We start from the raw sequence: 237,476 nt of genomic DNA, 5'->3' as shown, positions 1-237,476 counted from the left end.
GTCAGCTATTCATTTTAAGGAAATCTTTCTACAGCAGTCAATGACGATGACAATGTATATATGTGATATAGTGACACAAAAAAAGACAGTTCTGGTATTCATAATATGAAAGGGGTTTTATTCTCTCTGTGTCTGTGATTTAAAACTCCGTGACCATGCTCTGACTTTTGTATTTCAACCTGAGTTAAAAAAATAAACAAGATATTTTTTAAAGAAAGCATAGCATAGTGTGTCTTGGCGAGGCATGATTCATGGGAAAGCAGAATGTGAGTTGTTGTTACTGAGGTCCTTGGTGCCCACTGTAAAATCACAGACCGAGGATCGGCGGGGTCATGAGGACACTGGCACCACTTACACTCAGTGAAGCAGTGTCAGAAACAGGGCTCTCTGGGATTCTGTAAGAGTTCCTTCTTCAGCCTGCTGAGAGCTTTCCCTGCTGCCCTCTGCTCTCCCCCAAGTCAAGAGTAAATAGCGCTTGGTTTGATTCCAGGGAGGGTGAAGTGAGCAGAGTAGGGCTTTTATCCTTTCTGAAACCAGGAATACAATGTGTGATATACATGGTACAGAAAACCTATCTAGATAATGTGAATATGCTAAACTTCCTAACTGCAAGATAGTCACTATCCTGAAATTACCGGTTCATGCAGAATTAAGCTGAAGCTGATATTGTTTTGAAGCCGCTGTAAATTACTGCTTCTCCCCCTCCCATTTTTTCCTTTTTTCTTTAATGAGTGGGGGTGCCTGTTAAGATTAAAATTAGATATGTTGGATTGATATTCTCACGTGTTCAGTGTGGAAGCAAAACAAGTACATGCTTTAGAGGCAACAGCAAATCCTTTTTTGAAATGTGTATTAACATCATTTAATAAAATAACTAGTTCTAAAGGTTTGACATTTTTCTTTGAGACGGGCTTTGATCAAGGGCCCCTGGCTTCACTGGTGAGTGCACATAGGAAGGAACCTGTCCAGGACCTGAAACTGCTGCTGTATGGAACAGGCCCAGGGTTGGAAAACCGGAAGCTTCTCCAGTGAAGACCCCACATGACTGTCCAGGGCTGAAGGTGGAACCAACTACAGAACGCAGAGGAAAAGCCTGGCTGTGTCTCTGAAGATTATATTCACTTTTGGCCTAAAGGGTATGTGGGAGGAGGGAGAGTGGTGAGTGTCCCTGCACGTTCCTGAGGCGCACTCAGAACGTAGCCCACCTGTCTGTCCCTCCCTCCCTCGTGACCACTTGCACTTTACTCTCTTGCAGCCATTCCTCTTTTCTTTAATCTCCTTGTCCCCAGTATTTTGTTTTCCAGTTTAATAAAGTATGGTCGTCTTTGTTGTGTGGTTGACTCTCCCCCGCCCCCCACGCTGATCTTGTCCAGCTGTGCCCTTTGACTTGCGCACTTAATGTCGCTGAAGGCAATCTGAGCCTCTGAGATCTTCATGGACTTGTGGGTTTTTTGTTTGATCCTTTGTGTAATTGAATTTTGGAAAGAGATGATGGGTGGGGCGGGATCAAGATGTTCAGGGAGTGGTTGGTGACGAAAGGGATATAGTGTATAGATAGTCACTTGTGTGTGTCTTCAAAAAGTTGCACAATTGTGAGACAAACATTTTTAAAGGAAGCATGGACTAGGGGGGAAGGCGTGGTAAGGAGTCCCCCAAGGCCTATTCATTCCCGCACCTACCCTTCTTACCATATATTGGCAATCTGCCGTGCAGAAACCACACTTAACCCTTCCCTCTCACCCCGTTCTTTTCCATAATCCAGTGAGGCTGAATAGGTGGAATGTTGGCTTTAAGGGTTGCAGCAGAGTAGTCTGTATCTGAGCCAGGCCTGGTCACTGGCAGAGTAGAAGACTCTAAATAGCAGCCTTGATTGCACGAAGCTGGTCCCTGTGTCACTGGATACTTAAGAAATAGCAGCAGCCTAGGCTCACAGCTGACAGGGAGGGTGCACCACCATGCTGGCTGCCCTCTCTCGTCCACCCAGTTCCTCTCTACCCCTGAGGAAGCAACACCTTTGGGGCTCTCAGTGTCCTTTCTGGGCATGTTAATGGAAACACATAACTCCTTCCACCTAGGTGGCTCTAAGTAAGCCAGTCATGTTTAGCAGGAATGAGTTAGCCCCTCATGTATGTAGACAGTAATACAAACACCATCAGAATGGGTTTTGGGGTATTGGGGCGTTTCTCATACTTGTTTATGAGTAACTACACAAGTCTGGTCAGCTGCTGTTCACAATTGCTACGTAATAACTCATCGAGGCTGCACAGGCGACTTGGATAAGGGACGCCATTAAGAGATACCAGCTCTTAGGTAAACATCCTGTTCCCCTTCTTGTGGAAGGCAGCTGCTTTAAAAGAGAAGAGCAAATGCAATGACAAGATACCAGGGTTAAGTTCTGATGAGCTGCTGGGAGAGGAAAGGAGAAACCTGCTTAGTTCCAAGTTTGAGGGCATGGGGATAAGGTGGCTGACAGCTGTTCAGAACTCGGTAATTGCAGTCCCCTTATGATTCCACTTTTTTCTTGTCCTTTGTTTTAACCTAGGCAAGAGAAGTTGAGAGGAAAGATGTGGGTGGAGGGGCTGGTGAGCTCTGCAATGACAAACACAAATAGAAGCTGCAGTTTTGTGTTTGACTCAAAAGGGTGTTGGCTGTAGTCCACCCTGGACCTGTTTGGGTTCATAGCAAGTTAGGTGTTCCAGTGAATTTACTTCCTTCATCAGGTCTATTGTATCTGTTTTATTTCTGAGGGTTATTCCGGTCCTTTGCCACATAATGTGTGTAAACAAAAGGCTTGAAACATGTAGGTATTTCTTGGGTTATTTCAGTAAGAACAGATAGAAATAGGCACAGTGTCTGGTTCCATCAGTTTCACCACCATCCCCCCCACCTCCCGCTAGGAGTCCTTTAAACCTGACAGCCCTCTGGGTGGCCAAGGTCAGTCGGTGTTGGTAAAGGCTGAATTTGAAATTTTGGTTATTGAGGAGCCAGCTTTACCTGTGTGCTTCCTTCTGTACATATGTCCAGCACCTCTCTTGTTTTTGTAGAGTACTTTGCTGTTTGGTTTTTACTTTAGCATGGAGACTAAATTGATACTTCCTTGCACTGGCTCCTGTGTTTGGGGAGTTCCTTATCTTTCCCCTGGTCTCCACACAATCAGGATTAAGTGCAGGGGTCAGTGTCTCCTTTCTTTTCTCCAGACTCAAGAGATGTCTTGGGGGAAGGGAAATCATCAGAAAATTTTTCAGGTGAGCCTAAGGTTTTGTTCTCAAAGCCAAAATCCATTATATACACCCATGCCCTGTGCAGTCAGCGATTTTGGCTGGATTTTCTCTACCACTGTGGCATTTTAAAGTTAAAAGCTCAGTTCCATCCTAGATCTTGCAGTTATAATGCTAAGTCAAAACAGTTTTAAGCAAATCTAACCTCAGTACCACCTGCTGTACCTTTTTAACTATTTAGCTACTTTAGGCCTCAAAAGCATTTTAAGGCAGTGACAAATACCTTCTATATTATCTTTCAAATTTCTCCTTTTTACCTCCAATATTCCCTACCTCCAGTGCAGGGAAATATGTAGACTTGGAGATGTGCTGTGATTGTATTGACAAATGGAAAATGTATTTGGCCTTCACTGGGGAGTATTCCTTTTTTTTTTTTTTTTTTTTTTAAGATTTATTTATGTATTTGAAAGGCAGAGAGAGAGAAGTCTTCCATTTGCTGGTTCACTCCCAGATTGCCACAATGGCTGGAGCTTCCTCCAGGTCTCCCACACAAGTGCAGGGGCCCAAGGAGTTGGGCCATCTTCTGCTTTCCCAGGCCACAGCAGAGAGCTGGATCAGAAGTGGAGCAGCCAGGACTCGAACCGGCGCCCATATGGATGCTGGCACTGCAGGCAGTAGCTTTACCCACTATACCACAGCGCCAGCCCCTGGGAGTATTCTTATATATAACTTAAAGCTATAAAAAATACCTTCTCACCCAAGGCTTTAGCCAACTTGGATGTCTACTGTAAAAATGAGCCCTAAAATTTGACTACAGGTCTAGCATTCCCTTTAGTGAGAATTCCCTTTTCTTTATGCCTCTGTGAAAATATAACAGCATTTCCTTCCTGCTGCATTTTCTTTAACCTTAGACCAGTAGGGAAATGTTGGAAGAAGCCTCTTGGCTTTTTATTGGAGGCCGATGCTTCATCCTATGTTAAAGGGCTCTGACCACAAGTATCTGAGTCGTGCACCCCAGAAAGGGTAAGGGTTCAGTATAAGGCATCATAGCGCCTGACCCCTGAGAGGCAGTACCACACCGCACAAACAATACAGGCTTTGGCTTCTCTGAAGCTTGTTTGCCATTTTAGCCTGGGATAGCTACTAAACAGAGTTCTAGGAATTAAATAAGATAGTGAAACCGTAGCACTAGGCACATAGTGGGTGTTCACTGGTATTTTGGCAGGTGAGGGGGAGCAATGACAGTTTAAGGCTATTTCCCAGGCAGGTTAACGGGTTAAATTCCCTGAGGCTGAGGCATTTGCGTGTCAGCAGAAGTACCTGTTAATTACCGAATATGCCTTAGCTAGTTCTTGCTTGCTACAAGTGGTGGGACGGAGTCATTCTGACATTCCTTCCTCCTTCCACTGCAACACAAGTTACAGGTGATGTCGCTGATTGGCATCTCAGCACCCTGCTCAGTGCAATGCACACAGTAAGCAGTCATCAATAATGTTTGAGGGATGAGTGTAGGGAGCTGCTGTCTCAGGGCATCCTGTTTATCCCACCGTCTGGGAACTATCCCAATGAGAGGACAAGGTAAAACCATTAAAGAAAATGTGTCCTTCGGAGCCTTGATCAATTCAGTGACTGTAATTTCAGTATTTAGTGAGCATCAGCAACCTTGATGCCTTCCATGAAACACTCCCTGTCTCTCTCAGTGCAGAGCCATGAGAAAAGTTCTACCTGTCATCACCCTTTCTGAATGCTATTTTAAAATTCTTAACTGCCTTCTCAACACATACACACACACACACCAGTAATCTTCCTCTCCCACAGTCTTGTCTCGTCTCTCTCTCTTTATTTCAGGGTGTTAACATGTCAGAAGATGGAGCCAAGACCCAGAGCGGTGCCTGTGACTCAGATCAGCTACCCTCCCCAGACAGCACCTTCGGCCTTTCTGGAAACCTAGATTAAACAGTTTTCTCTGACAGCTCTTCCTCCACAACCCTTGATTTCATCACCACTGAAACTTGAAAACCAGCTCTAAGCATCCCCACCCCCCAGGTGAGGGGACTTTCGGGAATTACTGAGCACCCTGAAGCTGCCCCAAGACCAGTCCCCTTTTAATAGTTTACAAGTCTGGCTGTGTTTCCATTTTTCCTGTTTAAAATGAATCAAGATATACCTGGCCCTGGGTCCTATTTGCAACAAGGAGAGGGAAGGGAAGGAGTAAAGGAAGTTGAGAGCTGTGATGGAAATGAGAGGCAAAGCAGGAAGCAGAGGGCTAAGTCCTCAGACGCCCTTTCTGGGGCGAGGGAGGGTATGCTGGGAATGAAGTCCATTACTAGACAAAGTAGAAGACTTGGGAGCCAGCATCATGACTACTGTTGGACCTTAAATCATTTACCTTCCCTGACATCAGATTCTTTCTAAGACCCAAGGGCCTCTGAGGTCCCTCGTAAGCACCATGACTATGTAGACTCCCCAGAATTGACCTCTGTAGATTCTTTTCTGTTGCAAAAACTTCTTGCTCATATACCACTCACTGTGCTAGATGATTTACATAAAATTAACCTTTACTCTTGGGAATGGGTCTATTATATTTTGTAGATGAGAAACTTGAGGCTTAGAGAAATTAAACAATTTACCCAGAATCACACAGTTCATGGCAGATCAGGATTTACACTCGGTCTTTCAGGTTCCATTGGCTATGCTTACAACAGTTTTCTACCTGCCTAAAGGACTTTGTACTAAAATTTCTATGGTTAAAAGGAAATTACTACCACTTGCAGCCTTTTTCTTCCGCTCCCGCTCAAGAATTTTCCTGCCCTGGTGCTCAAAGCCGCAGGACAACTTATTTGCTGTTCTGGGGTTTCAGCTAAAATGCCGCGGGTTTCCGGACTGCAGGTGTGTGTAACAGCTTCTGTCTTCCGGCCTGTCGGAACCAGTTAGCCGCTAGTCGCGCTGTGTGGGGGGCGTATTTCTTCGGAGTTCCTAGGGGTGGTGTCCTATTAGAGTGGCAGCTGCTGTGGCCAATAGAAAGGGAAATTGTTGGACCAGAAGCCAATGAGGAATCTGGCGCAGGAGAAGGAGCGATAATCTGAGGATGTAGGTACAGATTTGAAGAAACATGGGGTTGTGTCAGAGATGGCGGCGGCTTCGGCTCCTAGGGTTACAAGCTAGCGGGCTACGCACAGTACGTGAGATACCCAAGAGTTTCGAACCGCATTGGGCCTAGCCTCACAGCACTTCTCCCTCCATCCCCGAGTCCCAGGACTGGGCTACCTGACTAGCCCTAAACTCGCCATCTGCTTCTCCAGTCAGCGACCAGGGGCACGCAGAGCCCTGTAGGGCCCCCAGCCTACGGCCTGTGTCACCCAGTCCCCTTAAAGACTAGGGATTAGGACCAAGGCCGCTGAAATATCCCCTAGAATCACCATCCCCGGTCCCAACAAGGGACGATGGGACCTGAGTTGCCTACTGCTAACCTGTCTTTCCCTCCAGGCAGCTGTGCCGACCCCACCACCCTGGTTGACAGAGAGGCTTGGCCTTTTTGAGGAGCTGTGGGCTGTTCAGGTAAAGAAGCTAGCAAGCAAGGCACAGAAGGAATCCAGGACTATTAAAATATCGCTTCCTGGAGGACAGAAAGTGGATGCGGTAGCGTGGAACACAACCCCTTACCAGCTTGCCCAGCAGATCAGGTACCAGGCCCTTCCTGTGCCTACAAGGATTACCCTCTGCCCTTACTACCTCTGTGCACGAGCAGGGAAAGAATGTGGTCTTCGTGCTTCTGTTTCATCCCTATCAACATGATCTTCCCTGAGGATTTGTTTTAGCAGCACTGATGTCAGAATCTCTGCCTGTCCTCCATTGTCTATTGGGGGAAGAAATGATAGTTGAACTCTCCCTTTTGCAAGTGTTGGGTTCCTGAGCGGTTAGTCCCGGTTTCCCCTGTGGATTGTCACCCTGTCTTTCTCTTCATCTCCACCTGCGCTGCTGAAGTTCTACGCTGGCAGACACTGCAGTGGCGGCTCAAGTGAACGGAGAACTTTACGATCTGGAGCGGCCCTTGGAGACGGATTCTGACCTCAGATTTCTAACATTCGATTCCCCAGAGGGGAAAGCGGTAAGTTATCTTCTTTATTAGGAATATAGGGCTACTGAGCTAAGAGATACTTAGGCAGGAAATTCTAATGTTTATTTCTTTTGCCTCAATTTCCCCACTTGCTTTTGGGGGGGAGACCTACTACTGACTATGGTGTATTTTAACTGTTCCTGCCTAAGCTGGAAATTTAAGCAAACATTTGTGCTAAGGAAAGGGAGAGAGAATACATTGAAAACAAAAATATAATTTGCCAATTCAGCCTGCTTGGATATTGAGCACATACATTATAAGTATACATTATAAGTTATAATACATTATACATTATAAGTCATCCTTACTACACATTTAATTCTTTTAAAAAAAAGGATTTTATTATGTATTTATTTGAGAGGTAGAGTTACAGACAGTGAGAGGGAGAGACAGAGAGAAAGGTCTTCCTCCCTTTGGTTCACTCCTCAGATGGCCGCAACGGCCGGAGCTGCGCCGATCCAAAGCCAGGAGCCAGGAGCTTCTTCCTGGTCTCCCATGTGGGTGGAGGGGCCCAAGCACCTGGGCCATCCTCCACTGCCCTCCCGGGCCACAGCAGAGAGCTGGATTGGAAGAGGAGCAGCTGGGACTAGAACCGGTGCCCGTATGGGATGCCGGTGCTGCAGGCGGAGGATTAACCTATTATGCCATGGCGCCGGCCCCACTACACATTTAATTCTAACATGGCTTCCACAACCAAGCACACAATCTGACCATCTCCCCACTTTGTCCTCTTCTTGTCAATTCAGGTAACAAAGATCTTGTCGATGCAGATCCTGGAAACATGGAGTTCTCTTGTCATTTGTGTATAGATAGTGATCAAATCCTAGAGGAGTGCTTGCATCACACTAGGTTCCTGGGTTGCAAAAAATAGAATTAAAAAACCAAATTGATTTCTAAAGAACCCCTGTCTTAAAGAAAGAGATTATGAGATCGGCACTGTGGCACAGCAGGTTAAGCCACCACTTATAACACCACTTATAACTGCTCCCTGCTAATGCACCTGGAACACAGTGGAAAGTGGCCCCTGACACCTACACTTTTTTTTTTTTTTATTTCATTCATTTATTTGAAAGGCAGAGAGAGAGAGAGGTCTTCCATCTGCTGATTCACTCCCCATAGGGCCATAATGGCCAGAGCGCTGCCAGTCTGAAGCCAGGAGCTTATTCTGGGTCTCCCACACAGGTTGCAGGGGCCCAAGGGCTTGGGCCATCTTCTGCTTTCCCAGGCCAAGCAGAGAGCTGGATCAGAAGTGGAGCGGCTGGGACTCAAACCGGTGCCCATGTGGGTTGCCAGCACTGCAGACAGTGGCTTTACCCGCTGCACCACAGCGCCAGCCTCAAGGCTCCTGGCTTTCACCCAACCCAGCCATGGTGGTTGTAGCCATTTGGGGTGTGAATCAGTAAATGGAGAAGCTCAGTCTCTCTCTCTCTTACTCTCCCTTTCAAATAATTTTTTTTTTTTAAGATAGTTTAATGGGGCCAGCGCTGTGGCACAACAGGTTAAAGCCCTGCCTAAAGTGCCAGCATCCTATATGGGCGCCGGTTCAAGACCTGGCTGCTTCACTTCCAATCCAGCTCCCTCCTATGGCCTGGGAAAGCAGGAGAAGATGGCCCAAACATTTGGGCCCCTGAGCCTGCGTGGGAGACCCAGAGGAAGCTCCTGGCTCCTGGCTCCTGGCTCCTGATCAACGCAGCTCTGGCCGTTGTGGCCAATTAGGGAGTGAACCAGCAGATGAAAGACCGCTCTCTTTCTCTCTCTCTCTGCCTCTCCTTCTTTCTGTGTAACTCTTTCAAATAAGTAAATAAATCTTAAAAAAAAAAAAAAAAAAGACTTTGGCCGGCGCCGTGGCTCACTAGGCTAATCCTCCACCTGGCACCCTGGGTTCTAGTCCCGGTTAGGGCGCCGGATTCTGTCCCGGTTGCCCCTCTTCCAGTCCAGCTCTCTGCTGTGGCCCTGGAGGGCAGTGGAGGATGGCCCAAGTCCTTGGGCCCTGTACCCGGATGGGAGACCGGGAGGAAGCACCTGGCTCCTGGCTTCGGATTGGCGCAGCACGCCGGCCATACCGGCCATTTGGGGGGTGAACCAATGGAAGGAAGACTTTCTCTTCTGTCTCTCTCTCTCACTCATTGTCTAACTCTGCCTGTGGGGGAAAAAAAAAAAAGAAGTGAACAATATTCCTTAGAGAAAAAAAAAAAGACAATTTACTGAAACCCTGGAAGATTATAGGAGCAACCAAAGATGACTCATGGCCTCCTACTTCTGTTTTCCAGTTCTGTTTTTGGGTAATGGGAAGCAACACACATCAAAGGGTGGGGCTGGTGCTTTTGTGTGCTGAAAGAAGAAAGGACTCCAGCCTCCTGCGTTCTTTTCTACTCGGTCTTTGGTTTTCCTTTTAACCATTTTTGCTGTTGAGTGGTCACTCTCAAGGTGTAAGTTCTCCATTTTGTGGTGGTGGTGCATCCTGGAAGGACCGTTCTGGTGTTCCCATCAGCCTCTCCGAAGAAAGGGTCAGAGATGTAGGCACTAAGTAGGAAACTCATGAATTCCTTTTTGTGAATCCAGGTGTTCTGGCACTCCAGCACCCATGTCCTGGGGGCAGCTGCGGAACAGTTCCTGGGTGCTGTTCTTTGCCGAGGCCCAAGTACCGAATGTGGCTTTTACCATGATTTCTTCCTGGGCAAGGAGCGGTGAGTAGTGTAAGGAAGGAGGAGAGTGATCCTGTGTGGTTTCTACAGTTTGGAGGATAAAGCTGGGGGAGGCCCCTCCCAAGCCTCAGTCATGACATTGGTGCCACCTTCTCCATGGTGCCGTGTGCGAGTCCCTCCTCTTCTGTCTTAGCTGGACTTGAAAGTTACCTTCTCCAGCCTCCATCAGTCCTGCACACTTTACTTCCCACCGTTGCTATTGTTCTAATTTTATCTGCCCAGACTTCCTGCACTCAACTTTGGTCTTCCTCTGTAGAGCTTCTCCTCCAGTTGTAAAATCTGTACCTGAATTCTTTCTCACGTTTTCTCTGGGTTTGTCTGACATTGCCAGTACTTCAGGACTTTTCCTGGAGGTGTCACCAGGTGATGTTTCTTAAGAGGCTGCGAACCAGCCAACTCTGCTCTTGGCAGGACAGTCCAGGGCTCTGAGCTGCCTGTTTTGGAGCGAATTTGCCAGGAATTTGCCGCCAGTGCTCAGCCTTTTCGGAGGCTGGAAGCTTCCCGGGATCAGCTTCGCCAGCTCTTCAAGGTGAGGTGGAGATGCATGATTTTGGGGGGAAGATCCAGAGGCTGGAGGGAAACGGTGGCTTTCTCCCAAGATATCTTTGTGGGAATAGACATTTGTCTTCATTCTGCTTTTTGCCACCTTCCAGGACAACCCCTTCAAGCTTCATGTGATTGAGGAGAAAGTAACAGGTCCGCAAGCAACAGTGTACGGGTGAGAGTTGTCAAGATTAAGGGAAATGAGAGTTGGCGTTGTGGCACAGCAGGTTTGATGGTTCGAGTCCCGGCTGCTCCACTTCCGATCCAGCTCCCAGCTAATGTGCCTGGGAAAGCAGCAGAAGATGGCCCAAGTATATGGACCCCTGCCATCCATGTAGGAAACCTGGATGGAGTTCCAGGCTCCTGGCTTCAGCCAGGCCATTGGAGCCATTTGGGGATGGAAAATCTCTTTTGCTCTGGCTCTCCCTCTCTTTGTCACTGTGCCTTTCAAATACATAGAAATAAATTTTGAAAAGATTAAGGGAAGTGGGGAGGCAGGGGGTGGGGGCACCGAAGCAGTCAGAACAGACACAAGGGAAGGGAGAGAAGAGGTAGTCTTGCTCCAGAAGGAGAAATGGGCACAGAATTGATTTCTTTCTGTCTTTGCTTACTCTGTAGAACAGTGAGTCAAGTAAAGGCCATGAGAGGGAGAAAACTAGAGACTCAAGAATCTGGATCCAACTAACCAGCCTCTTTCTTTTCCCAGGTGTGGCACGTTGGTTGATCTCTGCCGGGGCCCCCACCTTCGGCATACGGGGCAGATTGGAGAAATAAAGCTGCTGACGGTCAGTGATGAGGCCACAGTTAGGTTGGGCCTCCTGTTTTCACTGCAGTGAGCAGGGGCATGAGAAGGACGTCCTCTCAGCCCCCCCTCCACTCCGATAGCTAAGGAGGGAATCCAGAAGGAGAAAGATACTTAGTTCCCAGTTCTACAAACCCCCAGTTTGATGGCAAGTACTGAACACTCTGCCAGCCAGTTGGAGTTCCCTAGACTGACGTCAGTGTTAAGAGAGATGGAGCAGGAGGGCGGAGGCAGGCATCTATAAAACAAGGCTTTTTCTTGTCTTACCGGTAAATCCACATCAAAGTGGCAATGAAAACCAAATAACATGGGAGAAAGTGTTTAAAGGAGAGTGCTGTAAAATGCAGGCTGTTTCTTATTAGTCCTGTTATTAACGGAAGGAGCAAGCTGAGGCATTTGGATTTCATGTGGCCAAGAATGGATATGATGTAGAAGATTTTGATTATTTCAGCTGCTGTCTGGGATAGTGATATGGGGATGGACAGACTGACATTTGACCAGAGCTTAGTCCCCGATGCAGTCACTGATTGGGGGGAGGGAACTAAGTATGGGGTACTGGTAGGGCCGTGGTAGTGAGTATGGGAACAGAAGGAGGTAACAAGCTGAGGTGTGGCTTATGTAGGCATCAAGAGTCAGACAACGCCAGGGTTGTAAATGTGGCCAGGACGGGTCTTATTCATCCTGCTAGTGGTGACACTGGGAAACCAGTGAGAGAGATGAGGTGGCCTGTCCATGCTGTTTACACGGAAAGCATCGTGTGAGGCCTGAAAGAGAAGTCGGGTGCCTCTGGTGCTCCTCATGTTCCCTTGGATTCCCTCTGTCCTCCCACAGAACTCGTCCTCCTTATGGAGGTCTTCGGGGCTCCCAGAAACACTGCAGAGGGTGTCAGGGATTTCCTTCCCCACCACAGCGTTGCTGAGGGCCTGGGAGGCGTGGAGGGAGCAAGCAGAGTTGCGGGACCACCGGCGCATTGGGAAGGTAGGGAGATGGGGAGAGAGGAGGGATGGTGAGGAGGGTTGCGAGTGTCGTGAAGTTGGAAGCAGACGGAGCTGAACAGACTGAGCAGCTCTGCCTTCTGCCCCTGAAGTGATCACCACCATCCCTGACCCCAGGAACAGGAGCTCTTCTTCTTCCATGAACTCAGCCCCGGGAGCTGCTTCTTCCTGCCACGAGGGACAAGGGTGTATAATGCACTGGTGGCTTTTATCAGGGTAAGAGGGGCCCAAGTCCGAGGGGAAAGAAGACCAGAGAGGACTGAGAGTCTAAGAGAAGCCAAGGCATTTGAGTTAAAAGATGGGGATTGGAAGTGCAGCCATAAAATACCGAGTGTGACCTTTGGCCAAGTGCTACAGCTGAGTGGTCTGCAGTGGTATTTAGTCCGCTGTGGCTGACTGGCCTGAGGCCCTGGGAGAATCACACAGCTGCCCCCCCTGCCTGCTCTCCTTCCAGCCACCCTGACTTCCACATCTGACCCTTCTCTCCAGGCTGAGTATGCCCACCGCGGTTTCTCGGAAGTGAAAACCCCCACACTGTTTTCTACAAAACTCTGGGAAAAGTCAGGGCACTGGGAGCATTATAAGGAAGATATGTTTGCCTTGCAACCCTCGGATTCTGACAGCTCCGCCTGCTCCCAGAGTGACCACCCTACCAGGCGACCCCCCGACACACTCGCCCTCAAGCCCATGAATTGCCCTGCGCACTGGTGAGCTGGGAGCCAGGAGTCCTGGCTGCTCCTAGGTTTAGGGGTTACAGTCGGGTTGCTAGATATTAAGTCATGGAAAGGGTATTGCACTGCTTGGTTTGAATCTTGAATCTGCCCTCACTGTATCTAACCATGTGAGTTTGGGGAAGCTGTGGTACCTCTTTAGGTCTCAGTCTCCTTAACACATAACATCAGGGATTTGGGGTTACTCCCTAACATTCCTCTTTGAGCTCAGTACCACCACAGAACAGGGGTGCCATAAATCAGGTTAGCTTCTGTGTTACTAAGAAATTCACTTTTGAGCCAGGCGAGGCTTAGACAGCAGTGGATGGGTACAGTAGATGGGATTGACAGTGCTTGGTGGGGGACCTGCCATGGTGGGAAGGGTATTAGCTGATGCCATAGAGAAAGAAGGCAAGCAGATTGTCAGGGGTTAAGGGGTGGGCAAGCTTCAGTGACCGGTTCCCCCGAAGCCGTGATTCCTCCCTCACCCCCACCTCAGCCTGATGTTCGCCCACCGGCCCAGATCCTGGAGGGAGCTGCCCCTGCGACTGGCAGACTTCGGGGCCCTGCACCGGGCTGAGGCCTCTGGCAGTCTGGGGGGACTGACGCGGCTGCGGTGCTTCCAGCAGGACGATGCTCACATCTTCTGTGCACCAGATCAGGTGGCTCTGCCCCATTCCCACCGTAGCTTTGCAAGTCTCTAAGGCGCCCTGCAACCTGCCTGTGTATCCCCGACATCCCCAACCTCCACTGGCTTGCTGTCTGTCTGTACTGCACTCCAGCTGCATCCTGACACCTCTCTATTTTTGCCCTCTCTTGCCCCCCTAGACTACAACATGGCTCACCCACACTTATTTCTTACCCCTAGCTGGAGGCAGAGATCTACGGCTGTCTTGATTTTCTCCGTTCTGTCTATGCTGTCCTGGGCTTCTCCTTCCACCTGGCACTGTCCACTCGACCATCTGGCTTCCTGGGGGAGCCTTGCCTTTGGGACCAGGCTGAGCAGGTGAGTAGGAACCGGGGAAACACCGGCAGATAAACCACTCTCCAGTGGAAGGTGGTGGTCCTCAGACAGAGGTGTATGCTGAGGGGGTCATTTGCTGGGGCCTGGAGGGCTGTGTCACTCACAGCGTCTAAGGTGATCTGCATCTGCTCTCCTGCCTCATTCCTTCTAAAGCTCCTCCAACAGTCCCTGGAGGCATTCGGAGAACCCTGGGACCTCAGCCCTGGAGATGGCGCCTTCTATGGGCCTAAGGTGAGCCCTGGTTTTGGTTTTATTTACTCATTTTCTATTTCATTTTACTAAATGTCTACTACATGCAAAGAAATATTTTTAAACTGTGTAGGGCGTAAAGAAGAGCAGTAATTTCCAATCCTTGTGAGACTTGCATTCTCATGAAGGCAGTGGAAGACAGATCAGCCATGTCAGGCCTTGGATCCAAACTGTGTTATAGGTAGTAACAGCAAGTTCAAGGGCTTCACGTTACTTGGGAGGTCAGGAAGGGCTGCCTGCATCTTAATAATTGTTGGTCAAAGTTAAGAAATGTTGGGGCCAGTGCTGTGGTGAAGCGAGTAAAGCCACTGCCTGCAGTGCCAGCATCCCATATGGGTGCCACTTTGAGTCCCAGCTGTGCCACTTTCTAACCAGCTCTGTGCTGATGTGTCTGAGAAAGCAGTCCAAGCCCTTGGATCCCTGCACCTGTGTAGGAGACCTGGAAGAAGCTTCAGGCTCCTGGCTTTGGATCAATGTGGCTCTGGCTATTGCAGCCATTTAGGGAGTGAACCAGCGGATGGAAGACCTCTCTCTCTCTCTCTCTCTCTGCTTCTGCCTCTGCCTCTGCCTCTCTGTAGCTCTGCCTTCCAAACAATAAAATAAATCTTATATTAAAAAAAAAAGTTGAAGGCCGGCACCGTGGCTCAATAGGCTAATCCTCCACCTGCGGCGCCGGCACACTGGGTTCTAGTCCTGGTTGGGGCGCCGGATTCTGTCCCGGTTGCTCCTTCCTGTCCAGCTCTCTGCTGTGGCCCGGGAGTACTATGGAGGATGGCCCAGGACCTCGGGCCCTGCACCCACATGGGAGACCAGGAGGAAGCACCTGGCTCCTGGCTTCAGATCAGCATGTTGCGCTGGCCGTAGCGGCCATTGAGGGGTGAACCAATGGAAAAAGGAAGACCTTTCTCTCTGTCTCTGTCTCTCTCACTGTCCACTCTGCCTGTCAAAAAAATAAAAAATAAAAATAAATAAAAATAAAAAAGTTGAGTGTATTAGGAGAGATAAGGGTAGGCAGAGGGTAGGGTTGAAAACGTGTAGCAGGTTGGAATAAATGAAAAGTCACAATGAAAATGACTGAAAAGTATCTAATGGGTTCAATAAAAAGGCTGTTCAGTCTTGAAGGCTTTATTTATTTGAAAGTGTGACAGAGAGAGATAGCCAGAGAGATGTGTCATCTGCTGGTTCACCCCCCAATTTCCCACAATAGCCAGGACTGAGAAAGGCCAAAAACAGAAGCCGTGAACTCCATCCAGGTCTCCCGCATGGGTGGCAGGAACCAACATAGTTGCATCTGCTGCCTCGCAGATGCGTTAGCAGCGAGCTGGGTTGGAAGCAGTGGAGCTGGGACTCCAGCCAGGCATCCGAGTGGCAGCTTGACCTGTCACACCTACCCCAGGCTGTTAGGTGTTGAAGAACCATTTTTGGTAAAGTGAGGCCCTGGGGATGGATTCAGACAGAAGTAAATATGTATCCATAACTTTCGGCCTTTTTTTTTTTTTTTAAGATTTATTATTTATTTGAAAGGTGGAGGGAGAGACAAAAAAAAAAGAAACCTTCCATTTGCTGGTTCACTCTGCAGATGGTTACAGTTTCTAGATCTGGTCCAGGCCAAAGCCAGGAACCTGGAACTCCATCCTGGTCTCCCACAAAGGTGGCAAGGGCCCAGGCACTTGAGCCATCTTCCACAGGTCTCCCAGGTAGCTGGATTGGAAACATAGCAGCTGGGACTCAAACCCACCTCCAGTATGGGCTGCCAGCATCACAGGCAGCAGCTTAACCCTCTGCCCCAACACCAGCCCCAGAATTTTGACGCTCTTTATAAAGACAAAGGAGAGTAAGGTGTAGGTGGTCAAAAGAGATTTCTTGATGGGAGAAAGCTGGGAATGTGCAGATGCTCTGATGAGAGGAGCTCTCAGGAGAGCAGAAGCCGGAAGAGAAGAGCTTACAGGAGAAGGAAGTGGGGAGTTCTTGGGGAGCTTGGGCTGGATCCAGAGCTATCCATGGAAGGAACCACCTTTGCCATTGCACCAGGGCAGGAGGGAGAGCTGGGGGTAGGTAGATGTACAGAGGTTTATAGGAGTGGTGACAGAAAGTTAAGCATTTTTCCCATCCCATAATATCAGTTGTCTGAATTCTCCATTGAGGTAGGAGGCAGAATCATTTGCTGAGACAAGAGTGGAGGAGAGGAGAGTTGTCACTGAGGAGGTTGAAGAGAAAGATTATTCAAAAACTATCACATGAGCCATGTAGCCAAAACCATTTGGGTGCTCAGTAGCTGCTACACAGCGTGCTGGGATCACTTACTCAGGTACCACGTGTACTACTCGTTTTTAGCTCCCAAATGTCTATTTGAGCACAAGGTTATTTATTTAGCTGCTCAATAAGTAGTTGGTAAATGGAAATATTGATGAATAATGAAAATGAATTTTATTCATTTTTATCACTAATACAAGGCAAGGAAAATATTTTTCAGTTACTGAGAAGAAAAAAAATCAGAAAGGTTGAACAGTGTACTCAAGGTTATAGAGGAAGCAGTCAGTGATACAGTGTGTATTCTGTGAAATTGACCTAATTAATTGTTTGCTAAGAGACAAAAGAGAAAGCATGAAAATCCCTGAGGAGAACAGGGCAGAGAGCTGATGAGGGCAGCCAGAGGATTGCTGGCAGCAGCCAGGAACCTGTTGAGTCTCAAGACAGCGAGTGACTTCCTTGGTGGCATTGCTCTCTGCCTTCTCATCTGTGTGGTCTGTGACAAGTTGGGCAACACTAATTCTTGGCAGGACCAAGGAGCTAGAAAGCTAAGGTGTCAGGTTCTGGGGTCAGGTTTGGCCATGTGAATGTGACAGAACAATGAATGTTACAAGGGAACCAGAGAGTGCTCCCAGCTTCCGCGGGTAGAGAAGCGGGGGTGGGGGTGGGGGGGCTGTGGATGGGGAGCATAAAGCGGAGCTAAGGAACTTCTGTGCTGCAGAGCCAGGCTGTGGGACAGTAATCAGGGCCGAGCGTTTGATGGATGTCTCCGAGTTGCAGGCACTGGGGGAAGACTATGGGGCGAAGCGGGTGGCTGTAGTGTGGGTGGTGGTGAGGGTCTCTAAAATGAGGCACTCATGGAATTGAGAGGTTAGGATGTGGACCCCTACTATTAAAACACCACTGTTGGGTTAGGAGAGCTACTCAGATGAGAGGGTGTGAAGGAGCTGGGTCACGTGATTCTCCAAATAGCCTGGGACGTGCCTAGGTAGGTGGACGAGTGAGGTGGCACAATCATGGTCCTGGTTTCTCTCCTGCCCCATCTGTCTCCTCAGATTGATGTGCACCTTCGAGACGCCCTGGGTCGACCCCATCAGTGTGGGACAATCCAGCTTGACTTCCAGCTGCCCCTGAGATTTGACCTCCAATATAAGGGGTATAGAACCTTGCCCATCCCCCTTTCCCTTGACAGCCCATGGAATAGGTGAACAGCTCCCCCTCTGCCTTGGACCCTAAAAACTAAACCAAATCCTTCACACCCTCTGCTGCCAAAGCTGAACATTTTTTGAAAACTGGAAGGTGATCTTGAGTGCACAGTTTGTGACGCATCTGCCATTGTGTCTGTCCCCCTTTTCCCCCCAAGGCAGGCAGGCAACCTGGAGCGTCCAGTCCTCATTCACCGAGCAGTGCTCGGTTCTGTGGAAAGACTGCTGGGAGTTCTTGCAGAAAGCTGTGGAGGAAAATGGTGAGAACTCTGACCCTGATATCTGTCACGGCCTCACAGCAGAGAGTTCATGTCCAGATCCTGTCTCCCTTCTTAGCCCAGCCTCAGTTTCCTTCTCAGATCTGCTCCCTGCAGCCACAATTCTGACTAGAGCAGAAATTAATAATTTTCCCACCTCTGTTTTCTCTCAACCAGGCCACTGTGGCTGTCCCCGTTTCAAGTGGCGGTCATCCCGGTGGGGACCGAGCAGGAGGAATACGCTAGGGAGGTGAGGAGCTGAGGGGGGCGAGGGAGGGGCAAAGCAGGAAGTCTGGTGCCTGACACGAGGCAGGAAGAGGCAGGACGGGGCCGTGGAAGGGCATAGCCCTTGGAGCCGCAGAGCTGGGCTTCAGTTGCAGCTGTGCAGTATGCTGGAAATGCTGCATCTACAAAAATGAGACTGAGCTCTGCCTTGTAGAATGTGTGAACGTTAAACACAATCTAATGTTGCTGCTGCCGTGAGAGCTTTTGGCACACAAGTGAGCCTGGGTAAATGTTGGCTTGTTTTTCCATCCCTTTTTTAAAAATTGATTTATTTATTTATTTGAAAAGCAAAATGACAGAGGGTCATACAGAAAGAGAGAGATCTTCCATCCACTGGTTCATTTCCCAGATGGTTGCAACAGCCAAGGCTAGGCCAAAGCCAAGAGTCCGGAACTCTGTCCTGGCCTAACCAGGTGAGTGGCAGGGGCCCAGTACTTGGACCATCATTTGCTGCCCTCCCAGACACGTTAGCAGGAAGCTGGGTTAGAAACAGATCAGCTAGGACTCTAACCAGTGCTCTGATACGGGATGCTGATGTCCCAAGTGGCAGCACCAGCCCATTTTTCCTTTCTAAAGAGAATTGAGAATATGGACAGGGGCCAGCACTGTGGCGCAGCGGGTTAAAGCCCTGACCTGAAGCACCGGCATCCCACATGGGTGCCAGTTCTAGTCCCAGCTGCTCCTCTTCTGATCCAGCTCTCTGCTGTGGCCTGGGAAAGCAGTGGAAGATGGCCCAAGTCCTTGGGCCCCTGCACCCACATGGGAGACCCAGAAGAAGCTCCTGGCTCCTGGCTTCGGATCGGCGCAGCTTCGGCCATTGCAGCCATCTGGAGGGTGAACCAGCAGATGGAAGACCTCTCTCTCTGTCTCTACCTCTCTCCGTAACTGTCTTTCAAATAAATAAAATAAATCTTTAAAAAAAAAAAAAAAAAAGAGAGAGAGAGAATATGGACAGTACCAGAGTTGAGCAGCCAGTCAGGTAGAAGAGTAGCTAGAAGCAGGCAAAAGCCAGGGAATGACTGGGGGCTTATCTCACATAGGAAGCAGGCAAAAAGTTGGGGAGTGAAGCGGAGGCCTCGGCATAGAGGTGAGGTAGAGAATAGAGGTTATCAGGAAGAACTGTGGATGAGGGACAGATGGAGGTGGAGATGAGCAGTACCTGGCTGTTCTGGCTCTTGAACTTTCCCTTAAATTAACCTCCTGGCATCAAACTTCTGTCCCAGGTACAACAGACCCTGCAGGCTGCAGGACTGGCCAGCGACCTGGACACCGACCCTGGCCTGACCCTCAGTCGGAGAGTCCGTCGGGCCCAGCTTGCCCACTACAATTTCCAGTTTGGTGAGAGGGCCGGCTAGGGCTTCAGAGCCCCGGGTTCTGCCACCTTGCCCTCTGCAGTCCTTCTTTTGAGGCTGTTGAGTTTGGTTAGCTGCATATTTGGATTATCCAGGGCTCACTAGCTGTATAGGAAGCTGACTCATTTGGGCTGTGGGTTCCCTCACACCACCACTGCCACCACCTCTGACCCTGAGCACAGTTGTCCTGTTACTAACTCCACCCTGGCCCTTGGTGTCTGTTCAGGTAGTTAACCACGGGCACATACGAGGGAAAGGGAGAGCACGGGCTAACAAGGCAGTAATTAATTAGCCTTGTTTCTCCAGACCTGGATGGAGACCTCCCTGAGGGATGAGGAGAGAGACCTTCAGGAGAACATTCTAGCACGGCCTCGCTCCTGCTGCTCTCAGGGTCCAGAGTTTTGTCTTAAAGGCAAGGAACAGAAACTCCCCAGGCAGATTACCTGATTCTCTAGTTTTACACACACACACACACACACACACACACATATACACCCCACCTGCCAGCACCTAGAGCGAGCTGTTTGGCATTTGCTTCTGTGTGTTCCACTCTGCCATGGGCCCTCCCTCTAATGCCTCCCCTACCCGTTCACACGTACAGTTTCTCTCTGAATCTGCTTCGCTATCTGTTTGTCTTTCTCCTACTGAATCTAGTCTTTTTGGCCCATGGACTCCAGCCCAGAAATGATAAGGAGTAAAGACAAGCATTTCCTTATCTTCTCAGGATGAGCAGTAGACAAGAGCAGGCACGGCTAAATATAGCCGCTCTTGGAACCTGTCAGGGCTGTGCGCCCACCCTTCCTAAAGATTTGGGTCTTTTAAGTTTTTGCATAGCAAAAGGAAGTGACCGTGTGGATGAATTTACCCTGAAGTTTGCAACCTCCCTTCCTCTTCCTGCAGTGGTTGGCCGGAAAGAGCAAAGTAACAGGACAGTGAACGTTCGGACACGAGATAATCAGCGACTCGGTGAGCGAGGTCTCGCTGAGGCCACGAGGCGGCTGCTGGAGCTGCAGAACACTAGGGTCCCGAATGCTGAAGACATTTTCTGAGCCTTTGTGCAGAGATGAGACAGAGACCCGTGGGAGCCATCAGCCTCCCTGAACAGGCCAGGAGTCCCCTGGGAGCCTCAGAACTGGGTGTGTGCTCTCAAGAACAGAGACGTGCTTTGGGGACCTCACAGTGACGTGGGGAAGAAAGCTGTGGTTATTTGGGTATGAGGAGAAAAACTAAAAAATAAATAAATAAACTGGAAACCACTGGCTGTCTTCATCTGACTCCTGAGGGGCATAGAAGGGCCAGGCTGGGAGCTCCCTCCGAGAGCTTTCCTGTTCCCTCTGGCAAAGGCTGTCTGATCCCAGTGTGGGGTGAAGAAACCGAGGCACAGGACGAGGGCTCCCCGGGAGTCTCTCATCAGCTTCTCTTGTGGCCATCACAGTGCTGCCTTCCCCTCAGCCCACTCTCCATCCTCTGAGAAGGCTTCAGGATGAGTTTGGGAGGAGCAGCAGCCAGAGGAGGAGCCACTGGGACTGAGTCATGGCAGGAAGCTGAGGAGGGCGGGAGATAGCAGCCAGCCTATAAAAAGGACCAGGAGACGGCCCTCGAGTTCACAGCAGCAGCCAGAGAAGCAGCTTCCAGCAGCAGCCCTGCACCTCGAATCCAGATCTGCCTGAGAGCACCTTAGTGCTGGCTCAGTGACCAGTCCTTGCCCCAGGATGGGGACCATGTCCAGAGCAGCCTTGGTCTTGGCCTGTTTGGCTGTTGCTTCTGCCACCTCTGAGGGAGGTGAGTGTGGGTGGATCAGCACTTGGGAATTGGTCCAGGCTGGTGTGGGCAGGGGCCTGGGTCCAGACAGCTCATCACAGCGGATTCTCCGTTTGGCCTCTTTTCTGAGCAAGCCTAGAGTGGCCCTGGGGCACTGGAACTTCTTAGCAGGCTGAACAGCTCACAGAGGGAGTGAATTCAGACACTTAGGGAGGCTAAATGTGGGGGACTGTTGGGCACTAAGGCAGGGGAAGGGAGTCCCCAGGCTACTCCAAACCGGTTTGCTGACGAGAAAGCCTTGACTCACTCACTGGTGAGAAGGAGGGGGTGTCTTTCCACAAATCAGCCCAGGTCAGCGTCAGCACAGGGGTGCTCCTTACATGCTTTGAACCCTGACCAAAATTGGGAACTCCTGCTGGAAGCTGTTAGGAGAATGTCAGCAGATCTAATCTGTATCTGTAAAAGCCTAACTCATTGTGCCTCCAGCTCCTAGTCTTTTGTGCCTACAGATCAGCAGCAAGTCATTCCTTTCCCTGCGCTGGTCCCTTCCTGAGGCCCTAAGTTGAACTCTAAACTAAGGAGGGGCTAAACTGGAGACATTTAAAACTTCTGAATGGGCTCCTTAGCAAGGCCATTGTGTTTGTTTGTTTGTTTTAAGTTGACAGAGTTATAGACAGAGAGAAAGGTCTTTCTGTTGGTTCACTCCCCAAATGGCCGCTATGGCCAGCGCTGCGCCGATCTGAAGCCAGGAGCCAGGTGCTTCTTCCTGGTCTCCAATGTGGGTGCAGGGGCCCAAGCACTTGGGCCATCCTCCACTGCCCTCCTGGCCCACAGCCAAGAGCTGGACTGGAAGAGGAGCAACCGGGACTAGAACCTGGCGCCCTTATGGGATGCTGGCGCTGCAGGCAGAGGATTAACCAAATGAGCCACAGCGCTGGCCTCAGGCCATTGTGTTTTGTTTTGAATTTATTTTAAGGATACAGAGAAATCTTCCATCTGCTGGTTCACTCCCCAAATGCCCACAACTGCTAGGGCTAGGCCAGGCCAAAAGCAGGAGCCAGGAACTCAATCTAGGACGGCCACAAGGGTGGCAGAGACTTGATCCGTCACCTACTGCCTGTCAGGGTACATGGTAGCAGAAAGCTGGAATCAGTAATGAGGCTGGGACTCTGACCCAAGCACTCTGGTACAGAATGCAAGTGTCCCATGTGGCATCTTAACCACTGTGCCAAACACCTACCCCACTGTCTAAAGGACTTAGAGTAAGAGGTGGGGTGGAGGAGGGGTGCAGGTGAGCCTCCAGCCAGCTCAGGGTAGCTCTGAAAACTACAGAGGCATGGCACAGGGAGGCTGTGGGTAAGACGCAGGAAATGAGGGCCTCCGGCCCCAGCCCTGATGTCACATTCCCTCTAGGCCAGGTGCAGGTGCAGCTATCAGAATAGCACAGGCTTTCTCAGAACCCAGGCCTTCATGTCTCCGTGTGCAGCAGCAGGGGCAGGGTTAGGTGCACATGGCAGGTGCAATACAGAGGGGGTTTTGTCTTGGTCTTTCTTATACTCCTGACCCCCACTAACTCCCTATCCCTGTTCAGGCCCAAGAAAGGGTCCCTCCAAACTGCCCCTGAGGGGCCAGCGTTGTGTTGCAACATGTTAAGCCACTGCCTTTGACCCCAGCATCTCACACACAAGACCTGGATGGGTTCTGGGCTCTTGTCTTCAGTTTGACCCAGCCTCGGACATGCAGCTATTTGGGGAGTGAACCAGCAGATGGAAGATCTCTGTTTCTCTGTCTCTAAGTCTGCCTTTTGAAGAAATAAGGAAATCTTTTAAAAAAGAAAGAAAAAAAGGAGGGTCAGTTTAAAAAAAAAAAAAAAAAGAGGAAAGAAAGAAAATAAAGTGAAAATCAAGAGTGCCAGTTCGAGTCCTGGCTGCTCCACTTCCAGTCCAGCTCTCTGCTATGGCCTGGGAAAGCAGCAGAGGATGGCCCAAGTGCTTGGGCCTCTGCACCCATGTAGGAGACCAGGATGGAGTTCCTGGCTCCTGACTTTGTCCCAGCCCAGACTTGGCTGTTGTGGTCATTTTGGAAAAACCATCAGATGGAAGACCTCTGTCTGTCTGTCTGTCTCTCTCTCTCTCTGTCTTTCATATAAGCAAGTAAATCTTTAAAAAAAAAAAAAAAAAAAGAGAGAGAGAGAAAAACAGAAACCGCCCCTGATTCTTATCCTTTCTCTGTCCAGGCCCCAGGAACTCAGAGCAGAAGGAGCTCAGGCCAGAGTACCTCATGCAGCACCTTCAAGAGGGTGAGAGTTGGGGGGCCAGCATGGGCTTGGGAGGCTGGGGAGAGCTGTAGGCTCTGACCGCCTCCCTCTTACTCTAGTTGGCTATGCAGCAGCCCCCGCACCGCCCCTGCCTCAAAGCCTCCTCCTGGATCACCCTGATACCTCTCCACACGACCCTCCCTTCGAGGGCCAGAGAGAAGGTAAGGTCACCCCCTACCCCGCCCCACTCTCCAGATCGGGAGGAGGGCGGAAGGCTCGCCCACCCATCGCGCACCAGGACGCTCACACCCGGCCCTCTACAGCGCAGCCCCCTCCCCCGCGGGCAGCCATCCCCGAACAAGAGGAAGTGCTGCCCTCTGCCCAGCTCCCTGCTGAAAAGCAAAGTGAGTGAGTGCCCCCTCCCCCGCGCCGGCCTCCCCCGCGGCTGGCGGACACTGACCCCTGCTCCCTGTGCCCTCACCCGTGTCCGGCAGAGGACCCCCCGCCCCCTCACGAAGCTGTCCCCTTCCAAGAAGAGCGGCCTCCTCCCCAGCCGTTCCTTGAGCAGAAGGAAGGTAAGCAGCGCGCTGTCCTCTCCCACGGGCCGGGCCGGGCCGTGCGGGCTCTGCCGCTGACTCCCTGTGTGACCGCACATGGGTTACTTACCTCGCCAAGCCTTCGCTTCCTCACCTTGTGCAACTCAGGAAACAATACCTGCTCTATAGTCCTCTGATCAAACGGCCTCCAAGTAGCATTTCTTGCCACTCGCTTCTCTGTGGAGTTCCTGCTTGTGAATGGGAGCTAGCAGGGTGCCCATCCCGGCTTGATGCTCACCTGTGTCCCTCTACTCCAGTAGACGCACCTCTCCCCCATCAAGAGCAGAAGCCCTTCCGGTTCCAGCAGACAGAAGGTGAGTGGCAGCCTTGGTCTGCGATCCCTCTGCTTGAGCACTCAGGACTCCGGGGAGAGGAGCAAGGAGCCTGGGACTTGGGAAGCAGTGCAGGGAGCAGTGATGGGGGTTGGGGGTGTGAGGGTGGCACCTGTCAAGCCTGCATTTTCTTTTCCTCTCAATCAGTTATTCCGAAGGTAAGAGCCACAGATCAGGTTCTTCCCATTCCCCCTGGGTCCTCCCAAAGCTTGTTTCCCCACGTTCCTTCAACCCTCCCCACTCTGTCCCTCATTGTAGAAGAGCCAGCTCCCTCCGGGGGCCAGGGCCCTCCTGAGCCTCAATCCTGGAATCCATCCCAGCACTGCCAACCAGGCCGAGCCCGAGGGGGCTGGGGCTTCCGACTGGACGGCTTTCCCCCTGGGCGGCCTTCTCCACACAATCTGAACCAGATCTGCCTTCCTGACCGTCCACACGTGGTGTACGGCCCCTGGAACCTGCCGCAGTCTGGCTTCTCCCACCTTAGCCGCCAGGGCGAGGCCCTCAATTTGCTGGAGACTGGATATTCCCGCTGCTGCCGCTGCCGCAGCCATACACAACGTCTAGACTGTGCACAACTCGTGGTAAGGGTTGGGCTCTTGACGCAGGGGGTGTCCTTTAGCCCCCAGACTGGATGTGTGTGTTCTCAGAGCTAGAGGCCGAGGCCTGGGTATGGAGAAACCTCAGGCCCCCTGCACAGGCCCTGCCTTGGCAGTCACCCCCCCCCCCCCGACCCCTCCCCGTAGCAGGAGAGCAGAGGACACCACTGCTTTCTTACCTGCCCAGGGTCCCTTCCTGGAGCCTGGCAGAAAGGCCGGAATGTGGACCATGGGCGGCTGGGTTAACCCCTCCTTCTCACTCTAGTGGGAGGACGCAATGACCCGGTTCTGTGAGACCGAGTTCTCGGTCAAGACCCGACCCCACTGGTGCTGCAGACTACAGGGGGAGGCTCGATTCTCCTGCTTCCAGGAGGCCGCTCCCCGGCCGCACTACCAACTCTGGGCCTGCCCAAGGCACCAGCCTGGCATCTCGTTGGGCCCCGAGCTTCCTTTCCCCCCCGGGGCACCCACACTGGACAATGTTAAGAACATCTGCCGCCTGAAACGCTTCCGCTCTGTGCCACGCAACCTCCTGCCTACCGACCCCATCCAAAGGCAGCTGCGCGCTCTGACCCGGCTGGAAGTGGAGTTCCAGCACTGCTGCCGCCAGGGGAACAACCACACCTGTACATGGAAGGCCGTAAGTGGGCGTCCCAGCCCCTCCGAGAGCCTGCCTGCCTGCCTGCCCGCCCGCCCGCCCGCCTCCAAGCTCTGATTCCGCCAGCCCGTCCATCCGTGCTCCCTGCTGTGAGCACGTCCACCCACTGGCCTGCTTGTGACTCTCCATCCATCCATGTGTCCGTCATCTGAGTCTGTTCGTCTTGAGCCTTCACCCCGCAGTCCCGGCCTCGTCTGCACATGACCCCACGCACGCACCCCGTTCACCATCCATCCATCACCTGACCCTCTCCGCCTGCTGTTCCAGTTCATCTCCCACGGCCGGCTCGGAACCTCACCTGTGTCCTTGCCCTTCCATCTTCCCCTCCCCCACACCGCAGCTGCCTCCCTGGCCCACTGGTCCTTTGCCCTCCCTCCTTGGCTCCTCCCCTCACAGCCAGGGTGATAAGGGAAGCAGATTTTGGTAGAGAAGGTGCCAGGTGTCCAGGCTTCTGACTTTCCTCTCCCCGGCCCACAGTGGGAGGACACCCTTGATGGATACTGCGACCAGGAACAGGCGATAAAGACCCACCATCACGCCTGTTGCAAATACCCTCCCAGCCCCGCTCGGGACGAGTGCTTTGCGCGTCGGGCTCCCTACCCCAACTATGACCGTGACATCTTGACAATAGACCTCAGCCGGGTCACCCCCAACCTGATGGGCCACCTCTGTGGAAACCAAAGAGTCCTCACCAAGCAGTGAGTCTTGCCTAGTTCTTCCCCAATTCTCTTCCCTTCCCCAAAACCTCCCTTCCCTGGGCAGAGTGACTCTTTGGATGCCCCTGGGTGGTCCTGACTCTGCCCCTTTCGCACCAACACAGTAAGCAGATTCCTGGGCTGATCCGGAACATGACCGCCCGCTGCTGTAAGCTGCCCTTTCCCGAACAGGCCTGCTGCGCTGAGGAGGAGGTGCGTGCGCCGGGAGGGTGGGGGCCAGAGCCACAGGCTACCACTTCTCTTTAGCACCTTGAGCCAGCCCACAGAAGTGACTGGCCGGGGAGGTCTCTCTCCTTGGTTCAGAAGTCTTCGTTCCTGACCTGGCCTGCTCCCAAACCCAAGTCCCTTTTCTGCTTTCTCTGGGCCTCCAGCTCTGGCAGTTCCAGATGTGCACATCTGTCACAAGGAATCCAGCTGCACAAGGCAGCAGTCTTGCACTCTCTTGGCCCAGGAAGGGGACCGGGAGGAAAGCAGATGCCGACAGGAGGGGTCTTGGGCACCCAAGTGTCTACACCTAACCTCTGACCCCGCCTCACCCCCACGGTCTCCGCTTTACTCTTCCTCAGAAATCAGCCTTTGTCGATGAGCTGTGTGGCACCCGACCAAGCTTCTGGAGAGACCCTGCCCTCTGCTGTGACCGGAGGCCTGGGGACGAGCAGACCAACTGCTTCAACATCAATTATCTGAGGAACGTGGCTCTGGTGGCTGGAGACACTGAGGACACCAAGGGCCAGGAGGAGCAGGGCCCGACTCGGGGTGCACATGCCAGCACCACCCCTCAGCCCAAGGAAGAGTGAGTCACCCCAGAGCCGCGGAGGATCAGCTGGAGGGAACCCCGCCCGCCCCACCCCCTCGAAGGCTCATCACAGTAAACACCTCTCGGACTTGGCGTCTGTGACACCACCCGCACCCTCACACCCTCCTAAGCCTCCCGATTCCTTCAGTGACTGCCCCTGGCCCACTGCCCTGCCCGCGCTGGCTGGGCAGATGTTCCACGGGCTGTGATGGGACCGCAGCTGAACGGCTTGACTTCATTATTCGTCATCTTGAATTGATTCATGCATTTCCAAAGGGGCACCACCTTGAGAGTTTCACGGTAAAAAAAAAAATTAAAATAAAATAAAAAATTAAAAAAGATGGTTCGTGTCCTTGAATCCAAAAATGCCGTAGCTCACTCTGAAATCTGTAGGTCTTCCTTCTTGATCCCTGGCATTCGTGCATTGATTCAATCGATATTCACGTACTGAGACCCTCTCTGTGGGTGCTGTCCAAGGCTCTGGGGGATACACACTCCAGAAACAGCCGTGTCCGGAGGTGGCGCACAGCCTCTGAGCCTGGCAGGTGTGTAGTGTTTCGATACAGGGGCCAGCGTGCCAGCGGGAACGCAGTCCGGGTGAAGCAGGGCTGCGGCAGCACAGGCGCGCCGGCGGAGTCTCTGGGCGGCGAGGTCCGATGTTCTTCGGGTGAAGGGGCAGGGGCCGGCCTGGCACAAGGGACACCTCACTGCACAAGCATCGAGTGTGGGCGGGCCCCGCTCTCGGGCAGCACGAGTGCCCGTCCGCTGGGTCTGAAGTGGCAGTTTCCAGCAGAGGACGTGGGCAGCTTTGTCTTTTACGATACTCAGTGCACAGCTTGGCAGGAGCTTGGGGCCAGTGCCGGAGAGAGGGAAGCGCCCTGTGTTCCTCGCTCTAATGGGGACTCTCAAACCCTGGGAAACTGCCCTCAGGAACTCGGAGCCCTCAGGCTGGGGCTGGAAGAAGCAGGAGGGGCACTCTGGTCTCACGCCTGAAAGCGGGACTTGCCCGGCCCCGTTCTGGCGCAGAGGGTGAGCCCGAGACAAGCTGAGCCTCAGCTGTCAGCCCGAAACGCGCCGCCCCCTCCTCTCCTTCACAACCTTTTGTTTATTTTTTGACCGGATGGCTGTTTCTAAGCTGCATCGTTAAGGGCCCGCCCCATCGGTCCGTCAGCCAGGAGGCCAATGAGCGGGAGAGACGGACGCTTTGCCCCGCCCCTGCGCTGGCGGCGGCGGCTTTGGTGTTACGGGGGCGGGAGCGACACTGCGCCTGCGCGGGCGTCAGCGTTCCTTGGAGGTTCCTCTGGAGCTGCTTGGGCTGGGGTCTTGAGGCCGGGAGGTGGGGCCAGCTCCTCCGCCGCTCGACCCTACCTGCTCATCCTGGCCGGGGCGGGCAGAGACCTGGGCGTGAAAGCCTCTTCTGCAAGCGGAAGGATCCGCCGGCAGAGACTCCTGTTTTCAGAGGGTCCTGTCTGCAGAAACTCCGGGGTGATGCTTCAAGGCTGCGTTTGCAAAGCGCAGTGCCCAGAGCTGGAGGGAGGGACACAGGACAGGAAGGGAACAGTAGGACAGAGCAGTGGGAAGGCAACTATAAAGAATGCAGGGCAAGTGTTCAACAGATAAAAGCATCCGGTGCTGAAAGAGCACTCTGGCTCGCACGCAGTGAACTATTAGATGGAGGAGGTTAGTTTAGACAAGGCCAGGGAGCGTGGATAGGATTGCTGTTAGCAAGAAAGTGGAGGGGCCGGCACTGTGGCTTAGAGGGTAAAGCCACCGACCGCGACACTGGAGTCCCATGTGGGCCCTGGTTGGAGTCCTGCTTGCTCTTCCAATCCAGCTCCCTGTTAATGCGCCTGGGAGGGCAGCGGAGGATGGCCCAGGCCCTTGGGCCCCTGCACCTACATGAGAAACCTGGAAGAAGCTCCTGGCTCCTGGCTTCAGACCAACCCATCCCTGGACGTGGGGGCCATTTGGGGAGTGAACCAGCGGATGGAAGATCCATCCATCTTTCTCTGTCTCTCCCTCTCTCTCTGTAACTCTTTCAAATAAATAAAAATTAAAAAGAAAATGTGAACTGGTTAACATTTACAAAATCAGTAAGAAAACTATTAAAATATAATTGAAGTCCTGGGATGGCAGATAAAGGAGTAAGGGATGGAGGGGTTTGTGGGACAGGGAGGGGAGGATGTACAAAGCACTGGCTGTGTGCAGGGCTCAGGGGAAGTAAACAGAGTCTTAGGTGTTAGGCAAGGTGCTGAGTATTCTGGCGATAAAAGGGACCAGAACTCCTCCCTCCAGGACTTCAGCATCCGTGGAGCCTTGAATAGCTAATGGTAGGAGGATCTGAGAAGCCGAGAGCCACCCCTCCCCACCCACCCCGGCCTGGCCTTCTGGGAGACGCACCTGAAGACTACACCAGAGTAGCAGAAAGTGTGCAGGGAGGGAATTGGACTTAATCCTGCTTTCTGGAAAAAAAAATTTTTAAGATTTCATATATTTATTTGCGAGGTAGAGACAGAGAGAGAAGTCTATCTGCTGGTTCACACCCCAAATGGCTGCAACAGCCAGAGCTGCGCTGATCTGAAGCCAGGAGCTTCATCCAGGTTCCCCACGCGGATGCAGGCCATCCTCCACTGCTGGAAAGCAGGCTGGAACGGAAGTGGAGCAGCCGAGACTTGAACTGGCACCCATATGGGATGCCGGCGCTGCAGATCAGGGCTTTAACCCACTGCACCACAGTGGCTGGCCCCATTCTGGGAAATCTTGAAGGACAGGTAAAGTCATGCCAATCTCAATATGTGTGCCTGTAGAAGGTATTGTAAAAGAAAAGTGACGGGGACTGATTTTTTAGAAAAATACTGCATGGACAGGTGGATAGAAATAGATATGTTGAAAGGCCAGCGCCGCGGCTCTCTAGGCTGATCCTCCGCCTTGCGGTGCTGGCACACCAGGTTCTAGTCCCGGTCAGGGTGCCGGATTCTGTCCCGGTTGCCCCTCTTCCAGGCTAGCTCTCTGCTGTGTCCCGGGAAGGCAGTGGAGGATGGCCCAAGTGCTTGGGCCCTGCACCCGCATGGGAGACCAGGATAAGTACCTGGCTCCTGGCTTCGGATCAGCGCAGTGCCGCGGCGCCGGCCGCGGCGGCCATTGGAGGATGAACCAACGGCAAAGGAAGACTTTTCTCTCTGTCTCTCTCTCTCACTGTCCACTCTGCCTGTCAAAAAGAAAGAAAGAAAGAAAGAGAGAGAGAGAGAGAGAGAAAGAAAGAAAGAAAGAAAGAAAGGAGGGAGGGAGGGAGGGAGGGAGGGAGGGAGGGAGGGAAGGAAGGAAGGAAGGAAGGAAGGAAGGAAGGAAGGAAGGAAGGAAGGAAGGAAGGAAGGAAGAAATAGATATGTTGAGACAGGCAGACCAGTTCCCGGCTTGGAACTGGGATTACTGAGAAGTTTTTTTGATTCTTCATTGAAGAGGGTGCATTTTGAAAAGATGTTTGGGAGATTGAATCACAGAACCTGGTTGCTAGGGGACATGTCTCGGTTGACTTCCAGATTTGAGGCTTGGTTACTAAGTGTTATGGATGGAATGTGTCTTCCCACAATCTTCCAATGCGGTCAGTCTTTCAGCGTGATGGCTTTAGGAGGTAATTAGGTCATGAGGGTGGAGTCCTCAGAAATGGGATTAGTGTGCTTTTAAAAGAGACCCCAGGGGCCGGCACCGTGGCTCACTTGGCTAATCCTCCATCTGCACCGGAATCCCATATGGGCCCTGGGTTCTAGTCCTGGTTGCCCCTCTTCCAGTCCAGCTCTCTGCTGTGGCCTGAGAAGGCAGTGGAGGATGGCCCAAGTGCTTGGGCCCTGCACCTGCGTGGGAGACCAGGAAGAAGCACCTGGCTCCTGGCTTCAGATCGGCATAGCTCTGGCTGTAGCAGCCATTTGGGGGTGAACCAACGGAAGGAAGACCTTTCTCTCCGTCTCTCCCTCTCACTGTCTGTAACTCTACCTGTCAAATAAATAAAATAAAAAATCTAAAAAAAAAAAAGAGAGACTCCAGAGAGCCGTCTGACTCCCTTCCTGTCACACGCAGACACCAGAAGTCAGCCGTCCCTCACCTGAGCCACCTTGCTGGCACTCGCTCGGCTGTCCACTTCCAGCCTCAGAGCTCGGCTACTTTGTTGAAGTACCGCTGAATGGTACTCTGTTGAAGGAGGGAGAGTGGTGGGCTATGTGCTAGGGTAATGCATTCGTTTTTGGAGTTCTGAGTAGTTGGTCTCCTCGGTGACAGCACCTTCAAAGGAAGCTGTCAAAAGCCACATTGTAGGGAACCGAGCAGTAAGAGAATCAGCATTGCAGCCTCCTGGTAAGGGAAGCTCTGCGTTCTAGGCCAGTGTCGATGGGACAGAACACTACAAACTCAGCTTATTGAAACATGAACACATTTGGGGCAGCAATTAAAGTGCCACCTGAGAAGGCAGTGGAAGATGATCCAAGTACATGGGCCACTGCCACCCATGTGGCAGAACTGGATGGAGGTCCAGGCTCCTGGGTTCAGCCTGGCCCAGCCCCAGCTGTTCTGCCCATTTGGGGAGTGAACCAGCAGGAGGAAAATTTGTGTATGTCTCTCTTTGTCACTACCATTCAGATAAATAAATATTTAATATGCCATCTGAGATCCCCGCATCCTGTATCACAGTGCCTGGGTTCAAGTCCCGGCTCCACTCTCAGTTCCAGCTTCCTGTTAAAGAGCTGGGAGTACTTGGATCCCTGCCACCCACTCGGAGACCCTGATGGAGTTCCCAGCTCCTGGCTTCGTTAGGCCTGGCCCAGCGTGCGTGACTGGCAGGCATCTGGGGAGTGAGGCAGCAGACGGGAAATCTCTGTGTGCTGTCTCTGCCTTTGGAATAAATAAAATTAGTTATTTTTTAAAAAATTAAAAATGAACACATCTGAATGGGAAGCTGTGAAGAAAATACAGCAATACATTAATTATAGAATGCAAGTGTTGGGTATGTGAGTGTATATGAGTGATCATTGCATCTCTTTAAGTTTTTTTTCTTTAAGATTTATTTATTTATTTGAAAGGCAGAGTTACAGAGAGGTAGAGAGAGAGTTTTCCATCCACTGGTTCACTCCCCAGATGGCTGCCACTGCTGGAGCTGCACCAATCCGAAGCTGGGAGCCAGAGGCTTCTTTTGGCTCTCCCACGTGGGTGCAGGGGCCCAAGGACTTGGGCCATCTTCCACTGCTTTCCCAGGCCATAGCAGAGAGCTGGGTTGGAAGTGGAGCAGTTGAGATTCAAACCAGTGCCCATATGGGATGCCGGCACTGCAGGCAGCAGCTTTACCCAGGATGCCACAGTGCCCGTCCCCTAAGTGTTTCTTAAACCCATTGGCAGTGGAACTGCACTTTATACCAAGGTTAGGTTCCAAAGTCAGTACAGGGTGGGCATCTAGCAGTAAAAGCACCCACATCCGAGTACCTGGATTTGATTTCCAGATCTGGCTCCTGACTTCAGCTTCCTGAGAATGTAGATCCTGGAAGACAGCATTGATGGCTCAAGAAATTGGGTTCCTGCCACTCCTGTGGGAGATCTGGCTTCAGTCCCTGTTCCTGGATCTGCCCCACCCCACTTTAGGCATCTGGGGAGTGAACCAGTGGATGGGAATGCTTGCTGGCTCTCTGCCTCTCAAATAAAAACAATTACCTGAGTTTTTTAAAGAGTTTTATTAAAATATAGTTCACATGCCATACAAGGCACCAGTGGAGGTATACAGTTCAGTGGGTTTTGTTCTATTACATTATGAATTTTAAATGTAGTAAAATATAGATAGTATAAAATCTGCCATTTTAGCCATCTCATAGGAAGATATAGTTTTGTATAAGAGACAACACCACGAATGTATATGCAGAATATCCAAAACTCTCGCACCTCAATCAAAAATGGGCTAAAGGGGCAGCGCTGTGGCACAGTGGGTTAAAGCCCTGGCCTGAAGCGCCTGCATCCTATATGGTCATCGGTTCTAGTCCTGGCTGCTCCTCTCCTGATCCAGCTCTCTGCTATGGCCTGGGGTGGCAGCAGAAGATGGCCCAAGTCCTTGGGCCCCTGCACCCATGTGGGAGACCTGGAAGAAGCACCTGGCTCCTGGCTTCGGATCGGTGCAGCTCTGGCCGTTGTGGCCAATTGTGGAGTGAACCATCGGATAGAAGCCCTCTCTCTCTGCCTCTCCTCTCTCTGTGTAACTCTGACTTTCAAAGAAATAATCTTTTTTAAAAAGATTCATTTATTTATTCAAGAGGCAGATTTACAGATGGAGAGAGGGAGAAGTCTTCAATTTGCTGATTCACTTCCCACGTGGCTGCAATGGCCAGAGTTGGGCCAATTGGAAGCCAGGAGCCAGGAGCTTCTCCTGGGCCTCCCACATGGGTATGGGGTTCCAAGTACTTGGGCCATCTTCCACTGTTTTCCCAGGCCATGGCAGGGAGCTAGATGGGAAGTGGAGCAGTGGGGACTCGAGCCGGTGCCCATATGGGATGCTGGCATCACAGACAGAGGCTTAGCCCGCTGCGCCACCCTGCTGGCCCCTCTTCTTTCTTGTCGGGTGTGCTTTGCCTCCTTTCACTTTTCTTAATCTGCAGGTCTGTCCTCTCCCCTTGGTGTCCCACCATTTCCCCAGTCTCCTGAGACTTCCCACTTGCTGTGCCTGGATTGTTGTTGAGGGGCTTTGCCTCAGGAGTGGGGGGAGGTGTCGCAGGGGAAAATGCCTCCTAACCATATTGGCTATGGGATTTTATTTTCAACCGCAGTGTGACTTATTTTTCTTCTTTTTACATTTATTCATTTGACTGCAAGGGAGAGGAACACACAGACACCGACAGAAGTCGCCCACCCATCCATTCACTCCCCAGACGCCGGCAAATGCCAAGGATGGACCAGGCTGAAGCCAGAAGCCCCCACGTGGGGGTTAGGAACCCAAGAACTTGAACCATCACCTAGTGCTTCTCACGGTGCACATTAGCAAGAAGCAGGAAATATGCCAGAGCCAGGACTTAAACCCCGGCGCTCTGATACAGAACACAGGCGTCATAACTACTCGGACGCCTACCCTACTCCATGAGATTTTCCATGCACACAGTCACATCCCACGCAAATAACAATAGTTTGCTTCTTCATTTAATTCTTTTGCCTTTTCTTGTTTTCTACCTTGTAAAGACTTCTGAGAAATACGGACAGGAAGTGGGCACAGATGTGTCCTGACACTCCCTCCCTCCCGATGGAGGAAGCTGGCCTCCACCATGGCCCCGTCCAGCCACACCCCTGCTGTTCACACCCTGTGTTGTGTGACTGACAGCACAGCGTCTCTGAGGCCAGCAGCAAGGGGGCGGAGGGGCCCAGGCTCTGATTCCAGTGCATGAAGGAGTCTGAGGAGGAGATACAGATAATGATTGCAGAGGAATAAGATTTATTAGCAGAGATTTATGATTAGCATTATAATATTTATTAGCAACATCCTCTGCTGTTTCCCAGGGGGATTAGCAGAGAGCAGGACCAGAAGCAGAGCAGCCAGGACTTAAACTGGTGCTCTAGAGTGGGATGTAGGCAGCTTAACCCACTGAGCCACAATGTCGGTTCCTATGAGTGACTTTAGGGGGGTCCTCCAGCCCCAAGTAAGCCCCCACTGCAGCCCCAGCTGACATCTGAACTATGACCTCCTGGGAGACCCTAAGTGAGAGCCACCCTGTTGAGCCACACTCAGATTCCCAATGCACAGAATCTGTGGGGTAACAGGCCCCTCTGGGTAATTTGTCATATGGACTGAACTGCTGATCTGGCAGCTTCCGGTGTTCTGTCGTCACAGCCCTCTTCCTGCTTGCCATCAAGAGCCAGGAGGCAATGCTACAGACTCCCTGCTTGTTATCGAGGGTCAGCTGGGTCTAAGCAAACCGGGACTGACTTAGAAACGTGTTCCCACCTGCCATAAAGGCCATGTCACATGCTTAAGATAAGATAGTTGTGTGCCTCCTGGTTCCTGTATCCTAAAATATCTTCCCTTGAAGTTGTGGTGTGTTAGTCCCTGAGGGCCTAAGATAACAGTGTGCTTTCCCCAAACTGCCTCAGTCCTGCCTCCCTACATTTAGGGAAAGACTGAGGATCGGGCTTGACTTTTTTTTTTTTTTTTTTCCAGAAAGGTCTTCTGTCCACTGTTTCACTCCCCAACTGGCAGCAGTGGCTGGAGTAGCAGGGACGTGAACCTGGTGCCCATATGAGATGCCAGCGCCGCAGGCAGAGGCTTAGCCCACTGCGCCACAGTCCCGGCCCCTGAGGCTTCACTCCTGAGACAGGAGTCTAGTCCGTGCGTAAATAAACTCTGTGCATTGTGTGCCTGTCCTCCGGAATGAGAGTGCAATTTGGTCATCATTAACCTGTAACACTATCATTAACCTGATGTTTGTCATCTTATTAAGAAAACTGCTTTTGTGGCCTGTGACAGCGGCATCCCATTTGGAGTAGTGTCCCCTGATGCTCCACTTCTGACCCAGCCAATGTGCTTAGGAAAGCAGCGGAAGAGGGCCCAAGTGCTTGGACCTCTGCACCCAGGTGGAGGACTGGGAAGAAGCTCCTGGCTTGGGCCTGGCCCAGCCTCAGTTGTTACAGCCATTTGGGGAGTGAATCAGCAGATGGAAGACCCCACCACCACTCTGCCTTTCAAATAAATAAATAATTTTTTATTTAAAGATTTGTTTTTATTTATTTGAAAGATAGAGTTACAGAGAGGTAGAGACAGAGAGAGAGGTCTTCCATCCGCTGGTTCACTCCCCAGATGGACGCAACATCTGGAGTTGCACCAATCCAAAGACAGGATCCAGGAACTTCCCCCTAGTCTCCCACAGGGACAGGGACAGGGGCCAAGCATTTGGGCCATCCTCTACTGCTTTCCCAGGCCATAGCAGAGAGCTGGATTGGAAGAGGAACAGCCGGGACTAGAACCGGTGCCCATATGGTATGCCAGCACTTCAAGCCAGGGCTTTAACCTGTTGGGCCACATAAATATTTTTTAAAATTGCTTTTATTCTGTTAAATAAAGGTTACAGGAGAACATTGTTCCGAATTGAGCTCCTGAACTAGCACTTGGGCCACCTTCTACTGCTTTCCCAGTCTGTAGCAGAGAGCTTGATGGGAAGAGGAACAGCAGGGACTTGAACCAGCACCCCTATGGGATGCTGGCACTGCAGGTGAAGGATTAACCCGCTGAGCCACAGCGCTGGCCAAGGGACATGGGCATTTATTTTTATTTTTATTTTATTTTAACAGGCAGAGTGGACAGTGAGAGAGAGAGACAGAGAGAAAGGTCTTCCTTTGCCGTTGGTTCACCCTCCAATGGCCGCCACGGCCGGCGCGCTGCGGCTGGCGCACTGCACTGATCCGATGGCAGGAGCCAGGTACTTCTCCTGGTCTCCCATGGGGTGCAGGGCCCAAGCACTTGGGCCATCCTCCACTGCACTCCCGGGCCACAGCAGAGAGCTGGCCTGGAAGAGGGGCAACCGGGACAGAATCTGGCGCCCCGACGGGGACTAGAACCCGGTGTGCCAGCGCCGCAAGGAGGAGGATTAGCCTGTTGAGCCGCGGCGCTGGCCTGGCATCTTAACTGACCTAATCCCAATCACCAGGCCCACGGGCCACTCTCACTCCAGATTTTGTTCTTTATTCTGCTCACTTTGTTACTGGTCTTCGCGCAAAAAAGAATTCAGGTGTGAGACAGAAAGCAGTGGAAAGCAACATAGCAAGTTTATTAGGGTAGGGACATCTGTAAGAACGGACGGACACCTCTCCAGACAGGACCCGAGAGAGAGTGTGTAGTGCACGTTTAGGCTGGGGTTTTTAAGGGGATGGGTCTTGCCTTCCCGCCTTTTCTCTCCCCCTCTCCTTCTTCTCCAGAACGAAGGACTTGTTGGGTGTAAGTACGGAGCATTCCTTTCTGAGTTTCCCCCTGAAGTTGTCAGACAGGGGAAGCCTGGCTGGCAGGGCCCCACCTTAGAGGAAGGATGTTTATCAGGTAGAAGGGGCAGGACTCCCTGGAAGGTCATCAGGATCGGGCGGGACTTTGCAGTGCAAATACTGGGCTGCCCCTGGAAGGTTATGGGGTGATTTTATATGTGGATGCTGGACCACTGTAGATGTCAACTCCTTAGGCCCTTGTCACACACACATAAGCTCATTTCTGACTTCCTACCTAACAACTTCAGCTCTTCTCTGGCAATAAAACCCAGCTCTTCTGCTCAGACTGTACTTGACAAGGCCCCATTGCCAGATTCAACTTCCCAAGAATTGCCTTAGGGTTTCTGTGTCATTGTTCCTGAATGAAATTCCCCTGTAGCTTTTCTTCCTTGCATTGTCTGTTATCAGGTTTTGATATCGAGATTCTTCTAACCTCAAAATGAGGTGGCAGTATAGTTTGCTTCTATTCTCGGAAAGAGTTTGCATAAGGTTGATTTTATTTCTTCCTTAGATGTTTGATAGAAGTCGCTGATAAAACCAAATGGCTGGAGCCAACGCTGTGGCATAGCGAGTAAGGCCGCTGCCTTAGGTGCCAGCATCCCATATGGGTGCCGGTTTGAGTCCCGGCTGCTCCACTTCCCATCCAGCTCTCTGCTTTGGCCTGGGAAAGCAGCAGAAGATGGACCAAGTCCTTGTGCCTCTGCACCTGCATGGGAGACCCGGAAGAAGCTCCTGGCTTCAGATGGACCCAGATCCGGCCATTGCAGCCATTTGAGGAGTAAACCAGTGGATGGGAGACTTTCTCTCTCTGCCTCTGCCTCTCTGTAACTCCCTGCCTTTCAAATAAATAAATAAATCTTAAAAATAAATTTTAAAAATGGCCCTGAAACAAGCTTTGTGGGAAAACATTTGAAAATTATTGGTCTATTCAATGTTCCTATCCTAGGGAAATTTGTGTAAACTTTTTCCCCTCCCTAGGAATGTATCCACTTCATTAAAGTTTCCAAATGCTTTGCATTGAGTTCACAGCGTGCCCTTGGTGTCTTTGCTGAGCTACCGGGGTTATAGTGACGTCCTCTGTGTCCATTCCCATTAGGGTCCCTTTGTGCCTTTTCTCTTCTGTCTCAGCCAAGGTTTATCAGTTCCATTAATCTTCTCACAGTACCAACCTTTGTTTTAGTTTTATTTTATCGTATATTTTCAATTTTCTTTATTATTTTTAATTTGATTAAGTTTAACTTGTTATTTTTCTACTTTTTGAGGGGCATGTTCAGTTCGTTAATTTAGTCTTTCTTCTTTTCTACATAAAACTATAAGTTTCAGAGACTAGTCTGTGTCCCACAACTGTTGATATATAGTATTTTTAAGTTACTTAGCTCAAACTATATTTTAGAATTTATTTGATTCATGGATTATTTAAAAGCATATTGTTTAATTTCTAAACATATGAGGTTTTCTAGCTAGTCTTTTTTTTTTTTTTTTTTTTTGACAGGCAGACTTAGACAGAGAGAGAGACAGGACTTACTTTTTTTTTTTCCCGTTGGTTCACACCAGATGGCCGCTACAGCCAGTGCGATACACTGATCTGAAGCCAGAAGCCAGGTGCTTCCTCCTGGTCTCCCATGGGGTGCAGGGCCCAAGGTCCTGGGCCATCCTCCACTGCACTCCCGGGCCACAGCAGAGAGCTGGCCTGGAAGAGGGGCAACCGGAACAGAATCCAGCACCCCAACCGGGACTAGAACCTGGTGTGCCGGACCCGCAAGGTGGAGGATTAGCCTAGTGAGCCATGGCGCCGGCCTTGTTTTTTATTTCTAATGTAATTGTACTGTGGCCAAAGAATATAAATTCTGAATTAATTCAATCATTTGATTTGTGGTACTGTTAGGTAGGAAGTCAGTTATGAGCTTATGTGTGTGTGACATAAAGGCCTAAAGAGAAGACATCTATGTCCAGCATATGCATCTGCATCTCAGAGTCATCCTGACAGTGTTTCAGGGGCAGCCTGGCCTTCGCATCCTGCCCTGCCCTCTTCTACCCGATAACCTGCCAGGTGGAGGTCCCCGCCCCTTCTGCCTGACAATCTTCCACAATCTCCCAGATGCAGCCCAGTATCTGCATTTCAAACACCCTGTTCCAGATCCCCATTCTCCAGGGGGTCCTGCTCACCCTTCCTCTGAACCCAGGATGGCACCAGCTGGGCTTCCTGCTGTCTGACACCTTCAGAGGAAAACTCAGATAGAAGTTTTTCTATTTACATCCAAACAGCCCTTTGTTCCAAGAGGAGCAGAGGTGGGGAAACAAGACCAATCTCCTTAAACCCCCCCCATCCCCCACCTCAACCGGACTGTGCGCTTAGCCCTCTGCCTCTCTGCTGAGCCACCCACCTGCCTGGCCAGGTGTACTCTTTCCACTCAACCATGTAACCTCGCTCCTTCCCCCCCCCACCCCCAGTCTGAGCGACTGGGCACTCTCTCCCAGGTTCTGTCTGGAGAGGTGCCCATCCATCCTTACAGATGTCCCTTCCCTAATAAACCTTGCTATTTTTCCTCCCACTACGCTCTGTCTCATGCCTGAATTCTTTCTTGCGCGAAGACAAGAACCTTGCAATTTTTCCGGTAACAGTATGGTCATTTATTATAAATATATATGTTTGAAGGAAATCTTAATTTTCTAGTTTTTCAAGTATAATAGTCTATTTATCTATGGTAAAATTAGTTAATGTTGTTATTCAAATCTAAATTTTTATTGATTTTTTTGTTTACTAAAAGTACAAAAAAATGTGATTGGATATTTGTTCATTTAAATTTTGTTTTAAATAAATTAAGATCATGTCACAAAGTTGAACAAATTTAAAATAGTTATGTTTCCAATGTACGTTGAGCTTTTTTGTAATTATGGGGTATTCCCATTTATCTTAGTAAACAGCATAAGTTGCATTTTTTCCAAAAACTTCAGTCTGACAACCATGTCATTTTTTTAAATTTATTTGAAAAGCAGAGTTACAGAGCGGGGGGAGGTCATCCATCCACTGGTTCACTCCCCAGATGGCCGCAACGGCTGGAGCTGGGCCCACATGAGCTACCAGCATGGCAGGCAAGCGCTTGACTGCTCCCCCCAGCGCTGGCCCATCACAGCAGCGGGCTTCCTTTCATTTATCTGTCTGGGGTTTGTTGCCTTCTTGTATTTATAATTTGATGGTGTCAGTTTTTGAAGAATTTCACCCTGTGTCCCGCCCCTGAGGAACTCTGTTTACCTCCTGTCCCGACATCCCTCTCTCCCTCTCTCCCTACAGCTGCTGTTCAACTCCATTCAACTTCATTCTGCATACAGTTTTCTGACCTATGTTCTAGTCCATGAATTTTCTCTTCTGCTATATCTAATATGCCACTAAAATGTCCTGTTTTAGCTCTTAAGTTTACTTATTGTAATTTTTATTTATTTTTTGAAGGTTTATTTATTTATTTGCAAGTCAGAGCTACAGAGAGAGAGGGAGGGAGAGAGAGAGGTCTTCCATCTGCTGGTTCACTCCCCAAATGGCCACAACAGCTGGAGCTGGGCTGCTCCAAAGCCAGGAGCCAGGAGCTTCTTCCAGGTCTCCCACATGGGTGCAGGGACCCAAGCTCTTGGGCCATCTTTTGCTGTTTCCCCAGACCATTAGCAGGGAGCTGGATCAGAAGTAGAGCAGCCGGGACAGGAATCTTGGTGCCAGCGTTACACGCAGCTGCCTCACCCACTGTACCACAGCGCCAGCCCCTATTATAACTTTTAGTTCCAGAATTTTCAGTTTTCCCCTTGTTTAGATCCACTCTATCATAGAAAAAAATTTTCTGGTTCTCAATTTTTCCAATTTTGGATGTTATTCTTGAATTTAACAAGTACAACTGGTTTATAATCTGGCAATGACTTCAGTATCTGATGCTGTTATTATCTGTGTCATCTTATACCCTCAGGTTCTCTCATTGTATGCCGGCCTTGCTTTTGGAATCTCATTTGTAGAAATGCTTTGAAGCCTGGGAACCAGGACTTCTTCGTTTTGCCTGGGGTAATGTTACATGAGGAAGGCACACTTGCATCCATGGCAACCCTTGTTTAGCTGAAGGAAAAGCCAAGAATATTAGAGAGCGCGGTTGATATTGTTGAGTCACTTAAAAACCTTGGAACCCTCTGCTTCCCAGCACCCCCCCCTTTTTTTTTTTTAAGATTTTATTTATCTATCTGAAAGGCAGAGTTACAGAAAGAGGGAAAGAGTGAGAGAGAAAGAGACAGAGAGAGAAATCTTCCATTTGCTGGTTCACTCCCCAAATGGGCCGATGCGAAGCAGGAGCCAGGAATTTCATCCGGGTCTCCCACGTGGGTGCAGGGGCCCACGCACCCGGGCCGTCCTCCCTGCTTTCCCAGGCGCGTGCGCGGGGAGCTCACTCCCAGGCCTTTTGAGGAAACAACAAACATCCTTACGGTCTTACTACTGCTCAGGTTTTCTGTTGTGTGTAGTCCCAAGCATTCCGAGCTGACATGTCACCCCTCAAGACTCAGCTTTAAATTTCATTTCAAGGTGACCTTGAACCTCAGATCAACATGCTCCAGCATTCTCTGCTTTCCACGTAAACTCCTCGTCGGACTTGTGATGATCCGGTGCATCATGGACTCTGGACCATGAACTCCATGGGAGCAGAGACCACAACAGAGCCCAGCCTCATGCTAGGCACAGCAGCCTCTAAATAAATATCAAAAAGACAGAAGGCGCCGGCGCCGCGGCTCACTAGGCTAATCCTCCGCCTTGCGGCGCCGGCACACTAGGTTCTAGTCCCGGTCAGGGCGCCGGATTCTGTCCCGGTTGCCCCTCTTCCAGGCCAGCTCTCTGCTGTGGCCAGGGAGTGCAGTGGAGGATGGCCCAGGTGCTTGGGCCCTGCACCCCATGGGAGACCAGGAGAAGCACCTGGCTCCTGCCATCAGATCAGTACGGTGCGCCGGCCACAGCAGCCATTGGAGGGTGAAGCAACGGCAAAAGGAAGACCTTTCTCTCTGTCTCTCTCTCTCTCACTGTCCACTCTGCCTGTCAAAAGAAAAAAAAAAAAAAAAAAAAAAAAAAAAACAGAAGGCAAGGCTCAGGGCCAGCGTTGTGGCACAGAATGTGAAGCCGCTGCTTGCAATACCAGCATCCCATAGCGGAGCACTGGTTCAAGTCCTGGCTGCTCCGCTTCAGATCCATTTCCCAGAAAGTAGCAGAAAATGGCTCAAGTACTTGGGCCCTTGTCACCCACATGAGAGATCCAGATGGAGTTCCGGGTTCCTGGCTTCCACCTGGCCTAGCACTGCCCTTGTGGCCATTTGAGGCTGCACTAGCAGACAGATGATCTCTCTATATAGATAGATAGATAGATAGATAGATATAGATAGACAGATATAGATATATATAGATATCTAAATATATAGATAGATAGATATAGATATCTCTCTATATATATATTTATATTTCTCCCTCTTTCCCTGTCACTCTGTCTTTACAAAAACAAATAAATACATAAAATTAAAAGGTCAAGAATAAGATAGAATGGTCAAGAATAAGATAGAATGGTCAAGAATACAGGCAGAAAAAAATGAATACACTTGGTGGGAGAAATGGCAAAAAACTGGAGGGAGGCATTGATACAACCATAAGACACCATTTGGGAAGCCCACATTCCATATCAGAGTGCCTGGTTCAAGTCCTGCCTCTGCTTCGGCTTCTGCTGCTTTTCGTCTTCTTTTTAAGATTTATTTATTTGAGGGGCTGGCGCTGTGGCATAGCAGGTAAAGCCGCCACCTGCAGTGTCGGCATCCCATATGGGCCCTGGTTCAAGACCTGGCTGCTCCACTTCCCATCCAGCTCCCTGCTATGGCCTGGGAAAGCAGTAGAGGATGGCCCATAGTTCTTGGGCCCCTGCACCTGCATGGAAGACCTAGAAGAAGCTCCTGGCTCCTGACTTCAGATCAGCCAGCTCTGGCCGTTGTGTTCACTCTGGGGAGTGAGCCAGTGGACAATGGAAGAACTCTCTGCCTCTCCTTCTCTCTCTGTGTAACTCTGACTTTCAAATAAATAAATAACCTTTAAAATATATATTTATTTATTTGAAAGACAGAATTGTAGAGAGGGAGAGAGAGAGAGAGAGCGAGCGCTTCTATCCACTGGTTCACTCCCCAGATGACTGCGATGGCCTGGGCTAGACCAGGCTGAAGCCAGGAGCCAGGAGCCACAAATTCCATCCAGATCTCCCATGCGGGTGAAAGGGGCCCAAGGACTTGGGCCATCCTTTCCCAGGTGTATCGGCAGAGAGCCGGAAGGGAAGTGGAGCAGCTGGGACTCCAGCTGGTGCCTATATGGACTGGCTGGAACACAGGTGCCTGCTTAACTCGCTCAGCTACAACGCTGGCCCCAGCCTGGCCTTCGAGCCAGCTCCCTGCTAAGCAGATGATGGCTCACGCACCTGGGTCCCTGCCACCCATGCGGGAGACTGGCTTGGAGTTCCAGGCTCTTGGGTTTGGCCTGGCCCAGTTCTGGCTATTTCAGGCATTTGGAGAGTGAACCAGCAGATGGAAGACAGACTCACTATCTCTCTCTCTCTCTCTCTCCTGCCTTTCAAGTAGATGAACATAAACAGACATTTTTGTTTGAAAGACACCAGTTTGTGTGTGTGTGTGTGTGTGTGTTTTTAAGATTTATTTATTTGAAAGTCAGAGTTACACAGAGAGAAGAGAGGCAGAGAGAGAGAGATAGAGAGAGAGAGAGAGGTCTTCTGAAGCCAGGAGCTTCTTCTGGGTCTCCCACACAGATGCAGGGGCCCAAGGACTTGAGCCATCTTCTACTGCTTTCTCAGGCCACAGCAGGGAGCTGGATTGGAAGTGGAGCAGCCAGGTCTCAAACTGGCACCCATATGGGATGCCAGCGCTTCAGGCCAGGGCGTTAACCCAGGCCACAGCACTGGCCCCTGAAAGACACCAGTTTGAACATCCATGTTCCATGTACCTGAGTTCAAGTCCCAGTTCCACTCCCCATAACAGCCTCCTGCTAATGCAGACCCTGGGAGGCAGCAGTGATGGCTCAAGCATTTGGGTCCCTGCCACCCACCTGGGAGACCTGGATTGAATTCCTGGCTTCCAGCTTCAGCCTGGCCCAGTTCAAGCTGTCTCACTCATTTAAGGAGTGAACCAGCAGGTGGGAGCTCTCTCTCTGTCTCTCAAATAAGTATTTTTTTAACGGCATGGAAATCATTAAGGCATAATGAGGCATTCGGGAAGAGTTTGTAATGGCCATTGTGGAGCTGGGCGTGGGTGTTTATCAATCTGGTACAAGTAAGAGTTGCCAAGTGCTGCTAAAGACCCAGCTGGGACTAGAAACCATAAAAGGGCACTGGCAGGAGTCGGCAGGACGGTGAGATTTCCCCGCTACGTTCCGCCGTCTGCTGGCTACTGGGGAGAGAGACTGGCTACTGCCCCAGCCCAGAGACGCAGGCATGTCACACAGGCTGCGGCTTGCTCTGTTCTCAGCTGAGGTCAATGGACGGACGGACATGTGGAAGTCGGTTTTCATTGTCTCAATAAATGCAACTCTTTCAACCCAAAGGCTTGTCCCCCGGTTCCAGAGTGGAAAATACCACTAGGCGGAGGCGTTCAGCCCAGAGTCTTCCGCCACTGCCGACCTGCCCAGCGGGGTCCACGGAAGGACTGCTGGGGGTTCGTGACGTGTGTGCATTTCTCTGATCCAGAGAGAACCCTGGCTGGAGGTTGCTCCCAGCCCCGGGCTGGGGCATGAACCAGGGCCTCCTACCGGGCAGTCACATCCCTGCGTGGTGTCCTGAGACCCCGGGCAGGGCTTTGCCACATGTTGTGGCATAGAAGGGTTTTCTGTTTCTGTTTGTTTTTGCGATGAAAGATTTAACGAGAACAGTTTTGGTTGACCCACAGCCCTGATGTGCCTGAGCATCCTTCAGACCGCTGGATGTTTTAACAGAGGATTCCTCAAAGCCTCTGCGGCGCTCCTCCACCCTGCCCTACATAAGGAGCGGAGCAGGCCTCCCTTCTCGAGAACGTAGCGGTTGCAAACTGCATCAGACCCACTGCGAGCCTCTTCCAGAGTCCCGCCAGAAGCCAGCCAAGTCCCCAGGTGCGAGGACGCGGGGCGCCGGGGCCAGCGGCCAGCTGTGCCGCGCGTCCGTCCAGGGCGGTGGCGCGCTCCAGCGCAGCCAAGCTGAACGCGGAGTAGGCGCTCTTCTCCGCCTGTCTCCGGGACCGCGGGTGCCCACGTACATCCAGCAGGCCAGGCTGAACTCCAGCTCCACAAACAGCCCCCGCAGCACTAGCCAGAGGAGAACCTTCCAGAAGGTGACGTTAGTCAGCAAAGACCAGTCCCTGGGGCTGGGAAGGGGCGGGCAGAGGACGGGCTGGTCCCGCGGGCGCTGGGCCTGAGCGAGGCTCGGCCGGACTCGGGCGGGCCCTGCGGCACTGGGTTTCCACACCAGGAAGCTCGTTAGCCAGCCTGGGGCTTCCTCTTTAGGTTCAGCTGCTTCCGTCTGCAGCACTGGCATCCCCTGTGAGGGCCAGTTTGTATCCCTGCTGCTCCACTAGCGATCCAGCTCTCTGCTATGGCCTGGGAAGGCAGTGGAAGATGGCCCAAGTCCTTGGGCCCCTGCACCCACGTGGGAGACCCCATGAAGCTCCTGACTCCTGGCTTCAGCCTGACCCAGCTCTGACCATTTCAGCCATTTGGGGAGTAAACCAGGGCTGGGCCAGGCCAAAGCAGGAGCTTCATTGGGGTCTCCATGTGGCTGCAGGGGTCTAAGCACTTGAGCTATCTCCTCCTGCTTTTTGCAGGTCATTAGCAGGGAGCTAGATAAACCAACTCCCATACAGGATGCCAACATTGCAGGAGGTGACTTAACCCGCTGCACCACAATGCTGGCCCATCTCTGTAACTCTGCCTCTTGAATAAATAAAACAAAATTTTTAAGGCACTGATTCAGGAGACAGCAGAGGACAAAACCTAGCTACTGTCTCCCCTCTGATACTCACTGTTCCTTGACCTCTCTGTGCGTCATCTGTGACATGCAGAGGCAGGACCCCCCCCCCTGCCCCCACCACCCTGTGGGACTGTTGTCGGTTTCCAGGAGGACTCCAAGCAGCGACCACAGTTGCTAAGCGCTGGTATTGTCATTGCCACCTAGCCTTCCTGCCTTCATGGGAAGGGCCCTTTCTTTCTTTCTTTCTTTCTTTCTTTTTTTTTTTTTTAAGATTTATTTTATTTATTTGAAAGACAGAGTTACAGAGAGAGGTAGAGACAGACAGAGGTCTTCCACCTGCTGGTTCACTCCCCAGATGGCTGCACAGCCCTGAGCTGCACTGATCCAAAGCCAGGAGCCAGGAGCCAGGAGTTTCCTCCGGGTCTCCCACATGGGTGCAGGAGCCCAAGGACTTGGGCCATCTTCCACTGCCTTCCCAGGCCACAGCAGAGAGCCAGATCGGAAGAGGAACAGCAGCTGGGACTAGAACCCAGCACCCATATGGCTTCAGGCCGGGGCGTTAACCTGCTGCACCACAGCGCAGGCCCCAGGACGGGCCTTCCAGGCAGGTTCCCACGATCTGTCCTCCTGCTGAGGCTGTCACAGAGCTCCTTCGCCCGCCCACCGCAGCTCTGCCACTGCAGAGTTCAGCCCCAGGCCGCACCACCCGGCCCTTGCCTCACTCCCAGAGTTCCCTAACTAGAGCCCTTTCCCTGTCCCCAACTTCCATCTCTAGAATCCCACGTGGGTGCGTAGCGGGACCCTAGAAGCCACACCACCCGTGAAGCCTTCCAAATCGCCACACCAGCATCCCCGTGTGGAGCAGCTCTTGGCACTGAAGCTCTGGGCACAGCTGGCCCGGCCCGGCCCGTTGGCCGCACCTGTCACCATCCCTTGCGTGGAGAGCGCCTTTGGCTGCGAGCTGCTGAATGCAGGACGGGACACCCGCCACTCTTCTTTCCCTGTCTCCGGGAAGGGAGGCAGAATCGCCGAGGGACGGGTGTGCTCTGTGGACTAAGCAGCTGGACGTCCCAGGGGAGGGCAGCTGGATCACCGATAAAAGCCGAGCTCTGGGGCCAGTGCCCTGGTGCAGCGGGGTAAGCTGCTGTCTTCTCCTATCAGAGCGCTGGTTTGAGTCCTGGCTGCTCTGCTTTCATCCTTCTAATGTGTCTGGGAAAGCAGTGGAAAATGGCCCAAGACCTTGGGCCCCGGCACCTGGTTTTGGCCTGGCCCAAACCTGGCTGTTGCAGTCATTTGTAGAGTATATCAACAGATGAGACCTCTCTCTCTTTCTCTCTCAGCTGGTGTTGTAGCATAGCGGGTAAAGCCACCACCTGCAGTGCCGGCATCCCATATGGGCGCCACTTCATTTCCTGGCTGCTCCACTTCCAGTTCAGCTCCCTGCTATTGGCCTGGGGAAAGCAGTGGTAGATGGCCCAGGTGTTTGAGTGCCTGCTACCCTTGTAGGAGCCCAGAAAAAGTCACTTGGCGGCCGGCGCCGCGGCTCAATAGGCTAATCCTCCGCCTGCGGCGCCGGCACACCAGGTTCTAGTCCCGGTCGGGGCGCCGGATTCTGTCCCGGTTGCCCCTCTTCCAGGCCAGCTCTCTGCTGTGGCCCGGGAGTGCAGTGGAGGATGGCCCAAGTCCTTGGGCCCTGCACCCATGGGAGACCAGGAGAAGCACCTGGCTCCTGGCTTCAGCCCCGCCCAGCGCTAGGCATTGCAGCCATCTGGGAGTGAACCAGCAGATCAAAGACCTCTTTGTCTCTCCCTAACTCATTCAAATGAATAAACTAATCTTTTTTCATCTTCCTTATTCTTATTCAAATAAATGAATAAATCTTTAAAATAAGGAGCAGTTGCCAATTAAAAACAACAGGGCTCTGGGGCGGGCGCTGTGATGCGGGGGCTTGGGCACTGCTTGGGAAGCTGCATCCCATTTCAGGGCACGCGTTCCCGGGCAGCTGCCCTGCTCTGCTGCCGCTGCCTGCTAACGCACACCTAGGGAGGTAGCGGATGATGGCCAAGGACTGGGGTCCCTGCCACCCCTGTGGGACACCTGGATGGAGTTCCTGGCTCCGGGCTGTGATCTGTTCCAGTGATGGCTGCTGCGGCATTTGGGGAGTGACCCAGTGGGTGGAAGATCCTTCCACACACCCCCAACCCCCTCAGACACATCTCACTGTGCCTTTTGAATACAAATAAATTAAAATCTTGAGAAAACAAAAAAGTCTGGTCCTTAACAGGCAGCCACCTGCCTGGGGCACAGCCCACTGTGGACAGTGAGTCCCCTGGGGGTCAGCCTGCTGTGGCCCAGACTCACAGGAAGCCAGATTGCTATCACTGGTGACAATCCGGGAAGCTACACAAGAGGCTTATGTAACAGTCCCAGATGGCTGCGTCTTGATAAATAACTAACAGCCTCCCTGATTTGCAACTGAGCGCCTGCCAGCGAACCCCACATCTGCACCCAGCCATCACGCAAGATGCCCCACGGGGCTGAGACCACCTGCCGCTTGCCCAGGCAAGCGCACCAGCAGCCCTCTGTTTCTCTCTGAGGCTCTCCTGCTCCTCTGTCTGCCTCGGGGGCTGTGCCAAAACGCAAGTGCGGGTGGCTGACTCCCTGCTCCGCTCCGGCAAGCTCGGGATAAACGTCGTCCTGTGCTCTGCTTATTTGGTTCGTCTGTATTTGCACAGGGCCCAGGGAGGCGGGCGCTGGGCGCCGAGTCGGCACTGCTCCCCCGGGGCGGAGCTCCGCGCCCTTAGACCACAGGGCCCTTGGCTGTGCCACTGGAAATGCTGATCAGGACTTTGGACTCAGCCTGGCTGGGGCTGGAGAAGCCAATTGACTCAGATGAAATTCCCCAGGCATCAAATCACAAAAGCGTTTTGTTAGGCGCTGATTGGGAGGGAGCGGCTGCGGAGGTCTGGGAAAAGGGTGGGACGGCCAGCGGCAGAGACTGGTGGACGGGGTCGGGGATTCACCTAGAACAAGAGCCAGGAATAGCTGGGAGGCGCCTGCGTGGGGACCGGACTTGAGATTCTCATCTGATCTTCCCGGATTCAGGATGCGGCAAACACAGGTATTTGCTGAGGGCCTGCGGCGTGCTGGGATGTGGCAGCCCCATGGCAGACTTCACGGAGTGCGCCCCCTAACGGTGCAGACAGGTGCAGACGTAAGTGACTAGAAAAATAAGATGATTTCCGAAGTGGCACGTGCTCCGAGGAGCATCAGGCCAGATGGTGCAATAGACAGAAGGGGCGCTGGGGTGGGGGTACACAGCGTTAGGAGAGGTGATTGGGGCAATGACGGCGCACGAGCTGATGCACGAAGGAACCAGCCACGCAGCTATCGGGGGAGGCATCTTCCAGGCTAAGACCCCGAGGTGGGACCGGGGTGGACTTGTTCAGTAGACAACAGAGGGGACACTGCGGCTGTAGGGGCGTTGGCAATGGTGGGGTGAGACCAGGGAGGAGCTGCAGGCCAGGCCCTGCGTCCATCCGCACGTCCGGGATCTTCCCAGGTCACCTCAGGAGTTTAAGTTTCATTTTACTTTAAATACCATAGGAAGCGATTGACAGGAGGCACGAAGTGGCTGGCCTGCTTCACCCATTTGCCCAAGGCCTTGGAGGAGCTGCTTTGTGGCACTCTTCCAAGACCCCAGAAGCTGGCGGGGAAGGGGGGGGGGGCGTTAGCATATGGAGTACAGCTCAGCTGGTAAGAAGCCACAGCCAGAGCCTGGGCTACCTGGGGTTGGGGGAGCCCTTGGGGGGGGTCTCCATCACAGGTAGCAGCAGCTCAGCCTGCCCCAGGGCCTCAGGAAGCTGCATCTTGTGCAGCGGCTGCCTGAAGACAGATCCCCTCTGTTGGGCTCACCGAAGCCACTGTCCCCCCGCACAGGGCCCCAGGCTTCTCTGAACCTACACCCAAACTCGGGCCAGCAGCTCTTGTGAACCGACATCTCAGGCGGACACCTCGTCCTGCCTGGTGCTCCAGGCCAGCACCACCCAGCAGAGGGGACTGAGATGTGGGATGGTGGCTCCAGGCTCTCCAGAGTCCAGGCTTGGATTGGCGCGGCTCCCAGCACACAGGCCCTGGCCAGCCTTCAGGCTCCACCTGTTCTCAGCCGTCAGCCCCTCCTGGTGCTCAGATCCTCGCTGATCCCGGGCCACGAGCGGGGGAATAGACAGCTGCCGATGACAGGTCCCTGGCAGGACACAGAGCACACGGGGCCTCTTGGTCCCATACTTGGGGACCACGCCTGGGTGGCTCTGTCAGCCCGGTGAGGCCCGAGGACTGCGCTCCTTCCTGGCTGGGGGACAATGCGGACAGCTCAGCAGCGCCCCCCTGAGGCCTGCAAGGCGGCCCAGACGAACCTTGCCCGTAACCGGACTTTAACCGCCGCCCCGGCAGCTGGGCAGCCTGCACACTGGGGCCCAGTGCCGCGCATACGTAAACCCAAAGGCACTCACAGGAGGGTCCCACTGAAGAGGGTGGGGTCTGTAGCCCAACACTTGCGAACAAAAGGCCCGGCGCGGACAGTTCTGCACGCAGGGCTGAGAAACGAAGGCGGGGACCTGGGCCCCTCCCGCTGCTGCGGGCGCACTGCCCCTGTGGCTGGAAGTCACCGAGGACGGCCGCCAGCTCCAGGCCATCCTGCTGGGCCTCCCAGCTTCTCTCCCCACCCCAGTGTGCGGGAAGAGGCCGGGTCAGGAATCCCGAGACCAGGGTCCTGCCCCCATCTCTGCTCCGGAGTTGAGCACTTATCCCATGCCTCATTCTTTGAAAAATGGAAGTGATGTCCCCCAGCCCATCCCCGTTTTGTAGGGTTTGGGAGATGATCTGATGGTGTTATTAGAGGGGCAGGCGTTTGTCCTAGCAGTTAACAAGCCAGTTTAGACACCCCATCCCACCCTCTGGCTCCAGCCCCTGACCTCAGCGTGCAGCCAACCCAGACCCCGGGGAGCAGTGGTGATGGCTCAGACAACCGGGTCCCTGCCACACACATAGGAGACACGGACTACGCTCCTGACTCCAGCCCCAGCCTAACCCTGGCTGCTGTGGGAATTTGGGGAGCGAACCAGCAGATGGGAACACTCTGTCTCTCTCTATGGAGACTGTGAGACGCGGTGCTCAGTGGGAATTTTTGGCTGTGGCATTTATTTCTCTGCCTCTACCTGCAGGTGTTTCCCAGTTTCTGAGATGAGGGCAGGCCTGGAGCAACAGGGCAGCAAGTGTCACTGGGCATCCAGGTCCCTCACGCTTCCAAACCATTCACTCATTTCTGTCCAGGCCCCTCACTGGCCACAGCGCCCCACGGTGGCAGGAGGAGAGCAGAGAGCGAGCCCATCTGCCTTTAGGGGCTTGGGAAGGCAGGGTTTGTCTCTGACACTGACCCTGGGCTGGCTCACCAGACTTGCAGAGGAAAAAGCCTCCAGGAACAGACCCTAAATATGATGACTGAAAAGAATGGGCTCCAAAGTGCCCAAAGCAAGAGCGGGCATCGTGACTCAGGGTTAAACTGTTGCCTGCAGCGCCAGCATCCCATATCTGAGCACCGGTTTGAGGCCCGGCTGCTCCACTTCCAGTCCAGCTCCCTCTAATGCACCTGGGAGAGCAGCAGAGGATGGCCCAAGTGCTCGCGCCCCTGACACCCACGTGGGAGACCTGGATAGAGCTCCTGGCTCCTGGCTTCAGCCTGGGCCATACCTGGCTTTTGGCGGCTATTTGGGGAGCAAGCTACTGGATAGAAGAGCTCTCTCTCTCTGTCTGTTGATCTGCCTTTCAAATAAGTCAATACTTAAAAAAAAAAAAAAAGCCCAAATGGGGCCGATGTTGCTGCACAGTGGGTTAAGGTTAAGCTGCCGCCTTGACACAGACACCAGCACCCTATATAGGAGGTAGTTCATGTCCCAGCTACTCCACTTGTGATCCCGTTCTCTGCTAATGCGCCTGGGAAAGCAGTGGGAGATGGTCTAACTACTTGGGCTGCTGCCACCCACATGGGAGACCTAGATGAAGCTCCTGGCTCCTGGCTCCTGGCTCCTGGCTTTGGCCTGGCCCAGCCCTGTTGCAGCCACTTGGGGAGTTAACCAGTGGATGGAAGCTCTCTCTCTCTCTCTTTCTGTAACTCTGCCTTTCAAATAAAAAGAAAAGAAATCTTAAGAAAAAGAAAATGTTCAAGGCAGGGCCCATGTGCATGGGAAGTTGGGCCTATTTGGAGTGTGGCTATGAGGAGAAGAGAGGGGAGAACCCGGCTGAAGTCCTGGGCTGGCACAGGCCCCCAGGGCCAGGGAAGGATGTTGGGCAGGGTCCCACGTCTCAGCCCCAGAGGAGCAGAGGTCACCTGACCGCACCAGGAAGCTCACTAGGGGCCAGTGTGGGCAACCAAGAGCCAGCTGCTTCTGGGGGCCACCACGAGTCACCTCCAGCCTCAGCCTGCACTCCTCCGCTGTAGTCCCCAACCCGTCAGTCCTGACGTCAGCTCCTTGGGATGCGCTGCGTCTTCCCTCTCGTTCCAAACGCGGGCCCTGCTGGACTGATGCACCAGCTCTTCTCCTTACCTGCAGCCGCCCCGGGAGCTTCCTCACGCCCTGGGTGCGACATTTCCCAGGCCTAGCAGCAGACACCACTTGGCGGGCCAGCACCACAGCACAACATGTTAACCAGCATCTCATATGGTTGCTGGTTCGAGTCCCAGCTGCTCTGCTTCCCAGACAGCTCCCTGCTAATGCGCCTGGAAAAGCAGAAGAAGATGGCTCTCACGTGCTTGGGCCCCTGCACCCATGTAGAAGTTCCAGATGGAATCCTGTGGCCTTTTGGGGAGAAGAACCAGAGGCTGGAAGATCTCTCTGTCTCTCCCGCTTCCTCTCTCTGTGTTACTCTGCCTTTCAAAAAGATTTATTTTTTAGAAAAGCCATCATCTGGGACACCTGCATCCCTTCTAGAGCGCCTGGGTTCAAGTCCTGGTTCTACTGTCGGTTCCAGCTCCTGCTAATGTACCTTCTGAGAGGCAACCCGTGATGGTCCACGCAGTGGGATCCCGGCCACCCCCTTGGGAGACCTGGGTCAAGTTCCACGCTTCTGGCGTTGGCCAGGCCCAGCCCTTGTGGCGAGCATTTGGGCAGTGGACCAGTGCACAGGAGATCTCTGTGTGGCTGCCTCTATGTCTCTGCCCGTCAAATAAACAGGAACAAAGGTGTCTATTTTTCATTTCCTTCTTAGCTTGTCTCCTGATTCACCTGGGCCGAGGGCTCAGGAGGTGTTTACGAGCACTTTGCTCAAGGCTGCCCCACTGGCATCCACTGCACGGGCCAGGACCACGAGTCCACCGTGGCGTCCTCAACGCCAGGCCCTGCAGGGGCGACCGACGCACGTCCCGCCGGGCCGCCGCGCTCTTGGGGATTTATGCTGCAGTCACTGAGACGTTGATGACGCTGACAGGAGCCCATGGGGCACGAGCTGGGGGTGGGGGCACTGTGAGGCATGTGCACCTTGCAGGCAATGGCACTGGAGCCACTTGGAGAATGCATGGGATGGGCGTGCCAGAAGGGCATTCCATGGGTGCCGGCAGCCAAGCGGCATCAGTCACTGTCAGCCACACACGAGGCGAGGACAGCTGAGTCAGGTGGGGGTGCAGGATTTGGGTTGGGGGGCCCCGCCCCGTGCCTGCCTCCGAGCCCAGGACTCACGTTGCTTCCCTGAGCCATGGCTTTGTCACCTGCAAAACGAAGGATTCTGGGCCAGATGGCCTGTGAAGTCCCCTCCTCTTCCAGAAAGAGGCTAGAGAGGAGCCCAGCAGACTGCAGGGCTCTGGGGAACAGGTGAATTCAGGAGACGGGCAGGTCTGGGGAGAAGACTGCTCGGTGACCCTGGCCTCCACTCGGTTCTGGTGGCCACGGCCGCAGGCTGATCTTAGCCTTGCATAGGAACCTGCTGCCTCTGTCCCCCGAGGCCCCAGCACTGAGGAGGGACTGGCCTTGGTCCCTGGTGGGGGGGTCTGTGGCTTCCCCCTGGGAAGACACCCACCGCAGCAGCTGCAGCAGCACCACCTGGCTGCAGTAGCGCTGGGGTGCCGGCAGGGGGAGGGAGCCCCTACATTCACAATTACGTTTCCATCACCCTGGGGAAATGGGCACTTGCAGGGAAACTAGGTTGGTCCTGAGAAACTTCCGAAGCCCTCAAACTGCTACCCTCTGAGGGCCCGAATTAGCGCCTGATTCACAGCAAACTTCCTGACGAGGTCTGAACCGGCAAACCGCACTCCTGGGTGTGCAGAGTCCCCCCGCCCCCAGGAGCTCACCAACAAGATCACCCAGAGGAGGGGACCTGACACCTTCGCTTTCTTCTTAAGATTTATTTACTTATTTGAAAGGTAGAGTGACAGAGGGAGAGAGGGAGGGTCAGAGAGATTTTCCATCTGCTGGTTTGCTCCCCAAATGTGCATGACAGCGAGTGGCTAGGCTGGGCTAAAGTCAAGAGCCCAGAACTCAATCAGGGTCTCCTATGTGGGTGAGGGGCCCAAGCACTTGGGCCATCCTCTGCTGCCTTCCCAGGGGCATTAGCAGGAAGCTGGATTGGAAGCCGAGCAGCCAGGACTTGAACCAGGTCTCCAGATGCAACCCTGCACCTCTGCGTTCATAGTCAGGCACTGCCAAGTGCAAGGCTCCCTGGGATGGACCGAGCTGCCACAGGAGCTCGGGCTGGGAGAGAGGTGGCAGGGACAAATCCCGGGTGTCTGGCTCCCCCGGAGAGGTGAGCACGCAGGCCCTGGCTGGGGGTGCTCAGCCTGTTTGCGGTGGGAAAAGTGAGTGAGGCGGGCCGAGGCCCCGGGCACTGTGCTGAGAGCTGGGACCAGATCCGGAAGCGTCAGGGTGAGGAAGGCAGCGGGCAGAGGTGGGACGGTCCCCTCTCGCATGCATCTTTCGTCCACTGGGCCGGCGTGCATGGCCTCCTGCCTCGACTTGCGCTCCCTGCCCAGCCGGCCCTGGCGCTCCCCGGCTGACTTCAAGCCCTTGGTATGTATGACATTCTTGCCTCTCCTCTGGCTACCCTGCTGCCTCTGGCTGCACTTGGGAGCTCTGTACCCTTCTCCCTACCCTTTTATGTCTGCCTCTCTGAGGCTTTGGGCACAATCTGTCAAGATTAATTTGACAGCAAAACTGGCTTTCTCTGGAAAGGCAAGGAAACTTCCAGGCACCCGAGAAAGTGACTGTGGCCGCTTCCCCAAGGCAGCCCTGAGATCAGAGCCCCTTCCCCAAGGCAGCCCTGTCTCCAGGCTCGGGCCGGGGAACCACTGCTCGGCTCCTCCTCCCGCAGCAGCCAGGGCCAGCGAACCTGGCCATAGGCCTCCACTCTGCTTGGAAGAGGGCTGCCCTTCCTTCTGGAGCGAGGCCGGGCTCAGGTAGCCCGAGGGCCTTCCCAGTAGCCTAGGAGCCTCTCGGGGAGGGAAGATGGAGTTCTATCACCTTGCTTAGCTGGGACAAAATGCACTCTGTCCGGCCCTTCATCCAGCATCTGCAGTTAATCGGGGAATTGGTCACAGTGCTGGTGTGGTCAGTGCTTAAGTGCAGTTCCAGACTCAGGAATGAAACAATAGGTCGCTCTGTTTTCCCAAAATGCGTTGCCTCCCCGGGCCTCGCACCGCCCCTCCCCCTCCGCCAGGCAGTGTCCTCCTGTGACCCAGGGCATCTGCTCTCAGGAACTCGGGGGGCGCCCCAACCCCGGCCCACAGCCACCTCACGCTGTGGTCCCGGAAGCTCGACCTCCTCTCCCGGGGGCCTGGGCCGTGGCCGTCAATCTGCTGTGAAATCACGTGAATTAGACAGGACTGGGGGCACCCTGACAGGCCGCGACAGCGCGGCACGGGACGAACCACGTGACCAGCACGGCGCCCAGCACGGGCCCCAGGCACACGGCTGCACGTGACTCTGCAGCCTCAGGCGCACCGTCATTTTTATTTTGGTTTTTACGATAACCCATGCAGTAGATAAGCTGGGTACTGTTGTTGTTGGTCCAAGTTTACAGACGGGAGAGCTGAAGCTGGGCCTGTCCAAAAAAAGGCAAAGCTGGGGCCTTGCAGGCCGCTGGGCTGCTGTGCCTGCCGCGTGGACGCCGCATCTCAGCCTCTGCCTGGGGCCTGCCCGCGTGGGCTCCGCCGGCCGGCCTGGGTGTGTCCAGCCTGAGGAGCCCGCTGACCTGGGCTTGTGTCAGAGGGACGGTCCTCCTGAGCTGTCCCTGGCTCGGATCGTAGGAGCCATCTTATCAAATTCCGGAAGCAACTGAGAGGGGGCTGTAACCGAGGAAGGTCATATGGTCCGAGAAGCCCCCGAGGCAGCAGGCCGTGGCCACCCCCGGGCGCTCTGGAGACCCCTAACCCAGCTCCAGCTCAGGGCCTTGTTTCCCAAGCCAGGATGTGGGCAGACACACACTGAGTTCCAGCCACTCCACATTGTCGGAATAGCGATGCTTTTGTAAACCTCATGACTGTCAAGGTCATGGCCGATCAATCATTCAGTTTCATAAACACTTACTGAGCACTTCCTGTTGTGGGAACACCAGTCAACAGACAGACACACAGCCCAAGGCAGCCTCCAGACCCAGGGGTCCCAGAGGATCCCAGATTGGTCTGAGAGGCACTGGTAGAAATGTGGAAATCAAATCAAGAACTCTGGCTTGATATATTTATTTTAAAATGTATATTGAATTATTTTTGTTTATTTGAAAGGGACAAAGATGCAGAGTGAGAGAGACAGAGACAAACAAAAATCTTCCATTTGCTGATTCACGCCCCAAATGCCTATAAATAGCCAGGGCAGGGCCAAGCTGAAGCCAGGAGCCAGGAACTCAAACCAGGTCTCCCACGTGGATGGTAGGGACCAAAGTACTTGAGCCATCAGCACTGCCCCCGGGGTGTACGTTAGCAGGAAGCAGGAGCGGGACTTGAACTCAGGGGTTCTGCTATGGGATGGGGCATCTCAAGAAGCGTCTTAACCTACTGATCAAATTTAAGTCTACGGAGCAGCGATTGGGAGACCAGTCCCGGTCAAGAAGAGGTGACACAGGCTTTTCCCACAACCTAGGTGGGACACGGCCATGCCCGGGCCACAGAGGCAGAGGAAAAAACACAGTGAGAGACAATGTGACCCGACAGGGGATCGGGGCTGGAGGCCTGCCTGGCTGGAGGCTGGGACCGCAGCGTCTCTCCTGGAACAAAGGCCAGCAGCACCAGGCTTTGTGGAAATGGCTGCTGTGACCACAAAGCAGGAGACACGCGGGTTCCCATGCAGCCCGGGGCCCCGCCTGCACACGCTGGCATCAGCCCCCGCATTATCTTGGAACAGAGGCTGTGTCTCACTTGGGACCTTAGTTGAAAACATTGCTCTTTAATTCAACACAAATAACACTTCCTTCATCTTTTGCCAGGAAAGAAAATGTATTAATTAAACTCAGCTAAGTTTCTCAAACATTCCCCTTGCACAGCACCTGCGCAGTGTCCAGATGCGAATCCTGGCCAATGAGTGGATTTGTCTTTGCAGATCTGTGAACAGTGCAATAGAGTGAGGTAACTCGTGGGGAGCTCTTCCAACAGTTCTGCCGGGGAGTGCGACATTCATCATAGCTTTACTATGAATTTATTGCTGTTATTAAATCATCATGCTGAGTGCAAAGCCACCAACACTCAGCTCGTCGCCTCTCTCTGTGCTCCATCAGTGGTATCCCTAGAGACACTTTTGGGTGCATAGCTGCATATTACATAATCTTTTAAAAACTCTGGTGCTGTGCGAGCCGGGACGCAGGCAGCTGTTGTGTGGACGCGGTTCTTTCAGAGCACCGAGCCATGGGAGGTCACAGCTGTAAGCCATCCCGTGACACTTTGGTCCACAGCCATTTCCTAATGGAAAGGACTATTTCTGACCTTCAGTTCTGGGCAGTTATAAATGTCAGAGGTGGACCTTGTCCCTGCTCCCAGGCTCTCTCCACACCCTCCTTGCCCTGCGCTGGTCCTCCCACAGGGGGGCGCTGCAGCTCACAGCTCCAGAGGCAGCCCTGGAGGGCCTCTGGCCTGAAACACCTATCCCTGCCCCGCAGCCCATCTGCATGGGCCTTTCTCTCTTTCTCTCTTTCTCTCTCTCTCTCTCTCTCTCTCTCTCTCTTTCTTTCTTTCTTTCTTTCTTTCTTTCTTTCTTTCTTTCTTTCTTTCTTTTTATTTCTTTGGGGCCAGCGCCATGGCTCACTTGATTAATCCTTTGCCTGCAGCGCCGGCATCCCACCGGGTTCCAGTCCCAGTTGCTCCTCTTCCAGTCCAGCTCTCTGCTGTGGCCTGGGAAGGCAGTGGAGGATGGCCCAAGTGCTTGGGCCCTGCACCCACATGGGAGACCAGGAGAAGCACCTGGCTCCTGGCTTCGGATCGGCACAGCACGCCGGCCGTAGCAGCCACTTGGGAGTGAACCAATGGAAGGAAGACCTTTCTCTCTGTCTCTGTCTCTCACTGTCTGTCAAATAAATAAAAAAATTTAAAAATATTTATTTCTTTATTTGAAAGGCAGAGTTACAGAGAGGCAGAGGCAGAGAGAGACAGAGAGAGAAAGAGAGAGAGAGATCCTTTATCTGCTGATTCACTCCCCAAATGGCTGCAATGGCTGGAGCTTTGTGGATCCAAAGCTAGGAGCCAGGAGCTTCTTCCAGGTCTCCCATGCTGGTGCAGGGCCCAAGGACTTGGGTCATCTTCCACTGCTTTCCCAGGCCATAGCAGAGGGCTGTTTCAGAAATGGAGCAGCTGGGACTCAAACCATCATCCCAATAAGGGGTCCCTGTGTTGTAAGCAGCAGCTTAACCAACTGCACAACACCGGCCCCCAGACCAAGGTATTTTATAATTGTTCCTTGAAGACAGAAACACAAAAACATTGTCCTGCATCCCTGCAAAGCAGCAGGGGCCACAGAAGACCACGGCCAGCTTTCCTGCTCACCTGTGGACTTCTCAGCTTGGGTGGGGAAGCCAAGAGAGAGGCCTGGGGGCCTGGGACCCAACCGCCTGCTCCCTAACCCCCCACATACAATGACAAAACACGAATGCAGAATATGAAAAAATACAGATGATACAAGGGAGAATAAATAACCCCTGCCCCAAAAGAATTCAGAGATTTATTAGGAAACAAATCCAGGGGCCAGGCTTGTGGCACAGGATAAGTCACCATCTGCAATGCTGCGTCCCAAGTGGACTCCGGTTCGAGTCCCAGAGGCTCCACTTCTGATCCAGCTCCCTGCTAATGTGCCTATGAAAGCAGGGACAGATGGCTCAAGTATTTGGGCCCCTGAACTCACATGGGACACGTGAATGGAGTTCCAGGCTCCTGGCTTCATCCTGGTCCAGTCCTGGCTGTTGCAACTACCGGGTGGACGATCTCTCTTTTTCTCTCACCCTCTCTAACTCTGCCTTTCAAATAAATTAATCTTTTTTATAAAAAAAAAATTCACATATTAAACTTCAAGTAAGGATGCAGGTTATTATTATTTTTTAAAGATTTATTCATTTATTTGAAAGACAGAGTTATTGACAGGAAGGGAGGGAGAGCGAGAGTGAAAGAGAGAGAGAGATCTTCCATCTGCTGGTTCATTCACTCCCTAGAGGGCCACAATGGCCAGCACTGGGCCAGGCTGAAGCTGGAGCCAGGAGCTTCTTCCAGGTCTCCCACACAGGTACGGGGCCCAAGCACTTGCACCATCTTCCACAGCTTTTCCCAGGCCATCAGCAGGGAGCTGGATCGGAAATGGAGCAGCCAGGACTCGAACTGGTGCCCATATGGGATGCCAGCACTGCAGGCAGTGGCTTTATCCACCATGCCAATCCCAAGGACACAGTTCTTACATTTTAAAATCAATTTATATTTCCACTTCCAGCACCTTCTTTGTGGTAACATCTGCTTCTGTGGAGCCCAGTATGAACCTCCCTATGGCCCCTGTTACCTGTACTGCCTATCCCCAGTGAGAGCCAACTCTGTGAGGCCAGTGACTGGCGGCTCTCTGCGGCCTCAATACCACTGCTGAGGCTGCCTGAGAAAGGTTAGAGAGGGCACAAACAGCACCTGTGATGCTGTCGGGATGCAGGGCAATCCGGTGAGAGCTGCTATTGTTGTACTCTTGTTTTTTGAGTTTTATAAAATACACTGGCTGGAAAATATTGACTAAAAAAGGAAAAAAGCAGATTTCCTTAAAAAAAATTATTTATTTGAAAGGCAGAGTTACAGAGAGAGAGTGGGAGAAACAGAGATCTTCCATCTGCTGGTTGACTCTCCAAATGGCTGCACTAGCCAGGGCTGGGCCAGCCCAAAGCCAGGAACCCAGAACTCCATTCTGGTCTCCCACGTGGGTACACGGGCCCGAGCACTTGTGCCATCCTCTGCTGCTTTCCCAGGCACATAAGCAAGGAGCTGGATGGAAAGCTGGAGCAGCCAGGACTGGAACCAGCACTCCTATGGGATGCCCGCAACACAAGTGGCCGCTTAACAGACTGCACCACTTCTGGTCCCAAAAAGCAGCTTTGTAGCACTGGGTCGCGGAGCAAAACCCAGCAGAGAGGATGCCGGTTAGGAGGCCTGCCTCTCACATCAGAGTACCTGGATTAGATTCCTGGCTCTGGCTCCTACTCCAGCTTCTTGCTAATGCAGAGCCTGGGAAGCAGCAGCGAGGGCTCAAGTAGTGGGGTCCCTGAGACCCATTTTGGAGGCCTGGACTGTGTGCCCAGTCTTCAATTCAGCCTCGGCTCTGGCAGAGGCTGGCATCTGGAGAGTGAGCCAGTGGGTGGGAATACACTCTCTCAAACACATACAACTTGGAAAACATATTTATTTATTTATTTATTTATTTGAAAGTCAGTTACAGAGAGTGGAAGAGAGACAGAGATCTTCCATCCAGATGGCCACACAGGCCAAGGCTGAACCAGGCTGGGTCTCCCATGTGGGCAGCGGGGGTCCAAACACTCAGGCCATCTTCCACAAATGGGATGCCAGTGTCTCAGGAGGTGGCGGCTTCGCCAGCTACACCGCAACACAGGTCCCAATAAATAAATTTAAAACATTGAATAGACTCACCAAAATGCAATTCATGAGTAGCAAATAAAAACGTTTTAAAAAATTAAATACTAGTGACCATGTATCATCATCTACTCTGTCAGTCATTTTACATAATTTCCTTTTTAACATAATACACGGATAACGCTTCAAGCTTAAAAATCCAAACAGCACACGCAGTGTTAAGACGCGAAACCCTTTCTCTTCCCTGCTCCAAAGCCGCATTCCTCCCCAGCGTCCCCAAGGCTGCCGAGGTCGGGGTGCGTTCTTCTAGATGCAACTGGACGGACAGCCGACTCCAGGTCCGTCACCGACCCCGACGTCCGGTCGGCCTCTGCAGCACAGAGAGCGAGCCGGACAGCGCCGGAGCTGCCATTCGGCGGCAGGCCGGCCCGACGCATACACCGGCGCGCGCTCCTTCCGCTACGCCCTGCGTGTAAAACTTTATGGTGGAGGAAACCCAGGCTCCCAGAACCACCTGGTTCGCCGCCAGGGCCCGGAGAGGCGGCCGCGACTGACCTTGCAGAGGCGTCTGTGTGCAGGAGCGCGCCCTGGCCGACGGGGGCCGGGAGACGCACAGGACCATTTGCATGCACCCCGCGTGCGGCCTCCCTCCGGGCCCGCGCCTCGCCCAGGTCACTCAGGAGCAGGCGCCACCTGGATCCCGGCCGCCCCTCGAGGTCACCCCGCTCGGACGGGCGCAGCGCTGGCACAGCGGGTGCTGGGGTCCTGAGCCCCGGGAGCGACTTCTGCCTCAAGACGCAGCCCCGGGTGGGTGGCACTGGCGCGCGGAGGCTGTGGGGTCGACCGTCCCCACCCCGGGACCGCGGGCAGGGGCGCTCGGCGGCCGGGAGGGCGGGGCGCCGGCGGGGCGGGGCGCGGGGCGGAGCCGCGGCCGGAGGCGGCAGCGTCCGGAGCCGGGCTCAGGGGCTGGAGTGGCCGCCGCAGAGCAAGGCTGCCCCGAGGGAGCGCCGGGGCGCAGAAGGGCCACCGTGCCGCCGGGGGCGCGCCGAGCAGGTAGAGACCCTCCCCAAGCCCCGGCCCCGGCCGCCCCCTGCCCACTGGGTCCCGTTAGACCACCCGGCCCGCGCGCCAGCCCGCACCGCCCTGGCCCCAGCTCCGCGCGGTCGCGCCCCCGCCGGGACCCCGGCCCCGGCGCTGATGGTCTCGGAAGATCTTCTAACCCCTGGGGTCGAATTCCTGGGGAGGGGGTCTGATCCCGTGTAACTCTGGCTCCATCACCCGCGCGGGGAATGAGCCAAGATTCCTACTAAGTCACATAGTGAAGTTGGAAAACATACCCAAGACCTCCCTGCAGGCGCGCTCGCCTCCTGCCCTTGCTGCTCTCGGAGGACGTGTCCTTCCTGACACCCCCTCACTCCCGCAGTTGGGAATAAGGTCGCTGGGAGGGATGCAGATGGGCGCCTTGATGCCGCTCAGCCTGATGGCGAAAGAGGTTGACGGAAAAGAGAGACACCTGTTGCGATGGTTCCCCCAGGACCCAGGGTTGAGGGCCGGGTGGGAGCAAGAGATTCTGACCCAGGACAGGGACTGTCCACCGCCAGCCCCTCCCCTCTCAGTGACTCCTGCCTCGTGAGGGGGCCGGCCCTGCAGGTCTGTTCTTTGATCTTCACTGGCCAGCGTGAGGAGGTGTGACCAGGAGGTGCCCAGGTTTTTCCAGATCAGGATCCAGCCTGGCACTGGAGTGACCCCTTCTGCTTTCTTTCCTTACCCAGGGCAGCGAGACACCAGAAGAGGGGCGTGCAAAGGGTGAAAAAGCACAAATGTGTGTCTGTTTCGCAGAGGAGGGGGTATCGGCCCCCTGCCCAGCTGTGCAGGGGAGGGCAGGGTGGGACTTTTCCAGAGAGGGAGCCAGGCCTGGCCCGCGCCCCGGGAGCTCACGTCACCCCCACCCCTCACTTCTCCAGGGAACTGCCGAAGCCAAGCCCCGCTCGGGACAGGATTATATGTACTGGGGAGACCGGCAGAGAGAAGCAGAGGCAGAGTGGGCGTGGAGGGGGCCCCTGCGTGACCCCCACCCACCTCTCCTCCCCTCAGCCTCATCCACAGGCCTGGGGCTGAAGGTCTGCGTAGAACATGGGCCCCCGCCTCCCGGCGCCCAGCAGGGCGGGGTGGCTGACCTCAGTGGTCAGTTCAGCCAGGGCCATCAGCAGCCCCTCCCCAGCCCCGAGCAGCAGAGGGACCCTGCCCACTCCGGGTTTCAGGGAGGGGAACAGGGCCGCGGGCTGCCACCCCCGGCACATTCCTGCTCTCCCCATGGTGCTTCTGCTGCCCCTGAGCCGGCCCACCTCGCAATGGCTCCTTGGAACCCTCTCCCGGGTGCCTTTCAGATCCAACAGAAACAGGGTTGGGTTTTTTTTTTTTTTTTTTCCTGGAAAGCAGAACTAAGAGCAGGATTAGGAGTGGGGGCAGGAAGGGCTCAAAGTCAGAAGGTGTTGGGGGGGCCTGCAGGGGCAGGGAGAGTCAGGCTGAGAGCAGGCTAGACTGCAGGATGGACTTCCCGGCTCTGCGGGAGCAGGGGCAGTTCTGCACCTGTCCTTGCTTAGGTCCCTGCAGCCTTCCCGGCTGTGCACAAAGCAAGCCTCAAGCCGGAGGGGTGCTGGTGCCTAGAGGGGAGGTTGAGTCACCTGCTTCTTCTTTATAGAGATTAAACCACCAACCCACTCAGTTTATCCCTTGGCCAAAAAGTGTCTGAGGCAGGCCGAGCTGTGCCTGACTGTTCCTAAGGAGCTTAGCTAAGAAGGGAAGACAAGGCTGGGAGGCAGGAAGGATGCAGAGATGGCTTGGGAAGGGGCTCGTTCTCGGAAAGCTCATGGGACTTGTCAGGGTGAGGTGCGGCGTCCGGCCCGTGCTCACCTGAGCCTCCCTCAGCTTTCCAGGAGGGAGGAGTGGGGCCAGAGGGACCCATCTGAGGATGTTGGCTTAGGAACTGCCCCTAGAGGGGACTTAGGGAGGGGCTGAGAAGTTCCTGCAAGGGCCAAGGGGGAGGGGCCTGAGCCTAGCTTGAGTCGGGAGGCTGAGGTCAGACCCCCACCCTCCAGCCCTAGCCCGCGGCCAGGGCAGCGGCCCCTTAACATCCCAAAGGAAGGTGGGGGCGCCCTCCCTCCCGGCCTCCCTGTTTCCTGGGGGCTGGGAGGTAAACGCCAGGCTTGTGTTCCCGCAGAGCGTACCCCTCCACGCCCTGATGCCTGAGTAGTGTGCACCTCCAGGCCCCTCCTCCCTTGCCAGGGGTGAGAGATGAAGTGGGCAGGCTGGTAAGAGGGGGGCCGCCTGGATGGGATGGGGGACCCCGGGGGGAGGGAGGGGTGGCCTCGGCCCTAGGGCGCGGGAAAAGGACCCCTGGGAGGGCTGGGGGAAGTGGTGACTTCTGCTTTCCAAGACCTCGGTGGTCAGGATACGGGAGCCTGTGGGTGTTGGGGGGCGGGGAGGGGCAGTGTCGCAACGCCTGCCCTGACTCGGTTCTGACGGTTCTGACGGCCCCTCCTGCCTTTGGTTGTGGTTTGCAGGCCCCGGCTGTGTCTGATGCTGCTTCTGTCCCTTCCTCAGCTCTGCCTGGATCAGGTGAGCCCTGGATAAGAGCGGCCCTGCTTGCCTGCCTGGCAGCCTCCTGTCCCCGGTCGCATGCCCGACCTCGCCAGGCCATCTCCATGTCCCCCAGCCTCAGAGCCACGTCCTTCTCACTCCTACTCGGCCCACCTAGCATCCCCCACCCCCCACCGACCCCCTGGCTCCCTGTCAAACACCATCAAGGAGTTCTAGTCCTACTGCTGTCACCGAGTGGCACCTTGAGCCATTCAGACTCCTTGAGCCTCAAGCCCTGGACTGGATAGGCACTCAGTCACTGGAATCCTCTCTGGCCTTTTTCTCTTTGTAGGTGCTGTCTGGACACTCTCTACAGATGCCGCCAGAGGAGGGCCAGGGCCCTGAGGGGGTCTGGGGGCCTTGGGACCAGTGGTCCTCTTGCTCCCAGCCCTGTGGGGTGGGGGTACAGCGCAGGAGCCGGATATGCCAGCCCCGCCAGGACCTGCCTCCCCCTCCCCGGCCCCCAAGGCATCCAGAAGCCCAACTCCCCCGCGGTCAGGGCTCCAGACCCCACACCTTGGGAGAAACCCACCCCCTGTACAGGCCACAGCCACGGGGAAGGGGGGGCCCGCTTCGAGGTCCTGCTTCCCTGCCGGGCAGGGAGGACACACAGGAGGTGGCAGGAGCCCGCAGGTGAGGCTCTGCGGGAAGGGGCGGGCCTTGGGTGAGGGGCTGGGCTTGATGTGGAGGGAAGGGGAGCAAAGGACACGCGGCTTCCAGAGGCTTCTCTCGGGTGCCAGGAAGTGGAATGGGGAGACAGGCTCCGGGACAGCTGGAGCGTGCCCCGCGTGTCTGACTCATGTGTGTGACTCATGTCTGCCACACCTTCTCAGGTCCCGGGTCCGAGAGCCCATCAAGCCTGGGATGTTCGGCTATGGGAGAGTGCCCTTTGCCTTGCCGCTGCATCGCCACCGCAGGCACCCCCGGCGGCCGCCCCTGACTCCCGGGGCCGAGCTGCCCTCTGCACTGCCCCCCACAGAACTGCCTGCCCACACCTCATCCCTCCCGGCACACCCCACAGGGGCAGGGACTGTTCAGACCGAGGCTGCCCTGCCCCGAGCCAGGGCTGCCTCCTCGCAGCCGTCCCGTGGAGCCCAGGCCCCCCGCACTGAGCCCCTCTCGCCCACCCTCTCCGGGGAGAGTCGCCCCTTCCACCTGTCCCCTCAGCCAAGAATACCGAGCTCCCAGGGCTGGGCCCGCCCCCGGGAGCCAGGGAGACCCCCTGACCCTTTCCCCTCGGTCCCTCGGGGCTGGGGCCAGCAGAGCTGGGGGCCCTGGAGGCCTGGGGGGAGCCTCCGGGGGTCCCCCGCGGAGCCGAATGGCTGGCTGCCTCTGCTGAGCGACGGACCCCCCTCCAGTTCTCTCTGGAGCCTCTTTGCCCCCAGCAGCCCTGTCCCGCGATGTTCTGGGGAGACCGAGCAGCTGAGAGCCTGCAGCCAAGTGGTGAGTTCCTCACTGGACCTCACTGCCCAACTCAGCTTCCACTCTGTCCCCTTGATCTGGGGCGGGGCACTCAGCTTGTCTGACCCAGCAGGGCGGAGAAAGGCCCCGGCCTCTGACCTCCTTGGGGAAGGGGCCTTGGAAGTCTTCTGTGGACCCCTCCCCCCAGGCCCAGCCTTGGCCCTGAGCCCCATTTGCCTCCCTGACCCTGACTCCTTTGTCCCTCCCCGCAGCCCTGCCCGCCCGAGCAGCCAGACCCCAGGGCACTGCAGTGTGCTGCCTTCGACTCCCAGGAGTTCATGGGCCAGCTCTACCAGTGGGAGCCCTTCACCCAAGGTGAGTGCTCCGGCCCCTCCCCTGGGCAGGGGTCATGGGGTCAGCAAACACCAGTCACTCCCACCCTGGAAGATTTCCCGCCCTTCTCCTTCTCTGCGTCACCCAGGACAGAGGGGACTTGGCCCAGGCCTTGAGCTGCCAGATGGTGCTGACTGGTCTGCAGGGGGCTCGGGGAGGGAGGGAGAGCTGTCCAGAGGTGCCCTTTACATCCCAGGAACGGGGTGGCTGTGACCCAAGAGATCCTGCCACCCGGCAGCAGGCTGGGCTGTGCTTACCGTGTCCTGCTCCCAGGGTACCGTCCACTTGGTTTAGGCCTGTGTCACCTTGACACCCAGATGAGACCTCCTGAGTTCAGTGCACACAATCACAGGTGTGGAAGCTCTCTCCTTGGTGGCCTCAGTGACCCCAAGTGACCTGAGCAGCTTATGTCCAGTGACCCAGCAGCCTCAGGGTGTCCCAGAGCTGGCATGAGGGAGATTTCAGAGTTAGTGCGAAAATGTCATTAAAAGATGTTTATTTTGGTACAAAATGATTTTGAAATTCATGCATAGTTTTTTTTTCTAACACATATTTCCTATGAGCTTTTTTCTTTTTTTTTTTTTTTAAGATTTATTTATTTATTTGAAAGAGTTACAGACAGACAGAAAAAGAGAAATCTTCCATCCGCTGGTTCTCTCCCTAAATGTCCACAATTGCTGGAGCTGCGCTGATCCAAAGCCAGGAGCCAGGAGCCTCCTCCTGGTCTCCCATGCAGTGCAGGGGCCCAGGCACTTGGATCATCCTCTGCTGCTTTCAGGGAGAGGATCAGAAGTGGAGACGCTGGAACTGGAGCCGGCGCCCGTACGGGATGCCCGCGATACCCACTGTGCTGCAGCGCCGGCCCCTCCTGCTCTCTTTGTAGCGTGTCTCTTCCTTATCTACTAGAGAGGCACAGGGTATGGTGTTTGCAGAGGGAGACAGATACTCTTTTTTAAAAATAAACATATCTCTTTTTAAAAAATATTTTATTTATTTATTGATAGAGTTACAGATAGTGAGAGAGAGAGAAAGGTCTTCCGACTGTTGATTCACTCCCCAAATGGCTGCAATGGTTGGAGCTGTGCCGATCTGAAGCCAGGAGCTTCCTCCTGGTCTCCCACATGGGTGCAGGGGCCCAAGGACTCTCTCTCTCTCTCTCTTTTTTTTTAAAGATACATTTATTTGAAAGATAGAGTTATACAGAGGCAGAGGCAGAGAGATATTTTCTGTCCACTGGTTCTCTCCCCAAATGGCTGCAATTGCTGGAGCTGGACCGATCCATAGCCAGGAGCTTCTTCCAGGTCTCCCATGTGGGTGCAGGGGCCCAAGGACTTAGGCTGTCTTCTGCTGTTTTCCCAGGCACATTAGCAGAGAGCTGGATTGGAAGTAGAGCAGCCAGGACTTGAACCGGTGACTGTAGGAGATGCTGGCGCTGCAGGCGGCAGCTTTATCCACTACACTGTAACACTGGCCCCAATGGGCATAGGTTCTTGTGATGTAAGAGTGTAGTAACCAGGGCCAGCACTGTGGCACAGCCGGTTAATGCCCTGGCCTGCAGCACCAGCATCCCATATGGGTGCCAGTTCCACGCCTGGCTGCTCCAGTTCTCATCCAGTTCCCTGCTAATGCACCTGGGAAAGCAGTGGAAGATGGCCCAAGTGCTTGGGCCCCTGCACCCACATGGGAGATCCAGGTGAAGCTCCTGACTCCTGGCTTCAGCCTGCCTGGCCCAGCCCTGGCCCTGGCGGCCTTTTGAGGAGTGAACCAGCAGATGGAAAACCTCTTTCTCTGTCCCTACGTCTCTAACTCTCTCCTTCAACTAAATACAATAATTTTTTTTTGTTTTAATGTATAGCCACCAAACTATACGGGATGGCCACATGGCAGGTGGTGGCTTAACCCGCTGTGCCACAGCGCTCCCTCCCAGGAGCTTTTTGAAGATCCTTCCTATGCATGGATTTCAACATTTTCTGCACCCCAGTAAACACCTTTCAACTCCACTTTGCCACAAACGTTTTCAGGGGCCTCCTGAGCAAAGCTTCTGCGGGGGCCCTGGGCCCTTTCCATCCGCTTCCCCTCCCGCCCGCCCACCGCCCACCACCCACCACCCACCACCCACCACCCACCACCCTCCCGCCTCATCTCTAGTCCAGGGCTCCCAGCGCTGTGAACTGAACTGCCGGCCCCGCGGCTTCCGCTTCTACGTCCGCCACACGGAGAAGGTACAGGACGGGACCCTCTGTCAGCCCGGAGCCCCGGACATCTGCGTGGCCGGGCGCTGTCTGGTAAGCTGTGACAACGAAGCCCCTGCCACGCTGGCCCGGGGTGGGGGTGGGGGCGCCAAGAGGCGCAGACCCCTCCCCTGAGCGCGGCCGGCAGGAAATGCGCTCTGCCTGTAGCTCCGAGAGTGAGCCCGGCAGCGGCCAGCTGAGGGTCCCACGTGGACCAGGGCGGGGTGTGAGGTGGTTTCTGGCTTTCGTGTGGCCCCTGCCTCACCTCACTCTCCCCAGAGCCCCGGCTGTGATGGGATCCTTGGCTCTGGCAGGCGTCCAGATGGCTGTGGCGTCTGTGGGGGTGACGACTCTACCTGCCGCTTTGTTTCGGGGAACCTCACTGAGCGAGGGGGCCCTCTGGGCTATCAGAAGATCCTGTGGATTCCCGCGGGGGCCTCCCGGCTCCACATTGCCCAGCTCCGGCCCAGTTCCAACTACCTTGGTGAGCATCCTGGCTTGCCCCGGGGGGCCTGCGTCCCCCTTCTGTGCCTGGTCTCTGCTCTGGCCTTGGCCTCCTGGTCCAGCACAGCCCGCAGGCCAACCAGGCAGAAGTCCGCGGCCTTCTCTGCCCGTGGTGGAGGCGTGGCTTCTGGGTGGGCCACTCCTGCAGGTTTGGGAGGTGGTGAGAGATGTGGGTGGCAGGATTAACCCGGGTCTCCTGATGGCTTCCCTCTAGCACTTCGGGGCCCCGGGGGCCGGTCCATCATCAACGGAAACTGGGCTGTGGACCCCCCTGGGGCCTACCCAGCCGGAGGGACTGTCTTCCACTACAGCCGGCCTCCCCGGGAGGAGGCCAAGGGGGAGAGCCTGTCGGCTGCGGGCCCCACCACTGAGCCCGTGGATGTCTACGTGAGTCGGGGGCCTGGGGAAGCCGGCGGCCAGGGTGGGGACTGTGGGCTCGAGACGCTGGGAGCAAGGCGGTGTCATCCCTTCCTGCTGCCACAGACCTCCGCTACCTTCTCTCCTCCCCAGATGATTTTTCAGGAGGAAAACCCAGGTGTTTCTTACCAGTATGTCATCTCGTCACCTCTTCCCACACTCGAGAGCCCCACCCCAGAGCCCCCCAGCCACCAGCTCCAGCCTGGTGAGACTCTGGTCCCCAGGCACGGGAGGGGGGGATGTGAGGTTGAGGGGGTGCATCTGACCTGGCCCGCGCCTCCCCTGCCCAGGGATGCTGAGAGGGGCGCCCTTGGCCGCTTCCGCCCCTCGCTCAGCCCGGACCCCAGGCATCCTGCAGCGTCAGGTGCGCATTCCCCAGGTGCCCAGCCCACCGCTGCCCAGGACACCCGCGGGGTCTCCAGCCGGGTACTGGAAACGAGTGGGGTACTCTGAGTGCTCGGTGTCCTGTGGGAAAGGTGAGGCTCCACGCCCTCCTCCCGGCACCCCTGCCCAAGCCCCCACCGCCTCGCCCTGGATGGCGGGGCTGTGCCTTCCCTGAGACTGCCTGTGCCCCCGCCCCTCGCCGTCCCCCCAGGTGTCTGGCGTCCCATTTTCCTCTGCGTTTCTCGTGAGTCGGGAGAGGGACTGGAGGAACACAGCTGTGCCGTGGGTGCCAGGCCCCCAGCCTCCGTCGAGCCCTGCCACGGCCCCCCATGTCCCCCGTAGTGAGTATTGCCCACGGGGAGGGTTAGGATTGCCCCGGGGGCCACACACCCTGCACCCACGGCCACAGCTCCTGGCTTCAGAGACAGTATTAGGCTAGAGAAGGTGACATCCATAGCCAGCCAGAACCCTCAGGCAGCCCGTGCACTCCCACCAGGAGCCCAGCCAAGTGTGCCTGCCCCAGCGGCCCAAGGGGCCCTGCCCAACACCGTTTCCCCTGCCCGCAGCTGGGAGGCCGGCGAGTGGATGTCATGCAGCCGCTCCTGTGGCCCCGGCACCCAGCACCGCCAGCTGCACTGCCGGCAGGAGTTTGGAGGCGGCGGCTCCTCAGTGCCCCCGGAGCGCTGCGGGCACCTCCCCCGGCCCAACACCACCCAGCCTTGTCAGCTGCGCCTCTGCGGCCGCTGGGAGGTTAGCTCCCCCTGGAGCCAGGTGAGTGGGCCCCGGGGCGGCTCGGCTGGAGGAGGGTGAGGAGTGGGCACCGATGGGCGAGAGCAGTGGTTTTTGTCCAACTTCTTCATCAGCAGAAACTTTTCACCAACAAGAGCTCCCAAGCGGGGCCTGGGGGTGCCGGCCTCAGCCCCCTAAAGACAAGGCAGGGTCAGGTTCAGAAGCCCAGGGGCTGGAGGGCGGCGTGGATCCCATCCGTCCCCTCCGGCCCTCCACAGTGCTCAGTGCGGTGTGGGCGAGGCCAGAGGAGCCGGCAGGTCCGCTGTGTTGGAAGCAACGGTGAGGACGTGAGTGAGCGAGAGTGCGCGTCGGGCCCCCCAAAGCCCCCCAGCAGAGAGGCCTGCGATATGGGGCCCTGTACCACAGCCTGGTTCCACAGCGACTGGAGCTCCAAGGTGGGCACCTGCAGCCCCTCCACCAAGTCTCCCGTCCTCAGAGCCTTCCCCGCGTAGCTCAGTGAGCACCCCGCTGTCCCGCTGTGTGCTTCCCACGGGGACTCAGGTGAGGGAGGCAGACCTACAGTTGGGTCTTAGCTCCCTGCCTAAGACTCTGCTTAGCTGACCGGGACCCCTGGGGCACACTGAGCCCCAGGTCAGGACCCAGGATGCTTCCATCCTTGGGCCCCCTGTCCCGCCCCCTTCCCTGCACACGGGCCACTCTGCTTCCCAACAGTGCTCAGCCGAATGTGGGACGGGAATCCAGCGGCGTTCTGTGGTCTGCCTGGGGAGTGGGGACACCCTCAGGGTGGACCAGGAGGAAGCAGGAGCCCAAACCAGTGAGCAGAGCTGTCCAGGCAGCCGCCCCCCCGACATGCGTGCCTGCAGCTTGGGGCCCTGTGAGAGGACGTGGCGCTGGTACACAGGGCCCTGGGCTGAGGTGAGCGGCGGCCTGGGAGGGGCAGGAGGGAGGCCGGTCCCAGTGGGATTCCACATGGGCATTCAGGAGTGACCCCTGTTCTCCCATCCCCTCCGTCAGTGCTCGTCAGATTGTGGCTCCGGCACACAACGCAGAGATGTCATCTGTGTGTCCAAGCTGGGGACTGACTTCAACGTGACTTCTCCTAGCCACTGCTCCCACCTGCCCAGGCCCCCTACCCTGCAGCCGTGTCAGGGACAGGCCTGCCAGGACCGATGGTTCTCTACACCATGGGGTCCGGTGAGTGTCTGGCGTGGGTGTGCTCTGCTCTGCTTGGGCCCCCGGGGAAGGGGGGGCTCCTCTCTGCACCCCATGCATGTTTCTCTGAGCCCCAGGAGAGCCCAGCTGAGCTTGGGCACTGCTCCACTTCCTACAAGCATGGAGGACAGGCGGTCCCTTCCATTTGGGCTATCGTCATGTCCCAAGATAATATTCCAGAGAGGGAGGGGTGCAGGAGGAGCCCGGGGCGTGGCCAAGGTCTGATTCAATAGCCGGGGTCTCCCACAGTGTTCTCGCTCCTGCCAGGGAGGCGTGCAGACAAGAGAGGTCCAGTGCCTGAGTGCCAATCAGACCCTCAGCACCCGATGTCCTCCTCACCTGCGACCCTCCAGGAAACGACCCTGTAACAGCCAACCCTGCAGCCAGCGTCCTGGTAACAGAGTCCCCTCTCCCCAGTCCTCCAGTAACTGAATGGGCAGAGAGAAGGGACCAGTGGGAGGGGGTGACATAACTCCAGACAACTAGGTCTCAGTGACTGTCTTGTGCCGCTGGGCCCCCCTCTGTCCCCAGATGATCAGTGCAAGGACAGCTCTCCACACTGCCCCCTGGTGGTGCAGGCCAGGCTCTGCGTCTACCCCTACTACACAGCCACCTGTTGCCGGTCTTGCGCCCATGTCCTGGAGCGGCCCCCGCTGGAGCCCGCCTGAAATGGGTCTGGGAGGCCCTGTCCTCGTGGTTTTCTCGTGCCATCCACTCTGTATGCCCTGGCTTTGCAGCCTGTCCAGGTCTCACCAGGGATGTCCTCGAGGGGGACTGACAGGGACTCGAAGACTGGGGTTGGGTGTGTGTGGTGCTGTGACAGTGGGTGTGCACCTGTGCCCCAGCATGTGTATGTGGGCCTGTGTGGATGTGTGTGCGTTCATACATGTGTATCACTTCTCAAAACGCAGCGGTGCAGATTGAGAAGGGGCTGCCCCCAAGACGTGCCTCGGCTGCGAGGGAAGCAAGTTTGCAGCTCCTTCCTAATCTGGGTGGTCTCCCCGTCAGTTCCAGCCTGGTGTCCTCAACCTCACTACTCGGTTCAGGCCTCACATCTTCCCAAACACCCTCCTGTCTCTGACCCTCCTCTCTATCTCTCCATCCTGCCTCCCTAGTTAGGGATGGGGGGGCAGCCACTGCCATTCTTGCCTTACCCCATGAGGAGGGACTGCCTGTGTGCCTGGAGCAGCAGCAGGTTGGCAGAGGATGGGAAAGAGAAATGTTAGCATGAGACACCCGAGCCCCTGGCCCCAATCCCACTTCAAGTGGTTCCCACCCCAGAACTAATTTATTTTTATTAAAGATCGTTATGTCAAACGAGAAATGTGCTGTTCATTGCCAGCCAGACGAGCCACCTAAGCAGTGTGAGGGCAGAATGTAGGCGACAGGGGAGTAGGCCCAGAAGGGCTTAGGGGGGTGGGTCTGGATCACCTGAGACAAGAGAGGTCCCCCTTGTGAGCCAGCCCGGGCCTGCAGGTTGCACGGTGACCACTAGAGATCGCCAGCACTCCCAGTCTGGATGTGGGGTTGCGCGCCTGCGTGGCGAGCCAGGGCAAAGGCTGGGGCTGTGGCGGTTTCCTGGTAGGCTGGGTTTTTTTGTAAAGTCTCTTGGAGTCCAAGAATACCCGTTTCAGTTTAGGGCTGAGCAAATGGCAGCTGTCTTGTCACGGGTCGTTTTCCTGTTCCCTTGCTTTGGCCCTGCTTTCCCCACCTCCCCCATCCTCTTTGCTATTACCCATTTCCCTATTTATTGCTTTTGGTGGGGTGGGGGATAGAGAAGTGACTCTGCCCACCCCTCCCTCGGCGGAAATGGCTGGAGGAGCCTTGGGGCGGTGAAGGCGGGGCCGAGGCGGTACTGGATGTTCTGCCAGAGCCATTCTTGAGAGATGTCTCACTCTGGGCTCCTCCTTCCCCTACAGTGTGAGGGCGTGCGGGCAGGGGGCCGGTGCCCCTCCCGGGACAGGCAGGGGCCCTCCTCCGTCTGCGCGGGCCGCTCAACTCGCGCCTCCCGCGCTCCGAGCTCCCTGGAGCCTGGGAAGGCCCCCAGCCGCCTGAAGAGCCTGCATCTCCACACCAGCCGCCTCCCGCACCTCTTACTGCGGCCTCGGGACTGGGGCCTTCCCCAGCTCAAAGTGGCTGAGCAGGGCGAGCTTGGGTGTTTGGGAAGCAGAGTGGGTGAGGAAGGATGCAAAAGGGTTTGAAGGGAGAGTAGGAAACTGGCTGGCTCAGGACAGGGAGTGGGGAGAGCAGGGGGAGGAGATGGCCGACACGCTGCTTTCTCTGGCTCGCCGGCAGGGGGAGTCAGAACTGCGAGGGACAGAAGGGGACTTGGGCCAGCCCTGTAGGATGAAGGCTGACGGCCCTGCGGCAGAGGCGGGTGGTGGTGCGTGCCTGAGGCCCTCCCAGCGATTCCTGGAAGCCGGAGCTGGGCGGAACTTCCCCGAAGTGCTCCTCCCTCTGCAGGCCTCTCAGGGCTGTGGCCGGTCGCTGGGCAGGTTTGGAGTTTGGCCTGAGCCTGAGAACCAATCACAGGTGGCGAATGCAGCCATTTCCCTCTTAGGGTCCCCCGAGTTTCAGCATCGCTCTCTCGCCCCTTAAAGGTGGGATTCAGGATTCCTGAATCAGCCGTTGTCAGGAAGGGGAAGGTGACCTCAGGCAACCCCCTGCCTGGCCCCTTAGAGGGGAGCAGTGTGGCCAGGCCGCTGTTGACCTCTGAAACCCTTGGAGGGACTTGGGAGGGAGGAAGCTGCGACCCAGGGGCAAGGAGCTGTGGTGGCCAGGCCCCAGGTTTGGTGTGCTGCGGAGAATTTAGGGAAGGGCTCAGAGGAACTGGACCCCTGAGAACCGAGATGAGGTGGGGGTAGTGATAGGAACACACTGGTAGAACCAGAGAAATCAAGCGTGGGAAACACTAGCAAACTGCTGAGACCTGGGAAACACTAGCAAACTGCTGAGACCTGCTGGGGGAGGGGGTTGGGGTTCTGGACGCAGAGCCCCTGGGGGAGAACCATGAGGGCTCACCAAGTTGAGCTGGTTCAGGCTTCCTCTCCCCTCCCCCAGCAGCTTCCCCAGGGTAAATACCCACCGTGTAAGCTGCAGCCTTTGGACTAAATTTAGCTCCTAGACTTCCCCAACCCCTAGGCCTCCCTTCAGCAGGTGCTCACAGCTGCAGGGGTGTGTCTGGTGGGGGAGTTTTAACATTCCCTTCACCTCCACTGATCCACTTTCAAGCTCTCTGGTAACCAGGAGTGAAACAGCGTAGGGGAGCTGGCACTGTGGCGAAGTGGGTAAAGTCACTGCCTGTAGTGCTGGCACCCCATGTGGGCGCCGGTTCAAGTCCCCACTGCTCTTCTTCCGATCCAGCTCTCTGCTGTGGCCTGGGAAAGCAGATGGCCCAAATGCTTGGGCCCCTGCACCCGGATGGGAGATCTGGCAGAAGCTCCTGATCATTGTGGCCATTGGGAGATGAACCATCAGATGGAAGAACTCTCTCTGCCTCTCTGTAAGTAACTCTGCCTTTCAAATCAATCAATCAATCAATCAATCTTAGGAAAAAAGAGAACATATTTGCCTTACACACAGACACACACACAGAATAGGGACTCAGATACTGGCCCAGTACATGAGTCTCAGCTTTCTCCGGCTGCACATCTAGGAGACAGGAGGGCGACAGGACACAGCAAGAACAAAACGCAAGGAGAAACTCCCTTCCAGATCCTCTTTTCACTTCTCCCAGTCCCCTTCTCCTGTCTTAAGACTTCAACTTAACTCCCCCTGCACAGAAAACAATCCAGGAGGCTCCTGACTCCCACGGAGAATCTTGCTAGAGAGTATGGTTTGGGGAGGTGTGTGTGGCCAGGCAGGGCTTCCCCCCATCTCTCATCTCTGGTGCTGGGAGGCAGCTGGCTGGGGGAAGCTGGAGCAGAGGTGGCATGCTATCAGGTGGAGGCACCTTTCACAGGAAGTAGAAAAGTCTCAGGAAAGTACCTAAGTCTAAATCTGTCAACAAGAGAGAAACAGGTTGGATTAACCTCAGAGTAGCCAGCACAGACCCTCGTCTGATTTGGGGCTCTTTGACCTCCTAGGAGATGGGGAAAATTTCTAGAAAAGGGTGTTTTGGAGCCAAGGTCTGAATTCAGGAAGGATTCAAGAGAATGTACAAGACTAGTCCTGGGGGCCAACGCTGTGGTGTAGTGGGTAAAGCTGCTGCCTGCATTGCCAGCATCCCATATGGGCACCGGTTCGAGTCCCGGCAGCTCCACTTCTGATCCAGCTCTCTGCTATGGCCTGGGGAAGCAGATGACCCAGAAGAAGGAGACCCAGAAAAAGCTCCTGGCTCCTGCTGGCGCAGCAGCTCACTTGGCTGATCTTCCCTAGTCCCGGTTGGAGTGCCAGATTCTGTCCCAGTTGCTCTTCTTCCAGTCCAGCTATCTGCTGTGACCAAGGAGGGCAGTAGAGGATGGCCCAAGTCTTGGGCTCTGCACCCACATGGGGAGACCAGGAGAAAGCACCTGGCTCCTGGCTTTGGATCGGTGCAGCGCACCAGCCTTAGTGGCCATCTGGGGGTGAACCAACGGAAGGAAGACTTTTCTGTCTAGTTCTGCCTGTCAAAAAAAAAAAAAAAAAAAAAGGAGCTCCTGGCTCCTGATTGGTGCAGCTCCAGCCGTTGCAGCCAATTAGGCAATGAACCAGCGCATGGAAGACCCCTCTCTCTCTAACTCTTTCAAATAAATAAATAAATATTTAAAGAAAAAAAGACTAGTCCCCGCCGGCGCCGCGGCTCACTAGGCTAATCTTCCGCCTTGCGGCACCAGCACGCCGGGTTCTAGTCCCGGTCGGGGCGCCGGATTCTGTCCCGGTTGCCCCTCTTCCAGTCCAGCTCTCTGCTGTGGCCCGGGAGTGCAGTGGATGATGGCCCAAGTCCTTGGGCCCTGCACCCCATGGGAGACCAGGAGAAGCACCTGGCTCCTGCCATCGGATCAATGCGGTGCACCGGCCGAAGCACACTGGCCGCGGCGGCCATTGGAGGGTGAACCAACAGCAAAGGAAGACCTTTCTCTCTGTCTCTCTCTCTCTCACTGTCCACTCTGCCTGTCAAAAAAAAAAAAAAAAAAAAAAAGAAAGGACTAGTCCCTACACGACATGGCAGCCTGTCAGAGCAGAGGTGCAGAGATGACTAAAAACAAGAGGCCTGAGAACCATGCGGTGCCACCTGCGATGCCTTCCTAGTAGGAGGGCAAGGTCTGGGCTGGGGCTGGGGCTGGGTGTGTTGCCCTCTTCTGAGCTTAAGAGCACCACAGAAGTGTGAATAAAGAGGAAGATAAACAGGAAAGAGGATGGGGTGACTCATAAAAAGGAGCCGGCTGTTCCCCAAGGATTCTCTAATAAGGTGGCCAGCAGGCGCTGTGTAAAATTGCCACCTGCAGTGCCAGCATGTCATTATGGGTACCGGTTTGAGTCCTGGCTGCTCCACTTGTAATCCAGCTCCCTGCACCCCTGTGGGAGACCCAGAAGAAGCTCCTGGCATTGGATTGGCCCAGCACTGGCCATTGTGGCCATGGAAGATCTTGCTCAGTCTCTCTCAAGCTGCCCCTGGAACTTTTTGTTGCCTGTCTTCCATCTCTCCCCACTGCCTCTTTCATCAGGAAATGACGACTCCTTTTTAGCTCTAGTAGAGCTGAGCAACCTTGACCAGATGGTGAAGAGCTCCCATCTGGTTCACTTCCCAAATGCCTGCAATGGCCAGAACTTGGTTAGGCCAAAGCTGAATCTGGAATTCACTGCAGATCTCCCGTGTGACTGGGACCCAAGTACTTGAGCCATCTTCTGCTGCTTCCTAAGGGTGCACAACAGTGGGAAGCTGGATTGGAAGCAGAGGAGCTAGAACTTGAACCAGGCACTCACAGTATGAAATGCGAGCATCTTACCCACTATGTCAAAACGGCTGTCCCTTAAGAGAGATTCTTTTGCCACAGCAGAGAGCTGGATCGGAAGAGGAGCAGCTGGGACTAGAACTGGCGCCCATATGGGATGCTGGCGTTTCAGGCCAGGGCTTTAACCTGCTGGGCCACAGCACCGGCCCCAAGAGAGATTCTTGAAATTATCTGTATTCTTTTTCAATCCTCACAACAGTAGGATAATGAAGACAGTATATTTTTAGAAAATATTAAATCCAATTTACAGAGAAGAAATTTAAGGCTTGAGATCCAGTCTTTTTAAGTTTTTAAACTTAAATTCAGGTAGAACTTTTTAAATTTTAATTGTTGTTTTCAATTTTTTTTTAGGACTTTTCAGCATTTTCGGAAGATGGTTTCTAAATTTTTTTTAAATGATTCATTCATTCATTTGAAAGGCAGAGTTAGAGAGAGGGAGAAAGAGATCTTCCATCCATTTGTTCACTTCCCAAATGCCCACAAAGGCCAGGGTTGGGCCAGGCCAAAGCCAGGGGCTTCTTCTTCCAGGTCCCCTACACGGGTTCAGAGGCCCAAGGATTTGGACATCTTCCACGGTTTTCCCAGGCACATTAGCAGGGACATGGATTGGTAGTGGAATAGCAAGGACTCTAACTAGTGTCCATATGGGATGCCAGTGTTGCTGGCAGTGGTTTTACCTGCTACACCACAGCATTGGCCCCTAAACTTTAATTTTCAACCTGAAGCTTCAAGAAATTAATCCTTTCAAATTCAATCAATATTTGGCTCCAGGAGATAAATACAATTACAGTATATATGGTCTCTAAGGTATACTGTTATGCAAACATAGGCTTATAAATAGAACTGTAAGCAACTAGTATTAATTGTCAGTTTTTTTTCTGGGACACACTCAGTTGTGTTACGTTAACATTCACTTAAAATCAATGAGAATGTACTTCTAAAAATCTGTCTGGAACTTCTTACTCCTTATTCTACATTATACTCCCCCCCCCCCCAATTCAGTAGTGTTGATATAGCCTTCAAGGTAGAAAGATAGCCCTCCACCCAGTTTGAGACCCCACCTCAACCACCAATCTTTGAAGTGGGGGGAGGGGCAAGGAAGCAGGTAACCATGTACTTCCCTCCCCCCATCAGCAAGCTCCTCTGCAGAGCTGTAGCCCAACCTCATTTCGACACTTAACTTGTTTCCTTCTTTCTGTTTCTCTACTTTGCCTCATGAGGGATTTCTGAGAAATGAAAAAAAAAAAAAAAAGTCACCACCCACAGTCTCATTTGCAGTTTTATTTTTTGGTTTTTTTTTTTTTTAATGCTGAAGAGGAGGGGGAAGAGGAAAGGAGCACACCACTTAAGCAGATGGTGTTAATCCAAACTTGACACAAACACCCTTTCCCAGCCGGCACCTGAGGTGAGCCCCACCTTTCCTTAGATCTAGGTTCTCAGGGTCAAAAGGAAATAAACAAGATATCCTCCCCTCAGGAAATTTCAGTAATGGAGCAGTGAAACCCAACAGCTGCTCCCTAGCTGCAGCCCAGCTGTCTCCTCCCTCCCACCAAGGACAGGAGGGTGGGAGTTGCTCCTGGCAGCTAACAGATGGAGGTGTGAGCTGCCGAGCGAAGGTAGATCTGGGCACAGGAGACTCAGGAATGCAAGGCAAGTGGGACCTGCGAGTCATAACCAGAGTAGGGGACACTGCAAGGTATGGCAAAATTTTCGAAACTAGCTGCTACTAGGCAAAAACCCTAATGTTTGGAGCACAGAACTGAAGGCATTTCTCAAAGTGGAAAACCTGTCTAAGCCACAGTGAAACAAGTTAAAAATTCTTTCCTTGTCTCCTTGGCTGTTTCCCAGCACACCTTGTCCCAGGCTAACTTGAATAAACATACATGTGACCACACGGGGCAGGAAGAACACCAAGTGGGGGTGGTGAAATTCTCAATGGAATGCAGCCCCAGCTAGTTAGGGGGCCCTAGGCCAAGACCTCTGGCACTGCCTGTGGATTTATACAGGCAAAGAAGCCAAAACAATGAGCTCATGGGCAAGAATGCAGCCTGTGGGGAAGTCTGGGTGGCCAGAGCAAATGCATTTTTTTCAATCAAGATGGGAATAGCAGTAATTGAGTCTCCCACGGGAACAAGAGGAGGGGCGTAGAAGCCACCATTCAGCATTTTGGGGTCCAGTTAAGAAATTCCGTTCAGCAGGGGCTGTACAGCTCTTAGGTCCAGTCAAAATACTTGGTTCATTTCCATGGATAAGGAGCCTAGAAGTTGAAGGATGAGACGGTTCATCAGATTGAGAGTCAGCTATCCTAGGTGCTCTTACAGCAATAGGGGCAACTTGAAGTGGTCTTTGGCCTAGCAGTTAATATTTGTCCCACATCCCAATACCTTGGGTTACTATCCACCCATATGGGAGGCCCTGAATTTTGTTCCTGGGATGTGGGCATTTGAATTTTTAAAATAGGGCACTTATTCAAAGCATGTAGTCCAGTGCCTACTCCTCCAATCTAGAGCCAAAGATGGCTATCTATGATCCTGAGATTGTGTTTAGGGCCACCACTTTTAACATAATAGAGGAAACAATGGAGACCTTTTCACTTCCTAAAATAAACACAACACCCATATTCAAAATCCTACTTAAAGAGCTAACTTTTCATCCTGGCAATGTTTTCTAGTATTTTTATACAAACCTCAAACAGAAGACACATCACATTCTGGGACCAAGAATGGCACAAGGAGGAAAGACAAAACAATTATTTATAAATTCCATCCACACACCCAGAGGTTGTTTCCTACTCATTTAGGATTTTCTATATTCATTTCATGGGGGGCTGGGAAGGGGAACAGAGATCGTCTACTCTCTGGTTAAACCCCAAATGCCTACCTAACAGGGTTTGCTGGGCAAGACTAGAGAAGAGCCCGGAACTTGAATCCCAGTCACCCATGTGCGTGGCAGAGATCTAAGCACTTGTCCCACTCATAAAGGTTCAACCTCCAATGCTTCTCCTGAAACTTTAGCTACCACCTACTTCCAGTTTTCCCTCTGCTTTTTGTTCTACTCTTTTATCATGGCTCTGCGCATTGTGTTAAGGTTGACTTTCTCCATGCCTTACTCTGACAAAATCATGAACTTTATTTGGCCACATTTGCTTTTTCTTTTTTTTGTATTTGGCAGGCATAAATTCTTCAGCATATGTTATCTAAGAACAGACATTGTCTTAACTAACCACAATACAACACACTCATGAACTTTAACACTGAAGGCCACACAGCGGGATAAGCTGCCTCTCGGGGTGCCTGCATCCAGTATCAGAGGGCGGACTTTGATTCCCAGCTCCTGTTTCTGACCCAGCTGTCAATGCACCTGGGAAGCCACAGACTGTTTAAGAACTTGGGTCTCAGCCACCCTTATGGAGACCTGGATGGAGCTCCTGGCTTCAGCGTGACCCAACTCTGGCTATTGGAGGCACCTGCGTGGAGTGAACCAGTGGATGAAGACCTCCGTCTCTCAAATAATTAAAGAAACAAGCCATGGACTCAGAGATGCTCCTCAATATATGAGCAGTTAAATCCCAATAAACACATCATAAATTGGAAATAAAGATTTATTTATTTGAGGCAGTTGCAGAGAAAATTGAGAGAAAGGTCTGCCATCTGCTAGTTCACTCCCTAAATGCCCCCAACGGCTGGGGCTGGACTGATCCGAAGCCAGGAGCTTCTTTTAGATCTCCCACAGGGGTGCAGGGCCCAAACACCTGGACCATCTTCTACTGCTTTCCCAGGCCAAAGCAGAGAACTGCATTGGAAAAGCAGCAGCGGGGGGGGGGGGGGGGGGGGGGCCACGAACTGGCGCCCACATGGGATGCCAGCTCCACAGGCAGGGGCTTAGCCCACTACGGCACAGCGCTGGCCCCAAATTCGAAATATGTTAAGTCACAAGTGCATTTAATATACCTTACCTATTGAACATTATTGTAGCAACATTGACACTAAGAGTATCAGCTGTTTGCTAATGTGACAAGTACCGCGGACAATTCTACTTCCTGACATCACAGGAGAATAGTATTAACGTACTGCTAGCCTAGGAAATGATCAAAATCCAAAGCAGTTCCTACTGACCGGTATTGCTACCAACAACCACCTGCACTTCTAAGGGGCCCTGCTTCCTAGCAGTCACAAACTAGTCCATGAAAGTAAAGAAAGGAACTGCATACTAGACATAGGTAGTGTGGGAACTGAGTTCTCAGGTGTTTGTCATTACCTGCCTGGAGGTTGATTCCCAACCCTCACAAGTCCTTCATATAACAAAGATAACACTGTAACTTTGACACTAAGGAAGAGGAACAGATATCTTCAAACTAAAAAGCAGCTGAAGTATGGGGGGAGGGGGTTTCAAAAGACAAAAGCTCTGTAATCAGTTAACAAAGGAAGCAAAACGGACTCAATGGACCATCTTGAACTTCAGGAATTAATAGCCTGTACTTTGGACACCTGGCTGGAGACATGCTACACACCAGTTTTATTTCACTTTAATTTCTATAAACTCCTCCTGTCACAATGGTTCTAAAGAAAATATATATTTTTTTTTTTCTGAAAGGAAACAATACAAAGCAAGACCTGACTCTAAACTCACAAAACAGGAACTGAAGAATCTGGCTGTGTCAAATAATAATAAAAGTGTTGATTACTCTGCCTCTTCCAGTGATGCAGGTTACCTGGTTACTGTTTGATCCAGGTTTTGTTATGTTGAGTATCACCACAGAAACCACCTCACAAGACATCAGTGTGGAGCAACAGCGCGGAGCAGAACTTGACTCAGGCCAGCATTTGGGCTCTGGCGTCTGTGTGTGCTACTTCCCCTGGCCCCCCCTTACTCAGGAGTGCACTTTTACAAAACAAGTCATTTTGTAATGGTTAAAAACAAAAACAAAACAAAACAAAAAAAACAACTTGATAGCTTCTGATGGTCTAGAAAGAGGGGCTTCTGAATCAAAATCACTATTAAGTGAAACAAGACTGAATGGGGGGGAGGCACAGAATCCTGTTTGCATGATTAGTATTTGGTGCTCAGGGCTTAAAACCAGCATGCAAAACTTCAATTTGCACATTTCCATGGTGATTCAGCTTCCTTTCAAGGTCACTGCAAAATAAAAGGCAGAGTTTTTGAAATGGACTTGCTTATGACTGTTTTGTATCAAGAACTTCATCTTATTATCCTTAGGTGTAGTTTTCCTTGCTCAATCTCAAAAGGTTAAGAGGCAAGAGAAAACTGCTGAAGTAAATGCTTCTACCCCAAAATTCCTCCAACACTTGGTGACTCCAAGAAAAATCAGGACAGGGATTCTGATTTTTATATTCCAGTGTACAGTAACTACTCTTAACTACAGTAGTGATGTTAGGAAAAATCAACACCCCTGATCTGAGTGAAATAAGGGACTGTCGGTTGCTCTAAGATAAAACAGCTTTCTGCGTTTTGCTTGTTAATCCACCTGTACATATTTTCTCAGCTGACAAAAGTTGGCCTAAGAGGAAGAAGACAGTGTTGATTAGAAAAGACCCACACCACACCTTACATTTGAATAAAGATTTATTTCTCAGGAAAAACAGGAAATTAGGAAAACCATATTTTACAACCCACATTAATTTGTAGTTGGTCCTAACGCAGCCTGGCACAGCCGTCCAAAGCACTAGCTGTGTAACCAGAACTAAGGAGTTCACTCCTCCAGTAAGGTACGCAAACACGACCAGAGGACTGCATGTTTTTCCCTGAGAGAAGCTTAAGACAAACAGAATTCGCTGAGAGCCATCTTTCCAAGCAGCCCCTCCCTTTCTACTTTGGAGGATTTGCCTGAACTCTGAAGCTAGTCAAGACTGAAAAACCCCTGTGCTGCCCCCTCCCCGCCCCACACACCAACCCTTCTTCCCTAAAACACTCACTGCCCCAGGCCCAAAATATCAACTAAGATCCTGGTCTGCATTTCAGCAGTCCTGGCTAGTGAATCTGCAAGTGGGGCTCCTGAACACCAATTTACATTTCTGCCCTTGTTTCCATAACTAGATGGAGGAGAGACAGGCCTTTAAGTCACCTTAACCAGATCTTAAGATTAATTAAAAACTACATAAAGTGCTTTTAGGTCCTTAGAGAGAGACATGATATAAATAAATGGTTTATGATTAAGAACGACAAATACATAGATAAAAATAGCTCTAGCAAGATAACCTTATGGCTCCTAGCCAGGCAGGCAGGGTGATTCTTCCCCATTACATTCCTGGTCATTTTATTCACGCCCGTTTCTATCTGGAGTCCAGGCTAAAGGTCAGGCTCAGAGGCTGAAGCTTTCTTCACTTGTAGCTCTGAGGTTTAACAGAGCCCACTTCTTTCTATAACTTTAAGTGAGCATATTCAAATGCAAAAAAAACTAGAGAAAGCCACAAAAGATGTTCCCCACTCCAAAAATTCCTAAGGGGACTTTTGAAGTCCCCCCTGAAAAGACAGCATTACAATGCAACAACTGAAGATAGCAGTCCTAGGGTCTCCCATCCCATGCCTCTTGGTACAGCACCCACAATATTACCACTTCCCAATAGGATAAAATTCATTAAAGATGCAGGTGACTCCTGGGATTGCTGGGGGTAGGGGAGGGGTCCACTTAATTATCCAGTATGGGTTCATAATGGGAACAAGCAGCACATTTTCAAGGACGGACAGGAAAATGTAAATTTGAAAGAACATGGAGTCTGAAATCCAAAAATATGCAAATGCAAAAACCTGAAACAAAGTTTGGGAACCATCAGTAGAAATGAAACAAGTGTTTGTTTTATTGACACACTAGGCTTAGCCCTTGTTTAACAACCAAGCCTAATAACAGCACCATGGTTAGACTCTGGCCTGCTTTTCCAAGCCATCATTTTACAATTTATTAAGTAAACAAGGGATCAAATGTCTCTCCTCCACCTGATGTGATCTTTTTATACACACACTGCTAACAAGTCCCATTTGGAACAGCTGAAAACCTTTTAGTAAAAAGCCTTAAAGATGAGCTCATGAACTCAGTTTAAATTTCACCAGTTAAATTAGGTCAAATGGAAGGAATGCAAATGAGAAGTGCCCAATCAGAGCCCATAATTTTTAAGTCATCATCCCCACCCCACCCCACAACTTTAAAACACCACTTTTGACTCAATTATTGAAAAACTACCTATAACAAAGTGAAAGCACTTATTTCCATTTCTCAACCTCTCAAGCCCAGGTTTTCAAAGAAAAATCTATCTAAGGAATATAAACCAAAAATCAGATAGGAAAATTAAAAAGCTGCATAGTTATGAATCAGACTTGTTCCACTAAATCAGGTTTCATACAATTCCATCAGTTGGTTCTGGATACACTCTAAAATTGACTGGGACGAAGTTTAGGATAGAAAAGCCGTTAAGAAAATTTTTTAACTAGAGAAGATGCAAATTTCAAAAAGATATGAAAAAAAATGTAAAGTCGATACTCCCCCTCCCTTTATGTTACAAAGAAATAGATTTTCTGTAAAAATATATACAATTTTACAGACATTTACAAGTTGTTTCTATCTCAAAAATCAAGGATATTCTATATTTGTAACTAATTATTGAGCGGTCACAAGTCAAGTATTCTTGGACATTACTAGGCTAACAAAGTAAGAATCATTCAAAGCAAGCCAAAGTAGAACAGGTGTAAGAGTCCTTAACACCTGGGACTGCCTGCTCTTCAAGGAGTAACCTGGGGAACCAGAGAGAAAAATGCTCCCCTTCACACACTGTTGTACAGTACTGAGGCTCCTAGGCATACTTCCATTACTTCTAACTTAAATTCATTTTGTATACAGGTCACTGGCATTGTTAGTGCTTTTCTTTCAACACTACAGGAAATTAATGAACTCACTGAACGTATTTAACAAATTTCCTGTTCTAGACAAGGACATTAAGTTCTTCCACTACCATCTTCACTAAATCAAGAAGCTTTCCTCCATGGCCTCCCACACAAAGTTTGCTTGTTGCTGAAACTGAATTTGGCTTCGGTAGACAGTGACTCTTCAAGGGGAACTACTTTTCCCATGCGTTTATTCTTGTTATCTACAGTCAGTCCTCTTGTAGCTTGCTTTTCTGTCTAGGTTACTAGAATGAACCTCTTGGTTACAGCTTGGGCAGTTTGAATTCCAACTTCATAAATACCTTCAGTTTCATAGAAGTGTGTGGTTTCGGTGCCTGGAATTGGTTAAGAGTCAACTATTGCACTTAGAAGGCTATCTTATCAGATAAGCCAGCCCCGCTCCTACTCCGGCAACACCCGCAAAAGCCAGCAGCACATTTCTGATGCCGCTTTCTAGGTCCTCTACATGGAAGAACTCCACAAACCCATCCTAGAAAACAAAAAAGAAAGCATATTTTCAAGTATGGGTTTCCACTGTCTTAAAAACACTGTATACAGAGAAAAGATTAATTAGCCTATCTAACCTATCTAAGGTTCCCCTGAAAATGAAGATGGGCCTGGGGGAAGCAACAGACATTATCTCCAGAGTTCTTCACTAGGTGGGCACTAGGCAATAGTTACACTTGGCCAATACTGTTATCCTGCTCCCATGAGGACAACCTGAACAAGGGGATTTAGAAGGAAAAACCCTCACTCAGAACCCACCACTAGAATATCAACTGCAGAGAACAGTATTTCTCCATGTGGTTAAGCACATCCTCCAGCAAAGCCATCTGGGTCCGTTCAAAACGCAGGCTCCACCCGGTATCTACACTATTAAAGTAGGGTGGGGTGGGAGGGGCAGAACGTCGTGGGATCTCCCCAGGTGACTGACTCCTAATTCCTCATGGGTTGATTGGCGGGTAACGAGGGTATCCTACCGAATTACGGCAAAAATAGCCTGCACAGAACCAGGACTTCTGATAGCACTCAGGTCAGCCGTACTTCTAGGTACTCACTACCTCCGTCAACACCACGCAACCAGAGGCGTGCGTCACTCAACCCTTCAGATCCACCCCACTTCTCTACACTCCACTTCCACCGCAGGGCCCTCTGCAAGCTGCACACTTACCCAGCCTCTTTGTTTGACTAGCCAGTCCCGTTTCGTCCTGACGAGAACATCTGTGATACTTTCCGCTAAAGGTTCTATGCAGCTTTCTTGGTTTATGCTCTTCAAGTGTTTGGCCACAAAGGCACCGAAAGAAATCAGAGTCACAATCCTGCCCCAGTTTGTTACGCCATCACTGAAAACATGGACCATCACTCGAGACAAAGATTTGACATCGTCTTCGTTTTTGATGTCCAGTTTCCGAAGCATTCCTGAGAGGAATAAAAGCACGCAGGTCCTCACTGCCTCCTTTGTCTACACCCGGCCGCGACTCGCTGGCCCACCCACGGCGGGGGAAATCGCTCTTTGGCTCCACAGACCTCAGGCCGACCCCACTTGGAAACTGACATCCCACCCCTTCCGCTCTTTGAACAGAGCTGCCCTTTCCAAGAGGACCGAGAAGGGCGGAAACAATGACTCACGGCCAGAATATGCGGGCTCGTGGCAACACCGACTGGTCTCGAACTCTTTCCACCCAGCCGGGCTGGGCGAGTGCCGGGGCCGGCGGGGGCGAGCGCGCGCGGCCTCGGGGCCTCCCACCCCCTTACCTTGGAAGGCCGTCTCGTGGTTGCGCTGCACACCGTCCCCGACCCGCCGCAGGGTCTCGAGCGCCTTCCGGCTCGCGCTGCCGGCCCGGCCCATCGGCTTCGCGTCCTTGGCGCCGGTCGCCTGCTCCCGAAGGTACCGGGCGATAATCTCCAGCGACTGCCGGTACAACTCGTCCTCCTCCTCCTCTGCGGGCGGCGGCGTCGAGGGCAGCGACCCGTCCGTGCTAGGGACCTTACTGGCCTCCCCCACCAAGTCCAGCAGGGGCAGGACGGCCGGCCGCTTCGCAAGGGGCTCCGGCTCGTAGCCGTCCAGCTCCTCTTCGGGCGACATGATGGCGTCCGCAGCCGGGGCTTCCATCTCCTCGAGCGGCGACGCGCGGCGGGTGGGCGCCAAGTACAGCAGCCTCGCGGGGGTCGCGCTGACGTCGGGGAGCTCGGCGCCAATGGGCGCCGGCCGCGCGACCCTCCGGGCGTCCGGCGCCAGCGCGGCCGGGGGGCTAGCGCCCGGGCTTCCGCCAATCACCGCGCCGGCCTCCCCTCCCCCTACCTCTAGCCGGGCCGCGGCCTCCTTCTCCGCAGCCAAAAGCCGCTCTGCCGGAGGGGCGACGCCGCCGCCACCGGCTCCCAACCCGGGCCCCCCCAAGTAGAGGTTGAGTCCGATTACCGCGTTTCTTCTCAGGCTAAACATCGCCATCTGCCGCCGCCGCCACCGCCCAGGGCTAGGGCCCACCCGAAGCTGCTCGCTCGGAAGGCGGAAGTCCCAACTAAAAGAGGACTCAAAGATCACAGTGTTAGGTCTGAGGCGGGGCCGTCCGCAAACTCAAGAAGAGGAAAAAAAAAAAAAAAAGAAAGAAAACGAAACCCCTCGTCCCATAAAAGGGGAAAGGGGCGGAAGCTTCCGGAGTTGCGCACGGCACCCTGCGGCCGCCGGGGCGGGACCTTCCGGCCGTCGGAGCCGCCGGCTGCGGGTTACGTAACGGCCGCTGCGGCGCCCGGCGGGGTGGGCTCGCGCGGGGCCCCGGCGCGGCCCCCGCGGCTCCCTCGCGGCTGCCGCTCTGAGCCCGAGGGTGCTTTGTGTGTGTTGCATTGTGTTTGTTTTTACCAAACCAGTGAGTTACCCAGTGGTTGCGGGGCGAGGAGAGGGAGCGGAAGTCTTAGAGGATTCGCGTCAACCGGAGGCCCTGGCTGGAATCTAGTTATTTTGCACATCAGCTCTCTCTGCCCAGCCGCGTTAGGGCTGACCTGAAGAGCTATTTATATATAACTGGATTCAGCAGTATCCTGTGGAAACGAAACCTGCTTCCGGTTTCTCCCACCCGGCTTCTCTAATCCAGTGTCTCGTGCTACCTACACGGATGCCTTGTTCCATTAGCACTGCTTCTGAGAGCTTGACAGCATTTATTTCTGTATTGATAAGGCGCATTTGTGGCCATCCTTGGGGCACCCTAATTCCGACTGTGGGCTGCTCCACTTGCTATCCAGCTCCCTGCTAATGACCTGGGAAAGCAGTAGAAAATGGCCCAAATTCCTGGGCCCCTGCACCAGCGCGGGAGACCAGGAGGAACCTCCTGGCTTCAGATCGGCCCAGCTCCGGGTGTTGTGGCCATTTGGAGAGTGAACCAGCGTATGGGAGACCTCTATATGTATATACATCTCTCTGTAACTTTTTATAATAAATAAAAAACAATCTTTAAAAAAAATTCTGCTTTTCAAATAAAAATTTTTGTAAAGATTTATTTATTTGAAAGGCAGCGATACAGAGAGAGCTATCTTCCGTCCACTGGTTCACTCCCCCAGTGGTGGCAACAGCCTGGAGCCGGGAGCTTCCTCCGGATCTCCACATGGGTGCAGAGGCCCAAGGACTTGGGCCATCTTCTCCTTTTCCAGGCGCATTAGCAGGGAGCTCGATCAGAAGTGGAGCAGCAGGGGGCTGGCGCTGTGGCACAGTGGGTTAATGCCCTGGCCTGAAGCGCCGGCATCCCATATGGGCACCGGTTTGAGTCCCGGCTGCTTCACTTCCAATCTAGCTCTCCGCTATGGCCTGGGAAAGCAGTGGAAGATGGCCCAAGTCCTTGGACCCCTGTATCCACATGGGAGACCTGGAGGAAGCTCCTGGCTCCAGATCAGCACAGTTCTAGCCGTTGCGGCCAACTGGGGAGTGAACCATCGGCTGGAAGACCTCTCTCCTCTCTCTGTGTAACTCTGACTTTCAAATAAATAAATAATTAAAAAAAAAAAAAAAAAAGAAGTGGAGCAGCAGGACTAAAAACCAGTGTTGATATGGGATGCTGGCATTGTAGGCAGAGCCTTAAGCTACACCACAGTGCTGGCCCCTCAAATAAAATCTTGAATAATAAGGCACATTTGACTGGGGTGGAGAGGTGGGTAAACCTGTATGTAAGCCTAGATAGACCGTGGCAGATGCTCCACTATTAAATGGATGGCTCTGAATGTTCGCAGATGTGGGATGTGTAGAGCCGGGAAAGGGACGGCTCGTATTAATGAAGGCTTTGAAAAGCAGTGAAACAGCACTGAACATCTATCTAGGCAGTTGGGAACCACTAGAGTACCATGATGTATACTGTAATTGCATTGCTCCAGTTGTGACTTTTAGAATGGGTGAAGGAAGAAGGGATTGGAGGCACTAGATTGGAGGCTACTGCCAATTTTGGGCCGGCGCCGCGGCTCACTAGGCTAATACTACTCTGCCTTGCGGCACCGGCACACCGGGTTCTAGTCCCGGCCGGGGCGCCGGATTCTGTCCCGGTTGCCCCTCTTCCAGGTCAGCTCTCTGCTGTGGCCAGGGAGTGCAGTGGAGGATGGTCCAGGTGCTTGGGCCCTGCACCCCATGGGAGACCAGGATAAGTACCTGGCTCCTGCCATCGGATCAGCGTGGTGTGCCGGCCGCAGCGCGCAGGCCGCGGTGGCCATTGGAGGGTGAACCAACGGCAAAGGAAGACCTTTCTCTCTGTCTCTTTCTGTCACTGTCCACTCTGCCTGTCAAAAAAAAAAAAAAAGAAAAAGAAAAAAAGAAAAAGAAAGAAAAATAATTATGAGCTGTAGTTGGGTAATATTTTTATTTATTTATTTATTTTACCATTGGTTCACCCCCCAAATGGCTGCTATGGCCGGCACGCTGCACCAATCCAGACCAGGAGCCAGGTGCTTCTCCTGGTCTCCCATGCGGGTGCAGGGCCCAAGGACTTGGGCCATCCTGCACTGCACTCTCGGGCCACCGCAGAGAACTGGACTGGAAGGAAGCAACCGGGACAGAACCGGTGCCCCAACCAGGACTAGAACCCGGTGTGCCAGCGCTGCAGGCGGAGGATTAGCCTCGTGCCAGGCCCTGGCCTGTAGTTGGGTAATGTTAATGAGAATTAAAAAGATACATTTAGAAACTCTGTTGGAGGCAGGACGACAGAACGGGGAGTGTGATATTATGAAAAGGTAGGCATCCATGCTAGACTAGAACAGACCAGCCTCGAAAGCAGCTGCTCTCGACAGCAGGTGAAGTGTCTGTGCAGCATGGAGGAAGGAACCGGGGTCATCTGTCCTCAGGGCTTTCTAGTTCACTTGCAAAGTCTCCAGATCCTTACTATTATTCAGAGTCAGAGGAAGCTCTAGATCTGTCCACATTCCATAGCAGCATGGCTTGTAGTTCTTAGCATAAATATGCTGGCCACAGTCCCAAACCTCAAAAAAACAAAAACAAAATCAAAATTGACATTTGACTATGCCAGTCTTTCTCCAGGCACTACTGATTCCTTTGGAACGTTCCAAAACCGTGAGCACATTTCCTCCTCAAAATGTGCCTTTGTTTCAGACAACTTGTTGACATCATTTTTTTTTTCAAAAATAGGAAGGAAAAAATGTTGGGTCCCAGTGTTAAGAACTAAGACAGACCTGATACGTGGAGCCTTGTTCTCCAGTCTTTGGGGCTGGAGGTTGGGAGTACTTAATATCTCATGTTGCCTTCCCCCACTCTTTTTTTTTTTTTTTTTTTTTTTAAGATTTATTTACTTATTTGAAAGAGAGGGAGAGAGAGGGGGAGAGAGAGAGAGAGAGAGAGAGAGAGAGATAATCTCTTTAGCTGATTCACTGCCCAGATGGCTGCAAAGGCCGGAGCTGAGCAGATCCAAAGCCAGGAGCCAGGAGCTTCCTCCGGGTCTCGCATGTGGGTGCAGTGGTCCAAGGACTTGGACTGTCCTCTGCTGCTTTCCCAGGGACATCAGCAGGGAGCCGGATTGGAAATGGAGCAGCACTCATGTGGGATGCCAGTACTGCAGGTGGCAGCTTTCCTTGCTACCCCATAGCGCTGGCCCCTTCCCCCATTCTTCTTAAAGATCTTTTCTGTTATCCCTACTGCCTCTCAATTATCCTATCCTTTACAAATGCTGCTAAGGGGCTGACATTGCACCTGCGTGGAACACCCAGAAGCAGCTCCTGGCTCCCGGCTTCAGATCGTCGCAGCTCTGGTCGTTGCAGCCATTTAGAGAGTGGACTAGCGGATGGGAGCCCTCTCTCGCTATCTCCCTCTTTCTCTGCCTCTCTATAAATATGCCTTTCAAATAAATTTTGGAAAAAAAACACTGCTAAAACCTGTGGTTTTTCTTCTTCTTCTCTTTCTAGGTCATATATATATGACTTATTCTGGGAGGCTGTCCACTTTGCTGATAGAAATTTCCAGAACTACTAGAGTACTCTTTCTCATCCTCTAACCTGATGTAAGTCTTTTGCCTTGGGCCTCTTATACCATACTCTTTTTTTTTTTTTTTTTTTTTTTTTAAGGGAGAGGGTTTATTGGGGGAAACCCAGCAGACCAGAGGGAAGGGGAAGAGGGAAAAGGAGAGTAAGAGAGAAAGAGGAGAGAGGTGAGGAGAGAGGGGAGTGAGAGAGGAGAAGAGGAGGCTAGAGCACAGAGAGAGAGTGGGCAAGAGAGGAGAGAAGAGAGAGATGAGAAAAGAGAGAGCGAGCAGGAGAGAAGAGAGAGAGAGGGGACCAGAGGAGGAGGCTAGAGAGAGAGGAGAAGAGGAGGCTAGAGAGACCATACTCTTTTTTTTTTTTTTTAAAGGATTTATTTATTTATTTGAAAGAGGTGGACAGAGAGAGGAGACGCAGAGAGAGAGAGGTCTTCCATCTCCTGGTTCACTCCCCAATTGGCCATAACGGCTGGAGCTGTGCTGATCCGAAGCCAGGAGCCAGGGACTTCTTCGAGGTCTCCCATGTGGGTGCAGGGGCCCAAGGACTTGGACCATCTTCCACTGCTTTCCCAGGCCATAGCACAGAGCTGGATCAGAAGAGGAGCAGCCGGGACTTGAACCAGCGCCCATATGGGATGCTGGCATTACAGGTGGTGGCTTTACCTGCTACGCCACAGCACTGGCCGCTATACTATACTCTTTCTTTCTTTCTTTCTTTTTTTTTTTTTTTTCTTTTTTTTTGACAGGCAGAGTGGACAGTGAGAGAGACAGAGAGAAAGGTCTTCCTTTTTGCCATTGGTTCACCCTCCAATGGCCCGATGGCAGGAGCCAGATGCTTATCCTGGTCTCCCATGGGGTGCAGGGCCCAAGGACTTGAGCCATCCTCCACTGCACTCCCTGGCCACAGCAGAGAGCTGGACTGGAAGAGGGGCACCGGGACAGAATCCGGCGCCCCGACCAGGACTAGAACCTGGTGTGCCGGCGCCACAAGGCAGAGGATTAGCCTAGTGAGCCGCGGCGCTGGCCTATACCATACTCTTTCATACTGTGTCTCAGCATCAGTATCTCTCTACCTTCTCATCACAGTCCAACGCTGTTGAATATGAGATCATCCTTATGTACAAATCATAATCCCAGGTCTTGGTCTTCACACATAGTCTAAGGGGTAAGTAGGCTTCAGTAGTCTCTCAGAAAGTCTGAGGGACACCACCAGCTGCCCCATCCAGTGTTCATGCTCCCCTTCTTCTTTCTGATAGAGCCCCATTTTTTTTCTTCTGGAATCCAGAGTGTGCTTAGCTTTCCTGAACTCCCTTGCCATTCTGAAAATCTTGATAAAATGACCGTGGTTGTGAAGTGGCCTTGTGGTTTTGGAGAGAAGCAATCATTTGTTCATCTGTCAATTATTAAGCTGGAGATAGGTCTATAGTTAATAATTATAAGCCAACATAGCAGTCAATAAAATTCAACACTTTTGCATTATTAAAAAGAATGCAGGGGCCGGTGCTGTGGCGTAGCAGGTAAAGCCGCCGCCTGCAGTGCCAGCATCCCATATGCATGCTGGTTGTAGTCCTGGCTGCTCCTCTTCCAATCCAGCTCTTTGCTTATGACCAGGGAAAGCAATAGAAGATGGCCCAAGTGCTTGGGCTCCTGCACCAGCATGGGAGACCCAGAAGTTGCTCCTGGCTCCTTGCCTCAGATCGGCTCAACTGGTTGTTGCAGCTATTTAGGGAGTGAACCAGCAAATGGAAGACCGTTTTCTCTGTAACTCTCCTCTCAAAGAAATAAATAAAATCAAAAGAAAGAAAGAAAGAAAGAAAGAAAGAGAGAGAGAGAGAGAGAGAGAGAGAGAGAGAGAGAGAGAGAGAAAGAAAAGAAAAGAAAGAAACAGAAAACAAGTAACTCACTAGTGCAGACCCTGGAAGTCAGAAGTGATGGCTCCAATAATTGGGTTCCTGCTGCCCCCGTGGAAGACCTGAAGTGCATTTCTGCCTCCTGGCTCCCACCCCAACCCATCCTTGGCTATTGTATGCATTTGGGGAATGAACCAGCAGGTGGAAGCTCAGTCTTTCTCTCTGCGTCTCTCTCTGCCTCTCAAATAAATAGGAAAAAAATTTTTAAGATGTATTTATTTATTTGAAAGGCAAAGTTACAGAGAGGCAGAGGGGGAGAGAGAGAGAGAGAGAGAGAGAGAGAGAGAGAGGTCTTCCATCCGCTGGGTCACTCCCCAGATGGCCACAACAACTGGAGCTGAGCTGATCTGAAGCCAGGAGCCAGAAGCTTCTCCATTTCTGGGTCTCCCACGTGGGTGCAGGGGCCCAAGGACTGGTGCCCACATGGGATGTTGGCACTGAAGGCGGCAGTTTTATCCTCTATGCCACAGTGTTGACCCATAGGATTTTTTTTTTTTTTTTAATTAAAATTGCAGGGCTGGTACTGCCAGTTCGAGTTCTGGCTGCTCCACTTACGATCCAGCTCTCTGCTACAGCCTGGGAAAGCAGTGGAAGATGGCCCAAGTCCTTGGGCCCCTGCACCCATGTGGAGACCCAGAGGAAGCTCCTGGCTCCTGGCTTCGGATCATCTCAGCTCCAGCCGTTGCAGCCATCTGGGGAGCGGGCTGGCAGATGAAAGACCTCTCTCTCTCTTTCTCTCTGCCTCTGCCTCTCTGTAATTCTCCCTTTCAAATAAATAAGTAAATCTTTTTTAAAAAAATTAAAATTGCTGGAACTTACAAGGAAGTTTATTTGATACAAGATCAATAAAAATATTTATGTATTTTCGATACCAGCAACAGTTAGAAATATAATTTTTAAAGATTTATTTGCTTGAGAGAGAGAGAGAGCTCTTCCATCCACTGACAGCTGACAGATTTATGATATTCTCAACTTCTGCTGGATTTATCAGGAAGTAATCCCATCGTAAAGAGCATCTGTATACCTTTATTCCATTTTACAGCATTGCTGGTTACCCAGTCTCCCATGACAGAAACTGGCAATTTTCCTAGATTCCTTCTGTTCTTTCACACATCTAGCCAGGTATAAAACCCTGCTCATTCTGCCTTGAGAAATGTTTCTTAAATCTAGGTTTTTTCCTCTTTTTCAGTTCTTGACAAATTCATTCAAATCCTTGTCAAACCTTTCCCAGACAAGTTACTGCTGCTCCTCCGCACGCGGAGGAGCCGCACCGGACCGGGCGCTTGTTGTTCCCTTTTTTTACAAGTCCTTTCTATAGTAAAGTAAGAATAAGTAAACAGCAAACTCCCAAAGCAAGAATGAGTAGAGAGAAATGAGAAAGAACGAAGTAACGAACTTCCCCGCGAACTCTCCAACGCACTCTCCAACCAACCCACACCACCATGCCGTCTCTCTCCTCCTATATAGTCCTCTCCACCAATCCCAACTCGGCTGCCCACACGCCGAGCACGCCGCTCTCCTCCAATCAGGAGCAGCTCCTGCAGCTTGTCAAGTTGGTGAGAGGCAGCTGGGTAGAAGCTGTTTACTTCTCTCCCAGCGCCATATTGTGGGAGAGCAGATGCATAGAATAAATCTTAATTCCAGTAACAGTATAGTCCGAATTGCTCCCCACAGATCCCCCTTTCTTTTTATTTTTTGGCGTTGATACGCGCCTGTGTAAAGTTCAGTGTGATCTTCATGCTATTGACTCTTGTTTGTCGTGCTACTTCAGAGTTTGTTGAAAAATGTCCCGTATTCCAAAGATCCCAGGGATTGGTTATTCATTGTTTTCTTCCTCAAATGGAGTTTTCTTCTTCTAGACCTTCTGCTGGCAGGTTTATCAACCGAATTCTTCTCTCAGGGGTCCATATTGGTTGTGCCGCACCCTGTGGAAAAAAACAAACGGCGCCTCGTACTCTTCTGAGTAAGGGGAACGGGCCTTTCCATTGGTTGTCCTGTAAATCCTTCCACATTACCCACTGTATTGATTCCTTATCAACTGATTGAGTATGCATTTCTGCAGGTGTTTTACCGTTCTTTTTCTTGTTCAAAAAATTAATTGTATAAAGAGCTAGGGCCAAGACATCCTTGTTGGATGTGGCCATTTCCCCTATTCCCCCTTTTTGTTTAATTATTAAATTTTTTAAATATAAGTGAGCGCGTTCTACCACAGCTTGCCCTTGTGGATTGTATGGAATACCGGTAATATGGGAGATTCCGAATTCTTTCAAAAATGCAGCAAAACGCTTTGATGTATATGCTGGGCCGTTATCCGTTTTGATCACATGAGGAACTCCCCAGGCTGCAAAAGCCTGCAAGCAGTGTTGGATTACTTGTTGTACTCCTTCTTTATTCATGGCTGTGGCCATAATTACACCTGAGTATGTATCTACAGTGACGTGAACACAGCTTTGTCGCCCAAAAGAGGGGATATGTGTAACGTCCATCTGCCAGATATGTCCTGGTTTAAGGCCACGGGGATTGGCTCCCGCAGGAATCTTTGGAACTATGGTAACAACGCACTTTTCACAGGATCTAATGATATCTTCTGCTTGCTTGCGGGGAATATTAAATTTAAAACTTAAAGTGTGGGTGTTAACATGCCATTTAGAGTGATATTCTTTAGCTTGTTCCAAAGCGGTGCATGCAAGCAAGAATCTTGAATAGTGATCTGCCATCATGTTTCCTCGAGTGAGTGGGCCAGGTAAATTAGAATGAGCTCTTATGTGGCCTATGTAAATAGCATGCTCTCTTTGATTTAATAACCCCTGAATTTCACTTAGATAAGAATAGACTGAGGAGGATTTAAGAATAAGGCACTGTGTAGCGAGCATCTGAACTGCATTCACCACATATGCACTATCAGACAAAATATTCATAGGTGCGCTCTCTCTGCGTAATACTGTTGCGATAATAGCCAATTCTGCATGTTGTGGAGAAGGGGATGCTGTTAAAACAAAATATCGTTGATTGTTAAATATAGCTGCTCCTGTTCCGCCTTTAGCTCCATCCGTAAATACGGTAACTGCCCCTTGAATTGGATCCCTTCGCACCTTCTGCACCCGTTTTATTGAAACCTGTGTGCAGAAGTTAACAAATGGATGGCGAGGGTAGTGATTGTCAATCTCTATTTGTAGAATGAGAACTATGTATGCCCATTGCCAGCATTCCCTTGTAAAGGCTTCTACTGCCTCTTGAGCAAAGGGAACTACACATCGCTTTGGAGTCTTCCCCGCCATTTCTGTCGCCTTTTTTATTGCTGTTAATATTAAATCAGCCACCGCAATGCCTTGGGTGTATAGTACACGCGGTGCATGTGAATGTGGGTATACAAACAACAAGGGTCCTCCTTGCCAAATGACTGCGAAGGGATACAGCTGTTCCATAAAAATTAATATTTCTAGGGCTTGTTGTGGATCACATCTTTCCATCTGCATTGCTTTAATTTGTTTTTCAATTTTCTGTAACGCCAAGCGGGCTTCTATTGTCAATCTACGAGGGGAATCAAGCTGGGCATCTCCTTCTAAAATATTGAATAATGGCATCATATCTTCGGTAGTTAATTTACAATAGGGCCTCAACCAATTTAAATTGCCACATAATTTTTGGAAGTCATTAAGGGTCTGTAACCCATCTATTGCAATTTCAAATTCTAATGGGGTTACCTTTTCAGAAGTTACTTTAAGTCCTAAGTACTGTACTACTTCCCCTTTTTGTATTTTCTCTGGCGCTACTTGTAACCCAACTTTTTCCAAATATAATAACAGCAGCTTATATGCTTCCATTAGGTGACTTTCACTTTCAGTCGTTATTAACAAGTCATCCATGTAGTGTAAAATTTGTACCTTTGGGCACTGTTGTCGAACCGGCTCTACTGCCTGGTCAACATATAGCTGGCATATGGCAGGACTGTTGGTCATTCCTTGGGGAAGCACCTTCCATTCATATCTTTTGTCGGGACCTTGATGATTAATGGAAGGAACGGTGAAAGCAAACCTCTGAGTGTCTTGTTCATGTAGAGGTATGCTAAAAAAGCAGTCCTTCAGATCGAGTACTATTAGTGGCCAATGCTTTGGGATCATAGTAGGAACCGGGAGTCCGGGTTGCAATGCCCCCATGGGTTGCATCTGCTGATTAACAGCCCGTAAATCATGCAACAACCGGTATTTCCCTGATTTTTTCTTTATCACGAATATTGGCGTATTCCATGGGGAGGTTGATGGTTGCAAATGGCCTGCCTCTAATTGTTGTGATACTATATCATTTACCGCAGCCAACTTTTCCTGGGTAAGGGGCCACTGTGGTATCCACTTTGGCTTGTTGTCCAGCCATGACAATGGCAGCGGCTGCATCTCAGTGGCCCCCACGAAAAACCCGTGTCCTGTCTTTTAAAATCGCCTTTGGGCTGGGCTAGGTCCCTTCTGCCTTCTCTGGAGCCTAATCCTCTCTCCTGATATCCCTTTTTATACATAATACGCCGTCCTGTAGAACTCTCCAATTGATCCTCATTTGTTAACGTCAGTCCCAATTGTTCTAAAATGTCTCTTCCCCATAATGTGATGGGGAGTGCACTAACATAAGGTTGCACATTTCCCTTGTTCCCTTCTTGATCCTGCCAATGAAGCACCTGAGCACTCCTTGATGGTGTCATGGCCGCACCTAGGCCTACTAAAGTATTATCTCCTGGCTGAAGGGGCCATGACTTCGGCCAATCATTTTCCGAAATTATACTTACATCCGCACCTGTGTCTAGCAGGCCCTGAATCGACTTTCCTCTAATGGTTAAGGTCCACAGAGGTCGATCTGCTAGAGATAGGGACGAGGCTGCAAATTTCTCCCCTTGGGGTCCATGAACGTCCTGCGCTCCAATCATGATCAGTATTTGAGCCACAGGTTCTTCTGGTTTGATTTGAATAATACCCTTTGTAGATTGTATTAGCACTTTTAACTTATCAAAAGGTAACTGAATGACTCCGGTGATGACCATTAGGCCTCTCAAAGCATTTGTTTCTTTTCCTACGATTATTCCAAGTCCGTTATGCTCCGCTGAAATTGCTTCTGCCCTCACCTCTATGGCTTGTGGCCCCATTTGAGGTGTCAGTACCGAATATTCGGTGGCTCGTAACTCTGCGCGGTAAATATTTGGTTTTGGGACCGTGGCACCCACCGATTGTTTTGGCCCCGGGGTGCAGGGGCCCACATTCCGTTTTTTTGCTGTTGACCATATACACCTGATCTTCTTATGGGGCCCGGCTCATTTGGCATCCTCTGGGGATTGCCTGCGCTGTTTATTTTAAAGTAACATTCACTGACCCAATGATTTCCTCTTCTACAGCGTGGGCAAAGGCCTGGTCTTCTCGAGTTCTCTATGCCCTGCCGATCTCGGGCTGGAAATCTGGCCCTACATTCCCTCATTAGATGCCCTTCTCGACCACATCTAAAGCATATACGTCCCCTGATGTTCTGTCTAAATTGTCGGGTTACTGCTACTGCAGCATGTGATCCAGAAACTACATCATCCATGACATCCCTACAGATTTTCAAAAAGGTAGGGATGTCCTTATGCTGCCATGGTCTAAGAGCTTCCCGACATGTTTTATTGGCCTGTTCATACGCCAATCTTTTGACTAAGGGCATTGCTTCTTCCACGGTTTCGAAAATGTTTCCTGCTGCTTCCATTAATCGGTTCACGAAATCAGCGTAAGGTTCGGTAGGGCCCTGTACTATCTTAGTTAGGCTGTGTCTTACTTCTCCTTTTCTGGGTATCACCTTCCAGGCTCTTCTTGCTATCTCTCTCACCTGTAAGAGGACAGCTGTTGGTAATCGGGCCTGCTCATCGGGACAGGCAAATCGCCCTTCTCCATTTAACATTTCCTCATCCCATGCTTGATTCCCTGTTTGATAGTTCTGCTTTGAATATTCTCGCGCAAATTCTTTATAGGCAGCTAGCCACAAGAGGAAGTCACCCCCGCCTAATACCGCCTTTACTAAGTTTCTCCAATCCTCAGGTATTAGGCCTTGCTGCCCGATGTTATCAAGGATTGCCTGAGTGTAACTTGCATGGGGCCCATACAATTGTACTGATTGCTGCAACTCTTTAAGTAATTTATGGTCAAGAGGCGTCCATCCCCTGTTTCCCTGTGGATCCTGAATTACAGGAAACACCTGGCCTGGTTCCTGGTACTGCTCCCAAGCAGGTTTTCTATAAACAGCTCCCCTTTGCTTGTTTTCGGTTCTTGGCCTTTCTAGCTCCTCCTGCATACCTACTCCCTCCATCACTCCTTCTTCCTCCCACTCTTCTTCAATCTCATGGGGAAAAAAGGGGCTTTTCTTTACAGGAGGAAACTTTGGTAGTACCAATGGGCGATACCGGGGTGGTGATTCATCCTTTATGGTTGAATTTGCCAGCCTTGTATGGCCAGGCATCTCTCTCGGGGGCGAGGTTCCCTCCTCAGCTTCCTTCTCCCCCCCATAAGCTTCCTGGCTCTCTAAATCCTTCTTTGATTTTCTTCTCACTTGTTCGTTACAATAGTTGCTCGCCTGGCTGCCCTGCCATAATTCTTCCTGCATTTCACTCCCCTCATTAAGCAACAACTCGATCCCTTCCGTGGGGTTCTGAAGCACCTGATCAACGAGTTGCCACAGCTTCAGCACTTCTATCGGTTCCCCAGCCTCGCGCATTTTCCGTCCCACCTGCCTCCACTGCTGTGGAAACCAGGGGGACGTCTCTACGATTGCTCTTACAAATGCATGAATTTTCCTCCCCCCTCGTTTCCCTTGCTTAGAGGAAAAGCTGCGACGAGGTGGGGAGTAGGAAGAGAGAGAGAGAGAAACCATATTTAGCCCATAGATGATCTTTAGGGAGAAACAGAGGATGGTGCCCAGGAGGAGGAAGAGGTAGCCAGTGGGCAAAGAGTAGCCAAAGAACTCCATTGTCTGTACCGTCTGTGACATGTTGGAGCAGTGAGCGTAATGGAAGACTGAGTCTCCCAGACGTTCCCAGTTAATACCTCCTTCCTAGCTTCTAATTTTCTTCCCCCGCGGCTTTTTTCCTAGGTTCTGACTAGCTTTTCACCGGCACTCTTTCCGTCCGGCCTTCCCCTAGGCTCTTTGCTAGTCTCTCTCTCCAGTAATTTCCCACTTCTTCCCGGTCTTTCCCTCCTAGGTTTCCTATCCGAGTCACGGCACCACTTGCTGCTCCTCCGCACGCGGAGGAGCCGCACCGGACCGGGCGCTTGTTGTTCCCTTTTTTTACAAGTCCTTTCTATAGTAAAGTAAGAATAAGTAAACAGCAAACTCCCAAAGCAAGAATGAGTAGAGAGAAATGAGAAAGAACGAAGTAACGAACTTCCCCGCGAACTCTCCAACGCACTCTCCAACCAACCCACACCACCATGCCGTCTCTCTCCTCCTATATAGTCCTCTCCACCAATCCCAACTCGGCTGCCCACACGCCGAGCACGCCGCTCTCCTCCAATCAGGAGCAGCTCCTGCAGCTTGTCAAGTTGGTGAGAGGCAGCTGGGTAGAAGCTGTTTACTTCTCTCCCAGCGCCATATTGTGGGAGAGCAGATGCATAGAATAAATCTTAATTCCAGTAACAGTATAGTCCGAATTGCTCCCCACAAGTTACGACTTCCTAGATTCCCAAGGACCAGCTTCCTGTACCTCTAGCCTTCCTAAAATACAAAATTCAGTCATGCTGTCCCCTGTTTAAAATCCTATCAGTGGCACTGAAGTCCCTACATGATCTGTTACTAAACTTCAATTTTAGCAGCTGCCACTGCTCTCTGTTCCTACTGCACATTTTTTTTAAAGATTTATTTTATTTATTTGAAAGAGTTGCAGAAAGAGGTAGAGACAGAGAAAGAGGTCTTCCCATCTGCTGGTTCACTCCCCAGTTGGCCGCAACGGCTGGAGCTACGCCAATCTGAAGGATCTGAAACCAAGAGCCAGGAGCTTCTTCCGGTCACCCACACGGGTACAGGGGCCCAAGGACTTGGGCTGTCTTCTACTGCTTTCCCAGGCCATAGCAGAGAGCTGGATGAGAAGAGGAGCAGCTGGGACTAGAACTGGAGCCCATATTGGATGCCGGCGCTTCAGGCCAGGGTTTTAATCTTCTACACCACAGCCCCGGCCCCCCTACTGCATATTAATAGCTATTTATTTGAGGGCTTATCTGTCAGATCTTGGGATAAATTATATTCATATATATATATAATATTATAAATCAGCAATTCTCAAACATTTTAGTCTTAGGATCTGTTTATATTCTTTTTTTTTTTTTTTTTAAGGTTTATTTATTTACTCGAAAGTCAGTTACACAGAGAGAAGAGACAGTGAGAGAGGTCTTCCATCTACTGGTTCACTCCCCAGATGGCCGCAACGGCCGGAGCTGCGCCAATCCGAAGCCAGGAGCTAGGAACTTCTTCCAGGTCTCCCACATGGATGCAGGGGCCCAAGGACTTGGGCCATCTTCTACTGCTTTCCCAGGCCATACCAGAGAGCTGGATGGGAAGAAGAGCAGCCGGGACTAGAACCGGCACCCATATGGGATGCCAGCGCTTCAGGCCAGGGCTTTAACCCGCTGCGCCACAGTGCCGGCCCCAATCTGTTTATATTCTTAAAAATTACCAGGTCGCCGGCGCCGTGGCTCAATAGGCTAATCCTCTGCCTAGCGGCACCAGCACACCGGGTTCTAGTCCCAGTCGGGGCACCGGATTCTGTCCCGGTTGCCCTTCTTCCAGGCTAGCTCTCTGCTATGGCCCGGGAAGGCAGTGGAGGATGGCCCAAGTGCTTGGGCCCTGCACCCCATGGGAGACCAGGAGAAGCACCTGGCTTTGGCTTTGGATCAGGGCGGTGTGCTGGCCGCAGCGTGCCGGCCGTGGCAGCCATTGGAGGGTAAACCAACAGCAAAGGAAGACCTTTCTCTTTGTCTCTCTCTCTCACTGTCCACTCAGCCTGTAAAAAAAAAAAAAAAAAAAAAAAAAAAAAATTACCAAGGGGCCAATGTTGTGGCATAGCAGGTAAAGCCACTGCCTATGATGCCGGCATCCCATATGAATGCTGGTTCAAGTCCTAGCTGTTCCACTTCTGATCCAGCTCGCTGCTAATGGTCTGGGATAAACAGCTGAGGACGGTCCAAGTGTTTGGGTCCCTGCCACCCATGTAACAGACCTGGATGAAGATCCTGGCTCTTGGCTTTGTTGAAGCCATCTGGGGAGTGAACCAGCAAATGGAAAATGTCTCTCTCTGACTCTCCCTCTCTCTGTAACTCTTTCTGATAAATAAATCAATCTTTTAAAAAAATTTGAGGACCCCAAAAAGCTTATATTTATGTAGCTTGTACCTATCAATATTTATATTAGAAATTAAAACTGAGAAACTAAAAAAAATTTAAGAAAATTGCAAGTTGATATAAATGATATATTTTTTACAAAATAGTGAGGAAAGTGGCATTGTTTTATATTTTTGCAAATCTCAATATCCTGGTGAAGATATAACTTCTTAATAACTTGATTTGCTTATATGTTTATACTTTTTTACTTTAAGATTATTTATGTGAAAGGCAGAGTTACAGGAGAGAGAGAGAGGGAGAGACACAGAGAGATAGAGATGCTCCATGTGCTGGTGCACTCCACAAATGGCTGCAACTGCCATGTCTGAGCCAATCAAAGCCATCCAGGCTCCCATAGGGCAGCAGGTGTCCAATCACTCAGCCGTCTTCTGCTGCTTTCCCAGAGCATTAGCAGGGTGCTGGATCAGCAGTGGAGCAGTCAGGACTCCAACTGGTGCTCATAGGGGATGCTGGTGTTGCAGGTGGCAGCTTGCCCTGCTGTTCCGTAATGCCAGCCCCTATGGTTATTGCTTTTTATATTTTAAGATACCTTTCTTACCCTGAATTCTTCCATATTTAATTTTTGTTTTTTTTTTATCCACCTGGAATTTGTTGTGTTTTATATATAATATGAAGTGAATATCATTTTTCCCCACATAAATATTCAGTTAGCTGCACATATATAGAGCAAACCTATCTTTTCCCTACTGATCTGGAATGCTGCCTCTGCTGTCACGTTTTCATGTACGTGGAAGTCTATTTGTGAGATCCCTGTCCTGTTACATGGATCTATTTGTCTATCTCTGTTACTATCACAGAGTCAATTTTTCTATAGATTTGTAAGTTGTGATGTCCAGCATGTTAAGTACCTCCCTGCCCCACATTATTCTTTTTTTCTTCCCCTTTTTTTAAAAAAAGATTTTATTTATTTATTTGAAAGGTAGAGTTACAGACAGTGAGAGGGAGAGACAGAGAGAAAGATCTTGGCATCCGTTGGTTCACTCCCCAATGGCCGCAACGGTCGGAGCTGTGCTGATTCGAAGCCAGGAGCCAGGAGCTTCTTCCGGGTCTCCCACGTGGGTTCAGGGGCCCAAGGACTTGGCTATCTTCTACTGCTTTCCCAGGCAACAGCAGAGAGCTGGATTGGAAGAGGAGCAGCTGGGACTAGAACCGGCACCCACATGGGATGCCGGTGCTGCAGGCGGAGGATTAACCTACCGTGCCATGGCGCGGGCCCCCTTTTCCTTCCTTCTTTCAAGGGTGTCTTGGCTACTCTTGGCCTTTAGGTCTTCCAATTAAGTTTTTTTTTTTTTTTGAAAGGCAGAGATAGAGTAGAGAGATGGGGGGCAGGGTGGAATATTTTCCATCTGCTGGTTCATTCTCCAAATGCTTGCAATAGCTGGGGCTGGGCCAGGCCAAAGCCAGGAGCCTGGAACTCATTCTAGGTCTCCCTCATAGATAGCAAGGACCCAAGGACTTGAGCCATCCCTGCTGCCTCTCAGGGTGCACATTAGCAGGAAGCTGGATCTGAGGCAGAGCCAGCACTGGACTAAGGCACTTTGGTGTGGGATACTGGCATCCTGAGCGGTATCTTAATTACTAAGACAAATGCCCACCTCAGTTAATTTTTTTTTAAAGATTTATTTATTTTACTTGAGAGTCAGAGTTACACAGAGAGAGAAGGAGAGGCAGAGAGAGAGAGAGAGAGGTCCTCCATCCGCCGGTCCACTCCCAGCTGGCAGTTAAGAAGCTAGTTACGATGCCCATGTCTCACACTGCAGTACTGGGGTTTGAGCCCCAACTCCAGTTTCTGACTGTTTCCTGCAAAGCAGACCCTGGGAGGCAGCAAGTGCCTGGGTCCCTGCCACCCATGTGGGAGACCTGGATTGAGTTCCTTGTTCCTGGCTTTGAGCTGGCTCAAATCCCAGCCTCTGAACCAGTTTATTTGTCTCCTTCTCTCTGTCTCTTTGCCTCACAAATGAGTAACTAAAACCAAAAAACCCAGAGAAGTGGTCTTCAAATTCTTGAGGTTTTAATGAGGGTGAAGATAGTAATTTTGGACACTGGAGTTATTCAAGGAGACACCAGCCATTTGCTTGCCAGGGATGCTATAGAAAAGATTAATTGAAGAGGCATTAGTTGGAACTACATGATGATCAAGTCGCAACTAACTTTCAGAGTCTCTGCCATATCTGCCAAACTGTAAATCTCTAAAACTCTTGTCTTTTGAGGAGTTATGGAGAGGACGTTAACTGAAAGGTACTTGAGCACAGTCCAAGTGACGAACAGTCCCAGCTCCACAAATGTCAATTAAATGCCTCAGAAAATACAGATGCTTATACCAGGAATGCTTAGCAAGCACTGACTAAAGGAATGTAATAAACATTAAAGCTAATTTTGTCTTCCACTGCCTCTACAAAATTTTAATGGGAGAGATTTTGCTCAGACCCAGAAGAAAACTCCAGCATGCCCTCTATTTTTTTTTTTTTTAACCTTTAGGTAAAAGTAGTTCCAACCAGTTTAACAAAACACTCTCTTGATTCAGACGTGTAGCAGCACACCAGTCTTCACCAGACATCAGAATCCTGCACCCCACAGCGAGGGTCAGTGTAAGCTCGCAGCTTGCCTCTGTGGAAGAGGGGTGGCTGGTGTCTCCTCTCCTCTCCACTGCTGACACTGAACAGAATGAAGAGGGAGGAAGGCTGTTGGTGGCCTCGTGCTCCTAGGCCTGGCTAACGGTGAAACCTGACTGCGACACGAGCATTAGCATGGGTCCGTAAAAGTTTCCCTTTCCAGTGGCAATGGCAGCTTCCTGAAGCGAGCTGATGCTTCTATCCCTGGCTACCATACCCCACACTTTTGTCTCCCAGGGATCCATTCCACAGGGAACTATTTATCAAGGGCTCCACCACACTTTCAGGCAGTTCTCTTGGGTCACAGTTACACTAGCTCCGTACTTGCTCTCCAAGATTCATGTTTTTTTGTTTTGTTTTGTTTTGGTTTGGTTTGGTTTTTAAGATTTCTTTATTTGAAAGGCAGAGTGACTGGCAGAGAGGGATTTTCTATCTGTTGGGGCACTCCCCAGATAGCTGTAACAGCCAGGTGTGAGGCATGCCAAAGCCAGGAGCCATGAATTCCATCCTGGTCTCCCACATTGGTAGCAGGGGGCCAAGGATTGGGCCACCTTCTTTTTGCCTTCCTAGGTGTGTTAGCAGGGAGCTATACTGGAAGCAGAGAATCCAGGATTCGAATCAGTGCTCCAACATGGGGTACCAGAGCTGCAAGCTGTGGCTTAACATGCTAATCTACAACACCAGCCTTGGATTCAGGGATCTTTGATCCTTTGACAGACGTGAGTACAGCTGGGGCCAGTGCTGTGGCATAGCAGGTAAAGCTGCTGCCTGCAGTGCCAATATCTGAATGGGCACCAGTTTGTGTCCGGCTGATCCACTTCCAATCCAGCTCCCTTGCTGGCCTGGGAAAAGTAGCTGAGGATGGCCCAGGTGATTGGGCATTTGCTACCCTTGTAGGAGAATTAGAGGAAGCTCCTGGCTCCTGGCTTTGGCCTGGCCCAACCCTGGCCATTATGGCCATCTAGGGAGTGAACCAGCAGATGGAAGATCTCTCCCATTCTCTGTCTCTCCCTCTCTGTGACTCTGATTTTCAAACAAATAAATAAATCTTTAAAAGCAAAAATAGGCTGGCGCTGTAGCATAGTAGATAAAGCCACCAGCTGCACTGCTGGCATCCTATTAAGATGTAAGTAACTGTCTACTTTGTTACCTTAGCCTTTGCCTTGAAATCCCTCAACCATGAATCAAGTGGCTTAATGATACCCCCTGCCCAGGTACATACATCAGATACTTCAGCAGTCCCTTGGAGCCCCTCTTTCTTTCTCTTTTTTCTTTTTTTTGACAGGCAGAGTGGACAGTGAGAGAGAGAGAGACAGAGAGAAAGGTCTTCCTTTGCCGTTGGTTCACCCTCCAATGGCCGCCGCAGCCGGCGCACCACACTGATCTGAAGCCGGAGCCAGGGTGCTTCTCCTGGTCTCCCATGGGGTGCAGGGCCCAAGCACCTGGGCCATCCTCCACTGCACTCCCGGGCCACAGCAGAGAGCTGGACTGGAAGAGGAGCAACCGGACAGAATTCAGCACCCCAATCGGGACTAGAACCTGGTGTGCTGGCGCCGCAGGCGGAAGATTAGCCTATTGAGCTATGGTGCCGGCCGGAGCCCCTCTTTCTCCTTGGCACTGGATGAGGCACACAGCATGGCAGTGGCTCCCTCGGAAGAGAATGATTTATACAAGCTATCCCCACTTTGTGTAGTCTTGAAGTGGGGGAGATGTTCAAGAGTTGTGGAACTGGTCCTCGATAACATAAATTTCTATCTGAAGTCTCTCTTTGCAGTTTGCTATGTGTGCTCCCTCGGTACCACCAGCTGAAACTCTGAAGTATGAAACCTAATCTCCTCTGTCAGTGACGTCAAACGTCCTTCCTCCTTCCTCATCTGGACTGTGACCTGGGCACACCACACTGGCCCAGTCAGAGGGTAGTCATCAAGCTGGTACAACACGATCTGCTCATGTCCGTTGGCATTTGTCATTTACTAAGTGATTTTAGGTAAATTGCCTTTTCTGAAATTTTAAACAGTAGCCTTACTTTTAATTTGAAAATTGACTGGAAAACAATTTTTTTGAGAGGCAGAGAGAGAGAGAGAGTGCACACACTCCCACCTGCTGGCTCACTGCCCTGTGTGCCTACACTAGCCAGGACTGAGGCGAGCTGAACTAGGAGCTGAGAAGCCAGTCCGGTCCCTCCGAGCAGGTGACGCTGCCGGCGGGGGGCTGCATTAGCAGAAAGCCGGAGTCAGGAGCCCAGCTGGGCACAGGACCCAGGCTCTCTGGAATGGAATGGGGGCATCCCAGCTGATGTCTTAACTGCCAGGACAAACATCTGCTTTGAAATTTAATTTTTTTACCAGTCAATTAGTACATGAATATTCTTGTAAAAAAGTGAAAACATCGGGTCTGCGCTGTGGCACAGTGGGCTAAGCCTCTGCCTGTGGTGTCGGATTCCCTTATGGGTGCCGATGTGAGTCCCGGCTGCTCCTCTTCTGATCAAACACTCAACTATGTCCTGGGAAAGCAGCAGAAGATGTCCCAAGTGCTTGGGCCCCTGGACCCATATGGGAAACCCAGAAGAAGCTCCTGGCTCCTGGCTTCAGATTGGCTTAGCTCCAGCCTTTGCAGCCACCTGGAGAGTGAACCAGTGGGTGGGAGACCTTTCTCTCTGTCTCTCCCTCTCAAAAAAATAAATAATCTTTTAAAAAAAAGTAAAAACATTATAGATGAGTTCCTTTAGCTACCACCTCCAATTTCATTTCCCTAACTCCCCCTGAATGTAACTGCAATTCTAAATTTAATATTTATTCTTCCAGACCTTTTCCAATATGATCCGTTTTTTAAAAAATTTTATTTTCACTGTAAAAACAAGACAATAATCATCTATCTCAGGAAAATAACAAAGGCCAGCCACAAATTAGATAATGTTCTCTTCTTTTTAGCACCTCAGTGTGTTGACAGGAGCTGAGATGCATTGCAGGAAAATAGTTGTACAGGGGCTGGTGCTGTGGCATAGTGGGCTGGGCCTCTGCCTTTGGTGCTGGCATCTCATATGGGTGCTGGTTCTAGTCTTGGCTGCCTCTCTTCTGACGCAGCTCTATGCTTATGCCCTGGAAAAGCAGTGGAAGCTGGCTCAAGCGCTTGGGCTCCTGCACCCACATGGGAATCTTGGAAGAAACTCCTGGCTCCTGGCTTTGCATCAGCCCAGTTCCGGCCATTGTGGCCATTTGGGAAGTGAATCAGCAGATAGAAGACCTCTTTCTCTGTCTCTCACTCTCTCTATCTGTAACTCTACCTCTCAAATAAATAAATAAATATATATACATATATATATATATACACACACACATATATATATATATATATAAAGAAAAGAACTATACACTAAATTCGAGCTGAAGAAGAGATGATCTTACTTATTTTCAGGGATGGAGTTACCTGCTCTCTCTGCAGTATTAGAAAGACACGGAGCCAGCACTGTGGCACAGCTGTTAAAGCTACAGCCTGCAATGCTGGCATCCCATATGGGTGCCGGTTCAAGTCCCAGCTGCTCCACTTCCAATCCAACTCTCTGCTATGGCCTGGGAAAACAGTACAATATGGCCCAAGTCCTTGGGCCCCTGTACCCATGTAGGGGACCCAGAAGAAGCTCCTGGCTCCTGGCTTCAGATCAGCTCAGCTCCGGCCTTTGTAGCCATTTGGGGAGTGAACTAGCAGATGGAAGATCTCTCTCTCTCTCTGCCTCTGCCTCTCTGTAACTCTGCCTTTCAAATAAAATAAATATTTAAAAAAGAAAGAAAAAGAAAAACACATGGGTTTTAGTTTCTGTTTTCCCCCAGAACTCAACAGATATTACACGTAGATTTTGCAGTGTAAAAGTGGTGCTGGAGGAGGGCATCCCAAGCCCAAGCCCAAGCCCAGAGAGCAGTCTGCTTCCTTTCCTCTCGTCTCAGCCAGGCAAGGATGACGCTGCGTCTCATGTCTTCCGTTCCCTGTGGCTTTCATTTCAAATTGCAGAAAGGAGGGGATCCTATGCCCAGATTCTTTCTCAAAATAGCTTTCCAGCTGAGTACCATAAAGACAAACAAAGCAAACCCCCTTCTCCACAATTTTGCTCGTCACTCCATAGGACCAGGAACAATCCCACTAAGTAGCTTTTTCCTACTGAGAGAGAGGGGAAACACAGATTTCCAACTGGCTGGTTCTAGGTTCCCCAGAGCAGGATTTTATTCTAGCAAACATGTCATTTACTGAGCATCTGCTTTGCCAGTCATGATAAGAATTTCGTATCTTCAGTTTAATTCTAAAATCTCATAAGCCATATAAGATTTTTATTGTCATTATCATAATGAAAGGTCTGAAGGTCAGAGTGAAATAATTTTGTGCTTTTTAAATATTTCAAAGGCAGAGTGTCAGAGAGAAAGACCTTCCATCTGCTGGCCCACTCCCCAGATGCCTGCAACAGACAGGGTGGGCCAGTCTGAAGTCAGGAGCCAGGAACTCCATCCAGGTCTCCCACATGGGTGGCAGGAAACCAAGTACTTGAGCCATTAACTGCTACATCCCAGGTGCATTAGCAGGAAGCTGGATCAGAAGTCCAGAGTAGCCAGGACTTGAACTGGTGCTCCAACCTGAGATGCAAACATCTCAAGCAGAATCTCAATCCACTGTGTCACAATGCCCACCCTAATAATAATCCTGTTCTTAAACTGTGACTTCCTGAGGAAAGGACAGGTTTAAGAACAGGGCTGAGGAGTACGAAGTGGCATCTGGGAACAGAAGGGAGAAGCATGAAAACGTGGAGAGAAGAGAAGATAAAGGGAAATGGCAGATGAAGAGGAAGGAAAACACAGGTCCTCGTGAGAACTGCCAGTCATACCACCACTCAGGTTGGCTCACGTTCTAGACTGTGTTTAAACAAATCTCCATAGCAACCATCTGCTTTGTTTCTATGACAACACAGTGTCAAAATATGAGCACTGTGGATAATCTGAACTGGGAGGGGAAGTGGGACCGCTGAGTCAAGGGGAAATTGTGCTGAAAATGCAGATTCCCGTGGCATGCCCGCATCTGTTCCCTACCAGCACCCCCACAGGTAGGAAAGGCCTTACAGCCCTGATTTTTCCTTGATTCACAGCAGTCACCTGCTGAGCCCTGCACATGTTCTGTCTTTTTTTTTTTTTTACCAATTATGCAAATTCCTATGCAACTGGGGGATCCCCTTGGTGCAAGAGGGGAAAGGTAGAAGCTTTTGCTTCCTATTTTTTCACCCAGGTGCCACTTTCAGGGCCAGTGAGGGTACAAAGAGGTTGGATGATGAAGGCACTCATCTGATGAAGATGTGGCAGCCCCAGAAGTAAAATGGAGGCAGAGAAGCCAAGAGTCCAAGAGTAAGAACAGGCATGGCTGTGAGGGCTCAATGGGCCCAAGCCAGGGATCCAAAAGGCCCTTCCTTAAGTTAGCTTGGTAATTCTTAACCAAGGGTCCCCAGGAGGGCATTTGACAATGTCTAGAGATTTTTTTTTCACCGTCCCAGTTAAGCAACTAGGAGGTAGAGCACTAAAAAGAAATTAAAACATCCTGAAATGCACAGCACAGCTCCCACCACAACAAAGATTCATCTGATGTAAAATGTCAGAATCCAAGACTGAGAAACCCTGAATTAAGAGACGCTGGCATGCACAGGCAGCTCCGTGGTCCTCTGCAGGGGCACTGGTGATAAGTAAGCTACTTGAAGGGGGTGTCAGGGGAGTTTGCTTGTTCCCCTCACCCTGAGTTCTTCTTAAATTTGCAAAACAAGTATTTAGTTTACTTCTAGCAAAATAAACGTGAGATGGCGTCCAACTTTGCTGGGGAGTCAGCTGCTTCTAGAGACGAGGGTACAGGAAACCTGCCTGATCCGGGCTGTACAACGCAAAAGGCAGGGTACCTTAGCCTCCATTCTCTGGACAAAGAAGACACTGAATTCCGTGATCTCTACTTGTGGTTAATTCCTGTAAATAGTTGAACTTAGTTTAAATCAGTGGCAAAGAAATGATTCAGAAATGCAATGGAGGAAGCTGGAGGATGATGCACACTTCCCTAACCGTAAAAAAGCACTTCAGACATAGGCCTTGGTGTCAAACCAAGACCCGTGATCACTGAAAGACACGGGGTTTTCCCCTGTAATGTACGTGGTATCCACGTGGGATGACTCTAGCGACAGTAAGTTACTTCTGACCCCCAAATTTTCCAGCAAGAATGCTGATGTTTGAAAATCTACCATGAGACTTTTGTCTCCAGTTAAAAATCTAAATACACTAGGAGAAGTTAAATTGTGTTTGATACTCTAAGATAGGCAGCTGGCACTAGATCAAGAGTGATGTTTAGGGGCCAGTGCTGTGGCAAAGCGGGTAAAGCCCGCCGCCCGCAGTGCCGGCATTCTATATGTGCGCCGGTTTGAGTCCCAGCTGCGCCACTTCCGATCCAGCTCTCGGCTGTGGCCTGGGAAAGCAGTAGAAGATGGCCCCTGTATCCACGTGGGAGACCCGGAGGAAGCTCCTGGCTCCTGGCTTTGGATAAGTACAACTCTGGCCATTGTAGCCAATTGGAAAGTGAACCAGCAGATGGAAGACCTCTTTCTCTCTCCTTCTCTCTGTGTAACTCCGACTTTAAAATAAATAGATAAATATATTTTTTTATTTGGCAGGTAGAGTTATAGACAGTGAGAGAAACAGAGAGAAAGGTCTTACTTCTGTTGGTTCACCCCCCAAATGGCCGCTATAGCCAGAGCTACCCTGATCCGAAGCCAGGAGCCAGGTGCTTCCTCCTGGTCTCCCATGTGGGTACAGGGACCCAAGCACTTGGGCCATCCTCCACTGCATTCCCGAGCCACAGCAGAGAGCTGGACTGGAAGAGGAGCAACCGGGACTAGAACAGGTGCCCATATGGGATGCCAGCGCCGCAGGCGAAGGATTAACCAAGTGAGCCACGGCGCTGGCCCCAATAAATAAATCTTAAAAAAAAAAAAAAAAGAAGAAGAAGAGAGTGATGTTTAGGAGCTGGCACTGTGGCACAGCAGGTTAAAACCCCAGCCTGCAGTGCCTGCATCCCATATAGGCACTGATTGAAGTCCCGGCTGCTCCACTTCTGATCCAGCTCTCTGCTGTGGCCTGGGAAAGCAGTAGAAGATGGCCCAAGTCCATGGACTCCTGCACCCAAATGGGAAGACCCGGAGGAAGCTCCTGGCTTCAGATCAGCTCAGCTCTGGCCATGCCGTCATTTGGGGAGTGAACCAGCGGGTGGAAGACTTCTCTCTCTCTGCCTATGCCTCTCTGTAATTCTGCCTTCCAAATAAGTAATTAAGTAAGTAAGTACATAAATTAAATAACTACATGGGCAGGCATTTGGTCTAGTGGTTAAGATGTCAGTTAGGATACTCATGTCCTTCACTGGAGCGCCTGGGTCTGATTGCCAGCTCTGGGTCCTGATTCCAGCTTCCTGCTAATACACACCCTGGGCAACAGTGGTGGTGGCTAAGTAGTTGGGTTCCTGTGCTAACATGGGAGACCGGGATTGAGTTCCTGGCTCCTGGCTTCAGCTCAGTCTAATCTTGGCTATTGGGGAGCTAACTAGCCGAATAGATTTCTCTCTCTTTGTGTCTATTTCTGTCTCTCAAATAAATAAAAACTTAAACATACAGCTGATTTTAAACAACAGATAACAGAGTAAAGCCCCCACTAAATGTGCCACCTACCTTCAGTGCCGTATGTGGGAACTCCCTTAGTTCTGTAACACTCCAGTGACTTTTACCTTTCCTCCAGTTCACCACCCCCTTACCCTTGACCTTAACACAGAAGAGTTCCAACTCCAGAATCTTATAAACTTGAACATCATTCTGACTATAATGTCCTGAGCTTCCAGATTACTCACATCCTGTGCTTCTGTATCATCTGCTCTTTGACCTTAGGAAGGTTTTTTTTTTTTTTTAGACTTATTCATTTATTTCAAAGTCAGAGTTACAGAGAGATATCTTCTATCCACTGGTTCACTTCCCAAATGGCCCAGGAGGAGCCAGGCCAAAGCCAGGAGCTTCCTCTGCGTCTCCCACGTGGTTGGCAGGGGCCCAAGCACGTGGGCCATTTCCTGCTGCTTTCCCCAGGCTATTAGCAGCAAGCTGGATCTGAAGTGGTGCAGTTGGAACATGAACTGGTACCCATATGGGCTGCTGGCACTGCAGGTTAAAGCCATTACGCCACAACGCTGGCCCCATGAAGACTTTTCTTAACCTGAGTTGATTACACTTTCCTTGGCCTACTTCCTAATGTGGCCTGAATTAGGTGGATTACTTAAACTGTCATTCACCACCTTTATACCCCTTGTTCCTTTGTCAGATGACTTTTTGTATCTAGCTCTGGTTCACTCTCCAGATGGCTGCCAACAGCTGGGGCTGGGCCAGGCTGAAGCCAGGAGCCCTCCGGATGCTCTTACAGGATGCTAGCATTACAGGCAGCAGCCTACCTGCTGTACCATGATGCTGGCCCTTCTCTATTCCCTTTAGATGTTAGCGTTCATTAGGGTCAGCTCTCCACTCTTTCTAAGTGCTTTCACTTCATGGCTTTGCTAGTGTATCCTGAAGTCCACAAGATGTATCTCCTATCTTTTTCCTTTTTTAAACAGGTTTATTTATTTGAAAGGCAGAGATACAGAAAGAGGGATAGACATACACACACAAAGAGAGAGAGAGAGAGAGGAGGAGGAGAGGAGAGAGAGAGAGAAAACATCAGTCCATCCACTGCTTCACTCTCCAGATGGCCGTGGCTGGGCCAGGCCGAAGCCAGGAGCCTGGGACTCTGTCTGGGTCTCCCCTGTGGATGGCAGGGCCCAAGCTGAGCTATCTTCTGCTGGACTCCCAGGCACATCATTAGGGAGCAGGGTCACCGAGGTGCTCCATGGGATGCCTGTGTTGCAGGCAGCTGTTTAACCTGCTGCACTGCAATGCCAGCCTCCATGCATCTATCTTGATTTCTGCTCCAATTTGACTCATGAATCCAACAGCCTATTAGTCAACTAGTCCTGGATGTCCTATGGGACAAATCAACCTTTCTGCAAAATTCAACTCATTATCTTCCTTGCCAAATGTGTTCTTTCCTTTGTATTCCCAATGTGGGTTTCAGCATCATCATTTAGTAATCCAAACCAGAAACCCGGTTTTTATTAGACTCCTTCATCTTCCCGAGTCCCACATCCCACGCCAAATCCTACTCACTGTATTTCCCTTAGATCTCTTTAACTACTCACTCCTTTTCCTCACTGTCACTATTCAGCTCCTATTCTTATCTCACCCACAGTATTGTACCAACATAATAAAGTGTCTGGCTCTTTATTCAACTCGCTAAGTGAAGTGCAGCAGAGAATTCTCCACCTAAAGAGTTTTATTCTTACTTTAAACTTATTTTGCTCCAGAGTGAACTCCTCTTTCTCCTCACGCAGCCAGCCCCCTCTGTTTTCCCATCTCACTACTAGCACAACCACATACGTTTTACCCTTGCCAGTCCCTTTCTCTGCAGTCAGATTACTCTACAGAGCCTACTTGATCATGCCACTGCCTTGCAAAAGATCTTTGAACGGCAGCTTCTCATTGCCTCTAGGACAAAGTCCAAAGGGCCTATTTGTTGATCTGAATCTTGCTTCCTTCTTCTGGCCTCACCCTCCCATGTTTCCTGTGGCTGAATTTTCAGTTTCCACAATGTAACTGCTCTGAATCCTTTTACATAGTGTTCTTCCCACCTGGAAGACCCCCTTTTCCAGTCTAAACCATTTACCTGAATAAATCCTACTCCTCAGATTACTCTTTTATTTATTTATTTATTTTATTTATTTTTTTGACAGGCAGAGTGGACAGTGAAAGAGAGAGACAGAGAGAAAGGTCTTCCTTTGCCGTTGGTTCACCCTCCATTGGCCACTGCGGTTGGCGCGCTGCGGCCAGCGCACCGCGCTGATCCGATGGCAGGAGCCAGGAGCCAGGTACTTCTCCTGGTCTCCCATGGGGTGCAGGGCCCAAGGACTTGGGCCATCCTCCACTGCACTCCCTGGCCACAGCAGAGAGCTGGCCTGGAAGAGGGGCAACTGGGAAGGAATCCGGTGCCCTGACCGGGACTTCAACCCAGTGTGCCGGCGCAGAATCCGGTGCCCCGACCGGGACTAGAACCCGGTGTGCCGGCGCCACAAGGCGGAGGATTAGCCTCGTGAGCCGCAGCGCTGGCCGACACATCATTCTTATGTTGCAAATAAGTAGACTGAAGAAGAGAGATGTGTTTTTTGTTTTGTTTAAGATTGATTTGTTCAAAGGCAGAGTAACAGAGAGACAGGAAGGGAGGGAGGTAGAATGAATCTTCCTTCCACTGGTTCACTTCCCAGTGGCCACAATGCCCATCTGGGCCAGGCTGAAGCCAGAACAAGAACTCCATCTGAGTCTCCCTTGTGGGTGGCACGGCCCCAAGTACTTGGGCCATCCTCTGCTGCTTTCCCAGGCACATTAGCTAGGAGCTGGAATGGCTGGAATGCCAGCCTTGTCACTGCATCACAATGCTGGCCCCCTAGGAAGTGTTTAAGAAACTTGTCCAGAGTTGTCAAAATGATGATTTAAAACCAGGTGGCCTAATACTAGAACTAGTCTGTCACTGTACATCCCTTTAAGTCTCTTCTCCACATGGTTTTTTTGACAATGGCCTAACTCAGATCTGGCTAGTATCCCCTTCCTGGTCCCTACACCTGCCTGCACGCCACTGGCTCTTGTCTATCTTCTTGGCCTGGCCTCCAGCCATTCTCCAGGACTGACTGATCACACCACTTCAGGAAACACCAGCATCCACTCTGTCTCCTCAAGGTGTGCTTCCTTGTCCACCTCACTTCTCTGGAGACATCCTGTTCATCCTTCAGAACTTACTCCGTGAGACTGTCTCACTAGTTGCCCCCAGCCTTTGCAGTCAGTGGAGTGAATCCTGCTTCTGCTCTCAGCAGCTACAGGACTTGGGGTTTTAGGGAAGTTACTTTGCCCTACTTTTTTTCTTTTAGTTTTGTTTTCTAAATTTTTTTTCTCTTTTGTTTAATGGAAATAGTAAAGAGCTACTTCATAGAGTTATTAAGAATTAAATGAGGTCATGTAAAGTAAGAACTTAGCATGGCATTCAAAATAGTTAGCAATTATTAGGGGCCAGTATTTGGCCTTACAGTTAAGACACTGGCTAGGGGGTCTGCAATTCCACAGCAGAGAAACTGGTTTCGATGCCTGGCTTTGGCTCCTGATTCCATCTTCTGATAACGCGGATCTGGAGAGGCAGTGGCAGTGACTCTGGTACTGGGATTCTCGCCACTTACGTGGAGCCTTGGGTTGAGTTTCCAGCTTCTGGCTCTTGCCTTGGCCATTGTAGGCATTTGGGGAATGAACTAGCAAACTGGAGCTCCCTCTTCTGCCTTTCAAATAAAACATTTTAAAACAAAACCCACAAAATATTTAGCAATTCTTACTCATCCCTATTCCTCTAAGTAGCGTCTCGACTGCCAACGCCCCCAGTACAGCACTGCAGTATCACTTCCTGTGTGTAGCTTCCCCACCAGGGTATCATCTCCTTGAAAGCAACAGCAGCCGCACGTCACCTGTGTTTTACCACAGTGCCTGGCGTGTTGTAGGCACTATTCAGCGATAATTGAACTGGACTGTTTAAATACCAGCCACCTTGCAAGACCCACTTTAATTCCCATTTCCCCCACCATCTAATGAGTCCAGCTGGGTTTTCCCTGTGCACAACTGTACTGCCTATGCTGTCTTGCCATTAAATGGTGTCTCAATGAGGCTGTAAGTTCCTCTAGGGCAGACACCATTTCTTCCATTGTTTATCTGCCCAGTAACAGCTATTATCTCTAACTGCAAAGTGAGTGTTTACCCATTACTTGTGAATTAAAATCACATGTATGGGGAGTCCCACCATAGCTTTACTAGTTAAGTCATGTAAAAAAAAATCCAGTCAATAACCCACCTCCTGCCTCTCCTTTCCTGAGCTCTTGGGACTGTTAATTTGCTTTTATTCCTTTTCCTTTTGAACCTCCCTCAAGGCTCCGTGGAGAACACTATTCACACCAGGACTGCTTGTGTGGGTGCTGCTAGCTCTCACCGCAGATATCCTTAATGTCAACTCTCCAAGTTACTTTTCTTTGGCGTGCTTTTTCCATGCCCAGGCCATGGAAGCTTAAAATAAATGCTGGACGGTGGTGACTTCATCCCTGCCACCCTGCATGTCAGATGGCTCAGCTGAGAGGCCTGTCAGCACAGTGGAAGAACCCAACTCAGCTCTTGGGGAGAAAGCCTTTCGAAAACAGCTGCAACAAAGAGCAGGAGTAGCTATTTGAAGCACTGCAGAAACAGCCTGCCCTGGCTGCTTAGCCCTGTAGTACAGGAGTGAAGAAGGAGGAATGGCAAATGTTCAACCGAAATACAGATCCAGCCACAAACATTTCTTGGCATCCCAGGATTCCTAAGACTACCAACCAAAATTATGATCTAAGGAGGCCAAGAATAGAGGGCAAAAATAAATTAAAAAAAAGCCTAGATACTAATTAAAGTTGTTCAGCTAACTAGCTTTGCCACCTTACAAGTAACTTACTTCTCTACCTCAACTTCTTTACCTGTACTAAAATGAATGATCCCATCTTCGGCTTCGTCCTTCTTGCGAACAGAAACCAGGGATAACATGATCAGAAAGAAGTCAGGATGGGCTCGAGGTGATTAAGAAGGCTGCGGTCAGCATTGTGCTCAGCAAGTTAAGCTGCCGCTTGTGACACCAGCATCCAGTACCAAACTGCTGGTTCAAGTTCAAGCTTTTCGGCTTTCAATCTAGCTCCCTGCTAATGTACCCTGGGAGGCAGTGGATAATGGCGCAAGTGCTCGGGCCCCTGCACTCATGTAGGAGACCAGGATGAAGTTCCTGAATCCTGCCTTCAGCCTGGCCCAGATCTGGCTACTGCAGTCATCTAGGGAGTGAACCAGCAGATGGAAGATCTCTCTCTCTCTCTCTCTACCCCATCACTCCGCCTTTCAAATAAATCTTAAAAAAAAAAAAAAAAAGCTCACTAACCCCACCACCACAGACTCCCTTGTGTTCCCAGATTATGCGGCTCTACGACTTGAGGAGTGTGCATTCATTCTTGCAGCTGAGATGCTACCCGGGACACCTGTGTCCCAACCTGAAGCACCTGGGTTCAACTTCAGCGCCAGCTTCACTCATTTCCTGCTAACGTGGATCCTGAGGCAGCTGTGATGACTCAGATGGCTGAGCTCCTGCCACCAAGGTGGGAGACCGAGATTAAGTTCCTGGCTCCCAGTTTTGGTGCGCCCCCACCCCCAACTTTTGTGAGCATTTGGGGAGTAGGACAGGCAATGGGAGCGGTCTCTCAACTAATTAAAAAAAAAAAAAAAAGCAGAAGGTTAAGATGAATCACAATCCCCTGGCTACATCAGGAGAGAGCAGAGCCTAACATCACAAAGAGATGAAGCTTTACTTGGGAAGTTTCTGATTAAGGAGGGAGAAACAGAGGAGCCAGATACCGAGAGCACCGCTTTCTGCAGTCTGGAAGGTGGTCCCCCCTCAGGGATAAGAAGAGCTCTGTCTCCTGGACCCTGTCCATTTTCCTTGAAGCACACTCATCTGAGAACCAGGCACATTAGGGAACGTAGCACGATCATTCTCTTGGTCAAAGTGGGGCGACATGGGCAGGTAGTTTCGATTTACCACAGGGGGTGCTGGGGGGCAGGCTGGGGGCTGTTGGTGTGAGGCTGTTTCTCCTGTGGTAACCTTTCTTTTGTACACTGCACGAACAGCTTGTAACTACTTTCAGGGGCAGGACCGACTCCAGTAGTACCGGTGGGGACCGCGTGAAGAAAGGAGTCACTCTGCCTTCTGCTGGCCACATGCAGAAAAACCCGAGTTTCTTTTGTTTTTTCACTAAGAGGTCACATTTGCCGGCCACAGAGGGGAGCTTGTGAAGGAACAGTACACTAAAGGCCTGGACTAAGCTTTAGGTTTCAGGAACCATCCAGATCACCATCCAGGGCCACTCCCTGAGGCGGATGCATCTTCTACACGAGCTACAGAAACAGGAGGGGTGGAGGGCGGGTTGGGGGGGGGAGCCCTGCTGCACATGCCAGCACTCCTCCCTCTCCCTGAGTGACGGAAGTGGGCAGCCCAGCCACATCCACATTCCAGTTCCTCAGAAACGCAGGCACCCACACCAGCTTCTCCCTTGAATGGTGTCTTCAATATGGTTTTCTTCCCTCTCCCAAACCCCAATAAAACACACCAACTGCTTCAGAGTATTTCTAGGTTGAGTTTCTTTTTTGTGGGTCTTTTTGTTGTTTATTTCAAATACTGAAAAAGTCCCCTGGACTCCGTGGGGCTCCCCACGCTCATCGCTCCTTTTCCCCACACTCACTGCCCTTCTCCCCACAACAAGTCTATTTCAAGGATAGAACTTTCTTCAAATGAACAATTGACATGAGTTCTCAGCTTGCTCTGCGCACCCAGAGGAGCTGTCTGCAGGAGTCATGCGTAGACTGACAGTTTCTCTCACCTAACACCAGGTCTCCAGCCACATCCGAACAAGGCATGTATCTACAGAGCTGAAGTGGTCCCTCAGCTCCAGTCTGCTCCACCTCCTCCCGCTCACAGCAGCCCACACCAGTTGCGCAGTTAAGAAGGAGGCTAGTCAGGAATGTTTTGATCGACTTCAAGCCCTAATTCATATTCCCCCAAATCTCCCACCCCACCCTCTCAACCCCACCCCCAGGATTTCATTGAGATATTTTCCCAACAGTTATTTGGAAAAAAGGTAAAACAAAAAAGGTTCAAGGTCTTGGTGCTCGGCCCAAGGGGCTCCATGTGCTGGGACACCAATGGGCAGGGGCTTCTGCCTCTCCAGCCCGCACCTAGGCCACCACCTGACCCCTGGCTGCAAAGGCAGGGAGGGGCAGGAGCCAGCACAGGACCCAGGGAGGGCAGCGTCTCAGGATCTGGCGGAGCCCCGGGCAGCATCATTCAACTTGGCCGCTGTGAACGAACATAGAAGAAACAAAACAAAACAAAACAAAAAACAAGGTCAAGTAATAGGGGAAAAACCCTGAATTCCATCCCAGATTCTACCCCATGATTCCTTCATACTTAATAATCACTAGGCTACCTGGCATATGTCTCATTCCTATCTATAAGGAAGTTGCAAAAAGTAATCAAAAAAAAAAAAAGAATATTTTAGTCTTTCCCTATCTAGAGAACAATGTTTTCTACCTTTTTGGAACTACTCATGGAAAACAAACACAGAAAAACAATTCTTTAGACGAGATCAAAATTGCTGGAGGTTTCCAGGGAGGTGCACAGCCTGGCTCAAAGCGGGCTTGCTTGCAGAGCTTGGCCACAGCCACTTGCAGCACCGACACTGAGGTGGCACAGTGGTCACTGCGTGGAGGCCAAGGCCAGACCACACACACGATATTTCGAGTGGATTTAGTAATTTAACCAAAGCAATCTGCATTTGGGTTATAAAATGACTTTTCCTTGCTGAGGATGCTCTGTGCTTCAAGCTATGGAAACAGGTGGCATATACAGAATGCAGCGCGTTTCTTTGTTTTCTCAGCCCTGAAGATGACTAGGTAGGAAGGGAGTGAGATCAACAGCTTTTCTGATTTCCCTGCTCCTTTGCTAAAATCAGACTTGTGTGACCATAACTCTTGAGGACTCAAACTGACGGAGAGAGAAGGCAGCTGACACAGAAAAGAAAAAGTACAGAATTCGAGAAGATCAGAGATGAAGAAAACGTACAAAATTATATATATATTTATATATATAATAACATGACATATTTATGTACATTATGGTCGGGACAGTCAAGGAAACTATACAATGATGTTCAGCATTTTCCCCTTCCCACATGGACTTTTGATTAAGGATGACAGCATGAGGAAATGGAGCAAGGAACACAAAAATTATATACAATTACAAGTGACAGTCAAGGAATTTGGGGGCCAGGGAGCCTGCTCTCTTCTCCATGCCTTCCTCACCAACCTTTTCCTATCCAATCTGAGTGACAGCCTGAACATCGAACGGCCAGTCAGGAAGAAGCAGATACACACCTTATTCTCCTACATGTACACCAGCAAATTCATTAGGCATCCTCATCAAGCCAAATGTTTGGCATTTCAGAATTGTGAGGTCAAAGAGCAAGAGAGGATTCCAGAATCTTGCACTTTCGAACAGTAAGTTCTCACCCTGGCCCTCCTGCCATATCAAGCAGGTTACACTCAGTAAGATTCAGGCCAAGGGGTGCCACCGGCAGCCCCTTTCCTCCACCTGTTCAGGCTCACCACCGCCACCCCTCCTCACTGCACAAGAGCTACGTTACTGCGCTCTAGGAAGGCAGGGATTTCTGTCTCCCTCCCTCGTCCCCCCAGCTTCCTCCAAGGTGAATCATCTCCTAAAACCTGCTGCTCCAGCCCTGCAGTGGTTTACCCCTTCCTTTTCTCTCTCCCTAACAATACACCTGGCACCCAATTACACCTGAAGCACGGCTCTCCACGTGTGCATGACCAAGCATGTTTCCACAGCCAAGAACTCTGCTGCTAGAGCAGTTCTTGAGCAGCTAAGGTCCAGACGTGGGCTGTGGGAAAAAGTGGGTGGGGCCCGTGGCTAGCTTCTTAAGAATCTGACGCTCAGGACTATGAGGTTCTGTTGCAAACTCCAACTTCTTCTGTCCTTGATGGAGGGTCCCCTCTGCACTTGCCCAGCACAGAGGCTCACCCAATGCACAGCACAGAATTTTTCTGCTGGCAGTTATAGGATTTTACAATCACCATCAATTTTATGTATATTTAATAACTATTTTTACAATGAGGAAATAGAAATCCAAAGAGACTAAATGACTTGACTGAGGTTCTACATCAGTACTGCTGAGGCCAAGTGGACCCAGAACCTAGATGTCTAGACTCCTACACCACTGCTCTTCCTACTATCCCATGACACTCTGAAAAGCAACATGCAGGGAGAGAGAGAGAGAAGGTGCCCATCTTCTGTGAACAATGTCTGCCAATCTTTACATTATTTAAGAGCCAGGGCAATCTGTAAGCCACACTAAGTAGAGGTTAACTGGGCACTGCAGTTTCAGGCAGAACACTCAGGCCTGGGTGAGGACTCTCTCTGCCTGCCGCAGGGAACACACAAAGCAACAGCAGCCCGAGGGACACAACACTCAGAAGCACAGAAAACACATCTCATCCCATCTACCTTTCCCAACACGTCAGGTTAGCCCAGGGCTGTTCAACCTGCCATATTATTCCCAAGGCTCAGCCTAACCACTTTGGGATATTATCATCCAAGAGGAGAAATGACCTCTCTCCAGTTTCTCACCGAGAAAAAGTTTGCAGCATCATCCAATCCTGGTCTTTCCTATTTCCCGGCCCCTACCTGGGCTACAGTGAAGGTGCGAAGTCTCCATGTAACCAAAGAAATGAACTCAAGAGCCCCTCTTCAACCCACGTGAACTCCTCGGGAGCCCCGGCAGCAGCATTTTCGGCTAGCAATCTGGGAGGATCTGACTAGCTGCCCAATTCCATCCCTGCCTATAATACATAAAGTCCAGCGGGTGAGGAAGGGGAGGAGAGGGGGGCCCAGGTTACCCCGCAAGCTTGCTGGTGACGAGTGAGGACTTTCTCTGGGGCAGATCCTGTGGGGTGGGGATGTGGTCACCAGTCACCAGGTTCTTGTCTGGTCCTGCACTTGGCAGCTGCTTATTCTTCATCTTGGCTTTGGCCATGTTGTAGTCTCCTGAGTCAAAGTACTTTTGCTAAGAGATAAGAATGAGGTTTAGGTGAGTGAGGAGTTCTGGCCTTCCTCAAAAGCAAGGAGACTGACATCTCACATCCAATATAAAGAAACCACACTCACATTTTCCAAGAAGTCATCTTTGATTAACTTCACGCATACACCGTTTAACATCACACACACTTACTGCTCCTCCCCAGTGCGCTCTGCCTTTTTCAGGTATGCATCAGACTCCTAGCAACAGTATGTGTTTGCAGAATCAAGGGATACTCCCTACATCCTCTGTACCCTCCTCAGTACAGGATGGGTCATCCCAAGTTGCTTCATTCATAAGGGCTTAATGAGGACCTTACCAAGTCCAAAGCAACAGATCAGTGCCAAGGAACCAGAAATGAGTAAGATGGACGAGAAGGGTCAAGCTAGGGCTGTCCTAGCAAACGGCAGATCAAATCCAAGCCAACACCTTCAAAATTCAAAACTGTTCTCTCAGACTAGGAACAGAAACTGGGCTTGCTCATGAGGATAATGTGCTGACTCCTGCCACTCCCACACATGTTCCGTGGCTGTGACAGCCTGCCCACGCCTGCTTTGCCTACAGCAAGGTAAGCTGCAAACCAGCATCGCATTATCATCTATGACTAAGACTCAGTTACTGGGATTCTCCACAGGGACAGGTTTAACTCTTCATTTCCCCCACACAGAGGGGCACACTCCTGCTTCATGACTTACAACGCCTCTGTCAGCTGCAGGTGCTCCTGGGGACTGGAGACCCGAGCAGCCGCTAGATGGCTTTGAGGGCAGACTTTCTCTAAGCGAGAACCACTCTGGGCAGGAACAGTTAATTCTCTTGAGGGAGTCTAACTGATGGCTGCTGCTAACTTCAAGGACTGAAGAAACCTGTTCATCTCAAATTGAGGATTTCTGTAGGCAGACAACTTGATCTTTTTCTGATACGATGTACCCTAAAATTTATCTCCAATCCTTAAAAAGCACTATCCCCAATTGGGCAAATGTCTGGTGGCAGTCTGCATTCCAGCCTTCAACATTTTCCCCCCTTTCCTCACATATCCAAGTGCTCTTACAGGAAGTCTTAATTCCCTAGATGGGAAACTAGAAGAGAACTGATACTGTATCAGGCATTTACAATAATAATATGCCATGCTCTTTGCGAGTTTCTAATTCATATCGCTGCACAACAGAACCTTCAGAAAAGTGTCCAGCAGAACCTCTACAGACTTTATCCCGAGTCCACTTTAGCTCCAAAGTAAGAGGGTAAGAGATTGTGCCCCATACCCCTTTCTGGAGCCTCTTCATGAGGAAGTCAGAACCTCCAGGCTTTTGTCCTAGGCTTGGATATTTGGCCTTTAGCTTTGCTTCCTCAGCTCTTTCAGGGAGAATACCTTCTTTCTCTTGTGTGTCCTGGAAGAAACAAATGAGCCAAATAGAATTAAAGACCGAGAAATAACTGCTTTTAATATCTGATTATTACATGATCTACTTCCCTGGAGATCCACCTACTGGTAAACATGCTATCTCCACTCCGCTCTTTATATATCTATATCCATATATCTTTTTAAAAGATTTATTTATTTATTTGAAAGGTAGAGTTACAGAGAGGCAGAGACAGAGAGAAGGAGAGAGATCTTCCATCCACTGGTTCACTTTCCAGATGTCCACCAACAGCTGGAGCTGAGCCCATCCGAAACCAGGAGCCAGGAGTCTCTTCCAGGTCTCCAATGAGGGTGCAGGGACCCAAGGACTTGGGCTTTCCCAGGCCACAGAAGAGCTGGAGCGGTAGTGGAGTAGCCAGGACTTGAACCCGTGCCCATATGGGATGGTGGCACTGTAGGCGGTGGCTTTACCTGTTATGTCACAGCGCCAGCACATCCACTTTAAGTTAGACCTTTGTTCAAATCCCTGAAGTTCAAGATGACTGTATGATGAGAAGAAAAAGACACGCTACTTCTCACACTTTGCCCAAGGAACCACCCAGTATCTGTCAGTACTGGATTAAAGGTAATAACTAAACATAGTAATCACAGAACAGGTCATGGCTCACTCAGCACAGACACTAGGAAAGACAAGGGAAAAATAGAGCTAGCCAGGACTTCTGGTGACACAAGGTGAGTAGGTTTCCTAGGCTGTCCCGCAGGTCAAATGGGAAATCAAAGGGCTAAGTCTGCTGAGATATTCCCTTCTTTTTAAGGTAGGACAGCCATCTGGTAAGGCTCCCTGCACACTAGCTGTGTGGCCTTTTCCACCTAGGCGGCAGTGCAGCACTGCTTCAATATTTCCATAATATCGTGGTAGAAAGCTGACAGGTAACCAGAGATGAACATGATCAGTAGGTTCACTAGTATGTACCCACCAGTTTTCACCAAAAAATCAACACCTACCCCAAGGGGGGAAATGGTGGAAGTCTGGGGAAATGCCAAGAGTTCAACTGGTTCGTAGGACCCTGCTGCCCCTTGCTGGTGGCCTTTTAGAAGGGCCTGGAATCAACGGGCGGCTCTTTGCAGCGAGATTTCATCCCCTTCTCTCGGAAATAAGGCATACATTGAGCACCAGGAGCATCACGGGTCCTCGAGTCCAGCACTAAATGTTGGAAGTCAAATACAAGCCCCAGGGGGGTTTACTTGGCGTGTGTTTCCATCACAGAATCCCGGTGGACTAAGTCCCACCGCCTTGGAAGTCTGGGGAAGAAGATGGTGTCTCTCGTCACCACTGCCGGCGTCTTTGCCAGGTCTAACCTCCATTACTAAGTTTGGAACGCTAGTCCTCTTCGATCTAGTTCGGTCCTCACAGAAGGCGAACAATAGGCCATCTTCAACTATCAAAAATAAGGCCTCTTGAAAAAGTTGCCGCCTAAGCCAGCCAGGATTACTCTTCTGCTCTGCTTCCCTACCGCTGGTCCTTTTTAGACGTCTTTACGCCGTTCTGTACCTTTCTGCGGACTGGGGACAGGGGGCCCTGCCTGGTGCACGGGTCACTCACCTCTACTAACCCTCAACACCTATCGCATTCAGGACCACCAGCCCCCCTTTCATTCACCCAGTCTTTCCAAACACCCGCCCCGCGCCCAAGCCAGGCCAATCACAGCGCTGCTTCCATGGTTTCAGCCTTAGTCCTATTGACCAATCAGGAAGGGTACGGCACTGACTGACAACAGACCCAACTAACCAATGCCAAAGCACCAGGCCGTGCAGACGCCTGCTCTGCGTGACGCAAGAAGTGGCCAACCCCTGCAGAGTCTGAGACCATGGCGACCAATCCGCACCGGTGGGAGACCGTCTCCCTCCCCATCACGATCGCCCCTGGCTCGCCCGCCCGCACCCCCTCCATTTCACCTGCTTCTCCTCGCCGGTCTCCTCCGCAGGGTTCTCGTCTTCTTGTTTCTGGGACATGGCAGAGCCGGGGTTGTGGAGTGTAGGGGGCCCGGGAAATCAACCACAGAGGGAAGGGGGAGGGGAAACGGGGACAACCTGCGCTGCTGCTTCGGCTCCTGTCACTAGGGTTGCTCAGTCAAAATGGCGGCCCTCGCCCGTGACGTTACGACCGCCCCTTCCTATGGGAGCCAATGGCAGTGCGGTAGATAGGGGCAATGACGTAACTATCTGCCAATAGTCGCTGGCTAAATGTGGGCTCTTTGGAGGCGACGGACAAGCTGGGAGACCAACCTGGGAAGACAGTGAACCACAGGAACCAATTGGAAGCTTGCGGGGGATCCTAGGGGAGGGACTGCTAGCTTGGGCTTTTTTTTTGCTGCTTTGGTGGGCTCTATCGCCCCGTGCTCTGGGAGCTTGGAGACCGTCCGAGGGGCCAAAGGTTGTAAACCTTAAGCTTTGCATTATGTTAGCAGAAAACTGTTGGTCTTCCGGAGGATAATTTAGAGGTCAGAGTGGACTTTAAAAGGGCACTCAACAGTGTTCCGGTGTATCACTTGGTTCCTAGCACCCCCCCCCCCCCACCGTCGCTTTGCAGGACACTGGTTGGTGTTCCACAATTTAACCCTTAGGATAGGTCTGACATTTTTTCAGGGCGGACAAATCTTGAAACCGGTAGCACAGGTTTTGTTTTGGTTTTAAAGCTTTATTTAGTTAAAAGGAGAAAGGAGGAGAGAGAGAGATCTTCTGTTTGTTGGTTCACTCCCCAAATGGCCGCAAGGAGCTCAGGAATCTGGAACTCCACCTGCATCTCCCGCATGGGTGGCAGGAACCCAAGCACTTGGGGGCCATCGATTCAACCTGTCACTCCAGTCTGACTTGTGCGGATCCTAAGTGGCGGCTAGCCGTGCCATAGTGCTGTCCCAGTTAGGTGCACTGCTAATGGGAAAGTTTGAAGAGCACTGGCCTACAGAAATGACTACCACACAAAGTGAAATCTGAAAAGCATCCAAATAAAAGCATTAATGAAGTGCTTTAGGGTTCAAAGGAAGGTTTATGGTCAGTTTAGGGTCTAAAAAAGCCTTCATAACAGAAATGGTATTTGAAATGAGCTTTAAAGAACCTAGGAGTTTTTCAGGTCAAGATGAAAGAAGGTAGGGTATAATAGGTCACAGGCATTGCATGAAGTCTAGAAAAACAGATTCGAGGCCAGTACGTGGAGGGCTTTGAATGCCAGGTTAAGGAACTTCTGAATAGTTCAGTGATCAATGAAAGACATTTAAGGTTTTTAGGCCAGAGAATGGCAGATCAGGACTGCTCTTTTGGAAGATAAATTTGTTACTAATAAGTAAAAATATTCAGAATTCCAAGCTGAAAGATACTAGAGGTGGATAGTCTAGCTAGGGTTCCCCTGAAAACTTTAGGTAGGAGATAATTAAGATTTTACTTAGGGGGCTGGCGCTGTGGCTCATTTGGTTAATCCTCCGCCTTCGGTGCTGGCATCCCATATGGGTGCTGGTTCAAGTCCCAGCTGCTCCACTTCTGATCCAGCTCTCTGCTATGGCCTGGGAAAGCAGTAAAAGATGGCCCAAGTGCTTGGGCCCCTGCACCCGTGTGGGAGACCCAGAAGAAGCTCCTGGCTCCTGGCTTCAGATCTGCACAGTTCCAGTCGTTGCAACCATCTGGGGAGTGAACCAGAGGATGGAAGACTCTCTTTCTCTCTCTCTGCCTCTGCCTCTCTGTAACTCTGCCTTTCAAATCAATCAATCAGTTTTTTTTTTTTTTTTTTTTTTTAGAAGACTGAGTTCAAATGGAGAGTATTAGGTTGAACTCACATTTGGCACTGTGTCTTCAGGCAAGCCTATCACCTCTCGAGTTTTCTTTTCTTTTTTTCTTTCTTTCTTTCTTCCTTCCTTTCTTTCTTTTTTTTTTTTTTTTTTTTTTTTTTTTTTTTTTTTTTGACAGGCAGAGTGGACAGTGAGAGAGAGAGATACAGACAGAGAGAAAGGTCTTCCTTTGCCGTTGGTTCACCCTCCAATGGCCTCCGCGGCCAGCGCGCTGCGGCCGGTGCACCACGCTGATCTGATGGCAGGAGCCAGGTGCTTTTCCTGGTCTCCCATGGGGTGCAGGGCCCAAGCACTTGGGCCATCCTCCACTGCACTCCCTGGCCACAGCAGAGAGCTGGCCTGGAAGAGGGGCAACCGGGACAGAATCCGGTGTGCCAGCACTGCAAGGCGGAGGATTAGCCTAGTGAGCTGCGGCGCCGGCCTTCGAGTTTTCTTTAAAAGAACCTTGAAGGGTTTTTTAGGGTTGTGAGGAATAAATGAGATAAAACATAAACCAACTGGGGGGGCCGGTGCTGTGGCACAGCTGGTTAAAGCCCTGGCCTTCACCAGCATCCCATATGGAGACTGGTTCGACCCCTGTCTGCTCTAGTTCCGATCCAGCTCTCTGCTATGGCCTGGAAAAGCAGTAGAAGATGGCCCAAGTCCTTGGGCCACTAAACCCACGTGGGAGACCCGCAAGAAGCTCCTAGCTCCTGGCTTCGGCTGGCCATTGCGGCTATCTGGGGAGTGAGCCAGTGTATGGAAGACCTCACTCTCTGTATCTACCTCTCTAAAAAAATTAAAAAAAAAAAAAAAAAAACAATTAGCATGGTACCTGACAACAAAAGTGCCCAGCATATGATAACCACTATAAGGAAATATAACTCTCAATGTTTTTCCTAATATTCCCAGGAAGAAAGTTCTTTGTTTTTGCTTTGAAGTATTAAGTTTATACTTTTACTTGAGTATTTATCACAAAGTATCTTTCTTGCTCATTTAAATATGCATTCTTGGGAGTTAGAAGCATGTGTTATGTCAGTACCTAGCAAGTGCCAGTCAGTTTCTAAGTTCTCATTTTTTTGGATGAATGAAAATGCAGGCAATAAAATAAGATTGGTATTCTAAAATTTTAACATGCAAGCTTTTACAGAGCTTGTTGAAAATGAATCTTTCTAAAGTACTAACCCCAGAGACTGATTTACTAGAAACCTGCATTGTAGCAAGGTACCTCACTGTGCACGTGCATTCAGGGGGTTTTGTAACACATTTTACAAAACATTGCATGAACAGGACTATGGAGACAGTGCTTTGTCTTAAATAAAAATAGCAGGAAAGTATAAACAGTCCTAATAAATAAACTACTTGTTTTTCCTTTGTAAAGAAAGGAAGAACAATAAGCCAGTTATGAGCACAATGGTATGTTTACATGTTAACTCTGTGATAGATGTGTTATCTACCTTTCGGATCTCAGGCTTTTAGCTTTTAGATAAATTCAGGCATCACTTGCAAGTAGACATTAGGAGGGCAGGTCATACTCACTTTCTTCCTGGTAGTTATGGTATAATTGGGTAACTTACTTTGACTGAGATGGAGATACTATGCAGACTTTACATCAGCTGGTGTTCAGGTCAGCACTGGTATGCAGTGTCCCCCAGTCTATACAATGTTACAATAAACTTTCTTTTTTTTTTCTCTGTTTTCTACACAGGACAAAACAGAGGATGATATGCTAGTGTTAAGGCGGAGGCCTCACTAGCATTGCATGGAAAGCTCTTATTTCCAGTTAGAACAATGAAGTTATAAAACTGTGCACAGAGGAATCAGAGAGGCAATAGCTGATCTTTATTATACAGAAATGTGAAGACCATATGCATTAAATGAGAAGGTGTTTGGCAGTGAACATGATGCAGATCCAAACTAAAGACATCCTCCTCTTATTGACACTATATAAAAATGAACACTGACTAAGAGTTGCAAGAAAGAACTCAACTTCTACCCCTAGTCAAGCTGAAACTTTCCACCGAAAAACCCGATTTCAGTTCATGCCAAATTATTCAAATGGGCCGAAAAGAGAAGTCCCACGGAGACCACACGTGGACTGGCTTTTGCACTTTCAGAGTCAGACTAAAACCTGACCCAGCCTCACATTCAGAATTTGTTTCAATTGCATTTATATCTCTATTCACCTGACAGACACTTGAGGGGAAACATTTTTTAGATGTTAACTGAATTGGGGAGTTTTTTGGTGCTAGATTGGGTAGATGAAGTTAAAAGCATTTCATTACTTCTTTTTTTTTTGACAGGCAGAGTGGACAGTGAGAGAGAGAGACAAAGAGAAAGGTCTTCCTTTGCCATTGGTTCACCCTCCAATGGCTGCCATGGCCAGCGCACCGCGCTGATCCGATGGCAGGAGCCAGGTACTTATCCTGGTCTCCCATGGGGTGCAGGGCCCAAGTACTTGGGCCATCCTCCACTGCACTCCCAGGCCACAGCAGAGAGCTGGCCTGGAAGAGGGGCAACCGGGACAGAATCCGGTGCCCCGACCCGGACTAGAACCCGGTGTGCCGGCGCTGCAAGGCGGAGGATTAGCCTAGTGAGCCACAGCGCCGGCCCACATTTCATTACTTCTAATCAGAGGATCCGATGGCAGATCTGGGTCACCTGTATCAGCCCTTTGTTAGTCTGTCTCTCTGCAGTGACCAATAGGCAGCACCTAGAACAACTTAGTGCCTGTCCTCTTTATAACCCCAAACATTGGACTTTATGATGCCAAATTGCCCCGCTAAATAGGATCATTCTTTTATTTTATTTTTTTTTTGACAGGCAGAGTGGACAGTGAGAGAGAGAGACAGAGAGAAAGGTCTTCCTGTGGGGAGCAACTCGGACTAGACTGTTACTGGAATTAAGACTTATTCTATGCATCTGCTCTCCCACAATATGGCGCTGGGAGAGGAGGAAACAGCTTCTACCCAGCTGCCTCTCACCAACTTGACAAGCTGCAGGAGCTGCTCCTGATTGGAGGAGAGCAGCGTACTCGGCGTGTGGGTAGCAGAGTTGGGATTGGTGGAAGAGGACTATAAAGGAGGAGAGAGACAACACGCACCAGGGAACATCTATCTGAAGGAACACCTGTGCAGCCCCTGAGAGAGCCGGCCGGCGGTGTGCCGCTCCCCCACGGAAGTGGGGAAAGTGGCAGGGGGAGCCGCCCCTCCACGGAGGTGGAGGGGTCGGCAGCCAACCCGGGAAGAACCAGCAGCAAACCCGGGAAGGGCCGAGCAGACAAAAGAACAGCGCAGGGCCCTGTGTCGTTCCTCCATGAAGAGGGGGAGCGACACTTCCTTTGCCGTTGGTTCACCCTCCAATGGCCGCCACGGCCGGCGCGCTGCGGCCGGCGCACCGCGCTGATCCGATGGCTGGAGCCAGGTGCTTCTCCTGGTCTCCCATGGGTGCAGAGCCCAAGCACTTGGGCCATCCTCCACTGCCTTCCCAGGCCACAGCAGAGAGCTGGCCTGGAAGAGGGGCAACTGGAACAGAATCCGGCGCCCCGACTGGGACTAGAACCCGGTGTGCTGGCGCCACAAGGCGGAGGATTAGCCTAGTGAGCCGCGGCGCCGGCTGGTGAAGGTGTTTTAATGTGTAAACAAGACGGATGACTACATATAGATAAAACTCCCAGAACTCTAAAGTATGGACAGGATTTATCAATTTATACATGAAGCAGAAACAAAGAAACCCCAAGGAACAAGAAGATCTGAAGATCAGATCTACTGTTTGTACTCAAGGAGCTGCTATTCGGCAACTGAAGCTTACAATTCACTCCATTCATTCAGAGAAGACACATTTACAGTAGTCTGGAGAAACAGAACACTCCTGCCGAAGGATGCACATTCTCATGCCCCACCCCCACCCCCCTTCCTTTACTAATTCTAATGTGGACTACATGAAGGAGGTGGGCGAAATACATTTTTTTTTCTGTTAGATTTTTTTGTCTCAGCAAATGAGGAAGTGTGATAATGCTAAGAGGGAGCATACTATGAGATCTAGGCAATCACATTTGGGACTTTCTCATTATCACAGAAAAGGAAAGATGAGAAAATCACTAGCAAGGCATATAATCTCAGAGACTATTTGCTCCAAAAATTAGTTTTGTTTCCACGGCCCTCCATCCAAAGATAGTTTGGCCAGCCAGCCTTGTTTCCTTCCATCTCTCCTCCCTTCCTTTTTTTTTCTTCTGAGAGGCAGAGACAGAGATAGAAACAGACAGAACTCCCATCTGCTAGTTCACTCCCCAACATTCCCACAGCAGCTGGGAGTGGATCTGGCCCAAATTGGAAGCTGGAAAATCAATTCAGGTCTCCCACGTTAGCTGAGCCATGACTGCTGCCTCCCAGGGTCTTTGTTGACTGGAACCTGGAGTCAGGAGCCAGAGCTGGGTGTCAAACCAGTTACTCTGCCAGGTGTCCTGACAGCTTAACCACTAAGCTAAATGCCTGCTCCAACAATTATTTCAATTAGCTATACTATTCAGCAGAATTTGAGAGAGACAAAGGCTGTGAAAACATCTATTTAAGACAGAAAACAGAACAGTATAATAAATGGTTTGCTCTTCATCTCATTCACATTTTGTTGCTGGAGAATCTCAAATCTTGCTTAAATATTTCTGTTGATCAAAAAGCACGGTGGATGAAACTAAGCCAAGAAATGGAAGAAAGTGTTTATTGGGTGTGTATAGGTTCACCCAGTTCATTCACCTACGGAATGGAAGGACAGGGAGAATAAAACCTGCTTACTACAATGGCCAAAGTCTACGAAGAAGCCCTGAAGTTGCTCTCCTCCAATCACGAGTCTGATTCAAGAGAAGGGGAGGAAAAAAAGCCATGAAAACAGCTCATCACAGAAAACTCAGTATGGGTCTCTGACGGTCAACAACCAGCAAGGGGATAGGAGAACCCACCTACTGGCTTTAGGATTTATTGAAGGCTGCCAGCACAGCCCAGATCATCTCTGTGGCACTGTGCTTAATCCCCTCCACTTCAGGGTCCAGTTCTACTATGTCCTTGGCTCGATTCATTGCCACATCATACTTGTCGTCTGTCAGAGAGGAGAAGACATTCTCTAGCACATCAGAGGAGTGGGCAAGCACCAGGAGAGCTAGTGTTCGCTTGTCCATCCGCTGAGGGTCATTTACCCACCGCTCTAGAACACTATCCTGAAGTTTTTTCACTAGTCTCTGTTTCTCGGTTGTGTTGGTCACTGGATGAGTAGTCATGTCAAAAAGCAGGAAATTCTGCTTCTCAGTGGTCAAAATACCCTTCTCCACAAGGTTCTTGGCAATTCTCTCTCGTACATTTCTTAGCTGGTACTGTAATTTGAAGGGGTTCCAGGTCTCACCTGTGGGGAAAAGAAATAAGACATAATAAATAGAGAAAAACAAAAAATGTAACCTAGTTATGTGGAACCTTGAGTGGTTTAAAATTTCAAAAGCGTAATCTCTATTAATTCCCCAATCCATTTAATCTTTTGTCCTTAATACTCTGGTTTTGACTACAACTATATTTCGCATTAAAACACCTTCACCCAAAATCTTATCAAGGACCCCTATAACTAGAGCTTATGGATTTTATTTCCACGCTTACTTATATGACCTCTCTGTGACACTGTTAATCATTCTGTACTTTGGATGTTCTCTTTGGGACACCAGTCTTTCCTACATGATTTCTATAGAAGTTCTGTTTGGGCTGGTGTGGCTGAGAGCCCTGAGACTCCCTTCCCTTCCCTTCCTTATAGGGCAGAAGCTTTTCCCAGGTGTGGTAGGCCAGTTGTATTGGAACCTCAATTGCTCCACTTCAGCTTGCTCATAGAGGTTCTGCCCTGGAAAGGTCAAACCAAGAAGACCAGGGTTACCACCCACTGCCTAGTGCCTACTCATACAGCAGGAGCCACTGTCCCCACCTCTACCTCAGTGTAGGGCAGAGGTTCTGTCTAAGAGCGGAGGCAGGCCTGAAAGATGAAGAGCTCCACTACTCTGCCTTACACTCCCCAAATGGCCGCAATGGCCAGAATTGCTCCGATCCAAAGCCAGGAGCCAGGAGCCAGGAGCCAGGAGCCTCTTCCAGGTCTCCCACGTGGGTACAGGAGCCCAAGCACTTGGGCCATCTTCTGCTGCTTTCCCAGGCCAAAGCAGAGAGCTAGATTGGAAGAAGAGCAGTCAGGACTAGAAACAGCACCCATAGGGGCTGCCAACGCCACACGTGGAGGATTAACCTACTGTGCCACGGCTCCGGCCCCTGACCTTTCTTCTTCAGTAATAATTATAACAATGAGTATTGTTTGTTTTACATACATTACACACATGCAATACATGTAACAATATTAACACAAAAGTGGGGAGAGGAATGGAGTTCTATGGAAGTAAAATCCATTATTTGAATTACATTGAAATTAATTTTTTTAATAAATCCCAGGTAGCTTTTGTAAGTCAAGATGTATATTTGTAAGCCCTAGAGTAACCACTTAAGCAAATAGCCTAAAAAACAACTTAAGGATAATTAAAAGATTAAAATATTATAACAAAATATTACTCACTACACTAGAAAACATCCACTTAATACAAAAGAAGGCACCATAGGAGAAACAGAACAACAACAATAACAGAGAGACAGACAGATGTAAATTACAGATGTAAATTTTACCATATTAGTAATAACATTAAATGTGAGTAGATGAAACAATCCAAGCAAAAGACAGACTGTCAGAGTGAATGAAAAAATATGATCCAACTATATGCAATCTATAGGAAACACACTTAGACTTAAACATACAAATATGTTGAAACTAAAATAAGGGAAAATGCAACAAGAAGAGAGCTGGAGTGGCTACACTAATATCAGATAAGATAGACTTTTAAAAAAATGTCTTTTAAAAAAGGTGGAGGATATTTAATAATGAGAAAGGGACCAATCCCAAAATATAAGATGCAAAATGGACAGAATTTAAGAGAGAAATAGGGGCTAGTTTTGTGGTGCAGCAAGTTAAGCTGCTGCCTGAGATGCCATGCCAGCATCCCATAAAAATGCTGGGAGGGTCGGCACCGTGGCTCACTAGGCTAATCCTCCACTTTGCGGCGGCGCCGGCACACTGGGTTCTAGTCCCGGTTGGGGCGCCGGATTCTGTCCCAGTTGCCCCTCTTCCAGGCCAGCTCTCTGTTGTGGCCAGGGAGTGCAGTGGAGGATGGCCCAAGTCCTTGGGCCCTGCACCCCATGGGAGACCAGGATAAGTACCTGGCTCCTGCCATCGGATCAGCGCGGTGCACCGGCCACGGTGGCCATTGGAGGGTGAACCAACGGCAAAGGAAGACCTTTCTCTCTGTCTCTCTCTTTCACTGTCCACTCTGCCTGTCAAAAAAAAAAAAAAAAAAAAAAAAAAAAGAATGCTGGGAGGAGTCTTGGCTCCTCCCTTTCAGATCTAGCTCCCTGCTTATGCGCCTGGGAAACCAGTGGAAGATGGCCCAAGTACTTGGGCCTTGCCATCCATGTTGGAGACTCAAATGGAGTTCCAGGTCCCTGACTTCGGCCTAGCCAACCCCCAGCTGTGGTAACCTTTTGGGGAGTGAACCAGCTGATGGAAGATCTTTCTTTCTGTCTCTATCTCTGTAACTCTGCCTTGAAAATAAATAAAATGAATATATTTTTTAAAGATTTTATTTACTTATTTGAGAGGTAGAGTTACAGACAGTGAGAGGGAGAGACAGAGAGAAAGGTCTTCCTTACCACTGGTTCACTCCCCAGATGGCCGCAATGGCCGGAGCTGCGCCGATCCGAGGCCAGGAGCCAGGTGCTTCTTCCCAGTCTCCCATGTGGGTGCAGGGGCCCAAGGACTTGGCCTATCCTCTACTGCTTTCCCAGGCCATAGAAGAGAGCTGGATCGGAAGAGAAGCAGCCAGGAATCGAACTGGCACCCATATGGGATGCCAGAGCCACAGGCAGAGGATTAACCTACGTGCCATGGAGCTGGCACCTAAAATAAATCTTAAAAAAGAAAAATTAATACTGACTCTTCATTTAAAAAAACAAGAGAGGCAGGCATTTGGCCTAGGAGTTAAGGTGCTGGTCAAGACACCTGTGTCCTGTATCACAGTGCCTGGGTTCAATACCTGGCTCTGGCTCCTGGCTTCAGCTTTTTGCTAAGGCAGATCATGGGAGACAGCAGTGTTGCCTCAAGTGATTGGGTTTCTGCCATTCACATGGGAGACCTGAATTGAATTCCTGGCTCCCAGACTTGGCCTTGGCCCAGTTCTAACTGTTGAGGGCATTTAGGGAGTGAGCCAGCAAAATAAATAAATAAAAATTGGGGGAAATAAAACAACAGAAGAGAAAGAAACATTTTTAACTTATGTGATTGACTTTACCCTGATACCAAAATCAGAAAAAGGTATCACAAAAAACAAATAAGAAAACAAACAAAAAAACTACAGGGGCTAGCACTGTGGCATAGTGGGTAACACCACTGCCTGCAGTCCCGGCATCCCATGTGGGTGCTGATTCGAGTCCCGGCTGCTCTACTTTCTTCTTTCTTTCTTTCTTTCTTTCTTTCTTTTTTTTTTTTTTTTTTAAGATTTATTTATTTACTTGAAAGAGTTACACAGAGAGAGAAGGAGAGGCAGAGAGAGAGAAAGGTCTTCCATCTGCTAGTTCACTCCCCAATGGCCACAATGGTTAGAGCTGAGCTGATCTGAAGCCAGGAGCCAGGAGTCTTCCAGGTCTCCCATGGGGGCACAAGGGCCCAAGGACTTGGGCCATCTTCTACTGCTTTCCCAGGCCACAGCAGAGAGCTAGACCGGAAGTAGAGCAGCCAGGACTCGAAACCGGTGCCCATGTGGGATGCTGGCACTGCAGGTGGCGGCTTTACCTGCTATGCCACAGTGCTGGCCCCTGCTCCACTTTCAGTCCAGCTCTCTGCTATGGCCTGGGAAAGCAGCAGAGGATGGCCCAAGTCCTTGGGCCCTTGCACCCATGTGGGAGACCTGGAAGAAGCTCATGACTGCTGGCTTCAGCCTGATCCAGTCCTGGCCGTTGTGGCCATTTGAGGAGTGAACCAGCAGATGGAAGACCTCTCTCTCTCTCTCCCTCTCTCTGCCTCCAGCAGGGAGGTGGATCAGAAAGCAGAGGAGCCAGGACTTGAACTAGCGCTCCACTATGGGATCCGATTGACGTCTCAGGCTTAACCCATGGTGCCACAATGCCGACTCAACCATTCTATTTTTCACTTTCAGTATTCAGTAAATTACATGAGATATTAAGTACTTTATTATATTATAAAATAGGCTCTGTGATAGAGGATTTTGCCTAATCATAGGCTACGTAAGTATTCTGAGCCTGTTTAAGAAAGGCTAAGCTATGAAGTTTAGTAGATTAGTATATTAAATGTATTTTGTCTTATATTTTTTGACTTACAATGGATTTATTAGGATATAACCTTGTTGTAAGTAAAGGAGCATCTGTGCAAAACAAAAATTTAACAAAATATAGTAGTCTTGTCTTATCCAGGGTTTTGTTTTCCATGGTGTCAATTAACTGCAGTCTGGCATAGCCTGAAACTATTAATTGGAAAATTCCAGAAATAAACAATTAATAATTTAAATTCTATGGGATTCTATCCTTTTCAGCGTATCCATGCTTATATCTTCTTGCCTGTTAGTCAGTTAGTGGCTATTTCAGTTATCAGATTGACTGCAGTATTACAGGGTTTATGTTCAAGTAACCCTTGCACAGTAGCCTTATGCTTAGTCACAATGCCTAGGGTCATTCACCTCACTTAATCTCATCATGTAGGTATTGTATCAACCCACATCACGAAGAGAGAGTACAGTACAATAAGATATTTTAGGGTTCAGGTCTGGTACATGGACAAGTCCAGAGATGACCTGTGGTGGCCCCACTGCACCTGGTGGACTTGAATCAACTACACCAGCTCAAGGTGCTCTAACAGAAGCTAAATGCTGAGCCGGCGCCGTGGCTCAATAGGCTAATCCTCCACCTTGCGGCGCCGGCACACCGGGTTCTAGTCCCGGTTGGGGCGCCGGATTCTGTCCCGGTTGCCCCTCTTCCAGGCCAGCTCTCTGCTATGGCCAGGGAGTGCAGTGGAGGATGGCCCAGGTGCTTGGGCCCTGCACCCCATGGGAGACCAGGAAAAGCACCTGGATCCTGGCTCCTGCCAGGATCAGCGCGGTGCGCCGGCTGCAGCGGCGGCCATTGGAGGGTGAACCAACGGCAAAGGAAGACCTTTCTCTCTCTGTCTCTCTCTCTCACTGTCCACTCTGCCTGTCAAAAAAAAAAAAAAAAAAAAAAAAAAAAAAAAAAGAAGCTAAATGCTGACAAATATGAGAATGATTAAGAATAGAAAAGAGGCCGGCGTCACAGCTCACTAGGCTAATCCTCCGCCTGCGGCACTGGCACCCCAGGTTCTAGTCCCGGTTGGGGTGCCAGATTCTGCCCGGTTGCTCCTCTTCTAGTCCAGCTCTCTGCTGTGGCCCGGGAAGGCAGTGGAGGATGGCCCAAGTGCTTGGGCCCTGCACCTGCATGGGAGGCCAGGAGGAAGCACCTAGCTCCTGACTTTGGATCGGCACAGCGTGCCGGCCATAGTGGCTATTTGGGGAGTGAACCAACGGAAGGAAGACCTTTCTCTCTGTCTCTGTCTCTCCCTCTCACTGTCTAACTCTGGCTGTAAAAAAAAAAAAAAAAAAAGAATAGAAAAGATAGAAAAGAACTGAAGAGAGAGAAACCATTCTTTAATTAACAGCATAACCATATGCAAAGATAAACTACAAATTATCAGAAGAAATGATTAGATGTTTTTATGAAGAGCATTTACACTTGGAAGAAGAGATTCACCACATCTTGAATGTAAGTACTTTTATGTAAGGGATTTATCATTGCTTCAAGCTGGATAATATGTGTGGTAGAAGCCATGCAGCTGTTTGTGGGAGAACCAGGGTGGATAGCATAAAACAGGTAAGCTGACAATTTATTTGTTTTAAGTTGTATTTATTTATTTATTTGAAAGGCAGAGAGGAAAGAGAGACAGAGAGAGAAAGGCAGGTTTAATTCCCAAATACCTACAATAGCTCAGGTTGGGCCAGGCTGAGGCCAGGAGCCAAGAGCTCCATCTGGGTCTCCCATGTGGGTGGCAGGAACCCAAGTACTTAGCCCATCATCTGCTGTCTCCCAGGCACATTATCAGGAAGCAGGATCAGAAACAGAAGTGGAATTCATTCCTAGGCTACTCTACATCAATCCTGTGATGTGGGCATCCCTACCGGCAAGTTAACCTACTGTGCCACATGGCCATTTGATGCCCAGGGATAGTACATGACTTTCTGGGAGTCAGTGTAGCAGTGCTCCCTGGAAACAGCACATGCCTTGTAAAATTCCTAAACATGGTAACAGCAGATATGACTTTTTTTCTCTCTGCATTTATATTTTAAACTAGAAGATAGGTTATCTTTCCTTTTCAAAATTATTTGGTCAGAATATTTTTCTTTTAAAGATTTATTTATTTATTTATCTGAAAGGCAGAGTTACAGAGAGGTCTTCCATCTGCTGGTTCACTCTTCAAGTGGCTGCAACAGCCAGAGTTGTGCTGATCCGAAGCCAGGAGCTTCTTCTAGGTCTTCCATGCAAGTGCAGGGACCCAAGCACTTGGCCATCTTCTGCTTTCCCAGGCCATAGCAGAGAGCTTACTTTCCAGCACTGGTGCGTAGGCTCTCGGCTACTGGAGTCCTTAGCTGTGTGCGCCCACGCTCTCCACGTAGGTTCAATGTGTCCCTCTAATTTCGGAAGAGTCTCCTCTGCCGTTTTTTCCCTAACTCTTCCCTGAGACTACACTATCTACACTATTTTTACTATCTTCTTCTGGACTAGATCAGTAAGCTCCTTCCCTATTCCACCATCCCCTGCTGCTCCATATTTGACCCCAGAATATTTTTCAATGAAGGAACTGGCACAGTATGTTAAGCTGCTATTAAAAAAATATTTATTTATTTATTTATTTAGAGAGGCAGAGTTATAGACAGAGAGAGGGAGAGACAGCAGAGAGGTCTTCCACCCAGTGGTTCACTTCCCAGATGGCTACAACAGTTGAAGCTGAGCCAGGAGCCAAGAAACTTCTTCCAGGTCTTTCAAATGGGTGCAGGGGCCCAAGCACTTGGGCCATCTTCCACTGCTTTCCCAGGCCATTAGTAGAGAGCTGGATCAGAAGTGGCAGTTTGGATTCGAACTGGCACCCATATGGGATGCCAGCACTGCAGGCGGAAGCTTGACCTACTGCACCACAGCGCCAGCCCCCAAGCTGCCATTGTGACAGCCACATCCCAAATCAGAGTGCTGGTTCAGGTCCTGGGTACTTTGCTGCTGATCCAGCTCTCCATGAAAATTTGCCTGGGAAAGCAGCAGAAGATGCCCCAAGTGCCGGCCCCTACCACTCATGTGGGAAATCCAGATGCAATTTCTGGCTCCTGGATTCAGGCTGGCCCAGACATGCCTGTTGCAGCAATTTGGGAAGTAAATGAGCAGATGGAAGACCTCTGTCATTCCTTCCCTCTCTGTCACTCTGCCTTTCAAATAAATAAATAATGAATCTTATTTATTTATTTATTTATACATTTTTAAAAGATTTATTTACTCATTTGGAAGGCAGAGGCAGAGGCGGCAGTTCATTCCCCAGATGGCCACAATGGCCAGAGCTGTACGGATCTGAAGCCAGGAGCTAGAAGCTTCTTCCAGGTCTCCCACATTGGTGCAGGGGCCCAAGGACTTGGGCCATCTTCTACTGCTTTCCCAGGCCATAGCAGAGAGCTGGATTGGATGTGGAAAAGCCAGGACTTGAACCGGTGCCCATATGGGATGCCAGCACTGCAGGTGGAGGCTTTACCCGCTACACCACAGCGCCGATTCCTAAACAATCTTTTTAAGAAGGAGTATTTTTCAATGAAATGAGCTATAAATTTGATTTTTACATGGAAAAAACTATGGAAATATAAACAACTCACTTTAATTTTCTCTAATGCTATAAAGGCTTCTAGTATAGAAGCTCTGTGTCAATATGTGGGTTCATTTTCAACACAAATGAGTTTTACTTCCCAAAATGAAATTTTTTAGATGCTTGACCTGCATTTGATATCATGCCTGCTTTATAAGAAGGTGTAATAGTAGATAACATACCTAACCAGATGAAAGATATTTTTCTCCCAAAATTATAGCCTTGGGGTAGAGTGGTATGGAGGAAAAGTTTTATGCTATGGGGCATACTCTGAGTAGCTTATATCACTTCCTTGTTCAAAATGGACTAACTGCTAATTGTCCTAATAAAAAAAGAAAGAAGAAAAAAGATATTTTGAGAGACCACATTCACATGACTTTTATTACAGTATATTGTTATAATTATTCTATTTTATTATTAGCTATTGTTTATCTCTTACTGAACCTAATTTATAAATTAAGCTTTATCAAGTATATAGGAAAACAATACAGTATTCACATGGTTTGGTATTATTTGTTGTTCCAGGCATCCACTGGGGGGTCCTGCAACATATTCCTGCAGACTAGGAGAGACTACCACTGACAGAAATAGACAGTTTTACAATAATACCCTAATTTCTATAAAGCATAGAATAAGACAGAAAATAACTACTAAAAGACTTCAACAACATAATAAGCCCCTAGTTCTAATGGACATGTATAGAACACACCACCCAACAAAAGCAGAAATACATAGTTTCTCAAGTGCACATGAAATATTTCCTGAATAGGCCATATATTAAGTCACAGAATAAGTCTTAATAGATTTTTTTTTTTTTTTTTTTTTTGGACAGGCAGAGTGGATAGTGAGAAAGAGAGACAGAAAGGTCTTCCTTTTGCCGTTGGTTCACCCTCCAATGGCCGCCACGGCTGGCGCGCTGTGGCCGGCGCACCGTGCTGATCTGAAGGCAGGAGCCAGGTGCTTCTCCTGGTCTCCCATGGGGTGCAGGGCCCAAGCACTTGGGCCATCCTCCACTGCCTTCCCGGGCCACAGCAGATAGTTGGCCTGGAAGAGAGGCAACTGGGGAAGAATCGGGTGCCCTGACCGGGACTAGAACCTGGTGTGCCAGCGCCGCTAGGTGGAGGATTAGCCTGTCTTAATAGATTTCTTTTAAAATATTTATTTATTTATTTGAAAGGTGAGTGACAGAGAGAGAAAGAGGGAGAGACAGGAAGAGAGAGAATCTTCAGGGGCCCAAGTACTTGGCTGTCTTGCGTTGCCTTCCTGGGTATTTCAGCAGGGAGCTAGGCTGCAAGCCAAGTGGCTAGGACTCAAAGTGAAACTCTGATATGAGATGATGGTGTGGTAACTGGTGGCTTAATCCACTGAACCACAAAGCTCGTTCCTCAGTAGAGTTTAAGAGATAGATATCATACAAAGTATCCTCTTTGGTGACAACAGGATGAAGCTAGAAATCAATAACAGAAGGAAAATGGAAAAATTCACATACATGTATAAACAACATAAATAATCACTGAATTAAAGAAAAAATTACTAGGAAAATTAGAGAGTACTTAGATATGAATACAAATTAAAATATACCAAAATGTATGAGATACAGTAAAAGCAATTTTCAGAGAGAAATTCAAAGCTGTGAATGCCTCTGTTAAAAAAGATCTCAAGGAGCTGGCGCTGTGGTGCAGCAGATTAAAGTCCTGGCCTGAAGCACCGGCATCCCATATGGGCACTGGTTCGAGTCCTGGCTGCTCCACTTCCAATCCAGCTCTCTGCTATGGCCTGGGAAAGCAGTAGAAGATGTCCCAAGTCCTTGGGTCCCTCACCCACGTGGGAGACCAGGAAGAAGCTCTTGGCTCCTGGCTTCAGATCAGCCCAGCTCCGGCTGTTTCGGCCACTGGGGAATGAACTAGTAGATGGAAGATCTTTCTCTGTCTCTGCCTCTGCCTCTCTGTAACTCTGCCTTTCAAATAAATAAATAAATCTTAAAAAAAAAATGAAGAAACATTCATAAACAGAGTGGAAGTTAAAGATTCCTGAAGAGCTAAAACCATGGTTTGTTTATGACTGGGACTTCATTACCAGAGAAAAACAGCTCTTTTATCTTCCAGCCAAGAAGAAATGTGGATTCCATTCTAAAGGATTATGCAAATTACTTGAAATCTGGAAACAAAGATAATAAGGAGAATGCTGTTAATCAAGTTGTGGCAGGGATAAAAGAATATGGGGGGGGGGCAGTGTTGTGGCATAGCTGGGTAAAGCTGTTCCCTGACTTGTCCCCAACACGGTGCTGAAGGTGAACAAGGAAGCTCCTGCCCCTCCTGAAGCCGAAGCCAAAGCAAAGGCTTTGAAGGCCAAGAAGACAATGCTGAAACGCTTCCACAACCACAAAAAAAAAAGATCCGCACATCACCCACGTCCCAGAATAGCACCCCCAGGAGAAAGAAGCTTGACCACTCTGCCATCATCAAGTTTCCCGAGCACTGAGTCTGCCATGAAGATGGAAAACAATGACACACTCGTGTTCACTGTGGATGTCAAGGCCACCAAGCACCGGCTCAAACAAGCTGTGAAGAAACCCTGACGCTGGTGTGGCCAAGGCCAACACCCTGATCAGACCTGACGGAGAGAGGCAGGCACGTTTTCCACTGGCTGCTGATTATGATGCTTTAGATGTTGCTAACAAAATCGGGATCACCTGAACTGAGTCCAGCTGGCTAATTCTAATTTTTTTCAAAGATTTATCCATTTATTTGAAAGACAGTTACAGAGAGAATGAGAGAGACAGAGGCAGAGAGAGAGAGAGAAAGAGAGAGCTTCCATCTGCCTGCCCACTCCCCAGATGACTGCAATGGGTGGAGCTGTGCCGATCTGAAACCAGGAGCCAGGAGCTTCTTCCAGGTCTCCCACGTGGGTGCAGGGGTCCAAGAACTTGGGCCATCTTCTACTGCTTTCCCAGGCCATAGCAGAGAGCTGGATTTGAAGTGGAGCAGCAGGGACTAGAACTGGTGCCCATATGGGACTGGTATCCCAGGGGACAGCTATGCCACAACACTGCTCCTCCTCCCACCCCCAAGTATTCTTTTATCCCTGCCACAACTCCATTAACAGCATACTCCTTATTATCTGTGTTTCCATATTTCAAGTAATTTGCAGAATCCTTAGCATGGAATCCACATTTCTTCTTGGTAGGAAGATAAAAGAGCTGTTTTTCTCTGGTAATGAATTCCCAATCATCAACAAACCAAGTGGAACAGCCGGGACTTGAGCTGGCACCCATATGGGTTGCCTGCACTGCAGGCTGTGGCTTTACCCACTATGCCACAGTACTGGCCCCTCTTTCTGATTTTTTTTTTTTGACAGGCAGAGTGGACAGTGAGAGAGAGAGACAGAGAGAAAGGTCTTCCTTTTCCATTGGTTCACCCAGCAATGGCCGCTGCGGCCGGCGCACTGCGCTGATCCGAAGCCAGGAGCCAGGTGCTTCTCCTGGTCTCCCATGCAGGTGCAGGGCCCAAGCACTTGGGCCATCCTTCACTGCCTTCCTGGGCCATAGCAGAGAGCTGGACTGGAAGAGGAGCAACCGGACAGAATCCAGCACCCCAATCGGGACTAGAACCTGGTGTGCCAGTGCTGCAGGCAGAGGATTAGCCTAGTGAGCCGTGGCGCCAGCCCCCTCTTTCTGATTTTAAAGAGAGAAAATAAAAGGGGTGGCAGCTCCTTTTCTTCTTTTCTTACCTTTTTTTTAAAATTTTCAAAATTGTTACTGAAATTGTCGAACTTTTTAATAATTTTTAATATTAATATTTTGAAAGTTCTTGCTGTCTATTCTGATAAGAATTCTGCATATCAGCTCAAATAATCCAGGCAACATTGTGAGTTTCTAACATTTATTCAGTGAAAGGAAATACATAGGAAAGTGAGGACTTTATTTAAGGGAGAAAGAAGTCTAGAAGCATAAGCTGGGTTCATACCAGGCAGAGAGCAGGCTGGGAGCCACAAGGAGCAAAGCATATGATTAGGAGCAGCCACAGGTAGCTTAGCACAGGCAGAGAGGCAGTGGGCGTTCCACACCTTTTACCTGCTTCCAAAAGGGGAGGTCAGGTAGGGACATGAGATCATGAAAGGGGCAGGGCGAAGGCATGGTCTCCAGCTCACAAATCTAATCAATTTGATCCTATCTGCCTGACTGTATCATTACCATTGCATTCAGTGAAAGACAACAGAGGGGCAGGCTGTAGACTTATTGCTTAGCTGACAAAGCTGCTTTTGAATGCTGATGATTCTATTCCTTTGACACTATTCACTTTTATAATACGTGTTAATGCTATATGACAAGATGCTCTGATTCTTAGTGCCAAATTGTTGAAGAATGATAGCTTATTTCAAGGTTTTTGTATTTGTATCTAATTCATGTTTTAACACAATAGATGCAATGCATTGTGTAGCTACAGTTTTCTGGAAAAGTTGACCTTTTAGGAATAGTTTCTCAGATCTTCAATAATTTTTTTCTTTACATTAAGAAAAGAGCAAAAAAAAAAAAAAAAAAGAACAAAGGCCTAAAGAATGGAAAAACATCCTGTCTTAATGAATAGAGAGACTTGACATAGTTAGTATACCCAATGTGATCCACAGGCTCAACACAGTCCCTATCACAATTCCAACAGCCTTTTTCACACGAATGGAAGAGTCAATCCTCAAATTCATATAGAATTGCAGAGAGCTTGGGAGAGCCAAAACAATCTTGAAAAAGAAAAAAGTTGGAAGACTCACATTTCTTGACACGGACTTACTACAAAGATAGAATAATTAAAATAGTTTGCTACTGGCATTAGAATACACATATTGACTAATGCAATAGAAAAAGAGCCCAGAAACAAACCCTTACCTATATGGTCAGTTGTTTTTTGACAAGGTTGCTAACATCATTTGATGATGAAAAGAAATCTCTTTTCAACAAACGATGCTGGAAAACTGGATATCCACATCCAAAAGAATAAAGTTTGACCTTTACCTTGAGCCATATATAAGAACTAACTCAGAATATATCAATGACCCAAACTTAAGAATTAAAACTATAAAATTCTTAGAAGAAAACATTAGGGGCCGGTGCTGTGGCGTAGTGGGTAAAGTCACTGCCTGCAGTGCCGGCATCACATATGGATGTTGGTTCAAGTCCCGGCTGCTCCATTTCTGATCCAGCTCTCTGCCATGGCCTGGGAAAACAGTGGAAGATGGCTCAAGTCTGGGCCGGCACTGTGGCTCACTTGGTTGCCCCTCTTCCAGTCCAGCTCTCTGCTGTGGCCCAGGAGGGCAATGGAGGATGGCCCAGGTACGTGGGTCCCTGCACCTGCATAGGAGACCGGGAGGAAGCATCTGGCTCCTGGCTTTGGATTGCTGCACCGGCCCTAGCGGCCATTAGGGGAATGAACCAACGGAAGGAAGACCTTTCTCTCTGTCTCTCTCTCACTGTCTATAATTCTACCTGTCAAAAAAAAAAAAAAAAAAGATGGCTCAAGTCCTTGGGCGCCTACAACCCGCATGGGAGACCCAAAAGACGCTCCTGACTCTTGGCTTCAGATTGGCACAGCTCTGGCCATTGTGGCCAATTGGGGAGTGAACCAGTGGATGGAAGACCTCTCTCTCTCTCTGCCTATCCTTCTCTCTCTGTATAACTCTGACTTCGAAATAAATAATCTTAAAAAAAAAAAAAAAAGAAAACATTGGGGAAAATCTTCAAGATGTTAGACATAGCAACAATTTCATGAATATGACATGAAAAGTGCAAGCAACAACAGAAAAATAAATTGGACTTTATAAAAATTAAGAAATTTTGTGCCTCAAAGGACACTATCAAAAGAGTGAAAAGACAAATCATACATCTGATAAGAGATTAATAATATTCAGAATTTATAAAGGAATTCTAAAACTAACTAACAAGAAAACACCCCAGTTTAAAAATGGAAAAAGGATTTAGGGCAGGCATTGTGGTACAGCAGGTTAAATCACCACTTGGAATGCCTGAATCCCAATTCGAGTGTCAGCTGCTCCACTTCTGGTCCAGCTCCCTCCTAATGCAGCTGGGAAAGCAGTGGCAGATGGCCTAACTGCTAGGGCCTCTGCACCCACATGGAGACTTGGATGGAGTTTAGGCCCCTGGATTTGGCCTGGCCCAGTCCCAGCCATCCTGACCATTTGAGCAGTAAACCAAAGGATAGAAGATCTCTCTCTGTAACTCTGCCTTTCAATTAAATAAAGGCTTTTTTCTTTTTTTTAAAGTAAGAAAGGGACTTGGACGTTTCTCCAAAAGATATACAAGTGACTAATAAGCACATGAAAAGATACTTGATATCATTAGTCATATAATTAATGTAAATGAAACTCACAATGAGATACCACTGCACATCTACTTGGATAGCTATAATAAAAACAAAAAAAGTAGGGGCTGGTGTTATGGCATAGCCAGTAAAACTGCAGCCTGCAACATTGGCATCCCATATGGGTGCTGGTTCAAGTTCTGGCTGCCCCACTTCTGATCCAGCTCCTTGCTACTGTGCTGGGAAAGTAGCAGAAGATGGTCAAAGTCCTTGGGCCCCTGCCTCCCATGTGGGAGACCTGGATGAAGCTCCTGGCTTCTGGCTTTGGCATGGCCCAGCCCTGTCTGTTGTGGCCATTTGGGGAGTGAAACATAATCTAGAAAACTTCTCTCTCTGACTCTGCCTCTCAGATAAATAAATCAATCTTTAAAAAAAAAAGCTTCTTGGCCGGCGCCGCGGCTCACTAGGCTAATCCTCCGCCTAGCGGCGCCGGCACACCGGGTTCTAGTCCCGGTCGGGGCGCCGGATTCTGTCCCGGTTGCCCCTCTTCCAGGCCAGCCCTCTGCTGTGGCCAGGGAGTGCAGTGGAGGATGGCCCAGGTGCTTGGGCCCTGCACCCCATGGGAGACCAGGAAAAGCACCTGGCTCCTGGCTCCTGCCATCGGATCAGCGCGGTGCGCCGGCCGCAGCGCGCCGGCCGCGGCGGCCATTGGAGGGTGAACCAACGGCAAAGGAAGACCTTTCTCTCTGTCTCTCTCTCTCACTGTCCACTCTGCCTGTCAAAAAAAAAAAAAATAAATAAATAAATAAATTAAAAAAAAAAAAAAAAAGCTTCTTGAGAAGAAGAGAAGATAAGGTGAAGTTTTAGAATACTTTAGGCATTGATTATCCACATTTTTTTCTGTTATTAGCATACTTAGTGGACTATTTGTATATCTATTCCTGCACTTTTCCCCCAATTTTAAGGGTAGGATAAAGATGACAAGTGTGGAATTTGAGCAACATTTTGAGTCATCTTACCAGTGAGCAGCTCTATCCATGTCTGGACGGTTTCTGTGGGCTCAGTTGCTTTGATGTGTTTGAGAGTTTCATCTAGTAAAACGTCACCTGTTGGGCTGTCTGACTTCAGCAATACCTTCAAGGAAGGAAGAAACAAAGGACTTCACTCACTTCATTCAAGCTGCAATCTTTCAATAGGTCATAAAAACGTTTCTGGTAAACTGTTGCAGGAAATATAAAGAAGCATAATATGCTGTCCTTGTCTTCAGGAAGTTTAAAATCCAGTATGGGGTGGCAGTGGGAAGACAAAAGTAACTTCTGAAATGGACAGCGGTGACAAACTGGATATAAATGATAATGGAGAAAAGGTTCAATAGTAATTCTTTCCTGAATTTGGGCAACAAACTTTGAAACCATTAATAAAGGTGGGAGGCAGCAGCATTTGCCCTAGTGAAGATGCCCAAATCCTATATCAAAGTGCCTAGGTTCAGTTCTGGACTGCAGCTTCCCTCTAATGCAGACCCTGGGAGGCAGCAGTGACGGCTCCAGTAATCATGCTTCTGCCACCCACCTGGGAGATCTGGTCTACGTTCCTGATTCTTAGTACCTGTCTCCGGCCCAGGCTCAGGCCTGGCCATTGGGGGCATTTTGGGAGGGAACTAGTGGATATGAGCTCTCTCTATCTCTGTCTCTCAAATGAATAAGGGAAAAAATATAGGCAAACAAATAAGTAGAAAAAGTTAGGAAAGGAAGCCAATTTTGTCAAAAAGTTGTTAAACTGCACTGTAACTGATATTGGTTAGCCAAGTTGAAATATCTAGTCATAGTTAGATACATTTCTGGAGACAGGAAAAGAAGACATGACTAGAAATTCAGGAGTCTATCTCATGAAAGTGATAGATGAAGCTTAAAGGCAAATAACAGCTGCAAAAGGATAGAAATTCAAGCAAAGGTATACAAACTTGAGACTTGGATGTTAAAGAATGGAGAAGTAGAGAAAATAGGCCGTAGTCAGAGAATATAACAAAGGACAAGAATGGACAAAGTTTCAAGTAGAGGTGGTCAAAAGTGTCAAATGCCACACAGGTTAAAATAGCAAAGTAAACTGAAGACTGAAAAGCAGCTGGTGATATCAGCAGAGTGCTTAGAGAAGCAGAGAACTTGTAAAGAAGGTGTGATCAGAAAAACTTAGTAAGAAAATAGATACAGGGGTATAGTACATATGGTGGAGAGGACCTGCAGTAAATGTAAGAGAGAAACTGAACAGCTATCAGAGAATAACCAAGTTTAAGCAAAGACTGACCTGACCCACATGACTCCTTCCACCTATATAATACTCCATTTCATGCTGTTATAGCTATAGGTATAGAAGGAGAAACAATCAACAGCATCCCAAATTGATTTTCCTACATAAAAAAGAGAGAGCTTCCTATAACTTTTAAGATTAATATTTGAGTTTCTCCTTACTATAGGATAATTAAATCTGTTTAGATAATGGGAATGCTGAGTTAATGGTATTCATCTTGTATTACTATTAAAATCTTTTGATTCTTCCCAAATGTACTATTGGTATTCGCCCTTGTACAAGAGGATGCTCACAGAAGATGCTGTACCTTTCTGTCTAGCAGTCGCTTCTTACGCATGGTGGGGGGTTCCAGATAGATTCGACCCCGCATTGCCAGCTCTATCAGGATGCCCCCTCGCAGGCCAGATGATATGCAGTCATTCCAGAAAGATGTGTAACCCTAGGAAAAGGGGAAAACAGACAAGAAAGAATGTCCTAAAAGGGATACTGACTTCTAGCCAGCACCCTAAGAAAGGGCCACTTTGTTATGATTCGTTCCACACTACATGAACTGAAAATATAGAGTGAGACTATAATGTTTCTTTAACACCCCTAATCTAAACCCTCCAAAGAATGATTTTTTTAACTTTAATTTCCTGTGGTTTGGCTGATAATCACTGGCATGCCAAATTTTAATTTTTGATAAGAATCTTGGCTTTTTTGAAATTGGTTTTCATAACACTCTAAATTTGAGTGGGGTACAAATAAATCATATAAAATTGTAAGCTAAAAAGTATAAACCATTTTTAAAAAAGATTTATTTACTTGAAAGTCAGAGTTAAGAGAGGCAGAGGCAGAGAGAGAGAGAGAGTGAGAGAGAGGTCTTCCATCTGCTGGTTCACTCTCCAAATGGCTGCAACAGCTAGAGCTGAACCAATCCAAAGCCAGGAGCCAGGAGCTTCTTCTGGGTCTCTTATATGAGTGCAGGGGCCCAAAGACTTGGGTCATCGTCCACTGCTCTCCCAGGCCACAGCAGAGAGCTGGATCAGGAGTGGAACAACCAGGACTCAAACTGGCACCCATAAGGGATGCTGGCCCTGCAGGTTGCGGCTTTACCTGCTACACCACAGCACCAGCCCCAGTATAAACCATTTAAGCTTTTTAATTCCTCCAAGGTATGTATTATTTGCAAGTTCTTTTTATGGGAAGTATTGTATGAATCCACTTTGCCACTGACTAGTTTAAGTGCCTGGGGTGTGTTACTTAATCTTTCAGAATGCAATGTCCTCATCTGTACAATGGTGGCAGTAATATCTATTTTCATGAGTTTATTGTGAGGATTAAATGAGATAAAATACACAAGAAAGCATTTAGTACAGTGTTTGGAATACAGAATGCACTTTAATGTTGGTTTCCTTTCCATAAGACATGTAAGAAAGAGCTACTTGTCTTAAGGTGCTGAAAAATCTAGCTGGTAAGAACATGTAAACTTGAACAAAATTCTATAACTTAAAATTTAAGTAAAAGGTCAAATGAAACAGAAGAGATACGCATAAATGACTTAAAAGTTTGGTTGGGGGGGGTGCAGGCGCTGATATGCGGCATAGCGGGTAAAGCTGCTATCTGCAGCACCGGCATCCCATATAGGCACCAGTTCGATTCCCGGCTGTTCTACTTCCAATCCAGCTCCCTGCTAATGTGCCTGGGAAAGCAGTGGAAGATGGCCCAAATCCTTGGACCCCTGCATTCATGTGGGAGACCTAGAAGAAGCTCCCGGCTCCTGGCTTCAGATAGGCCCAGCTTCAGTCATTGTGGTCATTTGGGAAGTGAACCAGCCGATGGAAGACCACTCTCTTTCTGTCTCTGCCTCTCTGTAACTCTTTCAAATAAATAAATAAATGTTTAAATAAAAATGTTTGGTTTGGATGACAGTTTTTCAAGCCATACATCACTTGAGGGATATAGTAGTCAGGAAGCTTTATGTGACTTGAGCTAGGGTTTAAAGAATAGGCTGGATTTGGCAGAGGGGAGGAGGGTTTTCAGATGAAGGAAATCATCCAAAGTCTACCTGTTCTCCAAAAGGTCATTCTAAGTGAAAGTGTCAAAGAGGGAATTACCAGATATGTTTGCATAGATCTGACTCAAGGTTTTAAAGAGAAATTATGGTATCAAGTTGGTTGGATTAAGGCTGTGAAAAGTATTGATGTTTTGAACTTTTCAATAAAAGTGAAAGGTAATAGTGAATCCTGAAGATTTGGAGCAAGGAGTTGTGATCACTACAAAGAAGACCCATTAGAATTATCAGAACTGTTCACTGCTCTTGGGTTATATTGTGTTGGCTTTAGTATTCTCTCTCTGAAGAGGAAAGTGGGGTGAGATGTTGGCAGGGAGGTTCTAACACAGTTTTGTATATTCACAACAACCCTATAAAGGAGGTTCTAGTACTACGACATGTTAAAGGTGATGAAACTAAGGCTTACAATACCATTCCTTGGAATTTACCCAAAGGAAATTAAATTGGCAAACAAAAAAGCTGTCTGCACATTAATGTTTATTGCAGCTCAATTCACAATAGCTAAGACCTGGAACCAACCCAAATGCCCATCAACAGTAGACTGGATAAAGAAATTATGGGACATGTACTCTATAGAATACTATACAGCAGTCAAAAACAATGAAACCTGGTCATTTGCAACAAGATGGAGGAATCTGGAAAACATTATGCTGAGTGAATTAAGCCAGTCCCAAAGGGACAAATATCATATGTTCTCCCTGATCGGCAACAACTAACTGAGCACCAAAGGGAAACCTGTTGAAGTGAAATGGACACTATGAGAAACAGTGACTTGATCAGCTCTTGTCCTCTCTGTTGATGTACAATTTAATACTTTATCCATTTTAGTATTTCTTTTTGTTCTAGTACTATTGGTTGAACTCTGTAATTAACACACAATTATTCTTAGGTGTTTAAATTTTAACTGAAAAGTGATCCCTGTTAAATATAAGAGTGGGAATAAGAGAGGGAGGAGATGTACAATTTGGGACATGCTCAATCAGATTTGCCCCAAATGGTGGAGTTAGAAACGTGCCAGGGGATTCCAATACAATCCCATCAAGGTGGCATGTACCAATGCCATCTCACTAGTCCAAGTGATCAACTTCAGTTCACAATTGATCACACTGATAGGTCTAAGAGTCAAAGGGATCACACAAACAAGACTAGTGTCTGCTAATACTAACTGATAGAATCAAAAAGGGAGAGAACGATCCAACATGGGAAGCAGGATACACAGCAGACTCATAGAATGGCAGATGTCCTAAATAGCACTCTGACCTCAGAATCAGCCCTTAAGGCATTTGGATCTGGCTGAAGAGCCCATGAGAGTATTTTAGGCATGGAAAGCCAAGACACTCTGGGGAAAAAAAAAAAAGACCTAAATGAAAGATCTCTGTGAGTGAGATCCCAGTGGAAAGAACGGGGCCATCAAAGGAGGAGGTACCTTTCTCTGAAGGGAGGAGAGAACTTCCACTTTGACTATGACCCTGTCGGAATAAGATCAAAGTCGGTGAACCCAAATGGCTTCCATAGCCTTGGCAACTCATGACTAGAGCCTAGGGAGATTACTGACGCCATAAACAAGAATGTCAAATTGTTAAGTCAACAACAGGAGTCACTGTGTACTTACTTCTCATGTGGGATCTGTCCTTAATGTGTTGTCCAATGTGAAGTAATGCTATAACTAGTACTGAAACAGTATTTTTACACTTTGTGTTTCTGTGTGGGTGCAAACTGATGAAATCTTTACTTAATATATACTGAATCGATCTTCTGTATATAAAGATAATTGAAAATGAATTTTTTTTTGACAGGCAGAGTGGACAGTGAGAGAGAGAGAGAGAAAGGTCTTCCTTTGCGGTTGGTTCACCCTCCAATGGCCGCCGCAGCCTGCGCGCTGCGGCCGGCCCACCGCACTGATCCGATGGCAGGAGCCAGGTACTTATCCTGGTCTCCCATGGGGTGTAGGGCCCAAGTACTTGGGCCATCCTCCACTGCACTCCCTGACCACAGCAGAGAGCTGGCCTGGAAGAGGGGCAAATGGGACAGAATCCAGCACCCCGACGGGGACTAGAACCTGGTGTGCTGGCGCCGCAAGGTGGAGGATTAGCCTAGTGAGCCGCGGCGCCGGCCCAAAAATGAATCTTGATGTGAATGGAATGGGAGAGGGAGCGAGAGATGGGAGGGGTGCAAGTGGGAGGGAAATTATGGGGGGGGGGGAGCCAATGTAATCCATAAACTGTACTTTGGAAATTTATATTTACTAAATAAAAAAAAAAGAAACTAAGGCTTACAAAAGTTATATAGCATATAAGACGTCACAAAGCTAAATAGTGACAATGAATTTTTTATTTTAAGTTTTTTAAATTCCATTTTTTTCCTATTTATTGGATTGGAAATTATGTACTCTTTTCTTTCAGGAGTTTATCCTTGAAAATTTTAACATACATGATCATCAGTTGAAAATGAACCCAAAGTCTAAATTTTAAAAATATTTTAACCACTGTCCTAGTTGTCCAGTTATCTTTTTTAAAGTCACAAATGACATCATTAATGACCATTATCATTTTAAACCTGCAGTGCTTGTTTTATTCAGATGCTCACCAATTTGTCCACCATTCCTTTCTGGGACTATTTTCCTTCTTCTTAAAGCAGAATTTCTTTAAGCAAAAGTAAGTTGGAGGCAAACTATTTTGTTTCTCTGAAATGTTTTTATTTCACCATCATTCTGAAAAGTCAGTTTCTCTGGACATAAAATTCTAAGTTAATAGTTTTATCACATTGAAGATTCTAGTTTCTATTGTTGAAGTGGAGAAATCTATCATTATTATTGACTGTAGGTGAATTATATTCTTTTCCTCTGGTACAGGGCTGGGGAACCTTTTTTCTGCCAAGGGCCATTTGGATTTTTACAATAGCATTCACAGGCCATTTAAAATTATCAGCTTAAAAATGAGTCTGCTATAGATTTATGGAATTTCAAGTCCCGCCTGAGGTTGCCCTGGCAGGGCCAGACCAAATGATTCTGTGACTCTGGTAGCCCGATGTTTCCCACTGCTGCTCAAATCTTCTCTCTTGGTGTTTTTCAGTACAGCTACAGTGTGACAGTGTGTGAACTTATTGATCTTGTTTAATGTATGTTGTGCTTCCTGTATAAGTAGGTTCATTTTTTAGTTGGCTGTCATCTATTTTTTTTATTTTCTTATTTTTATTTATTCATTTATTTATTTATTTATTGACAGGCAGAGTTAGACAGTGAGAGAGAGAGAGAAAGGTCTTCCTTCCGTTGGTTCACCCCCCAAATGGCTGCTATGGCCAGCACACTGCGCTGACCTGAAGCCAGGAGCCAGGTGCTTCCTCCTGGTCTCCCATGCGGGTGCAGGGCCCAAGCACTTGGCCATCCTCCATTGCCTTCCCGGGCCACAGCAGAGAGCTGGACTGGAAGAGGAGCAACCGGGCAGAACCTGGCGCCCCAACTGGGACTAGAACCTGGGGTGCCAGTGCCGCAGGCGGAGGATTAGCCTAGTGAGCCACGGTGCTGGCTTTTTTTTTTCCTTCATTTTAAACAAGACACCTGACTTGAACAGAAAACTATCTAGGATTCAATTCTTTTAAAGAGTAACTTACCCCTACTTAAAGACAGATCGCACTACATGTAACAGCTACGTACAAAGAAGCTATAAAATTGTCCTTGGTTTTACAATGATAAATGAAAAACAATAAATTCTCCAATCAAACAAGATATGCAAGGATTTTTATGTTTTTTTTTTTTTTTTTTTTGTTAAAACAGTGAAAGCAAAATAACTTACTGGAATATAAAGATAAGAGCTATATGAGCATGCCACTCATGGAGAAAGGGGGTATTTTCACAGAACCAGTATTTTTCCCTACTCCATCTCCATTTAATGTCAATCAAAACATACCCATGGGCCGGCGCCGCGGCTCACTAGGCTAATCCTCCGCCTAGCGGCGCCGGCACACCGGGTTCTAGTCCCGGTTGGGGCGCCGGATTCTGTCCCGGTTGCCCCTCTTCCAGGCCAGCTCTCTGCTGTGGCCAGGGAGTGCAGTGGAGGATGGCCCGGGTGCTTGGGCCCTGCACCCCATGGGAGACCAGGAAAAGCACCTGGCTCCTGGCTCCTGCCATCGGATCAGCGCGGTGCGCCGGCCGCGGCGGCCATTGGAGGGTGAACCAACGGCAAAGAAAGACCTTTCTCTCTGCTCTCTCTCTCACTGTCCACTCTGCCTGTCAAAAAAAAAAAAAAAAAAAAAAAAACCACAAACAAAACACACATACCCATGGCCATTTAGTTAAAAAAAAGGAGAGAAAGAAAAGAAAAAATGCAATATGTTCGTGCACACACACCAGTTACCTTATGTACAATAAAGGAATGGGGATGGGAAATGAAAGACTAGAGAAAACTGTGCTGCAGTGGTCAGGATGTGATGGAACCCAATCGCAGTTTTCTAGCTGAGAGTGTGTTCTCGGTTTGTAAGGACAGAGTTCTGGAGTAAGCAGCGGGTTCCCTTTTCAGTAGACACTGCCTGTCTGCTGCTGGAACACATCAATTATATCTTTGTCCCCCATGTCCAACTGCGCAGGTATGTCTGATTCATTGATTGGCTGCCCATCAAATCAGAATCTGATCTGCCTCATTGACAAACCCTGTCGCTTACAGCAAGCTTTCATTAGTTTACTAAGTGGTATATGCCTCTTAATATTTTTTTTTAAGATTTATTTATTTGAAAGATTATAGAGAGAGGTAGAGACAGAGAAAGAGGTCTTCCATCCGCTGGTTCACTCCCCAGATGGCCGCAACAGCCAGAGCTGTGCCAATCCAAAGCCAGGAGTCAGGAGCTTCTTCCACGTCTCCTACGTGGGTGCAGGGATCCAAGGACTTGGGCCATTTTCTGCTGCTTCCCCAGGCCATAGCAGAGAGCTGGATCAGAAGAGGAGCAGCCAGGACTAGAACCGGTACCCATGTGGAATGCCAGCGCTTCAGGCCAGGGTTTTAACCCACTGCGCCACAGCACTGGCCCCTGCCTCTTAAACTACACCACAGAACCATCCTGCCCCACCACCTTCTAATTAATATGATTGTTGTTCTCAGTCATGATTCCTCTCTTGGGCTTTTCGTGGGCTATGGCGAGCACTGGAGTCTTCTCAGTTGCTGCTTCACAAAATGTACCAGGTCGCACTGAGCAAGCACTTAAGCCATATTTTCTTATTTTCTTTTTCTTCCTGAGATTTCAGTCTTCCTATTTTAACTCTCATCTCTTTTAGTCTTACTTTTTATGTTTTTCATTTGCTTGCTCTCTGTATTGCTTTCTGGAGAGTAATTTCATGTCTGGCTTCCAGTTTACTAATTCTTTCTTCATCTGTATCTAACATGTTAAACTAATTCTGTGATTTTGATTTCAACAATTCTTCATTTGTAAAAGTTCCATTGAGGTGTTTTTTTTTTTTTTTACATTATCCTGGTTATTTGTGAGAATCTTTTTGCTATCCATTTTGTGAATTCCTTTAAGAATGTCATAAATATTTTATCTGATTATTTTAATATTTTATAATACCTGAGGACCTATTAAATTTTTTCGTAAAGCCTTTACTTTTAGACATGATGGGAAAATCTTAGAGGTACACATGGAAAAGACAGACATGCTCACAGCTGAGGGAAGACAATGTAACCAGAAATATTAGGCTGTCAGCTAATATTGAAGCTAAAGTTCAATGAATGTGACATGCTGAAGGGCTGAAAGTAATGAAAAATTAACACTCTTCTTCTTCCTCATCCTCTCTCTCAACAGAACACATACCAACTTCCTCATAATCCCTTCTAGGGCAGTCATGTCATTATGAGTCTCAGAAAACTCTCCTTCGTCCATTCTCTCACCCACATACCAGTGAACAAAGGCACCCTTGGCATATTATCAGGTGAAATTTGTAGTCCAGTTGAGCTCAGGCCTCAGCAATGGCTGGGGTATTGCTGAGCATACACACAGCTCGCTGGAACCTGGCAAGGTCTCCACTAGGTACAACAACAGGAAGCTGGTAATCAATGCCAATTGTGAAGCCAGTGTGCCATCAATCTATAAACTGGATGCTGCACTTGGTCTTGATGGTGGCAAAGGCAGCATTGACATCTTTGGGAACCATGGCACCATGGTAAAACAGGCAGCAAGCTATGTATTGACCATGATGAGAGTCACAATTCATCATCTGGTTTGCTGGCTCAAAGCAAGCACTTGTTGGTGATTTCTGCTACAAAAAGCTGTTCACGGTAGGCTTTCTCAGTAGAGATGATGGAGGCATATGTGGCCAGAGGTAAGTGGATGTGGGAAAAGGGCACTGGGGTTGGTCTGGAATTGTCAGATCAACATTCAGGGGTGTGTCAAATAGGAGGGAAGCAGTGATGGAGGACACAATTTGGGTAATAAGGTGGTTCAGTTAGTGTAGGTGGCGCTCCATATGGAGCTTTCTGACAGATACCATAGATGGCCTCAATGCCTACCTGAAGGCCCAGTCAGAGTGTGTGCTTCAGGGAGTTGTGGGTGATGAGGAGGGAGTTGCAGGGCTCCACCACAGCTGGGGAAACCTGCAGGGCTGGGTAGGGAGAATGTCAGCTTGGAATTCTTGCTGTTATCAGTAGACTGATGCTCTATCAGAAGGTAAGATAACCCAGAACCAGTCCCCCCACCAAATCTGTGGAAAACCAAGAAGCCCTGCAAGCCTATGCACTGGTCAGCCAGTTTATTAATTTGGTCCAAGATGAGGTCAATGATCTCCCTGCCAAGGGCATAGTACCTACAGGCACAGTTATTGGCAGCATCTTCCTTGCCTGTGATGAGCTGCTCCAGGTGGAAGAGGTGGCTGTAGGCGCCAGTGCAAACTTCATCAATGACTGTGGATTCCAGTTCTACAGACTACCTTGGGCGGATGCTTGCCAGTGCTGCTCTCACTGAAGAAGGTGTTGAAGGAGTCATTTCCACCTACCATGGTCTTGTCACTTGGCATCTGGCTGTCCAGCTGGATGCTGTGTTCTGGGCAGTAGAGCTCCCAGCAGGCATTACTGACCTGGACACCAGCCTGGCCAGTGTGGCTGGAGATGCACTCATGCCTGGTGGCTACAGGTGACGAGTCAAAGGCGAAGTCCATAAGAGCAGAGAGCAGATCCTGGTTACCGTCCACCCCCAACAAGCTGAGCTGAGGTAAGTAATACACTCTATTATTTGTTACTTTTGCTGATTCTCTCTCAAGATTGTTCCTTTGTATGACAATCTTTAATTAAGGGATTCATATTTTTTTGTGTGTGAATCTGAGATTTTGTCAACTAAACTGAGGCTCTCTTCCAAAGGAAGATCTACATTTACTTCTACTGAGAGTCAAGTGTAGGGGGAATGAGAAATGCCACACAACTAGGAATACTTTTCAAGCTAGTTTCCTCACTTTACCTCAAACCCAGGGGTCATTCCTGACCATCCAATTTTTGAATATCAGGACTGATTTAGTAATTTGTCCTGGGGTAATCTGTTTTTTATGTTGGTTTATTGTTCATCCTTGTAATTTAATTTTAGTGTTTGGGGGCTCTTGGAGATTACCTCTACCTTCTAAGGTTTTATAATACCTTAAAAATTAAGCTTATTCAGGACTTAAAATCTGATCACCAGGGCAGGTGTTTATCCTAGTGGTTGAGATACCCATATTGGAGCACCTAGATTCAGTGCCTGGCTCTGGGGTCACTCCTGCTCCCTGCTAATGCAGACCTTTGGAACCAGCAGTGAGGGATCAAGTGATTGGGTCCTGGTCACCCATATTGGTGAACTGGATTGAGTTCCCATCTCCTGGCTCCAGCCTGGCCCAGTCCTGGAACCAGTGGATGGGATCACTATATCTGCCTTACTCTTTCAAATAAACTTTAGAAAGTTTTTCAAAAAGTCTGATCACCACAGTGCCAGAAGCAAAGGTCTTCCAATTCCATTTTTCTCCCTTTAGCCAGAATGATCTTTAAACTCAAGTATAATTATATAACTCCCTTCCCTTATGCTTAAAATCTTTCAAACACTCCTCTCAGCCTTCAAGATTGAGTCTAGGGGTTGGCGCAGTGATGTAGCAGGTTAACGCCCTGGTCTGAAGCGCGGGCATCCCATGTAGGTGCCGGTTCGAGAACCAGCTACTCCACTTCCGATCTAGCTCTCTGCTATGGCCTGGGAAGCAGTGGTAGATAGCCCAAGTCTTTGGGCCCCTGCACCCATCAGGAGACCTAAAAGAAACTCCTGGCTCCTGGTTTCGGATTGGTGCAGCTCTGGCCATTGTGGCCAATTGGGGAGTGAACGGTAGGATGAAAGACCTCTCTCTCTCTCTGCCTCTCCTCTCTCTGCCTCTCCTCTCTCTATGTAACTCTTTCAAATAAATAATTAAATCTTAGAAAAAAAAGATTGAGTCTTTGTATAGCGCTCAAATCAAGAAGCTGCTTACTGATCTCCCATCTGGCCTCTTTCCCCTAGAACTCTTTCTCTGGCTATCCTGAACTATTTTAAGTGCCTTGAATGCATCATTTCTGCCTATTGGCCTCTGCACACACAGTTTTCTTTGTCTGGAAGAACAAATACTCTTCCTTCCCCAATTCCTTGTGATTAAGGATGGAGTACAAGAGTCACATCTTCCATATAACCTTCTCTAATATTATCTTACCTTACACTCCACCCTCTGGGTTACGTTCCTCACCTGGGTGTGCCTACATACTCTTCTCTTACATCTTCTAGAATATTACATTGCAATCAACAGTCCTTACTAGATTATACATTTCTTTAGAAGAGAACATCCTCTATGAAGTATACATATATGATTGAAAGTAAATATACATTAAGTTGGCAAAAGTTCAAGCCAAGCCATAAAGACCCCTTAGACAGCTCCAAATTTCTGGAAGTCCTTATCTGATCTGCAGCCCAACACTGAGATTGGTCTCCTCCCTGCCTGTCTCCAAGAATCATATTTGAGACTCTTCTTTAAGGAGAGAATAGGCTACATTTTTAGATTAATATTTAATTTTATAAAATCGAACTGCCCAATTAAGGTTAAACTATAACTTATTTCAGAACATGTAACTTATTTAGACATAGTTTACATATAAGTCAAGGGATTATAAAGTTCAACAGGTGTGCAAACATTTCAGCTAGTATTAAAGTAATTGGAGGAAAGTTTTCCTTGTGTCTTTTTGTTCATTTCTTCCTATATAACTTCTTTTTCAGTGACAGTGGTATCAGATCATCAACAGATTAGCTCACTAGGCTAATCCTCCGCCTTGCGGCGCCGGCACACCGGGTTCTAGTCCCGGTCGGGGCGCCGGATTCTGTCCCGGTTGCCCCTCTTCCAGGCCAGCTCTCTGCTGTGGCCTGGGAAGGCAGTGGAGGATGGCCCAAGTCCTTGGGCCCTGAACCCCATGGAGACCAGGAGAAGCACCTGGCTCCTGCCATTGGATCAGCGCGGTGCGCCGGCTGCAGCGTGCAGGCCGCGGCGGCCATTGGAGGGTGAACCAATGGCAAAAGGAAGACCTTTCTCTCTGTCTCTCTCTCTCACTGTCCACTCTGCCTGTAAAAAAAAAGAAAGAAAGAAAGAAAGAAAGAAAGAAAGAAAGAAAGAAAGAAAGAAAGAAAGAAAGAAACAAACCATGGAGGGGCCAGAGCTGTAGCAGGTAAAGCCACCACCTGCGGTGCCAGCATCCCATATGGGCACTGGTTCAAGATCTGGCTGCTCCACTCCTGATCCAGCTCTCTGCTATGGCCTGGACCATTGGAAGACTCCCAAGTACTTGGGTCCCTGTACCTGCATGGGAGACCTGGAAGAAGCTCCTGGCTCCTGGCTTTGGATTGGCCCAACTCTGGCCAGTGAGGCCATTTGGGTAGTGAACCAGCCAATGGAAGACCATTCTCTCCCTCTGCCTCTGCTTCTCTGTACTCTACCTTTCAAATAAATAATAAAATAAATCTTTAAAAAAAACACATAGAGACCAGGATATAGAAACTGTAGTTATGAATTTCATCCTTGCCCATCATAGCATCTCAAAACACATAAAACTCTCCAAACGAGTTTTTAAGCTTCATTTTTATTGAGTAATATGCAATAATAGAAAAATATAAAAGTATACATGTACAGTTTTTAGAAAATAATTATAAAACAAATAACTGTATAACCACAAGAAAAAGACTAGATTTAGAAAAGGAAAATCGCTGAGAAAGGAGGTGACAGTACATGTGCCCTGTGTCCTAGTATACAAATGACTGAAAGAGACCATGATATCATCTGTGGCAATACTGTAGGATAGAACAAACCTCATGACACCATTCCAGGTGTAGAACAACCTGGAGGTAGGGGAAATATAGTTATTTTACATTTCTATGGTCCTTGGTGAACTCTCAAAGCATCTATAATAAGGATTAAGAGACAATACTTTGGTGTACATGAGCATGAAGATGTAACCGTTCAATCACTCATTTCATTATTAAGAACTACATATACAAGGAAAAAGAGAAGAAAATTTGAGAAAAAAAAAAAAAACAGATGGAACTGCACACTGTCTCATGACCAGCAGAGAATCTTGGAGGATTGGGAGAAGGGTATTTTTTGGATAGAGGATTTTGTTTTGTCCTGACTATAAAAATATGTGATTATAAAAAAGAAAAAACAGATGATAGAAATGTATAATTGAGAAAGTATAATCTTACTCCTTCCAGATGACCACTATTATAGCTTAGCAAATGTTTTTCTAGTTTTTATATACATATTCTATAACATATTAATATTATTTATAGAAAGAGATTACTGTGATAGGATCGCATTGTGGCATAGTGAATTAATCCACCCTGTGTGACACTGGCATCCTATCTGAATCCTGGCTGCCCTGCTTCGCTGCTCTGCTTCCAAGCTAACTCCAGGCTAATATACCTGAGAAGGCAGCAGATGGCAGCCCAAGCACTTGACACCTCTACCACCCATGTGGGAGACCTGGATGGAGTTCTGAACTCCTAGCTTTGACCTGGACAAGCCCTTGCTGTTGAGGTCATTTGGGAATAGCTCTTTCTCCTTTCTCTCTATATCTCTGTCTCTGTCACTCTTTTTTTTTTTTTTTTTTTTTTGAGAGGCAGAGTTAGACAGTGAGAGACAGAGAGAAAGGTCTTCCTTTTTCCGTTGGTTCACCCTCCAAGTGGCCGCTACGGTAGTCACATTGTGGCCGGCGCACTGCGCCGATCTGAAGCCAGGAGCCAAGAGCTTCCTCCTGGTCTCCCATGCGGGTGCAGGGCCAAGGACTTGGGACACCCTCCACTGCCTTCCTGGGCCACAGCAGAGAGCTGGACTGGAAGAGGAGCAACTGGGACAGAATCCGGCGCCCCAACTGGTACTAGAACCTGGGGTGCCGGCGCTGCCGGCGGAGGATTAGCCTAGTGAGCCCCGCGCCGGCCAGACACTCTGCCTTTCAAAGTGATGCTATAAAAATATTCATTTGTGTATGTATTTCTGTGGAATAAATTCCTAAAAGAAAATCTGAGATGAAATACTATACATTTAAAAATTTTTAAATTAATGATGTCATTTTGCTCTTGTAAAAGGTTGGGCAATCGGAGCTCAATAAATTCACACAGTCAACATTTTATGCCAAATTTCCAGTCAGTACTTTATGCTGAATTTCTGTTTACTCAAGTATTCAAAGTACCCTTCCTTATTCAAGCTTCCTTGAAGACACACCTTAAGACAACTATGAAGGTTAAAGATCTTAAAGTTGCCTGTTCAAAGAAAAAAAGAGGAACAAAAACAAAGAAACTTTAAAACATCATTAGAAACTATGCATAAAGGAGTTTTAAAAATATTTAACATTAGAAATGTTTATGATAAAGTTGAATGAAAGAAGCCAGATACATAATCATGTATTCAAAATTATCACAATTAGGTGCAGATGGTTGGCATAGTACTTAAAATGCCACTTGAGAAGCCAGCATTCCATACTGGAGTACCTGGGTTTGAGTCCTGGCTCAGCTCCTGATTCCAGCTTCCTGCTACTGCACACCATGTGAAGCATCTGGAGATGACTCAAGTAGTTGGGTCCCTGTTACCCATGTGGGAAACCAAACTTGAGTTCCAGGCTCCTGACTTTGGCCTAGCCTAGCTAGAATCCCTATCCCTTCCTCCATTCTCACAATTCACTACTGCAGGCATCTGGGGAGTGAACCAGCAGATGGAAGATATTTCTATGTTTGTCTCTCTCTGCCTTTCAAATAGATAAAAATGAATAATTTTTTAAAAACAAACCCGAATTATCATAATTATATAAAATAAAGTCTATTTTATTTTTTATTTATTTGAAAGGCAGATTTACAGAAAGAGAAAGGGAGGGAGATAGAGGGAGAGAGAGCTCCCCAAATGGCTGCAACAGTTAGAGCTGGGCCAAACTGAAGCCAGGAGACAGGAGCCCTATCTGATCTCCCACATGAGTGGCAAGAGCCTAAGGACTTGAGCCATCTTTTTTTTTTTTTTTTTTTTTTTAATTTATTTGACAGGTAGAGTTATAGACAGAGAGAGAGAGAGAAAGGTCTTCCTTCCGTTGGTTCACCCCCCAAATGGCCGCCACAGCCGGCACTATGCCGATCCGAAGCCAAGAGCCAGGTGCTTCCTCCTGGTCTCCCAAGTGGGTACAGGAGCCCAAGCACTTGGGCCACCCTCCACTGCCTTCCCGGGCCACAGCAGAGAGCTGGACTGGAAGAGGGGCAACCAGTACTAGAACCCAGTGCCCATATGGGATGCCGGCGCTGCAGGCGGAGGATTAACCAAGTGAGCCACTGCGCAGGCCCCGAGCCATCTTCTGATGCTTCCCCAGGCACATTAGCAGGGATCTGGATGGGAAGCAGAGCAGTCAGGACTCGAACTGGTGCTTATAGGGGATGCCAGCGGTGCAGGTGGAGGTTTAAACTACTACGCCACAACATTGGCTCCTAAAATCTACTTTAAAATGTGTTTTCTAGCCTTTCCAAATTATCCATAGTAAAAAATGTTATTTTATTAAGAAAAATTTCAGAAAAACTAGCTTCTCCCTTTCCCCATATCTGAAGAGTCAATATTAAATTTGCTATACCTTCCATAAGAGAAGAAATCTTACTGCATCTCTTAGAGACTTATCTATACGCTTATCCAAAGTATAATGGTCTCAGAGTTATCAAAAAAATTCTACAAGTAATACTAATTTTATTATCTTTTCTTCCAAAAAGTTACTATAAGAAGAATTAATGTAGTGTTATCCCTTAAAGTGCTCTATTCAAAGAATGGCTTTCCAGATTTATCTAAATTCCTCTTTTACAAATTAATGTGACCCATCCTAACTCCAATTCATATTTATATGTCTATGTCTGCATATTTTCAAAGTGACATTTCATTAACTAGATCTAGCATCAAAACCTCACCCTGTTTAAGCATACTGGGGAATGAGGAATTGTAACCTGGATGTTTTTGGTTTAAAAGATTATTTCAGCCTAATGGGGTAAAAATCTATACAAATAGACAAAATTTCCCAATGAACTAGAAGAAGATTATATCCTTTCAGGCTTGTTTTAAAAACTGAGTGGCTAGATACAGAGCTATATAATGATGAGACTATTTATTATTAATAGAAAGCCACTGCCAAAAGTTCAGAAAATAAAATGACATAGTAATGCTTTGTCAGTGAAAAGAAAATAAAAAATAAAGGAAAGCAAATGGTAATCTTTGAACACTATTGTTTAAACTTTAAATCTTATTCTGGTCAGTAAAAATATCCTCAAATTTTACTCTTAAAAAAAAAAAAACTTAAATGTGATTTAATCACGCACAAACAGTAACTTTTATGATTTTCCTACCAACCCACCCCCAAATCTGTTACTTAGGAAAAAAAGTACTTTTCATTGCTATATACTGTCCAAAGAGAATAGAAGAGGGGTGGTGGGTATTTGGCACAGTAATTAAGACTCCACTTGGGACACTTGCATCCCATATTGGAGTTCCTGAGTTCAAATTGTGGCTCCACTTGTGATTCCAGCTAATGCACACCCTGGGAAGCAGCAGGTGATGGCTCAAGGAGTTGTGATATGGAAAAGAAGGGAACCAGCAAGGAGGAACTGAGGTCACCAGAATTCCCTATGATTCTACCTGCTCCACACAGGTCCCTCCCTCCTTACTCCATCTTTTGAATTGCGGAAAATCACAATTTAGAACTGGTTCCAGCCAAAAATAACCATCATGGCAACTGACTGTGCCCCTGCAATGACCTATAGCTAATTGTAATACCATTATAATCAAATTACCATGGCTGACACTCCTAGTCCCATCATGCATATAATGCTATGACACTTCTGAAACTTCCTAAAGAAAGGCAAGGAAATGGGCAGGGCTCAAACCCAGCCCTAGGTAAAGCTGCAGGCTCCAGATCATATCAAGGGTGAAGAATGTCCTTGCAGAAAATCCAATAAATCTACAGCAGACTAATTTTTAGGTTGACAATTTTGTATGGCCTCTGCATGATGTTATAAGTATCCAAATGGCTTCTAAAAGAAAAAAGGTTCCCCACCTCTGAAAGGGATGATCCTGAACACTTTGTTGGGTACCGCTAACTCTAGGGCTTACCTGCACTTCCTCTCAAGGGTGTATTTTTGCTTGGTTAACAAAAAATCTTGTTATTTATCTGCTAACTTTTACCTATGTTTTCATTCTTTCAATCTTATGTTGGTGACAACAACCTGGACCCAGCCATACCATGACAGTTGGGTCCCTGACATCCATGTGATAGACCCAAATTGAGTTCCAGGCCCTTGGTCTTGGCTTGCCCCAGTCCTGAATGTTGGGGACATTTGGAGAGTCAACCAGCAGATAGAAGATATCTCTCACTACCTCTCTGCATTTCAGATGAAAATAAACAAGTAAATAATGTTTTAAAAAGAATAGAAGAAGCAAGAGAATTGAGAAAGGAGAAGCAAAAATCTGAAAATGTATACAGGCTTCAGATCTATCTGCCTGCAACTACTCAAATGATTTTAATACAGTTAGAAACAATTAAAGGAAATTATGGTATGCTCAAACCTTAGAAGCTCAAAACTAGGAAATGTAAATGTGACTTTTATTTTCAAATATATTTTCTCACCTTGATTACAAACAAGCATATATGTTATAGAAAATTTAGAAAGAAAAATAATTCATAAAAATCTCTGGGGGCTGGCGCTGTGGCGCAGCGGGTTAATGCCCTGGCCTGAAGTGCCAGCATCCCATATGGATGCCAGTTCAAGACCCAACTGCTCCACTTCCGATCCAGCTCTCTGCTATGGCCTGGGAAAGCAGTAGAAGATAGCCCTAGTCCTTGGGCCCTCGCACCCCTGTGGGAGACCAGGAAGAAGCTCTTGGCTCTTGGCTTCGGATTGGTACAGCTCCAGCCATTGTGGCCAATTGGGGAGTGAATGGTAGGATGGAAGACCTCTCTCTCTCTCTCTCTGTTTCTCCTCTCTCTGTGTAACTCTTTCAAAATAAATAAATAAATCTTTAAAAAAAAAAATCTCTGACAAATTTAATCACACTGTTACCATTTAGGAATATGTAAAGTCAGATCTTTTTTTATTTTTTTATTTTTTGACAGGCAGAGTGGACAGTGAGAGAGAGAGAGACAGAGAGAAAGGTCTTCCTTTACCGTTGGTTCACTGTCCAATAGCCGCCGCGGCCAGCGCGCTGCAGCCAGGAGCCAGGTGCCTCTCCTAGTCTCCCATGCGGGTGCAGGGCCCAAGGACTTGGGCCATTCTCCACTGCACTCCTGAGCCACAGCAGAGAGCTGGACTGGAAGAGGGGCAACCGGGACTAGAACCTGGTGTGCCGGCGCCGCAGGCAGAGGATTAGCCTATTGAGCCATGGTGCCAGCCAAGATCTTTCTTTATATATATATAAAACAGACATCTCTTTTCCTCTTATCTCCACTAATTTCCTAATTTGCTTTTCTCCCAATCACTATTCTGGGGTTTTCTCTAATAGAAAAGACTGGTATGAATTATGGAAAAACAAAATGATGTATGTTATAAACCTTCATAAATTATTGGGGAATAGAGGTAGAACAAACTGTGAAAGTCCTATTTTCTCCATCTTTCAAAGCAAGGAGTCACTAGGATATCATCTAAAATTGAATCATATGGTTAAGAAAACATGACCTCAATGTCTTTAAAAAATTTCAGTTTAAGGGACCACTGCTGTGGTGTAGCAGGTTAACGCCCTGTCCTGAAGCGCCGGCATCCCATATAGGCGCTGGTTTGAGACTTGGTGGCTCCACTTCCTGTCTAGCTCTCTGCTATGGCCTGGGAAAGCAGTGGAAGATGGCCCAAGTCTGTGGGCCCCTGCACCCACGTGGGAGACCCGGAGGAAGCTCCTGGCTTTGGATTGGCGCAGCTCTGGCTGTTGTGGCCAATTGGGGAGTGAACCATCGGATGGAAGACCTCTCTCTCTCTCTCTCTCTCTGCCTCTCCTCTCTGTGTAACTCTGACTTTCAAGTAAAATAAAAAAATCCTAAAAAAAAATTCAGTTTAATGTTTTCTTACACAAAGACAGCCAACCAATATACCTCTCACCTCAACTAAGCCAGATTATTTCTGTTAAATACCAGTTATTATATATCTATCATTTTAGTCATAAAATACTACAGTACTCTCCTTAAAGGATCAGGCTTTTTTTTTTTTTTTTTAAAGTAATACCAATATCGAACTTGAACACAATTAACAAGAATTCTTTAATATTATCCTTTAATATTATCATATATTCAGCAAATCTTCTCATTCTGTCAACTTAATAAATACTGCACTGGTGGTGTGGTGCAGCAGGTTAAGCCATCATTTGCAATGCCAGCATCCCATATGGGAGCACCAGTTCAAGCTGCAGCTACTCTACTTCTGATTCAGTTCCCTGCTAATGTGCCCGGGAAGGCAGCAGATGATGGCTCCAAGTATTTGGATCCCTGCCACTCATGTGGGAGACCAAGACAGAGTTCTTGGCTTCTGACTGTGGCATGGCTCATCCCTGGCCATTGAGGGCATTTGGGGAGTGAACCAGTGGATGGAAAATCTCTCCCACCCTCTTTTTCTCCCTCGTCCTCTCAATCTTCCTTTCAAATACATAAATAGATCTTTTTCTTTTTAAAGATTTATTTATTTACTTGAGAGGCAGAGTTACAGAGACAGAGACACAGAAAGAGGTCTTCCAACCACTGGTTCACTCACCAAATGGCTGCAATGGCCGGAGCTCAGCCAATCCAAAGTCAGGAGTTGGGAACTTCTGGGTCTCCCACCTGCATGCAGGAGCCCAAGCACTTGGGCCATCTTCCACTGCTTTCCCAGGCCATAAGCAGAGAGCTGGATGGCAAGAGGAGCAGCCGGGACACAAACCAGTACCCATATGGGATGCTGGCACCACAGGTAAAGGCTTAACCTACTACACCACAGTGCCAGTTCCAATATTTTTAAAAAATAAAAATAAATACTTTTTTTTTAATAGTTGGTTTGTTTGAATCAGGAGCCAAAGCCACACAGTGTCTTCTGTTTTTTTAAGCTGTTATTGATGGGAATGAGCAGCCAGGAAACAAATCAGCGCTAATAGGGGAAGCTGGTATGGAAAGTGGTAGCTTAACCCTCTGTGCCACAATGCCAGCCCTATTAGCTCTTTTCTTAACCTTAGTTCTTAAGTGATATCTTGTAATGAAGCAAATTAATATACAGGTTAACTGTTACTTCCTTTTGTCAAATTCAAGTAAAATTACTTTTATTACATTAAAAAAAATTTCCTCCATGATTACAAAGTAGCACATACATATTGAAGAAAATTTGGAAAAAAATCATAAAAACTAAAATAAAATCACCCATAAATTTCATTGCTTTATTTTTATTTGGATGTATGTAAAAATCTGAATTTTCTCTACATAGAATTGGGGTTAGAAGAGAAGCAGATGGGAAAGTTGGTGGGTGGGGGAGAAGATATATATATTTTATAAATAGAAAAACATCTGATTTTCCATACAGTCAAATGATTAACAGTGTGATGGAATGTATGGGTGATAATATATATCTTTTTTATGGTTGGTATCTGTAGCCATTTCTTCTTTCCCATTTCTTTTTTAAAATGTTTACTCATTTATTTTAATTGAAAGGCAGAGAGAGAGAGAGAGATCTCCCTTCCACTAATTCATTCCATAAATTCCTGTAACAGCAGCTGGCGCCGCTGCTCAATAGGCTAATCCTCCACCTAGCGGCGCCGGCACACGGGGTTCTAGTCCCGGTCAGGGCGCCAGATTCTGTCCCAGTTGCCCCTCTTCCAGGCCAGCTCTCTGCTGTGGCCTGGGAAGGCAGTGGAGGATGGCCCAAGTGCTTAGGCCCTGCACCCCATGGGAGACCAGGAGAAGCACCTGGCTCCTGCCTTCGATCAGTGCGGTGCGCCGGCCGCAGCGCGCCAGCTGTGGCGGCCATTGGAGGGTGAACCAACGACAAAAGGAAGACCTTTCTCTCTGTCTCTCTCTCTCACTGTCCACTCTGCCTGTCAAAAAAAAAAAAAAAAAAAAAAAATTCCTGTAACAGCAAGGGCTTTCTAAGGCAAAGTCAGGAGCCAGGAATTCAATAAGGATCTTCCATGTGGGTGGCATGGACCCAACTACTTGAGCCATAACCAGCTCCCTTCCAAGATGCACATTAGCAGGAAGCTGGAATTGGAAGCAGAGTTGGAACTGAACCCAGAACTCTGATATGGAATACAGACATCCCAAGTGGTATCTTAACCACTATCCAAAGTGTCCATCTCTATATGTATAATTTCTAAAGTAAAATGTAATAAATAGAATTTGATCTACAGTTAATAAGAGAAAATAAAAATGAAGTAAAATTGATGAAAGTACTGATTTTCAGACATTTATTACTAGAGATATTTCCTAAAATACTTTTTTCTACGGTTAACAGAAGAAGTTATTATGGGGTTCAGGTAACTTTTTTAACTAAATGTTTCAATTTTAGGCAATATCTAATTGACTTCTTGCTACGAAAGATAAAAGTTGTGGAGGGCATTAGAGATCAGTGGGTTGTTACCACTCAGGACTAGCATATCCTATCAGAGTGCCTGGGATTGAGTCCCAACTCCGCTACAGATCCAGCTTCCTGCTAATGTACCTGGAAGCAAATGATGGCTCAGATACATGGGTTCCTGAACCTATATAGGAAAAGCAGATGTAGTTCCTGGCTCCTGGCTTTAGCCTGGCCCAGCCTTGGCTGTTTGCAGGAATTTGGGAAAACTCAATCTCTCTCTCTCTCTTTCTCTCCCTCCCCTTCCTCTCTGTCACTTTCTTTCAAATAAAGACTCTTAAAATCTTTCCCATACTTACTTCCAAATTTTTAAACTGTGACTTTCAGACATATATGATTATCAAGACATGTATATTATATTTAATAACCATAATTTACTATACTTCTATCTTATCTAAATGTATAGACTCAGCTTGATGTAGATTACTTGGAATTCATTATATTATTTTTATACATTTTTATATGCATGAATTATCCATAATTCTTGAAAAAAGGGAATGTTTAACAACTAAAATTTGCCTACCAATATATCTAGGAAAGATTTCTTTTTTTTTTACTTTGTTAATTATTCTTCTCTCTATTGCTTAAATTCTTTATGAATATGAAGAATAGAGTTTTACACTTTTTCCCCCAAAACACACAAGGGAAAATAATAGTGTGAACTTTTACAATTCAAAGTCCTACTCTATTTTTTAAATCATCCTTATAACTAAAGTGAATTTTTTTTTGTAAAAAGCACAAGCATTTATTATTGTTTTTTCTTCAGTTTTTTTAAGTTACACAAATTTCATGCATTTCATATATACAGCTTTAGGAACATAGTGATTCTTCCCATTGTACCCTCCCTCCTGTCCACACTCCCACTCTTCTCCTCTCTCTCCTTTTTCCACTCTTAATTATTAACAATACTACTTCTAATGGCAAAGGACGACAGTTTTGGGAAAGATTTAAATGTTATAGAAAGCATAATCAGTGCAACTAGATGCTGACATAGAATGAGCAGTAGTGATATATCTCCAATATTCTTCTTGACTATCCCAAAGCACCACCTAAAATAGAGGCTCAGAAATAAGAGCACACTTTTTACTACTCTACCAAGGAGGAATTCTAGATTAAAGTTGAAAACAAAATTTAAGAAATTCAGTCTTCTGGGAAGACTTTAAATTTTTCATCCAATACCACAATGAAAGAGTCTAAACATTTTTAAATTGTCTTATTTTCAAATATTTATTATTAATTTTTATTTGAGAGGCAGTGAGCGAGAGAGAAATAGAGACAGACAGCTTCCTATCCACTGGTCCACTCCCCAAATACCCAGAACAGTGGGGTTGTGCCAGGCTGAAGCCAGGAGTTGGGAACCTAATCCAGGTCTCATTCTTTCTGAGGCAAATGAAAGCTAAAAAATCTGTCAAGTATCTTCTAAAATAAAATTAGAACAATTCAAAAGGTGGCTAATTATTATCTCCCCATTTGTATAATGTACCACCAATATGCTGAGTACTCATTATGGCCAGAGATCTTAATGAGGTCCTTTATTCTATTTCTAAAAATTGTATTAGTTATTAACTATTATAAATTTATAAATATAGAAAGACAAATACAAGGGCAATTCTTCTACATCAAAGAAGCAAAATTCCTAGTGTCTAGCATCAGGTCATAAGGAAATTAATCAAAACTAGCTATTTAAAACTAAAATCAAGTATCTTTTAGTTCTAAAATATTCTACAGTCAGGGAATGTTTCCTATGCATTGTATAAACATCTCAAAACAGTATTTATACCACCTAATCTTCAGTGGTACTCTAACATTCTTTTGCAGAGTTGGTTTTGCCTTTTCATTTACTTGCTCTTTATAAAATTGGAGCCTTATCAACTTTCTTAGCAAAGAGGAAAATAACTTCTAGGCGAAATTTTCTAATATAAGAGTACTTCAGAGAGTTCAAGGAAAAAAGAAATTAAAAGATGTTTTGTTACAAAAAAATTTTGAAATCCTGAATTGCTTCAAAAATGCATTTTCATGAACTTTTTGAGTACTCTTCATATGCATGGATGGAAACACTTTCATATACTGTGTTTTGGTCAAGTGCATATGAACGTGTTCCTAATATTAACAATACAGAGACTATAACAGTTCTAAGTTCTATTCAGGCTGGTAATCTGACATGACAAAAAACTGAGAAGGAAAAACAAAATGCAAAGCTGAGGAATCAATGTAGAAAGGAAGAGATGGTACTAGAGGTATAAACAGCCAATTCATTTTTAGCTTAGCACAATTATGGAAACCAAATACAGTATTTTCCTATATAAACTAACATTTTAATTGTCTAAGTTTTCCAAACTGAGGGCTAATAATAAATATTCCTCTGTTTACTTAAGACTTCCTTGGAGCCGGTGCCGCAGCTCACTAGGCTAATCCTCCGCCTAGTGGCGCCGGCACACCGGGTTCTAGTCCCGGTCAGGGCGCCGGATTCTGTCCCGGTTGCGCCTCTTCCAGGCCAGCCCTCTGCTGTGGCCAGGGAGTGCAGTGGAGGATGGCCCGGGTGCTTGGGCCCTGCACCCCATGGGAGACCAGGAGAAGCACCTGGCTCCTGGCTCCTGCCATCGGATCAGCGCGGTGCGCCGGCCGCAGCACGCCGGCCGCGGCGGCCATTGGAGGGTGAACCAACGGCAAAGGAAGACCTTTCTCTCTTTCTCTCTCACTGTCCACTCTGCCTGTCAAAAAAAAAAAAAAAAAAAAAAAAGACTTCCTTGGAAAGAAAGCATATTGTTTAAAATATTACATCTATGTGTGTGTGTGTGTGTTTTTTTTTTTTTTTTTGACAAGCAGAAATAGACAGTGACAGAGAGACAGAGAGAAAGGTCTTCCCTTTTCCGTTGGTTCACCCCGCCAAGTGGCTGCTACAGCTGGTGTGCTGCGCCGATCTGAAGCCAGGAGCCAGGTGCTTCCTCCTGATCTCCCATGCAGGTGCAGGGCCCAAGCACTTGGGCCATCCTCCACTGCACTCCCGGGCCACAGCAGAGAGCTGGAGTGGAAGAGGAGCAACCGGGACAGAAGCTGGCACTCCAACCGGGACTAGAACCCCGGGTGCCTGCACCGCCGGTGGAGGATTAGCCTAGTGGGCTGCGGCCCCGGCCACATCTATATGTTTAAAATATTACATCTAAATGCCTTCATAACCTCTTTATGAGCAAAGAGAGAGATGGGAAAACATAGTAAAAAGTTAGATAACAAGCGAAAGATAGTGTACAGTATTAGTAGAAAAACCAGAGATATTTGGCTATATGCCAGAACATACTACCTCAAGACCAATTCTACTTTAAACCACATAATTCTATTAATACAGAAAAATTTAGAAAAAAAGTTACGCTGAAGCTATTTATAATTTTTTCTAAAATTAAAATAATTCTCATTTATCTTTTAAAGATCTTCGAGAAGAGAATTAAAAAATTACTACTGTTATACTACACTACAAAAAAATCTATCCATCATTTATTTCTGTAAGATAGCTAATCACACTTATTACTTATCTTTTCATTTAAGACTTTTTCTCTCCAAAGCTCAAAAAGACTTCAACATGTGGGCCCTATTTCTTATTTAAATGTGATTATTATTTCACTATTAAATTGTTTTGGGAAGCTACAAGTATAAAACTACATAGTGTATTATCCTCTTCTGTATCTTCTAAAATTTTGGAGTAACTTTGAAATTAAACTATACTTCAAGGATGGGCATTTGGTGAAGTGGCATCCCGTATCCCTGGGTTTCAGCCGTGACTCCACTTTCAATTCCAGCTTCCTGGTATTATGCACACGTTGGATCACAGCAGGTGATGGCTCAATACTTGGGTCCCTGGCACTCATGTGAGAGATCCAGAGTGAATTCTGGGCTCCTGGCTTCAGCTTGGCCCAGCCTTGGCTGTTACAGGCATTTGGGTAGTGAACCACTAGACAAGAGATCTCTGTCTCTCCCTTTCTCTAGCCTTCAAATCAACAAACAAAATTTAATTACACTTCATATCATTCCACTTCAGGATTTTAATTTCCAAGTATCATCCACCCTGCCAAATTCCTCTCCCAGATGGCTGGTTCACAATTCTAAGGCCAACTTAACCACTGACAAAAAGATTGCATCAGATTACTTGATAACCCATTCTAATATTGGAGTCTTTTGAGATAGCCTAGCAAACCTAATAGCATTACCTCTTTATCTTTTAGTCCCAGGAGCAATACTTCTTCCATAAGGGTGAGGCGTATATCCTTGGAGTCTCCAGGGTCTTCAGTGTCTGGATTCCTCTCTTGATTACAGTCTTCCTCACTTTCTACCTTCTTTTCAAAGTTCTTGCTTACTTCAGTGCGACGAGCCCGGTGAGTTAAAGTGGTCATTCTCACCTGTTTCTGGAGGGAGTGGCAAAAAATTAAAATCCGTATGTGTGTGCTTATGTAATGACTAATAACTAGTATCATGCACTCAATTTGGAGATCACCTGTCTAGAGAACAACACTCAGAAAATCACATGCAGTAATTCCAGTCAGTAGACTCAGATCCCTAGCTTTAGCTAGCCATCTTGCAGACTTTGTGTACACAGTTGCTAACAAATAGAACCAGAAAGACAGTATCAAACTGTAACAATTCTTTCTCAATCAAAAAAAAAAAAAAAATCAACACACATGCCTTTTACACCAAGCACCAGTTTAAGAAATCTTGTCAAAAGAAACTGCATTAAATAATCTGTGATAAAGTTATTACATTTTATGCAAATCTAGATGCTCATTTTTAAGATGCTATACAACAAAGATTTTTAAGCTGAAATTATATAAAGAAAATATTTTTTGAGAACAAAAGGACAATATTTAACAGCCACTAAGATTGGAACCAGTTCTACCTCCCGGCAATATTTCCTATTACACTCCCTGTAAATACTTTCATCAAATACGTCTGTCCTGTGCTTTCTTTCTGCCTTTGTTCCTTTGTCTTTGCTGTGCTTCTCTCCCTTTTCCCTTCCTCTCTAAATTCTACCCATTCTTCAAAGGCCCACTGAAGACTCACTGAAACTTTAAGTGAATCTTTACCCATATGTCCCATGGCCAGAATTCATCTCTCCTTCACCTGTACTTTTGTAGAACTTTATTTATACTTACTTCCTTAAAGCATTTATTATAGTCTGTCTTTTAGTATGGTTCTCTCAACTGTAAACTTCTTGAGGGCAGGAATATTGTCTTCTTGGGGTTTTATATCCTCCATAGCAACTAGCACATCTTTAACATTGCAATTGCTCAATAAATATATATTGATTAAAACGAATACTCACAATGCATGTGGACGTTGAAAACAAAAATACAAGTGAAGTGATTTACAAGGCAGGTTGTAAAAGCGTATATTTCAAATATTTTTGGTGGGAGGCAGGAAGAAGAGTGAAGGAGGAAGAGAACCATGAAATAAATGTTTAAGGGCACTACCTTTACCTGGCACTGTGAATAGGGGCTATTTCTTAACTCAATCCAAAAAACTTTAAACCCTCTGGGAAAACAATAAAGGAGAATCTCCTTTGAGAAACTTATTTACCCTGGGCATTTACTAGTTAAAAATGAAATCTAGAAAAACAAACCGAATGGTCCCAAATATATAAAACCTCCCTCTCCCCATAAAATAAAATAAATAATTTGAGGTGTTTTTTTTTTTTTTGGACGTTGGGAAATGAAATTTAGCCATTGCTTACCTGATATTAATCCTGGGTTACGCTGGACGCAGGCGGTGGTTTGCGTTCTATATTAGCAGGGCACCTGTTCCCCCCTCCCAATCCCCGTCTCGGTAGATGAAAAACTTCTTAGCCACGCAGAGAACACAAACTTCCTGATCCTTCGATGCAGAGAAGGAATAACACATCAGCTTCCTAAGGATCACTAGGCAACCTATCTTGGTGTTCCTTCATTGGACCAATCAGAAATCCCCACGGTTGAGTCCAGCCAACCGGAGCTTGCAAGGGGAGGCTCTCCCCCTCGGCTATTGTGTTGCGATCCAGACAAACACCACCAAAAGGAGGCAGGTTTGGGTTCAATCTGACAGCTGGTCAATCCAATGAAGGAAACCGTGGTGGAAGAGAGGAAAGAGGGCTGCGCTCCCCACCCCTATTAAACCGGCCAATCAAAGCATTCAGTGAGCTAACAAGGGCTGCCAATCTTGTAGTTTCTGTTGGTCAATTTGAACGTAGCAGGTGTGTTACTGTAGCATTGGAACAATTAATTGAGAAATGTTGGGATCCAGGGAATAAAGCTAAGAATAAACAAACATCTTAAAATTGGTTGTTTTTGATAGAAAGCTTATCCCCGACTTGACTAAAAAAACCTGACCTGGATCGATCTGTTTGGTTTACATTAAGCAGGATAGGTACACGTATTTTGCATATTTATCAACATTTCCTATAGGGCTTGTTACTGACAAGCCCATGAATAATGTATGTTTTGGGGATATGGCTGCTGAAACTAGACGAGGCAAACACACCAAGTTTTAAGTTTTTCTTTTCTAAGGCAAAGGAAATTGGCAAGGCTGGAACTAGTTCTTGGATTTTTCCTTAAAAGTACAGTATCTTTCACAATACCATTCAAAAGTTCTAGGAAATATGCTTAGCTCTTGTAAAGTAATATCTACCAAAATGATCTCAAAATCAGTACCTAACATTTTCTGCTAGTAAAAATTAGAAGCAAACAAAGAGCCTACATATTAAACACTTTATTCTGCTACAAACACTAGGCCTTAAAAATCAGTCATCTTTTTGATCTGTAGTGAAAAATGTAAAAACAGACAAAGCACTCATTTTTAAACCATACATCATATATTATCATGTTAACATTATATCAAAGTATTAAAGAATATTGTTTTAATAACAAAATGACAAAGCAAGTTAAATTGTAGTTTTAACATAAGTAAAAAGTGAATATTTTAATACCAAAAACATTATTTGCTTCAAAAATGGACTTAGAGGGTCTTAAAAATTAATACATATTTAAAGGAAATATCCAAAAAATTATAGATCAATATTGAGCAGATAATGAATGGAATAAATTATGACATCTGTATTTTTGGTTGTGTACAAAGTTTTGAACTTGTCTCACATAATATTAAGGAGTACAATATGACAGCTAAAAACTTCATGTTACTGAATGAACTGCTTAAAATTATGTATACATTTTCAGAGGTAGGGAAAACACACCTTAACATAGCAATATACTGTCTCTTAATTTAAATGTTGAGAACTTTGCAAATGTGTAGAAGAAATAATGTTTACAAATGTTCCTTTGGTTCACTAAACTTTCTCCTTTTTGGGATTGACTCTTGACTAGGAGAATCAAAGTCATGGTGTACCTGTCAAAAGAAAACAATTACTAAGAGTAGGATATGTGGATTATTTCTTTCTTTCTTTATTTTGACAGAGTGATAGAGAGAGACAGAGAGAAAGATCTTCCATCCATTGGTTGACTCCCCAAATGGCCTTAACAGCCAGAGCTGGGCTAATCTGAAGCCAGGAGCCAGGAGCTTCTTCTGGGTTTCCCACATAGGTGCAGGGGCCCACGGAATTGGGCCATCTTCCACTGGTTTCCCAGGCCATCAGCAGAAAGCTGGATCAGAAGAGGAGCAGCCAGGACATGAACCAGCACCCACTTGGAATGCCAGTACCACAGGTGGAGGCTTAACCTACTACACCACAACACTGACCCCAGGATATATGGATTTTTTAAATATAGGATAAAATTTATTATTGCTTCCAATGGCTGCTGAAACTCTACACATATACACACACATACACACAAAGTGTAAGATCCTCATTAGGGCTGCTGTGGGGTTTAGGAGATAGATTTCATCTATGTCCTCAAAATAGTTAAATAAGAGAAAATTTTTTAAATGAATTAGAAATAGAGAAACATTTTCTCTTGGCACCATGGAAGATTTAAATTATGTCTTGATTTTTATTCCTCTGGTACTTAGCAGGGCTTGACAGTAAACATTTAATGCACTTTTTTTTTTAATAAATAGGAGGATAATTCAAGGAATTCCTAACAAGATCTCCTGAGTTACTGAACTTTAATTTTCCTGGAAAAAAACTCATTGAGAGTAACAGATTATGATTTTATAGGAAAAAAATCAAGACTTAATACAATGGAAAAATTAAAGAATCTAATGTAGTAATGGAATGTCAGGTAGTTCCATTTCATTCCATTTGTAAGTTTATTTATTTATTTATTTATTTTGACAGGCAGAGTGGATAGTGAGAGAGAGAGAGAGAGAGAGAAAGGTCTTCCTTTGCCATTGGTTCACCCTCCAATGGCCGCCGCAGCCGGCGCGCTGCAGCCGGCGCACCGCGCTGATCCGATGGCAGGAGCCAGGTACTTATCCTGGTCTCCCATGGGGTGCAGGGCCCAAGGACTTGGGCCATCCTCCACTGCACTCCCTGGCCACAACAGAGAGCTGGCCTGGAAGAGGGGCAACCGGGACAGAATCCAGCACCCCGACCGGGACTAGAACCCGGTGTGCCGGCACCGCAAGGCGGAGGATTAGCCTAGTGAGCCACGGCGCCGGCCTGTAAGTTCTATAAATAGACAAAAATATTAACCAAATATATTTTTGAGATTACCCATTTAACATTTGATTTTTATAAAATAGTCTAAGTTTTCAATTGCCTAATTTTAAACTACTACAATACTAAAATTTTAGTTGGAAAAATATATTTATTTCAGAAATGTTCCCGGTTGCCCCTCTTCCAGGCCAGCTCTCTGCTGTGGCCAGGGAGTGCAGTGGAGGATGGCCCAGGTGCTTGGGCCCTGCACCCCATGGGAGACCAGGAAAAGCACCTGGCTCCTGGCTCCTGCCATCAGATCAGCGCGGTGTGCCGGCCGCAGCGCGCCGGCCGCGGCGGCCATTGGAGGGTGAACCAACGGCAAAAGGAAGACCTTTCTCTCTGTCTCTCTCACTGTCCACTCTGCCTGTCAAAAAAAAAAAAAAAAAAAAAAAAAAAGAAATGTTAAATACATTGTCTAATTTGGTAAAAAGAGGTTACAAGTATAAAACAACTGGGGCTGGCATTAAGGTACAGTGAGTGGGTAAAGCTGCCATTTGCAGCACCGACATCTCATATGGGCATTGGTTCAAGTCCCAGCTGCTCCACTTCCGATTTAGCTCCCTGCTAATGTGCCTGGGAAAGCAGCGGAATATAGCCCATGTGCTTGGGCCACTGCACCCATGTAGGAGACCTGAAAGATGCTCCTGGCTCCTGGCTTCAGCCTGGCTCAGCCCTGGCTGTTGTGACCATTTGGAGCGTGAACCAGCAGATGGAAGACCTCTGTCTCTATCTCTGTCTCTCCCATTCTCTCTGTAATTCTTATAAATAAAACAAACAAACAAACAAATAAACAAACACTATAGGATTTAGATGAGGAAAAGTTTTCTTTCTCTAGAGGTACCAGGAGGAAATTCTACATTTTTAGAAAACACATAAATTTGAAAACTTACTTTATTTCTACTTTAGTTTTGGCCTATAGAAAGCTTAGATTTCAGGCCCAATTTCAGTTCTACATAAAAAATGGCCTGAATATTAGTCTACTCACATTTTTCCTAATGCTGATTTTTATTTATTTAAAGATTTATTTTATTTATTTCAAAGAGTTACAGAGAGAGGCAGAGACAGAGAGAGAGTCTTCCATCTGCTAATTCACTCCCCAAATGGCCACAACAGAGCTAAGCTGATCCAAAGTCAGGAGACCGGAGCTTCTTCCAGGTCTCCCACATGTGTACAGGGGTCTAAGGACTTGGGTCATCTGCTGCTGCTTTCCCAGATGCATTAGCAGGGAGCTGGATCGGAAGTGGAGCAGCTGGGACTTGAATCAGCACCCATATGGGATGCCAGCACTGCAGGCCAGGGCTTTAACCCACTGCGCCACAGCAACAGCCCTGATTTCTATTTTATGAATTCTTCTAATTTCTTTAAATCATTTGTGAAACAAGACAGCAGATATGTACACTGAAAACAATTAACCAACACAGTGTATCTTACTTATAAATTGTTTCATTTTTATTTTTATGAATTTCATTTATATTTTTATTTATTTTATTCATATGTATTAGTTATATATGAAGGGAGAGGGAGAAGGAATATCCTATCCTCTGGTTCACTCTCCAAATGACCTAAATTCCAATGATTGGGTCAGGCTGAGACAGAAGCCCAGACCTCACAATAGCTCCTACATGGGTAACAAGGACCCAAGTGTTTGAGCCATCACCTACTGCCTTTCAGTGCACATTAACAGGAAGCTGGAATAGGTGGAGCCGAGATTTGAACCCAAACACTCCAATCGGGAATATGGGTGTCTCAAGCAGCATCTTAACTCTTACACCAAACACCTGCCCAGCCTAATTTTTTAGAACAAAATAATTTAAGCAAGATTTGAATAGCAGAACTCCAAGGCATATCCAGAAACACTATCAAATTATTTCATTTTAAATTTAATGTATAGTAATGACATTCTGATACTTACTAATTTATTTCACCCATATATTATCATAAGACTTACATTTTTCTTAGATTCAGGCTGACTTCTCTTCCGATTTTCTTTAGAAGATTTTACTGGCTGATTTTCATTTGCCTCCACAATGAGAATAATCAGTACTTTGTTACTCTCAAAGAACAGTCAATATTTAATTTTTCAACCTTATATGCATCTACACATAGTTTTTTAAAAACAGCTTTATAAAGCTTTATGAAGATTCAGATACTCTATGATTCATCTATCCAAAAGTATACAAAACAATGAATTTAAGTATATTTACTGAGTTGTGCAACTGTCACCATAGACAATTTTAGAATACTTCCATCACTTCAAAAAGAAACTTCATATCCTTTACCTCTCACGCTTCTATTCCTTCATCCTCCCACTAGCCTTAAGACTTCCTGCCTCAATAGCTTTCCCAATTCTGACTTTCCTATGAATGGAATCATGTAGTATGTGGACTTTTTTGACAAGCAGAGTGGATAGTGAGAGAGAGAGAGACAGAGAGAAAGGTCTTCCTTTGCCGTTGGTTCACCCTCCAATGGCCGCCGCGGCCGGCGCGCTGCGGCCGGCACACCGCACTGATCCGATGGCAGGAGCCAGGAGCCAGGTGCTTTTCCTGGTCTCCCATGGGGTGCAGGGCCCAAGCACCTGGGCCATCCTCCACTGCACTCCCTGGCCACAGCAGAGAGCTGGCCTGGAAGAGGGGCAACCGGGACAGAATCCAGCGCCCTGACCGGGACTAGAACCCAGTGTGCCGGCGCCGCTAGGCGGAGATTAGCCTAGTGAGCTGCAGCGCCGGCCGATGAATCATTTTTGATTGTAAGGATATACCACTATTTATCTGTCAATGGACACTTAGCTTTTGCCCATATTTTGGGTGTTGTGAATACTGCTATACAGACAGCTGTTAAAATATTGTATATTGGAAGATGACAATTAGCTGCCACATATTCTCTAAAAGAAAATTCTTTTCTGATACTTGAAATGCCCTTTCTTAAGCATACATCAGTCATGAGTCTCAAAATGAGAAGTACTCTGAGTTTATATCCAAAAACACATGCAATTTCAGAAATGAATTCATGTTCCAAAACCTCTTAAATTACAAGGAAATCTTGTTTAATAATTTCTCCCTATTTCTTATTAAAGGATACTCATCCTAAACAGAAACTGGCTAGGAAGAACATTTTGCTACCAGAAGTGATAATTTTTTTTGACATTCCTTTATTTCTTTCTTTCACCAGCACTTTAGTTTGAACGCTGACTTCTGTAAGTTCTAATTTCCTTGAGAATGTGTTTGGAACACAAGGCCCCTAAACATCTCATTATAATCAGTGCTATTTTGGTAAATATTTACCAAGTTCTCTTACAGAAACAAGCTCTGGGGTGTTTGCTGATTTCCAGCTCTTACTATTACTACCTTGTCCAACAGGACATCAATGAATGGGAGATTGGGAAGAAATACTCTGGCCCTCCACTGATAGAGTGAGCTATCTGTTCCATATCTTTGGATGTAGTATTTTATACTATATTTTACAGAATGCTTTTTCTTTATACCTGAACCTTAGAGAGTAGTACAAAGATCTAAAATCAAGTGTGAAATTTGAATTCATATAATGCATACTGAAAACTGAAATAAAGCAATGAGTTTTTTTGCTTAAGAACATGAGATTATTTTTATACAAGATATATACAAAAGATAATTTTATAATGTTTTATTAACAAGATAATTTATAATATAGAACATGGGAATTTCTGGCATTCTAATAAATTCCCTTGGGAGTCTGGTTACTAGTAATACTAGTAATATTTCTCAAAGCCCTTCCTGGATTTTTACTCTCTAATGTACATTAAGAAAAATTAATCATCCCTTCCTTTCTGCCCCAATAAAGCTTATTTAGACTTCTCTAACAGGCCTGTTGTACATTGCTTGTTTACCTTTAGTTACTAAAATTTTAGTTAAGATCAATCACTATGTGTTATTCAGGTTATAGTCACAGCACCGAGTAAAGTACCTGATACATAATAGGTATTTAATAAATGTCAGTCCAACAAATGAGGTATTAAAATAAACTCATGTGGGGGGAATTATAAGGTTAGAATGGAAAACAAACCTACAGATATTTACCATTTTATTCTGAAAGATTTTTCCACTTCTTGTTTTGCTTTCAGACATAACAAGTTCAGATGTTTTGTTGACTAACTGCTCAACCTAAAAAAGAAAATAGTTACACAAAAATAGATAACATAATAAAATTCTTATAATACATGGAGTCCAAAAATTTAATCGCATAAAATTTAGAGTCTTTTTATATTAAGCTGATGACATCGAACAATTTTGAGTTGGTTCACACTTCCACCAAAAGCACAGAAGATATTGAAACCAGTGCTGTACACAACTGATCATTTACTGAACTGAGAAAATCCCAAATGAACACTAAGCATTATACATCCAGAAGATAAGAATTTTTGCCCAATCTCATTTGGGAAAGGGGCTGGACAGAGGAAGAGGGACAATCACAAATCCCATTATTTCCAAGTTCATATTATCTAAATGTGTTATTTCAGAATTTTACAGTACTATATATGGAAAGCACAATTAACAATCTCTGCTCCAAGGCAACAAAAATGTATTATATACTTCATTTATTTTATTATTAAATTTTTAAAAAAAATTTGAGATGCGGGGCTGGTACCGTGGCCTAGAAAGCTAAGCCTCCACCTACAGTGCTGGCATCCCGTATGGGTGCTGCTGGTTAGAGTCCCAGTTGCTCCACTTCTGATCTAGCTCCCTGGTAATATGCCTGGGAAAGTGTTGGAAGATGGTCCAAGTTCTTGGGCCTCTGTGCCCAAATGGGAGACCAGGAAGAAGCTCCTGCTCCTGGCTTTGGCTTGGCTCAGCCCTGGAGTTGCAGCCATTTGGGAAGTGAACCAATGGATGGAAGATTCTCTCTCTCTCTCTCTCTCTCTCTCTCTCTATATATATATATATATACACATATATATACCTTTCAAATTTACTTCAAATAAATAAACAAAATTTATTTCAAATAAATAAATAAATCTTTAAAAAATTGAGATGCGACAAACAGAGTGAGCATGAGCGCTCCTATCCACTGGTTTCACTCTCTCCAAACACTAACAATGGCCTGCCCAGGCCACAGCAAGGGGCTTTGAACCCAATCCAGGTTTCCCAAGTGGTTGGCAGGAACCCAACTACATGAACCATTACCTGCTGCCTCCAAGGGTGCACATTAGCAGGAAGCTGGATCAGAAACAAAGCTGGGTTGAATTCAGGCATTCCTAAATAGGATGTGAGTATCCTGACAGATGTGTTCAACTAGGCCAATGGCCTGCCCAGATGCCCCATTTTTAAACATGAAATAGCGTGGAATAAATAATTGCATCTCTATCTAGCTCTGAAATTCTAGGTTTGTTACTAAGCAAATTCTCCAGTATTATACTCACAAATTTTCAACACATAATTGCCAGATTTTGTTAACAGTAAGTACTCTAAACACCTAATTCTATTCTAAAAGAGCTAGAATAAGAAAATCTGAGAAACAAATTACAAGTGAGTTGGAACTATCAAGTTTGTACCTGGTTATGAGAAACGGAAAGGTCTGGACTTTCTTTACACTTCATAATTTCATCCTCCTCACAAACTAAACTTGGTTCTATAAAAAAAATTTTTTAAAGTTAAAATGGTATAAAGTTTAATTAAAGTAAGTTAGTTTTTGTTTTCATTCACATCTTACCTCCAAGTTCAGAACATCCAGGGTGTTTTTTCTGCTCTTCCATTTTAGTTTCAATGTCAAAATCATCCTACATAATTATATGTAAAAAATGGATACATTTAAAAAATAATTGAAACAATTATATTTATTTATGAACAAATTTTTTTTATGTGAAGGCTAAATATAAAATAAAACTAGGACTGCTTTTATGAATCCTAGAAATAAAAAAGGTCCTACAATTACTATCACAACACAATTTCTTTATTTAAGCAAAGTCAAAATCATGATTTTTCTTCACTTTGTAGAGCTGCTTTAAAAACAAATGACAAGGGTGGTGCTATGGCATAGTGGGTAAGGCTGCTGCCTGCAGGGCCGGATACCCAAATGGGCCCTGGTTCAGGTCCTGACTGCTCTACTTCCAATCCAGTTCTCTGCTATGGCCTGGGAAAGCAGTGGAGGATGGTCCAAATGCTTGGGCCTCTGCACCCACGTGGGAGACCCGGAGGAAGCTCCTGCCTCTTGGCTTGGGATCAGCCCAGCTCCAGCTATTGCAGCCATTTGGGGAGTGGATCAGCAGATGGAAGATCTCTCTCTCTCTGCCTCTGTCTCCCTGTAACTCTGCCTTTCAAATAAATAAATCTTTTCTTAAAATGACAAAAATATACAACTTTCTCCAAATGAATGATAATTTTAAGAATCTTTTTAGATAGTACCATTGTTTGAGGGCACAGAATTACACATGTTAACACATGCTCTAGAATCGCCATACAAATGCTAACCTAAACTCTGAATATGCCCCAACTCTCTTGAGGGAGGTTAACAAAGGATAGAATTAGTCATGGTATGGTGGAAAAACAAAGCATTAACATCTGTATTTACTGATACCTTTTGCAGTGTATGTGAAAGAGACTTAAATATTTTAAAGAATGATAAAAAAATCCCAGTCATATCTGTTTATAAAACAGTGGGATTTAGGCTTGAGGAAAGTTTTTCTTTTTTGACTGAATTCATTGAAAGTTGACTGAATTTTCTCTTTGTAAAGATATTGACACAAAGCATAATTCAGAATTATAAGCCTCTGGGGACCACTGTGGTGTAGCAAGTTAAGCCACCATCTGCTGGGCATGCATCCCCTATGGATGCTGGTTCAAGTCCTCACTGTTCCACTTCCAATCCAGCTCCCTGCTAATGCGCCTGGGAAAGCAGCAGAAGATGGTCCAAGTACTTGGGCCCTTGCACCCATGAAGTAGACCGGAAGAAGGTTCTGGCTCCTGGCTTCAGCCTGGCCCAACCCTGGCCTTTGCAGTCATTTGGGGAGTGAACCAGCAGATGGAAGCTCTCTCTCTCTGTCTATAACTCTGCCTCTCAAATAAGTAAAAATGAATGAATGAAAGAAAGAAAGGTAGGAGGGAAGGAAGGAGGGAGGGAGGGAGGGAGGGAGGGAGGAAAAAGGAAGGAATTAAGGAATTAAGGAAGGAAGGAAGGGAGGGAGGGAGGGAGGGAGGGAGGGAGGGAGAGAGGGAGGGAGGGAGGGAGGGAGGAGAAATTAAAAGACAAATTGTAATGCAGAAAGATTAAAGCAGTAACTTTGACATTTACTGGCAGTGAGATAACCAACTTCTATTCATCTATTCATTCAACCAATACTGAGACACACTGACTCCAAATCTAAGTGCTGGGCATGGCACTGGATGATTAAAAAGATGAGTAAGGGGCAGGTGTTGTGGTGTGGTGGGTTAAGTCACCACTTTGGATGCCCCATCCCATACTGGAGTGCTAGTTAGAGAGTCCTGGCTACTATGCTTTGATCCAGCTTCTTGCTAATGCATTCTGGGAGGCAGCAGATCATGACTCAAGTGCTTATACTCTTGTTACCCATCTGAGACCCAGATGGAGTTCCAGACTCCTGGCTTCAGCCTGGAATAGGCTTAGCTGTTGCCAGCATTCGGGGAGTGAACCAGCCCGTGAAATCTCCCTCTCTGTCTCCCCAACTCTGTGTCACCATGCCTTTCAAATGGATAAAAATAAATAAAAATAAACATTAAAAAAAGATGATGAAGACCCTTTTCCTGCCTTCCAGACTGCTTCAGGACAGTGACACTCCAGGCCCTAAAGAAATTCAAGTACAGGCTAAAATGAACACTCAGTAGGGCTATTATGTATATTATATACTGGCTGGATATTATATATTCTGTCATTAGTTGGGGACTGGACTAGTTCAATAATTTTTTTAAATTTATTTATTTGAATGGCAGGGTTATACAGAGAGAAGGAAAAACAGAGAGGTCTTCCATATGTGGGTTCACTCCCCAATGACTGCAATCACCTGGACCGAAGCCAGGAGCCTGGAACTCCATCTGGGTCTCCTAAGTGGGTAGCAGGGGCCCAAGAACTTGGGCCATCTTCCATTGTTTACCCAGACGTATTAGCAGGGAGATAGATGGGAAGTGGAGTAACCAGGACTCAAACCGGTGCCACATGGAATACTGGCATCAGAGGTGGCAGCTTAACCCTCTGAAGCACACCACTAGCCCTGAGTTCAATAATTTTTAAGTTATTCCCTAGAATCCTAGGGGTTTCCTCAGGGCCCACTATGAGGACAGATGATTTCTTGAGCCTCCAGGACCATTTCTTGCTTTAGTTAGAATATTTATGCTTTTGGGTAGGAGGAAGACAATTGGAGGGAGGAAGGACATATCATTATATTCTTAGAATTATATCCATGAACTATATTGAATGTTTAAAAACGGATTAAAATTAAAATAAAATTTTTTTAAAAAAGAATAATCATGCTTTCAATTTCTGAGTAGGATGTCTTTTGTAGGAAGATTAAAAAGGTTTAAGACCACAGTACCAGATTTTATTTTTAAGGTCCTTTCCAACCTTGAGTTTATGATAATATAGTATTAATACAAATATTAATGAAAGCTAGAAACATTATCAGAATTGAGTCAAACATTTGTTACTATTTTACTTTATAACTCTTCAAATACACTCACATTTATATAATGTTCCTGTTCATCTTCTTGATCATCTTTATCCATCAGGATTTTTTGAAAGGGTGTTTTTAATTGTTTTGATGATAGTAGAAGTGTATCAATATTTTCCATTTGTTCTTTCTCAGTGGTGACTTTTACTCTAAAGTTGTGAAAAGGTGTTGGGACTTCTCCCACATTTAAGTACATAGGCTCCCCTTCAAATGTTACTCCAGCACAATCACCATCCTTAAAACCAGGAGGTTGGTAATCTGGGGGTGTAACTGCAAAGAAGTATAAACTGTGCTGTTAATGAACTGAAGAAAATTGTATTAATATTATACAAATACATGCAGATTAAGAAATTTCAAATAGTATAGAAGGGCATAAACTGAAAAGTCAAAATCGTCCTACTATTTCCAACTCCCCATTTTATTCTCAAAGATAACCTCTGTTTTCTTTACTTACCTGGCTGTGTGAGCTTGAGTAAATTATTTTTCATCCCTAATTTGAATTCCTCATTCATTAAATAAGGAAAATAATAGTACCTACCTTCATAAGATCACTATTGGTATCAAATGAATTAAATAAAGCATTGTAAAATGTTCAGGACAGAACAGGCATACACTGAGTATTTCAAAAATGTTGGTTGGTATTTTAATGCTTTAAGTCTTTGAGGAGACATTACATGTAATAGAAGATTTCATACTTACATAGATTTTAGTATATATGTGTGTGTGTGTGTGTGTGTCTCCAGCCTCTCTTTATACATGCTTTAAAAACACAAATGAGATCATACTGTCCTGCATCTAGCTATTCTTCCTATCTCTCAGATAATTTATCAGTCAACTCTTTTATATTTTTTAAAATTTTTTCAGTCTATTCTTTTAAACAACTTGCACAGTATTCTATTATATAAATGGTTCATAATTTACTCAATCTTCAATGAAAGACACATTTCCAGTTTGTTTCTATTTTAGCCAATGTTATAATGAAAATCCTTATAAATATATAACCTTGTATATTTGTGCAAGTATACTCTCAAGATATTTTTCTAGCTTATGAATTTCTAGATTTGGGGCTAGCATTGTGGCACAGCTATTAAGCCACTGCCTGCAATAAGGGCATTCCATATGGGTACCAGTTCAAGTTCTATTTCACTTCCGATCCAGCTCCCTGCTAATGTGCCTGGGAAAGCAGCAGAGAATGGCCCAAGTGTTTAGACCCCTGCACTCAGGTAGGAGACCCCACATAGAGTTCCTGGTTTCTGGCTTTGGTTTGGCCCAGCCCCAGTCATTGTGACCATCTGGGGAGTGAAACACCAGATGGAAGATTCTCTCTGAAATTGCTTTTCAAATAAATAAATAATTTTTTAAAAAGTTTTTAGATTCAAAAGAAGGTGCATCTAAAATTTTGATAGTGTGGCATAGCAGATAATCTGCTACCTGATAAACCATATGGGCACCAGCTCATGTCCCAGCTGCTCCATTTCTGATCAACCTCCCTGCTAACATGCCTGGGAAAGCAGAGGAGGATGGCCTAAGTCCTTAGGCCCCTGCACCCACATGAGAGACCCAGAAGAAGCTCCTGGCTCCTGGCTTTGGCCTGGCTCAGCTCCAGCCGTTGAAGCCATTTGAGGAGGGATATGGTGGATGGAACATCCCACACATCTGTGTAGTCTCTCTTTCTGTGTAACTCTGCCTTTCAAGTAAGTAAATAAATAAATCTTTAAAAACAGAAACAAAAAAATTGTTTTAAAGGCTGACAGGGCCAGTATTGTGGCATAGCAGGTTAAGCTACTGCTTATGCAGCTGGCATCCCTTTAAAAAATACACTGGCTGGCACCGCAGCTCACTAAGCTAATCCTCCACCTGTGGCACTGGCACTCCGGGTTCTAGTCCTGGTTGGGGCACCGGTTCTGTCTCAGTTGCTCCTCTTCCAGTCCAGCTCTCTGCTGTGGCCCGGGAAGGCAGTGGAGGATGGCCCAAGTCCTTGGGCCCTGCACCTGCATGGGAGACCAGGAGGAAGCACCTGGCTCCTGGCTTCGGATCGGTGCAGCGCGCCGGCCGTGGTGGCCATTTGGGGGATGAACCAATGGAAGGAAGATCTTTCTCTCTGTCTCTCTCTCACTGTCTAACTCTGCCTGTACCAAAAAAAAAAAAAAAGACATTGATACCGCTATACCATCCTCCAAAAATGTTCAACCCATATACATTTCTTCAAGGATGTCAGGGCTGGCATTGTGGCATAGCAGGTTAAGCAGCTGACTTTGACACTGGCATCTCATATGAGCACTGGTTCAAGTCCTTGCTACTCCACTTCCAATCCAGCTCCCTGCTAATGCAAATGAGGAAACAGCACAAAATGACCCAAGTGCTTGGGCTGGACCACTGCCTCCCACATGGGAGACCTAAATGGAGGTCAAGGCTTCTGGCTTTGGCCTGGCCTAGCCCTGCCCACTGTGGTCACTTGGGGAGCGTAGTAGAGGATGGAAGATCTCTCTCTCACTCTCTGTCTCTGTCTCTGTCTCTCTAACTCTGCCATTAAATAAATAAATCTTTTTCTAAAAAAAAGTATAAAAGTGCCTATTTCCCCATATCCTTGTCAATAATGAGTTTACAAGTTTTAGTAATATGATAAGTAAAAACTGGTATCTCCATGTTTTGTTTCTTTACAATTATAAGAGAGGTTATATTTCACATGGAAATGTTCCTATAATTGACAAGTATATATTTTAAAGTCTGTTTTTGTAAGTTTTTTCAAATACTAATATTAAACATAATTTTTAAAATTTCAATAAGTATATAACAATTTAGATACTAAAAAAATTTGGGATAGAAACCAATTATTTCAATAATAATAAAACATAAAGATACTGGGGCCATTGCTGTGGCATAGTAGTTTAAGCATCTCCCTGCAGCGCCAGCATCCCATATGGGTGCCTCTTCAAGTCCTGGCTGCTCCACTTCTGATCCAGCTCTCTGCTGATGACCTGGGAAAGCAGTAGGAGATGGCCCAAATGCTTGGGAATCCCTGCACACACATGGGAGACCTGGAAGAAGCTAATGGCTGCTGCAGCCATTTTGGGAATGAACCAGTGGAGGAAAGACCTCTCTTCTTCTTTTTTATTTTTTTTAAAGATTTATTTATTTATTTGAAAGAGTTACACAGAGAGAGGAGGAGAGGCAAGGAGAGAGAGAAAAGTGTTCCATCTGCTGGTTTACTCCCAATTGGCTGCAACAGCCGGAGCTGCACTGATCTGAAGCCAGGAGCCTGGAGCTTCTTCAGGTCTCCCATGCAAGTACAAGGGCCCAAGGACTTGGATCATCCTCTACTGCTTTCCCAGGCCATAGCAGAGAGCTGGATCGAAGTGGAGCAGCTGGGACTCAAACTGGTGCCCACATGGAATGCCAGCACTACAGGCAGCAGCTTTACCCACACCACAGCGCTGGCCCCAAGACCTCTCTCTCTTTGTCTGTAATTCTGCCTTTCAAATAAATAAAGTCTTTTTAAAAAATATTTATTTATTTATCTGAAAGGCAGAGTTACAGAGAGGGCAGAGAGAGTCAGAGAGGTCTTTCATCCCCTGGTTCACTCCCCAAATGGCTGCAATGGTCAGAGCTGGGTCAATTCGAAGCCAGGAGCCAGGAGCTTCTTGGGGTCTCCTACATGGGTGCAGGGGCCTGAGCATTTGGGCCATCTTCCATTGCTTTCCCAGGATATAGCAGAGAGCTGGATCGGAAGTGGAGCAGCTGGGACTCAAACCGGTGCTCATATGGGATGCTGGCACTGCAAGGGGTGGCTTTACTCACTATGCCACAGCATCAGCCCTAATAAATAAAATCTTTAAAAAAAAAATAAAGATATCAACTGAAACAGGATGTACCTTCATCATAGTAAAAGAGTTTCATGGTCAAACAAACATCATTAGGTAAAGGTCCAAGATTTTGCATTAGAATATAAATCTTCCGAATGAGGAGAATACTTGCTTTCTTGGTATCAGCAGGTGATGTGCTAGATTTATTGTTTTGGCTTTCAATAGAAGAGAATAACACATTAATATCCTTCCTGAAAACTGTGGATTTTAATATCATAACTTCATTTTTCAAGTATTTGATTACTATTCTTTTTATATGCATTGTGTTTTAATGTCATTATTATGAAATTTTTAATTACTATTCTAAAGCAAAACCTAATCTTACATAAATAAGATTAATATGAATTTTATAAGATATCTAAAGGAAACAAATGGATTTAAATTATATTTCTAATCATTAAAATTAGGTTTCCATAAGTCAAATGGTACATAATTAGCCACAAAATTCTGGCTTGCAACTTCTCCAAGCTACCACTCCATTTTATATAGCTATATCTTTATGGCTAATTTGGAATATTTCAGGATTTTTGAATTAATCCTGAAGTTTTGCTATATAGCATTAATGAATAAATGCTAATCTGTAACACAAAGAGAATAATACCTTAAGAAGTCCATGATTGGTCCATTACTGGTGTACTTGAATTTAAATTGGTAACATTCTGAAATTGCCTTAAATAGAAAACAGTGCAGTTATATATCTGATATATAGTACTGGCTGAAAAATAATTAGGTATTGCTTTTGTATAACTCTTCATATGTGCCCATAATTTTTTTCTCTCATGCTAATCCATATTGGTACATGGATTTTTTTTAGAAAACTTTTATTTAATAAATATAAATTTTGAAAGTACAACTTTTAGATTATAGCAGTTTTTCCCCCATAACCACCCTCCACCTGCAAACCATCCCATCTCTTACTCCCTCTCCCATCCCATTCTTCATTAATATTTATTTTTAATTATATACAGAAGATCAACTTATTATATACTAAGTAAAGATTTTAACAATTTACACTCACACAGACACACAAAGTAGAAAGTACTGAAAGTTTTACCGTTAATTCTCATAGTATAACACATTAAGGACAGAGATCCTAAGTGGGGAGTAAGTACACAGTGACTCCTGTTGTTGATTTAACATTTGACACTCTTATTTATGACATCAGTAATCACCCGAGGCTCTTGTCATGAGCTGCCAAGGCTATGAAAGCCTCTTGAGTTCACAAACTCTGACCTTATTTAGACAAGGCCATAATCAAAGTGGAAGTTCTCTCCTCCCTTCAGAGAAAGGTACCTCTTTATTTGATGGCCCGTTCTTTCCACTGGGATCTCATTCACAGAGATCTTTTATTTAGGTCATTTTTTTTGCCACAGTGTCTTGGCTTTCCATGCCTGAGAAACTCTCACGGGCTTTTTAGCCAGATCCGAACGTCCCAAGGGCTGATTCTGAGGCCTGAATGCTGTTAGGGCATTTGCCATTCTATGAGTCTGCTGTGTATCCTGCTTCCCATGTTGGGTCGTTCTCTCCTTTTTAATTCTATCATTTATTATTAGTGGACACTGGTCTTATTTATGTGATCCCTTTGACACTTAATCCTATCTTTATGATCAATCATTAACTTAAACTGATCACTTCAACTAGTAAGACAGCATTAGTACCTGCTGACTTAATCGGATTTGGAGTCCCATGGCATGTTTCTAGCCTGATCATTAGGGGTAAGTCCAAGGGAGCATGTGCCGAATGGTACATGGATACTTTCAAGCCCTTTTAGTTAATTCCCATGGTTTGGAAATTATGGCTCCAGCCATGGAGAGAAATTTATTCTTACACTCATTGCAATATGTTATGTATACCAGATAAAGAACTCCTTAATAAGTAGGTAAGGGAAGCACAGAGTACTCACAGCTACTCACCAGAGTAGCTAAGTGCTATGATTTGAATGTGTCCTCAAAAGTTCATGTGTTAGAAACTTAATTCCCAGAGCAAGAGCTGAGAAGTAGGACTTCAAAAAGTGACTGTGTCACAAAGACACTGCTGTTTTGAATGGATTAATCCTGTTATTATGGAAATTGGTTAATTACCATAGAAGTAGTTTATTTATTGCAGAAATGGGATCCTGATAAAAGGATGAGCTCAGCCCCTTTCCTTTCTAACCCTCCCATTTCTGGTGCTCTCTTGACCTTCCCCCTTTCACTATTAGGCGGAACACAGTAAGAAGGCCCTAATCAGAAGTCAATCTCTCCCTTTAAAAATTACCCAGTCCCTGGAATTATTATAGCAGCATAAAATGGACTAACAAAGAAATCTGGTAACAAGATGTAGGGCTGTTACTATGATAAATACCTGCAAACATGGAAGCAGATTTGGAACTGGTTAACAGGTAGAGGCTGAAAGAATTTGGACAAGCAAGATACACAAAGTCTACAATGTCACAAACAGAGCACTAAGGGTGGCTATGTTAAGAGGTCAGAAGAAAAAAACTGAAGAGGGACCCCAAATCTTTCTAAGGATTAAATAAGTCATTATGATCAGAACATTAGAAATATAAATAGAAGGCCGGCGCCGCGGCTCAATAGGCTAATCCTCCGCCTAGCGGCGCCGGCACACCGGGTTCTAGTCCCGGTCGGGGCGCCGGATTCTGTCCCGGTTGCCCCTCTTCCAGGCCAGCCCTCTGCTGTGGCCAGGGAGTGCAGTGGAGGATGGCCCAGGTGCTTGGGCCCTGCACCCCATGGGAGACCAGGAAAAGCACCTGGCTCCTGGCTCCTGCCATCGGATCAGCGCGGTGCGCCGGCCGCAGCGCGCCGGCCGCGGCGGCCATTGGAGGGTGAACCAACGGCAAAGGAAGACCTTTCTCTCTGTCTCTCTCTCTCACTGTCCACTCTGCCTGTCAAAAAAAAAAAAAAAAAAAAAAAAAAAAAAAAAAAAAAGAAATATAAATAGAAAAGGCCATTCTAAAGAAGTCAAATGGAAATGAAGGGTGTGGGGGCTGGTCCTGTGGCACAGTGGGTTAAAGCCCCAGCCTGTGGTGCTGGCATCCCATATGGGCACCGGTTTGAGTCCTGGCTGCTACACTTCTGATCCAGCTCCCTGCTATGGTCTGGGAAAGCAGTACAAGATGGCCCAAGTCCTTGGGCCCCTGCACCTGTGTGGGAGACCTAGAAGAAGCTTCTGGCTCCTGGCTTTGGATTGGCACAGCTCTGGTCAGTTGGGGAGTGAACCAGCAGATGGAAGACCTCTCTTTCTCTCTCTGCCTCTCCTTCTTTCTCTGGGCAATTCTGATTTTCAAATAAAAATAAATCTTAAAAAAAAAAAAAAAAAAAGTGGGTCTTCTATAAAACTCAGTTTAGCTCTTCTCTTGTATGCACCCGTTACTGTATTATGCCCTGCACTGATTAAGGACTTCACATAGTCTTCACCAGCAAAATGACCCTTATCAAGTGCAGTCCCTCAATCTTGAACTACCCAGCCTCTGGAACCATGACATGAATAAGCTTTTATTCTCTTTTTTTTTTTTTTTTTTTGACAGGCAGAGTGGACAGTGAGAGAGAGAGACAGAGAGAAAGGTCTTCCTTTGCCGTTGGTTCATCCTCCAATGGCCGCCGCTGCACTGATCCGATGGCAGGAGCCAGGTACTTATCCTGGTCTCCCATGGGGTGCAGGGCCCAAGGACTTGGCCATCCTCCACTGCACTCCCTGGCCACAGCAGAGAGCTGGCCTGGAAGAGGGGCAACCGGGACAGAATCTGGTGCCCCGACCGGGACTAGAACCCGGTGTGCCGGCGCTGCAAGGCGGAGGATTAGCCTAGTGAGCCGCGGCGCCGGCCAAACTTTTATTCTTTAGAAATACCCAGCTTTAGTATTTAATTATGGCAACAGAAAATAGAAGCATAGGGCTTACATTTTTGCTATATTGTAACCAGATAAGCCATTTAAGCCTTCTAAGTCTCATTTTCCTCAGTTAAAAAAGTTGAAGAGGGCCAGTGTAGCAGGTTAAGTCACTGCCTGCAGTGCTGGCATCCTATATGGCTAACAGTTTGAGGCCCAGCTGCTCCACTTCTGATCCAGCTCCCTGCTAATGTGCCTGGGAAAGCAGCAGGGAATGGCCCAAGTGTTTAGGTCCCTGTACTCAAGTGGGACACCTGGAAGAAGCTCCTGGCTCCTGGCTTCTGCTGGGCCCAGCCCTGCACATTGCGGCCATTTGGGGAGTAAACCAGCTCCCTCTCTCCCTGTTATTCTTTCAAATAAGTAAATAAATAAATCTTAAAAAAAGAAAGTTAAAGACAGTACCTATCTCATTAGTGGCTGTGAATATTTATCAAATATGATGGATAATTTATACAGAGTACTTAAAGTGCCTGACACAGTAAACACTCAATAAATACTTTTAATGCATCAATAAGATAGCTTATTTACTGATATAAACATGCATTATAGAACATATTTTAAAATGAATATTTTTCTAAATAATCACTAAGTTTTCTGAGCAATAAACTACTTTATAGCCTTTGCCCAAATGATCTAGTTTGTGATGATACATATTAATTATACATTAAACATTAAGTACAGTGTTGAGTATCAAAGAAAATACACATTCCCAGCCTTCCTAAAGCTCAAATACCTTAATACTTTGTCTTATTTACATTTCGGTGCTTACATAGATGGGCATTAGTTCTTTCTCTTTCCGCGTTTTAAATACATTTAAATCTGCATCTCCATGACTGAGTAAAGCTTTGTATTTTAACAGCTGTAGTGTTACGATTAGTCTCCCAGATCACGAACTAGTCCTTCCTAGTTTCAAATCCTAGTTCTGTCACTTGTGCCTCTGTGACTTTGGGCAAGAAATCTTGTATCTAGATTTCCTAGTCTGTGAAGTGGAGATAATAATGGTAGTTACCTCATAATGATTATGATGAATAAATAAGATAATGAAAAAAAGAAAAACAACAAAGCCTTATACTTAAACAACAAAGCCTTATACTTAAACAGAGTAAACACTCCATAGATCTTTCTCCCTTGTTTCTGAATTTCCCTTTCTTTTCTTATCCTCTCTTATCTCCTATAATTGTCAGATGAACAGGTGGATGCAACTGCACTGAGTATTCAAGGTTCAAGGATGAGTTTCTCATTTTTCCCTAAACTCAAGCCCTTTTATAATTCTAGATAAAGAGTATTGTAAAGAATCAGAAATTGGGTGATTTAGATTATTTCTAACAGTTTGTAAGCTTTGCTGCCTAGTATCAGTTACATAATCTCTCTTGTTGTATTAATCTGTTTCAAGATGTAAGTCTTGCTTTACTTCAGAAGAGTTTTGTGAGATTCAAACATGAAAACATATGAACAGTATGCTAATTAAAGCATAGATAAAATCATAAATATTAGTATATGTCTATGTTGTTTTTGATATCAAAAGCTTTATGCTTCTTTACTAACCAAAGCACACTCACCTGAGGGTCTTCTGGATTGGTGTAAACCTATTTTAAAATAATTTACAATTGAATTATTTTAGGCTAAGTAGTTAAGAAAAATTAAATTGGATGTTTACACTAAACTATAAACAACTCAGCAAAACAAAGAACAAAAACAACCCACAAAACATTAGTTTATTATTTTTCCCCCAATGATCAGCTGTTTGAATAGAGTGACAATCAACAGTGTCATTTTAATTAAGCAAGACTGAATTTGACAGTCTTTAAAAAAAAGAACATGCAAGTTAGTTATACTTACTGCTAGAACAATCATCCTTAGCTGAAATACAACAAAGAACAAAATTCTTACTTGTATACTATAAAATAGTTTTTCATGATGGATAATAAGAACTCTTCGTCCTATTTCAACACATATTTCTAATAACAAATAACTAATGCAGAAGACAGACTTCAAATCATGCCTATAAAACAATACTTTAGATATGCTTATATATTTCCAAAATATCTTTCTACTTGACATACTGGACTGAAATTCATGCCAGCACTTTACTATACTGACTTAGTCAAATAGGACATTGCTGCCAGTTATAAAGAAAATATATATTATTAAATAGCACATTAAAACTTACCAATATGAGAACTGATTTTGAAAACAGAGGAAGTAGAGAGTTTGAGGCTATGCATTTAACAAAGGGAAAAGACTTTGGAGACCATAATAGCAGAAAAACAGAAAATCACTGGCTCAAATGATATGCTAAAAACAGTTATCCTTGATTGTGATCTCTTCCTTACACTCCAGAACCAATTTAAGAACAAATTCCAAACTGTTCTACTGTCAAATCTAACTTGAATCTCCTCCTCTGCCGTCCTGATCTTAGCCACCGTTATTTCTCACTAGAACTACAGTAATGGCCTAAGTGCTATTTTCCTAAGACTCCTACATTCCACATCAGAATACCTGCATTTGACTTCTCACTCTGGTCCTGACTCCAGCTTTCAGCCAATGCAGACCCTGGGAGGCAGTAGTAATAGCTAGAGTAGGGGGCTGGCGCTGTGGCGTAGCAGGTAAAGCCGCTTCCTGAAGTGCCATCATCCTATATGGGCACCAGTTCGAGTCCCAGCCGCTCCACTTCCCATTCAGCTCTCTACTATGGCCTGGAAAAGCAGTAGAAGGTGGCCCAACTCCTTGGGCCACTGCACCTGCATGGGAGACCCGGAAGAAGCTCCTGGCTCCTGGCTTCGGATCAGTGCAGCTACGGCCATTGTGGCCAATTGGGGAGTGAACCAGTGGATGAAAGATCTCTCTCTCTCTTTCCCTCTCTCTCTCTCTCTCTGCCTCTCCTTCTGTGTAACTGTGACTTTCAAGTAAACAAATAAATATTTAAAAAAAAAAAGAAAGAAAGAAAAATAGCTAGAGTAAATAACTGGACTCCTGCTACCTGTGTGGGAGACCTAGATTGTGTTCCCATCTATAATTTCCAGCCCTAACCCAGCCCCAGCCAATGCAGGCATTTAGGGAGTGAACCAGTAGACAGGAGCTCTCTCTGCCTCTCAAATAAAAAAAATTATTAGTATAAACATTGTACAATAAAAATTGTAGAAGGCATGTGAAACCAAGAATGAATTATTTTGTAAGACTTTTAAATTCATTAATTTTTAATAAGTTAACATGTTATTAATACAAATGAGTACTAATTAACCAAAACTAGCTTGAGAAAAATCTGTTTAGTATTAATTTCATTAGCTTTAAATGAGTTGAATATTAGGCTTTAAAATTTTCAGACTTTTCAGTAATACAGACTGACCTTTGCCCAAGTTAGTTTAAATTAATGTTTTATTACATGGTAATTCTTTTAAGGCTTGTACAATAGAAACTATAGAAAAAAGAATAAAGAGATTGAAAAACTTACATATTTCTTCTGTAAAGCATCATAACATCCCAGCATCCTAAAAAAAATTCAAGGATTCTTTAAGAATAGTATGTTCAGAAATAAACCTTTCATAAATCTCCAGTCACATTGCTAAATAACACAAAACATTTTATTACCTATATTAAAACAAAAAAGAATATGGTAGAAATATAAAATGATGAGGCCAGCATTGTGGCACAGCAAGGTAAGCTACAGCCTGCAATGCTGGCAGGCCGTATCAGAGCATCAGTTTGAGTTCTCACTGTTCCACTTCCATTCCAATTCCCTGCCAATGCACTTGGGAGGATGGTGGAAGATGGCCCAAGTATGTGGGTTCCTGCCACCCATTTGGGAGACCTGGGTGGAGTTCCTGGCTCCTGCCTTTGGCCTGGCCCCGCCCTGGCCATTGTAGCTATTTGGGTGTGAGCAAGCAGATGGAAGATCTTTCTATTATTCTTTCAAATAAAAATAAATCTTCAAAAATATATAAAATGATAGGGGATGGAAGAGAAAATATAAAATATTAGACAGCTATTTATGGGGAGTAATAATAGGTAAATGAAACCTGTTCACACAGAAAAAAGGACAACTTTTAATGAAAAAAATCAAACTTACAAAAATGGTATTCAACATTAAAAGATGAATCATTAAAAGTTGGTTAGAGGCTGGCCTTGTGGCGCAGTGGGTTAAGCCACTGCCTGTAACACCAGAATCCCAAATGGGTGCTGGTTCAAGTCCTGGCTGCTCCACTTTCTATCCAGCTCCCTGCTAATGCACCTGGGAAAGCAACAGAAGATGGCCCAATTCCCCAAGCCTCTGCATGCTTATGCAAGACCTGGATGAAGTTCTTGGCTTCTGGCTTCCCTGGCCCAGCTTTGGCCACTGGGGCCATTTAGATAGTGAACTGGTGAATGGAAGATAATTCTGTCTGTCTCTCTTGCTCTCTCTAACTCTGCCTTTCAAATAAATAAAATAAATCTTAAAAAAAATTAAATTTTAAAAGTTGGTTATACATTTTTTTTCTATCTTGAAGTATTCTTTTACTTACCACTTCACTAGTTGTGAAGACCCTGGACAATTTTTATCTTCCCTCAGAATTTTGACACAAATATCTAAACACAAAATGATGAAATAAACAGTTACTCAAAAACAGTAAACTAGAAATTTGGAAAGATTATTTTCCTCAGCCAGGTATTACAGTTACATTATTAATGACCATGCATAGATCATAGGTATTATTAATCTAATTAAGGAAAGATAAGTTATTTACCCTTATTATAAAATGCTTCATAATGATTAAGATGTCAGTTTATGAGTAGAAAAATTTTCATTTTTAAAGATTATAGAATATAAAATTGGATACAGGGTGGGCATTTGGCATAATGGTTAAGACTGCTAGAGACATCTGTACCCCATATCAGAGTGCCTTGGTTCAAGTCCCTGCTCTGCTCATACAATGGGAAGCAGCAGGTGAGGGTTCAAGCAGTTGGATTCCTGACATCCATGTGTAAGACCTTGGTTGAATTCCTGGTTCCTGTCTTAGCCTGGCCCAGCTTCAGCTGTTGCAGGCATCTGGAGAGTGAATCTGTAAACAGGAGGTCTCTGCCTCTCTGTCTAATTCTGTCTCTCTTTCAAATAAATATAAATAAATAAATTTTAAATTGCATACAATGCTTTCATGCCATCATTATTCAAGAGTCTTAGAATGTTTGCTATGGACTTTTATTTCAATAAAACAAATGTAAAAAGTCAAGAAATTATCTGGCTATCAAAGACAAAGAGCTTTTCAAAGAAGCAACATGTAACACTTAACATTTCTCCCAGCACATCGTCTGTACATAATATTATACACATATTTTATTTCTGGAAATTAGCTGTTATTGTAGTATAAACTGTCTATATTATTTTTATTTCCTTAAAATAGCACAAAAACATATAATAGCACTGTACAAAGTTATAAAGAACAGGATGTTTTTATCTATTTACTTCATTGTAAGTGTAATATAAGGTGAAACTTAAATGAGAAACTGAGAGACAATTTTACAAGCAAATACTTTCAAAGGTATTCAATATACTTAGAGAGAAAAGAAAAAACATTCAGAGGCAGGCATTTAGCTTAGCAATTAAGATGCCATTTGGGACACCACCCACAATCCTTATCAGAATGCCTGGGTTTGAGTCCCAGCTCTGCTCCTGATTCCAGCTCCCTGCTAAAGCAAACTCTGAGAGGCAGCAGGGGATGGTGAAAGAAGTTGAATCTGAGCAACTCACATGGGAGAACCAGACTGATTCTTAGCTTTGCCTGGCCCAACTCCAGCTGTTGTGGGCATCTGGGCAGTAAACCAGCAGATGGGAACTCTGGTTGGCTGGCTGTTTAAATCTCTCCTTTTCTGATTCTCAGAATAAGAAATACAAACAAAACCTTGTACATAAATGTGGCATTATACATAGTAGCCAAAGAGAGGAAACAACCTAAATGTTCATCAACAGATAAATGTTCATAAATGTGGCATTTACATAGTAGCCAAAGAGAGGAAACAACCTAAATGTTCATCAACAGATAAATGGATAACTAAAATGTGGTACAGACATAAAATGGAACATTAGTCAGCAATGAAACAGAAAGTACTAATCTGTACTACAACTTGGAGAAACCTTGAAAATACTATATACTAACTGAAAGAAGCCATGGGGACGGTGCTGTGGCATAGTAGGTTAAGCCTCTGCCAACAGCACTGGCATTCCACAGGGGTGCCAGTTCGCGTCCCTGCTACTCCTCTTCTGATCCAGCTCTCTGTCTATGGTCTGGGAATGCAGTGGAAGAAGGCCCAAGTGGTTGGGCCCCTGCACAGTGTGAGAGATCTGGAAGAAGCTCCTGGATCTTGACTTTGGCTTGGCCCAGCATTGGCTGTTGCAGAAATTTGGGGAATGAACCAGCAGATGGAAGATCTCTATCTGTAATGCTACCACTCAAAAGAATAAATAAAATCTTAAAAAAAAAAAAGCCAGTCACAAAAGACCACATATTGTATGATTCCTATATACGAAATGTCCAGAAAAGGTAAAACCATAGAAATAAAAAGTTTAATGCCTAGGACTGGGAAGTTCGGGAGGAAGTGGGCTGTAATGGATATTGGGTTTCTTTGTAGAGTGATGAAACTGTTCTAAAATTGATTGTGATGATGGTTGCACACTTTGTGACTATATTAAAAATCATTGAATAGTACACTTTGAGGAAGTAAACTGCCAGGTACATGATTTACTTAAAAATTGCTACTAAAAATCACAATCTTAAAAGTCAAAACTTATAGCTGTAGAGCAAGGCAAAATAAAATTAACGTTTTAAAGTTTTAAAGTAAATATTATATTACCATCTAGATATCTTGTTCCATAAGCACATTCTGGAAATATTCCTCTCAAGTACGTGATGCAGGATATTGAAATTGCTAGGAGCCGCTTCACTAACATCAAAGATTGCTGCTCATTTGTTATCTTATTAGGAAATATCACTGCACTCTAAAATTCAAGAAGAATTAAAACATCTTATATTTATCAAATATAAAATTCCTTTGGACAGAAAACAAATCCAATTTTGTGTATGCATAGTACTATCCCAAAGAACTCTGCATGGTGGTTATAAACCCCCAGAAAGTCAGGATGGCTTCTAAAATGTGAAGCTGTTTCTAGGGTGAAGCCCAAAGATAATGTGTAAGTACTTAAGAATGCCCTTGCAGATTTACTGTCTATGTGTAATATATGGATAGATAACACTGATTTTCTCTTTTGTCACTTCACGGGTTGCTTCAAAAGAGGTTAACTATAATGCAAGATGTTATACAAAGATAATAATTTTATCTCTGTCTCTGAATCACAGACATTCATCATCTGGGGGTCTGCTATGAGTAAATTCATCAAAGCAATAGAATAGCATTCATTAATACCAACTGTAAACTAACTTGAACCAGCAATTTAACATCTGGTAGAAATCTCCATTATTTCAAAAGTTTAGCAAATATTTTTATTTCTCAAAACATGGAGTTTCCTGATGTCATTAAAGCCTCAAACACTTGATTCTAACTTTCAGATATAAAAGTAATTAAGACTTCAAGAAAAGCATAAAATCTGCTAAATATTAAATTAAATAAAATACAGGCAATCATACCGTGGGAGTCCTCTGCAACTGTGCAGTGGCCATCTTCTGATAAAATATTTTCTTTAATTCAACCTTCAACACAAACAGTAGCTTTAACTTCAGATCTGAACTTCTTAAATCTCTAACGTGCTAGTGTAGTACAAAGAATTTTAGATGAATAAATATGAGCATTTTTTTACTTCCAATGGAATTTTCAGAAACATAATGACCCATATGGTTGTACATCCTATTTGAAGGCCTTTGACTAGCGCGCCTCACACAGATGGGTTATTAAGAACTCTTCAGGAGAACTTTTCAAGAAAACACCACCTTCCTAGTTTTCTCCACTCTACAGTATTCAAAGAACGACAGCATCATAGGCATAAAGCAACAAAAATCTGCTCACAGCAAACTCTTCCAACTCCTTAAAAAAAATTTTTTTTTAATTGTAGTTTCAAAATAAATGGATCTGGTAACTTCCTTACCTGAACTATATCATGGCTCTGGCTCTAAATACTGTCTACTTAGTGTAATAGGCATAAAAGAGAAACAGAATATATTTTTATGCCTGATTCTGTTTCTCTATTATAACCTTCATAGGCTAATGTAACTTTCTTTTTTATTTATTTTTTGAGAGGCAGATTGGACAGTGAGAGACAGAGAGAGAGAGACAGAGAGAGAGAGAGAGAGAGAGAGAGAGAGAGAGAGAGAGAAAGGTCTTCCTTTTGCCGTTGGTTCACCCTCCAATGGCCGCTGCGGCCGGCGCGTTGCGCTGATCCGATGGCAGGAGCCAGGAGCCAGGTGCTTCTCCTGGTCTCCCATGGGGTGCAGGGCCCAAGCACTTGGGCCATCCTCCACTGCACTCCCTGGCCACAGCAGAGAGCTGGCCTGGAAGAGGGGCAACCGGGACAGAATCTGGCGCCCCGACCAGGACTAGAACCCGGTGTGCCGGCGCCGCTAGGCGGAGGATTAGCCTAGTGAGCCAGGCTAATGTAACTTTCAATGTTTTTGTCCCAATTTCACTTTTTCTAGTCAGAAAATTAAACGGGAAGATTCCCAGAAGTAATCTAACGGAAACGTTTTCATTTATTTAGCCCCGTAAAGCCTGGCCTAGCCCCGGCCCTCCGCGCCCCTCTTCTCGCCAGCGTCGCGCCTCCTCCGCGGCCCTGCCCGGGCAAGGTCCCCGGGTCTGGGACGGGGCTCGAGGGAGGTGGCGACGGCGGCGAGGAGTCGGCGGCGCGGAGGGCGCCTTCGGGCGCCCCGCACGCCTTTTCCGGGGTGGGGTGGGGCGCTGACCGCTGCCTCCCGGCTCTTTTACACACACACACACACACACACACACACACACACACACACACACACACGCCTGGCCTAGCCAATAGCGGGAACCCTGTCTGAGGAACCTTTCCTGGAAAATAAGAAGTTACATATTTTTTCCCAAGTGATTCATCATTAAGCCCTTAAGAAACATTGGACAGAAGGTGATTTAAAAAGTAAGAGATTAAAAAGAAAACACAGTAAGACCCCTTATATATTACGTAAAGTCTGAAGAACCGGCGCCCACAACCAGAGGAGAGGCACGACGCGGCACGCGGCTCGGCTTGACGCGCATGCGCGTTCCGTCAACGGTCGCTCGTGCGGCCTTCCGACGCGCCGCCGACGTCGCCTTTCCCGCGTGAAGAAGCGCAAGGCTTGCCGGGAACCTCAGAAAAGAGGCGAGGTGTGGTTCAGTGGCACGTGGGCCGCCGTCTCTTTTACGTAGCGTTGCTGCAGTGATGGAAGTTTTGCCGCCATTTACTTCGTCATATTAATTTTGATTGCTTTCTGACATTATTTGTTAGGATTTTGCTGTGGCTATATCACATATGCATTCCGACTTCCAGCTTCCTATGTCTTTGTCACTAAGCAAGCTGCTCTAGTGGTCTCTCACCTAGATATTTTTATGTGTTATGTCTGGGAGGACAATGCGTGACTTTCAAAGTAATTTATGCCTCATGTAGAAGTAAAATAAAATCTGAGTAGGCTGTTGGAGATTTTCCATTAGTACAAGCTTCTTAGTTTACAGATTATTATATATTCAAGTAAGTTGTGTGTATATTTGGAACATTCACAAACCTTGATAAGTCTTCATTATGGAGAAATGAAAAGATATGAAAAGGTTTGTCAGTCATTCAATTAGGAGAAGAATGAAGATTAATACTCTGTTTTCAGGATCAAAAATAGTGAAATCTTTAATAATTATTTTATCTTTTTTTTTTTCAAATTTCAAGTTTACAAAGGGATTTTACGTTCAATATCTTATTACTTTTGTTCCACCAAGAACCTTGTAAGGAAGATACAGATGTTACCCCTATTTTAGAGATGAGAAAACAGGCCCAGGAAAAGTTGGTTTCCCCAGATCATAACAAATTTCAATGTTGGCAAAGGGACTGCTACACCACCTTAAAATGACATGTTGGGTCTGCGCCATAGCACAGTAGGTTAATCCTCCACCTGTGGCGCTGACATCCCATGTGGGTGCTGGTTTTAGTCCCGGCTGCCCCTCTTCCAATCCAGCTGTCTGCTGTGGCCTGGGAAAGCAGCAGAAGATGGCCCAAGTTCTTGGGCCCCTGCACCCATGTGGGAGACCAGGAGGAAGCACCTGGCTCCTGGCTTTGGATCGGCGCAGCTCCAGCCTTTGTGGCCATTTTGGGGGTGAACCAATGGAAGGAAGACCTTTCTCTGTCTCTCCCTCTCACTGTCTGTAACTCTCCCTCTCAAATAAATAAATGACATGTTAAATTTATGATATAGTACTGTATATTAAATTTATTTGATCCATTGACAGCTGCAAAAAAAGAGAAAGTTCAGCTTTGATTTAGAATCATAATAATGCAATCATTAACTAATGCTTTAACTATATCACTAACTGTATTTTTTTTTTTTTTTTTTTTTTTGAAATGCAGAGTAGACAGAGAGACAGAGAGAAAGGTCTTCCTTTGCCGTTGGTTCACCCCGCAACGGCCACTCCGGCAGCACGCTGCGGCCATCACACCGCGCTGATCCAAAGCCAGGAGCCAGATGCTTCTCCTGGTCTCCCATAGGGTGCAGGGCCCAAGCACTTGGGCCATCCTCCACTGCCTTCCCGGGCCACAGCAGAGAGCTGGACTGGAGGAGGAACAACCAGGACAGAATCCGGCGCCCTGACTGGGATTAGAACTCTGGGTGCCGGCACTGCAGGCAGAGGATTAGCCTATTGAGCCGTGGCACTGGCCATCACTAACTAACTGTATTTTGAGGATGGGCGTGAAGAAACGTGTGGTGTTGGTGCAGGAGATCTGAAACTTCAACTACCACATATGAAGTCTAATAGAAGTCATCTAAAGTCATTAAGACAAAAAATGGCAATACAAATATATTAGAAACATGAAAGTAGATACCAGAATAAATTGATTTCAAAATTTTTCCCAGAAAAATAAACATAACTTTTAATTCAATTTTCCATGAACTTTTTGAAGTACTCTCATACCTTTTAACGTAGCATTTCTTTATTTCTTTATATTTCTGATGATAGTCTTGTGTTACTGTATTATGGTCCTTTTTTTTTTTTTTAATCATAGTTAGAGAGGGAGAGACAGAGATCTTCCATCTACTGGTTCACTCTCCAGATGGTCACAGTGGTCAGCACTGGACCAAGCTAAAGCCAGGAGACAGGAGCCAAAAGCTTCATTAGGGTCTCCCACATTGGGGGTAGGTACCCCAACACTTGGGCCATCTTCCGCTGCTTTCCCAGGCCATTAGCAGGGAACTGGATCAGAAGTGGAGCAGCAAGGACACAAACAGGCACCCATATAAGATGCTGGCATTGCAGGTCATAGGGGCCACCTTTTTTTACATTTAACCATTTTGAACCTATGACCATCTTTATTTTTTTTTTTTTAACATTTAACCATTCTTATTCTTTAGAATGTGCTACTTATGGAGAAGGAGCCAGAGATAGTGAAATTAGTTTAAGATCAGTTTAGGCATTTTAATATCATCCCAGGCAATTTTCATGTCGTAGGTATGAAATTATAAAGTTCAAAGTTCCTGCTGCTTGTTCAGATCCATGTACTAATGGAGAGAAGTTGTGAGGAAGATCCACCTGAATTAGATAGAAATATGAGTAGCAGTAGTGGGAGGCAGGTGTTTGATCACAAACCATATTAATACCCCACAAACCATATTGTTGTGCCCAGATTTGATACTTACCCCCAGCTCCTGACGCCATAGCTTTCTGCTAATGCAAACCCTGGGAGGTAGTGCAGTGATGGTGACAGGGGTTCCTGTCACCTTTGTGGGAGACCTGGCTTGAGTTCCCAGCTCCTGACGTTGGGCCTGGCTTGCCCCAGGCCTTCGCAGACATTTGAGGAGTGAACCAGTGGATGGGAGCATTCTCACACACGCATGTGCGCACACACACACCACCCTTCTCTTTCTCTCTCAAATAATTTTTCATAAAAACATGTAGTTAAATATTTTGAAAATAAATTCACTTGTGTTGTTTTATTCAGATTATTTTAATTATTCCTTCCAAAAAAGTTTTGGTCAGCTTGTTGATAACTAGGTAAAAATAATTTTAACTAGGTAGTATATTAAATTGTTGATCATTACAATTCTTCCAAAGTGTTTAAAAACAGACGGTCCTTTTACCAAAAAAATTATTTATTTATTTATTTATTTGAAAGGCAGAGTTAGAGAGAGAGAGGCAGAGACAGAGATTTTCCATCTTCTAGTTCACTTCCCAAATGGCCGCAACAACTGGAGTTGGGCCAATCCAAAACCAGGCAAAGTTTTAAAAGGACCTGCTCCTGAACACTTGTCTCTCTCTCTCTCTCTCTGTCTTTCTCTCTGTGCTCTTTGCTCTCTTTCTGCTCTCTTCTCTAGCCTCTTTCTCTCTTGCTCCTCTCTCTCCGCTCCTCTCCTCTCTCTCTCGCTCTCTCTCTCTCCTCTCCTCTCTAGCTTCCTCTTCTCTTCTCTCCTCTCTCTCTCTCTTACTCTCTTTTTCCTTCTTCACCCCTTCCCTCTGGTCTGCTGGGTTTTCCCCAATAAACCTTTTCCCTTAAAAAAATTCACTCGTTTTATGTGTAAAGATACTGTATCAGCCCTCAGGACATTTATAAACTATTATTTTCTTCCATTAAAGTTGCCATCACCAGCATACCACAATTAACATTCTCATGATAGATTGTAACAGTTACCTGAGAATAAGAAAAGCATAGCAATGGAAGAAATTTGAAATGACAAATTTATTAAGTACTTCTAGACCATCAAGTTACAAAAGGCTGTTAGGAGACTTAAAGAGTGAAAATAAAACAAGAACAAATACAACAGATTGTCTTAGGTTGACCAATTCTCATATAGTTTTATCTGCAGTACTTTATTAATTACTTAGCAAACTTCTTTCTGAGATCTGCTAAGTTTAGAAAGTGAAAAGTCAAGCTGTATTCTGGTTAATATATTCATTGATCATGACACACTCATTTTTTCTGGATGCAGCAGGTAAAATGAAGAGAAGTGCTTCATCATTCTTGATTTGTCATTAACACGGAGAGATTCTCTAGATTTCTGGGTAAGAGGGATAATTAGCAATCCCACAATGATTTTTACTGTTTCTTGCCATCCGAATATATCCTTGTTCACCGAAGTGGATGCCCCAGCTTTAGAAAAAGAAATAACACGAAGTTACAAATGATAACAGGCAGAACACATTGAGGGCTATAACTATGATACAAATAAAAGCAGCACATTGAGAAAATGCATACTGTGATGGAGAGCAGCAAGTTTAGTTGAAAAGGGAGACTGGTCATCTTGAGAGGTGCAGTAGGGAAAGAGAGGATAGAAGGTTGTTTTAGGGCCGTGCTGTGAACAGCTGAGAGCAGCGGGCTGAGGAATTTGTGCTTCAATTCCATAGGCAAAGGGAAGCCCTTGCAAATTTTTTGCTCAGGACTCAAAGGGAAGTTGTTTTTGCATGCAGCAGAGAAGCTAAGTGTGTTTGTTTCTGGAAGACAAGTGGCATAATCTAGAGGCTGTGCATTCAGAGGCCTTAAATATCCCACATGTCAGCCCTCACTGAATGCTTTTCAGGGCTTGTTTTTCTCCCTATGTACTGGTTTTTTGCCTTTTTTTTTTTTTTTTTTTTTTTTTTTTTACAGGCAGAGTGGACAGTGAGAGAGAGAGACAGAGAGAAAGGGCTTCCTTTTTCCGTTGGTTCACCCCACAATGGCTGCTGCCGCCAGCGCGCTGCGGCCAGCGCACGACGCTGATCTGAAGCCAGGAGCCAGGTGCTTCTCCTGGTCTCCCGTGCGGGTGCAGGGCCCAAGGACTTGGGCCATCCTCCACTGCCCTCCTGGCCCACAGCAGAGAGCTGGACTGGAAGACGAGCAACTGGGACAGAATCCGGCGCCCCGACCAGGACTAGAATCCCAGGTGCCAGTGCCGCAGGTGGAGGATTAGCCTATTGAGCTGCGGAGGCGGCCCCTATGTACTGTTTAACACAGTTATCTATTCCCACTTGCGTTCTCTCTTGTCTTTACAACACTATTGTGTCCTGAATTTTCTAATCTCTCTGTAGGCTCTCTTTCTCAGATTCTTTCATAGGCTTCTTTTTGGGGCTTTCTTTCCCTTAATTGCTATTCCCCTGCTTAAAAACTTTTAATGGGAACTGGCTTGGCGGGTTAAGCCACCAGCTACAATGCCTGCATCCCATGTAGGAGCTAGTTTGTGTTCTGTCTGCTCCACTTCCAATCCAGCTCCCTGCTAATGTGTCTGACAAAGCAACAGGAGATGGCCCAAGTGCTTGGGCCCGTTCCACCCACATGAGAGACTCAGATGAAGTTCCTAGCTCCTTGCTTTGACCGGGTCCAGCCCAAGCCCTTGCAGCCATTTAGGGAGTGAACCAGAGGCTGCAAGGTCTCTCTGTCTCTGTCTTTCAAATAAATAAATAAATCTTAAAATAAACAAAAAAAACCCTTTAATGGCTCCCTAACACCTTTACAATAAAACCCAAACTCCACTGTCACCTGTTAACAATGTATACAGTTCTTTTTTCATATCTGGTTGGATAAGGAAAGCAATCACAACAAACTGGTCCTATTTGAATGTGTTTTGCTTATATTTGAATGTGAAGTAACTCTGAGGGCAATGTTGGAGTGGATGTAGGGATGGTGTTTGGCCTGGTAGTTAAGATGACAGAGTTCTACATCAGAGTACTTGAGTTTGATCCCCTGCTTTGGCTCCTGCCAATGCAAACCCTGATAGATAGTGGCAATGGCTCAAGTAATTGAATTTCTGCCAATCCCATGGGAGACTTGGATTGAGTTCTGGTTTTTGTAGGTATTTGGGGATTGAATCAAATGATGAGATCTCTTTCTCACTTTTCTATCTATCTATCTATCTATCTATCTATTTCTCTCCATTTGTTCTCTCTTTATCTCTCTCCATCTGAACTAAATAATAATAAAAGCTACAATTTACATTAATAAAGGTTTTCCCATATTTAGAATTATTTTCTTCATATAGATTCCAAGAAATGAAAATAATAAGACAAAGAATTTGTACATTTTTAAATGTTGTTTATTTATAATTGCTTTCAGGGAGAAATGAAACAATTTCCTCTCCTGCCAGATTGTATGACAGTGCCCAGTTCACCCTCAACCAGTAGAAATTCTGTAGGCAGCAATGGCCTTCAAGGACAGTTCAGAAAGATGAAAAACACACATAAAGAAAGAGACAGGCAAGTATTTGCAAATTTAAGGAGTAATCAGTATGTAATTCACTGTGGCCAGAATGAGTGTGACAATAGAACATAGTGAGAAAATGTCTAGAAAGCTATATGGGAAGTTAGATAATGGAGAACCTTGAATGCTTGGCCAGGAGTTTAGGCTTAATTTTGAAGACAATGTTAAACTTTTTAGAATATTTGAGCACAGGGGCCAGCACTGTGGCTCAGGTTAAACCATGATCTGCAGCATCCCACATGGGCTCCGGGACGAGACCTGGCTGCTCCACTTCTGCTATGGCCTGGGAAAGCATTTAGAAGATGGGTCAAGTGCTTGGGCCCCTGGACCCACATGGGAGACCTGGGAGAAGCTCCTGGCTTCTGGTTCCTGGCTTCAGATGGGCCCAGTTCTGGCTGTTGTGGACATTTGGGGAGTAAACCAGTAGATGATAGATTCTCTCTCTCTCTGCCTCTGGTTCTCTGTAACTCTGCCTTTCAAATAAATAAATAAATCTTTAAAAAATGCTTAGAACAAAAAGGATTTTGGAAGAAACTCAAGGGAAAATCATTCCCTGTTTTGGGTAATGTATCACCATCACCATGGCCTGATTACAAAAGCCTTGGCATCAGTTCGGGCAGCCTCCTTTCCCTCAGTCCACATAACCCTGTCCACTCAGCTTCTGAATCATATTTTATGTGTATTTTCTTCTCTCCATCCCCAGTGGCCTTGCTGTAATTCAGATTCTATTCTATTCAGGTATGGAGAAATCCTAAAATACATGGTGTGTCAAACCATGCTCAAAAGTTCTTCTTCGGGCTGGCGCCGTGGCTCACTTGGTTAATCTTCCACCTTGCGGCGCTGGCATCCCATATGGGCACTGGGTTCTAGTCCCAGTTGCTCCTCTTCCAGTCCAGCTCTCTGCCGTGGCCCAGGAAGGTAGTGGAGGATGGCCCAAGTGCTTGGGTCCCTGTACCCGCATGGGAGACCAGGAGGAAGCACCTGGATCCTGGCTTTGGATCGGCGCAGCACCGGCCGTGGCAGCCATTTGGGGAGTGAACCAACTGAAAGAAGACCTTTCTCTCTGTCTCTTTCTCTCTCACTGTCTATAACTACCTGTCAAATAAAAAATAAAAAAAGTTCTTCTTCTTTTTTTTTTTTTTTGGTATGACATTTATTTATTTGAAAGTCAGAGTTACAGTGAGAGAGGGAGAGACAGAGAGAGAGAGGAGAGAGATCTTCCATCCATTGGTTCACTCCCCAAATAGTCATAAAGACCAGGGGTGGGCAAGACCAAAGCCAGGAGCCAGGAGCTTCATCTGGGTCTCCCAAATGGGTGCAGGGGCCCAAGTACTTGGGCCATCCTCCAATGCTTTCCCAGGCACATTAGCAGGGAGCTGGATTGGAAGTGGAGCAGCCGAGACTTGAACCAGCACCTATAGGCAGAGAATAAAGCCCTGGGGGAAATACCAACATGTAGGGGCTAAGTAGAATAAGTGTTCATCATGGAGACTAACAAGGATAATTAGAGAAGTATTGCAGAAGATAAACTATGAAAACAAGGAGAAGATGGCAGAATAAAAAGTGAAGAAATGGGGCTACTGAGTGATTTGAAATGTCACTTTGTAGGAAGTGTAAGTGTTTATCATTGGGAATATGATTATCGTTACCATAGTCACAAAACAGCATTGGTTGAGTTTACCTAGAATCCTTGGTTTTAATTAAAAACACATTATTATACAAATATATTACCTGTTTTTCACAAGCCAGTAGTCTTTCCCCTTAAGGTTACCATAGCCAACTGCTAGTACGCCATGATTCACATTCTGAGTACAGGATGGTTCATAATAGACACCTGCCAATGAAAAATGGTGGGAAAGACGAATGCTATCTGGTAATAAAGGACATTTGAGAATGCTATTAATTTTTTTTTTTTGACAGGCAGAGTAGACAGTGAGAGAGAGACAGAGAGAAAGGTCTTCCTTTGCCGTTGGTTCACCCTCCAATGGCCGCCACGGCCGGCGCGCTGCGGCCGGCGCACCGCGCTGATCCAATGGCAGGAGCCAGGAGCCAGGTGCTTTTCCTGGTCTCCCATGGGGTGCAGGGCCCAAGCACCTGGGCCATCCTCCACTGCACTCCCTGGCCACAGCAGAGAGCTGGCCTGGAAGAGGGGCAACCGGGACAGAATCTGGCGCCCCGACTGGGACTAGAACCTGGTGTGCCGGCGCTGCTAGGCGGAGGATTAGCCTAGTGAGCTGCGGCGCCGGCGAGAATGCTATTACTTTTTAATATATTGTTTTGGATATATGACAAAAGTTAATTAAAATGTTAGGAACATAAACTCTTAAACTCTCCAGAGTTCAAAATTCTTTCCCTTCAAAACTGTATTTGTCAATTTTCTTATAGTCACATCAGTTTTAGTTCCCTCAAAAGCTTTCTTTGATAATCTACAACCTTTTAATAATTATTTCAACCTATATGCAGTCAGTTATTGTACTTCTTTGCATATATTCCTGAATTGTTTGCTCCATATATTTTCACTTTTAACTAAATTAAATACCTAAGTGGAGATTTTAAAAATATCTTATAGCCGCCGGCGCCGCAGCTCAATAGGCTAATCCTCTGCCTGCAGCACCGGCACTCCAGGTTCTAGTCCCGGTCGGGGCGCCAGATTCTGTCCCAGTTGCTCCTCTTCCAGTCCAGCTCTCTGCTGTGGCCCAGGAAGGCAGTGGAGGATGGCCCAGGTCCTTGGGCCCTGCACCCGCATGGGAGACCAGGAGAATCATCTGGCTCCTGGCTTCAGATCAGCGCGGTGCACTGGCCACAGTGCACTGGCTGCAGCGGCCATTGGAGGGTGAACCAATGGAAAAGGAAGACCTTTCTCTCTGTCTCTCTCTCACTGTCCACTCTGCTTGTCAAAAAAAAAATATATATATATATATATTATAGCCTTCAACTTCATCTAATACAATGTCCTACCTTTAGTGATTGCTCAGAAAATACACTTCAGTTTTATATAGTTATATTATACATCCTGCTGTGCTCTACCTACTATATAAAGTTCATGCACAGGCTCTGCAGTCTACTTGTACAGTTTCTTTAAAATAAAGATTTATTTATTTACTTGAAAGGCAGAGTTACAGAGAGGGAGAGGCAGAGTCGGGGTGAGGGGTCTTCCCTCCACTGGTTCACTCCCCAGATGGCCGCAATGGCTGGAGCTGGGCTGCTTCAAAGCCAGAAGCCAAGTCTCCCACGTAGGTGCAGGGGCCCAAAGACTTGGGCCATCTTCCACTGCTTTCCCAGCCATAGTAGAGAGCTGGATAGGAAGTGGAGCAGCTGGGGCTCAAACCACTGCCCATGTGGGATGCCATCACTGCAGACGGTGGCTTGACCCGCTATGCCACAGTGCTGGTCCCTAGTTATACAGTTTTAATCCTAGTTCAGCCACTTTTAGATTGTATGGCTTTAGGCAAATCAACTCTTCTCATTATTTTTTCATCTGTAAATTAAGGTTATTGTGAGGCTTAAGTGAGATAAAGAATGTAACACAGTACTTGGTATGTAGTGTTAGAAGTTTGGATAAGTATTACTATTACTAACTAGAACTGGATATAAAATACTTCTGTGAAATGGAGGAGTCTGTTTAACCCATGGAAACATTCAGAGGAATAGAGTGATGGCAAAGGAGAATATTCTTTTGTATAGTGCAAGAGTAGGATATGATAAGAAAATATTAGGGGTTGGCGCAGTGGCATGGTAAGTAAAGCTGCCACCTGCAGGGTGGACACTGGTTAGAGTCAGTCCCAGCAGCTCCACTTCCAATCTGGCTCTCTGCCATGGCCTGGGAAAGCAGTAGAGGATGGCCCAAGTCCTTGGGCCTCTGCTCCCATGTGGGAGACCCAGAAGAAGTTCCTGGCCTCAGATTGGTCCAGTTCTGGCCATTTTGGCCATTTGGGGAGTAAGTCAGAGAATGAAGAACTTTCTTTCTGTCTCTCCTTGCTTTCTCTGTGTAACTCTGCCTTTCAAATAAATAAAATAAATTTTTTTAAAAAAGAATGGGGGCTGGTGCTGTGGCAGGTAAAGCTGCTGCCTGTGGTGCCAACATCCCATATGGGCAGCAGTTCATCTCCTGGCTGCTCCTCCTCCGATCCAGCTGGCTGGAGAAGCAGTAGAAGATGGCCCAAGTGCTTGGGCCCCTGCACCCATGTGGGAGACCCAGAAGAAGCTCCTTGCTCCTGGTTTCAGTCTGGACCAGCCCTAGCTGTTGTGGCCTTTTGGGGAGTGAACCAGAGGTTGGAAGATCTCTCTTTGTCTATCTTTCCTTCCATAACTCTGCCTTTCAAATAAACAAATAAATATTTTAAAAAAGAGAGAGAGAGAGAGAGAATAATATATCTGACGTTTTACCACTTCTGTAGAGGAAGAAAGAAGAATGACTTGCATCTATAGCCACAGACACAGGTCCTTTATTGGCCACAGCTTCTTTCAAGGCCTCTTCACTGCCAAAGGGAAGTTCTGTGTACTTTGAACAGGTGGCAGCACGATGTTTTGAGTCATAATGGCACTTTTGATCCTGCAAATAATAATAATAATAATAAATATGTATGAATCAGATAAGGAAGGATACTTTAACTTCCTTGTAAGTCACCAGTATTCTAAGTCTGGATCTAAAATACAAGATCTTTCCTCACTTTAACCTTTTCAAGTGTCTAAGTCTCCTTTTTCCTTTAAAGAAAGAGAAATCGAATCTTCTTTCTTAACATTTCTAGATTTTACCAATGACAGGAAAAACTGAATGATTTTCTTGTTTTAAGTTACGAACATTTCCATACTTGCAAAACCTGCCAGGACAATTTCTCCTCTGAGATGTTTTGCCAGGGAATGCTACACAGAGGACATAAAGTCCAGACTAGAGCTTTAAAATATTTTTGATGATGTAATGCCTGAAAGAGGACCCACAAGTTAAATGTTGGTTTATAGACATATATATGTTTATAAACATAATAACATATGTTTTATATACATATTAAAAATGCTAATACTTCAATTGGGAGAAAGGAAGTTACAAATTCATATTTGTTGTATATACAGTTATGTTTTTTTTTTTTTTTATGACAGGCAGAGTGGACAGTGAGAGAGAGAGACAGAGAGAAAGGTCTTCCTTTTGCCGTTGGTTCACCCTCCAATGGCCTCCGCGGCTGGCGCGCTGCGGCCGGCGCACCGCGCTGATCTGATGGCAGGAGCCAGGAGCCAGGTGCTTTTCCTGGTCTCCCATGGGGTGCAGGGCCCAAGCACCTGGGCCATCCTCCACTGCACTCCCTGGCCACAGCAGAGGGCTGGCCTGGAAGAGGGGCAACCGGGACAGAATCCGGCACCCCGACCGGGACTAGAACCCGGTGTGCCGGCGCCGCTAGGCGGAGGATTAGCCTAGTGAGCCGCGGCGCCGGCCCTATACAGTTATGTTTTTTAAATGCTAAACAGGAAAAGAGTCTGAAGGAAATAAACCAAAATACTAATGGTTAAGTTTTTGAATGATATCTTAATATTTTCTAAATTTTCTATAATATGGGCATATTACATGTGGTCCCTGTTCACATGGGAGAACCAGATGAAGCTCCTGGCTCCTAGATTCAGCCTGGCCCAGCCCTGGCCATCGTAGCCACTTGGGGAGTGAAAGCAGATGGAAGATTTCTCTCTCTCTCTCTCTCTCTCTATATATATATATATATATATATCTCACGCTCTCTCTGTAACACATCTTTCAAATAAATAAATGAATCTTTAAAACAAAAAAAGTTAAAAAAAAAAACTAGGGAGATACACAGAATATTGAGGATGATTTGCTTAAAGTCTGTTTTAAAACAGATTACTGGTTTGTTTGAAAGCATTATTCTGGGGCAGGCAGTATGACACAGTGGGTTAAGCTGCTGCTTTCAATGCCCATGTCCCATACTGGAGTGACAGTTTGCGTTCCGGATAGTCCACTTCTGATCCAGCAGCAGAAGATGGCCCAAGTGCTTATGCCCCCGCCACCCATGTGGAGACCTGGATGGAGTTCCAGGCACCTGACTTTGGCCTGGCTCAGCCCCAGCTGTTGCAGGCCTTTGGGGAATGAACCAGTAGGTGGGAGATCTCTCTCTCTCTCTCTCTCTCTCTCTCTCTCTGTGTGTGTGTGTGTGTCCCTCTTTTTCTGTAACTCTCGAATAAATAAATTATTTTTTAAAAAAAGCATTATTCCACTGATAAATTAAGAAAGCTACTGCATAGAAAGAGAACTCTGCAAAATTGAAGAATTCCTGATGCGGTTCTCTCACACACCCTTTCCCAAGCAATTGGTTTGGTGGTGAGACAAGGGGACAGCACGAGGTCATGATGCAGCACCAAATGTTTGCCTGTGACACACCATGGCTTTGTAGGGATAGGAAGCTTCTGAATCGATGCCGTTGTTATCGATGATGTATTGGAACGCCTCTGTCATGAAGCCACCATTGCAGCCTTTGTTCCCGTACTTTGTAGTTGAGCAATCCACCAGATTCTGTGCACTGAGAGACACCAGATTTCCTGTCTTCAGCTTCAGCTGTGCTTCCAGAGCCCCCACGGCACTGAAGGCCCAGCAAGCACCACAAGAACCCTAAAACAGAGGCGAAGTCGCAAAGGCAATGCGTCAGAGAAGGTGATTTCCATAACACAACAGGGCTGGCTGTGTGAAGAGCTCTTGACAGTTCCCAGTCTCCTTTTCTCTTAGACAATGTTTAATTGTTCTCTAGGCAAGGTCCAACCTTGATAAAGATTTACAAATGGTGGCAAGCATTTAGCCTTGTGGTTGGGCACTGGGTAAGATACCCTTATCCCTTATCATAATTTGTGGATTGGGTAACCAACTCTACCTCTTGGACTCCAACGCAGATGCTGGGAAACAGCAGTGATGGCTCAAGTGATGGGCTCCTGCCACCCAGTGGGAGATCCAGATTGAATTACTGGCTCCCAGCTCCGCCCTGAGGGTTGTAGGCATTTGGGGAGTGAACCACAAGATGAAAGCATTCTCTCTCTCTCTCTCTCTCTCTATATATATATATATATATTTATCTGCGTGTCTCCTTGCCTCTCAAATACATTTGAAGGAACAAAAAAGATCTGCAAAAGACAACTCAGAGTACAATGGACATATGAAAATATGTTGAGAAACAGTACTCCCTGAGCATGTTCAAATTCCACCCCTCTTCACTCCTAAGTAAGGATAGATACCTATAGTAAAGTGACTTAGTGGAGTCTGGATGACTTACTTGCCCTAAAATACCTTTCCTGCTGCCATATGGCATCTGAAACATATAAGATTTAACTTCAAATTAGCATTTTATTTTAATTTAAAAAGGAAGGAAACCTTATTTTTAAAAAAGATTTACTTATTTATTTATCTATTTATATGAAAGGCAGAGTTATAGAGAGAGGGAAAGATAGACACAGAGAAGGAGAGATTTTCCATCTGCTGGTTCACACCCCAAATGGCCTTAATGCCTGAGACTGGGCTGGGCCAAAGCCAGGAGCCACGAGCTTCATCCAGGTCTCTCATGTGGGCAGCAGGGACCCAAGTACTTGGACCACCCCCTCCTGCTTTCCCAGGTGCATTAGCAAGGAGCTGGATCAGTAGTGGAGCAAACAGGACTCAAACCAGCTCTCATATGGTATGCCAGTGTCACAGGTGGTGGTCTAACCTGCTAGGCCAAATGCCAGCCCCAAATTAGTGTTTTTCAAACATTGTTATCCTCAGAAATGTGATGAAATGTTATTTTATGAGGAGGCATAAGCAGAAAAATGCAAAGCTGCTTTAGTTTAAAAAGGTGTAGAGCACCCATCATAACTGCTCTTTCTCTCTTTTCTCCCCTCCTCCCATCTTGCTCTCTACCCAAAGGAAGCAAATTTCTATTGGTTAAAGCAAAAATGTCCATTAAAATGCAAGCAAAGGTTCATGTTTTGCCTAGCATTAAGATTCTGATTGGAATACCCACCACATTCCACACTAGAGTGCCTGGGTTCACCCTGGCTGTGCTCCTGGTTCCAGCTTTCTGCTAATGTACGCCTTGGGAGGCAGCAGGTCACGGTTCAAGTAACTGTGTTCTTGCTATACACTTGGGAGACCTGGATTGAGTTCCCAGCTCCTAGCTTTGGCTGTGGCCCAGCCTGGCAATTGTGAGTATTTGGGGAGTGAATGAATGGATGGAAGTTCTGACTGCTGCCTGTCTCTCTCCTTTTCAAATTAATCAATCAATAAAAATTTTAAAAATTCAAGTAGCCAGGGAAAGGAGCTCATTAAATTACTCAGAGTTGGGGCCAGTGCTGTGGCGCAGCAGGTTAACACCCTGGCCTGAAGCACCGGCATCCCATAAGAGCGCTAATGCTCCATTTCCGATTCAGCTCTCTGCTATGGCCTGAGAAAGCAGTAGAAGATGGATGGCCCAAGGCCTTGGGCCCCCACACCTGCATGGGAGACCCGGAGGAAGCTCCCGGCTCCTGGCTTCGGATCAGCACAGCTCCGGACATTGCAGCCAACTGGGGAGTGAACCAGTGGATGGAAGACCTCTCTCTCTCTCTGCCTCTCTCTCTCTGTGTAACTCTGACTTTCGAATAAATAAATAAATCTTTTTAAAAAAATTACTCAGAGTTAACAACTACATATATAGTTAATTGAATCTTCCTAAACTTTTTTTTTAAAGATTTACTTATTTATTTGAAAGGCAGAGTTACAGAGAGGCAGAGGCAGAGAGAGAGAGACAGAAAGAGAGAGGTCTTCCATCCACTGGTTCACTCCCCAAATGGCTGCAACAGCAAGAGCTACACCGAACCGAAACCAGGAACCAGGAGTTTCTTCCGGGTCTGCCACGTGGTACAGGGGCCCAAGGACTTCTACTTCTTTCTCAGGGCATAGCAGAGGGCTGGATTGGAAGTGGAGTAGCTGGGTCTCTCTCCAACTGGCACTGATATGGGATGCTGGCACTGCAGGTGGCAGCTTCACCACAGTGCCAGCCCCTTTTGTAGCTTTTTTTAAAAACAAGCAAACTGGGGCCAGGCATTGTGGTGTAGTGGGTCAGGCTGCTGCCTGTGATGCCAGCACCCCTATGGGCACCAGTTCAAGTCTCGGCTGCTCCACTTCTGATCCAACAGCCTGCTAATGGCTTGGGAAAAGCAGTAGAGGATAGCCCAAGTGCTTGTGCCCTTGTCACTCACATAGGAGACCCAGAGAAAGCCTCTGGCTCCTGACCTTGGCCTGACCCAGCCCTGGACATTGCAGTCATTTGGGTAGTGAATCAGCGGGCGGAAGATCTCTCTCCCTGCCTCTCCCTTGCTCTCTGTAACTCTAACTCCCAAATAAACAAATAAATCTTTTCCCCCTCCTTTAAAAAAAGGATTTCTGACTTATCTTCATTATTTATGTATTTATTTATTTACTTTTAAGATTTATTTATTTATTTGAAAGGCAAGGTTACAGAGAGGGAGAGACAGAGGCAGAGAGAGGATCTTCCATCTGCTGGCTCATTCCCTGAATGGCCTCAAAAGCTACAGCTAGGCCAGGCTGAAGCCAGGAGAAAGGAGCTTCCTCCAGGTCTCCCACGTGGTGCAGGGGCCCAAGCACACAAGCCATTTTCTGCTACTTTCCCAGGAGCATTAGCAGGGAGCCTGATCTGAAGTAGAGCAGCTGGGAATTGAACTGTGATGCCTGCACAGCAGCACCACCCCCAAATCAATCAATCAATCAATCCAAAGCAAGCTAAGGGAAAATATGACAACATAGGAACAACAGTTTTACAAAGCACATAATTCCTATTCTAATAACACAAGCCTAGCCTCAAATTATACTTCACTGGTACAATTTATAGGCCACTGAATCTATTTCCTCTCCTTCAGCCTTGACGTTTGTAAGTGAGATGGAGAGAGAGCTTTCAGCGCAGGCTTCTCTCACACAAGGGATACTCCGTCTCAGGCAAGCGGCTCAGCGGGAGGCCAACACAGCCATTAGATACAAGGAGCACTGGAAGTTTGCCTTGGACACCTATCTGCTTAGTTCACAGCTTTGTTGAAGGTGGCTCTTAATCACTGGCCTTTTAAGCACTGTGGAGGTTATATATAAAATCTAATGTGTAATCCTTGCACTCCAAGAGTTACAATTTAGTTGGAAAGAGGAGAATAGCAAAATTAATAAGAAAATTAATTAATAAATCAAGGAAGGGGCTGTGAGATTCACTGTCAATCGATGTGACGAGACTAAGCATTAGGGAAGAGAGGTTTCCCTAGGGTGCAGAGGTTGGGGCTGATGATACTCACCTGATATTTCACTTCAGTGACACACCCCCTCTCTCTCCAGTCCACAGAATCAGGCAATTTCTGATTGGGGTTTAACTTGTAAGTGACGTTTCTCGGCCACTGGTGGGGAATTCTCAGGGAACTCATCAAAGACACCACTTCTTCGCTGGTCTGCAAAGCAAATATACATCCCTTTCACTTATATTCTACTTCCTGCTTAAACTATCCTAGTAACTGTAATTGTGAATACAACTAAAAACCAAGAAAAACCAGCTGTGGTTGTGAGCAATACAGGTTCTCCTGACTGTCTGCTGAGGCGGGGCAAGCGTCTCTCTAGTCCTGCACTTTGCGCCAGCACCCAGTTAGGCAACCTCACTGGGAAAGGGAAAAAGAAAATGGTAAAAACTGGAAGTTACATTGAGGCAGAATTTTATAAAAGAGGTGTTTAAAAAGTGGGCCAAGTCGGCTTCCCTTGTGAGAAAGAATTACGAAGGAGCCTCTCGCATTTAAGTAGGAATTTGGTCTTCCTAGTGTGTTCTCTTGCAAAGAGCACTATGATTCTGAACTTTGGCCACAATGGGGAAGTTCGGTGGGGTAGAACAGAATCTAAACTCAAGGCTGATTGTGATTTTAAAAAGCCATATGCTCCCATTTAGAAAGTAGATAGATTCCAGTAAAATATCTATTTAGACTTAAGTAAGTCTGGTCATTTACTATAAAACACCATGAATTGTCTTTAGGTAATGCTTTCTGGAATTAAATAAAAAATAAGTAAATAAACAAATAACTAAATTCAACAACTGTGAGTTTAAAATTTCCTATAAATCAGAGAATTATTAAGAAAAAGTGATCGACATAGGAATTAAATGAGGAATTTCCTTACAAATTCTTGTGTGCTTGAATTCTACTGTCTTCTAACCCAGTGCACAGGTGACTATGCCCTTCTTTGTACTGAACTTGAATTGTCATGAGCCAGGGGTGGGCGGGCAGAAATCGTGCTTTCCTAGACGTGGAAGCAGGGTTATCTGTGATTCACCCACCATGTCTGCCAGGTGGTTCATGCCCACGTCATACGAGTGCATTCCCATGGAGTGCTCCAGGTTGTGAAGCGTCACAAACTTCAGATTCTTCTCCCAGATGAGACGCCGTGCTGCTTCTTCATTCTACAATATAAAGAAAAATAATATAGTTATACTGTGTCCTGGACAAGTAAGTGTCCAACAATGAAAGCAGTATTTTAGGAAGCATTCTAAAATCCAATGTGAGCCTGTCTAGGAAAATGGAAATAAATGAATATATCCAAGATAGCTGCTAAAATCACATAAATCTTAATTCTTGCCCTTAATTGTTTTGATGGTGATTAGTATCATTTTATTATATACATAATACATTTCTACCTTAATAAGTTAAAAAGCTTTTTTTTTTTTTTTTTTTTTTTAAGAAACTGTTGGGGCCAGCACTGTGGAGTAGCAAATGAAGCCACTGCCTGCAGTGCCGGCATCCCATGTGGGCGCTGGTTCAAGTCCTGGCTGCTCCACTTCTGATCCAGTTCTCTGCTATGGCATGGGAAAGCAGAAGATGGCCCAAGTGCTTGGGCCCCTGCACCTGCATGGGAGACCCAGAAGAAGCTCCTGGCTCCTGCATTCGGATCAGCCCAGCTCCAGCCATTGCAGCCATTTGGGGAGTGAACCAGTAGATGGAAGTCTTCTCGCTCTCTCTGCCTCTGCCTCTCTGTAATTCTTTCAAATAAATAAATCTTAAAAATAAAGAAAAAATAAGCCGGCGCCGCGGCTCACTAGGCTAATCCTCCGCCTTGCGGCGCAGGCACACCGGGTTCTAGTCCCAGTCGGGGCGCCGGATTCTGTCCCGGTTGCCCCTCTTCCAGGCTAGCCCTCTGCTGTGGCCAGGGAGTGCAGTGGGGGATGGCCCAAGTGCTTGGGCCCTGCACCCCATGGGAGACCAGGAAAAGCACCTGGCTCCTGGCTCCTGCCATCGGATCAGCGCGGTGCGCTGGCCACAGCGCGCCGGCTGAGCGGCCATTGGAGGGTGAACCAACGGCAAAGGAAGACCTTTCTCTCTGTCTCTCTCTCTCACTGTCCACTCTGCCTGTCAAAAAAATAAATAAATAAATAAAAATAAAGGAAAAGGGCTGGTGCTGCGCCTCACTAGGCTAATCCTCCACCTAGCGGCACCGGCACACCGGGTTCTAGTCCCGGTCGGGGCGCCAGATTCTGTCCCGGTTGTCCCTCTTCCAGGCCAGCTCTCTGCTATGGCCTGGGAAGGCAGTGGAGGATGGCCCAAGTGCTTGGGCCCTGCACCCCATGGGAGACCAGGAGAAGCACCTGGCTCCTGCCATCAGATCAGCGTGGTGCGCCGGCCACAGCGCCATTGGAGGGTGAACCAACGGCAAAAAGGAGGACCTTTCTCTCTGTCTCTCTCTCTCACTGTCCACTCTGCCTGCAAAAAAAAAAAAAAAAAAAAAAAAAAAAAAAAAAAACTTCTCACCAGTTTTTAACACAAAAAACTTTAGAGTTTGATATAGACCCAGTTTTTTTTTTTTTTTTAAAGTAACTGTTGTCTGTTGAAGCCTATTCTTTATAGGTGATAAGATAAGCTCACTTAATCTTTTCTTTTTAAAGAGACTTATTTTATCCATTTAAAGTAAAGTTAAAGAGAGAGAGGGAGAGACAGAGAAAGAGAGAGAGAGAGAGAGAGAGAGAGAGAGAGATTCCGTCCACTGATTCACTCCCCAGTGGCCACAACCACTAGGGTGGGGTCAGACCAAAACCAGGAGCCAGTATCTTCTTCCAGCTCTCCCATGTGGGTGCAGGGGCCCAAGGACTGAGGCCATCTTCTGCTGCTTTTCCAGGCCACAGCAGAGAGCTGGATCAGAAGTAGAGCAGCTGGGACTCAAACTGGCACCCATATGGGATGCAGCATGCAGGCCTAACCCACCATACCTCAATGCTGGTCCCTCATTTCATCTTTATAGATTTTTTTTAAAGATTTATTTATTAATTTGAAAGGCACAGCTACAGAGAGACAGAGGCAGAGACAAAAAGAGAGAGGTCTTCCATCCACTGGTTCACTCCCCAAATAGCAGCCATGGCCGGAGCCGGGGTGATCCAAAGCCAAGAGCCAGGAGCTTCTTCCAGGTCTTCCATGGGAGTTCAGGGGCCCAGGTGTTTGGGCCATCCTCTACTGCTTTCGCAGGCCACGGCAGAGAGCTGGACTGGAAGTGGAGGAGCTGAGACCCCTCATGGTATGCCAGCACTGCAGGCAGCGGCTTATTCCCTATACCACAATGCTGGCCCCATCTATAACTTTTGAAGTAATTTTTCTTATATTGTTTTCATTTTCAAAAAAATATTTATTTGAAAGTCAAAATTACAGAGAGGGAGAGGCAGAGGCAGAGGCAGAGAGAGAGAGAGAGAGAGAGAGAGGTCTTGGATCTGCTGGTTCACTCCCCAGATGGCCACAATAGCCAGGGCAGGGCCAGACTGAAGCCAGGAGCCAGGAGCTTTATCTAGATCTCCCACATGAGTGCAGGGGCCCAAGCACTTGGGCCATATTCTGCTGCTGTTCCAGGTGCATGAGCAGGGAGCTGGATCTGAAGTGGAGCTGCTGAGACTCACTCTGGCACGCATATGGGATGCCGACACTGCAGGCGACAGTTTTTCCTGCTATGCCACAGCACCAGCCCCCTGTTGCTTTCCTTTTACCATAGTGAATTCATATACTGGCAGCTGATTTTCTTGTCCTTTAGGATCTTCATTTACATAGAATACAATGTACAGCGGTGCATCCTAGAACAGCTGAAATCCTACCACCATCACCACTAAAGCCAGAATTTCCAATAAGCTGTGACCCCAGTGAGCTGTTAACAACTCTGTATTGCCACATTTCACTGCATGGGTGAGCCCAGACCCAGAACCTGGTTCCAGGTGGCAAGTATGGCTGCAGTTCCATGTCCCTGGGAGCGAGGTTTTACTATTACCCCAGTGATGCATGTAATAGGCACGCATGCTTCGGATCTGCGCAGCTCAGGCCACTGCAGCCACTTGGGGAGAGAATCAATGGGTGGAGCCCAGCCCTGGCTGCTGTGGGCATTTGGGAAATAAACTGGCAAATAGTATCTCTCTCTGTCTCTCTCTTTTTGCCTCTCTGTAACTCTGCCTTTCAAATTAATTAATTAATTATAGAAGGAATGTTCCTCAACACAATAAAGGCCACGCCTGGCAGTTCCACAGCTAACATCATACTCAGCAGTGAAAAGTTAAAGGCCATTTCTCTAAGATCAGGAAAAGACTAGGGGGGCCGGTGTAGTTGCTTAGCAGGTAAAGTTGCTGCCTGCAATGCTGGCCATCCCATACGGGCGCTGGTTCAAAGTCCTAGCTTTTCCACTTTCAATCCAGCTCACTGCTAATGGCCTGGGAAAAGCGACGGAAGATGGCCCAAGTGTTTGTGTCTCCATGTGGGAAGACCTGGATAAAGTTCCTGGCTCCTGGGTTCTGGCTTCCATCTAGCCCAGTGCTGGCCATTGCAGCCATTTGGGGAATGAACTAATAGCTGGAAGATCTCTCTGTCTCTCATTAAGTCTGACTTTCAGGACAAATAATTTCTTTCTTCTTCTTTTTTTTTTTAAGATAAAGACTAGGAAGCCCATTCTTCCATTTCTTTTTTTTTTAATATCGCTAGTTGATTTTTGTATTATTTAGTTAATTATTTTTATTTATTTGAAAGGCAGAGAGACAGAAGCAGGCAGAGAAAGATTTCCCTTTTGTAGTTCACTCTCAATTCCCACAACGGCAGATCCTTAGCAGTAAACTAGAATGGGGAGCAGAGCTGGGACTCGAACCCAGACACTCTGAAGTGCAGTATGAGTGTCCCAAGCAGTGTCTTAACTGCTGTGCCAAATTTCCACTACTATTTTCTAAAAAGATTTATTTGTTATTTATTTGAAAGGCAGAGTGACAGAGAAAGAGGGAGAGACAGACTGAGAAAGCGATTTTCCATTCACTGGTTTACTCCCCAAATGCCTGCAAAAACCAGGACAGGACCAGAGCAAAGCAAGGAGCCAGGTCTCCTGTGTGGGTGGCAGGAACTCAAGCTGAGCCATCTCCCACTGCCTCCCTTTAGCAGAAATGGGATCAGATGCATTAGCAGGAAGTTGGATCAGAGTATGGAGTAGCTGGAACTTGAACCAGGCTTTTTTTTTTTTTTTTTTTTTTGACAGGCAGAGTGGACAGTGAGAGAGAGAGACAGAGAGAAAGGTCTTCCTTTTGCCATTGGTTCACCCTCCAATGGCCGCAGCGGCCGGCACACCGCGCTGATCCGATGGCAGGAGCCAGGAGCCAGGTGCTTTTCCTGGTCTCCCATGGGGTGCAGGGCCCAAGCACCTGGGCCATCCTCCACTGCACTCCCTGGCCACAGCAGAGGGCTGGCCTGGAAGAGGGGCAACCGGGACAGAATCCGGCGCCCCGACCGGGACTAGAACCCGGTGTGCCGGCGCCGCTAGGCGGAGGATTAGCCTAGTGAGCTGCGGCGCCGGCCCGAACCAGGCATTCTTATGTGGGATGTGGGTGGCCTACACAGTAGCTTAGCCCACTATATCACAATGCTTGTCCCCTGCTCCTGTTTTTAAAAAATCTATTATATATTATATTTATTTTACAGGCAGAGAGACAGATATAGTTCCCATCTGCTAATCTATGTCTCAAATGACTACAACATCCAGGACTGTATTGGGTGAAGCCAGAAGCCAGGAACTCAGTCTAGATCTCCCATGTGGATGCCAGGGAACCAACTACTTGAACCCTCACCACGACCTTCCAGGATCTGCCTTGGCAGGAAGCTAGAACTGGGAACTGGAGCTGGGAATTGAACCCAGGCACTCCAATATGTGCTGTGGATGTCTCTACTGCGAGCCAAACACCTGCCCATCGCCATTTCTATCAAACACAGTACAGGAAGTCCTCTCCAGCATCACTAATCATCAGGAAAATGCACATTAAACCTCCGATGAGCTATGACTTCACATGTGTTAGAACGGCTATAATCAAAAGGAGGGAAGATAAGCTTTAGTGAGGATGTAGAGAAAAGAGACCCCTGTGCATTCTTGGTGGGAATGTAAATTAGTACAGCCAGTTTGGAAAATGGGCTTATCAGAAAACTAAATATAGAATTATCATATGATCTAGCCGCCCCACTTCTGGCTCTGTCTCCAAATGAAATGAAATCAGTGTGACGGAGAGAGATCTGCACCGCCGTATTCACTGCAGCACTGTTCACAGTAGCTGAGACACAGACTCAACCCTAGTGTCAGTCGGTGGGTGAGCGGATAAAGAGACTACGGTGTAGTCCTCCGCCAGCAGTGCCAGCATCCCATGTGGGCACCGGTACTAGTTCCGGATGCCTCCCTTCCAATCCTGCTCTCTGCTATGGCCTGGCAAAGCAGTAGAAGATGGCCCAAGTGCTTGGCCCCTGCACCCGCATGGGAGACCTGGAGGAGGCACCTGGCTCCTGGCTTCAGATCCGCTCAGCTCTAGCCATTGCAGGGAGTGAACCAACAGAGGGAAGACCTTTCTCTCTGTCTCTCCCTCTCACTGTCTGTAACTCTACCTCTCAAATAAATAAATAAAATCTTAAAAAAAGAGAGAGAGAGAGAGACTATAGTATATACTGTAATGGAGTACTGTTCAGCCTTTAGAGAGAAGAACATGGGTCAATCTAGAGGACATTATGCTACATGAAATCATCCAGGGACATAAAGGCAAGTGCCAGATGATCTCACATGTAGAATCTGAACAAGTCAGGGTCATAGACGCAGAGACTAGAATGGTGGTTACTAGCGGCCTGGGGACGAGTGGAGAGGGAGGAGAGAGGGCAGTCCAGACGTGAGGATGAACAGGTTCCAGTGTTCTGCTGCACAGCATGGAGACTAGCTCAGTAATAATACATATTTCAAAACTGCCAAAAGAGTAGATTTTTAAACATACAACAAAGAAAGGCTGGGTATGTGAGGTGATGGATGAAACTTAGCTTGATTTAATCGTACCACAGTGTACATATGTAGCATAAAATTGCATTGTACTCCAAAATACATATAATTATCATTTGTTCTTTATAAATACACAAATAAACAGAAAATTTGGAGTGCATGACCTGCTAAGTGTCATTTTTATACATAATTATATCAACTAAATATATTATGCTAGTTTGCAAGTGAACACATAATATATAGTTCTAAGACTCAGCTATTTGAAGCCTAGAGTTAAAGTTTTAAAACCAAACATGTAACGGGGCCATCAAAGAAGGGGGTACCTTTCTCTGAAGGGAGGAGAGAACTTCCTTCCACTTTGACTATGACCCTGTCGGAATAAGATCGAAGTCGGCGAACTCAAAAGGCTTCCATAGCCTTGGCAACTCATGCCTAGAGCCTAGGGAGATTTCTGACGCCATAAACAAGAGTGTCAAATTGTTAAGTCAACAACAGGAGTCACTGTGTACTTACTTCTCATGTGGGATCTGTCCTTAATGTGTTGTCCAATGTGAAGTAATGCTATAACTAGTACTGAAACAGTATTTTACACTTTGTGTTTCTGTGTGGGTGCAAACTGATGAAATCTTTACTTAATATATACTAAATTGAGCTTCTGTATATAAAGATAATTGAAAATGAATCTTGATGTGAATGGAATGGGAGAGGGAGCGGGAGATGGGAGGGATGTGAGCGGGAGGGAAATTATGGGGGGGAGCCATTGTAATCCATTAACTGTACTTTGGAAATTTATATTTACTAAATAAAAAGAAAAAGTGAAAAAAACAAACAAACAAACAAAAAAACACGTGGCCGAGCAACTCAATAGGCTAATCCTCCGCCTAGCGGCGCCAGCACACCGGGTTCTAGTCCCGGTCGGGGTGCCGGATTCTGTCCCGGTTGCCCCTCTTCCAGGCCAGCTCTCTGCTGTGGCCCAGGAGTGCAGTGGAGGATGGCCCAAGTGCTTGGGCCCTGCACCCCATGGGAGACCAGGAGAAGCACCTGGCTCCTGCCTTCGGATCAGCGCGGTGCGCCGGCCACAGCGTGCAGGCCGTGGTGGCCATTGGAGGGTGAACCAACGGCAAAGGAAGACCTTTCTCTCTGTCTCTCTCTCTCACTGTCCACTCTGCCTGTCAAAAACAAAACAAACAAACAAAAAACAACAACAACAACAAAAAAACATGTATGCTTTGAAATAAAAAACAAAGTGCAAAGTAGGAAGTGAGAGTGAAGAAAGACCATGCAGTAGCACTTCCATGTGCCAGGGACTAGATACAGCACTTTTTTTTTTTTTTTTTTTTGACAGGCAGAGTGGACAGTGAGAGAGAGAGAGACAGAGAGAAAGGTCTTCCTTTGCCGTTGGTTCACCCTCCAATGGCCGCCGCGGCCGGCGTGCTGCTGCCGGTGCACCGCGCTGATCTGATGGCAGGAGCCAGGTACTTATCCTGGTCTCCCATGGGGTGCAGGGCCCAAGCACTTGGGCCATCCTCCACTGCACTCCCTGGCCACAGCAGAGAGCTGGCCTGGAAGAGGGGCAAACTGGGACAGAATCCGGTACCTTGACCGGGACTAGAACCAGTGTGCCCGCGCCGCAAGGCGGAGGATTAGCCTAGTGAGCCGCGGCGCCGGCCATACAGCACTTTTGTTCCTCAAACACACCAGGGCGCACCTTCTTCAGAACTGTGCACTCCCTTTCCTTTGGCCTGGGACCTTCCTTCCATTGTCCCTCCTGCTCCAGTCAGTTCTCTTCTCAAAGGTCACCTTCACGGCGGCGGGGCCTTCTCTGCTGGTCCTGTCTTGGGTGCAACTTCTCGCACTGCCACTCATGCCTTGCTTTATTTTTCTCTACCACAGCTCTCCTCCAACACGCTCTGCACCTGCCTGTTTACGTACTTATTTCCTTTTTCTCTGACTTCAATGTAAACACCATCATAATAAGGACTTTGTTTTGTTTCCTGCTTTATAGTACTGAAGGATTTGGCAATAAATGAATACACAATATTTATTGAAAACACTCCTTGTAAGAACAAAATTTTGAGAGAGAGAAAGTAGGGTTCCGGGGCCAAGGTGCGTGGCTCGAGCGGCAATCCTGCGTACCTTTTCCTTGTATTGCTTGCCGTAGGCTTTCTTCCAGAGATGCCAGTGGTGATCCAGGGTAGGGTCTCTGTGCAACTGTGCCACTGTGGAGGAACACACCAGAAGCGCCCAGACCAGCCATTTCATTCTGTTTAAGGAAAGGTAGCAGAATTCATAGCTATTAGCGGCCTCTAGTGTGACCATATACTCCTATTTTTGTCACATAAAACAGCAATGCAAAGTCAGCAAAGGGACTGAAAATTCTAAATCAGAATTCTACAGGAAAGTTCCTGGGGTGTAAGGTCACTGGGAATAACTGCAGAATTATGTCTGAAGGACTATTCCGACTGAACAGTAATACTTTTAAAAAGTGGCTTCCGGAGATTTCCCAATGTTTAGCAAACCAAACACATCAAGGAGGTTACAAAGCAGGGGCTTCCCAGAATTGGCCAAATAATCAAATCAAGAGAAATCCTTCCCTCCTTTCAAAAAACAAAAGATAATCTCCGAGAAGAGGACCGGCCTCTGAAAAATCAGTGTTTTTCGTAAGTTCTGAGCACATGAGTTGTTCATGGATCTGTTTAAATAACCACCACTTTTAGAGGTGGTTGGAACACAACTCCCGACTACTGCTTTAACATCCTTAAGTCATGTTCCTTTTGTAACCTTTTTTTCAGTGCTCAAATGTCTATTTCAAAGGTGATCATTTTTTAAAACACCACTTCTAAAGTCCAAGAGACCTTAACAGATATTCAGTAACTGACTTCCTCAACCGGAATTTTACTTTCTTTTCCATTTCTAAAAACGGCTGGAAGTTTAACCACGTAAGAACGTACATTGCTTCAGCCTCAAGATTAGGTGGTCAGACATTAACTTTTCAAAAATAAATTCTTTTTATTTAGAAAGAGAAGAGGCACATTGAGTGGCATGGTTTTTTACTTTAGTTCCTGAAACCAAAGATTTAAAATCTGGCAGGCAAGCCCGCCTAAAATATAAACAGAGAGTGTTTAAGGACCAAAGGAGAGAAAAATAATACAGTACATACAGAACAGAACCAGCAGGTGTTCCCATAGTAGTGCCAATGACTTGCTGTGCTCTCTTCAAAGATTTCCAGGGTAGCAAGGAGATTTCCAATTGAACTAACTTCAAAAAGAAAATGGGACCTGTCACATGAGACGTGCACAGTGAGGAACTGCACTTTCATTTCAGTTTCATTTCAAATCTGATGAGATCAGCTGCCCTGGGCCACTTCCTATGGTGTTAGGGACAACGTGGGAACAGTAAGTCATCAGAAAGAGCCCCCAGTAGAAGAGATCAATAGAACTAACTCAGTGAATTAGGGCAGTACGAGTTTACTCCTCCATTAAGTTTACTGCTAATTAAATTTATTATCAATGCCATTTTTGAGTTGGAAAAAATTTAGGAAGAGATAAAGATTAAACTCCTGAAATCTGAGCTCCTTCTATGATTTCTCATCCCTTTAACACAGTACATCCATGATTTACTAAATTGAGGGAAGTGGAGTTTAATTTTTATTTCAGGTCCTTGCCATTCATGAAGAGAGGAATTGTTTTAAAAATAAAGATGTATTTATTTATTTGAAAGTCAGAGTTACAGAGAAAGAGGGAGAGACAGAGAGAAAACTTCCATCTATTGGGTTACTCCCCAGAAGGCTGCAACAGCCAGGGTGGGCCAGGGTAGACCACACTGAAGCCAGGAGCCAGGAGCTTCCTATGGGTCTCCCATGTGGGTGCAGGTGCTCAAGCACTTGGGCCATCTGCTGCTGCTTTCCCAGGCCACAGCAGAGAGCTGGATTGAAAGTGAAGCAGCCAGGATGCCAACTGGCATCCATATGGGATACTTGTATTGCAGGTGCCGGGGCAACTAAACCTGTCACACACACACACACACACACACACACACCGCCCCTTTATTTATTTGAAAGTCAGAGAGAGAGAGAGAGACAGAGAGAGAGAGAATCTTCCACCAGCTGGTTTATTCCTCAAACACCTGCCAGGAGGGCTGGGCCGGGTGAAAGCCAGGAGCTATCAGCTTGCTGTCTCCAGGGTGCAGGACGCTGGATCTGCAGCTGAGGCAGTACTCGAACCCAGACACTCCGATATGGGATGCAAGCATCCCAAGTGGCATCTTAACTGTTGTGCCAAATGCTCACCCTTAAAATACCTTTTTTAAAAATACACATATATGGGCCGGCGCCACGCCTCACTAGCTAATCCTCCGCCTGCGGTGCCAGCACACCGGGTTCTAGTCCCGGTTGGGGTGCCGGTTCTGTCCCGGTTTCCCCTCTTCCAGGCCAGCTCTCTGCTGTGGCACGAGAGTGCAGTGGAGGATGGCCCAAGTCCTTGGGCCCTGCACCCGCATGGGAGACCAGGAGGAAGCACCTGGCTCCTGCCTTCGGATCAGCACAGCGCGCTGGCTGTAGTGGCCATTTGGGGGGGTGAACCAACGGAAGGAAGACCATTCTCTCTCTCTCTCTCTCTCTCTCTCACTAACTCTGCCTGTCAAAAAATACACATGTATGTTAGTATGGTCATGAAAAGAGATTCGTGCATATACATTTAACTGCTAGTGTGCTAGGGTGAAGTGGGAGCAAGATGAACTACCATTATTTTAAATTTTCATTGTCCTAATTAATAATGAGGTTGAGCATCTTTCCACATATTTATTAATCATTTGAGTGTCCTGTGAATTGCCTGTTCATTTTGTTTGCTGATTTTTTTATTATTTTTTTTTTATTTTTTGACAGGCAGAGTGGACAGTGAGAGAGAGAGAGACAGAGAGAAAGGTCTTCCTTTGCTGTTGGTTCACCCTCCAATGGCCGCTGCGGCCGGCGCAGTGCGGCCGGCACACCGCGCTGATCTGATGGCAGGAGCCAGGTACTTATCCTGGTCTCCCATGGGGTGCAGGGCCCAAGCACTTGGGCCATCCTCCACTGCACTCCCTGGCCACAGCAGAGAGCTGGCCTGGAAGAGGGGCAACTGGGACAGAATCCGGCGCCCCGACCGGGACTAGAACCAGTGTGCCGGCGCCGCAAGGCGGAGGATTAGCCTAGTGAGCCGCGGCGCCGGCCTGCTGATTTTTCTATTGTACCATTGCTTTTCCTTAGTGATTTGTAGAAGTTGTTTTTTTTTTTTTTTTTAATTCTGGCTACTATTCTTTGACAGATTAGCTAAGAATATCTGTCATTCTTCCATTTGTCTTTTAACCTTATTTATAGTGCTTTTTTCTACATAAACTTGTAGAAAATTCTATTCAGCTTCTCCTTTGGACCTATAATATTTGTGCTTCATTTAAGTTTTCTGGGCTGGTGCTGTAGTGCAGTCCGATAAGCCGCAGCCTGCAGCACCAGCATCCCATATGTGTGCCAGTTTGTGTCCCGGCTGCTCCTCTTATATACCAGCTCCCTGCTATGGCCTGGGAAAGCAGTAGAAGATGCCCCCTAGTGCTTGGGCCCCTGCACCTGCGTGGGAGACCCAGAAGAAGCTCCTAGCTCCTGGCTTCAGATCGGCTCAGATCTGGCCATTGCGGCCATCTGGTGTGTGAAACAGGGGATGGAAGACCTTCCTCTTCATCTCCCCTTCTCTCTGTCCGTAACTATGCCTCTCAAGTAAATAAATAAATCTTTAAAAAAAATAAAGAATGTCTAAAATGTGAAATGTACACTGTTTTTGCCACCTAGTTTCCATTTCCCCTTCTTGTGGTAACAGCATTCTGATTTTAAAATGAGGTTTCCCTTCCCCTCACACCCACACACTCTCCTGGGCTTAAGATAGAACCAACCTTACCCATAGCTTTGGGGTCGGCACAGGTCCCAAGGCTAGCCCTTCAAAACTTTGCATCCCTCTGCTTAGAAAGACTGATTCAGGAATGAGAGTGTGACACAGCCATAGTCTACAAAGCCTATATCACATGCTCTTTGTTCCCAAGTTCATTTGGGACTACAAGTAAAGACTCTAAAATGCAGAAGTAGCTGAATGGGAGAGATAGGGCAGAAGACAGTGAGGACTGTAGTCCAGACTGGAAATTATGAATTTATGAAGCCATTTGTTGCATATTATTTTGGGCACAAGCCCACTGGAGTGTGATATTAGAACTGAAGGGCAAAATTCAGCATGTTTGTTCCTTTCATAGGTTTCAGTACAAATATAAGAAAGTAAGTCTAGGGACTGGCACTGTGGCTTAGCAGATAAAGCTGCCGCCTGCAGGGCTGGCATCCCATATGGGCGCCGGTTCAAGGCCCAGCTGCTCCACTTCTGATCCAGCTCTCTGCTATGGCCTGGGCCCCTGCATGTTTGTGGGAGACCTGGAAGAAGTTCCTGGCTCCTGGCTTCGGATCGGCACAGCTCTGGCAGTTTGGGGAGTGAACCAATAGATGGAAGACCTCTCTCTCTCTCTCCTTCTCTCTTTCTCTCCCTCTCCTTCTCTCTCTGTGTAACTCTTTCAAATAAATAAATAAATCTTTTAAAAAAAAGTAAGTCTGAAAGTAGTATATTTAAAATAGAGAATAAGAGATGGCTTTACTAAAACAGGCTCTCGCTGCATATGGCCTGCAATATACAACCCCATAGCTTATGGGGTAGAAAAAGCCCCAAACTAAACATTAAGGTGGAGGCAAAAAGACTGGGCAGAAAATAAGACTGGGGTTCCAGGCTGTTCTCACACATACGCAGTTAATCATTTTCTCAGAAGAGAGGTCTAGCTAACCTACAGATGGTACATCAGCACAGAAGGTTTCTGTTTTGAATTACTTAGGGTAAATACCACGAAACGGAACCAGGTGATGGTGGAGCACTCAGGGTGTTTCCTAGGAGTCAGAACAGGGTTAAACATTGTATCTACAAAGAAAATCTTTGACTGTAGAAGCAAACAGGCTAAAGGCTTCTGAACTTTTATGGGAACTTTTTGGCCACAGAAACGTCATGCTTAGCAATCTATGAGGGTATTTCAAAATGTTTGTGGGAGAAATGGAATGAAAAGATAAATTTATGTTGGTGCAAAAACCATTTGAAACCTCAAAGTTTTTTCATAATATGCAGTTTCTGCAAAATGTTTGAAGATCCCTACCTCGTATTGTACTTTCTAGGTTCGCAACCTGTACCATAGCTAAGATTGATGAGTAGTCCAGGAAAGGATACCTTCCCAGACCCACCTCTGGGACAGCCATGGAGAAAAGGGGACCTGTATCCTCCAGCAAGAAGACAAAGGGTCATGGTGGACATGGAGCAAAGCCAGAGGCTCCCAGCTAGCTAGCTAAGAACTCTCTCTCCTGCCAGAGGGAGTCCTCCACATTCCCTCCTGGC

General features: G+C 47.5%; 8 protein-coding genes and 4 long non-coding RNA genes across 39 annotated transcripts; 5 read left to right on the top strand and 7 right to left on the bottom strand.

Moving 5' to 3' along the window:
- Positions 1-1,000: 1,000 nt before the first annotated feature.
- On the top strand, positions 1,001-20,968 carry TARS2 (threonyl-tRNA synthetase 2, mitochondrial). Of its 2 annotated transcripts, none has more exons than XR_016210626.1 (19): positions 1,001-1,136; positions 5,067-6,396; positions 6,705-6,901; positions 7,203-7,326; positions 9,898-10,022; positions 10,452-10,569; positions 10,694-10,758; positions 11,290-11,368; positions 12,217-12,363; positions 12,498-12,596; positions 12,870-13,087; positions 13,614-13,752; positions 13,959-14,096; positions 14,268-14,345; positions 17,669-17,769; positions 17,977-18,078; positions 18,253-18,325; positions 19,584-19,698; positions 20,613-20,968. XR_016210626.1 is itself a non-coding variant. In XM_002715592.6 (19 exons), the coding sequence occupies exons 2-19, from the start codon at positions 6,331-6,333 to the stop codon at positions 20,759-20,761; spliced, it is 2,157 nt and encodes a 718-aa protein (XP_002715638.2). In that variant the 5' UTR covers positions 1,001-1,136; positions 5,067-6,330; the 3' UTR covers positions 20,762-20,968. The 2 variants fall into 2 exon arrangements, 1 of the variants encoding a protein (XP_002715638.2); XM_002715592.6 differs by having other exon boundaries at positions 13,590-13,752.
- Positions 18,649-19,293, top strand: LOC149125525 (uncharacterized). The gene is made up of 2 exons (XR_016210631.1): positions 18,649-18,773; positions 19,057-19,293. It is a non-coding gene; the product is annotated as an uncharacterized LOC149125525 (long non-coding RNA).
- Positions 20,969-21,318: 350 nt separating the features above from the next.
- ECM1 (extracellular matrix protein 1) lies at positions 21,319-27,765 on the top strand. 10 transcript variants are annotated; one of them, XM_089299987.1, is made up of 11 exons: positions 21,319-21,494; positions 23,710-23,772; positions 23,862-23,951; positions 24,054-24,134; positions 24,225-24,305; positions 24,587-24,640; positions 24,917-25,239; positions 25,520-25,894; positions 26,390-26,610; positions 26,733-26,820; positions 27,195-27,765. In XM_089299987.1, the coding sequence occupies exons 1-11, from the start codon at positions 21,425-21,427 to the stop codon at positions 27,423-27,425; spliced, it is 1,677 nt and encodes a 558-aa protein (XP_089156113.1). In that variant the 5' UTR covers positions 21,319-21,424; the 3' UTR covers positions 27,426-27,765. The 10 variants fall into 10 exon arrangements, with proteins under 10 accessions (XP_089156113.1, XP_089156112.1, XP_069933849.1 ...); XM_089299986.1 differs by having other exon boundaries at positions 24,584-24,640; XM_070077748.2 differs by having other exon boundaries at positions 23,850-23,951.
- Positions 27,766-49,377: 21,612 nt separating this feature from the next.
- ADAMTSL4 (ADAMTS like 4) lies at positions 49,378-83,500 on the top strand. 7 transcript variants are annotated; one of them, XR_016210622.1, is made up of 19 exons: positions 62,389-62,524; positions 64,692-64,782; positions 65,035-65,089; positions 65,403-65,743; positions 65,944-66,553; positions 66,784-66,886; positions 69,053-69,189; positions 69,415-69,619; positions 69,854-70,026; positions 70,150-70,261; positions 70,347-70,532; positions 70,652-70,781; positions 71,007-71,211; positions 71,448-71,624; positions 71,902-72,105; positions 72,205-72,384; positions 72,652-72,796; positions 75,766-75,904; positions 82,929-83,500. XR_016210622.1 is itself a non-coding variant. In XM_008264479.5 (18 exons), exons 2-18 carry the CDS (start codon positions 64,766-64,768, stop codon positions 73,068-73,070), a joined length of 3,117 nt encoding a protein of 1,038 aa, XP_008262701.4. In that variant the 5' UTR covers positions 62,389-62,524; positions 64,692-64,765; the 3' UTR covers positions 73,071-73,726. The 7 variants fall into 7 exon arrangements, 4 of the variants coding, with proteins under 4 accessions (XP_089156104.1, XP_089156105.1, XP_008262701.4 ...); XR_007923848.3 differs by lacking the exon at positions 82,929-83,500 and adding an exon at positions 81,507-81,933; XR_011390441.2 differs by lacking the exon at positions 82,929-83,500 and adding an exon at positions 76,625-77,033.
- Positions 61,270-62,380, bottom strand: LOC149125524 (uncharacterized). Its single transcript, XR_016210623.1, has 2 exons — positions 62,027-62,380; positions 61,270-61,474 (listed from the first exon to the last, which is right to left on the bottom strand). It is a non-coding gene; the product is annotated as an uncharacterized LOC149125524 (long non-coding RNA).
- On the bottom strand, positions 67,469-69,781 carry LOC149125523 (uncharacterized). The gene is made up of 2 exons (XR_016210624.1): positions 69,616-69,781; positions 67,469-67,803 (listed from the first exon to the last, which is right to left on the bottom strand). It is a non-coding gene; the product is annotated as an uncharacterized LOC149125523 (long non-coding RNA).
- Positions 83,501-83,900: 400 nt separating the features above from the next.
- MCL1 (MCL1 apoptosis regulator, BCL2 family member) lies at positions 83,901-88,840 on the bottom strand. The gene is made up of 3 exons (XM_070077742.2): positions 87,984-88,840; positions 87,400-87,647; positions 83,901-86,718 (listed from the first exon to the last, which is right to left on the bottom strand). Exons 1-3 carry the CDS (start codon positions 88,675-88,677, stop codon positions 86,602-86,604), a joined length of 1,059 nt encoding a protein of 352 aa, XP_069933843.1. The 5' UTR covers positions 88,678-88,840; the 3' UTR covers positions 83,901-86,601.
- Positions 88,841-92,610: 3,770 nt separating this feature from the next.
- LOC149125522 (uncharacterized) lies at positions 92,611-95,398 on the top strand. Its single transcript, XR_016210625.1, has 2 exons — positions 92,611-92,707; positions 95,109-95,398. It is a non-coding gene; the product is annotated as an uncharacterized LOC149125522 (long non-coding RNA).
- Positions 95,399-104,886: 9,488 nt separating this feature from the next.
- ENSA (endosulfine alpha) lies at positions 104,887-127,952 on the bottom strand. Of its 3 annotated transcripts, none has more exons than XM_089299980.1 (4): positions 127,776-127,952; positions 125,722-125,847; positions 124,284-124,450; positions 104,887-105,105 (listed from the first exon to the last, which is right to left on the bottom strand). In XM_089299980.1, the coding sequence occupies exons 1-4, from the start codon at positions 127,830-127,832 to the stop codon at positions 104,889-104,891; spliced, it is 567 nt and encodes a 188-aa protein (XP_089156106.1). In that variant the 5' UTR covers positions 127,833-127,952; the 3' UTR covers positions 104,887-104,888. The 3 variants fall into 3 exon arrangements, with proteins under 3 accessions (XP_089156106.1, XP_002715629.1, XP_089156107.1); XM_002715583.6 differs by lacking the exon at positions 104,887-105,105 and adding an exon at positions 120,939-121,668; XM_089299981.1 differs by lacking the exon at positions 104,887-105,105 and having other exon boundaries at positions 122,420-124,450.
- Positions 127,953-134,185: 6,233 nt separating this feature from the next.
- Positions 134,186-178,475, bottom strand: GOLPH3L (golgi phosphoprotein 3 like). Of its 4 annotated transcripts, XR_016210621.1 has the most exons (6): positions 178,134-178,422; positions 176,617-176,811; positions 151,592-151,723; positions 150,000-150,114; positions 144,749-144,829; positions 134,186-135,028 (listed from the first exon to the last, which is right to left on the bottom strand). XR_016210621.1 is itself a non-coding variant. In XM_070077745.2 (5 exons), the coding sequence occupies exons 2-5, from the start codon at positions 176,797-176,799 to the stop codon at positions 134,601-134,603; spliced, it is 858 nt and encodes a 285-aa protein (XP_069933846.1). In that variant the 5' UTR covers positions 176,800-176,811; positions 178,134-178,475; the 3' UTR covers positions 134,186-134,600. The 4 variants fall into 4 exon arrangements, 3 of the variants coding, with proteins under 3 accessions (XP_069933846.1, XP_089156101.1, XP_089156102.1); XM_070077745.2 differs by lacking the exon at positions 144,749-144,829 and having other exon boundaries at positions 178,134-178,475; XM_089299975.1 differs by lacking the exons at positions 144,749-144,829; positions 151,592-151,723.
- Positions 178,476-179,137: 662 nt separating this feature from the next.
- HORMAD1 (HORMA domain containing 1) lies at positions 179,138-206,726 on the bottom strand. 5 transcript variants are annotated; one of them, XM_089299969.1, is made up of 15 exons: positions 206,547-206,725; positions 205,039-205,158; positions 204,248-204,392; positions 201,925-201,988; positions 200,877-200,913; positions 199,265-199,285; positions 198,985-199,011; positions 194,143-194,210; positions 193,551-193,696; positions 189,689-189,948; positions 186,711-186,777; positions 186,553-186,629; positions 185,081-185,164; positions 182,977-183,048; positions 179,138-179,776 (listed from the first exon to the last, which is right to left on the bottom strand). In XM_089299969.1, the coding sequence occupies exons 2-15, from the start codon at positions 205,069-205,071 to the stop codon at positions 179,696-179,698; spliced, it is 1,182 nt and encodes a 393-aa protein (XP_089156095.1). In that variant the 5' UTR covers positions 205,072-205,158; positions 206,547-206,725; the 3' UTR covers positions 179,138-179,695. The 5 variants fall into 5 exon arrangements, with proteins under 5 accessions (XP_089156095.1, XP_069933839.1, XP_089156098.1 ...); XM_070077738.2 differs by having other exon boundaries at positions 205,039-205,101; positions 206,547-206,724; XM_089299972.1 differs by lacking the exon at positions 204,248-204,392 and having other exon boundaries at positions 205,039-205,101; positions 206,547-206,726.
- A 3,530-nt stretch (positions 206,727-210,256) lies between these two features.
- On the bottom strand, positions 210,257-233,302 carry CTSS (cathepsin S). 3 transcript variants are annotated; one of them, XM_002715580.6, is made up of 8 exons: positions 233,201-233,302; positions 232,177-232,303; positions 224,081-224,203; positions 223,062-223,211; positions 219,148-219,375; positions 217,152-217,317; positions 214,497-214,599; positions 210,257-210,686 (listed from the first exon to the last, which is right to left on the bottom strand). In XM_002715580.6, the coding sequence occupies exons 1-8, from the start codon at positions 233,224-233,226 to the stop codon at positions 210,587-210,589; spliced, it is 1,023 nt and encodes a 340-aa protein (XP_002715626.2). In that variant the 5' UTR covers positions 233,227-233,302; the 3' UTR covers positions 210,257-210,586. The 3 variants fall into 3 exon arrangements, with proteins under 3 accessions (XP_002715626.2, XP_017201393.1, XP_089156094.1); XM_017345904.4 differs by lacking the exon at positions 214,497-214,599; XM_089299968.1 differs by lacking the exon at positions 219,148-219,375.
- Positions 233,303-237,476: the final 4,174 nt, after the last annotated feature.

Source organism: Oryctolagus cuniculus, chromosome 7 (genome assembly GCF_051225735.1).
Source record: "Oryctolagus cuniculus isolate XC-2025 breed Fujian yellow rabbit chromosome 7, ASM5122573v1, whole genome shotgun sequence".
Classification (NCBI taxonomy): Eukaryota; Metazoa; Chordata; class Mammalia; order Lagomorpha; family Leporidae; genus Oryctolagus; species Oryctolagus cuniculus.
This window is presented reverse-complemented; position numbering and strand designations above follow the sequence as displayed.

Bases quoted from the DNA above. Each gene is read 5' to 3' on its own strand.
- TARS2 (XM_002715592.6), top strand. From the start codon at position 6,331: ATGGGGTTGTGTCAGAGATGGCGGCGGCTTCGGCTCCTAGGGTTACAA. The intron at 11,369-12,216 runs GTCAGTGATGAG...GTCCTCCCACAG, and splicing joins GAGAAATAAAGCTGCTGACG to AACTCGTCCTCCTTATGGAG. The intron at 17,770-17,976 runs GTATAGAACCTT...TTTCCCCCCAAG, and splicing joins TTTGACCTCCAATATAAGGG to GCAGGCAGGCAACCTGGAGC.
- ENSA (XM_089299980.1), bottom strand. From the start codon at position 127,832: ATGTCCCAGAAACAAGAAGACGAGAACCCTGCGGAGGAGACCGGCGAG. The intron at 125,848-127,775 runs GTGAAATGGAGG...TGTTTCTTCCAG, and splicing joins AGACCGGCGAGGAGAAGCAG to GACACACAAGAGAAAGAAGG. The intron at 105,106-124,283 runs GTAACCTGGGCC...CTTCCAATCCAG, and splicing joins GTCACCAGCAAGCTTGCGGG to CTCTCTGCTGTTGCCTGGGA.
- ADAMTSL4 (XM_089299978.1), top strand. The intron at 65,090-65,402 runs GTGAGCCCTGGA...TTCTCTTTGTAG, and splicing joins CTCAGCTCTGCCTGGATCAG to GTGCTGTCTGGACACTCTCT. The intron at 72,106-72,204 runs GTGAGCGGCGGC...CCCCTCCGTCAG, and splicing joins ACACAGGGCCCTGGGCTGAG to TGCTCGTCAGATTGTGGCTC.
- GOLPH3L (XM_070077745.2), bottom strand. From the start codon at position 176,799: ATGACCACTTTAACTCACCGGGCTCGTCGCACTGAAGTAAGCAAGAAC. The intron at 151,724-176,616 runs GTAATGCTATTA...CCCTTTTCCTAG, and splicing joins TGGGACTAAAAGATAAAGAG to GGTTACACATCTTTCTGGAA. The intron at 135,029-149,999 runs GTAAGATGACTC...TTTTCCCCACAG, and splicing joins ATGGATAGAGCTGCTCACTG to GTGAGACCTGGAACCCCTTC.
- HORMAD1 (XM_089299969.1), bottom strand. From the start codon at position 205,071: ATGGCCACTGCACAGTTGCAGAGGACTCCCACG. The intron at 194,211-198,984 runs GTGAGTGTGCTT...TTTCTATTTAAG, and splicing joins CCAATCCAGAAGACCCTCAG to GCAATTTCAGAATGTTACCA. The intron at 193,697-194,142 runs GTATTATTCTCT...TTCTATTGAAAG, and splicing joins CCAATCATGGACTTCTTAAG to CCAAAACAATAAATCTAGCA.
- CTSS (XM_002715580.6), bottom strand. From the start codon at position 233,226: ATGGGAACACCTGCTGGTTCTGTTCT. The intron at 224,204-232,176 runs GTACGCAGGATT...TTTATATTGTAG, and splicing joins GCAAGCAATACAAGGAAAAG to AATGAAGAAGCAGCACGGCG. The intron at 214,600-217,151 runs GTAAAACGTCAG...TTTCATTGGCAG, and splicing joins TTTCTTCCTCTACAGAAGTG to GTGTCTATTATGAACCATCC.
- ECM1 (XM_008264481.5), top strand. From the start codon at position 21,425: ATGGGGACCATGTCCAGAGCAGCCTTGGTCTTGGCCTGTTTGGCTGTT. The intron at 25,240-25,519 runs GTAAGGGTTGGG...TTCTCACTCTAG, and splicing joins TAGACTGTGCACAACTCGTG to TGGGAGGACGCAATGACCCG. The intron at 26,611-26,732 runs GTGAGTCTTGCC...GCACCAACACAG, and splicing joins CAAAGAGTCCTCACCAAGCA to TAAGCAGATTCCTGGGCTGA.
- MCL1 (XM_070077742.2), bottom strand. From the start codon at position 88,677: ATGGCGATGTTTAGCCTGAGAAGAAACGCGGTAATCGGACTCAACCTC. The intron at 87,648-87,983 runs GTAAGGGGGTGG...TATTCCTCTCAG, and splicing joins CCACGAGACGGCCTTCCAAG to GAATGCTTCGGAAACTGGAC. The intron at 86,719-87,399 runs GTAAGTGTGCAG...TTTGTTTTCTAG, and splicing joins TAGTCAAACAAAGAGGCTGG to GATGGGTTTGTGGAGTTCTT.